Source organism: Mobula hypostoma, chromosome 13 (assembly GCF_963921235.1).
Source record: "Mobula hypostoma chromosome 13, sMobHyp1.1, whole genome shotgun sequence".
Lineage (NCBI taxonomy): Eukaryota > Metazoa > Chordata > Chondrichthyes > Myliobatiformes > Myliobatidae > Mobula > Mobula hypostoma.
Window position 1 is genome coordinate 76,966,842 of NC_086109.1, and position 239,710 is coordinate 77,206,551.

Sequence of the window (239,710 nt, forward strand, 5' to 3'; positions counted from 1 at the left end):
TAGAAACGGACCTAACCAGTTTTCCTCCACCACCATCCCTTTCCGACTGGTGGAAATGGTACTCACCCTCAGCAATTTCTCTTTCGGCTCCTCCCACTCTCTACAAACCTAAGATATAGCCTGGCTACGTGGAACAGTCAATGTTCTAAGCCTACACTGGTAATGCTCCCCAACTCTTTCTGTACTACATTGACATCTGCACTGGTGCTGTTTCATTGACCCATGCTGTGCTCATCAAATTCATCAACTTTGCCTTCCACTCTGCCCTTAAATCCACTCGGTCCATTTCTGACACATCCTTCCTCTTTCTCAATCTCCCTGTCTCCATCCCTGAAGACAAACTGTCTACTGATATCTTTTATAAACCTACTGACCCTCACAGTTATCTTGTCTATACTTCTTCCCACCCTGTCACTTGTAAAAATGCCATTTCCTTTTCTCAGTTCCTCCATCTTCACCACATCTGTTTCCAGGATGAAGCTTTCCTTTCCAGAACATCAGAGATGTCCCACCTTCTTAAGGAACCAGGTTTCCCTTCCTTTACCATTAATGTTTCCCTCACCCACATCTCTTCCATTTCCCAGATATCCACACTCACACCCTCTTCCCGCCACCTTTATAAGGATAGTGTTCCTCTTGTCCTCACCTAGCACTGCATCCAACACATCATTATCTGTAACTTCCACCATCTTAATGTGATCCTAACACCGATCACATCTTTACCTGTCCCCCACTCTCCACTTTCTTCAGGGACCGCTATCAGTGATTTTCTCGTCCATTCGTTCCTCCCCACCGCACTCACCCTTGGGACTTATCCCTGCGAGCAGAAGTGTTACACGTCTCTCACCACCACTCAGGCCCTCAACAGTCCTTACAGGTGAGGAGACTAAACTTGACCTGCGAGTCGGTCGGGGTCACTTACTGTATCCAGTGCTCCTGGCGCGGTCTTCTCTACGTTAGCGAGAGCCAACGCACATTGGGGGAACTGCTTTGTCAAGTACCTTTACCATCTGCAAAAAAGCAGGATTTCTGGTGGCCAACCATTTTAATTCCGCTGCCTATTCCCATTCCAACATGTTGGTCCATAGCCTCCTCTACTGCCACTCTTAGGTTGGAGGAGCAGCACCTCAAGTCCATCTGAACTTCCTCTAACCTGAGAGCATTAACATTGATTTCTTTAGCATGGTAATTTCTTCCTCCTCTCCTCTCTTGTTCATTTCCCATTCTGGCTCCTCTCTTACCCCTTCTCTTCTCCTCACATGCCCATCACCTCCCCCAGTGCCCCTCCTCTTTCCCTTTCTCCCATGGTCCACTCTACTCTCCTATCAGATTCCTTCTTCTTCAGCCTTTTCCCTTTCCCACCTATCACCCTCCAGCTTCTCACTTCATCCTTCCTCCTCCACTCACCTGGCTTCATCTATCACCTGCTTGCTTGTACTCCTCCCTCCCCCCCCCACCCAACCTTCTTATTCCGGCTTATTCTCTCTTCCTTTCCAGCCCTGATGAAAGGTCTCAGCCCAAAACGTTGACTGTTTATTCCTCTCCATTGATGCTGCCTGACCTGCTAAGTTCCTCCAGCATTTTTGTGTGTATTGTACTGTACTCTCTGGAGTCACATGCAACTGAAGTGACATGAATTCATAACCTTGCTAATGATTCATTAACCTTTGACCTTGTTGCATTGATAGGATGCAAATATCAAGGCAATCGGAAAATGACTAAAAGACTGAGTAGACTCAATATATATTGATGAAAGGCAAATAATGTTTGACTACTCTACTGAAGTTCTTTGAGGACTTAGCCAGCAGGACAGCTAGAAGGAGGTCCTGGGTGTGGGAAGTTTGGTCTTTCGTGTTTTTGGTAAAGTCCACCAAAAGAGGTTACAGACTGTAGTTACATAATAATACATGAACAAGTAAATCAATTACATATATTGAATTGATTTTTTAAATGTGCAAAAACAGAAGTACTGTATATAAAGAAAAAGTGAGGTAGTGTCCAAAGCTTCAATGTCCATTTAAGAATCAGATGGCAGAGGGGAAGAAGCTGTTCCTGAATCGCTGATTATGAGTCTTCAGTGAAAAAAGGCATGTTCTGGGTGCTGGAGGTCCTTAATAATGGACGCTGCCTTTCTGAGACACCGCTCCCTAAAGATATCCTGGGTACTTTGTAGGCTAGTGCCCAAGACGGACCTGACTAGATTTACAACCTTCTGCAGCTTCTTTCGGTGCTGTGCAGTAGCCCCTCCATACAAGGGCTACATTTCTAAAACTAGTTATTTCTTAACATATTTTACATTGTCAACTGAACGTCACTCATCTCCAAGAGAAAAAGCAAGTGATTTTGTCATTTCACATTTTTTAATGTCTCATGTCTTCATGCTTCAAGGACTTGAGGACCCAATGAATGAAGACCTTTTGTTTTACTTATCTACCTGATTAACATACAGTACTTGCTCATTGGAGACTGTGGACTGACAACTTCATTTTGCGTAAAGAAAGATCTGCTTTTTACCTTCTCATTACAACTATTTTAAGTAAATGAAGGTAAAGAACATATGCATTAATGACAGACCAACATCTCCATTTTTCTAAATACTTAACATGACATTGATAAAGATAATTCAAGTAACTATACTTCTTGCCTTAAAACATGATGTTAGTTAATTAATTGACTGCTCGTTACACCACAGCCCTTTAGGATAGCAATGAAGGTCCTCCATCTCTGTCTGTCCTCGGCCATATAGAAGAATTCTTCATTGCTGTTTCCATAACAATCTTTATTTAGACCAGTCAGGGTTGTTGGCCCTGTGCTGAACCCCCAAACCTGGAGGACCAGTGAACCACTCTTAGTCTGGCCTTTACCCTTTGACCTGTTTGGCACAGGTGACCCTACTAAGAGCCAAAGCATAAAGCCCTGACTCCAGCCAACATCGCTCTCCAGGTTATTGAGGCACGCAATCCTTCAAACCCTACGACAGGTTTGTGGTCCTCTTGGAGGAAAGCATGATGTGATATTTCATACACACAAAATCCTGCAAATTTTTTCCCATTTAGGGTATTTCATAATTCTCTACCTTTCGTAGCTCATGCTGTTTTTGTTGCATTATTTGATATCATCCCATTCTCTCTGACAGAAAGAATGGAAATTGAATCCATTAGCAAAAGTAATTAATTTTGAGAGTTCCTCCCATGGGGATTATTATGAAATTATGACATGTTGCTTCAGTAATTCCCCAAACTGAACACTGAAAGTACTGGATTTGCCATTACAATATGCATCCTTGTGTTGCTCACTTGATGTCTTATTTGCTAAAATTAAAACAGCTTATTCGCAATCTGTGCAAATAATTTCACTTTAGCAAACACTTAGGAGACAAATTCGCTCTGTACTGGAGCCAGCAAAGATGCATTAGAACTGACAAATCCTTTGTAAATTGATGCATGCTCTTTGTGGAGGTACACAATACACGCATTTTAGATGCAATCAGGTCACCATTGACTGATGAAGAATAACCAGGGAAGGTAGGGTGGACTACTTTGAGAATGATGATGATCCATGCTAAAGTGGGGTCTTTCTGACAGCAAATGTAAAATGCCCTTCAACAGAAAATCCTCCAGAAAGAAGTGGATATGGCTCAATCTGTTACGGGTAAAGCCCTCTCCACCATTGAGCACATCTACACGAAGTGTGGTCGCAGGAAAGCAGTATTTGTCATCAGGGACCCCCACCACCCAGGACGTGCTCTCTTCTCACTGCTACCATCAGGAAGAAGGTAGAGGAGCCTCAGGACTCACACCACCAGGTTCAGGAACAGTTATTACCCCTCAGTCGCCAAGCTCTTGAATCAAAAACTTCACTCAACCTCACTTTTCCCATCAGTGCAACGTTCCCACAATCTGTTGACTCACTTTCAAGGACTCCTCACCTCATGTTCTCAATATTTATTGCTAATTTGTTTATTATTACTATTTCTTTCTTTTTGTACTTGCACAGTTTGTTGTCTCTTGCACACTCGTTGAACACCCAAGTTAGTGCGGTCTTTCATTGATTCTATTATGTTATCATACTATGACAGACTTATTGCGTATGCCCGCAAGAAAATGAATCTCAGGGTTGTGGATGGTGACATATATATAGTTTGATAATTAAATTCACTGTGAACTTTGAACAATGTCAAATGACCTAGTCACTTTACACTATCTCTGAATTTCTATGCTATTCGAGCTGATGGAAATTTATACTGTTGCCAGAAATTAAAATTAGCTGAGGTTAAAAAGAGCAATACGTGTATCTCTGAAGTAAGGACTATGATAGGCTTCATCGTGGCAAAAAAAAAGAGAACAAATCATCTGGTTTCTTAATGCAAAAGCTCAGGAGAAATACAAACAGAAAATGCTGGAAAAACTCAGGATGTCAGACAGCATCCATGGAAGGAGAAACAAGTATCTCTGTCTTCTGAGCTTCTATAGCATTTCCTGTTTTTATAGCAAATTTCTAACATCTGCAGTTTTTGGATTTTCATATTTCAAAGCAGTCTCTTCTTGGATCTAAGTTATTCAGGAAAACATGAAGGATCAACTTGAGTTGATTACTAACTGCCTGGTCCAAAGAAAGCTAAGGCCTTTTGGCCTTTTGCGGTCAGTCCATCTCCGGCTGCTTTGTGAGCAGTGACTGAAACAATTAAAGCTTTTAGGTGGCAGAGGTTGAATTCCTGTGCATCTGACAAATACACCATTGAACCTTTCAGGCAGCCTGCTAAAGAGAAAGACTTGGCATATGAATCTTCAGATTTACACCAGTTAGTCCTGACGAAGGGTCTCGGCCTGAAACGTCGACTGTACCTCTTCCTAGAAATGCTGCCTGGCCTGCTGCGTTCACCAGCAACTTTGATGTGTGTTGCAGGTAAGTGTTTGAGTTATTTTACTCTTTGCTTAACTTTGTTAACTATCCGATAATATTTTGAATAAAATTTATTTTTTTAAGTTTACATTATTGAAGTATGTTTTTTTGTTTTAATTACTAAAAGTAAATCTGGACAGGTTGGCGAATTCCACTATGGCTGGTTCATTGAGGCCCAACACATTTCTTTGAGAATGGCCTGTAATCTGCAGATAGCAGGAAAACAAGACATTCGCTCTTCAACGAAAGCAGAAACACTGAACTTGTCAGGCAGCATTTGTGGACAGAACAACAGAGTTAATGCTTCACACACAAAAAATGCTGGTGTGGTTTTGTGTGTGTTGCTTGAAATTCCAGCATCTGCAGATTTCCTTGTGTTTGAGTTAATGCTTCAGTTTGAAGACCCTTCATCAGAACTGGGAAGGAGAAAAGCAATTTTAGTTTTTCTCTCTTTCCCTTTTCCAGTTCTGTGTCTTTAACCAGAAATGTTAACTCACTATATCTTTCCACAGACACTGCCTGTGTGGTTCGAGTATTTTCTGTTCTTTCAGATTTTTCACCATTCCCAGTTTTTATTTTAGTTTCATTGTCTCAATCTTGAGGTTGGAAATAAAGCGCTTGAAAAAAATCTAGTGATGTCTATGACAAAGGCTTTCCCATGTCTACCTGTGTCATGCGTCAAACTAGCTAAACAGTCAAGGATTTGAAGCATTTCCACAGACAATAAAACCAGAAGAAAGAAAATGCAAAGTGTAATTAACTTTATGACAATTTTATAGACTTTTAAATAGAGGTTGGAGTCTATATATTGGATTAGAGTGGAGACTGAAATATAATAAATACATTTGTAATATTTTTATTTTGAGATCCTTTCTATTTTGAATTACTTATTTGATAAAGTTATATAAAATTAGTTGCTAATTATAAATGTTATATGAAAGGGCTAGAGAACTTGGTAAGAAAGCAAGTGTAGTTCAGCTTGAACAGGTAAAGGTTTCTCTTTCCAAAGATGCTCCCAGATCTTCTCTGAAGATTCAGTAATTTCAATTTCAGATTTTTAGCCCCTGCAGTCATATTAATTCAACTGATCTCCCTTGATTTGCTGGAAGAAGGTGCAAACAATTCAGACAGCATAGGAGATTTTAATCAACTACAGCCACTTCCACAGTGAACTTACACAGTGAATGCCCACGTTATTATTGCCACAGCAGCGTAGCGGTTAGTGTGCCACTGTTACGTCAGAGTGCAGAGTTGAATTCCGACGTAATCTGTAAGGAGTCTGTATGTTTGCCCTGCAGAATGCATGGGTTTTCTCTGCATGCTGTGGTTTCTTCTCACAGTCCAAAGACACACCATTTGGTAGGTTAATCGGTCATTGTAAATTGTCCCGTGATTAAGCTAGGATTAAATTGGACAGCTTGAAGTGCTGGAAGGGCCTATTCTATGCCGTATCTCAATAAATAAAAAAATAATAATTCTTTATTAGCTTATGCATTCTGTGGTCATAGTTTTTGCTGAGTGAGCCCATTCCTAAGTGCCCCTGAAATACTCTGCTGCTTGTGAGATGTAATTGTGCCAAGGCAGATTTTCTTCCCGGAAAATAAATTCTCCAGCCGTCTCCCTGGGATCCGAGCTCATGTCCAGTCTAGATGCTGGTTCAGAAATGTAATCATTATATTATGATACTCTTTTGACATGATCATTACTGCAGAATCAGGGCTATTGAGTCGAGGGAAGTAAATGACGGCATTAGACTTGGCTCCGTTATTTTGGGTTTAAAACCACCAGAATGATTCATGGTATTTGCCGCATGTGTGTTCGTACCTTTGACCTCTGTAATAGAAACTCCCAGAGCACAAAAAATTAATTCAAATGAACTCAGAAATTAAACATAGCACAATTACAAAACATGAATCACCCTATGCTATACAATTTGAACTAAACTGTGTTGTAAATGATATTTACTTATACCATGAACCTGGCAATGATGTTTTAATTGAATATAGAGTACAACAAAATAGTAATCCTCCACAGTCAACCTTTCTTATTCCATGGATCCCTACCATTAATGAGGGGTCCGTTCACCCCAGGTTGGGAACTGCTGTTACTGTTCTCCTTCAAGGTGACATGTGGTTTGAAACAGCACAAGATTCTTTGTATTGCTGCATCTTCTTGATCTAGTTTCAGGTTCCAGGGGTCACAATTCACATCGTCCAAGTGATAGCTACGCAACAGTATAGAACAATTTGTTTCAAAAATCCTCCCCAGAAACAGAGAAGGCACTTTTTTTTCTTACACAGAATATCATTTCACAAGAAGATTTTGTTTCTGCTAACCTACCTACCTGTTCACTTCATTTTCCATCAAATATATGTGCCTGAACACTTTCTGATTGAATGACCATGACTGAAAAATGTTCACTTGATTCCATCACTCCTCAAAGGTTTCAAAGGTGCATTTAATGTCAGAGAAATATATACAATATACATCCAGAAATGCTTTTTCTTTGCAGCCATCCACGAAAACAGAGTGCCCCCAAAGAATGAATGATAGTTAAATGTTAGAACCCCAAAGTCCCACCCCCCAGCTCCCCCCTCCCATGAGCAAAGCAACAATACCTCCTCTTCCACCAGCAAAATAAAAGCATCGGCACCCCCCACTGAGCACTCAACTGTGCAGCAAAGCATCAATAAAGACACAGACTTGCAGTACCCCAAAGATTATTCGTTCACCCAGTGTTCGACATACCACAGGCTCTCTCTCTCCCTAATAAGGGAAAAAGAGATGTCTGCTTCACAGCGAGAGGGGAGACAAAACAAATAACTCGCTGATTTACGATGTTAAAAGTCCATTGCATCGCTTTTTCCAAGCTCTGTGCCCAAAGAACTCAGGTCTCTGGGCAAGCAGCCAGCAGCCAGCTTGCTGCTTTCTATCTTCCGTCTCCCACGACACACTGGATTCCTGCAGAGACACTGACCTTCGGTCGGCCTGTCTCCAGAGCCACGAGATCCCCGAACCTCGAAGGTGAGCTAATCTCTTTGGCCACATCCTTGGCATATCAAATAACGGCCAGTTATGAAACCCCGAAAGCAGGTCCCATTCCTGCAAAGAACCGTAGTCAGTGTGTAACTCCAGGTCAGGGTCTTCAAAAGAACCCTGAAAGGGAAAGATAGAGATATTAAAGATGGAAGTGGAGCTGTTTCCGAAGATGCGAGCGAAGGAGTTGCCGTTAGGTGCCATTGTCTCCACCTAAGATCCTCCTCCTGTTTATTGGTTTATTGGCCCTGTTTCCAACCGCCACAGTATCCAACATCGGAAAGTTGGCATGTGTTTTCTCTGAGTCAAGATAATAATATAACTTTTTGAAAAGGTAAATAGAGTGTCCCCACGAGACTGCTAGGGTGTTGAGCTTACCTGCTGTGACGTTGAATTTTAGTTTTAAGCCTCAGAAAAGTACAAAATAAAATTATTATCAAAATATGTACATCTTACCAGATACTACCTTGAGATTCACATTACAGGAAAAGTGAAATAGAAGTTTACAAAAACTTATACACGAACAAAGACTGACAAAACACCAATGCACATAATAGGACAAATTATTCAATTAAAAAGAGTATTTCCCCTGAGCATGTGGGTTTCCTCCGGGTGCTATGGTTTCCTCTCACAGTTCAAAGAAGTACTGGTTAGTAGGTTAATTGGCCATTGTAAATTGTCCCATGATTAGGCTAGGGTTAAATAGATGGAGTGCTGGGTGGTGTGACTTGTTGGGCCAGAAGGACCTGTTCTGCATTCTATCTCTATAACTAGAAAGTTGCTTCGCCTGACAAACATGGAGAATCATTGCCCGTAAGGTGAACAATTGATTCTCTCCAATATATGGCTCAGTATTAACTATTATTTAATAATTCTTCAGAATAAGTGAATAAGTTCAGAAGAATGAGGAAGGATCTCATTGAACCATATCAACTATTGAAAGGGCTGGATAGAGTAGACGCAGAGAGGATGTTTCCTATAGTGGAAAAGCCTAGGACCAGAGGACACAGCCTCAGAAAAGAAGAACCTCTCTTTAGAACAGAGATGAGGAGGAATTTCTTTAGCCAGTGGTTGGTGAGACTGTGGAGTTCATTGCTACAGACAGCCGTGGAGGCCAAGTCATTGGGTACATTTAAAGAGGTGGTTGATGCTCTTGATTAGTAAGGATGTTAAAGGTTATGGGGAGAAGGCAGGATAACAGGGGTGAGAAGAATAATGAATCAGCCTTGATGGAATGGCAAAGCAGACCCAAGGGCTGAGTGGCCTAATTCTGCTCCTATGTCTTATGGTCTTATGGCTATTCAAAACTGAAATGAAAAGGAATTTCTTCATCCTAAGGCTGGACACTGTGAATTCTCTACCCCAGAGGAAAGTCAGGGCTTCAGAAAATGCAGGTCAAGATTTCTAGACGTCATTGAAATCAAGGAATCTGTAGCTAATGCTGGCAAATGTCCCTGAAATAAAAGAATCAGGCAAGATCATAATGACAGTGAAGAAGGAAGGGTTTGCATTTTTTAGTTTCTTAGCAGTGTCCCAGACAATATTGGTCCCTCGATTACAATTACCAAATCTGGTAATTATATCCTTATTACATTGCAATTTTCAGTTGCTTGTGTGTTCCACATTAAAAAAAAATGAACACACACCAAGATTGTTGGCTGTAAAGTACTCTGGGACATGAAGCTTTAAAGATGCTATAAAAGTGCAAGTCTTTCTTTAATGGCCTGCTCATGAAATATGGATTTTCCACCAATCATTGAGAATTGACCGAAAAAAAAGGTACGTGTTCAAAGTATTGTCAATGTTATTGTATTTGTTACAAGAGAAAATTAACAGAAAATATACTTGAATTTCCTTGTACTGTTCTCAGTCCTTCTGGGAGATTGAAAAGAATAATATGAATTCAACTCTGTTATTGATTTGTTTTTCTTTCTGCCCTGTGGAAATGTCATCACCAGCACTCAACATTTATTGTATCACACAAAAGCCAGCATTCTGAGCACCACAGATGTGTGTCAGTGTTTCAATGCATGAATCACCTCCCCGCTATCATTAACTATTGTTAATTATGGGCATTATTATCTGCATGTTCATTATCTTTCGGTAGGTTCATTGTGTTCCTCTGCCTTTGAAGCAGTGCCCTTATATTTCTTCCATAAGACAAATGAAATTCTATTGATTGGTGTTCCCTCAGAATCAGAATTAGGTTTAATATCTATCACTGACATATGGTATGAAATTTGTTGTTTTTTGGCCCCAGTACATTGCAATATAGAATAATAATGCATAATAATTAAAACTATAAATTGCAATAAAGTATATATCAAATTTAAACAATTAAATGAGGTGCAAAAAGAGGGGGAAGAAAAAAAATACAGAGGTAGCACTCAAGGGCTCTTTGTCCATTCAGAAATCTGATGGTAGAGGGGAACAAGCTGTTTCTGAAGCATTGAGTGTGTGTCTTCAGGATCCTGTACCTCCTCCTTGATGGTAGCAATGAGAAGAGGGCATATTATGGGTGATGGGGGTCTTTAATGATGGATGCCACCTTTTTGAGGCATCAACTTTTGAAGTGTCTTGGACACTGGGGAGGTTAGTGCCCATGATGGAGTTAGTTGGCTAAGTTTACAACATTCTGCAGCTTTTACTATTCCTGTGCAGTGCCCCCTCCCACTGCCATACTAGACAGCGATGCAGGCAGTTATAATGCGTAACATTTAATATAGCGACACAATTAATTTGGACTTCTAAACCAACACACAAAATTCAGTGGGTCAGGCAGCATCTCACAAGATGGGTGGAGCAATCAACATCATCATGATCTGCCGTGTCGTATGACATAGGCGATCATAGTCTTGTGACCATGATTGTTCTTGGCTAATTTTTCTCCAGACGTGGTTTTCCATGCCTTCTCCTGGGCAGTATCTTTACAAGGCAGTGACCCCAGCCATTATCAGACATAGGAGCAGAATTAGGCCATTTGGCCCATTGAGTCTGTTCTGCCACTTCATCATGGCTGATCCGATTTCCCTCTCAGCCTCAATTTCCTGCTTTCTCCCGGTATCCCTTCATGCCCTGACCAATCAAGAATCTATCAACCTCTGCCTTAAATAAACATAAAGACTTGGCCACTACAGCTGCCTGTGGAAAGAATTCTACAGATTCACGACCCTCTGGCTTAAGAAAATTCCTCCTCATCTCCATTCTAAACGAACATCCCTCTATTCTGAGGCTGTGTCCTCTGGTCTTAGACTCTCCCACCATAGGAAACATTTGATGGGTTTCAATTAGGTCACCCCCTCATTCTTCTGAATTCCAGTGAATACAGGCCCACAGCCATCAAACGCTCTTCATATGACAAACCGTTCAAACCTGGAATCATTTTCATGAATCCCTTTTAAACCTCTCCAGTTTCAGCACATACTTTCTAAGATCAGGCCTTAAAACTGCTCACAATACTTCACGTGAGGCCTCACCAGTGCTTTATAAAGTCTCAACTTTGCATCCTTGCTTTTATATTCTAGTCCTCTTGAAATAAATGCTAACATCACATTTGTCTTCCTCACCACAGACTAAACCTGCAAACAAACCTTTAGGGAATCATGCATTAGGGCTCCTAAGACCCTGTGCCCCTTAGTGGAAGCAGAAAGGGTGCAAAGGAGATTTACAAGGATGTTGCCTGGATTGGGGAGCATGCCTTATGAAAACAGGTTGAGTGAACTTGGCCTTTTCTCCTTGGAGCGACGGAGGATGAGAGGTGACCTGATAGAGGTGTATAAGATGATGAGAGGCAATGATCGTGTGGGTAGTCAGAGACTTTTTCCCAGGGCTGAAATGGCTGCCACAAGAGGGCACAGGTTTAAGGTGTTTGGGAGTAGGTACAGAGGAGATGTCAGGGGTAAATTTTTTATGCAGAGTGGTGAGTGTGTGGAATGGGCTGCCAGCAACGGTGGTGGAGGCGGATATGATAGGGTCTTCTAAGAGACTCATTTTCTTAGGTTGTCTGATCCATAGCATTGATCACTTACAGGAGAGATGATTGTACTTTCATCTGTATTTAGCAACAATGCAGGTGATTAAGTGACTCTGTTAATCAACATAGCATTGGAGGAAAGGAACTGTTAACATTTTGGGTCGAAGCCCTATGTCAGGGTGCTGAGTTGCTGCAACTCTAGAGCTTGCTGCTCTAGATTCCAGCACCTGTAGCCAGAGAGTCGTAGAGCACTACAGTACAGAAACAGGCCCTTCAGTGCACTTAGTCATGGTAAACTGTCATTCTGCATAGTCCCATCAACCCACTCCTCTACCCCGCTCCCATCCATGTCTTTAGTCTCCTGTGTCTCACTGCTGATCAAGCCTGGTGTTCACATTGTGCCAAAGTCTCAGGCACATACATATAGCTGGGATGCCTGAGATGTTTGCACGTTACAGTATTTTTCAACACGGAGTGGAAAGCAAGTTTGTAGATCCGGCAGGAGCATAGGATGTTGGGAGTGGTGAGGGTGGAGCGCCGTGGGAGGTGTGTGGGGCAGTTGGCAGAGATGGAGTGCCAAGGGTTGGCGGGGGGGGGGAGGGTGGCGCTGGTGCAGACACACCCAGCCCTGAGAAACCAGGCAAGGTCATTTGATTCCAAACAACTGGCCTTTTGATCATTATAGAATGAATCTCTGGTGCTTACCACTCCCTTCCCCTTTTTCCAACCATGATACCCTTCTCCCTACCCTCTTCCCACTCTCAGTTGACAATAGAGCCCATAGCAGTATCAGGTTTATCGTCACTCACACACGTCATGAAACTTGTTTTGTTTTGCATCAGCAGTACAGTGCAATACATAGAATTACTACAGTACTGTGCAAATGTCTTAGGCACCTAGCTATGTGTGCCTAAGACTTTTGCACAGTACTGTATTAACATAACTTCTGATTGTTTTCTTTCAGGAGAAAATACCTTTCTTAAACTGGGATAATACAGTTTGATCCTGCTGCTCTTTAAATAGACTCAGTTTTCTGAGTGAATTGACATTGCTTGCTTTATACGCCATTACTGTCTGTCAAATGCACTGTCCCAAGACGAGCTTACAGACTTGTCAGTAAAAACTCTTTCATTATATATACCTAGTATGAGTAATTTTCTTGCTGAAATTGGGATCATTAAACAATTGTTGCCTTATCATTTTCCTCTGCTGTCATTCAAATGGCGAGTTTATTCTGTAAATTCTTCATTGGCTATCTTTGCATTTGTATTGGTGAGGAATAAGGCATATATATCTGCTTATGCGCTTAAAGTTTAGTAAGCTTGATAAGACTCCAGCAATATTTTTAGATAGATTTACTACCATGACTGTTAACAGACGAAATGCAAGAAATATCAGTTGTTAAATATTGTCTGCTTGAACTTCTTGTGTATATTCAAGATTGTTTACTATCATTGCCAGTACACAAGTGTAAAGGAGAATGAAATATTTGTTACTCCAGATCTGGTGCAGCACAAATAAACGTAATGAAGATAAAGAGCACAATGATAATAACAAGAAAGTACAATAAATATAAATACATAAGAGAGCTATATACATAGATTGATTGTATATCATTGTGTGTGAAGGCCTCTCCTTCACATGTTCTACCAGTCTGTTGTCGCCAGCACAATTTTTGATGTGGTGGTGTGCTGCAGTAATGCCAACAGGCTCAATAAACTGATTAGAAAGGCTGGCTCTGTTATAGGAGTCAATCTGGACACACTGGAGGCTGTGGTAGATCAAAGGACCCTACGGAAAACCATGGTAATTCTGGATAATGTTTCTCACCCTCTGCATGCCAGGGCTGAACAGAGGAGCACTTTTAGTAATAGTCCAAGAGGACTGTGTTGCTCCAAAGAGCGCAGTATGAGGCTATTCTTCCTGTTGACCATTAGGCTCTATAATAAGTCAACCTATAGCCTGGGACGTGGTGAACCCCCCCCCCTGTTATTCTGTTTGTGATAACTCACTTTTTATTCTTTCTACTTCCATTCTAATATTTATATCTGCGTACTTGTAATGTTACAGTGACACTATAATTTCCTTTGGGATGAAAAGAGCATCTATCTATCTATCTAAAGTGATGGTAGAGACAGGATTGACAGAAAATGATAAAATAGTGGTGGTTGGGGGTGTGGAGCGGTAGGTTAGTGGCTATAGATGTTGATCAGCCTTACTGCTTGGGAAAAGTAACTGATTTGAGTCTGGTGGTCCAGGCATGGATGTTATGTAGCCTCCTCCCTGATGCGAGTGGGACAAATAATCCATGAGCAGGATGGATGGGATCTTTCACGAAGATACTGGCCCTTTTCCAGCCCCTATCTGTATATATGTTCTTAATGGCGGGTAGTCTGGTGCTGGTGGTGCATTGGGCAGTTTTGACTACCTGTTGTAGATCCTCTGTGTCTGCTGCTGTGCAGTTTCCGTACCAAGCGGTGATGTTGCTTGTTAGGATGCCCTCTATTGCTCTAGAATGACGTGAGTATAGATAAGACCATAAGACATAGGAGCAGAATTAGGCCATTCAGTCCATCGAGTCTGCTCTGCCATTCCATCATGGTTGATTTATTATCCATCTCAATCCTGCTCTTCTACCTTCTTCCCGTAACCTCTGACACCCTGACTAATCAGGAACCTATCAACCTCTGCTTTAAATATACTCAATGACTTGGCCTCCACAGCTATCTCTGACAATTAATTCCACAGATTCACTACCCTCTGGCTAAAGAAATTCCTCCTTCCCTCTGTTCTAAATGAACGTCCTTCTACTCTGAAGATGTGCCCTCTGGTCCTAGCTATACCGACTATGAAAACATCCTCTCTGCTTTCACTCTAGTTAGACTTTTCAATATTCACATGGCCTCATATGTACATAGTACAGTTTTTCCACTTGGAATTTGGCATTTTGGAATTATCGACTATTTAATTGCAATTGAGATTATTGCCCAGGTTTATTGTAGATGGGTGAGATTATTTTAGGAGTAATCACTTTAGATAAGTGACATTAATAATAATGGTTAGACAATCTGATGAATAGAATCGAGTGATTAACTGTTAATAAGGGAGGAGAAGATGGCGGCTCGCAGCAGCCACTCCGGTGGTGATGTCTGTTATTTGTCAAGTAGGGTGCCGTGCACAATCCTGATTTGATGGAGATGGACGTGAGAGCAGGGAGGAACATCTGGTGAAACTTCTGAAATGCCTGCTTCGCTGCTGCTGCTACTGTGTGGTCTGGAATCTCCGGAGGAGAAGGCCCCGGGTCCTCAGCTTTGCTTGCTGCTCGGCGGCCGGGATGGGGTCAAAGCACACGGCAGAGGATGGTGCTCAGAGAGGCTGTATCGGAGGGGCTGGTCAGAGGCTCGAAGTTTTCAGACAGACTCAGAGTCAGCTGCGGTCGGGTGCTTCCAATGCATCGCCAAGTTGTCGGCGCTTGGAGGTTCATGGCAGGGAGAGTTTCTCCCTTCTGCCGCCTGCGTTAGATGATGAGTCGATCGGGACTTTGAGACTTTTTTTTACTCTGCCCATGGTCTGCTCTTTACCAAGTTATGGTATTGCTTTGCATTGTTGTAACTATATGTTATAATTATGTGGTTTTGTCAGTTTTAGTCTTGGTTTGTCCTGATTTTTTGTGATGGCATTCTGGAGGAACGTTGTATCATTTTTTAATGCATGCATTTCTAAGTGACAATCAACGAGGACTGAGTGTCCTCATAATCTAAAAAAAACAGAGCATCTATTATCTTCTTAGCTGTAAAGATTCAAAGATTCAAAGATTCAAAGCACATTTATTATCAAAGTAAGTATGCAGTATTCAACCCTGAGATTGTCTTCCTGCAGGCAGCCACATAACAAGGAAACAATGTGGAACCCATTTAAAGAAAATATCAAACATCCAGCACGCAAAAAAAATAACAAGTCATGTAAACAGCAAAAAACAAGCGAATAACACACAGACTATTAAACATCAAACCACAAAGTACTTGAAGCAGTCTAGGAATGTTCAGTGTAGTTCAGTTCAGTTCAGCTTAGCACTGTGTCACTTGCTGACTGCAGGCAGTGGAGCCAATTATCATTGAAATGTCCTGATCAAAATCATGCAAAATAGCAGTAGTAACCAGAAACCAAAAACACAGATAACATGAACTGTCGAGTCCTCTAAAAACAAGTCTGATCCACAAACCGTGTCGATCAAACATTGCCCAAGACCCGAGACTTCTGCATCTTCCTCTGGCATCAGCGAGAGGGAGAACGGTCAAATTCAGACAGATGGCGCTGAACACCTGCTCGCCATCCGCCCTCATCCCCGTTGATTTCAATCTTGCTAAATGCTCTAATCGGTGAGATTGGTGAGTAACGGAGCCGATCATGGATTCGCGCTCCGCCATTAGACAGCGTGCTCCGTTCTCAATCTCGCTCTCAACCACGCTGAATTTCCTCGGAGACGGCAAAAGCACCAGATCGCTCAGTCAGCCCAAAAACACATTATCACACAGGTTCACAATCACACACAGGTTCGGAGTAGAAGTATATTTAAAAGAAAAAGTAGTTTCGTGAACTGTTGGCAGGATGTCACCATTAGTCGTGTTGGTCACTGGTGCTCTAGGACACTGAGGTAATGAGACTTTTTTCTGTAGGTTTACCCAATCTAGTTATATACTCTGCTCTACTTTACAGACCTGGAGATATATTGGTTGCTTTAATTCACAAATCCTTTAATTTCTGACAACTTGTCCAGTAAAGCTAGACACAAATCTTATGTTGATTTTGCGGTACAACTTGACTTGCTGAATTTGGATTCCACTAAGCAGTTTAACTTCTGCTTCTGTTGTACAAATTACTGCAGTGGACAAAGAGAATATCTGTGTTTACCAAAGGGATACCCATTTAGAAATTGTGTTGCATTAAAAATTCAAATAATTCCAGGGGAGTTTGACTTGCATTGGTGCAAACTTCCCACCTATTCTCTCACACTGACTCCCCCATTCTACCTCATCGCCATCCCCTCACCATTTCCCCTACCAACCTACAAATATACAGAATGCTTCACTTCTCAGCTCCCTCGGCAGCGGAGAGCAGAGTGCACAGGAGATATCGAACAATAGATGAGGGAGGGAAGAAGATCAGGAAGGGGAAAGACACAAAGGTGCAGGAGATAAGATCAGCTGGGGGAATTAAGGGGGTGTTGAGAGGGTTAAAGATAAGAGTCTATGGCAGTGTAATGCTTTCATCACTAGCTGTAGGATCAGGGTTCAATTCTGAAAACAGTTTGTGTCCATGGTGGCTTGCATGTCGAAAACATGGCTGCAAATTGAGTTCTCACGTGGCAGAAGATTCCTGGTCCGACAGCAGTTGAGTAAATCCATCCCGTCTGCCCCCAGGTGCTTGTTTGTATGTATGGGTGGTACATAAGTTGGATGTTCGTAACCTGGTGAGTTCCTTTAAAGATGAACTGTGTCACATGTACATTGAAACATAGAGTGAAACGTGTTGCTTGTGTCAACGACCAACGAAGTCCAAAGATGCGTTGGGGACAGCTCCGGATTGTTGCCATGCTTCCACTTACGATCCTTAACTCGTACGTCTTTGGAATGTAGGAGGAAACTGGAGCACCTGGAAGGGACAATATACAGACTCCTTACGTACAGTGGTGTAATTGCTGGCACTGTGAAACGTTACGCTATCCGCTGTGGTATTGTGAAGTCCATACCAGTAATGCATTTCAACTGATGCCATGTAGATGCCTGCTGGACTCTGCAGATGTATATCAAATGTTATCAAAAACTTGGAACAGAATTCTATAAGTATAATATAGGCCCACTAAATAATCAATTGTGTTTGGTGAATGTGCTCGTTGAAATTCCATTGTCTGGCGTATTAGATAACACTGCAATAGAAAATAAAAATTCTAGGGCATAACACTGAACCAAGATAAGAAAACAACACACACACAGTGCTGTATTGCTCAAGAATTCCAGAATCTGCAGAATCTCTTGTGTCTTTAACGGTAAAGAGAAAGAGGCTGGCATTTTTATTGTACCCTAATTGCAAAGAAAAATCCCTTTCTCCATAAGTAATCAATTTATGTGATGTGTTTGAAAGCTTTTAATTCTTTTGTTGCTAAAGACTATTGACAGTTGTGTACACATTCAAGGGGAAATAATCAAAGTTAATGGAACCGTTATTACCCATCAACCATCAGGCTCTTGAACCAAAGGGGGTAACTTCACTCAACTTCACTTGCCCCATCACTGAATGTTCCCACAACCTGAGGACTCACTTTCAAGGACTCTTCATCTCATGTTCTCGATATTTATTGTTATTATTATTTATTCTTTCTTTTTGTATTTGCACAGTTTATTGTTTTTTGCACGTTGGTTGTACGCCCATTTGGCACAGTTTTTCATTATTTCTAATATAGCTATTAGATTTATTGAGTATGCCCACAAGAAAAATAATCTCTGTCTGTCTGTCTAGGTACCATAACCGATGTGGACTTTGGTGACCATGGTTTTCCATATCCTTCGTTTTTTGGATGACTTCCACTTCCTCGATGAGTAGCCACCTGGCTATGCTTTTGATGTACATAAGCCGAGGCCTTCCTCTAGGTTTGCTCCCCTCAATCTTTCCAGAGAGTATGAGTTTTTCTAGTTCATCTTTCCGCATGATGTGTCCTAGGAATCTGAGTTGTCTTTCTCTTATTGTTGGTATGAGTGATCGAACTGCTTGGGGTCTCCTGAGAACTTCTTCATTTGATGTGTGTGTGGTCCATGATATTTTTAACATTCTCCTGTAGAACCATAATTCAGCTGTTTCTAGTCTCTGTTCCATTGCTGGAGAAATGGTCCAGCATTCACTTCCATAAGTCAGGATAGAATAAATGTAGCACTGCAGTATTCTGTTTTTAGTGTATGTGCTCATCTTTCTGTCTGTTAATACGGTCTTCAGTTTTTGGAAAGCTTCTTTTGCCATTGCTATCCTGTATTTGATATCTGTGTTGCACCTGCCACTACTTGTTATTAGGCTGCCAAGATATTTGAATTTGTTGACTTGTTTGATGTTTGTATTTCCGATCTTGATCACACATTGTGGGATGTTTGTCTTTCTGGAGATGACCATGCTTTCTGTCTTCGTGGTTTTGATTGAGAGGCCTCTGCGATTACTTTCTGCTGCCACTATAGTGAGTAGTTCTTGAAGTTTTGTTTCTGAGTCAGCTATTAGTATGATGCCATCAGCATATCTGATGTTATTTAGAATCCTCCAATTGTGAATCCTTTGATGTCTTTGATACTTCTCAAGATATTTTCACTATACAGGTTGAATAAGTCTGGCGAAAAGACACAACCTCCTCTCATGATATTCACTTACTCACTCACTTAAATAATCTCAGATAACATATGTTAAATAAACAGTAACATATATTTAATATAATAATCAATTTATTTTGAACTTTGGTATTTCTTTAGAATAGAATTTTACACTGGATCAGGTACATGACATATTAATTCCATTTTAGTGAACTATTCTTTCTTGAGCGTTAATTGTTTTATTAAAGCAAATTGGAAGCTTTGTTTAAATAAAGATCCTGGGTGGAGTTTAATTAATTTCACGTTTCCAGCTACTTCTGTGTATATTTGTAATTGACAATGGCATACAGTTAATTTTAATGAAATTCCAATTAAGGAACAGAATTCAACCAATTTACATTATTGCTCTATATTCTTACATGTAAATGTATTGTTGCCATTCCCCTTAACATCCAAATATTATATTTAATTGAACAAAAATAAAATTGACTTTATTATATGTATAAATATTATCTCCTTATATAAAATATTAGTAAGCATTAGGTAAAAGCTAGTTCTCCTTTCACTTGGCATTATATTTGGTCAGCTGTTGTGCCAATATTTACAGCAGTATTGCAGCATGAACATTTATATCTTTATATCATAGCAGAATCCAGAATCAGGTTTATTATCACTGACTTATATCTGTTGTTTTGCAGCAGCAGTACAGTGTGAAGATATACCAATTACGATAAATTACATAAATAAATAAATAAACAGTGCAGGAAAGATAAATAGCGAGCGAGGTAGTTTTCGTGGCTCCATGGACCATTCAGAAATCTGATGGCGAAGGGGAGGAAACTGTTCCTGAGTCAGTGACTGGATCTTTGGCTCCTATGGCTTTCCCCCTGTGTTAGTACAGGTCCACAATCCCTTATCCGAAATCCTTGGGGCCAGTTGTATTTCTGAATTCAGAATTGTTCGGATTTCAGAAAATTGATAATTATATTGATAATTAACCTCAGGATGGTGAGGGTCCCTAGTGATGGGTGATGTCTTCTTGAGGCGTTCACTCATTGGGCAGTGTAGACTTTGATCATTAGGTTGTTTTGTGGGAAACTTTATGAAATTCAATGACATTATTATTTTCAACATGTAAAACCTCATCTTCCAGAGACTCTGAACAAACATCAAGCACAATTTGCATGCATTTGAACATTTTTATGTGTCATTCCTACAACGCACAAGAACCATTGTTTTTGGATTTCTGTACTTGCTTGCCCTTTGATTTCCCCCATGGAAGGGAAGTAAACTGGGTTTCTGAAAGCAAACCCAATCTATAATTCTTAAATATGTAAATAGATATAATGTTAACACTGTGGATTCAGGTAGAACGTTACTTTTTTTTCTTTCCAGCTGATTTCAAAAGAGGGTATCAATCTCCAGTGATTTCACTAGAGGGTAAAATTAGGCTTGGATGCAAAGAGCAGCTGAAACCTTCTTGTGATGATGGTCTTGTCCCTCCAAAGATTTTATTTAAATAGCTAAAGAAGACAAAGGTGTAACCTCACCTGGAATACTGTATTGTGCACCGTTCTGATTGCCATACTATAGCAAGGATTTGATTAAGCTACAGAGGGAGCAAGGATGCTGCCAAGATGAAGGGCATGAGAGAGAAGGAACCTTCATAAATTAAGGAGATGGGATGTTATATTGAAGTTATATTGAAGTTATATTGAAGTTATATAAGATGTTGGTGAGACCTAATTTGGAGTATTGTTTTGCAGATTTGGTCACCTTCCTATAGGAAAGATGTAAACAGGTTTGAAAGAGTACAGAGAAGGATGCTGCCTGGATGACCTGAGTTATAAGGGAAAATTGAATAGGACTGTATTTTTTAGAACGTAAAAGATTGAGAGGAGATTTATGAGGGGTCTAGATGGGGTAAATGCAAGCAGGCTTTTTCCTCTGAGGTTGGGGGGGACTACAACCAGAGGTCTTGGGTTAAGGGTGAAAGGTGAGAAGTTTAAGGGGAACATGAGGGGGAAATTCTTCGCTCAGAGTGTGGAATGATGAGTGGTGCGCGCGAGCTCGATTTCAACATTTAAGAGAAGTTTGGATAGGTACATGGATAGTAGGGATATGGACGGCTATGGTCCCGATGCTGGTTGATGGGAGTAGGCAGCTTTCGCATGGACTAGGTGGGCCAAAAGACCTATTTCTGTGCTGTACTTCTCTATGGTTCCAAGGTTGTCAAGCTGAGGGGTGATAGTGGTGACAAGCTCCCACTACCTAAAAGTGCTCCTCATGGCATGCACCTCAAATAGCCTCTGAAAACCAAGTTCATCTCCTGGCCTTCTTGTGTGGCTTAGCCTCTAAGCCCAGCAGAACTGTTTCTACTGACAGGAGAAGGGGGTGAAGGCCTTAAAACCAGTGCTTCGGGTAGATGGAGCTCGTCAGCCTGGGAAGGCAGTCCATCTAGGAGAGGGAAGACTCTGATTTCAAACCTCCGCTGCCTTGCGGCCATATCCACTCATGGGAAAGGCTTAGGGAGTAAACCCTGAGGACAAATCCGGAGCTGGAGTCCCTAAGGCAGTGCGACTTTGCTTTCAACCTCGTTCTGGCAACCCCTGGGACGTCACTGGTGCCAAGCTGTATCAGCCCTTGCCCTTCCCTTGGACAACATCGGTGGCGTGGAGAGGGGAGACTTGCTGCTTGGGCAACTGCCAGTCTTCCAAACAACCTTGCCCAGGCCTGCGCCCTGGAGAGACTGAAGCAAGACTTTCCAGGCACAGATCCATGGTCTCGCAAGACTAACGGATGCCATCCACTTCTCTATGACTATGGGAGCCCGGATATGTTAGGACTGTTTTCCCTGGAACAAAGTAGGCTGAGGGGTATCATGGAGCTTTATAAAATCATGAACAGCATACATAAAGTGGATGGTCACAGTTTTCCTTCATGGTGGGTGCGTCAGTAACTGAAGGATGAGAAGGGAAAAGGAGGTCTGAGGGGCAAGTTGTTTTTCACATAGAGGGTGATGAGTATGCAGAACCAATGGCTGGAGGAAGTAATTGAGGAGGGTATAATTATAAAAGATATTTGGAAAAGCTAGAGGGATTTAGGACTAAAGGCAAATAGAATTAGCACTGGAATGCACCTTGATTTGCCAAAGGGGTTGTTTCCATGCTCTATAACTCTGGGTAGAGGTCAAAGTTAAAGTTTGCTATTTATTATCAATGCCCAAGTACAGGCATGCACAAGTGCAATAAAAAAAATCACAAAACTGCTGATTGACTCAGTTTGAGCGTCCTAAATTGGTCTCCTATTGGGTGCCGCGCTCAATATCGGAATTGAATGTCAGAGTCTCGCTGCAATATTGTATCCTCTGCACAACAGCACCAGGCTATTCGGCCTGTCGCGTCGATGCCTCCCCGAGGTTAATGCCACATTTTGTTGCTATCCTCCCCGCCTTCGCCTCTGTCCCTCACACCGGGGGAGGGGAGGTTTGTTTTCGAGCGGTGGCAGGCAGCCGGCGAGGGGAGTTTGGAGGCAGTCTGCCCGAACTCACAGGCTCCTCCCGTCACTGGGAGCTGCAGGAGCGGCGGCCGCTGCACAACACGCGGGCCGGGAGCAGCAGCTGCCTCTCCTGCCGGAGCTGGGCGGAGGATGGCGGAGGCGCTGCTAGCGGCCGCGGGGCTGGACGAGTCGGAGGCCGAGCTGTCGCAGAGTCTGGCCCGGACCAAGACGCGCTCGTACGGTAGTACGGCCAGCGTGTCGGCGCCTTTGGCCGAGCGCTACATCCATCACCCGGTGGGAGAGGGCGACACGCTGCAGGGCCTTGCCCTGCGCTACGGAGTCACGGTGAGTCCGAAGCCGAGAGCGAGACCGAGTAGGCCCGGGAGAAGGATGTCCCGAGCATCCTCTCCCCGTACCATATCCACTTTTCCCTTGACCCGTACCTGTTCCCCCACCCCCTGACCCTTCCTTGTCCCCACCCCCTGACCCTTCCTTGTCCCCACCCCCTGACCCTTCCTTGTCCCCCACCCCGACCCTTCCTTGTCCCCCTCAACCCCTGACCCTTCCTTGTCCCGCACCCCCTGACCCTTCCCTGCCCCCCACCCTGACCCTTCCTTGTCCCCACCCCCTGACCCTTCCTTGTCCCCCACCCCGACCCTTCCTTGGCCCCCATCCCCATTCCTGACCCGTCCATGCCCGCAGTCACGCCTTGACCCATCCACCTCCTCCCAGTTCCTTACCCGAACGTGTTCCCCACTCACACCCTGATAGGTCAATGTTCCCCCAGTCCCTGACCCATCCACCCCCACTCTCTGGTCTGTCCACATTCAGCCCCTTGTTCTCTCCGACCCATCTTTATCCAGTACTCTTACCCATCCTCACCCCACCCTGCCATCTTCTGCTTGTTGCTTCTCAAAGATATTCTCTGAGTACATTATTGGAAGTGGTTCAGATATAGTCCATTTCCCTTTCTAATCTTGTTTTCAAATTTGTTCTGTCGTCAAGCTTGCACCCTCCATGTCCTAAGGAGATTTGCCAGAGTTGAACTTGATGTCATCTGTGGGATTGGGGAGTAACCTATTTACTCGGTTGATATCATGTTGTGGCCTGTTGGATTTTCCTGTGCAAGCTGATTTCCTGTGCTTTAGCATGTAGTTTATTGTACTTCAAAATGCTTACACTTTGGGATACAGTTTAAGACCAACAGATGAACTTACTGTTGGGATAGTGGTGAATAGGTTTTGTCAGCTTCCTCCGGGCTGCTGGCATCTTTTGACTTATGGGAACCCAGTTCCTGGCTGCATTTCCTATTAGTGAACTGTTCATGGGGAGGACCTTGAAGGGAATGTGAAAGAAATGATATAAATGTGAGTCTTCTTCAAAAATGAAAATACTTTGCAGGAATCGTTGTAGCTTATTGGGGCCATCTTTGGCATGTGTATAAGAACAAAAGGAGTTTTGACCATTCCAGTGTGTTACTTTCCTTAAAAACGGGGAGGATACAAAAAGTCAGATTGCTTTCAATGAATCTTCAACTTGAATGAAGCAAAGTTGTTAATTTTGATTCAATGGTTGTCCAAAATTCACTGGATTCCTGTTGTTAAATTTGTTTTCATCAGTTATGTGGAACAGTCTGTGTTCCAGGCCTACATTGGTAAGGCTCTCCAACTTTTTCTCAGCTACATTGATAACTGCTTTGCTGGTGTTGCTTCATGCATCCATGGAGAGCTTGTTAATTTCATCCACTTTGCCTCCAACATCCTCTCTGCCCTCAAATTTACTTACTCCATCGCCAACACCTGTCTCCACTTACTCGATCTCTCTGTTTCCATCTCTGGAGACAGACTATCCATTGACATCTTTACAGACCTACTGACTCTCGGTTATCTTGACTATACCTCTTTCACTTTGTCCCTCCTGAAGATGCTATTCCCTTCTCTGTCTCTGCTGCGTACTCTCAAGATGAGGCTTTCCATTCTAGAACATCTGAGATGTCCTCTTTTTTTTCCAAATAATGTGTTTCTCTTCCTCTACCATTGGTGCTGTCCTCACCCACATTCACTTCACTTCCCACACATCTGTCCTCACTCTTGTCCTTGCCTATCTCTCATATTTAGCACATCATTCCATGTAATTTCTGCCATCTCCAGCTGGATCCTACCACTCACACAACAGGAGCAACAACTCATATTCTGTATGGGTAGCCTCCAACCTGATGACATGAACATTGATTTCTCCAACTTCTGGTAATTTCTCCCCCCTCCTTTTCTCTTTTTCCATTCTACATTCTGTATCCCTGCTCAGTTCCCTTTCACCTCCCTCTGTTTCCCCTCCTCTTTACCTTTCTTCCATGCTCCACTGTCTCCTATTTGATTCTTCCTTCTTCAGCCCTTGACGTCTTCCTCCTATCCTCATGCAGCTGCTTACTCCATCCTTCATTCCCTACGCACCCACTTTCCCCCTCACCTGGTCTCACCTATCACCTGCCACCTTGTGTTCCTTCCCCTCCCTCTACCATCTTATTCTGGCTTCTGCCCCCTTTCCAGTCCTAATGAAGAATCTCCATCTGAAACATCGACTGCTTAAAGGCTAATTTATCGTTGTGCGTCAAATGTACGCCGTAGGTACCGCGTACCCTGCACTGTACCCTACGCCGTAGGGTGACGTACACCTCCCCAAAAATGTAACTCACGCGTCGCGGCGACGCAGACCGCAGCAACTGTGATTGGTCCGCTTGGTAGCGTCGCATTTCCTCCTACGCATTTCCAGTTACTTTTCTCCGCCATGTCTGTACACTGATGCGAAATAAATGGTTGGAGACGATGAACCAAATCCTCAAATCTACCTGCCGACATCTGAAAGTATTTGAAATGCATTTCCTCATCCATGTCTCTCACGAAGAAACTCAACACAGTGGCATAGAAACCCCACTGCCAACTAACGTTTTGGCGGTGAATTGCAGAGCGACGCAGACACAATTACGCATGCTCGCTACGGCATAGGGCTACGCAAAAGTATAAATCAGGCCTACGGCGTAGCCCATACGCACAAGTATAAATCGGCCTTTATTCCTCTCCATTGATGCTGCCTGACTTGATGAGTTGCTGTAACACTTAGTATGTGTTGCTCAAAATGTCCAGAATCTGGCAAATCTCTTGAGTAAGTTGTATTTTTTTTCGTTGAAAACCGTATCATAATTAATACATCACTAGCAAACATAAGTTCAGAGTATTCAAAGGACAACTTGAATATGATGTCCATTATTGTGAAACTCAACATTAGAATCAGAGGCAAGTTAGATGACAATGTCTGGTAAACAGCTGATAATATAAAATGGTGAATGTGTATGTCAGTGGTTTACTTTGTCAAGAGTATTTTGAATGATAAGAGCAGTTCTAGAAAGATTTTAAAATGCTGGCATTGTGTTAAAATGTTAAAATTTAAGTTCCTTCTAAATGCTGATGTTTAAAATCAACTACACTGTGATGTTTAAAAACAATGGTACTATTTAGTTCATTTCGTAACACTTCTGGCTCTTAATTCAAATCATTTGAACCAACCACATATTTGAACGAGGTATATTGCCCTACTTTAGCCATTTACTTTTGATATCCATACTTTCACAGATGGAAGGTTTGTTCACTCTTATTTAATTAACATTTCCAATTAAGACCTTTTTTTTTCGTTTGCTGCATTTGAAGACGATGGCTTCTGTAAAACCTATCTTGATTGCTAATATTTAACTATGGGCCCACAAAATTTGAGTTGAGTTCAAGTGGTTTGTGACTATCATGAAATAAATGACTACCCTCAATCAGCTTGTGACATAAATAATTTGAAAGGTTTCAACTTTTAAGTGGAATCTTAATCTATGTGATTGCATGGGCTTTCTGCACTTGATTCATAATATTTCATGAGGATTAAAGCTATTGCAGGAACATTCAGTGAGCATCTGATTGTCAGGGCAGAGTGTAGACTGAATGCCACAAACCAACTGATGAGGTGCCAGCCATTTGTCGCCAGTGCTGAGGCAACATTACAGTTATGCATTATTAATGTACATTTTTTTTTAGAATTTTGTTTGAAGGAGTGGAGTTTAGGTTTTGCTTTTTTCTTGGTTGATGAGATGGACACAGAGCAGAGAGAGACTCTGTGACATGGTAGATTTAAATGATAATACAGGGAGGGAAATAGATAATGTAATCAGTACGTACCTATAGTCTATTTTGCTGAATTCAAAAACACTTAATGCCTGACGAAGGGTCCCGGCCTGAAATGTCGCCTGTACCTCTTCCTAGAGATGCTGCCTGGCCTGCTGCGTTCACCAGCAACTTTGATGTGTGTTGCTTGAATTTCCAGCATCTGCAGAATTCCTGTTGTAATGCCGAATACTTTCTTTCCAACCTCATTGAATATTTCAATTTTGCAACATGAAAAAATTAGTAGAAACTTACTCAAGCAGAAGTTTGGTTGACATCTACCAACGTGACAGGTTTTTGTTGGCCAACTATAAAGAGAGATTTGTTTTAAATATACTTTTGATATCTTTTCTAAATACAGATTAATTATATTGAAGGATGCTCCTGTTAGTGGATTTTCTTATTATGATGAAAATTGTTGACTTGCAGTTAAGAGTCGTTATTTAAATGTATGATTTTATCTTTATTGGGCTCTCCTATTATTTCCTGAATTGAATTGGTTTGGCTAAAATTGCTCTTGGGTCCCCCCACCCTCCCCTCTCCCCGCAACCATACCAGAGGTTGAAGGTATTTTGCTTCCTTTTCAGTTTTGTAGATTCTCAACTGGCTGTGGAACCCACAAGTTGAAAAGGTGGTTAAGCAAGTGTACGGTGTGATGGCCTTCATTAGTTGAGGAATTGAGTTTAAGAGCATAAGGTCATAAAAATCTTCGTTAGACCACACTTGTGTTCACTTCTGGTTGCCTCATTATAGTAAGAATGTAGAAGCTTTAGAGAGGGTGCAGAGGAGATTTACCAGGAATACTGCCTGAATTAGAAAGCAGGTCTGAATAGGTTGAGCAAGCATAGGCTTTGCTCTTCGGAGTGAAGGAGGGTGAGAGGTGACTTGATGGAGGTGTACAAGATGATAAGAGGCATATGCTGAATGGGGAGCAAGTGACTGTTTCCCAGGGTGGAAATGGTTAATAAGGAAGGGCATAATTTTCAGGTAATTGGAGGAATGTGTTGGGAGATGTTAGATGTAGGGTTTTTACACAGAGGGTTCTGGGTGAATGGAATGCCCTGGCAGGGGTGCTGGTAGAGTGGCAGAGGCAATTACATTAGGGACAGTTAAGAAACCCTTAGGTAGCCACATGGGTAATAGAAAAATGGAGGGTTACGTTGGTGGGAAGGATTAGATTGATCCCAAAGAGTGGTGAGTCTGTGGGATTCTCTGCCCAGTGAAGTGGGGAGGCTACCTCAGTAAATATATTTAAGACAAGGTTGGATATATTTTTTCATAGTAGGGGAAGTAAGTAAGGATTATGGGGAAAAGTCAGGTAGGTTGTGCTGGTTCACTGAAGGCTCTGATGAATTTTGCTGAAACTGGCAGCCTTCACTAAAAGGCAACTTCTGAGATAGGAGAAGTGATCCCCATGATTTTCAAGGACTTCCCATGGAGTTTTATGGTTATGTATCTGGTAGAGACACTTGCTTTACAAGTGTTAAGTGTAAGGCCCATCTCTCATGATTGATCATAGCTTGCATGCTATCTGAAGCAAACAAAAGGTGGAGGTGTAGATCTGTGGGCAGCCAAATTTGGGGAGGATGTCCCATTAATTCGATGGCTTTCCTGAGGTGGAATTGGAAATGGCCATACCTAATAATTGGTGCCGCTGCCTACATTCCTCTTGGATGTTGCCCATGTTCAAAGTGAATTAGTAGATGTTCTTATTCATCAACTTATGAATGGGGTGAAAGGTGATGAGTTTTAGCATTAAAGAGACAAGGAAGCTGTTAAAGAGGAATTGGAGGTTGACTTCAAGTGCAATATTTTCAGTGCTTGGGGGAAGTACTAGTTTTGATTTATTTTTGTCACAGGGACTGAGATATGGTGAAAAATTTAGTTCTGCAAACCATACAGTTCATTTCAAAACACAAGTACTTTATTTAGCGAGACAGTGTGGAACAGATCCGTTGCGCCCAATGAACCGAACCAGCCAGCAACACACCCTAATACACACAAAATGCTGGAGGAACTCCATTGGCAAGGCAGCATCTATGGAAAAGAGTAAAGAGTCGATGTTTCAGGCCGACACCCTTCATCTTTGGGATGTGGGGCTAACTGGAACACCCAGAGGAAGCCCTTGTACTTATGGGAAGGACGTACAGACCTCTTACAGAAGGCATGGGAATGAATTCTGAACTCCGACGCCCCAGGCTGAAATAGTGCCGTGCTAGCTACTGAGGGAGTACAAAGGAAACGCAATAACAGAATACAGAATATATAATGTTACAGTTACAGAGAAGGTGCAGTGTTGATGGACAATAAGGTGCAAGAGCCATAATGAAGTAGGTTGTGGGGTCAAGAGTTGATCTTTAATACTGAAGAAACCCGTTTAGGAGTTGTTAACACCAGGCTAGAAGCTGTTCTTCATCCTGGTGGTGCATCAGCCTGGGAAATGCTTAGAATGGGACAAATTGGGCAAGTCTTTCAAAGTGAAAAATAAGCAAAATTGACCAAAGACTCTGTCATCTAATACCAATTGAATATGCTTGGATTAGAGTTTTTTATTCTAATCTACAAATTGTTCAGCCTCACAGGGTAGTAAGCTACTGCTATAGTTGGCTCGTTTAGCAATTTTTAGCAGTTGTTTTCCTTAACCCTTCAGAAGGGACTCTGCCTGAAATGTTGACTCTTTACTCCCCTCCATAGATGCTGCCTGACTTGTTGAATACTATATTTGTTTGCTTTAGCGTTACTGCTGCTTTGATCTGCTCTCTCCTTACCACTTATCTTCCAAATCATTTACTGTGAAAACCCTGTACATTTAATCTAGTCAGTAGCCCTTGCTGATACAATTTCAGCACCACAGTCCCGAAAACCACAAAGCTGGAGCTGCCCGACTCCAAGTAACATGATATACCATGATTTCATGCATCAGCCCTGTTGTATACGGCTAGATTCTATCGATTGGCTGTGAGGCAATATGTTGCAGGCTTCGCTGTGGACAGCAGGCATTTTACATTTCTCTGTAAATAGAATTACTGTTTACATTGCCATCTGACTAGTCACGCAATACATTGTGTGTCTAAAGTAGTTTTAGCATGGTATTAAACCGAAGTTTATAATGTAAAAGAACAAAAATGTTAGAAACATTGAACAAATCTGGGCAGTATCTGTAGAGGGAGATTCAGAGTTAATATTTGGATCGGTAACCTTTTTATCAGAACTGGAAAAAATTAGAACTCAATATTTTAAGATGCACAGTGGCGAAGCAAAGAGACAGGGACAAACAACTGGCTGGAAGAACTCGGCGGCTCAAGCAGCATCTGTGGGAAGAAAGAGATCGTTGATGTTCCTGGTTGCAATCCTTCAACCTCAAACATTCTGCCAGCATATTATTTGTTGCTACAGATACTAGCATCTGCAGTTTCTTTGGTAGATAGCAAGAAAGACTAATTGACGTAGAGAACTGTGGAAAAATCTTAGATATATGCTGTATACATCTCGGGTGCGTGAGACTTTTGCACCGTCCTGTATTTGTCAATATGGAGTGGGGAGTGAGTCTGTAAATCTGGCGGGAGCAGAAGATACTGGGAATGATGAGGGTGGAGCACTCTGGGAGGGGTGTGGGACTGGTGGCAGAGAAGGAGTGCCGTGGTGGAGGGTGGTGCAGGTGTAGACACACCCAGCCCTGAGGCAAGGTCACTTGATTCCGAACAATTGATTTATTGCTCATTACAGAATGTCTCTCTGGTCCTTTCCACTCCCACTCCTCTCCCTTCCCCTTTCCCCAACCATGATTCCTCTCTCCCTCCACAATAGAGATCTATATCAGATGAACGGTGAATCTTGAAACATCAGCTATTTTTTCTACAGATGTTGTTTTGCTTTCTGAGTATCTCTGCTTTCAAGTTTCCAGTAACTCCTGTGTTTTCTGTTCTGCATTTCACAAGTGAGGCATTGTTCTCATTTTTTTTATCTCTCTGCCTTTGCCTATCTTGCTATCAGATCACCTCAGATTAATCTGCAGGACAGAACTTGTTCTTACCCTGAGTGACTTCTCTTTTGATTCTTTTTCCGTTATTCAAGGTGCTGCTTCCTGCACCCAGTGCAGAGTTCATCAATTTCATCACCCATGCTATTAACTTCCACACTGCTCTCAACTTCACTTGCACTACTCTGACTTTTCTCTCTCTTTCTCTGCTTCCATCTCAGGAGATGAACTATGAACTAAAATTTAATTATTAATTTTAATTGGAGTTGCAGCATGGAACAATGAGAGCCGCACCAACAAACCCCCTATTTAACACTGGCCTAATCACAGGACAATCTACAATGACCACTTAACCTAATAACTGGTAAGTCTTTGGACAATGGAAGGAAACTGGAGCACCCGGAGGAAACCCACACGGTCACGGAGAGAGTGTACAAACTCCTTACAGACAGCACCAGAAATGAGCTCCGAATTCTGACACCCTGAGCTGTAATAGCGTTGTGCTAATCTGAAGATGGCTGAATTGATACTGCTTCCGATTCTGTACAAACCATAGATGTTTCAGTGTGTTTGCTGCCAATTTGCACCCTATTCTAATTTCCATGTGGCCCATTTCTGATCCTCTTACCTTAATGAACTATGGCATCTAGGGGCTAATTTAGTGACCAGTATTTGGTATAAGTTCACAGATTCCCACTGTCATCTTGACTACACTTTCTTCCCCCCATTGCTTCCTGTAAGAATTTAATTTCATTCTCCCATTTTCCCTGGTTTTCCTGTGTCTGTTCTGAAATTGACACCTTCCCCTCCAGGATTTCTGAAATGTCTTCATTTTTCCCTACTGTGGTTTCCATTATGTTGTACTTGATGGGATTTTCAATTGCATTTGCCCATTTCCCGCACTGCTACTTCCAACACCACTCCCCACACCAGGGATAAAGTCCCCTCATTCTTGCCTTCCATCTTAACTGTCCCCATGTTCAATGGATCATCCTCTGTAAATTCTTCCTCTTTCAATGAGGTGCCCCCTCTTCCACAACCGTTGCTCCCCTTCTCTTAGAATTATGAGGACTTTTACTTCATCTGGGTACCCTTCATCCTGATGGCATGAACATTGATTTCTCGAACTTCCAGTAATTCTCCCCTCCACCCCTCCACAATTCCCCATTCCTGTTTCCCTCTCTCACCTTATCTCCTTACAGTGCCTATAAAAAGTATTCCCCCCCCCCGAATTTTTCTTGTTTTATTGTTTTATGACATTGAATCTGAGTGGATTTAATTTGTCTTTTTTGACACTGATCAACAGAGAAATTCTCTTTCGTGTCAAAGTGGAAAACAGATTTCTACAAAGTGATTAAATTAATTACAAATATAAAGCACAATAATTGATTGCATAAGTATTCACCCCTTCAAGTCAGTATTTAGTAGATGCTCCTTTGGCAGCAATTACAGCCTTGAGTCTGTGTGGATAGGTCTCTATCAGTTTTGTACATCAGGATACTACAATTTTGCCTCATTCTTTGTCAGATTGCATGGGGATCATGAGTGAACAGCCCTTTTCAAGTCCAGCCACAAACTTTCAATTGGATTGAGGTCTGGACTCTGACTTGTCCACTCCAGGAGATTAACTTCGTTGCTTTTGAGCCATTCCTGTGCAGCTTTGGATTTGTGCTTGGTGTCATTGCCTTCCTGGGAAACAAATCTTCTTCCAAGTTGCAGTTCTCTTGCAGATTGCGTCAGGTGTTCCTCCAGGATTCTCCTGTATTTTGCTGCATTCATTTTACCCTTTACCTTCACAAGCCTTCCAGGGCCTGCTGCAGTAAAGCACCCCCACAGCATGATGCAGCCCCAACGAAGCAACACGGTAGAGATGGTGTGATTTTGATGTGATGTGCTGATGACTAAAAAGCTCAATTTTGGTTTCATCAGACCATAGAACCTTCTTCCAGCTGACTTCAGAGTCTCCCACATGCCTTCTGGGAAACTCTAGCCGAGATTTCATGCCAGCTTTTTTCAACAGAGGCTTCCTCTTTGCCACTCTCCTGTAAAGCTGCGACTGGTGAATCACCTGGGCAACAGTTGTTGTATGAGCAGTCTCTCCCATCCCAGCCACTGAAGTTTGTAACTCCTCAAGAGTTGTCATAGGTCTCTTGGTGGCCTCCTTCACTAGTCTCCTTGCACGGTCACTGAGATTTGGAAGACGGTCTGCTCTAGGCAGATTTACAGTTGTGCTATATTCTTTCCATTTCTTGATAATTGTCTTAACTGTACTTCAAGGGAATATTCAGTGACCTAGAAATTTTCTTGTATCAGTTTCCTGACTTGCACTTTTCAGTAACCTTTTCGCAGAGTTGCTTGGAGTGTTCTTTTGTTTTCATGGTTTTTGCTGGGATACTGGTGTATTTTTACTACAATCAATTGAAAAACTTTGACTGCACACCGGTCTCCAAAAACTGATCTCCATTTAATTAATTTATGTGACTTCTAAAACCCATTGGCTGCACCAGTGATGACTTGGTGTGTCATATTAAAGGGGGGGGGTGAATACTTAAGCAATCAATTGTTTTGTGTTTTATATTTGTAATGTGGATCACCTAATTCGTTTTCACTTTGACATGTAAGTCTTTTTCTGTTGATCAGTGTCAACAAAGCTAAATTAAATCCACTGTGATTCAATGTTGTAAAGCAATAAAACATGAAAACTTCTGGTGGGGGGAGGGACTGAATCCTTTTTTAGCCACTGTATGTGTTGACATGTATGTACTCTGATAATAAATTTTACTTTGAACTGGATTGTACTGGAACTTGTGTTTAATTTTAGTTCTGTTTTTCCAGATCCATAGAGCAATTCCAAAATTTCTTTTATTTTGCATTTCCAGCACATACTGTATTTTTCTTTATCTTGCTGTTGACATTGCTTTTTATCCTCCTCTCTTCTCATAACCTATTTTCATTTCCTGCAGACAGATCAGCTGTGATTAACAAGTCGGCACCATCACCACATGTGCCACTTCTCGTTTGGTCTCCATTTTGTCACAGACATTTGCTTCCTTCTCACGACCCAACTTCTCCTTTCCTGTAGCTTAAAACAGGTTTGATTTCCAACTCTGATAAAAGGTTTTTGGCCTTAATCATTATTGACCTTTCTGACTCTGCAGTCGCTGCCAGACTTGCTGAGCGTATCTGCCATTTTCTGTTTCATTTTATTCACAGAGTTGGGTTTAATACAACGCTATAATTACTTTAGGCACCAGTCCGAAGGCACTGTTCTGTAATTCTATTACCGAAAAATGCACAATGCCTGCTGTCCACACTGGAAGCCTGCAACTTGTTGCCTTGTAGTGGATCGATAAAATTTAGCTGTGTAAAGCGACAGGACAGATGGCAGCACAATGATATCATGTTACTTGGAGCCATGAATCTTCGGCCTGGTGGTTTTCAGTGCCGTGGTGTCGCAACTTGTAAAGGATTTGCATGATAAATAAATATTAATGGAATTCAGTGTCAGAAGCAGCTGCAGCAGTCAGAGCTCCTGCCTCTCATCCCATGAGTTTAGATCCAGTCGTAACCTTGGATGCTGCCTGTATGGAACTTGTATGTTCTCAGTGTGACTGTACCCTCAGGGTGGAGGAGCAACACCTTATATTCCGTTTGGGTAGACTCCAGTCTGATGGCATGAATATCAATTTCTCCTTTCAATAAACAAATATCCCCCCTTCCTCTATTCCCCACTCTGACCTTTTACCTCCTCTCCCCTGCCTATTTCTTTCCCCTGGGTCCCCTCCTCCTTCCCTTTCTCCTATTGTCCACTCTGCTCTCCTATCAGATTCCTTGTTCTCCAGCCCTTGACCTTTCCCACCCATATGGCTTCACCTATCACCTTCCAGCTAGCCCCCTTCCCCTCCCACCACCTTTTTATTCTGGCATCATCACCCTTCTCAGCCCTGATGAAGGGTCTTGGCCGGAAACGTTGACTATCTTCGTTTCCATAGATGTGGCCTGGTCTGCTGAGTTCTTCCAGCATTTTGTGTGTGTTTGCTTGGGATTTCCAGCATCTGTAGAATCTCTTGTGTTTACAGGTTTCCAGTGGATGCTCTCATATCCTGTATTGGTCAGTGAAAATTGCACTTATTGTAAAAGGAACAAAGGGATTGAAGGGATTATGTGACAGACAACGAGGCACAGGGTTTAGGGGAAAGGGCTATGGCACTGATGAATTTGCACTGCTGGGAAGTCTCTATGGACCATAAAAGGAGATTAGTCAAAGAGAGCAGCCATGTCTTTAAAAAAAAATGCATGATTAGGATCAAGAGTAGACCTTGTGGCCTTCAAGTCTGCTCTGTCATTTGCCAGAAGTATAGTTGATTTTCCATCTCGTATCGTTTGCCATCTTCATTGATGTCTCAATGCACACAAACAAGTGAACTTCCACAGTTGACCGGTGTGGAGAATTAAAAATCATCTCAGTTTTTAAATGCCTACCCCTTACTTTTCTCCAGGTCCTAGATTCCCAGAGGGATCATCCTCCTTCAGTCTAGCCTGTCAGGATCTTTTAGGAATGTTATTGTTTTCAATGATCTTCTATATCTAAATTTTTGCCTTCAGGATTGGTGGGAACGAGGCAGTCCAGGGGCCTGATTTTCACTTGGTGCATTTTGATCGCACGAGACCATGTTTGCAGTGGTGTTCACTGCCAGTGGGAGCCAATTGCAGTAGGGTATTATTACTGCACTTAGCAATAACATCAGGTTCTTGTAACCCACTGTGAATAAACAAAAAGTTGTAGTTGTTACAAGTTAAGAGCACTGTCGCTGGTTATTTTTCTGTAAGTTCCAATGTAACACGGCTGTGGGAGAACAAATACATTATCATCTGTGGCACTATGAAGGGAAAACCCATAAATATTCCCTGGGCAGCCAGAGATTAAATAAATGCCCAGGTGTGCACATATTGAATTTTCCTTCCTAATGAATCTAATTTTTTGAATGACTGTCTTTTCTACTGATGCTCACAGACTTTGTAATACACGTAAACCATGGCATTTTATCTGAGGCTGAATGTCCAAAGGTTGGCTATTCAGACTTTATGTCCGGAGTACGAAGAGAAAGGCCTTTTCCTCTTGAACCCCCTACGATGCTTGAGTTCCATCACGACCTTTAATCTGAGATACAGCTTTTGCTGGTAACACTTTTAGCATTGCTTTCTTGGAGGATCCTTGTGTAACACCATTCAGTCTGTGACTGCAGCTGCCCAGGAGTGCAATCTTTTTACTGTATGTAGTTAGGGTTACTACACTGTCGATTGTGCATTCAACTGTCATACATTTGAAGCATTTTGTGAAATTCACTTGCATGTTTGAACATGTTGAATGGCATTTGGCCAACTGCCCTATGATATTTCAATTGATGAATTCAGCAAAGGAAACACTTAAGCTCTTATTACTGATCCTGTTGCAGAAATGCTTATTTAGAATCCTGTGTTTCAAAAGAATTTAGAAATGTCAAGTAATTCGAATGGAACTTGAAGCATTCACACTCAAGAAATGTATTTTGTTGCCTCTTGAACTTCTTCCTTAAATGTACTTCAAAAATTATCTTATTAACCTCATGAACACTGCTTTTCCTGTGGGAATTTCTGCTTTTTTTAAAAAAAGCATTTTGATTTTTTCACCTGCACCTGTAGAGAGATGCCAGAGGTAAGGTTTTTTTTAACACAGAGTGCAGGTGCGGGGAACCCGTAGCCAGGAGTGGTGGTAGAGGCAAGTACATTATGGACATTTAAGAGACTCTTAGAAAAGCACAGGGATGAAAGAGAAATGGAGGGCTTTGTGAGAGGGAATTGATCTTAAAGTAGGTTAAAAGATCAACATGACATCATTGGCCAAAGGGCTTGTATTGTGCTGTAATATTCCGTGTTCTATTTTGTTCAATGTACTGAGTAGTATTGAGCTAGTAAAGGTTGCTACTTCTATAAATTATAAAAGTATTAAATAATCTTTGGAAAATCTAAGCAACAAGTTCATGTAGTTACTGTTTTCTTTGGATAATGGCTAGATAATGTTAAAGGTTTGGGATGTGATCCTGGAAAACATGGACTATATCCCAAATTTCAGGAGGCACCTCTCAGCAAATAAAAAAGGAAGTTGTGTATTGTCATATGCACAAGTACATACATGTACAAGTGTAATGAAAAATTTAGCTGTGGCAGCATCACAGGCAGGTGACATCAGATACACTCACAAGAAAAACATAAATTAACAACATAAATTATATAGGAAAGAACAAAATCAAAACAAAATAACATCCATTGTAGTGCAAAGTAGTCATAACATTGCTATACTGAGGTGGTGATTAGGGTTGTGCAAATTGGTTCAAGTTCAGAATGGTTGAAGGGAAGTAGCTCTTGTACCTGGTGGTATGGGACCTCAGAGTTCTAGGCCTCTTGTTGGATAGTAGCTTTGAGGAGATGACGTGACCCAGATGATGACATCCATTAGATACACCCATGATATAACTGGCTGAGTCCACTAATCTGCATTCCTGCACATTTGAATTGCCGTATCAGACTATGAAACAATCATTTAGGATACTGTGGAAGTTTCTTAGAGTGTTCAGTGACATGCTAAATCTTAACCTAAGAAAGTAAAAACCCTGGCTTTACTTCCTTATCATTGCATTTATGTGTTGGGCCCAGAGCAGATAATCAGATAGTTACACCTAGAAATTCAAAGTTGTTGACTCACTCCACTGTTGATCCACCAATGTGGACAGCTGCATCATTCTTTTTCTCCTTCTTCCTTTCTTTACCTCTGAGAGTTTGACTATTTACAGCAGACATCTCAAGGCACTGGAGAGAGATCACCAATGCCGCCTCCACAGTATGCTTCAAAGCTACTGGATGGATAAGTCAATCAGTGTTATCTTTTCCCACATTAGCCTCCCCAGGATTGAGGCCTAGTTGGCACAAATGGGCATATGCAATCCGAAATTCCTGAAACAGGCATTTTACTTTGAGCTCCTTCACAAGAAGAGATTACCAGGTGAACTGCAAGTGCAAGCATGTTCTCACAGCTGACTTGTTGAAAGATAAACCCCTCCTCCTCTACTCTTGGCTCATGATTGTCCAAAATCGAATAGGATTATATGGAATGGTAATAAGTAGCTGTAATCCATGCCTCCAGTGTGAATAGAAGCCAAGTGTAAATGGGAGATAGAGCATACTGCTTCACAAGCTCTGCCCCATCTGGGTTTGTCTGTGGGTCTCATGCATCACAATGCACAGAACCAGTGTAGAACCAACTCACCTTGATCCTGAAGGACTGCGTAAGAGAAGAAACAGTGTGATAGAGGCAGAGCAACACACACAAAATTCTGGAGGAACTCAGCAGGCCAGGCAGCATCCGTGGAAAAGAGTGAACAGTCGACGTTTCGGGCCGAGACCCTTCATCAGATCTCCAGGAGTTCCTCCAGCATTTTGTGTGTGTTGCTTTCGATTTCCAACATCTGCAGATTTTCTCATGAGTGTGATATCAACTGTATTCACGCTTTGAATAACATTTTCCCTTACGCAGCTTTGTATTCACTTCTGTCACAAAGCCATTGATACTTTTCAGTCATGAGGAAAGTATTTATATTTTTGTAGTGCGTCTAAATTCTAACCAGAAGGGTTATGTACCTGATTGTTTTCCATCAAGCTCCTTCACTCTTAAAAAATCATACGTAGATCTGCTGATAATTTTGCTTGTCCTTGCACTGGTTTCTGTTGATCATCAAAGTATCACTAATGGCAACTTTATCTTCTGGATTGTCATAAAATCCCATTTAGTTTATTAATGTCCTTGAGGAAGGAAATCTTGTGTCTGCCTTGTAGATCTACAGCAATATTGTTGTCTCTTAAATGGTCTAGTAAAGCAGTCATTTATATGAAGCCCTTGTATGTATCAAGCTCAACACACACAAAATGTTAGAAAAACTAAGCAAGTCAAGCAGCATCGATATGGAGGGGATGAACATATGACGTTTCAGGCCAACATTTTGTGTGTGTTGCTCAAGATTCTAGCCTTTGCAAAGTCTTTTGTGCGTATGTATCAGGGTGACTTCTCCCCATCATGTTGCTGGTTCTTGAAGACCTGGATTATGGGGAAAGCTTGAGTAGGTTAAGATTTTATTCCCAGGAGTACAGGAGAATGAGGGGCAATCTTATAGAGGGACGCATAATCATGAGGCTATAGATACAGTGAATGCATGCTGCGGGCTTTTACCCGCCAGTCGATTGAGACCCGAATTAGAGATGATAGATTTGGACTGAAAGGGGAACCTGAGGGGAAACTGTGAGTGTGGAATGAGCTACCAGTGGAAGTGGTAGATAAGGGTTCAATTGTTACATTTAAGAGAAGTTTGGATAAGTACATGGTTGGAAAAGGTTTGGAGGGATATGGTCCGGGTGCAGGTAAATAGATCTCCGCAAGAGATCAGTTCAGCATGGACTACATGGGTCAAGGGCCTGATTCAGTGCTGTAGTGCTTTATGACGCTATGAAATCATTAGGTACTTAATGCTCCTACAGGAATACCTACACCACTTGATTCAAGATTGTTTAATGTCATTACACAAGTGTAAAACAGAATGAAATAATCGTTACTCCAGATACAGTGCAGTACACAAAAACGTGATAAGATAAAGAACACAATAACTATAGTAATTATAAATGTAACAATTGAACCATCATCTACCACTTCTGCTGGCAGCTCGTTCTACGCTCACATTACCCTCTGAGTGAATAAGTTTCCCTTCAGGTTCCCCTTTCACTCTAAAATTTGCAAATTAAAATTAGAACTGAAATGACAAATGTCAGAAAACACGATATACATTCATTACCTTGGACAGAAGGGGGAAGAGAAATAACAGACGTCAAAAATCCACACAATAGTCAGATAAAACTTCTAAGGATATACTTTAATAGAACATAGAATAGTACAGCGCAGTACAGGCCCTTTGGCCACAATGTTGTGCTGACCCTCAAACCCTGCCTCTCATATAAGCCCCCACCTTAAATTCCTCCATATACCTGTCTAGTAGTCTCTTAAATTTCACTAGTGTATCTGCCTCCACCACTGACTCAGGCAGTGTATTCCACACACCAACCACTCTCTGAGTAAAAAACCTTCCTCTAATATCCCCCTTGAACTTCCCACCCCTTACCTTAAAGCCATGTCCTCTTGTATTGAGCAGTGGTGCCCTGGGGAAGAGGCGAAGAGGCCTCTTCATCAATGAAGACAGGAATCTGCACTCCGTGCAGGCATATGCAATTCTGATAAGAAGTATTCACCACTAAACTTTAAATGAGAGTACAACCCAGAAAAATGAAGGCATTATCACTATTGAAGAAAAGGTTAACCTATGGAAGAGCATGACGCTCCATGGAAGACATCCCCACGATCTGAGCAGACCAGATGTCCACAAGGAAGCGTCGAATATCTGGCTCAGGGTTGGAGACCTCTTCCCAGAAACAGAAGGGTTTTTTTTTTTGTGGCAATACAGGACCGGGCGGTTAACACCAAAAAATTGTCAAAAATACATAATAAAAGATCAACAAATTCAAGACGATAAATTTAGAAAATTCCAAGAAAAACCAGAAGCAATCCAACACATTACAAGATCCTGTAGCAGTTTAACTTGATCTGATTACTTACACAGGCACAATCAAGTGACAAACATCATTCATCAAAATCTTGCTTTAAAATACAAAATCATAAAAGAAATCATATCTTACTATAAATACAGCCTGATCGAGTTTTAGAGTCAGAATACCACAAATTATGTTATGACTGATCAGTTATTACGGATAGGACAATCCATAATAACTGCCCGGATACAATAAAACTAAGAAAACCAAGGTAGCGTACCTGAGCAATTACCGCTCTGTCGCACTCACAATTATGAGCAAATACTTTGAGAGGCTGGTTAAAGACTACATCTGCAGCATGTTCCACCCACGCTGGACCCCTACAACTCACCTACCGATGACGCTTTAGGCACAGCACTACACACCATCCTCACTCACCTGGAGAAGAAGGATACATACGTTAGAATGCTGTTCCTGGACCACAATTCAGCATTCAACACCATAATTCCCTCCAGACTTGACAGGAAGCTCAGAGACCTCAGCCTGCTCCCCACCTTGTTCAGCTGGATCCTAGACTTCCTATCGGATCACCGACAGGTGGTCAGGATGGGCGCCCTCACCTCTGCCCCTCTGACCCTCAACTCAGATGCCCCCCAGGGTTGTGTTGTGAATCCCCTCCTCTACTCCCTTGTACTGCCACACACAGCTCCAATCTGCCGATCAAATTCATGGATAGCATGACATTGATCGGCCTTATTTCTAATGGTGACGAGACAGCCTACTGAGGAGAGGTTGACACCCTGACACAGTGGTACCAAGAAAATAACTTCTCCCACAGTGTCCAAAAGACAAAAGAGCTGATTGTGGATTATAAGAGGAGTGGAGACAGGCTTGCCCTGATCAACATCAATGGGACTGCAGTTGAGAGGGTGAATAGTTTCAAGTTCCTTGGTATACACATCACCGAAGATCTCACCTGGACTGTACATACTGCCTTTGTGGCAGAAAAAGGCACAACAGCGTTCCACCTTAGGCAACTGAAGAAGTTCGGCACAAACCCCCAAATCCTCAAGACTTTCTAGAGGGATACCATTGAAAGCACCCTGACTAGCTGTATCACCACCTGGTACGAGAGTGGTATGGACACCCCAGCGCATCTGTAGATGTGAACTTCCCTCTGTTGAGGACATTTACAGCAGCAGGTGCAGAAAGGCGGCCTGGAAAATCATCAGGGACACCAGTCATCCCAACCATAAATTGTTTCAGCTGCTTCCGTCTGGCAAACGCCACAGCAGCATTAAAGCCAGGATCAACAGGCTACGGGACAACTTCTTTCTACGAGCTATTGACTTTTAAATTCACATGTCTGTACTTTGCGACAGTCATAACACAAAGACTTTTACTCTCTCACATTGTAGGGTGGATGTAAGATTTAAATAAATTCGAATAAATTAAATATACAAAAGTGTTTCCAGAGTAACTTGAAAATTTAAAACAAAGGAATTATCTCTTCTCCTGCCTGCACTCTGACTCATTATTATTTGAGATATGGCCTGCTACAGTGGTATCATCTGCAAACATGTAAAGTTGTAAGAAAAAGTTTGTAAATCTTTGGAATTACCTGTTTTTTTTTGCATTAGTTACTTATAAAATGTGGTCTGATCTTCATCTAAGTCAGAATAACAGACAAGCACAATCTGCCTAAGCTAATAACGCACATTTTTTTGAACATTGTTTAATCATTGCCAGTCTAGACTGGAAAAAGTATGTGAACCCTTGTATTTAATAACTGGTAGATCCTCATTTAGCAGCAATAACCTCCACCAAACATTTCCTGTAGCTGCTGATCAGACTTACACAATGGTGAGGAGAAATTTTAGACCATTCCTCCTTATAAAATTGTTTCAGTTCATCAATATTTCTGGGATACCTTGCATGAACAACTCTCTTCAAGTCATGCCACAGCATCTCTACTGGATTAAGGTCTGAACTCTGACTTTGCCATTCCAAAACACACATTTTCTTCTTTTTAAACTGCTCTGTTGTTGATTTACTGTTGTATTTTCAGATCTTCTTGCATCATCCAACTTCTATTAAGCTTCAGGTGACAGATTGCTATCCTGATGTTCTCCTATAAAATGTCTTCATACAATTTTGAATTCGTTTCCCTCAATGATTGCAAGCTGTCCAGGCTCTGAGGCAGCAAAGCAGTCCCAAACCATCATGATCCTTCCACCTGTGCTTCACAGTTGGGATGAGGTTTTGGTGTTGGTGTGCAGTGCCCCTTTTTCTCCAAACATTTCTGTCAAAAAGTTCAACATTTGTCTCATCTGTCCACAGAACATTGCCCCAGAAGTTGTTGTGGTACATCCAGCTGGCCTTTTACATGCAGCAATATAGTTTTTTTTATTGGATAGCAGTGGTTTTCTCTGTGTTGTCCTTCCATGAACACTATTCTTGTTCAGTGTTTTTCTTATAGTGAGCAGAGACTTTAGCAAGAGATTTCTGCAGGTCTTTTGCTGTTACCCTTGGCTTCTTTTTTACTTCCTTTAGCATTCATTGATTGGAACACCTGACCCTAAATAGCATTTGCACACAGCATTACCCCAGAGGTTCACATACTTTTTTGTATCTAGACTGATTGTTTAAATGGTGTACTCAGTATTGATGAGAAGAAGTACAATTGGTTGTATGTTATTAGTTCAGGCAGATTGTGTTTGCATATTATTGTGACTTGGATGAAGATCAGAACACGTTTTATGAGTAATTAATGCAGAAAACCAGGTAATTGCAAAGGATTCACAAATGTTTACTTGCAACTGTAGATGAGTCAGGGCAGAATTTGTCCATACAGTCAGGAGTGTACAGGGAGTAAAGGAGCGAGGACACAACCTTGTGAAGCACCAGTGTTTAGAATAATCATGGCAGCAGGGTTGCTGCCTTTTCTTGATGGTTGCAGACTTTTGGTTAGAAGGTCAAGGACCCAGTTGCAGAGAGAGGCTTTACCTCCCAGGGTCCGGAGATCTGTGATGAGCTTGCTTGGAATAATAGTATTGGAGGCAGAACTGTGGTTTAAAGAATAAGAAATATTGGAGTTTAAGATCAGAATCAGGTTTAATATCACCGGCATATGTCATGAAATTTGTTAACTTTGCAGCAGCATTACGGTGCAATACATGATAATATTAAAAAAACAATGAATTGCAGTAAGTAGATATACAGTGTATTAAATAGTTAAGTAGATAGTGCAAAGAAAAAACAGAAATAAGCAAAGTGGTGAGGTTGTGTTCATGGGTTCAATGTCCATTCAGAAAGTGGATGGCAGTCGGGAAGAAGCTGTTCCTGAATTATTGATTAACCATAGAGCCATAGAACACCACAGCACAGTACAAGCCCTTCGGCCCTCGATGTTGTGCCGACCCATATAATCCTAAAAAAAAGTACTAAACCCACACTACCCCATAACCCTCTATTTTTCTTTCATCCATGTGCCTGTCCAAGAGGCTCTTAAATACCCCTAATGTTTTAGCCTCCACCACCATCCCTGGCAAGTCATTCCAGGCACCCACAACCCTCTGTGTAAAAAAAAACTTACCCCTGATGTCTCCCCTAAACTTCCCTCCCTTAACCTTGTACATACACCCTCTGGTGTCTGCTATTCATGCCCTGGGAAACAGGTACTGGCTATCCACCCTATCTATGCCTCTCATAATCTTGTAGACCTCTATCAAGTCCCCTTTCATCCTTCTACGCTCCAAAGAGAGAAGTGCCAGCTCTGCTAACCTTGCCTCATAAGACTTGTTTTCCATCCAGGCAACATCCTGGTAAATCTCCTCTGCACCCTCTCCATAGCTTCCACATCCTACCTATAGTGAGGTGACCAGAATTGAACACAATACTCTAAGTGTGGTCTCACCAGAAATTTGTAGAGTTGCAACGTGACCTCTCTACTCTTGAACTCAATCCCCCTATTAATGAAGCCTAGCATCCTATAGGCTTTCTTAACTACCCTATCAACCTGTGCAGCGACATTGAGGGATTAAGATTAAATTGGTTAAGATTCACAATTCCAGTTTGTAACAGGCAAGTTTTGGAGTAATAACAATGGGCAAGTTATTTGAGTTTAAAATGAGGTTGGAGTATGAGAGAGTGTGGTCATCTGGTAGGTGATATGAGACTGTTTTGCATGTGGGGATTCAGGACATGATTGCTGGCTAAAAAGTCTATTGCAATGAGAAAATTACAATGTGAAATGGGATAAATGGATTGGGCAAGTGATTATGTTAATTGTGGATGTGTATTGAATGGTTGGGTTTGTTCAAGAGTATTCAAGGTCATTGCAAAAGACTTAGCAATAGCACAGGTTTGATATGAAGAGAATCACTGCAGATTGTGCATATTTGTTGAATTCTGCAAGATTGCTGACCTGATCAGAGGGAAGTTAGTCAATCTATTTTTTTTTTGCCTGGAAAGGATCTGAGAGAATTTGGAGATTGTTAAAGGTTAGTGAAGAACCCTAGAAGAGTCACTGTGGTTGTGGGTTTTAATAATCAGAAGAACAAAATTATATGAACACAATTGCTTAGTTTATTGACCTTTATTTTGTAAAGCTGACAGCAAGATGGTGGCTGACAACTGCCTTGCTACTGCTAACTGGTTTAAATGACTAATATGCATAGACAGTATTAGATACGGGAGTAATTGTGAAGTCTCAGTTCAAGTGAGCTTTGCTATTGACTTCTTCCATTTGAGGTAATATTGGTGGAGCAGTCTTTAGCATAGCTTTCAGACTTGGATCAATACTGATTACCATGTCGTCTGCTGTACTCTGTGTCTTTTTGGAATTTCCCTTGATTCCTCCCAAGTTCTGCATTTGATTCTTAGAAATATCCACCACAACATTGATTTACGTAAGGTAATGATTAAATTTTAACAATAAAATAATTTGTAATTGACTATCTAGTTTTAAATATTTCTGTTATGTGAACTTCAAAGTGATGGATTATCATCACTCAAATAATTTAACGTCTCACCCTGTTCTGTTTCGATTATTACACCTTCACTGACTAGTGCAATTTACCATTTCTGAGTTAAGCATTTTGATTTATAGCCCCTGTCTAATTTCATTGCGCTGTTGTGATGTAGAAAATTTTCATCCAATTGATCTGGAAACAATTGCATCTTGAATAGCTTTAGAATATAATAAATATGAAAATATCTTTTCAATATCCTGGCAAACTCTGTCAAGGCTCTTTTTGAATTCTACCACTGTTTATGGATGCAATTTAGTTGACGATTTTATTGAATTTGTTTACATTTTACAGATCCCTGAAAGTTGCCTCACAGGTGGATAGGGTAGTTAAGAAAGCTTATGGGGTGTTAGCTTTCATAAGTCGGGGGATAGAGTTTAAGAGTCGCGATGTAATGATGCAGCTCTGTAAAACTCTGGTTAGGCCACACTTGGAGTACTGTGTCCAGTTTTGGTCACCTCACTATAGGAAGGATGTGGAAGCATTGGAAAGGGTACAGAGGAGATTTACCAGAATGCTACCTGGTTTAGAAAGTATGCATTATGATCAGAGATTGAGGGAGCTAGGGCTTTACTCTTTGGAGAAAAGGAGGATGAGAGGAGACATGATAGAGGTGTACAAGATAATAAGAGGAATAGATAGAGTGGATAGCCAGCGCCTCTTCCCCAGGGCACCACTGCTCAATACAAGAGGACATGGTTTAAGGTAAGGGGTGGGAAGTTCAAGGGGGATATTAGAGGAAGGTTTTTTACTCAGAGAGTGGTTGGTGCGTGGAATGCACTGCCTGAGTCAGTGGTGGAGGCAGATACACTAGTGAAGTATAAGAGACTACTAGACAGGTATATGGAGGAATCTAAGGTGGGGGCTTATATGGGATGCAGGGTTTGAGGGTCGGCACAACATTGTGGGCTGAAGGGCCTGTACTGTGCTGTATTATTCTATGTTCTATGTATTCAATCTTCTGTCCTTTTTACAAAGCAAGTGAAATATTTGGAGATTCAGGCTACGTCCACGCTACGCCGGATAATTTTGAAAACGAAGCTTTTTTTCTTCGTTTTGACCCTCCATCCACACTAAAGCGGCATTTTCATCCCCCGAAAACGGAGATTTTCAGAAACGGTATCCAGAGTGAATAAATCTGAAAACGTCTAATATCCGTTGTAGTGTGTACGGGGTAAACGGAGAGATTTAAAAATGCTGTCATGACAACACCACAACAACAATGCCTTTTCTGCTTCTGCTTGGTACTGCGCAAGCACTGCCGTACGGCTGTTATAACGCGCAGTCGGTGTGAACGGCGTGAGACTTAAATTGTAAAGTGAGCTTCTTTGACTATTTAAAAACGCTGTCACGACGTGCCGGAACAGATGGCAGCAGCGCGGCATTTCGTTGTTTTCTTGAACGTAATCCCCCCACACAACCTCACAATTTCAGAACAGACGGCAACGAGACTGAAGCCAGAAGAGTTAGAAATGTACTCACCAAATACTTTGACCCATAGCTTACTGAATAAATAAGTATACTCACTTTGCCCTGTTCTCTGTCCTTGCTTGTATGGAGGTGGTTTACCTATTTATGCAAGTACTTCTCTGACAATAGATGTGTAACAGCCTAATGTAACATTGTATGGAAATACAAGATAACGCTGATGCAGACATGTTTTATACATTTAACAAGATGCTTCATTAATGCAACAGAGTTAGTCAGTTTTTCAATGTTCGTCGTCAGCCGGGTCATACTGTCCATGAACTCCCTGTCGGTTGCCTCCATGCGCTCCAGTATTTGTTTTTTTTTAATTTTAAGTCCTCCTGCGCGAGAACCAAGAGCAATTCCTTTTAAATTTTTCTACTCTGCAACTGGACAAACGTGCACAAAGTATACCGTTTCCTCTTCACTTGTTTTCTGTGTTTCCTGCGTGTGTCCAGTAGAGGAGATTCGCCCAAATATCTGTGTTAGTGTGGACAGAGATATTTTGAAAAACGCTTAGTGTGTATGCCTGTCGTTTTTACTTGAAACTAACGTTTTCAAAATTATCCGGCGTAGTGTGGACGTTGCCTCAGGCATTACTGAATGTAGTTTCCCTTTAGTGGTGCTGGACAAACTTTTCTTTCTCCCTAGGCCTCCTGTCCCATGATCCTGTCATATCCCATTTGGCAATCAACTGTCCAGCTTTTGCCTCCATCCCTCCCCCTCCTGTCTTCTCCTGTCATTTTGGATCCCCCCCTCCCCCCCCACTTTCAAATCTCTTACTAGCTCTTCTTTCAGTTAGTCCTGATGAAGGATCTCGGCCAGAAATGTCGACTGTACCTCTTCCTAGAGATGCTGCCTGGCCTGCTGCGTTCACCAGCAACTTTTATGTGTGTTGCTTGAAATTCCAGCATCTGCAGATTTCCTCGTGTTTGCGTTTTTAAATGAAGGGATCTTGTCACAACCTTGTGCCAGGGCTGCCCTCGCATTAGATCTAAGACCATTTTAATTTCAGTGAGTATTGGGAGGCAAAGGGGAAAATAATTCTCTCTTACTTCAATATTTTTATTTTTTTATCTTTTGTGTGCTTTCAAACTAAGCTTGTGTATATTTAAAAAAAAGTATCTTCAATTGATTTGTTTACTTAAATTTTAAATATCTCCTAATGTTAAGAGCTGGGAAAGAATCTATCCACTCCTTATTGCTGATGGGCAATTTCTGGAGTGCTAGCTCACAATCTGAGGCTAAGTAGCCATCCGGGCCATACTATAGAACTCTGGAGTGTAGATATCCTGTGAGTCTGGGCTCTACACCTAGCTGTGGTAAATACAGGTAAGTGCACTTACTGCAGACTCGGCATCAGATCTGGTGTAGCATGGTCCTGTGTAGTTTTTAGCGTGTGTTCATATGCCTGGGGTGTGGGAGAAGAAAGGTCATAATGTACAGTTGTGATGTGTTGGGCTGAAAAAGGGGTACAGTTGAGGATGTTATGATCTTCTGGGCCAGCGAGAAATTGGGTCAAAAGGTTCAAAAGTTCATTTGTTATTGAAATATGTATGCAGTATACAAAGTATACAACTCTGAGATTCATCTTCTCCAGATAGCCACGAAACAAAGACAAAACATGGAAGTCAGTTCAGAGAGAAACAGCAGACCCACCCCCTGCATAAAAAATAACGGCAACACAATCACGAACCCTTAAACTCTTCTGCCCCCACATGGAACACAGGTCTAGTTGCTTAGTTGGATTTGGTGAGTTGGGCTGAGGATTTGGTGAGTTGGGCTGAATGGCCTGTTATATGCTGTAGAGTAGTATGACTCTTATGTTGTGGCATTACAATTCCAAAGCTTAAATTTATAGTATTGCAACAGAATGCTTGCCAGATTGGTTAGTGAGACAGAGCCACTTGATCAAGCTCAATTTGAAATATATAATTATACTAACTGGATTATCATATATCATTGTGGGCATGTAAAATAACACCTTAGTGTGAATTTCAATTTATATAGTGTTTAACCACTGAACTCTGATATTGTAAATTTTGTCTACTAATGCACAAATAATGTAATTTGTGACATTGACTTGTGAAGTTTGAGACAGTTACATGAACAGAAGGCATTACAAGCTCAAGACAAAAATCTGTAGCTGTAAATGGTATGCCGACTCCAGGGACGTGGCATTCTTACGATAAGATCATATCATACCTTGAAGTTATTCTCTAAGTTTGAGATATAATCACATTGGAGCTGGCAACTTTATGACTGTCTGTGAGATCCATGATTTCTGATTGCTAATATGGACGGTAACATGCTTAATTAGTTATAGTCATAATCAAAAAATATTGCCCTCAGTCGTAGTAGGATACCCCACATCTTAACACTGTTTAGGCTCTCTTGAAAGTCCAATGTAGTGTCAGTATTTCCTTTCATTCCAGTTAAGCCATTGTGTCTCTCTTCCCACGTGAACTACTTTGCAAGAATAGAAGGCACTGAGCCATGTGACAATATCGGCAACAGGCAAAAAACACCAAAATGCCAATTCTTATGTGAACCACAAATATATGACAACAAACTGTTCCACCTTGGAAACATAGAGGCTGTGTCTGATCTTGTACTTGCATGTGGTTTTTCTACATGGAATTGTTTGATAACTCTTAAGGGGCATGGCTTCCAAGCAGAAACCAAGAACTTGAATTCTGTTACAGCAGACCCAAATGAATGTTTGGCACTGGATTTGCTAATGAAGACACCTTAGCCGTAGTTTCTTGAAGAAAATTGCTTGAAGTATTGTTTAATATATATAGAGCTTGAACTTTTAATACTTTATACTAAGTACAGAGGACAATCAATGCAGTTGTCTCACAGCTGCATATTCCTGAGTTTACTTCTGACTTCAGTATGTGTTGCAAGTTTTTGCATTTTCTCTGTAAATGTATGAGTGCCTGTAAGATGGCGGCTCATTCAGACGCTGCCTCTTGGGGGCCAGCCAAAGGTGTATTTTTTTTCTTTGTTAAATATCTTTTTTACAATACCAAGACAATGCTATACTCCAAGAACTTTGGGTTACAGCAGGTCTGCCCCATCAGTGAGCTGCTGTTCGGCGGAGGTGCTGGACTGGGTGCACAAAATGTTATTGCCTGCTACAGGAAGTCATTGAAGTTGGTGGACAAAGGTAGGATGCAGTATAACTGTAGGTGATTTTCTTGGACGTTTCTCTTACAATTGCAAGACCCTGTGGGACATTGATAATGTAAGATGCCACAAGCCTGTTTCTCTTGTTTGGTGGTGTGACGGGTGGCTGGGGAGCTGCAAGGCCTCGGTTGTAGCGAGAACTGGGCCTCAGGCTGCGGGCTTTCCTGGTGTTGCAGTCCAGAAGAGGAGATGCTGGAAGTTGGTTATATCTCGTCCATGCTTGGTTGGTGTTAGTCCTCTCCTGTTGGTGCTGCTCCCTGGGCTGGATTGTGTACATCTGCACACTGCCGGGAACTGTACCATTAATTTACTGGATATGACCCTCAGGGACTTGGGCTATATGTATGTTTTATTTGCTCGTTATTTTGAATGTGGTGTGTACATTTTGCACCTTTGCCCCTGAGAAAACGCTGTTTTACTCAGTTGTATTCATGTAATTAAACTTGAATTTGATTTTTGAATTTTATTTGAGTTTCTTCTTGGTGCTTGCTTTCCTTCTAAAAACGTGCTGGTAGGTCAATTTACTCTAAATCTGCAGTAAGGTTCATGGACAGTTGCCTCACTACTGACAGTAGAACCGAAAGGAATTGGGGTGTTTATGAGGGCTGCAGGGAAGTAAGGAGAATGGGATTAGGATCAATGGGATGTCGTGCTGGGAGCTAGCATGGATGTGATGGGCCAATTAGCCTTCCCCTTGTGCCATAGAAAGTTCATCTTTCCCAACATCAACTTTTATCTTCTCCCATTCCCACCAATGCTTTGCAGTCTTCAGAGGAACTTGGAAGTATAGCCTCAGTTATAATGCAAGAAACACAGCAGTCAACAAGTGTGCAGCAAGTTCCCACAGTAATATGCTAATAGTCAACTAATCATGTGACAATGGAGTCTGGCAGATGCATGATGTTGTGAAATCATAGAATTATATTCAATTATTCCAAAAGATTAAAAGTGGGATGTTGCAAAGAATTCTTTATTCAGATTGGTAAATTTATAGGCAAAATCATAGCGTTCATTGCATTAATATTCATTTGTACTTTAAACATTGGAGATGTGGGCTAGCAATGAACTTTAAAGAACTATGACTTTTTAAAATCTATTTAATGAACAGTGAATTGATGAAGTCAGGGTTTAAGGACTATATCTGTGAATCATTCTTATGCTGGTCCAACAATGGGGTAGTGTTTCAGACTCGTGTCCAGTGATTACTCCATATATCATTCTCAGCAGTGGAAGGAAGGCTGATGTTTTTAAGCACCGTGTTGCCGTCAATAGCTTGGCATCTGAAGGTTTTTTTCAAAATCTATTTTGGAAAGGGAGAAATCAGCTGGAATACCAGGACTGAAATTCTAAAACTCTAAACCTGTCCCTGCACCTCCTCTCTTGCCACCATTCAGGGCCCCAAACAGTCCTTCCAGGTGAGGCAATACTTCACTTGTGAGTCTGTTGGGGTCATCTCTTGCATCCAGTGCTCCCGGTGTGGCCTCCTCTACATCGGTGAAACCTGACGCAGATTGGGGGACCGCTTCATCCAGCACCTCCGCTCTGTCTGCCAAAACAGACAGGATCTCCCTGTAGCCACCCACTTCAACTCTGCTTCCCACTCCCATCCAGATATGTCCATACATGGCCTCCTCTACTGCCATGATGAGGCTAAACTCAGGTTGGAGGAGCATCACCTCATATACAGTCTAGGTAGTCTCCAGCCCCTTGGTATGGACATAGAATTCTCCAACTTCTGGTAATTCCCTCCCCCTCCCTTCCCCTATCCCTATGTCACTCTGCCCCCTCCCCCAGCTGCGTATCACCTCCCTCATGGTTCTGCCTCCTTCTACTACCCATTGTGTTTTCCCCTATCCTTCTTCACCTTTCCTGCCTGTCACCTCCCTGCTCCCCTCCCCCACCCCTTTATCTTTCCCCTTACTGGTTTTTCACCTGGAATCTACCAGCCTTCTCCTTCCCACCCTTCCCCCACCTTCTTTATAGGGCCTCTGCCTCTTCCCTCTACAGTCCTGATGAAAGGTTCCGGTCCGAAACGTCAACCGATCTTTTCCACGGATGATGTCCGACCCGCTGAGTTCCTCCTGCGTGTTGTGAGTTTTACATCGAAATGGGTAGGTACAGTACCAAGGGAGGCATACATCCTGCTCAATTTACAGTAAACCTTTAACCTCCATGGGAATGCATTCCACTAATAGTTGTGAATCCTGGATACCATGAGTAGCATTTGTATCATAGTATGGAAGTCAAAAACCAGATTTTAGTACTGTAACACATACAAAATTCTGGAGCAGCTCAGGCGAAATGAATAAAGAATTGATGTTTCAGGCCAAAACCCTTCTTCAGGACTGGAAAGGAAGGGGGAAGATGCCAGAATAAAGAGGTGGGGGGAGGGGAAGGTGGACTAGCTGGAAGGTGACGGGTAAAGCCAGGTTGGTTGGAAAGATCAAGGGCTGGAGAAGAAGGAATCTGATAGGAGAGGAGAGTGGACCGTAGGAGAAGGGGAAGGAAGAGGGGCAACAGGGGGAGATGATAGGCAGGTGCAGAGAAGAGTCGTCGTCGTGGCTACCCCTTGAGGTCAAGGATGACGGTCTTCGTCCTGAAGAAGTGGCCCACAGAGCAAAGACGCCTGTGCGTGTATTTGTTCAACGTGTACTTGATGTTGCACTCCAAGAAGCACACGATACTTCACAAATCAATCAACTGATTCCAGTGGCATGGAAACCACGACGATTGGAGCTGATGGATTTGTTGGAGCCTTCATCCGCCTTCACAGCTGTTGAGTTCGAAGTAACTTTGTCCGCCTGTTCCACCATTGAGGTCTTGGTTGGATTGTTCTTTGTCAGGGACCTCATCCTCCACCTTACCGCCATGGGTGACCCTACCAGGAGCATAGTTCCAGGTGGTATTGCTCTCGGGATCACAGGACCACACAAGTTTCTCCACCACGACAAGGTGACAATCCACAGAGAAGAGGCCAGTGTGGGGAATCGAAGAAGAGGGAGGGAGAAAAATTTTACCGGAAGGAGAAATCGATATTCATGCCAACATGTTGGAGGCTATCCAGACAGAATATGAGGTGTTGGTCCTCAATCCTGAGACCTCATTGTGGCAAAAGAGGAAGCCATGGACTGACATGTCTGTGTAGCCTCCACTCTGGCCTTTTGCCTCTTCTGCTCTCCTGCCTGTCACCTCCCTTTGTCCCTCCTCCTTCCCTTTCTCCCAAAGTCCACTCTCCTCTCCTATCAGATTCCTTCTTCATTAGCCCTTTTACCACCCACCTGGCTTCACCTATCATCTTTGAGCTATCCTCCTTCTCCTCCCCCCACCTTTTTTCATTCAGGTGCTGTCCCGCTTCCTTTGCAGTCCTGAAGAAGGGTCTCATCCTGAAACATTGACAGTTTGTTAATTTCCAAAGATACCGCCTGTCCTGTTGAGATCCTCCAGCATTTTGTGTCTGTTCCTTTGGATTTCCATCATCTGCAGAATCTCTTGTGATTATAAACTGTTTGTATGTAAGGCGTTATAATGTCACACTTAATTTTTACTGATAATAAAACAACTGCTTAAGCTTGTATTGTTCTGGTAACTTTACTGTTTGGTGTCTGTAGTGACCAACTGCTGCAGATAGTGAGAGGACTAGCTAGTCAACTTTCTCTGAGTAATAAAGCAGTAAATTCAAAGCATATCTTTCTTGCTCTGACAAAGCAAAAACATACATTGCATTAATCCAAACTCCATTATTGATAGAAATGCTTTATTTAGGGTGGGTTCTTGTTATTTAATTTTATAACTTTAAAATAAACTAGGAAATTATAGTCCTGTGAACCTGATATCAGTAGTGGGGAAGTTATTGAAAGGTATTCTGAGGGACCAGATATATGAGTAATTGGATAGACATGGACGAGGGATAGTCAACACGGCATCGTATGGGTAGTTTGTGTCTAACTAATCTCATGGAGGTTTACGAGGGATTTACCAGGGAAAGTTGATGAAGGTAAGGCAGTGGATGTTGTCTACATGGACTTTAGCAAGGCATTTTACAGGTCCCACTTAGGAGGTTAGTCAAGAAGGTTCAGTCGCATGGCATTCAAGATGAAGTAGGAAATTACATTAGACATTGGCTTTGTGGGAGAAGCCAGAGAGTGGTAGTAAATACCTCTCTGATTGGAGGCCTGTGACTAGTGGAGTGCCACAGTGATTGGTGCTGGATCGGTTATTGTTTGTCATCTACATCAATGATCAGCATGATAATATGGTTCACTGGATCAGCAAATCTCTGGATGACACCGAGTTTGGGGGTGTGGTGGACACTGAGGAAGACTATCAGAGCATGCAGTGGGATCTCGACCAGCTAGAATAATGGGCTGAAAAATGAGAATGCATCCCAGGCCATTGTACAAACCAGCCTCCCCTCCATTAACTTTGTCAACACTGCCAGCTGCACTGGAAAGCAGTGAACATAATCAAGGACCCCTCCCACCTTGGTCATTCTCTCTTCTCCACTTTCCCATAGGGCAGAAGTTATAACAACTTGAGAACATGAGCCAATTATATGCTAAAAAGTATACTCTTGAACTCCCATTCTCCACATCATAATCCTTGCAACTTTATTTGTCTCACAATCTAGCTCATGATTACCTCAGGGTGAAGGAGCAACACCTTGTATTCCATCCGGGTACCCTCCAACCTGATGGCGTGAATATTGATTTCTCCTTCCAGTGAGCACGTTCCCCCTCCATACCTGTATTCCCCTCTCGGACCTTTCACTTCTTCTCACCTGCCTATTACTTCCCCCAGGTACCCTCCTCCTTCTCTTTCTGCTTTTGTCCACTCTCCTCTCCTGTCAGATTCTTTCGCACCCATCTGGCTTCACCTGTCACTATCCAACTAGTCTCTCACCTGTCCCCCCTCATTTTTTATTCAGACAACTTCCCCTTCCTTCTCAGTCTGGAAGAAGGGTCTCGGCCCAAAACGTCAACTGTTTACTCTTTTCCATAGATGCTGCCTGACCTATTGAGTTCTTCCAACATTTTCGTGACGACCTTGCACTTCATTGTTTAACTGTGCTGCACTTTCTCTGTAGCTGCTACACTTTATTTTGCATTGTTATTGTTTTACCTTGTTCTACCTCAGTGATTTGATCGGTATGAACAGTATACAATGCAAGCTTTTCACTGTATCTAGGTACATTTGACAATAACAAATCAATTCCAGTTTTAATACCCACACTGTACTCTCTGCAAATGCAATACTATAATCTGCATCCTGTTTTCTTTGAGCTACCTCAGAGAGGTTGCGTTCATGGGTTCATTGACTGTTCAGAAATGTGAGAGCGGAGGGGAAGAAGCTGTTCCTCAAACATTGAGTGTGTGTGCCTTCAGGCTCCTGTACCTCCTATGAGATAGTAGTATTGAGAAGAGGGCATGTCCTCTGTGGTGGGGGTCCATAATGATGGTACATCAATAAAAATTGGTCATCAGGATATTTTCCTTACCCTTCTAAGGCAGTAGAGGTGCTGATGTGCATTTTCTTTGGCCATAGTGTCTACATGGCTGGACTAAGACAAATTCTTGGGGATATTTACATCTCAGAACTTGAAGCTCTCAACTGTCTTCATCTCAGCACCATTGATACAGACAGGGGCGTGTATTCCACTCCGCTTCCTGAACTCATTTACCAGCTCATTTATGTCCATGGTGAGCTCTACCATGAATTTGTGAGACAGCTTATGTTAAGGGTTTGCTGTACATCACATAACTGTGTCAGTCTAATCTAACCCCTCAAGTTTCCTCGCATGAATATAGTGATAAGTCAATTATAACAGTGGTGCCAAACCTCCAGGCTGCGAAGAATGCAGTGGTGGCTAGAACTCACCCAGCACATCTTTAAGAAAAAAGCCGAAATAAACAAGCTAATTGATTAGGTGCCGCCTGGCACATAAATGTCGGCCTAGATCAGAGACGACGCAATCGGCAATTGCCTCTGATCTGGGCCGACATTTACATGCCGGGCGGCACCTAATTAATCAGCTTGTTTATTTCAGCTTTTTTCTTAAAGATGTGTTGGGTGCGTTCTGGCCACCGCTGTACTGCTGTATTCTTCGCAGCTCGGAGGTTGGACACCACTGAATTATAAGTCACTTATAAGTCAATAGCATCATAACATTTTAAGTAACGTTTAGATATTAAACACACAGCGCATATTTTCCTCGTATGAACATTGTTACGAGAATACACATAAAATTAAGATGTTTGCTGGCCTGGGCTAGCATCAGTGGCATCAGCAGTTGGTCTGCCACCTGCCCTCAGGGGAAGGAGAGATAAGGAACAATGGAGCAGCGTCTGGAGATGTGTAATGAAGGGATGTGGGAGAGAGAGCTGTCTGGAGCGGCTCCCCCCCTTTGAACCCTGAACTGTTTGAAGTGATGGACAGGCGATACCCCAGCAGGGGGATAAAAAGGGACAGGTTCGCTAAGACAGACACACACGCCACCCGAGGTAACGAGACCCTGGAAGCGGTGCGCCTCTCACGAGTGGGTGAGAAGCATCAGACAACGACAAGGGTGGAAAGGTACGATCAGCGGGAACCCGGTGTGTGTCCGCCCTTGCCTGGGTGCCGGGTTCACTGCAGAGGATCGACCGCATCTGGAGGAGGGGTCACAGTCGGTGACCTCAGGTGACATCACCAAGGACCCGCCCAAAAGTTGCTTGTGAGCCATCCCGCTGGTCTGTGAGTGAAGCCGTTCTGAATGATCAGTTGTTCCTGTTCTCTCTGTCTCTCTTCCCCCACCTTGTCCATCGCCATGGCAACGATTACTGCGAACTGAACTGGACTGAACTTTGAGTCATTTTGAAATTGGTCATTTACCCCTAGACAACGATAGAGCTTGATTGATGCTGTTATCTTAATTCTGTGCACATGTGCGTTTATCATCGCTGAACTGTTGCATTTATTATCCTTTCGATTAATGTGTTGCTTGTTTCTTTAATAAAACTTTCTTAGTTCTAGTACTCCAGACTCCAACTGAGTGATCCATTTCTGCTGGTTTGGCAACCCAGTTACGGGGTACGTAACATAAGTGGGGGCTCGTCCGGGATTTTGAACGCTAAATTTGGGACGGAGTAAATTGATTGGGTTAAAATTCCCGAAAGAAAGAAAAGACAAACAGCAGAAATGGAGGTTGAGGAATTTATAAAGGCGCCGACCTTGGAGGCATTAGAGGATGCCAGGAAATCGGAATTGATAGCTGTGGCCAAACGGGTGAATCTTGCTAAGGTGAAGTCGACAATGAGGAGAGAGGAGATACACAGAGCTATTGTAGAGCACTATGTATCTAAAGGTGTGTTTCCCCAAGGTGAGCTGGGGGTGGTGTCTATTGAAAAACCTGCTGGAGACGCGGTACAGGTACAGCTTGAAAAACTGAGACTCGAGCACGAGTTCCGGGTACGGCAGTTAGAACACGAAGAGAAGCAGTTAGAAAGGCAGGAGAAAGAGAGAGAGTTAGAAAGGCAGGAGAAAGAGAGAGAGTTAGAAAGGCGGGAGAAAGAGAGAGAGTTAGAAAGGCGGGAGAAAGAGAGAGAGTTAGAAAGGCGGGAGAGAGAGAAAGAGTTAGAAAGGCGAGAGAGAGAGAAAGAGGTAGAAAGGCGAGAGAGAGAGAAAGAGGTAGAAAGGCAAGAGAGAGAAAGACAGTTGGAGAGAGAAGAGAGAGAGAGGGACAGACAGTTGGAGAGAGAGGAGAAACAGAGGGAAAGGGAACTTGAGCTGGAGAAGTTAAAGATAAGGGCCGAGCAGGGGCTCGTGCCGAACCAAGGTGGAGGGTTCCGGGCGACCCAGGAGGTTAGGCTGGTTCCCCCATTTGACGATACCGATGTGGATCGGTACTTTCTCCACTTCGAAAAGGTGGCTATAAGTCAGGAATGGCCGAGGGATAAGTGGGTTGTTTTACTTCAGAGTGTACTGAAAGGAAAGGCCCAACAAGCTTACTCCGCTTTATCCGCGGAAGATGCCCAGAAGTATGAGGTGGTGAAGGAGGCCATCCTCAGGATTTATGAGTTGGTCCCGGAGGCATACCGGCAGAGGTTCCGGAATGCGAGGAAGCGGTGGGACCGCACGTATTTGGAGTTTGCTCGCGAGATGCAAACATATTGTGAGCGTTGGTGCGCCTCGAAAGGGGTAGAGGGGGATTATGACAGACTGCTGCAGCTGATTCTGATTGAGCAGTTTAAAGGTTGTGTCCCTGAGGGTATGAGACCCTACCTCGATGAGAAGGAGGCAGCCACGTTAGCCGCAACTGCTAAGTTAGCGGATGAGTATGCGTTGACGCATAAAATGAAGGTTGCCCCGAGTAAAGGCTACCAGAAGGGTAGTCAGGATGGCGGGGAGAGTCCACCGGAAAAGTCAGAAAGTAAGCCGGGGACTAGTGAAAAGGATAAGGTAGGCCGGGAGCAGTCTGGTAGGAAGTCTCCTGGGGTCGTCTGTTATAATTGTGGGAAAGTCGGACACTTTGCGTCCAGGTGCTTTGCCCCAAGGAAGGAGACGGGGAAAGGAAAAGCGGAAATTTTGAATGGCTGTATTGAGCTGTTAAGCGAACCGCTAGGGAAGGACAGGTCTGAAAAAGTCCAGGAAGGGCGCGAGAGGTTTATCTCGGCCGGACTGGTGTCAGTGAAAAAGAGGTTAAAACCAGTTCCAGTGCGGATCTGGAGAGACACGGGAGCGTGTCAGTCACTAATACTGAAGAGTGTATTAGAGTTTAGCTCAGAGACCCAGACTGGGGAGGTAGAGGTCAAGGGTGTTGGGGAAGGGACAGAGTCAGTCCCTTTGCACCAGATACATTTACAGAGCAACCTGGTCTCTGGACTAGTCACGATCGGGGTGAGGTCCGAATTACCGATGAAAGACGTGGAAGTCTTGCTCGGTAATGACATCGCCGGAGGAATCGTGTTCCCAGTCGTGAGATTGACGGGTCAGCCTGCCAGCATGGAGGCCCCGCCCGCGATGGTGAATTTGGCTGAAACATTTCTGCCAACCTTGTATGAGACAGGGTGTAGTGAGATAAGAGGTAGTGAGGGAGCTGGGACGGACGTAGCAGTAGCCAGGAAAGAATTTGTGCAGACGCAGGAGCGAGACGAGGGGCTGATGGTTTTTGCTGAGACCGCTCTCTCTGACACAGCCTTGACAAGCTATTGTGCGGAGGAGGAAGTGCTAAGGAAGAAAGGGAAATCAAGTACAGTACCTGCAGATGAGGAATGGGGGGTGGTGCAAAAGAGTTATGGGGATGAGGTTTTTAACATGGCCCACGAGGTACCCCCCGGTGGACATTTGGCGGTGCTGGAGGAAACAGTTGGTGGAATCATGAAAGAGATTTACCGGCTGCCCAGGGGGAAAAATGTTATTGATCATGACCGACGCGAACTGAGACGGTCACCGGCTTTTGATATGCTAACAAACCTAGTCGGTGTTAGCGTGGAAATCAATGAAGCTAGGGGCCCCCTGTTAAGAGAAAAGAACCATTTTGAAAAGATTAGGATGGGATCGGTCAGATGGGAGAAGGCTATTGTTTTGGCCAGGTCTACTGATAAGGTCTCTCCCTTAATCCCCGAAGGAGTAATTAAACGACTCGCACCCATGTGCTTGATTGTCCCGAGGAAATGCAAAGAACTGGGACGTTGGGTGATTGTGGTTACAATAGGGCAGCCAAGTAAACAACACCCATATTTTTCGAGTAATTCAGTGACTAAAGGGCTGATGAACACAGAGGTGTGTATTGGCAATTTAACACGGCTGTCTGAAGCCAGTTTGATAGTGAACCTTGAAAAAAATGAATTCGGCCACATGAGGGTCACTTACCTGGGAATTGTGGTGACACAGGGGCAGCTGGCAGCGATGCAAGCTACAGTGCAGGCTATCGCTGACCTCCCAACCCCGACAGACAAGAGGGCCCTCAGAAGGCTTTTGGAGATGGTGGGGTACTGCAGGAAGTTTTGCAATAACTCTGCGGTCAATACTCGTCCCCCTCCTACTAAGCCCTTGCGAGAGAAAATTGAGTCGGAATGGGACGACCCTTGTTGTTGTGGTCCGGGACAAAACCAAATGAGAGGTTACATTGGTCGCAATTCATCAGTGTTTTTGGCCACTATGAAGTTTGCTGAGTTGGAGCCTGGTCTAAGGGATTATTAATAACACGTGTAAAAGGAACAGAAAATGTGATGACTGTCTGTCAAGGTGTTGACAGCTTCAAATTCTCTGTATTAGCTAAATAACTGTTAAAGATGTATATTGTGTATGTATCCGATAATGTAGTCATGTTTGTAATTTTTACCTCCCGGTAAAAATCCTTAAAGGGGGGAAGTGTTACGAGAATACACATAAAGTTAAGATGTTTGCTGGCCTGGGTTAGCATCAGTGGCATCAGCAGTTGGTCTGCCACCTGCCCTCAGGGGAAGGAGAGATAAGGAACAATGGAGCAGCGTCTGGAGATGTGTAATGAAGGGATGTGGGAGAGAGAGCTGTCTGGAGCGGCTCCCCCCCTTTGAACCCTGAACTGTTTGAAGTGATGGACAGGCGATACCCTAGCAGGGGGATAAAAAGGGACAGGTTCGCTAAGACAGACACACACGCCACCCGAGGTAACGAGACCCTGGAAGCGGTGCGCCTCTCACGAGTGGGTGAGAAGCATCAGACAACGACAAGGGTGGAAAGGTACGATCAGCGGGAACCCGGTGTGTGTCCGCCCTTGCCTGGGTGCCGGGTTCACTGCAGAGGATCGACCGCATCTGGAGGAGGGGTCACAGTCGGTGACCTCAGGTGACATCACCAAGGACCCGCCCAAAAGTTGCTTGTGAGCCATCCCGCTGGTCTGTGAGTGAAGCCGTTCTGAATGATCAGTTGTTCCTGTTCTCTCTGTCTCTCTTCCCCCACCTTGTCCATCGCCATGGCAACGATTACTGCGAACTGAACTGGACTGAACTTTGAGTCATTTTGAAATTGGTCATTTACCCCTAGACAACGATAGAGCTTGATTGATGCTGTTATCTTAATTCTGTGCACATGTGCGTTTATCATCGCTGAACTGTTGCATTTATTATCCTTTCGATTAATGTGTTGCTTGTTTCTTTAATAAAACTTTCTTAGTTCTAGTACTCCAGACTCCAACTGAGTGATCCATTTCTGCTGGTTTGGCAACCCAGTTACGGGGTACGTAACAACATATAAAATCATTGCAACACACCAATATCGCTGAATCAGTGGGAGCCCTGGGCTTGTTTTCCTGCAACAAGACAGTCCTATTGAGGGGTGATGGGAGACAGCCATACTCGAAGGGGGCTCCTTATGTCCAGTCTATTCTGCAATTTAGTTTTCGTTGCATTCTTTGCAGAAAACTCCGCTTCGCAGAAATATGTTGGAAATATGTTGAACGTTTTCAGTGCTTTCGTGGCTATACCAGGATATTCAGCCTTGACTTTGATCCAGAATGCTGGCAGAGATGTTATGTCAAACATACTTTTCAGCCTGCTGTCATTTGCAAGCTCAAGGAGTTGATCTTTTTCCCGCGCTGACATGGAAGATTCACCGGGGACATTCACAAATATGTCACGGACCCATTCCTTTGCACGTCTTGGGTCACTGATGACCTCGCGTGCGTTAAAATTCAACAGTGGGCGTGACAGGGAATGAGGAAAGGTGCAGCTGACTCATATCGCCAAATCATACGGTTTCCTCGCAGCCCGATGGTTAGGGACCACTCTTAGCATGAAGAGAGACCAATCAGGATGCTCGCTCTCTCTCTCAAAAAAATCTGTTTCTGGGATATTGTATATAATTTCCGGGCGTCAGGGAGCCACTATCGATATCCAGGAGACTCCCGGAACTTCCGGGGGAGGTGGGATGTCTGTTATTTATTCTTCCATAAGTTTCTTTTTACTTTACGTGCTCTTTTAGTGAACACTTTCCATATACTCTGATATCTTAGCGCTCAACCTGCATTCCTGTGAGCTGGAATACTAATGGAATCAATGTACAACAGTCAGATAACACACACAAAAACTGCTGGTGAATGCAGCAGGCCGTGCAGCATCTCTAGGAAGAGGTACAGTCAGCGTTTCGGACCGAGACCCTTCGTCAGGACTAACTGAAGGAAGAGATAGTAAGAGATTTGAATGTGGGAGGGGGAGGGATGGAGCTAAGAGCTGGAAAGTTGATTGGCAAAAGGGATACGAGGCTGGAGAAGGGAGAGGATCATGAGACGGGAGGTCTAGGCAGAAAGAAGTGAGGGGGGAACCCAGAGGATGGGCAAGGAGTTATAGTGAGAGGGACAGAGGGAGAAAAAAGAGAGAACAAAAAAGGGGGGGGAAGAGAGAGAGAGAGAAGAAAAAATAAATAAATAGGGGATGGGGTATGAAGGGGAGGTGGGGCATTAATGGAAGTTAGAGAAGTCGATGTTCATGCCATCAGGTTGGAGGCTACCCAGGCGGAATATAAGGTGTTGTTCCTCCAGCCTGAGTGTGGCTGATCTTGACAGTAGAGGAGGCTGTGGATAGACATATCAGAATGGCAATGGGATGTGGAATTAAAATGTGTGGCCACTGGGAGATCCCGCTTTCTCTGGCGTACAGAGCATAGGTGTTCAGCGAAATGGTCTCGCCAATATATAGAAGGCCGCATCGGGAGCACCGGACACAGTATATCACCCCAGCCGACTCACAGGTGAAGTGTCGCCTCACCTGGAAGGACTGTTTGGGGCCTTGAATGGTGGTGAGGGAAGAAGTGTAAGGACATGTGTAGCACTTGTTCCGCTTACACGGATAAGTGCCGGGAGGGAGATCGGTGGGAAGGGATGGGGGGGACGAATGGACAAGGGAGTCGCCTAGAGCGTGATCCCTGCGAAAAGCAGAAAGTGGGGGAGGGAAAGATGTGCTTAGTGGTGGGATCCCGTTGGAGGTGGCAGAAGTTACGGAGAATTATATGTTGGACCCGGAGGCTGGGGAGGTGGTAGGTGAGGACAAGGGGAACCCTATTCCTAGTGGGGTGGCGGGAGGATGGGGTGAGAGCAGATGTGCGTGAAATGGGAGAGATGTGTTTGAGAGCAGATGGTGGAGGAAGGGAAGCCCCTTTCTTTAAAAAAGGAGGACATCTTCTTCGTCCTGGAATGAAAAGCCTCATCCTGAGAGCAGATGCAGCGGAGAAAGAGGAATTGCAAGAAGGGGATGTCATTTTTGCAAGAGACAGGGTGGAAAGAGAAATAGTCCAGGTAGCTGTGAGAGTCCGTAGGCTTATAGTCAAGATCAAGAAAGGGGAGGGAGGTGTTGGAAATGGACCAGGTAAACTTGAGGGCAGGCTGAAAGTTGGAGGCAAAGTTAATGAAGGCAACGAGCTCAGCATGCGTGCAGGAAGCAGCGCCAATGCGGTCGTCAATGTAGTGAAGGAAAAGTGGGGGACAGATACCCGTATAGGGTTGGAACATGGATTGTTCCACAAAGCCAACAAAAAGGCAGGCGTAGCTGGGATCCACATGGGTGCCCGTGGCTACACCTTTAGTTTGGAGGAAGTGGGAGGAGCCAAAGGAGAAATTATTAAGAGTAAGGACCAATTCCGCCGGACGGAGGAGAGTGGTGGTAGAGGGGAACTGCTTAGGTCTGGAATCCAAAAAGAAGCAGAAAGCTTTGAGACCTTCCTGGTAGGGGATGGAGGTATATAGAGACTGGACATCCATGGTGAAATTAAAGCGATGGGGGCCAGGGAACTTAAAATCATCGAAAAGTTTCAGAGCGTGAGAAGTGTCATGAACATAGGTCAGAAGGGATTGAACAAGGGGGCGATAAAACAGTGTCGAGGTATGCAGAATTGAGTTCGGTGGGGCAGAAGCAAGCTGAGACAATGGGTCTACCTGGACAGGCAGGTTTGTGGATCTTGGGTAGGAGGTAGAAACGGGAAGTGCGGCGTGTGGGAACTATAAGGTTGGTACCAGTGGATGGGAGATCCCCTGAGTGGATAAAGTCGGTGATGGTGTGGGAGACAATGGCCTGGTGCTCCTGAGTGGGGTCATGATCGAAGGGTAAATAAGAGGAGGTATCAACGAGTTGTCACTGTGCCTCGGCAAGGTAGAGGTCAGTACGCCAGACTACAACAGCACCCCCCTTATCAGCGGGTTTAATAGTAAGGTTAGGAATAGTGCGGAGGGAGTGGAGAGCAGAGTGTTCGGAAGAAGTGAGGTTGGAATGGGAACAAGGTGCGGTGAAGTCGAGACGGTTGATGTCCCGTCGGCAGTTAGCAATAAAGAGATCCAGAGCAGGCAGAAGACCAGAGTGGGGTGTCCATGAAGAGGAGGAGGGTTGAAGATGGGAGGAGGGGTCATCGGTGGGGGTGGGAGAGTCCTTTCCGAAGAAGTAGGCTCAAAGACGGAGCTGGCGGAAAAACAGTTCAGTGTCATGGCGAATGCGGAACTTGCTGAGGTGTCGGTGAAGGGGAACAAAGGTAAGGCCCTTACTGAGGACAGAGTGCTCTGCCTCAGAGAGTTGAAGGTCGGAGGGGATGGTAAAGACCTGGCACGGATGAGAAGTGAGATCAGAGGTGGGAGGGGAAGGGAGGCAGGTGGTGTCAGTGGAGAGGGGAGGGTTGGGTTGAGAGGAAGAAGGAATCAGATAATTGTTGTATACATAGAAATCCATTACTGTCTGCGCCGCGATGCCAGGAAGATGAGAATCAGGTTTATTATCACTGGCATAGGTCATGAAATTAGTTAATTTGGCAGCAGCAGTTCAATGCAATGCATAGTATAGAAGAAGAGGAAAAAAGTAAATAAGTAAATCAATTACGGTATACGTATGTTGAATAGTTTAAAATTGTGCAAAAAATCAGAAATAATCTATATTAAGAAAGTAAGGTAGTGTTCATGGGTTTAATGTCCATTTAGGAATTGGATGGCAGAGGGGAAGAAGCTGTTTCTGAATCACTGAGTGTGTGCCTTCAGGCTGCTGTACTTTAAACCTGAGAAAGGGCATGCCCTGGGTGCTGGGGGTCCTTAATAATGGACGCTACCCTTCTGAGACGCTGTTCCTTAAAGATATCCTGGGTACTTTGTAGGTGAGTACTCAAGATAGAGCTGGCTAAATTTACGACCCTCTGCAGCTTCTTTCGGTCCTGTGCAGTAGCCCCCCCCCACCCCCATACCAAGCAGTGATGCAGCCTGTCAGAATGCTCTCCACGGTACATCTATAGAAGTTTTTGAGTGTTTGTGTTGATGTACCAAATCTCTTCAAACTCCTAATGAATTATAGTCGCTCTCCTGCCTTCTTTATAGCTGCATTGATATGTTGGGACTAGGTTAGGTCTTCAGAGATCTTGACACCCAGGAACTTGAAACTGCTCACTCTCTCCACTTCTGATCCCTCTATGAAGATTGGTATGTGTTCCCTCGTCTTACCCTTCCTGAAGTCCACAATCAGCTCTTTTGTCTTCCTGACGTTGAGTGCAAGTTTCTTGGCACACATCGAGCGATTGTGATATTAAGTGAACCCATTCGAGAGTGCTAAGCTTACATCAAGATTTTAAGCCTCTTCTGGTAGAGGTATTTAGAAGTACCCTAATTTTAGGGTGATTAGACTGTATCAACTGTTACATACCTCAAGGAGATCTTGTGACTTTCTTGTGAGAATGATGTAATGGTCTTTTGGAGGTCACCTGATGTAATTTTCCTGCCGATGTGAGGTCACGTGATGACATGTTCACCACGGGTATAAAAGGGAAGACCCCTGGTGCCGCAGTTAGTTTTCCAGCTAGAACGTTATTCAGGGTTTCTGTTCCGTTGCGTATTTGTTTAATGACGCAGTTTCATTTTTAAAACGGAGTGTTACGTTCTATTGTAAGGTACAATAGTGCTGGATTGGCAGTGTACCCATTTCTGCCAGATTTGTTGATGTACCTTTTCAGTAGTATTGGAGAGTGAAGACTTTATCAAAGTACAAGACCTGAAGGATTAAGAGAAGTAGGGAATGTTCGGCAGTTTAATAAAGGATCGACCTTATTGAGTCTTCGTTGAAGAAGTAGCGACCTGCATCGAAGATAACTCCTGCCAGAAGAGCAAGGTAGTTCATGCAGGATTTGTTTGCCAGAAGAAAGGTCAGTTGTTTTAAGCCATTTATTTCCTTCATCGTGAATCCTTTTGGACAGAACCAGCAGGAAAGTCGCATCTATGAAGAAATCCTTCTCCAGAGAAGTCTGTCCCAATTGAATGTATAAATCTGTTGGACTTTCGAATTTACCATTTTAAGAACTGTATTTGACTTTACCGCTTTAAGAACTGTTTTCACATTTATCGCTTTAAGAACCAGTACCGGGTGGCAATTTGTTGAATGGCCGCATAGCGGTTAACTTCCAGTTAAGGTTTTCGTTTGTTTTTTTTATTGTTTATCCGTGTTTAATGAATGTTTCGTTGTTTTTATATAACCTGACTCGATTGATATTCATAGTTGCCGGCTACGTAACCTACACTTCAAGGACTAGTTTACTTCACTTAAAGTGTCTTCCTGAAGCAGTCTAGCTGTCAATAAGCACTATTTCGAGCGACGGGTGCCCTACTCCTACCAGGGAGGAGATACTTCTAGCTAAAGGAGATGACAAAACATAGTTTATTTTTAAGTGAAGCAAGTTTAGTTTCTGAGGAGTAATTTTTGACATATTTATAACTTACAAAGATTTTCAAACAAATTACCATTCTTGTAAACTAGAAAGATATACCAAAGAATGCACGATCCAAGGCTAAGGAATAAATTAGCCTTAGTATCTTCCCATCGTCACTCCTACCAACCTTGATTTCCTTCTAAACTTTATACTGTTTTTTTATTAATTGGCATTAATGGTATGTGATGTTTCTCAGCTTTTTATTAGGCCAGGTGGACCCTCTTGTTCTTTGTGATTGGATCATAGTTTAACTAGGCCAACATGAACCCCATTGTTTATTGTGTTTAAATCAAAAGGATGATCAAAGTGTACTGGTTAGAGGTCAAGAGGGTGAGTAAAGTATATTAGTGGAGTTGAACAACAAATATTTTGAACGTTGAGCAATGTCTGCTGGTGTGCTGAGGAGTTTACCTCAGTGAACAACAAACCCTGATTCTTCGACAGTTTCTGCTGCTGTGCTAAAAATAACTGAAGTTAGCAAAACGCCCTTTTGGGCCTGCAAGGTGAATATCCAATACCCAGTGAATTGCACACAGATTGGCATGGAGAGACTGCTTGTGAGAGAGGACCTTGGGCAAGTTGTGTGGTCCCTCAGCATCGAGTCGTGGGCTGAGGCTGTGACTGTTGACTGGCAGCTGCTGTTTCAGGTACTGAGAGACTGCCTGGTCTGTCTCCTCACTCCTGCGGGATGCAATGGGTTTGATGATGATTGCTGCCCTTTGAGTTGCTGTATCCAAACAAAGACGAGAGCAGCCAATTGTTGGAGGTGGTGACATGACCATGGTATTGAGGTGGTCTGCCATTAAATAGACTGTGTGCTACTACAGTACATAATTGAGGACTTCTACTACTGAGGGACTTCTACTACAATAATTAAGGGGCTTCCTCACCAAAACTGGCCTCTCCCTCCCCAGTAGCTCAATTTGCATTCATTAGGAAGGTTTATAGCTAAGCAGTGGTTTCATCCCATCAATCTTGTGGTTCAAGATAAGGTAACGGTAGTGTAACATTACTACGTTGCCAGTGACCCAGGTTCAACTCTGCCACTGTCTGTAAGGACTTCGTGCATTTTCCATGTGATTGCGTAGATTTCCTCTGAGGGCTCCAGTTTCCTCCCGTGTTCCAAAGACACTGGCCACGTGGGTGTATTTGGGTGGCATAGATCATTGGGCCTGAACATGTATCTCTACCATGCTGTATTTCTGAATCTAAATCTAAAATCTGCTTTTGAGTTTGGATTCCAAGGTTAAAGATTGTGTCTAATATACCTTGACTGTTTTACAACAACTTAATATGCATTGAATACTGACTAAATTTATTCAGTAAAACTATGCTCTTCTCTTGAGTCATAATTTATTTTGTAGATGTCACAACATGGGAAGGATGTAGTATTGTGAAACGTGCAGCTAAGGTGTTAACGTTTATCGTGATTCTGTTCTAGACGGAGCAAATAAAAAGAGCAAATAAACTCTTCACAAGCGACTGCATATTCCTGAGGAAAACCCTCCTTATCCCGGTCATATCGGAGAAGGGGACTTTGTTTAATGGACTGAACTCATTGGACTCTCCTGAGAATGAATCCAGAGAGACGTATGCTCTCAATAATGAGAGGCCGCTGAATATAGAAGAAGAAAGCTCTTCGTCTCCGAGTCCAGAAGATCCTGACACTAGGCCCATTCAGCCTGGGGAACTTTCCGCTAAAGACTACTTGCAAAGACTGGACTTGCAGATTAAACTGTCAACGCAAGCAGCTGCTAAAACAATACAGGAGGACGAATATGGGTAATTGTCTTTTAATTAGTAGCATAATATATGTGTACCTGTACTGCAGCTGTTTTGATGTTATCCCATGTATAGATGTTAGAAATAAGCTGTTGAAATATTTTGAAAATTAATATGTGTTAGGCTGTAATAGAGAAAATTCTTCTATTTTTAAAGATATATGTCATGCTATGTAGTTATATATCCCTTGGCCACTGATTATTAGTAATATGTTCAGCATGGAAACATATTTAATAGAGGATGTTACTGAAATGATTTCTGTTGCCTTTTCATTCCTCAAAAAAACATATCAAAGCTACTTAATACAGATTTTAATAGTTGAACTTTTAGATGTTCAGTGACATTGAAGATGACATTTTCAAATAATTGGTTAAATTAGTATTTGTTTAAGCCAGACTACAAATAAGTCAACAGTGAGGATTATGGAAACAAGAATGGGACATTTTGCATTTTCAGTGAAATTTGGCCAATTGATGGAAGTCCTTATACCCACCTGTACTGCAGATCAATCCTTTTGGTTAAGAAGAATCTTCTCTCCAAGGTGAAGGGTTTGAAAGGGTAAAGGGATAAAAAAAAAATGATGCCTTGGCTTTGTTTGTTGAGAAGCAAGCAGCTGCAAATATTGAAAATCTGAAATAAAAGGTCCGGAAACATGAACTTTGTTTTCCCTTCATGCATGCTGCCTGACTTCTTGAACATTTCCAGCATCTTCTGCTTTACAGAGTACGGGCAATCTCTACCATCCTTTTCATGTTAAGAGGATCAGATATAAACTTTGTTTCTTAAGTAAAAAAGGTTTTGTACTTAATTTGTTAATGCTGGCCCACCCTCTTGGTTGTTAAAAATATTTCCTATATACCAATTATATATATTTATTTTGTTGAGCAGTACTTATAATTTTAGGATTAATATTTCGTTACTGTGGAAATGAGGTTATCAATGCTGGGAAAAGACCGAGAAAAATATAAAAATATTTTCTTTCCCCACTTTTCCGGCCACATTCTCCTCATCCCAGTGAGTCCTATAGTTTGAGTAAGGATCTCACTATATTAAACAGTTAATTTTGCGAGCTCTTGTCCCTAACAGATTGATATGGTGGTAGATTTATCTACAGGCAACTCCTGCATTAAGGCCAATTCAGTCTACAGAAATTTGACCTTACGTAATTCACAAATCACTACCTAAAAATTGTGATACAGAATAAAATTTGCTCGCATTCTTTTCAACTCGATGCATGAGTGGATAACTCTCACAACACACTGGAGGAACTCAGCAGGTCGGGCAGCATCCGTGGAAACGATCAGTCAACGTTTCGGGCCGGAACCCTTCATCAGGACTGTAGAGGGAAGAGGCAGAGGCCCTATAAAGGAGGTGGGGGGAGGGTGGGAAGGAGAAGGCTGGTAGGTTCCAGGTGAAAAACCAGTAAGGGGAAAGATAAAGGGGAGGGGGAGGGGAAACAGGGAGGTGATAGGCAGGAAAGGTGAAGAAGGAATAGGGAAGAACACAATGGGTAGTAGAAGGAGACAGAACCATGAAGGAGGTGGTAGGCAGCTGGGGGAGGGGGCAGAGTCTCTATCCCTATGTCACTCTGCCCCCTCTCCCAGCTGCTTATCACCTCCCTCATGGTTCCTCCTACTACCCATTGTGTTTTCCCCTATTCCTTCTTCACCTTTCCTGCCTATCCCCTCCCTGCTTCCCCTCCCCCACCCCTTTATCTTTCCCCTTACTGGTTTTTCACCTGGAACCCACCAGCCTTCTCCTTCCCACCCTCCCCCCACCTTCTCTATAGGGCCTCTACCCCTTCCCTCTACAGTCCTGACGAAGGGCTCTGGCTCGAAACGTCGACCGATCTTTTCCACCGATGCTGCCCGACCTGCTGAGTTCCTCCAGCGTGTTGTGAGTGTTGCTTTGACCCCAGCATCTGCAGGTTATTTTGTGTAGTGGATAACTCTACTTCGAATTACAGAAAGTTGCAACGTAATGCATCCCCAGCTTTCCCATATGCGGGACTGACTCTTCTAGGAATTAACTACAATTGGCTATATGCCCTTCCTCATCCATATTTAGCTTTTGACCAGGGTTCAATCTAGTTATTTTTAGACAAGATTCTTGCAGCTTTCAGCAATTTCATGTCATGGACTGACAGTTCCCCAAGATGAAAGATTGGAAACCTGATGTGCCAGCTTCAGTTTGTATTGTACAATTTGTACACGCAGAATGGCAAAAATCAGAAGGGGGCTGCAGTTTCTTTATGATGGAACATGAATTCTAAATCACTGTCCATTTATTTCCCTTTCTGTGACAGCATCATCTTGTAGTTTTTGCATGGTTTTAATTTTTCCTGCCACAGAAGCAGCCAGCAGGGCATTACTCAATCAGTCTGAAGTTGTGACTTTCCATTGCCTGTGAGGAAGCCCTAGTGTTCCAAGGTTCACTTTCTGTTGTGGAGGGCTAAGGTCACAACAGTTCAATTTGGGAGATGATTATAAACGTTTGCATGTGACAAATACCAGATTGGTGCCAAAACCGATCAAGGCGTTTCGGAGTTCTTAGAAGTGACCCTGTGATGCACATGTCAGATACAAATTCTATAGTGTGCCTGATGTTTCAGTTTAAAGCATTCCTTGAAATTCCTGGATCCTTATGTTAATTTTGATCCACATCAACCCCCTGTAAAAAAAATTAAATTACAAACATTTTAACATTATCCCATTATTTCACATGATTTGATTGCTGAGGTGATGGCGTCTTCTTCATAGGAGAAGAATCAGGATGAGATACTCAAAATTCTTGAGTACAAGTTATTCAGAAAAGGTTGGGAATGTTAAAACAATAAAAAAGGAAGGATGACTGAACTTGCAGGTAGAGAAAGAGTGGTTTAAGGAGAGTGAAGTACAATTAAGATACACAGAGTTGACTTTGGAGAGGGGGAGGATGTTGTTGAGATAATTAAAGATTGCACAGTTTCAGTTTCTACCAAAGAAGGCTATGCTGCGAAAATCTCTTGGAAGGAAAGATGGAGAAAATGATGAGGAGATGCTCTAAAGGCTGGTTACCTGGTTCACAATAGGTTGTTGAGGATGGATAATTGCTAAAATCTTTTAGTCTCCCCTCCTCTACGCAACAGAACACTGGGAAATGGTGATTACAGCCTTAGTCAAAAATGGGATACAAGGTTATGGCTGACAGGTGAGTTGGTTTTATCCTGAGTAGTGGGAAGCCTTTTGAAATAATTAGGAGCATAAAATAAAATATGTTAATAAAGGAAAGATAGAATAGATTGCGTAAATTGTGATTGACTAATCTGATTGAATTTTTTGTTAAGGTAACAGAAGGTAGATGAAAGGGTCCATTAGCTGAAAGTTTATTTTTGACAAGATACTGGATCTATAATTGAAGAAAAAATAGCTAGTTATTTAAAGAAGCTTGGTGTAATCAAGCAGAGACAATATAGTGTTATAAAAGGAACTTCAAATTAATAAATGATTAACAAATTTGTTATAACTCTTTGAGGATGTAAGAAGCAACATTCTGTAGATGTAATATAGTTAGTTTTCAGATCAGTTGGTAAGGTGTCATATAAAAGACTGCTGCATATGTTCAGGGTACACTCTATTTGGGGGTACTTTGACAGCGTAGGTTGAAGATTTGTTATTACTTTATTTTATCTTAAATGTTTTATATTTAAGAAAGAGATAGGTTTTTACATAGTAAGGGAATTAAGTGTTATGGGGAAAAGGCAGGTAGACGGAGCTGAGTTTATGGACAGATCAGCCATGATCTTACTGAATGGCGGGGTAGGCTCGATGGGCCAGATGGCCTACTCCTGCTCCTATTTCTTATATTCTTATGTTATTAGGTAGCATTTTAAGATATTGAGATTACAATAGGATGAATGGGTTAAATATAGCAAATGCACTTTAATGTGGCTATGCATTTCTGTAAGGAGGAATTTCAAATCAGTCTATTAACTAAGTGGAGAAAGATTGTGAATGAGCAAGGTACATAGGGATCTTGATATGCTTGTATATGAACCGTAATAAGTAACCAGGCAGTTACAGCAAATGTTTAGGAAAGTAATGGCATATTTGCCTTTAATGCAAGGGATGAGGTATTTAGAAATCTGGAAGTATTAATATAATTGTATCAGATATTAGTAAGGCTGTACCCTGTATCAGGAGCACAGAGCACAGTTTTGGTCCTCTTATTAAAGAAGCATTATATACTTTTGAGGTAGTCATAAAGAAATTCGTTCACCCATTACAAGAGGGTAAAAAAAAATTACATCTACATTCTTTTGAATTTAGAAGATTTGAGGGGTGACTTAACTAAAATATTCAACTATTGGCTTCCCCTGCACAGTTATGATGGAATCAGATTGTCCCACGCCCAGTGATGGGTTTCAATAACCTTGAAGTATCAGCTGAAGTTAAATTGTGAACAAGTGTTATTTCCCGAAGACTGGTACTCATTTTAATTAATATCTGCTATCCATACTTTCATAACTCCATAATAATCCCAACAGTACGTTTTTTGCAAGGTCAGGGAAATTAAGGCTACGGGGAATCAGTACAGAAGAGGAGATCTGGGGAAAATCGGTCATATTCATGTTGAATAGTGGGGCAAGTGGGCTACTTATGTTCCTATTTTCAAGTGTTCTAATGAGTGTATCAAGTATTTTTTTAAGATTTATTCACTTTGTACCCAGGTCAAGTCTAGTTTATCATCATGTGCACCAGTACAGTGAGGTACAGTACAATGAAAATTTGTTTGCAGCAACAACACAGGCATGCAGACACTAACAACAACACAAAATCTAAATCATACGCTAAAATTTTATCATACAGTGAAAACAATCTGGCTGACAGCCAATCAATTTTCACATTGCTTGTGACATTCTGAACTTCATTAACACTTCCTTTTTTCCTGCTGTTCAATGCACTTGGTATTGACTTTGAAATTCTGCTGCACAGTTACAAAATAATATTGTGTCTGTGTGTATCACCTGTAAGGAGTAAATTTTGAAATGAGTCAGAAAACTGCTTTTCATTAGTTTCACACTGTACGGAGTTTGATTAGTTAAACTTGCCACTGCTTACTTTCCATGTACTTTCTTCTGCATTTGCTAAACAAAGTCCTCTCTCTTTTCTCTCCCTGCCACACCCCACCCCACCCTACCCCACTCTACCCTCTAAAGATCTATTGGGAGGATAGGTATTGATTTTGTGTGTTTGTCCTCATGGCACATGTGGCTTGCAAAACTAAAACATAATTTGTTGTGCATAGGAACCACCAAAAGTGATATTTTCTTGTGTTGCTCTGATTGTAAATTTAACAGTATGTTGCTGTCCACCTTCTGAACTTGAGAATTTGCCAACATTGATCATAATGTTTATTTTTGGTTAAAGAAATTGTATCTCAGTTTCATGTCTTCGTAAAGCACTAACTACTCTGCAGCCCTACCATTTGCTGCAATTTTACACTTAAGTTAGAAAAGTTTTGTTAGTTTTGGCTTTTTTACCAAGTTTTACACTCCATTTACTTTTATTATCAGCAAAACCCCTGAGATGCATGCAAAGCTGTGGTTTTCTACAGCACCATGAAATGCAATATGCATTCCAGAAATAATCATAAACTTGCATTCAGATTAGGAGCAGGAGTAGAACACTCACCCCCTTGTGCCTTCTCTGCCAGTCAATACAGTGGTGACATCAGTATCATATTCCACCAACCTTTGTAACTTCAACCTCACATTTATCAAGAGTGTGTGTCAAGGAGGGAAATTGTTTGAGAATAAATGGAGTTCTAGGGTGGAAACTGGGAGGTGGGATGGAGATGTGTCTCTGCCAAAGGAAGTGTAAAACACTCCTTCCTTCACTCCGCCCCCCCCCCCACACTAGCCTGCAGGTCACCCTTGGGCAAAGTGTAGCACCTACTTAGCCCCTCGATCAGGGTCACGTGAACCATGGGAGCAGGTGGTGGATGGTCCTACGAGCAGCCGGTGCATATAACAAGTCTTGGTTATGTGACCACCTACGCCAGACAAACAATCTCTGAAGATTCTTGAAATTGGCTGAGGGCACCCATTTTGTAAAGACACTGTCTAGAAGAAGGCAATGGAAAACCACTTTTGTAGAAGAATTTGCCAAGAACAATCATGGTCTTGGAAAGACCATGATCGCCTATGTCATACGACATGGCACATAATGATGATGAATTTGGAGACACAATAGCAACTCTGTTAAGTAGTGCAATTGTTTGAACCTTGAATCTGTGATGACATAAGTTGGGGTTGGGGGGTTGTTCAGTTTGTTTCCCCAGAACACTATTGGGTAGAAATGCTGGGCACTGTTGGAATTCGGTTAACCATTACAAAGTGCATTTTGAAAAAGGCATATCCTCGCAACATCTGAGTTAGCAGAAACAGTTTTTCACACATTTTAATTGAGGTGATTATTTTCACAGCGTAGAAGTTACAGTTTGAATTCAGACAGTGCAACCAATTGAATGGATGAGGGAGCTGAACGGCTCTCTAATTTATTCATTGGAAAGGGTTGGTGGTCCCCTATAATAGTACTTTGGTTTATAAGCCCACTGATTTATATTTCATCAACATATTCTGTGTAAATAGTACAGAGTTCAATGTGGGCACAGTTTGTGGCTGCCAGCAACAGTGGTGCATGCGAGCTCAATTTCAATGTTTAAGGGAAGTTTGGATAGGTACATGGATAGTAGGCGTAGGGAGGCTGTGGTCCCGGTGCAGGTTGATGGCAGTCGGCGGTTTATTGGCTAGTTGAGCTGAAGATCCTGTGTCTGTGCTGTACTTTTCTATGACTCTATTTAGTGCAAGTATATGATGGTACACATTGTGTATAATTCTGGCAGAAAGGCTTGTAGTATTAATAGTGAAGCACTTTCTTCTGATGGATTAGCTTTACGAATCTATAAATAATTAGGAGCGGGGCTGCTGGGTTCACTTGATGCAGTGATGTAGAAATTTGCTGAATCTCATTTGGTATATTCTGTGCATTTGAGTGTTGCACTGTAGAAAGGAAATATTGGCCTAGGAGAGATTCTATGAAGTACCATGTTGATGCATAGGATAAAGCAGTTACGATTAAAAAAATTAGATTAGCTGTTATTATACATCTCACAACTGAGCAGCTGAGATGGTTGACATGTTCAAAATAAAGTAGAACACTAAAAATTAAGAAACTGGCTCCTCTAGTTTGGGTGGCAATTCCATAAAGACCATTGCTGATCAAATCTTGGCCTCAACATTGCTTTCCCATTCTCTTCTCATACTTTTCTACTCCCTTGTAGTTCCATAATGAGAACATCTGCAGATGCTGGAAATCCAAGCAATACTCATAAAATGCTGGAGGAACTCAGCAGGTCAGGTAGCATCTATGAAAAAGATTTAACAGGCGATGATTCGGGCCGAGACCCTTCATCAGGACTTGTAGTTCCAACGTCGATCAAGCTTTGCCTTAAAAAGCTCCATGCTTGCAGTTCCATGAGGTGGAGGATCCCAAAGATTCATGACTGAGGGAAAAAATTCTTCCTTATCTGTATCTTAAATTGTCAACTGCTTATTTGGAACTGTGCACCTAATTCTAGATACCTCCACTAGTAGAAACATCTCAACATTCAGCCCGTCAATTCCCATTTAAAACTTGGATTTCAGTAAGATGTTCTGTTCTTGATGCTCCATCAGGAAGGAGGCACAGGAGCTTTAGGTTCCACGCCCGCAGGTTCAGGAACAGTTATTACTCTTCAACCAGCAGGCTTCTGAACCAGAGGGGATAACGACACTCATTCCAAAACTGAACTTATTCCACAAGCTATGCATTCACTTTCAAGGACTCTGCAACTCATTTTTCTCAGTATTATTTATTTATTATTATCTTTGGGGAGGTTTTTTTTGCACATTGGTTGTTTGTCATTGTTTTTGTGTAGCTTTAATTGATGCTGTTTGTATTTCTTTGCTCTTCTGTGAATGCCTGCAAGAAAATGAATCTCAAGATAGTTTATGGTGACATATACGTACAGTCATAATAAATTTACTTTGAACTTTGAGTCTGCATTTAAATGTTCTATGTTCCAATGAGTATAGGCTCAACACGCTCAATTTTTTTTACTGTTCATCAATCAGAATCAGGTTTAATATCACATGTATATATTGTGAAATTTGTTAACTTTACGGCAGCAGTACAATGCAATACATGATAAATAGATATAGAGAAAAAAACTGTATTACAGTAAATATACATATGTCTATTAAATAGTTAAGTTGAAGCTAGTGCAAAAAACCCAATAAAAGTAGTGAGGTAGAGTTCATGGATTCAATGTCCATTTAGAAATTGAATGGCAGAGGGGAAGAAGCTGTTCCTGAATCACTGAGTGTGTGCCTTCAGGCTTCTGTACCTCCTACCTGATGATAACAGTGAGAAGGGAGCATGTCCTGGGTGGTGGGGGGTCTTCAGTGATGATGCCACCTACCTAAGGCACCGCTCCTTGAAGATGTTGTGGACACTTTCATCTCAGCAAATAATCGAGTGAATCTCCTCTTGCACCACCTAGAAGGAGGTATATTGTTCTTTAAATTGGGAGGCCAAACCTGTTTCACAGTACTCCAGGTGCAGTCTCGTTTGTGTCCTGCAGAGTTCTGTCAAAGCATCCAATAGGATTATAGAAAAACATTACAATAGGCACTACCTTCTCTTCATTGCACAGTGTATTGCAAGGAGAGCTAGATATAAATCAAAATACCTGAAAGGAAGATAAATGCTTGATATTAAGAGTGCAGGCTAGACAGAAAATTGGTATTTAAGGAACAATACAAGCTCCATAGATGAATGACTTATGTTTATATTCTTGCTTACAATGTCTGTTGTTGCAAACGTTTTTGGTGAGAACAATTTAAGATGAGCTTAAATAACTCCACAGTCTTGGCGTGTCTTCACTCAAGTTTGTGAGTATGTTGTTGCCAGGAAAGTTAATTGGTTGAATAACAACACCGGGAGTTTGTGATTTTGATGTATTGAATCCTGCATTGTCTCAGCTGGGAAGCTTTCCATGGCAGATGTTATCACCATCTCTGTGCATTATAATTGCATTGACAGGCCAGCTACAAGATTAGAATCCAAGCGCTAATTTTCGCAAGCTGCTTTAGTAGAATAAACACAACAAAAATGGTAATTGTGTATCTTAAAAAGTGAAAAGCACAGGAGCATAATTGGCATCTGTGGAGGAAAGAAACATCGTTCAAAAACATTGACCTCAGCCGTTCAAAGGCTGATTCTGTTATTCTGTTTGTATTTCTGAAGTCTTGCAGTATTCTGTAACAATCTGAGGAACATACATATACAATAGCTAGGGTGCCTAAGACTTTTGCTTAGTACTGAAGTAATTTTATGTATTGCACTGTACTGCTGCAGCAATAAAAAGCAAATTTCATGACATATGGGAGTGATGATAAACCTGATTCTGATGTGGGTTTCTATTATGGACTGAGAGTGGAAGGGGGGGTGGGAGAGGGAATCATGGTTGGGAAAAGGAGGAGGGAGCAGGAATGTCAGAGAGACATTTTTCAATGATCATTAAACCAATTGTTTGTAATCAAATGACCTTGCCTGGTGTATCAGGCCTGGGTGAGTCTGCACCTGTGCCAACCCCTGCCTCTGGCACTCCTTCTCTGCCACCTGTCCTACACCCCTTGCACGGCTCTACCCTCACTAATCCCAACATCCTTTTCTCCTGCCAGATTTACAGACTCGCTCCGCCACCATCGATGCTGCCCTCATCCCATCCTCCTGCCACCACAACAGGGATAAGGCTTCTCTTGTCCGCACCTACCACCCCAACTAGCCTCTGCATCCAACACATAATTTTCAGTGACTTCCGCCATATCTAACGGGATCCCACCACTAAGCACTTCTTTCCCTCCCTCCCACTTCGCACTTCCACAGGGATCGCTCCCTACGCGACACCCTTGTCCATTCATCCCTCCCCACTGACCTCCCTCCTGGTACTTGTCCTTGTGAGTGAAGCAAGTGCCGTACCTGCCCCTACACCTCTTCCCTTACTACGATTCAGGACCACAAACCGTCCTTCCAGTTGAGGCAACACTTCACCTGTGAGACTTTTGGGGTCAGCTACTGTATCCAGTGTGGCCTCCGGTATGAGACCTTACATAGATTGGGAGACCACTTCATTGAGCACCAACCAGAGTCTGTCAGAAGAAGTGGGATCTCCCTGTGTCCACCCATTTCAATTCTACTTCCCATTCTCATTCAGACATGTCAGTCCTTGGCCTTCTCTACTGCACTGATGAGGCTACCCTCAGTTTGGATGAGTATATTCCATCTGGGTAGCCTCCAACTTAATGGCATGAACATTGATTTCTCGTTTCCCTCTCCCACCTTATCTCCTTACCTGTCCACCATGTCCAGCTGCTGCATCTCCCCCTTCCGTGGTCTTCTACACTCTCCTAACAGATTCCCCCTTCTCCAGCCCTTTATCTCTTCCACCGATCAAATTCCCAGCTCTGTACTTCACCTCTTCCCCACCCCCCTCCCAGTTTCACCTATCACCTACTACCTTATACCTCCTCCCCTCCCTCACCTTCTTGCTCTGATTTCTCATCTTTTTTTTCCAGTCCAAATGAAGGGTCTCGGCCAGAAATGTCAGCTGTTCACTCTTTTCCATAGATACTGCCTGGCCTGCTGAGTTCCTCCAGAATTTTGTGTGTTGCTTGGATTTCCAGCATCTGCAAATTTTATCATGTCTGTGTTACAAATTTCCTCTCTTGGCTCCATGTTGACAAATACAGTACTGTGCAAAAGTCTTAGGCACCCAAGCTATATCAATGTGCCTGGGACTTTTGCACAGTACTGTGTATACATAAGCTTTTATTCCTAATACTTTTACATATGCTGTATGTTCCTGTTTGCCAGAATAAAACTGTATCTAATTGATGATCTAGGTCAAATGAATAGTCCAGAACTGTCTTTGAAATAAAAATAGGAAATGCTGGAAATATTCAGCAGGTGAGGGAGCATCTGTGGAAATAGGTAGTGAATGGTTATTGATCTAAAACATTGTCTCCTTCCAGCACATCAATTCCAGCTGGTGTTTGCAATGCATTTTGTTTCTCTTTGAGTTCCAGGTTTTGGATTACCAGAAGTTTTATTTTTAATCTTGTCAAGAACCTGCAAAGGACACTGGGATTAGAGCTTGCATTTCATGGAGGAGAGAGTTTGTTGGGCTGATCCCACACTTCATGCAGAGAACAAATAGTTGGAGATATAATAAGTAGCTAACTGTATCTGGTGTTGACAAATACACTGTTTCCTAGAATTTCCTAGAATCTCATAGGAATCTGTCTGACCTTCAATCCTGCAGCAGAACTTGTAAACAAAAAAAAATATAAACAATAGCCATTCATCTTTGGAGTTTGTTCTGCAGTCTACTTCTGTTTATTTATTGAATTTATTTTTTGAGGAACAGGCCTTTCCAGCCCCTCAAGCTACAATGCCCAGCGATTCCCCCAATCACGGAACAATTTATAATGTCCAATTAACCTACCATACCTACCATCTGGTATGTCTTTGGCCTGTGGGAGGAAACCAGAGCACCCGGAGGAAACCCGTGAGGTCACAGTTGCGAATATATAAGCTCCTTACAGGCAGCAACGGTAATTGAACGCAGGTCACCTGTGTTGTGCTAACCATCCCGGTAGCCTAGTGGTTATCCTGGCCCCATCCTCTAGCATCCCTTTTTTGTGTGATTAGATTGAAAACTAGGATGAGAAACTTAAAGTCAAGGTAAACACGAGATTCTGCAGATGCTTAAGATCTTGAGCAACACTCAGGCAATGCTGGAGGAAGTCAGCATCTATGGTGGGGAATAAACATGATTGCTGAAGAGTCTCGCACGAAATGTCAACTGTTTATTCTCCTTTATAGATGCTGCCTGACTTCCAGAATGTTGTATGTGTTGCTTAAAATCAGGGTACTGCTTAACAAGAGAGAATGTGTTATGGTAGAAGAGTATTGGCGACAAGAATAGGGATAGTAGGTGAATGGTGCCTTCATGCAAGGAGAGGCTTTCCCTGAAAGCACCATCACAGGCAGACAGGGTAGTGAAAAAAGCTAGTTGAGGTAGGACATTGTGTTGCAGTTGTACAAGACATTGAGGTTGCACTTGGAGTATTGTGTGCAGTTTTGGTTCCCCTAACATACCAAGGATGACATGAAACTGGAAAGAGTACAAAGGAGATTTATAAGAATGTTGCTGGGTCTCCAGAACCTGAGTTATAGGAAGAGCTTTATTCATTGGTATCAGTGACAGTGACACGTCAGGGTGAGTGACCATGTTGATGTGATATTGAACTGTTCATTTTAATGAACTTGCATCATCTGAGCTGAAAGAGAAGCTTATTAAATTTAATCTGAGTGATGGTTTTCTACAGTGATAACTCACTCCGTGTTCACACTGCTGTTTTTAGAAACATACTCTGACAACTCTTATCCCTCCCTTTTTACCCCACCCTTTCCCAAAAACAACTACACTGAGACTTCCTACTTCAAAGGCCTGCTTAAAGCATTTTCTTTCAAGTCTTTTTATTCTCTCCTTAATTTCATTGACACTTCACCTTCCCAGTCTTGTGTTCCATTTCCTTCTTACTTTTAAAACCACAACTCAAAAGCGTAAACATTATCTACAGCAAATTCAAATTCTGAAGTGTGATAACCATTTTGAGTAATTCATCATTATTGCATGAATATTTACGTGGCATGGAGGATCTTCTATTTTATGTTTTTGCCAACTTACGAGTATAAGAATTGACTGTGGAAATGTTGGTACGCTATTCTTTGTGTCCACGTCCCCCACTTGTACAAGTGCACAGGCATTCATACATGCAAATACACACACACACACACACACACACACACACCCCTTTGCTTATTTGCTCCCATGTGACATCGTCATGATTTGGAGCTCAGGGGATGGGCAGGGAAAACAAGCATTTCCCTGTGCATTCTACTTATATTATGCTGCCCTAAAAATAGAAAGGCACGTGACATAAATCCTTGGTTGGTAGTATGAATCACTTTTCTTTGACCCAACCGATTACATCTTGCAGATTAACAGCAGGCTTTCATGCATTAGTTCAGCTGAGTGAATGCAATGTAGCCAGCAGTGCATTTTCTTTTGGGGAGATGCCTAGTCAGATAATGGATGAGACTGCATGGGAGCATTCCAGGAATTTACTCATAAACTGACTGATATTCCTTCATCAAACAATCTATGTGAGAATCGAAAGATCTGGTCATTCATTTATTGTATAGTTTGAGCTGTTTACAACCAGGCTCCTTGTGTTTGCCTGCATTTAACAAGATATCCATTGGTTAACAAGGGTAGATGATGAGGAATGAATCATTTTAACATGCTTTCTTTTAAGAGTTCCGCTTCTAAAAATGTACTGTTTTTAAAAGTGCATATACTTCTTAAAGAATCTTAACTTCTGCAAAGCAATGATCAAATTTTTTTACTTCCCACAGAGCTGGTGAACCTGGACACAAAGATAACCCCTATGCAGCATCTTCCTACCAGAGCCTTCATTAAATCGTCATGGAATCCAAACTTGCAGGATGCCGGAAGATTGTTTTTCCAGTTATGAATGGATAAGACTGAGCGACATCATGTGGATTCTGGGTTTTGTTTTTGCTTTAAATCTAAGCGGTTTCACTGTATACTTCAGCGTGCCAGGGCACAAGTACGAGAAACGATTGGCAGCATAGTACCTTGCGCATCTTTGGTGTGAAGTGTGAGCTACTACTACGTTTGTTTCCTTATGCCATCTCGACTCGCTGTTTTGTAATACCACAGCAAATTTTCTGCTGATTTGCGGTGCGTGCTTATTTGTTGCATAGCTAGTTCACAGGAAATGCTTGTCTTATTGGTCTGAAATTGGGTGTAAACTACCTGATTTCAAACCTGTAATCTCACTGTCAGTCTTGCATGTGTGGGGTGCTGTGCTTTTTCCTACTGTCCGGCACACATATCGATCTGGGGCAGAGGTAAACATAATTGCTCCAAAATTAAGTTCAGTCAAAATAATGAAATCTGAACCAGTTATTGGACCTCAACTTTTTTTTGCAAAATTAGATTGAACTGAGAGGGAAAGATCTCACTTTAGATCATTATTTGGCAGTTCTGTTTGATTACTGATGAGTTTGGGAGTAGACTTTAGTAGAGTGGGTTGAAGAACATATTTGTTTGTAATCTTCAAATTGAAACCAAAAACAATAAGACTTTCAGTGATAAAGATAGTGAATTAGTCACAAACTTTTCTTTTTAAAAAAGAATTGGAATCATCTCACTTTTATAAAGTTAAACTCAAATGTGCGGGTATGAAAACCAAACTTAAGTCAAATTTAACCATTTGCTTTTAAAGGGGAACAACTGCAGGTGTTCTCACATGCAGCCATTTTATTTAACACATGGGCAGTGCACAGGCGGATTCTCCAAACTTCAGAACCAAGTTGCCTTCAGTGTTGGAGTGGGGAGGAAGGGCTGACTCTTGAATTGGCTAGTTGGGACTGCGCAACTTGATGTAAAGGTAATGTTGAGCTACTGGATACAGATGATCACTGCAGTTGTGAGAGTGGCATATTTTCTCGTTGCCAGTTAGCGCCAGCATTACGCTATTCTAGTGAGCAAGGCTGCCCTTTTCTGTCACTCCCTTTTCTAATTCTGAGTTTCAACCGTCGCTGACTGACCACTGCTCTCCCTTTGAGGCCTGGCCTCCTGCTCTGTAATAGCTGAACACCATGTGCTGTGTGTGGGTTTCTGTCTCTGGACGTGCACATTTACTTTCTTTTAAAAAGTGATTTGCTGATTCGATTGTGGAGCTTTTCTCCATTTAGATAAGGGAGATGAGAGGAGACTTTATCCCCCTTCCCATCTTTATGGTTTTAAAATTGCCAAAGCTGGCTAAAGCATTACCTAGGGGAATGCAGTTTGTCAGTACACACTAAGTTATATGCGATATTTTCAGCTAGCCAGCTCCTTCCGACTCTTCCGAGAGAAGGTATTTTACTTTTTAAATAAGACTAATTGTGCACCTACTAAACTGGAACTGAGGAGCCTAATAAGATACTTTTTTTTACATTTTAATGAAGTTGCAAAGATCTGTTAAATAATTCAAGCGCACATGGACTCTGTCATTTGAGCTATCTGCTCAGTATCTAATTACACCACACAGGTTGAGTGTTTTCTTTCCATGGAGAACATTATGCCAAATGCCCATTCAGATAGGATTTCTAATGAAAATTTGTGAGGGATTATTCATTGTTACAATTATATAAATCATCTAGTTTGGCCTTTTTGTTAGCAGATTTAAGAGCTCCATCAAATTAGCTTTTATTCCTGTTTATTTTTCTTTGATTGATCTCATTTCCATTTGTCTTATTCACCTCCCATGTGCACTTGGTTAGTGTTTGGTTTACCAGGTAATTTGCTCAGGACCATCAAGGAGGATGCTTCTTATTAGTGGGGCAACAACTGAACTGTTGGAATTGAACCACAGAATCTGTTTTGTGAATGTACTTGCAATGGAGAGCACCCTGCTGTGAGTATTGGTTGAACACAGAACCTATTAACAATGAACCAAATGAAAGAAATGTACCAGATTTATAAAGAATTGATTTAAATCTATATTGAGAGAGCAGCATCAATTATGTTAAAGCACTGTTTACTCAGGTAGATGGGTTAATGGTTAGTATATAACTTCATGTGAACAATCAGCTGCTGTAAACTATTCTTTAAGGCAATGCAAACTCCCCACCATGGAACTTCGTAAAAGCTGACATGAATTGTTATAAATGGACTGATGATGGAGACAATGGAAGAAGATCCACAGTGTGCATTGTGGATGCTGTAGGTACAATCGCTTCCAAACTTTCCACCTTTGCTTTGGAAAGTGGTCTTTCACATTGAAATAGGATCCCTGATAGACCTGCACCAAAATAATTAATTGTAACAAAAGAACTATGAAAGCAATCATTGACAGATTTTCCAAATCATGGGTTTGCCCCAACCTTCCCATCCCAGGTAAACTTCATAATTTCATAAGAAAATGTCACTTCAAACAAAAAGAAGTATTGCTTCTCAGGATTTATTCTGTCTGCTTCTGAACTTCAAATTACCAAATGCATCGTTACAGCATTTACTAAAATCTAGTACCACAACATCTTGTAAAATGAGTACCTCAAAATGTTGCAAGAAAATGGAGAAACACAGTGCTCTTGGATCTTCATCTTGAGTTTTGGCTGCTGCTGAGTCTGTGGAGGGAATCTTTATTACTCAGTACGAACAAAGAACTATCTTAAATGCATTCATTCAGGCGAACATTGGCATACTGAAAGAACTGACAATTTATCCTGTTTTTCTCCATACATGAATGTATTGATGTTTTGATAACATTTCGGGTATTAACATAGAAAGATTACAGATGTTGTATGAGCTTAAAGCACGGAAGCTCACCTTGCAAATATTTAACTGAACCATATCCATCTAACTTCTTTGCTTTATAATGTGAAGGCAATTGCGTTTTTAAGCAACATTAAATATAACAAATAGATATGAAGTGAATTAGTAGCCATCAAGATTACTGAAATAACCCATAATTGCTAGATATCAGATTATATAATACTAGAAATACACACCTGCATTGTTATCTGAAGAAGCAAGGTATTATTTTATTATTTCAGATGGGCCATTTATCAAAAACAGCAAAGTATGTTAAGCATATATTGAATATAAGATAATTTTTCAGGTGAACATTGACTTTTCTTCCAGATTAATGCGTTTCATTTCAACTCTTTTTATTGCTGTTAAGTAGTTTTCTATGATTTTCATATAAATATATGTCAAAATCCTTCTTTTGGGCTATGTATTTTCAAGTGGTGAGAATCTTTTCATTTTTTAAATTTTAAAAAAAGGAAGTTATTCAAATCAGGTTTGAAATGTATGGTCTAAACCTCAGAGGAAGAATAAAGAACATTTATGGTCAATCAAGTGCTGGGCAGCATCTCTTGCTGTTCATAATTGCTTCTCATCAGTATTATTTTAATCAATACTATTATCTAATAATGTATTTCTGTGGCTTTTAACTAAAATATCAATTCCTGTTGACTAAACTCTGGCTGAGGAGCTTGTTGATAAAAAAGCAAATCACTTTTCATTAAAGAATGCAGGATGGTTATGAACTTTTTTTTATCAGATATTTAGCGCAGATGAAAATGTCCTTCAAGTAGGACCTCTTAGTTGACATAGTTATTCAGTTCTTCCTCTTTTCTACCATTGTTAGATGGCCAAATAGTAATCAGATAGAGATTTCCGACTTTCCACCCAGTTGTTAGGCTGAAATTGCAAGCTGACAAATCATTATAGAAACTACTTAATTTTTATTGTCCTTAATTTTGATCTATCTATAACTTGCATTGTAAGTTTACCCCATTGTTACTGTTTGGATTACTTGGCATGGTTTGGATCACTTATGATAGTAATATTTTATGTGCATTTGTTCACCTATAGTCTTTAGATTTGGTTTTGATTTTCAGGAAAAAAAAATCACATAGACTGGAGTGGAAGTGGATGGAACTGATAAAATGTGCATTTCAAATTCATTGTTGCAAAACAGCACTAAGTACTGTAATAGTTATCCCACCTATGTACTTCAGAGAAGGTGGACAAATCTGCTTCTTCCTGTGAGTTGTGTGAAAATGCTGTCTTTTAAAATTAGATTAAATTATATATTTTTGCTTTCTATTGACATTCCTACATTATACCAAGATTATTTTGCTTCAGGACCAATATTGGGTAAATACTGTTAGAAAGAATATTGCTACAGATGGTGATTGTGTACATCAGAGGTCTGCAGCTTCATGTTGAAGACCCAAATGGGATAACTAATGCAGTAAACATTTAATGCATGAATTGTTTGTGTGGGTGTGTATGTTGTGGCCTTAGATATTTTTTTAACTGATGTATTGATAATGAGGACTTGTTCCTCTGGTTACTATTTCATTTGAAAATCTGCAATAAATAGTTTTTGTTACAATTTCAACCTGAATTTATGTGTTTCTTGTATTTATTCTTTCTTTCCTGTTTACTATTTATTCAGTCTTTATATATAATGTGTACCTACAAAAACATTCAATCTGTATGATGATTGCAAAAATGTATATTTAATTTTTAAGAAATGTGAACCACATTTGTGAGCAGTTCTCTCTTTGATGGGATACCATTGGCTATATTACACGCAAGGTTTCTGCCTGACAGCGTTGTCATTCATGCACTGGCTGCAGGGCAAGTTGTTTCACTGAACTCTCAGCAAATAATTGCACGCTAGATGCCAATTTACTCACAGAATTGTCTATTGTAAATGAACAAAACTTCTAATACAAACTGCAACAACTTTTCCAAATAGAACTGAGATAATTTATCAAGGAAAAAGAGCAGTGAGTGTAGGATTGTTGTATAGCAACTTGTGTGGGGAAAAAATCAGTCTCAGTTGCTCACAGCAGTATAGCCACCAGGCTTAAACAAAAGCAAAATACTTCAAATGTTGGAAATTTGAAATATAAAAAAGATTGCACATGCTCAGTGTGGCACATCTATGGCAAAAGAAACAGAGAAAGGAACCATTTCAGCTCAATTGCTTTCCATCGAAACCGGGAAAAGTTAAGAAATAAAACAAGTTGCAGAGGAAGTTTGGGAGACTGAGGTCCTTTAACATCTGCCGGACGATGCTGAGGATGTTCTACAAGTCTGTGGTGGCCAGTGCTGTTTGTTGTTGTGTGCTGGGGCAGCAGGCTGAGGGTAGCAGACACCAACAGAATCAACAAACTCATTCGGAAGGCCAGTGATGTTGTGGGGATGGAACTGGACTCTCTGACGGTGGTGTCTGAAAAGAGGATGTTGTCTAAGTTGCATGCCATCTTGGTCAATGTCTCCCATCCACTACGTAATGTACTGGGTGGGCACAGGAGTACATTCAGCCAGAGACTCATTCCACGGAGATGCAGCACAGAGCGTCATAGGAAGTCATTCCTGCCTGTGGCCATCAAACTTTACAACTCCTCCCTTGGAGGGTCAGACACCCTGAGCCAATAGGCTGGTCCTGGACTTATTTCCTGGCATAATTTACATTATTACTATTTAACTATTTATGGTGCAACTGTAATGAAAATCAGTTTCCCACGGGAAAAATAAAGTATGACTATGACTATGTAAGTAAGGTGTCACTGAGGAGATCAAAAGGGAAGGTGATTGACGAATGGGTGACTCACAGATTGAATGTCACAACTGGGGGTGGTGGTGCTGTAACAGGATGGTTGAGTCTGGTGAATAACAAAAGGAGAAAGTGAAATTAAGAGAGTGAAGTGAAATCTGAAAGACCAGGAATGAGGAGAGCAGAAAAGTCTTAGCTTAGTGCTTGAAATGAGATAGAAGACTGGAATAGCTGATTAAATTCACCAGTTTCAGATGTTTTCAAAGTCCAGTTTATTATCATACAAGCAAGTACATGTATGACAGCAGTGGAAAACTAACTTGCTGGACATCACAGGCACATCAGGTGATCAGTGGGTCTAGCCCAAACATCTTCATTGTGGCTGTGAATGGCGAGGATCCATATTGTGTCAATATCAAAGATACAGTACACAAGAAAATCCCGTGTGCCCTATAAAGGAGATCTCAGTGCATGTAATTTTAATTTGTTAGAATGTTGATGGGTCAGAATTGAACACTTCTCAATTTACAAATACAATGATGAATCCAAACGTAGAAGTAATTGTCCATGATAGAAATCAGTTTGGTAAGGGCTAAACGATAATCTAGCTGAATGTGCATACCCAGCTTTCAAAAACTGACGATTTTGCTGCAGGTCTAATGCCAGGAATGGTACTGTCTTCACTTGAGAATCTGACTTTGAGAAAGCAATGTAGCAAACTAGTTCAGCTGTGAACTGTTTGATTTACCCAAACCACGCAAAACTAGCCCTCCATATAACATTGAGATTATTAGTTGGCACAGTGGTGCGGCAAATAGAGCTGTTTCCTCACAACACTATGTCCAAAATATCATCCCAATCTCCGGGGCTGTCTGTATGCACTCAGCACGTTCTCTCTTTGTTATTGCATGGCGTTCCCTTTGGTGATCTGATTTCCTCCCATTTGCCACACAAGTGTGGTTGATAGGTTATCTGGCTGCTGTAAATTGCCTCTAGTGTAAGTGGGCATTAGAAACAAAATAAAATTGATGGTCATGTGAGATAGAATAGGACGCAGGGAAATAACTGGGAAAATGGAATTTACAAGCGCTAATGTAGACTCTGGGGCAAATGCTTATCATTTAAGTCACCGTCCGAAAAGAAACCTGAATACAATGACTTTTAAGTATAGCAACATTTAAAAAAAAAATGGCAAGGTAATCTATCTGTCCTTATTCACAAACTGTCTGCAGCCTTTGATAACCATTTCCCTTTAGCATTTCTCCTCTATTTAGGTCAACTACATTTTTATCTATTCTGTCTCTCCCTACTAGGTAAAGTTTCCTCAGGATCTGTCCTTGATCTTTGGCTAATTTTCACGTTGATGTTCCCTCCTTATTCTCAACATCCCAAAGCTCTTTGGCTTCACGTATACGTTGAGAATACCCAACTCTACCATCACCTTTTCATATTTCATTGATTCTACAGTGTTTCTTGAATTTGCTGTGTCTGCCAGCAAGAAAACGAATCAGGGTTGTATATGGTGGTATATTTGTACTTGGATAAATTTACCTTGAACCTGCAACTCTTGCACTGTCAGTTTTTCCAATGTTCCCTGTTCATCTCAGTTTTCCCGATGAACATGCAGAAATAGATCATTAGAAATGATTTTCCAATAATATCTTGAGAAGACAAACCATTTCCCCTCCTGCCACAAACTGTTCTCCCTTGCCACTAACTCCATCCTTTTCCTTCACAACTGTCTGAGGTTGAACCAGACCATTTATAAAATTGGTGCTTCACTTGGAAATCAAATAGACTTCTGATTGCATCCACTCCATCAATGAGTCTGGCAGCTTCCTCTTAATGTTGCCCGATTGTCTATGTTTCAGCTCACTGTAAAGCTTTTAGCTGAGTCATTGATTTCCAGAAAAATGTTCCATATTCTACACTTTGACCTCATTCAAAACTCTGCTGCTTGTACTTTAACACTAATTCCTGTTCATCCATCATCCGTTGGCTTGTTGACCCATCTGGCATCCTCTCAATATTAAAACTCATTTTCGGTTCCAGATCCCTCCATGCCCACTTCATTCCCAAGTGCTCCCCTCATTCAATTTGCCAGGATCTTTGTACCTCCACTTCTAATCTCTTGTGTATCCCTAATTTTAGTTGTTCCACTATTGGCGTTGACTGTACTTTTAGCTGTTAAGTCACAAAGTTCTGGAAAACCCTCAAAAATTCCGTCCCTCTTTCCTTCTTTGACATGCTCTCAAATAATTCTAATATGTCCTAATATTTCATTGCTTGGTATAAAATTCAGTTTCATAACAATTTTCTGAAATTCCATGTGGCAATTCACTATACCAATGGTGTTCAACCAATGGTAGTAATTGTTTCTTCCTATTTTTTCCTTTTTAAGTCAAGATCAGTAACCAAATGTTTCTCAGCAAATTTCTATCTCTGCTTGAGTTTTTTTTTTGCCTTTCTGTTGTGGGGTATAAAAAGCTGCTGATTTTGGAATTTCCAATCAGAATATGAACAATATCTAATACTTTTTCCAACAAGTCATTGCTCACTCCATTGTAAGCCATTAATTCTATCATGGGAGAAATAATACTTCATGCTCTAGTCTGAAGCCACCATTACAAAGTTAATGCATTGTGATTTGAAATACTATTATTTACAGCTTGCGTAATAAAGTTTTTCAAATTTCTATTTCATGATTATTGCACACTGAAACTAAGATCCTAAGTTTTAAATTACCAAATATGCTTTAACTAATAGTTGTGTACATGATTCTGTTTTCAATTTCTCGATAAGAAAGCATGATGTTGAGAATGTATTCAGTTTGCTCTCAAATTCTATTTAACATCTCGAGAAAGTGAAGAGCATTACTTTTCAAAATCATGACTGTTTTGCAGGTGGGGACTGACACTAAACTATAAGACGTTGGTCAAGTATAATACAATTCATTGCAAAGAAACTTCCCTCTTCCAAGCAGTGAATTAATGGCAGAAACTCAAGGCATGTTTTTAGATATATCATCTATTTCCCAACATCATTCCATAACCACAGAATACATCTGTCATTTAGACTTGACTTTTACTACAAGAATTTATGTTAATTTAGCATTGGATTGATGTTTATTAGATTTATTTCATATAACCTCCAGCCTTTAAATCTTCAAAAAGCAGGAACCTGGAGCAAGATAAGTTTGTCTTTATCCAACATTCTCTGAAGAATTGCTACCATTAACATTTTTGTATCGTTAAGTAATTGTGATATTAGTGACAATTATGAAAATCTATCTGATGTATTACTGATTCAGAATACCCTTTTTTCCCTAGATTTATGGAATGGTGGAGACAATCAGTTTCACTCTTGTTCCAGGACAAATTAAGTTTGTAAAGAAAACTCAAACCATTTAATTGTAGCCTTTTTTACACCAGTTTGAAAATTAGACATATATTTACACTTAAGCAAATACTTCTTGTATTTACTGACAACCACGAGCAGGAATCATTTACAAAGGATCCAAGATTCCATATGTAATACATTCAGCTGAATGAATTTATCACATTTTCCCCACCCCATTCTCTGAAGTCACAATAAATGTCATTTGTGATGCAAACACAATACTTTAAGAATCAGCTTGGAAGGTCAGAATGAGGTGAGATATTTTCCATTTGAATGACCTTTGTAATTTTACTGAAACCACTCTGGGCAGGAGAAGTCAGTGTTCGTTTTGAAATTTAAAAACACCCATCAAATTGTCTGATACAAGTCGATCTACATGGGGAAAAACACCATTTCAAGCCATTTACATCCAAACAAACTTTTAGGAAACTCTTCCAATCCTTTATTAATTTAGCACCACTCTTGCAAAAGAGAAGACTTCAAGGTCTAATTTGAAAATGAATCAGGGAATTTTCACTGCAAGAGGGGACGTAGAGCTCAGAGATAAATTTTAACTTGAAAGGAAAAGCAGATCATTTCCTGTGAGTGCAGGCCTTGCATTTATGTCACAAATCTTCCAAGAAGCAAGTGGTCAGGTGCACCAGAGATGATGGACTTTACAATTGGTGGGTATAATAACTCATTTTAAAGATGGATACTAGGATTTGAAAGCTTTACCACATGCAATAGCCCTAGCAGTTTCTTTTCAGAATCAGGGGAAACTAGATTGGCTGTGGTGAAGCTAAAACTGTGCTTTCAGCCAAGGGCAGCATTGAAGGAGGGCCATTTGCCTTTTCTCTGCTGGACAGCATGGCATCTCCACAAGGAACACACTCAAAGTGCTAGAGGAACTCAGCAGGCCGGGCAGCATCTATGGAAAAGAGTAAACAGTCGATGTTTTGGGCCGAAACCCTTCATCAGGGCTGAAAAAAAAAGATGAGCAGTTTGAGGATTAGTTTCTCTGAAACTGACTTAGAATCTTTTTTTTCTCCAGTCGACTGGTTACTCTTTTCCACAGATGTTGCCTGGCCTGCTGAGACCCTCCAGCATGTTGTGCGTGTAGCTTGGATTTCCAACATCTGCAGATTTTCTCTTATTTGTGACTTTCACAAGGAATGTGGGATCAACTCCCACCCCTACCCTGTCTGCTATTTCTTTCAGCCCAGTTTGTCCCCGTTTCCAGTTTGGAATCTGCTTGCCACTACAGAATAGCCAAGAAAAAAAATAAAGCTTATTAAAGAATCTAATACAAACTATATTTGAGTGAACTTATAATGCTGGCCATCACTGAAGGTAAAAGATCGCTTCCCCTTTGCACTGGAGGATTTCACAGGCTATTATAAATCCTCTTGATAACATCCCCTTCTCCTTCCTCCAGGATTCCTTTCTGTACATAGTTGTCAACTTGCCGATCAATGATGTCACGTAGCTTCTGAAGGTCATACCCTGTAGTAAAATATAGAGAAATACACTCAGTGGTGACACCTGTACACCTGCTTATTAATACAATTAACCAATCAGCCAATTGTGGCAGTGTGGCACGTGGCCAGGTGGTTAAGGTGTTGGACTAGCGATCTGAAGGTTGTGAGTTCGAGCCTCAGCCGAGGCAGCGTGTTGTGTCCTTGAGCAAGGCGCTTAACCACACACTGGTCCAGTCCACCCAGCTGAAAATGGGTGCCTGCAAAACGCTAGGGGTTAACCTTGCGATAGACTGGTGTCCTATCTGGGGGGGTGGGGTGGGAGTCTCGCACTCTCAGTCGCTTCACGCCACGGAAACTGTAAGCACCAGCCTGATGAGCCTAAAAGGCTCGGGACAGACTCTAACTTAACTCAATGCATAAAAGCATGCTGATGTGGTCAAGAGGTTCAGCTGCTGTTCAGACCAAGCATCAGAATGGGGAAGAAATGTGACCTGGGTGACTTTGACTGTGGAATGATTGTTGATGCCAGAAAAGGGTGGTTTGAATATCTCAGAAGCTGCTGATTTCCTGAGAGCAGTCTCAGACTGCTGCAGACTGACAGGACAATGACAGTCACTCAAATAATCACATGCCACAACAGTGGTATGGAGAAGAGCACCTCTGAATGCACAACACATTGAACCTTGAAGTGGATCAGCAGAAGATCACGAGCATACACTCAGTGGTCACTTTATTGGGTGCAGGAGGTACACAGTGTATCTTATAAACACTGAGATCATTCAATGCTTGAGATGAAGGAAGAACGGTGCTGAGGAAACAGGGACGACCCATGTTTACTGAGCGGTAGCACCTAGATCTAACCACCAAGAGGGTAGAGTTGACCTTATTCATAACAGTTGGGTTTAAGCACTGCCAATTAGTAAATGCTTGTTTTAATAGCTGTACTATTGATATTTTGGCAGGGATATAAACAAAATGAAATGTCTGAACTGATGGTTTAAGAAATGGTTTAGAAGCCTCTTGCAGTCAGAAAATAACAGTATGACATTTTTAAGGGAAGCAATACAAAGAAGACATTGGGAATATGGTTACAAATTTCTTAGAGGGAAGGGAGGGAGTGTATTTCTTTGGATTTCTCTTGTTGAATGGCTTGATTCATTAATGAGTATGAAGTTTAATGGAGGCACTATAACACATAATGCCCAGAGATAAGTATGATGCTTTGATGGTTCAGAGTTTATTAAGAATTGCCAATTAACTAATGAGGTGCAGCAAGCAACGTACAAAAGGGGTTCTGATTCAGTATATCCATAACTTAAACTAAATAATGGAGTTCTTCTCATGAAGGGATCTTCAAAAGTAATTTGATTTGCAATGTTGCCCTTAACCATATCATCTCATTGCCAAATGTAAAATTTTGCAGGTGTGGAAATATGAAATCAACCATAAAATACTGAAAATACTTAGAAAGATAGCTCCTATGAGAGAAATTTTAATGTTTGATGAATAGACTTAAAATATTACTGCACTTCTACTTTAGACAACTTACTCTATAGGGTGTAATTAAACATTTCATTGTTCTACAAATTGTTTTTAAACAGAAGTTTAAAGTTTATTCCTTCCTCTGCTGAATGCAAATGTTGATCCAAATACTTTTAAATTTACCTTCCCCATTCTCCTGCTTGTGTTTCTTCAGCCACTCAATGTTCTTTCTGATTGCTGAAAGGTAAGACTCTGTTTTGTCAAAACCTGTTGATCAAAAGGGAAGTAGTTTCATGAGCATTTGTCATTACCAGTGTTTAAACAGACAGGAACCTGCATTAAATGTTTGTACTCGTAAATCATTTGACCCAAGTCAGATAAAGCAAATATTACATCGTCAAGTGCAAATAATGTAAACGATAGAGTGGCCACTCTGCCTAGTAGCCACTTTATTAGGTACCCCTTTGTTAATGAAAATATCTAATCAGCCAATCATGTGGCAGCAACTCAATGCATACAGGGTGCTTACAGCAGCAGAAACCGTATTGGGTTCCACTCCTGTGGGCTCTTTATTAGGTACGTTCCTGTACCTCATAAAATATCCACTGAGTGTATTTCTGCATCTATTCCACCACCAATCTGCTCTGCTTAGGTTACTGCACTGAGCGATGAGGCTCAGGTAGTAAAATAGAAGTGGGTATGGCAAGATTCATTTCAGTGTTTTCAACATTACTGCAATGCTTTCTTTGATGCAGCTTTTCAGGAATACTCTCAAACATTGGGACCAGCTTGCAAACACATAACCATGCACTTTCAGAGGGAATAATTGGAATCATAACGTGTTATCCTGAAACTATAAATAATTAACAGTTTTATTAGATGTTGCTGATAAACTGGATAGCGAACAGAAAATGGCAAATACCAGTTTATCCCTAGTCTGGCGTCATCCCCTGGTGGTATGCATTATAAATGGCCATTTATGTTGGAATAGGCACTAACCTGAGTTGCTCATCCGCTGACTCACTGCCCTTCGTGCATTCCAAGTGATAAAGGACAGACCCTTGTGTGTCAAATCTATATTTGGTTCAAAACAGATCCAATCTATGTAAACAACCTTCCTTCTGAACACGTTTGATTTGGAAAATATTTTATTCTGTGAGCTATGTACCTCAGAACTCTGCAGAGGTATGCAGAATTCTTTATTGTTCATTTCATTATTCAACAGTGCTATCCCTTTGCTCCTAATGGTGCTTTGATCAGGATCTTCATTTATGAATAAACATTTGATTGTGGGGACTAACTATCATCTGATGCTACAGAAGTATCATAAGCTAATGAAAGGCTTATCATATGAGAAGCATTTGATGACTCTGAGCCTGTACTCATTGGAATTCAGAAGAATGAGACGTCATTGAAAGCTATTGAATTTTGAAAGGCCTCAGTAGAGTGGATGTGGAGAGGACGCTTCCTACGGTGAGGGAGTCTAAGACCAGAGGACTCGATCTCGGAATAGAGGGGTGTCCTTTTAGAATGGCAATGAGGAGGAATTTGTTTAGCCAGAGAGTGGTGAATCTGTGGAATTTGTTGCCACAGGTGGCTGTGGAAGCCAGGTCATTGGGTATATTTAAGGCAGAGGTTGATTCTTAATTAGTCTAGCGTGAAGAGATATGGGGAGAAGGCAGGATTGGGGTGAGAGAGAAAATGGATGTACATTTTAATAATTTCAATTACTTTTATGTGGGGTTATGTTTGATCCCAATACAACTTTAGTCAGTTTCTAGATGATAGACAATTCCATTCATCATTATTCAAATAGTACAAGGTTACCAGATTTTATTTGTTTGCTTAAATCAATGGTAACACAGTTACCACATTTCTGAAGGTTGGGGATTCAAGATCCATTTTAGAACCTGTACATTAGCAGATTTGAGATCATGCAGATTGATATTTAGATATTTTGGTATTTTTAAGATGCTTTTCGATTAGGCAATCAGTTGATGCCCATTTGCCAATCCAGGTAGATGTAAAAATCATACAGAAGTATTTGAATAAATGCAAGAGTGTCATATATACTTTGATTTATATGATTGATATAATTTAACAGATAATCTTGTTCACTGCTTGCAGGACACTGTGATCAAAATGACTTGTGCATTTGCTTCCATAACAAACATATGAAAAATGGTGCAATACTTTATTATACCTTGGATGCACTAGGTGCTATTCAAATGCAGGTTTATTAGAGTCATAGAATTATGCCATCCAGCCCAAATTGTCCATGCCAACCAAGTTATTACTGGCAGTCTTGATAGAACAGAATTGAGGGATAAATAAACTTATTTATCAAAATTTGTATTTTTTTCTTTCAGCAGCTGTTTGATTGTATTTCCCATATTTTCTGTTTTGATGTGAGAGTAAATATGTACAAATACCAATGTTTTAATAGATTTCAGGTACATAATGAAACAGTTCATGAAAAATGTAGCAATGCAACTCTACTTTTTAATAATGCGAGAATTTACAACTGTCAATTCCAGCTTCTTGCATTAGTGGCAGTGGTGTCCCTGATGAGAATTTAAAATCTGTGCATATTTTCTTATGATCTTCTAGCCGCTGTAGTAGAACTGCTTCTCTCCTGGAAGCAGATGGTAAGCACCTCAGGAGGTTGGATGGAGTGCATCTAACAGGGATTACTGCGGTCAGCCAGAAGCAGAATGCCAAGCAAGACCCAAAAAGAACATTTTGTTCTCCAGTTCATGTAATGATGACCATTACAAAAAAACCCAACCTCATACAAATGTCTAGAGAAAGTTCACTCCTATTTATAGTGATGACTGCTCAGGGAATTATTATTTCTCAAGAAATGTTGTTTTTAGAAGTGAATGTCCTCATTACAGAATGTGTGCAATGTCCATCTTTATTAACTGCATGTGCTGGAAAACAAATATAAGGACTATCTTGAATAATGAATTATTACAGAATTACATCGATAAAAGGTCAAATGAGCTTTTAGAGAACAATTTTGTGACAGATTGTAATGATGTTAAATGGAAAAATTGAAATGGAAAAAGTGCTAGAAATATATCTTAGTTATAAACATTTAGAAGGGCCTGCTTCTATGCTGTGTGTCGATGACAATATTTACAAAAAGACTAAGTTGGCTTTGGGGAGAGAGACTTCCTTACAGTAATTCATATGCTGACTGGTCTGTGTGCTAATAGCAAATTTTGATTTTATTTCAGCCTTCTGATATACAAAATGAATGCAGAGGTTAAAAAGCATTGAACAATCATTTTTTTTCATCTATGCCTCACAATTAAATCACAACAGTTATATTGATTTTCTGCTCATTCCAATCAAATGAACTGCCTCCTGTGAGTCAAAAGCTATGGCACATTGGAGACTGTACATGCCGGGCAGATCAGTCAGCATCTGTAAACAATTGACTTTTCCGGTCAAGACCTTCCATCTGGGCTCAAGGTAGGTATGATAATTTGTTTTAGCTTATGCCATCAACTCTTTCAAGTTCTCAATCACATGGGTCCATACAAACTCTGTAGTGGAGTTACTAATGGCTTTGTTCACAAACTTGTGTAAACCATTACTTAATCTGGATCTTCTGTTCAGTGAGTAACTACTATACAATGCATCTTAATTCTTGGGGCGACACCATAGGTTGTGTTGGTTGATAATCCAAATGATGCACTTTCACTGTATGTTTCAATGTATAAATAAATAAACCTGAATCTGAATTCTTGGAGATTCTGCCATCTGACACCATTCAGCAAACCAACCACAAGATGTTTTTTAAAGATATCATCACAACTGTGCTGAAGCTGTGACCCAACACACCAGTTCCTTTGCCAGTTGGTTTACAACCTGTCCCATTACGAACTGTATCATTCAGTTAACCATTTGTTCTTAAGTAATTCACCATTCCTCCAGAATATTTATCCTTCCTCGCGTACTTCCTGTTAAAGAGAATTCTATTACATAAGGAGTGAAATCAACATTAATGAAGAAAAAGTAGTTTCCAAATTTTATCACTATAATTTACAATCCAGTGAAGTTACTCCAGCTCTTTTTTTTAAATATCCATTGCTGAAACTGGCTTTACACTTGCCTGTAATACATTGAAAACTGTTAATGCAGTTGAATTTTTTGATGAGTCACAGACTGATAGAACTCAGAGGAGTATAATATATTATATTACATATCTTGTCATGGGACTCTTTCTCTTCATTATGTTTTCATATTCCGATGTACACAGCTAAATGAGAATCAGAATAGGGTATGTAGCAAACAATTCCCTATTCTAATTCCCAATTCACTATTATTATTTCTAAATATGTTACAGGATAGGCATAGTAAATTTCACTTGTATTTGCTGTTAGGGCATATTCTCAAGTTAAGATATATAGCAAATATTAACTACAACCAATCTTTAGACCTGAACATGGATTGTAGATTAAATTTAAAATGCAGTCCTGGACAATAGTTTCCTGAAACTCTAGACTGGAGTTGACTGCAAACCAGACAATGCTGATTAACATTAATTTTGGGTGTCTGGAGTGTGGGTGCAAAGAAGGAGGTGTGTGAAAACTGTAAGGACACATTGTACAGTAGATACATTGTAGCTGTAGAATTGTCCTGCTGCTGCCTTTGATCTGTAACATACAAAATGCCATGTAATATTGGGTCAAACAGTCCTCTTCCTCTGAGAGTGTCTCATTTTGTTGAATAAAACACTTGTGTGTCTATCGGCTTCAGTGTCCACCTGGTGACTTTGTTCACATTACAAACAAGATTTGTAAGTTACTACTCTTAAAATCCTCTGCATTCTCAGTGAGAATAAAGCTGTTTACTATTCACAACTGAATTTTGCTTTCCAGTTGGACATCATAATCAGAACGTGATCACTCATTCCATGCACTATAGTAAGACAGTCATTGGTAGTGGTGGTTGTCCATTATGTCACAGAGTACTTATATCATTACCTAAACTCTGTTCAGGAAAGCAAATAAAACACACTATGACTGTGCAACACACACAAAATGCTGGAGGAACTCAGCAGGCCAGGCAGCAACTTAGGAAAATGGGTAAACAGTCGATGTTTTGGGCTGAAACACTTTATCAGGACCTGATGAAGGGTCTCAGCCCAAAATTGACTGTTTACTCTTTCTCCATAGATGCTGCCTGGCCTGCTGAGCTCCTGCAGCATTTTGTGTGTGTCGTTTAGATCTCCCGCATCTGCAGACTTTCTCGACACCACGACTGTGCTCTGCTTTGCTACTACTTTTGTCCCCTGACTTATTTTTCAACAGAGTAGCCCTTACTCGGCTTTAGAATGAGTGTAACTTCTGATTACCCAGAGAAACATAGAAACATAGAAAATAGAAAATAGGTGCAGGAGTAGGCCATTCGGCCCTTCGAGCCTGCACCGCCATTTATTATGATCATGGCTGATCATCCAACTCAGAACCCTGCACCAGCCTTCCCTCCATACCCCCTGATCCCCGTAGCCACAAGGGCCATATCTAACTCCCTCTTAAATATAGCCAATGAACTGGCCTCAACTGTTTCCTGTGGCAGAGAATTCCACAGATTCACCCCTCTCTGTGTGAAGAAGTTTTTCCTTATCTGGGTCCTAAAAGGTTTCCCCTTTATCCTCAAACTGTGACCCCTTGTTCTGGACTTCCCCAACATCGGGAACAACCTTCCTGCATCTAGCCTGTCCAATCCCTTTAGGATCTTATACGTTTCAATCAGATCCCCCCTCAATCTTCTAAATTCCAACAAGTACAAGCCTAGTTCATACAGTCTTTCTTCATATGAAAGTCCTGCCATCCCAGGAATCAATCTGGTGAACCATCTTTGTACTCCCTCTATGGCAAGGATGTCTTTCCTCAGATTAGGGGACCAAAACTGCACACAATACTCCAGGTGTGGTCTCACCAAGGCCTTGTACAACTGCAGTAGTACCTCCCTGCTCCTGTCCTCGAATCCTCTCGCTATAAATGCCAGCATACCATTCGCCTTTTTCACCGCCTGCTGTACCTGCATGCCCACTTTCAATGACTGGTGTATAATGACACCCAGGTCTCGTTGCACCTCCCCTTTTCCTAATCGGCTACCATTCAGATAATAATCTGTTTTCCTATTTTTGCCACCAAAGTGGATAACTTCACATTTATCCACATTAAATTGCATCTGCCATGAATTTGCCCACTCACCCAACCTATCCAAGTCACCCTGCATCCTCTTAGCATCCTCCTCACAGCTAACACTGCCGCCCAGCTTCGTGTCATCCGCAAACTTGGAGATGCTGCATTTAATTCCCTCATCCAAGTCATTAATATATATTGTAAACAACTGGGGTCCCAGCACTGAGCCTTGCGGTACCCCACTAGTCACTGCCTGCCATTCTGAAAAGGTCCCGTTTATTCCCACTCTTCGCTTCCTGTCTGCTAACCAATTCTCTATCCACATCAATACCTTACCCCCAATACCGTGTGCTTTAAGTTTGCACACTAATCTCCTGTGTGGGACCTTGTCAAAAGCCTTTTGAAAATCCAAATATACCACATCCACTGGTTCTCCCCTATCCACTCTACTAGTTACATCCTCAAAAAATTCTATGAGATTCGTCAGACATGATTTTCCTTTCACAAATCCATGCTGACTTTGTCCGATGATTTCACCGCTTTCCAAATGTGCTGTTATCACATCTTTGATAACTGACTCCAGCAGTTTCCCCACCACCGACGTTAGGCTAACCGGTCTATAATTCCCCGGTTTCTCTCTCCCTCCCTTTTTAAAAAGTGGAGTTACATTAGCCACCCTCCAATCCTCAGGAACTAGTCCAGAATCTAACGAGTTTTGAAAAATTATCACTAATGCATCCACTATTTCTTGGGCTATTTCTTAAGCACTCTGGGATGCAGACCATCTGGCCCTGGGGATTTATCTGCCTTTAATCCCTTCAATTTACCTGACACCACTTCCCTACTAACATGTATTTCGCTCAGTTCCTCCATCTCACTGGACCCTTTGTCCCCTACTATTTCTGGAAGATTATTTATGTCCTCTTTAATGAAGACAGAACCAAAGTAATTATTCAATTGGTCCGCCATGTCCTTGCTCCCCATAATCAATTCACCTGTTTCTGTCTGTAGGGGACCTACATTTGTCTTTACCAGTCTTTTCCTTTTTACATATCTATAAAAGCTTTTACAGTCAGTTTTTATGTTCCCTGCCAGTTTTCTCTCATAATCTTTTTTCCCCTTCCTAATTAAGCCCTTTGTCCTCCTCTGCTGAACTCTGAATTTCTCCCAGTCCTCAGGTGAGCCACTTTCTCTGGCTAATTTGTATGCTTCTTCTTTGGAATTGATACTATCCCTAATTTCTCTTGTCAGCCACGGGTGCACTACCTTCCTTGATTTATTCTTTTGCCAAACTGGGATGAACAATTATTGTAGTTCATCCATGCAATCTTTAAATGCTTGCCATTGCATATCCACCGTCAATCCTTTAAGTGTCATTTGCCAGTCTATCTTAGCTAATTCACGTCTCATACCTTCAAAGTTACCCCTCTTTATGTTCAGAACCCTTGTTTCTGAATTAACTATGTCACTCTCCATCTTAATGAAGAATTCCACCATATTATGGTCACTCTTACCTAAGGGGCCTCTCACGACAAGATTGCTAATTAACCCTTCCTCATTGCTCAAAACCCAGTCTAGAATAGCCTGCTCTCTAGTTGGTTCCTCAACATGTTGGTTCAAAAAACCATCCCGCATACATTCCAAGAAATCCTCTTCCTCAGCACCTTTACCAATTTGGTTCACCCAATCTACATGTAGATTGAAGTCACCCATTATAACTGCTGTTCCTTTATTGCACACATTTCTAATTTCCTGTTTAATACCATCTCCGACCTCACTACTACCGTTATGTGGCCTGTATACAACTCCCACCAGCGTTTTCTGCCCCTTAGTGTTATGCAGCTCTACCCATATCGATTCCACATCTTCCCGGCTTATGTCCTTCCTTTCTATTGTGTTAATCTCATCTTTAACCAGCAACGCCACCCCACCTCCCCTTCCTTCATGTCTATCCCTCCTGAATATTGAATATCCCTGAATGTTGAGCTCCCATCCTTGGTCACCCTGGAGCCATGTCTCTGTGATCCCAACTATATCATAATCATTAATAACAATCTGCACTTTCAATTCATCCACCTTGTTACGAATGCTCCTTGCATTGACACACAAAGCCTTCAGGCGCTCTCTTACAACTCTCTTAGCCCTTATACAATTATGTTGAAAAGTGGCCCTTTTTAATGCTTGCCCTGGATTTGTCGGCCTGCCACTTTTACTTTTCTCCTTACTACTTTTTGCTTCTACCCTCACTTTACACCCCTCTGTCTCTCTGCACTGGTTCCCATCCCCCTGTTGTGAACTAACCTCCTCTCGCCTAGCCTCTTTAATTTGATTCCCAACCCCCAACCATTCTAGTTTAAAGTCACCTCAGTAGCCCTCGCTAATCTCCCTGCCAGGATATTGGTCCCCCTAGGATTCAAGTGTAACCTGTCCTTTTTGTACAGGTCACGCCTGCGCCAAAAGAGGTCCCAATGATCCAAAAACTTGAATCCCTGCCTCCTGCTCCAATCCCTCAGCCACGCATTTATCCTCCACCTCATCGCATTCCTACTCTCACTGTCGTGTGGCACAGGCAGTAATCCCGAGATTACTACCTTTGCAGTCCTTTTTCTCAACTCCCTTCCTAGCTCCCTATATTCTCCTTTCAGGACCTCTTCCCTTTTTCTACCTATGTCATTAGTACCTATATGTACCACGACCTCTGGCTCCTCACCCTCCCACTTCAGGATATCTTGAACACGATCAGAAATATCCCGGACCCTGGCACCAGGGAGGCAAACTACCATCTGGGTCTCTGGACTGCGTCCACAGAATCACCCATCTGACCCCCTTACTATCGAGTCCCCTATCACAACTGCTCTCCTCTTCCTTTCCCTACCCTTCTGAGCTACAGGGCTGGACTCTGTGCTGGAGGCACGGCCACTGTCGCTTCCCCCGGGTAAGCTGTCCCCCCCCAACAGTATGCAAATAGGAGTACCTATTGTTAAGGGGCACAGCCACCGGGGTACTCTCTATTACCTGACTCTTCCCCTTCCCCCTCCTAACCGTGACCCACTTGTCTGCCTCCCGTGGCCCCGGTGTGACCACTTGCCTGTAACTCCTCTCTATCAACTCCTCACTCTCCCTGACCAGACGAAGGTCATCGAGCTGCAGCTCCAGTTCCGTAACGCGGTCCCTTAGGAGCTGCATCTTGATGCACTTGGCGCAGATGTAGACGTCCGGGAGGCTTGGAGACTCCAGGGCCTCCCACATCTGACACCGAGAACAACAAACTGCCCTCACACTCACACTGCCCCTCTCCTCAAATAACAACAGAAAATGAATACCAAACCTTCCTCGCCTCGCCCGTTTCTGCCTAAGCCCGTTGAGCCGAAGCCCTTAAGTCTTCACTCTGCTCCCGGCTCACTCTGCTGCCCGCAAACTCCACTGCCCGCTGTATGAGGCTCTGTTCCTTTTAAATCTGCCGTGCTGCACTGCCCGACGTCACACGCCTGCGCAGTCCCGCCTCTCTGAACGCCGTTGGAGGAAAAAAACCGAAAATTTCAAAAATGTCTTCCTCCGCACTCCCGCTCCGACTCTCAGCAATACTCAGGGTGTCGCTTTGAAGGTGCAATAGGATTCAGAGTCAGATTCAGATTTACTTATCACACGTACATCGAGACGTACAGTGAAATGTGTCATTTGCGTTAACAGCCAACATGTGTGAGGAAGAGCTGGGGGCACGCCTGCAAGTGCTGGGGGCACGCCTGCAAGTGTTGGCACAGATTCCGGAGCCAACGTTAGCACGCCCACAGTGTTCAGCAGAACAGCACAAGTAGCAGGAAGAACAAAAGCTCAACAGAACAAGCCCTTTCCCGGCACACCCACACCCACACATACACAAACACAGACAGGCTGCCAATCCCAGTGCAAGCCACCTCCCTACCATTGGCACCAGACTCTCAGACTTTCAGGCATCTAAAGCCCAGCCCCTGGCCTGGACTCTCAGATATCAGGCCTCTGACTAACCCAGGACCTGCTGATCAAGAGGACTAAGCATTAGTTTACTTTTAATTTTAGAGTCACTTGCAGCCATCTCCCACACAAAGCTGTCTCTGAAGTCTAGTATCGCCTGTGCATTAAAAGATCTATCCTTTGTTTGAGCTTATGGTTCGAAGATTGAATGCAATAGATCAGAACACAATACCCAGTAGTGCAGAGAATTACTGACATTGACTTGTAGCTCTGAATTATTGAAAAATGTTGATAGAGGGTTATTCAAAAAATAAGATAATCTGATGAGAAAGGAGTCCTTTCTCATGAAATTGTCTGTGCATTGTTGTATGCTATCTAGCAGTACAGGTGAGATCCCCAAAAAATCATTCAGTTTATTATTCTGTCAGCCTTGGTATTTTCATATTCAACCCGTTGTTTAGCATGGAGAATTCCGTTCATTTTCTCAAATGAAGGAGATAAAGGTGAAGAGTTGGTAATTCCACAGTACTAAATTTAAATGTGATTTTATGTTATACCAGGGTGACGTAAAAGGATCTTGATCATGATACATCTTATAGTCAATCTTGTGTGTGTAGTACATCAGTGACTTAACAAGATGACAAAATGTATTCCAGCCTATTGGTGCTTGCAATCTCCAATGCAACCATTCTCCATCTGCCTCTTCAATAGACATGACAAGAGAAATCAATCATTTGGGCAGGTTCAGTCACGATGTATAGAATGACAGACCTTGTTGAAACAAGTAACCGTGAACTGCGTACCTTTCGAGTTTTCTGATTGATCCATTTCCTCTTTTGTGGAGTCTTCAGAATTTGCATTCTCTTTGTCCTGCTTTACAAAGTAGCTCTTCGTGCTGTCCAAGTCATCTCTGACATCTGTGGTAAGCAAAGAAGTAACTAAAGAATGTTTGGACAGTAAGCAATCCTTGAAGAAATACTTTTAACTATCGTACAAAAATAGGTTTAAATCTAGATTCCAGACTTACCTGCTGCTCCCTTGTTTGTGGCGTAAGGTTTGACTTTACCCAGCTTGCTCTTCGTCTGGACGGCAATCATGGCATCCAAATTCTCTGCAGAAAAGGGAGAGTGAGTTTGGCCTTAAATACCAAATCATCCATATCTTATTCAAAACAATATAACCGGGTGCAAACTTAACCAATTTGGGATGAATGGTCTGGTTTGAATGTTAGACAAAGATGAGACCTTTTAAAATATTTTCAGTTTCTTTTTCTTCCACCCTTGTCTAAAAATAGATCCTTTTATGTAATCCCAGTGAAACATGAAAAATTGATTCTGGATCACATTCAAGTTTTGTAGTTGCCTTGTTACCAACTCATAATCTGCATCTTTTCATTTAGAGTTGCATGATGTTAATGCCATCTTGATGCCTTTCCCAGATCTTCGGGAATAAATGGCCCGGCTTTACAGTAACTGCACCATAAGCTTCCAGATTGATATACCAGGCTGATGCAAATGGAGATTCCAGGCTCCTGATTAATACTCGAGGGTCCAAGATGCAGACTTTGTTAATGTTTCAGCTCCAGTTATCCTGACAATGTAGCACACACATTTTTCCAGACAACAAATTACATTGGGGTCCTTTTCCCCTACAAATGTTCACTTCCATAAGACCAAAAAATACAGGATTAGGCTTCACCGCAATTTGAATCTCTCCGCCATTCCGTCATGGCTGATTTATTATCACTCTCAATCCTATTCTCCTGCCTTCTCTGTCTTTGATGTCCTTATTAATCAAGAATCTATCAACCTCTGCTTTGGATGTTTCCTTTAGTGGGGGAGTCTAGGACCATAGGGCACAGTCTCAAAACAGAGGGACATCTCTTTCGAACAGAGATGAGGAGGAATTTCATTAGCCAGAGGGTGTTGAATCTGTGGAATTCATTGCCACAGATAGCTGTGGAGGCCAAGTCTTTGAGTATATTTAGAGCAGAAGTTGACAGATCTTGATTAGTAAGGCATCAAAGATTGTGGGGAGAAGGCAGGAGAATGGGGTTGAAAGGAGTACTAAATCAGCCTTGATGGAATGACGGAGCAGATTCAATGGGCCATATAGCCTAAATCTGCTCCTTTGCCTTACGGACAATGGTCTTAAATATACCTAATGACTTGGCCTCCACTACCATCTGTGGCAATGAATTTCACAAATTCACCACCCTCTAGCTGAAAAAGTTTCTCCCTATCTCTGTTCTAAAGGGTCATTTTTGCATTCTAAGGCTGCACCCTTCGATCCTAGACTCCTCACTATTTGAAACATTCTCTCCACATACACTCCATCTAGACCTTTCAATATTTGATAGATTTCAATGAGATTTCCCTTCATTCTTCTAAGCTCCAGCTAGTACAGGCCCAGAGCCATCAAAAACTCCTCATATGTTGACCTTGTCATTCCAAGGGTTATTCTTGTGAACCTCCTCTGAACCCTCTCCAATTCCACTTCCGAAGGAGGAACAACTCCTACACCATCTATCTCAAATAACAGTCCAGCCCCCTGCTCTAACATATTATCTGTCATCATGTTGAGGTTTCTAGTACCCTGCTCTAAGTTAAAAGAATTCATATCCCTTTTACTTTATCTAACAAGGGTACAAAAATTAAATTTAATTTTAACTCATGTTTTACAAATTTGTGAGAGCTGGAGGCTAATTGACTATGATGAAGGATAGTATTTCAAAGTCATTTTCAAGCCTCACATTTCAGTTTAAGGTTAATCTTATGAGTAAACTAACTACATTTAGAAATTGCTGGTGTAAATGTCACTGCCACAAAATGAAATAAAAGTAATTGTTTAAAGAGAGGACATTGAAACCTCAAATAGCAGGTGACTCACCGTAGTTATTCAGTACCAGATGAATCGTATATAGAAGGTTTGTCTGAAGATAAATAAAGGACCAGTGCCTTGGCAACTAATGCTTTTATTTGCTGATTCCTGGTAAGACCATGCCATGCACATTGGTTCCCATAGCAACCAGCATCCCATGGTAAAAGCGTTTGTTTGACCATTTAGCTCTTGCAGTGCAAGTTGCCGACCTTAATCAACCAATTCTGATAACATGTATTTGGGCTGTGTTGATTGTCAGAGCGGATGTTATTCATGTCTCCTGATTACAAAGAGGGTTTCTAAAGAGTATTGTTCCAGTCATTTCCTTCCGTTTTGCCAAAATCTGCATTCTGTTCATAAGACATAGGAGAAGAATCAGGTCACTTGACCTATGGAGACCGCTCTGAACTCACTCAAGGTTGTGGTGCTTCAAGATTTAAATATGAGCCTTCCTTGGTTATTATTGATCTCCAAAACCCTTACTGAAAATATGTTACTGTGTATAAGACAACAATAGCTTGTCATTCAGACAATCAGTTCATAAATGTGTAATGTTAGCTTGACATCTTAGAATACAAGTTTATTCTATTTAAGGTTTACATATTTCATCAATGAAACATAAGCAAAATATTAGGTATCTTACAGCTAGTAGATTCAACTAACTTGTATTCATTGGGTTATGTAATCATGTTACAGGAATCAATTAAATCTGCCTGAAGATGTATATGGTTAATATTTGTGGATAGACATTATTGATGTCGGTGTTCAAAATAAATTCAGGGATATGATAAAAGTCTTGTATCTTCTGGCTGTACGAACTCTACAAAGAAAAAAGGATTGGTTTTTGGGTAGTTCAATGTTTGGCATCAGTTACAATGTGACATTCAACTTTAAATCAAACAGGGCGGCACGGTGGTGTAGTGGTTAGAACAATGTTTGACAGTAGCAGCAACCTGCGTTCAGTTCCCACCACTGATTGTAAGGAGTATGTACGTTCTCCCCATGACCGTGTGGGTTTTCTCTGGGTGCTCTGGTTTCCTCCCACGGTCCAAAGATGTAATAGTTAGTTGGTTAAATGGTCATTGTAAACCGTCCTGTGATCAAGCTAGGATTAAAATCGAGGAATTGCTGGGCGGTGTGGCTGGGAAGGCCGGGAGGGTCAGTTTTAGATTAGATTAGATTAGATTAGATTCAACTTTATTGTCATTGTGCCGAGTACAGATACAAAGCCATTGAAATGCAGTTAGCATCTAACCAGAAATGCAAAGAATAGTGTTATTTACAGAATAACTGCGAATAAAAAGTAAGTGCTACAGCACACAAATATAAAAGTACTGAGACAGTACAATACGGATGCAATACTGCTTAGCGCTGTGATGTGAGGTTCAGCAGGTTCACAGCCTCAGGGAAGAAGCTCTTCCTGTGCCTGCTGGTGCGGGAGCGGAGGCTCCTGTAGCGCCTACTGGATGGGAGGAGAGTGAAAAGTCCATGGTTAGGGTGAGATGCATCCTTGATAATGCTTTTCGCCCTGCCCAGGCAGCGTTTATGGTAGATGTTCTCAATGGTGGGCAATTGGGTGCTGGTAATCTGCTGGGCAGTTTTCACCAGCCGCAGGAGTGCCTTGCGGTCCGATACAGGGCAATTGCCATACCACACTGAGATGCAGTTGGTGAGTATGCTCTCACTGGTACAATAAATCCCAATAAATAAATAAATAAAAATGGAAATAGTTACTATTTAAGAAACTGATGTTTGATGGGCCAGATGGCTTCTATATTCCTGCTCAACTTGTTATTTTACTTTACCTTTTAGATTTAGATAGAGATTTTAGAGATACAGTACGGTAACAGGCCCTTCTGGCCAAATGAGCCTGTGCCAATTACACTACATATACAGTATGAGTAATTAACCTACTAACCCATACGTCTTTGGAATGGGGGAGGAAACCAGAGCATTCAGAGGAAATCCACACAGTCATAGGGAGAATGTAGAAACTCCCTATGACGGGGGTAGGAATTGAACCCGGGTCGCTGGTGCTATGAGAGTGTTAAGTTAACTGCTGCGTGACTGTGCTGCCCAAACAGGCATTTGAAGGCACTGGTTGAATCATATCAAGTTTCTGGAGATGTGGGGCTACAAAACAAGCCTGTTTCAAATTCTTACTAAGTATTGAATTTCAGAGTGAAATCGCTAAGGTGATTGGTGTTGAGAGCATCGAACTGCCGAGTGTGTGGGTAACACAAAACAATCTGCAGATGCTGGGGTCAAAGCAACACTCACAACACGCTGGAGGAACTCAGCAGGTCGGGCAGCATCCGTGGAAAAGATCGGTCGACGTTTCGGGCCGGAACCCTTCGTCAGGACTGTAGGGGGAAGGGGCAGAGGCCCCGTGGAGAAGGTGTGGGGAGGGTGGGAAGGAGAAGGTTGGTGGGTTCCAGGTGGTGCCTGAGGCACAGGGGCTAGCCATTGTGAATTTGTCCGTTGGCTGGGTTGGAATTGCTGTCCTGATTCTCGGTGCAGGAAGTCAAAGGTATTCCATTCTCAATCACTCTGATGTACCTAAACAATGTTTTAAAATGCATTGGCCCATTATCAGGCATGAATGCACATGGAAGATATTTAAGGTAAGATTTACATTTAGATATGATTCAGAATCATGTTTAACATCACTGGTGTATGTCCATGAAATTTACTGTTTTGCAGCAGCAGTACAGAGCAATACATAAACTATAAATTACAATAATAAACAATATTAATAAAATCGGAAGTGCATTTAAATCAATAGTAATAAGTATTTATCTAATGCTCTATCAACCATCTCTGCGTTTCACCTACTTAGAATTGAATATAAATTGCGGTATTGATACTGCCACTTTGGTTTATGCAGACAGCCATCACACAAGCATTTGTCCTCCCTGCTCCACGATCATTTTTCTCTTTTTCCCTATTGCTATCTATCTAATTTATCACTGTGTCGACACATTGTCTGCGCCTGTTGACAAGCTCCAGATGAATATTTCACATGTTCACAACCTTTAATGGAAATAAAGTCTCTTCTGCTCCGTCCTTAGTCTTTTCATTATATTTTACACCTAATATATTATCAGTCTAGATCCCTGACGGTCTGTTTCCATCTGTGTGGCATTGTATCAGATCTGAAGCCTCTCTGGGTATTAATTAGAGATGGGCAATATCTGCTGGACTAGCTAACAATGCCCTTATCCTGTAAGTATGTGGCGTAAGTGACATGCAAATCTGGATCTATTTACAACCTGAAGGAAAAATTGCTTTTAAATGCCCTTCTCTGTTTCCTTCCTGCAACCAACTGGTAATTACATGTGCTGCACATCTTCTCATTACATGGGACTTAATCTTCTCCATCAGTCCCCTGTGTGGTATCTCATCAATGGCACTCTGTGTATCCAAGGACATCACTTCTTTGCAATGTTCTCCTGCTCAAGAGCAGTACTTAAGTCCTTTGAAGTACAATGCATGACATTGTTTTGTCAATTGTGAGTGTCATTTTGTGCTGACATGCTAGACAAAGTATTTTATACTTAAAGTTCTTCCTGCATGAAGACCTCTCTAAAAATGCAGCCTTGCCTCATAGTCCATTACTATGTCAGGTCAAATTTTGAGCTCAAATTCCTAAAATTAGCGTAAAATATACAAGAATCTGGCACACAATGGCAGTGCTACCAACTGGGTAAAACTGACAATTGGCATCTAAGATTCAGGATAGTTTATTGTTATTCTTCACTACACGGGTGTATAGGAGAACAAAATGATTTTACTCCAGATCTGATATAGCATTAAAAAATACAATAAGCATAAAGAACACAATATAACAAAAATCACCATGGCCATCCTATGTCTGGGGATAGCTATGACGGTGGAATCTTCCTATTTACATATAGGATGAAATAGCTCATGTTTTGCTACTTGTTATCTTTTAAACTTTTTATATAATGTTTGTTTCATCACTTTACAATAATTAGCTTAGAAGTTGCAAATGACTGTAAATTACAATAAAGTATTGTTTGGTTAAAAACATTGCATTTTATAATGGTGACAGAAAGATAGCTCTTGTAAAATCCTTTGGTTTAAAAGTTCAACTGCAAAGCATATGTATTGATAAAATTAATATTTAATATGAACTTGCTATCTATTCCAGTAATATATGCCTGCTTTATATTTACCAATGATATCTTAATATGCCTGTATGCTCTTGGGGTTGAATTTTAAAGTGATATGCTGGATGCTAATTGGAATTAACGTCAAATAATTCTTTATGTTCCTCAAATGATCGGCTTTTATGGGGTTTGATTTATTAAGCTGTAAATCTTCCGTATCAAAATGAAACCGCAGCCATATGTGGAAAGTAGAACGTAAGGAAATAGCTGATCCCACACCCCACCCCAGGTACAGATGAACACAGCAGTTAAGTTCTAGCAATGCAATGCCTTGTTTTAATCGCACTTGTCAGAGATACACGATAGGATTTTAAACCGGACTTCCACCTGAAACGTTCAAAGATCAAATTAAATTTGCCAGTTCCTTTCCTCCCATAGTTGCTGCTCGACCTGCTGGAGGATGCATCTATAACAAGGAGTGAACAATCACTACAACAGAGAGTGTTGTTGTTCTGATAATTGTAACCCGAATCCCATTCTGAGGAAGAAACTACCAATGGTAAGAGATGGGTGAGCCCTCAGCCTTCTGAATCAGCTGGGATAAATCTTTTACCTAACAATACAGTTACTTAGCAGTTAACAATGGAATTATCATTGCTGGTTTATTTATTTATTTATTGAGATACAGTGGGGAGTACGCTCTTCTGGCTGTCCGAGCTGTGCTGTCCAGCAGCCCTTGATTTAACCCTAGCCTAACAATGCGACAATTTATAATGATTGATTAACCTACCAACCAGTAGGTCTTTAGACTGTGGGAGGAAACCCATGCAGAACGAACAAACTCCTCACAGGCGGTGGTGGGAATTGAACCCAGATCGTCAGTACTGTAATGCGTGGTGCTAACCACTACGCTAACGTACCACTCTGACCCTCACAGATCAGTAAATGATTCCAGCCACATGGTGTTTGCTTTGATTGAATGTGATTGGAATAAGAAAAAATTTTAAATGCAGAAAAAAAAGGAGACTACTATTGCCTAAAGATTGAGAAGCAATCAATTGCTGAATGCTCCACTCTCCCTTTCTTCACAGATACTGCTTGACCAGCAGAGTATCACCACCATTTTCTGTTTCTATACGGGTGAAAAAGATTTCAGGCCGTCACTTAATGTCCCAAGTATCTGCAAATTTCAAAGGAGTGGTAAATGTATGAGCAACTGCTTTATAACCCTGGACCACACTTTCTAGCCTTTCTCTTACTTTAATGGAAGTTGTGCAATTAATTTAGACTTGTTACCTTCAGGGTCTTTCTTCTCTTTATCCTGATATGTTAGGGCTCACTTTCAAGGATCTCATGTTCTCAATATTTGTTGCTTATTCTGGGGCAGCACGGTAGCATAGAGGTCAGCACAATGAGTTACAGTACAGATGGCCCAGGTTCAATTCCCGCTGCCGCCTGTGAGGAGTTTCTACGTTCTCCCAGTCATCACGTGTTTCCTCCCACAGTCCAAAGACGTACTAGTTAGTAGGTTAATTTGGGCATCGTAAATTGTCCTGTGATTAAGGAAGAGTTAAACCAGGGGGTTGCTGGGCAGCGTGGCTCAAAGGGTCGGAAGGGCCTACTCCACACTGTACCTCAGTAAATTTATTTATTATTATTTCCCTTTTGTTATATTTGCACAGCTTGTTGTCTTTCACACACCAGTTGTCCACCCTGTTGCTCTTTCATGAGATTTATTGACTATGAACTGAATCTCAGACCTGTATTTGGTGACTTATATGTTCTTTGATAATAAATTTACTTTGAACTTCTGAATTTCCCCCTATTACACACCAATGCCCATTCATATCTGTCATACCTTTGAGAAAAAAAAAGATCGGCTTCATCCAGTAAGTCATACTTGGTTAGAGAAAAGAGTGGGCGGGGTGGGAGGTAGAAAGGAAGAGGGAGAAAGAGATATTACAGGACATGGATTGAAGGAGGGTTTTGAGGGGTAGGGGTACCTGGAGAGGGAGAATATGGGGATGGGGCAGTGGGAGGGGGTTATTGAGTCCATGTATGTGATCTTCATGCATGTGTGGTTGGTGTGGTACAGGCATGAGTCTGTGTGTGTGTGTGTGTGTGTGTGTGTGTGTGTGTGTGTGTGTGTGTGTGTTTGTGTGTGTGTGCGTGTGTGTGTGTGTGTGTGCGTGTGCGTGTGTGTGTGTTTGTGTTGTGTGTGTGTGTGTGTGTGTGTGTGTGTGTGTGCGTGTGTGTGTGCGTGTGTGTGTGTGTGTGTGTTTGTGTGCTCCTGCACGTGCTAAGTTCATGCAGCTGATCTTGCCCTCTAATTGTCTTGAACCACCTAGCCACTAGATCAAGACTTCACTCTCCAAAAGGAAGAGTTAAATGTTACAAGAAGTCACACGTAAGCATCAAAATGCTGGAGTCTAAGTTATTTTACCTTGTCTCAACAGACTGCATTAGCACATGTTCTGAGTTTCACTATAGTTTGATACCACTTAAGAGTATAACCTTCATCGCTTTTTAATGCTGCTAATATCCAGGCTTATGCCCCTCCTCCTCACTGTAGTAGAATATGAATACAACCTTATTATAATAACTTGTTTGATCTCAATGCTTTAGTTATGTTGCCTAGCTTATTGTTTCTTTTCTTCTACAACCTCTAGGCCTTGAAAACTTAATTTTGCTGCCATCGCTACACTTGCCTGATTTGCCTTTTACAGTATTCAACACCTGTGAGGTTTTTCACGACCTCCATTGGGACCTCCCTGCTCATCTCACTTTTCCCAATTTCAACAAAAGATTTCCATTAATATATTATATATTGATTGTAGTCAAATGTTATACATAAAAATTAAATTAATTAATTAATTCAACATGTCAAATGCTAAAATAGTTTCAATTGCCAGCACAATTTGAAGCAAAACGTTGTGAATTGTTACTGAATGTGTTGCAGTTATCATGGCATTAGTAAGACCAATTATAATCCAAATGTTTGCTCATAATGGTTATATGTAAACAGGATCCATAAATGCAGTATTTTTAATAATAACATTTGCCGAGTACTTCACATTATTTCGATCTATTACATTGGAAGCTCGAAATAATAAAGAACGGGCATTGAAAACAATGCATGTATTACTCAGCAAGTTTAAGGCTATATAAAGAAATAGAAATGAGGTTTCACTTAAGATTGGCTTTTGCGGTTTACAATGTAAATGGAAAGATGATGTAAAAAATTCAATTTTTGAAAATAATTTTTGGTTATAAGATTATACTTTAGTTATGACAAGAGTAGTTCTTTCGCTGCAAGCAAATATTTTTCAAAGTCTATAAACTAGGTCGTCCCTTAGGCACACAACCCATCCACCATCTCAACCCCCTCCACCAATCCCTCTCCATGCTGTTGTTGCCTCTTATGACTTTGAAGCAATTATTCCCCATTGCTTAACTTATGTTATTTAATATTTTGTCTGTATCATAAGAACATAAGAGATAGAAGCAGCTGTGGGCAGTTCCCTTGGGTCTACTTCATCACATGATAAGACCAGTTCTCTGTCTCAAATCCACTTTCCTGGCTAATCCAGGAAGTGTATTGATTTTGTCCTTGAAAGTTATAAATAATTGTTCATCTATAGCCCCTTGAGGTAAGGAGCTCCAAAGAATTATGTGTTTAAAAAAAATCTCATTTCAACTTGACGTCGCATCCAGTGGCAATGCTAGACTCTCTATTGAGTCCTGTTGTAGGTCTCAGTGTGATCAGCTCTAAAACTCCAGTAAGTATAGGCCTTTCTTAATCTTTGCTTGTAGACAATCCTTTCATCCCTGGATTTAATATATCCTTCCTAGATAAGTAAACCAAATTTGCACACTACTTTCAAAATGAGGTCTCATCCGAGCCCTGTAAAATCTCAATAAGACTTCCTTACTTGTGCACTTTAATTCTATTTCAGTAAAGGCCATATACCACCTTACCTCACAATTTATCGTTGCGCCCTAACACTTGTTTACTTCTCTTTAATGAACAATCAAAACAAGATCTCTTTGTACATAAGCACTAATCAGAAAATATTCTATCTTCACTTGTCTTCCTGCCAATCTCTAAACCTCAGATGCCCCCACATTTTACCCAATCTGCCATCTTTTTCATTGCTTGTATCACCTATCTATATCCCTTTGCAGACTCCTCACAACACCCGCACTGCTTCGTTTACCAGCTCCCTGTCAATAATCAGCAACCCTGGGCAAATTAAACTGTGTCTTGTCTTCAGTGTCATTAGTATATATTCTGAACAGTCTAGGGCCCCTGAGATGCCCTATTAGTACCATTCTAAGGGAAAGAGCTATAGTATTTGCATAGAACCATATAGAATCTCTAGCAAGAGAAGCAGGCTATTGAAATTAACTAGCCCATGCTTCATTTTGGAACCTTAGAATTTAAGATGGAAATTATTTTGAGAGAGAATTTAGCATTCTACGCTTGGTAGCATTGTTTATGAAAACATCAGATAGAATCCAAACATAAATGATCTAAGCATTATTGAGTCATTCACTGAAGTTCTTTGATCAGGTTCTATACAATTAAAATTAATGGGCCTGTTTAGTTTCCTGGCAGAAATATGAAATCTTTAAGAGGAAACTTTACAAAAATTCCCTCTGACCTTCACGTGTACCCAAGAAAGGACTAATGTTATATATTTCAACCAAGGCTCGTTACAGAGTAGACTGAGATCATATTCTCACTGTACTTACAAGTGGTGTTCCATTGTTTTCCTGAACACAAAGATATAATGTCATCAATGTATAATTTTATAAGTATTCTCACCCAAGTATGAAACACCTTCTTCTGGTTTTATTGTTCCATATTTTACCATCATCTTCACAAAATCAATCAGCGTTTTCATGATAGTTATCAGAGTTTCCTTTTCCTTTGCATCTTGCTCTGTTATAAATAAAAAAAGTGTACTGTGTTAAATCCGCAATGTATGAATTGAAAAAAGTTTGAAATCAATTCAGAAGGAATATTGATGTAGATTTCGATTATGCAAGTCAATATTTTGAACAGAAAAGAGTTGTTTAAATTGAGATTACTTAATTGCTTTTGATACAGGAGTTAAAAAGCTGTTGATACGGAGATTAAATAGCCGAAGACTGGTGCCTACGATAATATTGTGGTTGTAGAACGCAAATGTATTGATTCTAGAATATATTGCTTCATTTTTTATACTGGAATGTGTTGTAAAATTGACTATTGTTTTTATGTGGTCATAGTGATAGTGGCAGAACTCTACTTCTGAAAAAAGGTTGTTAAATTCTTTCAGCAACTGCGTGATCACTTCCCAGAGCCAGCTCAAGTAGCTGCACAACAATTTGACATTAATATTGTATTTCTTAAATAATTAAATTAATAACATGAATTTTGAGTTTAATGAATCACATATTGGGGTTTGGCAGTGAACGAATTTATGCTAGGCATAAATTAGAATTTAACCTTCAGTGAGGTCCACGTGCCAATAGGTGAAAAAAGTTGTAGCACGCTGAAGAGGGGGTCCTGGACCAAACCAGCTGAGCACCTGCAAACATCGTTAAGCAACCAGACTGAAGAATAACTACAAATACAGGAAAATCTGTAGGTGCTGCAAATCCAAAGCAACACACTCAAAATGCTGAAGAAACTCAGCAGGCCGGGCAGCATCTATAGAAAAGAATATGTTTCGGGCTGAGATCCTTCATCAGGACTGGAAAAAAAGATGAAGGTGGGGGGAGGGGAGGAAGAAGTATAAAGTTGTCGGTGATAGGAGAAACCTGCAGAGTGAGAAGGGGTGAAGTAAAGAACTGGGAAGTTCATTGGTGAAAGAAATAAAAGACTGGAGAAGGGAGAATCTGATAGGAGAGGGTAGAAGACCATAGAAGAAAGGGAAGGAGGAGGAGCACCAGAGGGAGGTGATGGGAAGGTAAGGAGATAAGTTGAGAGAGGGAAACAGGAATGGGGAATGGTGAAGGGAGAGGCGCAATTACTAGATGTTCATGCCTTCAGGTTGGGGGCTACCTAGACGGAATATGTTGCTCCTCCAACCTGAGAGAGGCCTCTTCACAGCAGTAGAGGAGGCTGTGGCTAACATGTCGAAATGGAATTGGGAAGTAGAATTGAATTGGATGGCCACTAGGAGATCCTGTTCTTTTCTGGCAGAGGGAGCACCTACTCTTTCCCTGTTCTGTGGAGATTCTCTAGCACTTCGTGTGCGTTGAAGAATAATTACTGAGGCGCAGAGTATTTAATTCAATTCAAATCAAGTAGAGAACATGAAATTAGTAGAAGTGTAAAGGAGTGGGCTGGGAAACAAAAAATAAAATTACTTACTTTTATAACAATTATATAATAATAAATAAAGACTGAGGAATCAGGCTCCATATTTCTGAAGTTAATTTTCAGTGCAAGAGAGATCACGGGCAGAAATTGAGAGAATGTTCATAAAAACATTTGCTTACATTGGACAAGGTACGATTTTTCTGAGGAATTATAAATTCAAACAAGAAAGAAGACATTGATGTCTGTTAGTGCATGAAGCATTCTTGCAGGATCAGGCTTCTCAATCAGCAACCCCATATTTTCACTTTTAACTATGCATATGCATCGGTTTGAATTTACTGCCTAATATGCCAATTAACAAGTGAACACACTTTGCTCACTATTAATTCCATTACAAAATCCATCCTCTCAAAGATAAAGATAAGGATAAATTTTTGCTTTATTTGTCACATGTTCATCAAAATATGTGAAGCATACAGTGAAATGCATCGATGTATCAAATCAAATCAGTGAGATTAGTGCTGGGCAGCCCACAAGTGTTGCCACTCCTCCAGTGCCAACACAGCAAGCCCACAACTCACTAACCCTGAACGTATATCTATGGAATTACCTGTATTCAAACTCTGCAGCAAGTTGTAGAAGTTTGGAAAGTATTGAAGATCTTCCATGCCATCAGCAGTGAATTCATTCCCTCTTTGGTTCTTGTTACTGTTCAAGTCCCAACCGTTGCCTGGAGCACTGTTGCTCTCCCCCTTCACAAACTTACTTTGTTTCTTTGTAGGTTTTGTTTTAGGTCTCTGTGAAAAGGTGAGAAAATAGGAATTAGCTGTACTCTGATGAAAAATGTACCTATCAGCACAAGGCTACCCAGAGTAAAATCAGAAAGCACTTAAATCATGGAAAATGATTATAAACCTAATGGTCCGCTTGGATTTCACCAGAGCTCGAAACCTTATCACAGCTAACAGTGGATCAAAGCACTGAATTCCTGAGGTGAGGTTACAGAGACTCCCTTTGATATGGGTGCGCTGAACTGAGCGTGAGCCCTGGTTAAACTGAAGTCAATGGGAATCATGGAGAAATTATTCCAATGGTTAGAAATATATGTATCTCGCAGATAGGTAGGTGGTTATGGTTTTGAAAGGTCAATCATAACAATCCCAGAACAGAATTTCCTCATAGCAGCATCCTCAACTCAATGCTTCTTTCTTCCTTCTGTCATAAGATCAGAAATGGGGATGTTTATTTATAGTCAAATGATGTTCAACTCCATTCACATCTCCTCAGAGAATGAAAGCCACGTCTTGCGCTTTTGCCTAGCAATGACCATCTCCAAGTCCAATCAACTATTTTTGATGTTTAATTGCAGTAGGCTCACTAATTTCCTCAGTATCAACATCCTAAGGGCTGCCATTGAACAGAAATTCAACCAGACCTCTTTGCATAAAGGCAGTGGCTACAAGAGCAGGTCAGAAAGCTGGAGCAACAAATTATCTGCTGGAGGAACTCAATGGGTCCTGTATGAGTGCAGCTCCACCAACAATCAAGAAGTTTGACACCATGCATTCTGATTGATTGACACAATAAATATTCATTCTCCTCACTTTTGCCACACCAAAGCCACAAGGAGTGCCATCTCCAAAATTCACTGCATTTCCTCACTGGGCTAGTGCAAAGCAGAAAATAAATTGCTGGATGATCTCTGTGAGTCACGCAGCATCTGTAGAGGCAAAAGTATGGTTGATGTTTCAGGTCGGGGCTCTGCATCAGAGTGAGGGTGTAAAGGAGAGATGGTCAGGATATAGAGGTAAGGGGAAGGTTTGGTAGATCCTGTCTCACCTATCTCCATACATTAGCCATCTCCCCTCTACACACTCTGCCCTGATGCAGAGACTTGACCTGAAACATTCACCATCCCTTTACCTCCACAGATGCTGCCTGACGCACTGAATTCTTCCAGCAGCTAGGTTTTTTAGCTTCATATCCCAGCATCTGCACTTCTCAAATTGGCCAAACACTTTCATTGCCATTCCCATTCCTGTTCCGACATGTCGGTCCATGGATTCCTCTTGCGCCACGATGAGGCCACCCTCAGGGTGGAGGAGCAACACCTTATATTCCGTCTGGGAAGCCCCCAGCCTGACGGCATGAATATTGATTTCATCTTCTGGACCCTCCACTCATCTTCTTTTCCCCACCCTGGCCTCTTACCTCTTCTCAACTGCCTATCACTCCCCCTGGATCCCCTCCTCATTCCCTTTCTCCTATGGTCCACTCTCCTTTCCTATCAGATTCCTTCCCCTCCAGCCTTTTACCTTTTACCTTTCCCTCTTCCTTCCCCTCTCCCCACCCTTTTATTCTGGCATCTTCCCCCTTCCATTCCAGTCCCAAAGAAGAGTCTCAGCCCAAAACGTTGACTGTTTATTCATTTCCATAGATGCTGCCTTACCTGCTGAGTTTGTGTGTGTTGCTTCTGCTCAATATCTACAACCAAGAATGTCAAAGGCAGCAGATACACTAGGACAGGAACACAGACTGGTTTCCCTCCAAGACCCATCTGTGCTAGCTCTGAAGTAAAACCTTGTACCTTCATTGTCGCTCAGTCTAAATCGCAGAACTCTACACCCAACAGCTTTGTGGGATCACCTTCACCAGAAGGACTAGAGAACTTCAACAAACTGGGTTCCTACCACCTTCTCAGGGGCGATTAGGGATGGTCAATAAATGCTGGTCTCAGCAGTCTTGCCCACATACCATAAAATAAATAATTTTTAAGAATGATCTTGGGCAGCTGATTGAACAAGGTATGATGGAATGGTTTTATTTGGGTCCATATCTGCAATTTTCTCCAGGCGATACTAACCTAATCAGGTCATCGTGGAGAAGCAATAAACTGGCTGGATGCACTCCACAGCTTGGGGAAGAGTCAAGCTAAGTACTTTGGTGGCTATTGTCCTGTGAAATTTGAATCTTGAGAGCAACTGTGTGACTTACTCATTCTCAGTCACAAACAAGGCTCTAACTCGGGAAGTATAAGAATAGCAGAGCTCCTCTGAAGAATATTTTCATGTTTCCCTTAAACTGCTGCACAGTTTCCCAAATGAAAGCTGACATTATATTCCAAGTCAAGTTGAATGCAAAATCATGCATAGGTTTTTATTGGATATCAGCAGTAGAAAGTGCATATAAATGCAGATAGTAACATTTTAATATCAGAGCATAAATAAAATACTGGCATGTTTTTTGGTAGATACATTACTCTTACATTGGTCACTATTTTCATTAAGGAAGGCAATAATTGTTTAGAAGTTTCTCCCACTAAAAAATGACCTGCACAGAAATGCAGGAAGATATTAAGTCTAATGTTAACATTTCTTCCATTCCTGTGAGGGATTTGTTAGCTTTGTTCATCAGCTCTCTGCATAGAATTGGCTCAGAGACAGTACTCAGAGAGGAGTCATAAGACTATGACAAAGGAGCAGAATTAGGCCATTTGGACCACAGAGTCTGCTCCACCATTTCATCAAGGCTGATTTATTATCTCTCTCAACCCTATTTTACTGCCTTGCCCCTGTAACCCTTGACACCCTGGTTAATAAAGAACCTATCGGCCTCTACCTTAAATATACACAATGATTTGGCCTGCAGAGCTGCCTGTGGCAATGAATTCTACAGATTCACCACCCTCTGGCTAAAGAATGTCTTCCTTATCTGTATTCCAAATGGATGTCTCTCTATTCTGAGGCTGTGCCCCCGGACCTAGACCCCCCACAAAAGGAAACATCCTCTCCATATACACTCTATTAGTCCTTTCAATATTCAATATTGAAATTAGATCCTCCCTCATTCTTCTAAACGCTGGCAAGTACAGGCCCAGCACCTCTGATTTTTTAAAATTGTCTCCCCATTTAGAAAATAGTCCATGCCTTTATTCCTTTCCCCGAAGTGCATGACCATGAACTTCTCTGCTCTATATTACATCAAGTACAGAACTTTTGCTACTTAGGAAGCAGGGTGACATCAGATGGCAGGTGCGACATGGACATCAAAAGAAGAATAGGGATGGCAAAAGACACCTTTATGAGAATGAAGAGTATTCTGACCAATACTAAACTAGGCATGACAACCCGCCTCAGAGTACTGAAATGTTACGTTTATCCAGTCATGTTATATGGCTCAGAATGTTGGACAATATCTAGTAACCTGAGGAAATGAATTGAAGCAGCAGAGATGTGGTTTTTGAGGAGGATGCAAAGAATATCATGGACGAAATGAATGTCTAATGAGGATGTCATGTAAAGAGCAAACACAAAAAGAGAAATAATGTATGAGATCATGGAAAGACAACGTAACTTCATTGATTACGAAAGAGGAGTTAGAATGCACAGTAATTATGGGAAAGATTGAAGGGAAGAAAGCAAGAGGAAGACAAAGACAAATGATCATGGAGACAGCAGCCCAAGAACTGGAAATGAATACCAATGAATTGATCCACTTGACCTGAAACAGGAGTGTGTGGGCCATGGCAGTCAAAGCTCAAACTGGGCATGGCACCTGATGATGATGATGATGATCATATTCCATCTTCTTTGCCTATTCTCCCAATATGTCTTAGTCCTCCTGCTTCCTCAACACTACCTGCCCTTCTACCTATCTTTGTATCATTTGCAAAACTTGACCACAAAGCCACCACCTTCATCCAAATCATTGACATAAAATGTGAAAAGTTATGGCCCCAAAACCAACCCCAGAGGCACACTACTAGTCACTCGCTGCCAACCAGAAAAGGCCCACTTTACTCCCACTCTTTACTTCCTGCCATTCAGCCAATCTAAGTACTTTTCCTTTAACATCAAGGCTCTTATTTTGTTAAGCAGTCTCATGTGTGGCACCTTGTCAAAGGCCTTCTGAAAATTCAAATAAACAACAGCCACCGACTCTCCTTTGACTAACTATCCTGCCTGTCATGTTGGTGTTCCAGTGTTTTTCTTTTCCATAACATTTAACAATATTGAAGACATAAGTTAAGAAAAGATACCTTTAGGTAGAAGTTTACACAGTCTCTTTGATGTCCTGGAGTGCACCACACTCCATGTTGTGCATATTTTCAGCAATGTGATCACAGTTGAAGGATAACGTTCAAAGAGCTGCAACTAACTGCAGGGAAAAATTATTCGGTAATCCGTTCACCGAAGTTGATTAAGGGAGAGCAGGAAAAATGGCTCCTCTTCAAACAGCTGTACAGAATCTTTTTTAGTTGTTATCCAGGACAGGTAATGCCTCAGTGAACATCAACCCAGAAGGTATGCCTGAGTTAATGAGAGCAGCTTGAATGTATAACCCAGGAGGTGAGAGTACTTCCCACTGAGCCATAGCTGATACCTAGCATTTTTTGTCAAACTAATTAATCAGGGTATACTTTCATGTTTTTTAATGTTACTTTAATATATTTCCTGTGTTCTGTAATTTATGAGGATAATTATGCAAACTTCAAGGATGATAGAATTTGCACTATCTACTTGCCAAGGACTCGCGAATGAAAACGTCCTTTGTGGTTTCTTGCCAAACCTAAGGTGTAAAGATTGTGGCTCTCTTGATGAATAAACCGTTCTACTTTTGTAAAAGCATCTTCTCCTAAATTCTAACAGCACCCGATGACTGATGCTTGTTGATCTCACCTTCTCAGTGTAAATATTAAAATCTGCTCTACTGATTTTTCTGCAAATATCAAGGATAGATAGATACTATCAAACAAGTACTATTTTTCAGTATTATGACAATTTACATTCAGCGGTAACTTCTGTACCCAATAAAGTAGCCACTGAGTGTATATTCATGGCTTTCTGCCGCTGTTGCACATCCACTTCAAGGTTTGGCCTGTTGTATGTTCAGAGATGCTCTGCTGTACACCACTGTTGTAATGCATGGTTATTTGAGTTGCTCTCGCCTTCCTGTCAGCTTGAACCAGTCTGGCCATTCTCCTCTATCTCTCTCAAAGTATTGTCGGCCACAGAACCGCCACTCACTGGATGCTTAAACTCTAGACTGCTGTGCGTGAAAGTCCCAGGAGATCATCAGTTTCTGGAGATACTCAGACTACACCTTCTGGCACCAACAATTATCTCCTGGTCAACAACACTTGGATCACATTTCTTCCCCATTCTGATGTTTAGTCTGAACAACAACTGAACCTCTTGACCATGTCTGCATGCTTTAAAGCATTGAGTTGCTGCCTCATGATTGGCTGATCAGATATTTACATTAATGAGCAGGTTTAGTAACCATGAACATACACTCAGGAGGTACTAATAAAATGGTCACTGAGTGTACAAATACCATTTATCTGGGAGATTGTACATAGGTGAGGATGTATCTTGGTAATTCAATGAACTTACCACTTTCTTCTCCCCTTCTCCTTCTGTCAAGTCTTCATCTGTCTTCTTAACAGGGTAATCATCATTTTCAACCCTCACTTTGTTCTTACGAGCTTCATTGGTAATAATTTTTTGCAGAGCAACAGCAACTTCTTCCTCTAGATTGTTAGCCTGATTTTCTGTTATCTGTTAGAAGAGCGTATCAACACATTCAGGTATAAATATCAATACTTTCTTTATTTCCTATTTTTCCCCAATTGTTCCATGTGTATGTAGAATCAGTTTGTCCCGTGCCATTCTGTGGCACAAACTAATAGCACTTCAGCAGAAGGTGAGGTAATGTTGCAGCGCAATAACATCTCGATTCGACCACACTTGAAATTATATTCAGTTCTGGTTGCCTCATTATAGGAAGGATCTTGAAACTTTAGTGAGGGTGCAGAGGTGATTAACCAGGTTGACGCAACACACCTAAAATGCTGGAGCAACTCAGGCAGCGTCAATGGAAAAAAAGTACAGTCGAAATTTCGGACCGAGACCCGTAACGTCGACAGCACTTTGTTCCATAGCTGCTGCCTGGCCTGCCAAGTTTCTCCAGCGTTTTGTGTGTGTTGCTCGGATTTCCAGCGTCTGCAGATCTTCTCTTGTTCATCAGGGAGATTAGAAAGGTGATAGGTTGAGCGAGCTAGAGATTTTCTCTTCGGAGAGGAGGGTGAGCGGCAACTTGACGGAAGTGTACGATATGGTAAGAGGCATAGGTCGAGTGGATGGCCATAGACATTTTCCCAGGGGGAATGGCTAATACAAGGAGGTATAATTTTAAGGTGTTGGGAGGAAAGATTAGGGGGGATGTCAGTGGCAGGTTGTTTCCAGAGAGCGGCAGGTGCATGGAATGTGCTGCTAGGGGTGGTGTTGGGGCAGATACATTAGGAACATTTATGAGACTCATAGAGAGGCAAATGGATGAAAGAAAAATAGAAGGCCATCTGAGGAGGAAGGGTTAGATTGGTCTTGGTGTAGCATAAAGGGTTAGTGCAATTTTGTGAGCCAAAGGACCAATGCTGTGCTGTAAAATTCTATCATGTATGAGAACAAAGCTGTTCACATTTCGTAGGTCTGCTTTTAATGTATTAGATTTCAACAGACTTGTGAAACTTGAACAGCTAGTTATCTGCGGACTGGTTATCATATGAGGCTGTTAGTAGTCTTGGCCAATATTTCCAGTTCCATCTCTGCTCCCATTTCAGCAGAAAGCAGAGCTGAATCCTGGAATTTCTTATTTAGTGCATATTGTGGTATTTTTCCCTGATTAAAAACTGGGGATATGAGTGACTTCCAGTTGTAATTAAACTGAGGGATCTATTTTAAATTGTGACAGTGTGAAGCTGGTTCCCATAATTATTATTAGTGCATTTGAAATAGCTCTGGACAAAATCTTATTGCTATTCAATTCAATTATTGCTAAAGATATTGAGATTATTAATTTTTCTTTTACTTAAATGAAACCAGGCACAGACAAGAAAATCAAGAAATCCACTAATAGAGTCATAGACCACTACAGCACAGAAACAGGCCCTTTGGCCCATCTAGTCTGTGCAGAACTATTAACCTGCCTAGTCCCATAGACCTGTACCAGGAACATAGCCCCCCATACCCCTCCCCTCGTATCCCAAATTTCTCTTAAATTTTGAAATTGAATCCCCATCCACCAGTTCCACTAGCAGCTCGTTCCACACTTACCATCCTCCAAGTGAAGAAGTTCCCCCTCATGTTCCCCTTAAACTTTTCACCTCTCAGCCTTAATCCATGACTTCTAGTTCTAGTCTTACCCAACCTCAGTGGAAAAAGCCTGCTTGCCTTTACCCTGTCTATACCCCTCAAAATTTTGTACACCACTACCAAATTTCCTCTCATTCTCCTATGCTCCAGGAAGTATCTGTAATCTGTAATCTCTGAAAGAAAATGAAGGGGGCAGGTAGCGAACACTCAACGTGGGGGAAAGAACAGAAAGACAGCCGAGAATGCATTTTACATAAAGCTGTTTTAGGACAGAGAGAGAAGGAAGAAAAATATTGAAAAGAGCCCAGAAATTATTCAGAGCTGGAAAGTGGAATAGAGAAAAAGCTGCAAAACCACAATATCACTTTCCTTTTAGTGTGTACTGTGAGCATGGTTCATGTTTACAATTTTCTTAGTCTAACATCTTAAAGCAGAAAAGAAAATACAAGAACAACATGCCCTGAAAATATTTAAATGTAATTGTATTATTGTAATGTTGGTATCCACCTAACTTATAATAATTAAAACTCAGCTGTTAATGTTAAATTATGGAGAGGGTGCAGAGCAGGGAGGGTTAATGAATTTTCCTATGGTCTTGATTCTTGTACTGTTTATATTGTTCATGTCTTCTCAATTTGTAAAGTAATTATGATTTGCTGGCAGCTTCCCCCTAAATTCCTTGAGGCACATATGACACACTAATGAGCTGTCAGGGAGGCAACAATGGTCTTCCAGTATGATTTTCAATCAGGCATTAGAATTGATGCATAATTACCCTACTGTTCAATCCCCTGTTAATTTCTGCCTGCAAAAGGAAAGGCTATTAAATGCATTTTCTTTTTTGACTGCATTGTAAATGTATTCTTAAATTTTAGAGCTCTACCAGTCCTAAGTTTAGGAGCTTGGAAACGATCCTGTCAAACACCCCTCTGTCGTTCTCTTCATAGATCCTATTGGCGATTTTCTGGACAATATCTTCAGCTGTTAATGGTGTCCCATCCAATTGGTGTAGACCATCCGGGTCATCTGCAAGGAGAAAGGACTTTGGATCACATATTATATTTTAAAACAAAGTATCTATTTTTAGAAACTACTAAATAGTAATTGTAAGTATATAACCAGCGAGTCTAGACCATATAGACCAAGTTAATCCAGATGAAAAACTATATATCATTAATGGCGAATGAAGAGAAAGTAATAGGATGAGACCTTCATCTTTGTAATCCATTGCATTTTTTGTGGAATCATCATAATCCTCCGCCAGTCTCCTGCTCTTGGTGGAATCGACATTGACCGGGGAAGGAGAGGGGTCGCTTGGGGAGTTTTTGGTGATGTAATCTTCCATCTCTCTCTCTTTTTCCGCCAACGATTTCAGCAGCATGAAGTCATCTGCAAACGAATTATTCTGCAGTGGGACCTTGTCCTCTGTAAAGAAATGAAATCGATTGTTGAACAGGGAATGAGAAGTAAATAAGACGAGATTGAATGTCTGCCGCGCGTTGCATAGTAATTTAAGCAACATTGCGCTTACCTATAGATGTTGATTGACTGACTCGTGCAGCCTCCGCTATCTAGAGAGAGAGAAATGTTAACAATTAAAATGTGTCAGGAGATTCTTCCAAACAAGTTCAAGAAATCCCAAAATAGAAGAGACGGTTATGTAGAATATCATCATCACATGGCGGTAGGTATCTCTGAAGGACTTAATTTGATTTATTTGGAGAAGTCACGGTCCGAAACGTCGACTGTTTATTAATTTCCATAGATGCTGCCCGACCTGCGGAGTTCCTCCTGCGTTGTGTGTGTGTTACTATTAACCATTTCAAGGGATATTTTAAAATGTTTTTTTTTTAAAAAAAGGGGACAGCATCATCAATGAAATGATTACGAAAGCATTTCTAAATGTAGTAGATGAACCGACAATCAAACTCCACGCTGAAGCAAAAGTACATGCCTTACCTGTTCTTCGACCGGTCTTTCGGCTGACAATTCCCGGTTAGACACTGCTTTGTCTGAAATGAAAAGAGCAAATGTGAGCAGAATGTCTGGATAAAATGTCCATCTCCCGGGATGCCCAACAGATCCTAAAGATGTTAATTATCAAAGTACAAAGTATAATTTACGTTGGTTATAAAAAAAAGGACCAAATATTGGCGATAGGTGGAAACAACTGAAATGCATGTAAATCTGATCTAAACACGTCCTTACCACGGGTTTGACATATAGAAATTGTCACCAAGCCCCAATGCTACCTATCGATGTTACTGGCATTAGTGTGACTGTTAACTTTTAGCCTATTTGCATATTAGTTTATACTGTGGCGGTTCTACTGATTAGAGTATTCACTTTGTCAGCGATGCCTGTCATAGGCTGGTTCAGCGATTTTTAATTAGTTTAAGATTAACAGAGAATCATGTCCCGCAGCCATTGGCCTCAATTCACCGCGAACTGATAGTCCACTACTGATTGAGAATTACAAACCCCTTGCTAAAATCCTCAATTAGTTCGACGATGCAACTGGAATATTTCCAATGCGGTAAGTCGCGTCGACGAATTGATACCTCACTCCGACCCGCACGGATACAGCGGGCCGAACGGTCTCTTTTGAAATTATACATTTTCCAAGATTCCATGAACCGTACCGAAAACGGAATAGGCTAAAATATTTATCAACCAGTAAAAAAAAAACTCCTGATAATTTCATTTGAAATAAGTGCCATTATAACTCACAACACAGGACAGGAAGGGAGTAATCTGACTAGATTTACCGTCAAAAAAAAAATCGGAAGCAATGACACCCTAGGGTACAGTATTTCAGCACCGTTCTACCAACAAGACACAAAGGACTTGATTGGACGCAACATTTAAAGAAAACGTACCCGGTGAGTTTAACTTTGGTGGTTTAAGCCACTGAAGTGATCATTTATACTCTCGATTCGCACTCCTCTATTTGATCAGAAATGTTATTTTTTACCGCATCTGTAATGGGACTTACCTTGCGGTTCCTCGGGCATCGGAAATGCATTGATCTGATGTAACACTAATGCAATTGTCTGCAAGAAGAGTATATATGCAGTGTATTTGGAAGGCATTGTGGAAGATGTTGGCTGAAGAGGGGTACGGAGGTCCGTCGCCGTCGCTTTCCAGTAGGAAGTCTTCGTGCAGAGAACCCAGCGTCCGATTCAGCACCCTGGACAGCGACAAGGAACTATTATGGCGATGGGCGGACCTGGATACTGGTACTGGTCTCTCTGACAGCTCGCAGGAGGTGGACTCCATGCAAATCTGAGTTTGTGCGTCAGCTCCCTCCCAACCTGCGTCACTCAACACACACACACAATTCAGCTCAGCTGGCCCAAAGAAAGAGAACAGATATTTCCAGTTCACTGTCTGTCCACCTCAAGATTTCCCGCACTCAAGCCGCCTTTATTATTTTTCCATATTTGCAAAGAAAATCCGTGACAAAAGATGCCGCTCGTAATAAATCAAATTAAAATCACTTCCTTGATTATTGGTCGGTGAATATATTTAACTGGCGATGATTAATAACTACAACTGTTAAAATCTTGTTAGTCAGTTGCTACCTGTAATCGAAAGGAGTAGTATAAGTGAATAAAATGATGCTGATACGATTCTCCTCAGGCCCAGCACCTTCATATCGGCTATAACACAACGCAATGTTCCTCATTATGGGTTTCATTAAAAAAACAATTGTCGGATACATTTTATAGACCGTGCACACGTAATAGTAGTATGTAGTTTCAGTTTAAAAAACATTATACATTGTAAAATGTTTGTTTTAGGGACAGGTGTAATGTTTACAACAAGATCAAAACATTGTTCCAAATCTGAAATAGAACCAGAAAGTGATGGTAACACCCAGTGGGACAAGCAGCATTCGCTGCGAAGGAAAGAGAGGTAAAGTTTCAGACTGATGATCTTTATCAGAAGTAGATGCTGTTAGAGATGAGCAGCTTTCATGGTACTGGAGTTAAGGAAGGAACTGAGGGTAGCGAAACAACATGGGAAACTTTCCGAAACGGTGGTAGTCTGAGCATAGTGGAAGGTAGGTGATGGAGGTGATTAAATAATAAAAGGAGCTGAACCAAGGCAAAAAAAAATTGTGGGTGGGATAGGCTCTTGATTAGTCATGACATCAAAGGTTATGGGAAGAAAGCAGGAGAATGGGGTTAAGATGGAGAATTAATCAGCCATGATCGAATGGTGGAGCATACTTGATGGGCCAAATGGCCTAATTCTGCTTTTACAGTAAGGTGTAAAAGTCTTAGGCGCATGAGCGCGCGCACACACACACACACACACACATATACATAGGGTGCCCAAGACCTTTGCACGAACTGTAGTAATATTATGTATTGAACTGTACTGATGCCACAAAAAAACAATCTTCATGACATTTGTGAATGATGATAAACCTGATTCTGATATAGGTCTCTATTGTGGACCGAGAGTGGGAAGGGGATAGGGAAAGGGAAATCATGGTTGGGACAAGGGGAAGGGAGAGAGGAGGGAACAGGAAGCACCAGAGAGACATTCTGTAATGATCAATAAACCAATTGCTTGGAATCAAATGACATTGCCTGGTGTTTTAGGGCTGGGTGCGTCTGCACCCACACCACACCCCCACACCTGGCACTCCTTCTAGCCACCCGTCCCACACCCCTGCACTCCAGATTGACAGACAAAGTACCAAGCAAATGTCTTATGCACCATAGCCTTATATATATTTTGCACAGTACTGTATATCTTATGTCGAGATAAAGGACTGTTTAATGAGCCAAGTTTTGTAGATTAAACATCTTTATTTTTTTACTTTAGTTTTATTTTGATTTCAGTAAGTCTAACAAATTGGCAGACACCCCATCAAGTTACTTAAGGCAATAAGTAATATTTTATCAACCACCTGCCTTTTAAAAGTATTCTGAAACAAAAAAGACTGCATTTAAGAATAACTTCATAGTAAATTACATTATATTCTTAAGGAAAGATTGTGAATTTTTATCTACCACATGTAATGCACAAAATCAATGTAATGGATGTTCTGAAAACTAAAATTATAACCACAGTATATAATGTTAGTCAGCAGAAAAAAAGAAAAATTAAAATTTTTGGAAGCCCATTGCAAATCCGATCACAAGTATATGCTGAGGTATGTCACACAGCTTACATGGAACTGTTTACTTTACACAAAAGCAGAACATTTTGGTAACTCTCTGTAACACATGAAATGTTTCATCCAGATTGCTTTCTATTGTAGGTATCAATGTCAGAATCATTGGTTATGATGTAAACAAATGCAGGAAGGTGATGGCAGATTTTAAAACAATTTGACATGAATAAGGATTTCATCAGCTTAAAAATAATAATAAGTTGTTTACTGACAATTTCCCACTTGGGATCAACATTTAAAACACATTTAGCAATAATAATAAAAACTACTAATAAAGTACAGAATAATAATATATACAATAATTTCCCAATGTGCAATAATAATGTACAAATAATAAAACAGAGACTATTGTACCATGATGTTTGTTTTCCTGTTACACAGAGATGAACTGTTGTATATGGTCATTGCATTTAGTAGGAACAATTTTCTGTAACGATCTTTGTGACAGAAGAGCTGAATGAGCCTGTTCGAAAGGGTGCTCCATTGCTTATTCAGTCGGTCATGGAGAGGATGTGCCTGATTGTCCAGAATGAATAATGGTTTGTTTTGTGACCTCCTCCCCACCACTAACTCAAAAGAGTCTGGGTTGTAGCCAAGGATGGATCCAGCCTTTTTGATGAGTTTATTTGGTCTTTTTTCATCACCAGCACCGATGCTGCACCCCCAGCATAAACTGGAAACTGATGAATAAAATATAGGAAATAATTGAAAATTTTAAATTCAAATTAAGAACCTGCAACTGAGTGAAATTAGTAAGAAAGATAGATAGATACTTTATTGATCCCAAAGGAAAAAGATAGATTATTGATCCCAAAGGAAATTATAGTGTCAGTAGCATTACAAGTGCACAGATACGCAAATATACAAACATTAGAAGAGAAGTAAGAAAGAATAAAAATAAAGTTGCCTCAAACAGTCTAACAGGAGGAGGTTATCACTTCCCTGGTTATAGGTTGACTCACTATAGAGCCCCATGGGTAGTGGTCTTTGGATCAGCGCAGTTGTCTTACTATATTATTGAAAGCGCTCCACTGTTCAGCTGTGGTGGCATGCAAAGGATGAGAAACTTTGTCCAGAATTTCCAGGATTTTCTCTAGGATCCTTTGTTCTACCACAGCCTCCAGTGTGTCCAGTTTGACTCCTATAACACAAGCAGCCTTTCTAATCAGTTTATTGAGCCTGTTGACATTACCCATGTTGACAAGTCTAAATATTATTGAAGATGGAATCATTCCATGCTCGATGTATTATTGTATTAAAAAAACTAAAGCATCATGACAGCACATTGTGATTACAGTTGCCATCTTTCAGTGAAGGTAACTGGAACCAATCTGCATTCCCTGTTTTAATTACTGTCCAAAGCACTGTACTTGAAGTGTAAATCCACAAAGAAGATCAAACTCAAATGTCACATATCCTCAAATTCTGTTATAATTTACCGCTTAGAATCAGGAGAGAAGAGCTACTTGGTCATGTCAGAAGGATGCCCAGTATGCTTTTTTGTTTTAGCATGGGAAGATGGAACATAAAGACTCTACTGATACTTACAGAGGAAATGAAAATGGCCCGACCCTTGATTCATTTTTATCTTTAGGAATATTACTCCCCTGAGGTCCATTCCATGTCACACACCATTCTTACCAGGAAATGTATTTCTATTCCTTCAGTGGGTTATATGATTGTGATGCACAAATAAAATAATGAACAGCTTAAGGATATCAATGCAACTTGACCAACAGGCTGAGCTAAGTGACTAAAAACACCCAAAAGTGGGAATAACAAGCATTCTAGTGGAATGAGTCAAACCTCATACAAAGGTAGATAGTCGTGGTTGTTGGTACTGTCATCCCAGCCTCAGAACAGAAGTTTGTTAGGCTGGAGTCCTTGGTACAACCATCTTCAGCAGTTTCATCAATGACCTTTCTTTCATCATAAAGTCAGGAGTGGGAACCTTTGCTTAAGTTTGCAAACTGTTCAATTCCATTTGCATCTCCTCAACCAATGAAGCAGTCCATGCCTGCATACAGATAGCCCCGAACAAAATTCAGACACGGGTTGATAAGTTACATTGTACCAGGCAATGATCATCACAATCAAGAGGGAGTCTCACCATCCATCCTTGACATTCAACAGCATTGCCATTTGTTAGACTTACTATGAATATCTTGAGGAATTTCACTGACTAGAGATTGCCCCATGATACTCGGAGCAGGGGACTCAATGATAACTCAACCAGCCAGTAAATACCATGGCTACAAGACAAGGGCAGCGGCTAGGTATCCTGTTGTTAATATCCCATTTCTTGTCACTGTTGCAGTAGTGTCAATCTTACCTGTTCACAGAAAGCTACTTCTCCGTGCTAGCGAGGAATTAGCTCAGTTAAGAGAATTGCAAGCCCTTCGAATGGCTGTTGTTTGATATCATAGTGCCGGCTGATGATGTCACACCACTGGTAGGGTAAAAATCAAGCGCACTGAAAGTACCTGGTCATTTGTTTTTGCTCCCTGGGTTACCAATGGGCTGGGTTGCGACCAGTGCCTTGGGAGCTGTGGAAATGTGGTGCAGAGAGAGCAGAGACAGGCAAGCTGAGTACACACTTCAGATAATTTTTTTTGTGACTGTGTGTAACTTGAAGGGTTTAACATTTGATGTCTGACTTGTCTTATAAATAAATAGTTAACTTACTTACTGGTAGTGAGAGTCTTCTGGTTCCACTCACCAAATCCATGAACCTGATTTCACACAATTGGCGCTGCGAGCAGGGTTCGGCGATTGAACAGAAGATTAATACGTTTAAAGGCAAAAATAAGAGAGAGAACACTCCTGCCCCCATATGTGAGGAATGTTGAGTCCTGAGTCCCAATGGTGGACCAACAGTGCAGGATTTGGGAGTCTTGCCAATCGACTGGTGGGCCACATTAAGCCAATAGACTGATCAGATAAGCTTGACTCCCGCGAGGTGAAAATGGGACACCAAATCGTACCTGTACTTAATAAGGGAGGGTCCACTGAGTGGAAGGGGAGTCAGAGGGCCGCTGGCAGCCTTAGTAAAGCAGCAGTACAGGACAATCTCACCGAAGGAGAAAGAAAAGATAGATTGAGAAATGAAGTGGAAATGTTAAACTAGTGATGTGTTACCGGGGGGAGGCTGCCCGGTCAGCACGGGCTTGAGCCAAAGATTTAGAGGATAGAGTTACAAAGACGGCCTGTCCACTACTAAAGGGGTAGCTGTTAGAGGCTGCCTGCAGGGCTAACTGGCAACCAGACCCTGTAAAGATCCGAGCCCTAATGTTGCAGGGTAGTGAACCCGACAGATGGGGATATTTGGCTGGATAGTGAGGATGGGGAAGAAAGGTTCGAAGACAGCCTTGGGGATCCTCCCCACTATGCGCAGTGGCAGAACAGGCCAGACCCGGCAAGGGGATCGCCAGCCTATAGCTCCTCCAGCCGCCATGGAACTGAGTGAGGAAGAACAAAAGGCTGTGGAGAAGAACAGCGTGAGGGAGGGGGATCTGGGGAGAATAACATGAGACCATTACCCTCAGGGAGCAACTGGCTAAGGAACTGGCGGAGCTGGGAGATAGGTATAGGTAGAAGCTAGGAGAGCCTCTGCCCACATGGTAGCTGTGGATCTGGGATGTGGGGAGTTCTGAAGTGAGTTTGTCTAACAGGGAAATGGGTGTCCAGGGAGGGGAGAGTCAGTAATCCCATCACTTGATTAACATTGCCCTGAATATTCCACTTGCTTCTCACAGGGTTGATGAATCACCATGGATCAGAGTGAGAGCAGTGGTTAAGGTCAGGTATCCCTCACCCTTTGAATGGGATTCGAAGCCTTAGGTGAAGTGGAGGAAGGGACCAGAGCCCTTTGCCAGCGGGCTCTGATCACAGGGAACTAGCCCAACACTGACAGCCCATCAGAGGGTCTCAAATGAACCTTCACCATGGTGGGGTATTAAGTTAAATCAGCAGCTTAAAGGAGTGGTGTTGTCCTTACTGAGACCAGCGACAGGGGGTACTGTAAACGCCAGTATGTTGGGTAGTTCCCCACAGTCAGCTGTGCAAGTTAGACAAGTATCCTGGGGGTGGGGGGTAGAGTGCCCTGTGTGGCTTGTATGGAAATGTTTTTGGCATTGCTCAGAGCCGGGGGTCTGAGCGACCAGGCAGGTAGGGTTTCCACTCCCACCCTCTATGCCATGTAGAGGAAGCACTGTCGGGGAAGAGATGCAAGGAGGCCATTAAGTCCATAAAATGTAGCAGCAGAATTAGGCCATTTGGCCCGTCGAGTCTGCTCCAGCATTTCAGCAAGGCTGATCCATTTCCCTCTCAGCCCAATTTCCTGCCTTCTCCCTACATCCCATTGTGCCCTGACTAATCAAAAGCTATCAACCTCTGCCTTAGGTATACCCAACTTGGCCTCGAATGCCACAGATTCACCACTCTCCGGCTAAAGAAATTCTCCCTTGTCTCCATTCTAAATGGACATCCTTCTATTCTGAAGCTGTGTCCTCTGGTCTTAGACTCCCTCACCATTGGAAACATCCTCGCCACATCCACTCTATCGGGGCCTTTCAACATTTGATAGGTTTCAATGCAATCCCCCCCCCCCATTCTTCTGAATTCCTGGGAGGTCACCTTGAAAGTAGCAATCGGACCATGACTGTCTTGGTGGCAGCCTCCCCCGAGTGCATTCTGGGCACGAATGTGCTGAGGGGTAAGATCCCTGCAGACCAGTACGTGCTATTTTACCTCTGGGGTGGTCCGGGCTAATTGGTGGGATTGGCCAAGTGGGAGCCTTTGGTGATCCCACCCCCAAGCAAGGTAGTTAGCACAAGCAGTACAGGATCCCGGAAGGCACCGAGGAGATTGGGGAAGCTGTGGAGGCTATGTTTCTGCCCTGCAAATACCCCTTACAATAGCCCGGTGTGGCTGGTGTGGAAGGGGGATGGTACACTGGTGCAGGCTGTCAAATACAGACAGTTGAATAAGGACGCACCACCCCTCAAAGCAACGGTTCCAGATATAGTGACCCTTATCGAGAACATAGTAGGTAGGGATTGAAAGCATTGGTACATGGTAGCAGACTTGGCCAATGCTTTCTTCTCTATCCCCGAGTCCGGAGGCACAGGACAAGTTCAATATTACCTGGGAAGGTAGACACTAGAATTTCCGCTGCCTCCCACTGGGATATATCTACAGTCCCACCTTGTTCCATGGCACGGTGCCCGAGACCAGCAGGAGATACAGTTAGAACCCACCGCCTCTGTATCGTTATGTATGACCTGATCAGTGTGGCTGAGAAGTGTGGGTATGTTATACTGTAAATGGGCGTCAGTGAACCCTGGGCGCCCTCCCAACACTATGGTCAACACGCTCCTAGAAGACAGCAGCGCGGCAAATGTAGATGAACTGAACACACTGATGAGGGAGAGGAAGAAGTGGAGAGTCCGTCATCGTGCCCTACGCCGGCCTCCTAGGATTGAGTAGTAGTAGTAGTACCTCTGTATCCCACTACATAGACAATGTGTTGACATGGGAACCCTCGTGGGAAGGCCCTGGACGAGGTGTCCTCCACTCTGTGTGAACGAGGCTGGTCCATCAACCCAGATAAGATCAAGGTCCCAGCAGAATGTTACATTCCTGGCATGCCATGGCATTCTGGGCAGCAGGAGATATCAGATCCCACCAAGCACAAGATCTTGGGTGGTGCAGTCCCAGCCTCCAAAGTGGAGACTCCTGAGTTATTGGCATCAGCAGGTCCCCCTGCCTGACGAAGATGCTGTGCCCCCTGTACCAGGTCTCCCAGGAAAAGACTGCCTTCCCAGGGGATCCTGAGCAGCAAGAGGCCTTTGAAACCACCAGTGATCAGTAGAGCAGCCCCTCCGCTTGACCCCTAGACGGAGTGGGGTGCCGTTCCAGCTGCAGGTTTTCTGTCACACCCGGGGCGGCTGAGTGGAGCCCATGGTAGGTGACTGAAGGGGCTTCTTGTTCCTGAAAAAACCCTTCCCGGGGTGGCAAGCTGACACACTCCCTTTGAGAGGCTACTCTTGGCCACAGAACATGAGACTGGCTCCAAGTCAGCTGTGATACAATCCCACTTCTCGATCACGCAGCATGCGGAGTCTGCCAATGTAACCCGCTGACAGGGCCAAGTCTGGTTTACCAATGGCTACAGCCGTTGGCGGAGCAGCAAACAGTGGTGGAAGGCTGCTGCTCTTCACCCTGCATCAGGGAGGGGTTATTACCCTCAAGGGCAACTGGGGACTGAGCTGGTGGCTGCGACTCTAACCCTCCGGGAGGCCATGGGGACTGTTAAGATCTACTCCAACTCCTGCCCAGTGGCTAACAGCATGGTGGTGTGGGTGCTTCATTGACATGGGCAGAATTGGGAGGTGCATGGGCGACTCCTCTAGGGGGCGCTCCTATTGGGAATGTGCCTGGAAGGATGATCACTGACGCCCAATTACAGTCTAACATGCCCACACTTCTCGGCCACACTGATCAGGTCATACATAACACTGCAGCCGGTCGAGCAGTGAAGGCGGGCACAGTGTTTTCTGCAGGTGCCTGGTGGAAGGGGCAGACCAGAATTCCAAATGTCTACGGGGTGTGACGGGGTCCTGAGTTACCCCTATGAACTGTGCTTTTGGAAAGAAAGAGAGAGAGAGAGTTGTTCAACACAGACACCTTGTTAAAAAGAGAGAAAGAAAGAGAGAGATAGGTGAAGACTGCTCACAGTTTGTTTATACTGTCTGCAAGAACACTGGCAGCTTCCAAGTTCTTACAGAGAGAGAGCTGCCTGATGGACAGTTGGTGTTCAGCACGGTGAGATAAATAGAAGGTCAGCTGTTAGACTTACAGCCACATGGTTTTGGACACTGAATGAGCTTTGTTGTGCCCACAGAAAAGGTGGGTTTTGAAGGATCGATCAGTGGCTCTCGCAGTGTGAAAAGGGTGTGACTGGTGGGGACTTAATCGTGTGTCCAACCCTCGCTTGGGTTGATAATTCCACCACAGAAGAATGGTCCCCTTTGTTGTGGTCACAGTCGGTGACTTCTAAAGGATTTCGGAGGACAACGGGAAGATCGATGACGTCAGCTCACCTGAAGACTCAAATCTCTTCCGCTCTCTCTCCATCACTACTCAACTCAATACCACCAACTGAACTGAACTTTACTCATCATTGTATGACTATCTATTTATCCCTAGACTTGAAGAAGCTTGGTTTTCATATATTTCCACACTTACATATATATAATCATTGTTAACCTATTTGATATATCTGCATTTATATTATTGTATTGCGTAGTTACTAATAAATACCATTAGTTAATAGCAATACGGGACTCCAAAGTGTTTTCCATTTCTGCTGGTTCTTTAACCCGTCACGGGATACGTGACAGGGGGAAGGAGCAAGGACGTGGGTGGTGTTGATGTTTGGACAGCAAGCTATCCTACCTGCCAGCAGGTTAAGCCTGCAGGTCCTAGGGATGCTTCCGAAAGGGCACGAGGGTTGGTCAGGCATGGCAAGCAGATTATATATCCTGCCACAGAACAAGAAACAGTCAGTGCTCACAATGGTGGACACAAATTCAGGAGTCCTGCTGGCAGTGCCATGTGGCCACACTAACCACAACGTAAGGTTGAGGCACTTGTCATCCGTGTATGGGGTCGCCCTGGCAGGCCCAATCAGAGAATGGCTCACATTTGCAGGAGCCGAAGTCCAGGAGCAGGCTGCAGAGCCTGGCCTTCTGCGGGTTGCTCCACATCCCAGATCACCAGGGTGATTGAGCATATGAACAGGCTGTTGAAGCATCAAAGGAAGTTATTGACCCCCATACCCGCATCCTTCAGGGGTGGCTAAGTGTGTTGCAGCAGGCAGTGGACAACCTAAACTCCCAGCCAGCAGGCCCGGGAGGCTCCATGCTGTCCCGGCAGTGTACGGTCCTTCAAAGGTGGAAGGGGTGGAGGAATCAGGGAAGGTTTGGGTGCAGCACCCACAGGGCCACCAAAGTGGGGGGTGGGGGGGGTGGGGAAGAGAGGTTGTGGTGCACAGAATAGGGAATACATGATGGGTGGTGTTACTGGGGGAAGGGGATAATTTGTCCAAATACCCAGCAAGTAACCAGGAGGAAGTGAGTGTGTGGCTCCCTACGTTACAGAATGGCAACGTAGTGGGTGCTGATGGTGGTGGCGATGATGGCGGTTGGTGTCAGATCCTACATCACACTCCTATGGATTAAGTACGAGTATGCAAACCCCACCAAAGCTTCAGACTGTTGGATCTGCGTGAGGGCGCCAACCCACACTGCAAAAGGGACGCCGCTGATGTCGATCGCCTTTAACGAAGAAGAGCAGGACTGTGAGAGGAACTTGTCCAGCTTCTCTGGTTTTGGCATTTTGTTTTGGGGAAGCCGAGAGCGAGTAGTCTTCCCCAGACAACCTCACCCCATCGTATGGGAATGGCCTCAAAGAACTCGAGTATCAGTAATTTCTGGTGGATTAAAGTGTTTCAAGAGCTGGTACTCCCCTACCCATGATTTGTCAAATCCTATGGTCCCAGCTCAGAGCAATCTCTCTGCCAACAGGGAAGGGGAAGTGTTGGTGCAGGTGGTACAATGAGCTCAAGTCCAAGCAGTCAGTAGGCACAGCGAGTGTGAGCAGTGAGCAGTGGGCACAGGCACTGTGAGCAGCAGACTATCCTGGGCACAGTCAGTGTGAGCAGCAGACTATCCGCAGCACAGCGAGTGTGAGCAGCAGACTATCCTGGGCACAGTCAGTGTGAGCAGCAGACTATCCGGGGCACAGTCAGTGTGAGCAGCAGACTATCCTGGGCACAGCGAGTGTGAGCAGCAGACTATCCGGGGCACAGCGAGTGTGAGCAGCAGACTATCCTGGGCACAGTCAGTGTGAGCAGCAGACTATCCTGGGCACAGTCAGTGCGAGCAGCAGACTATCCGGGGCACAGCGAGTGTGAGCAGCAGACTATCCGGGGCACAGCGAGTGTGAGCAGCAGACTATCCGGGGCACAGCGAGTGTGAGCAGCAGACTATCCTGGGCACAGCGAGTGTGAGCAGCAGTCTATCCTGGGCACAGTCAGTGTGAGCAGCAGACTATCCTGGGCACAGTCAGTGTGAGCAGCAGACTATCCTGGGCACAGTCAGTGCGAGCAGCAGACTATCCGGGGCACAGCGAGTGTGAGCAGCAGTCTATCCTGGGCACAGTCAGTGTGAGCAGCAGACTATCCTGGGCACAGTCAGTGTGAGCAGCAGACTATCCGGGGCACAGCGAGTGTGAGCAGCAGACTATCCTGGGCACAGCGAGTGTGAGCAGCAGACTATCCTGGGCACAGTCAGTGTGAGCAGCAGACTATCCTGGGCACAGCGAGTGTGAGCAGCAGACTATCTGGGGCACAGCGAGTGTGAGCAGCAGACTATCCGGGGCACAGTGAGTGTGAGCAGCAGACTATCCTGGGCACAGTCAGTGTGAGCAGCAGACTATCCTGGGCACAGCGAGTGTGAGCAGCAGTCTATCCTGGGCACAGTCAGTGTGAGCAGCAGACTATCCTGGGCACAGTCAGTGTGAGCAGCAGACTATCCGGGGCACAGCAAGTGTGAGCAGCAGACTATCCTGGGCACAGTCAGTGCGAGCAGCAGACTATCCGGGGCACAGCAAGTGTGAGCAGCAGACTATCCTGGGCACAGCGAGTGTGAGCAGCAGACTATCCGGGGCACAGCGAGTGTGAACAGCAGACTATCCTGGGATGACTGTGTCAATGCTGAATAGTGCTGTGGAGGTGGGTACTCTCTGAACACTAACTGGTACACACTGGCCATGCGGCTCCTGGGCCTACCTGTGGCTCCCCATGGGATGGTACAATTGCTGCTATCCAAGGTAAGTGGTACCATACATATATCACCTTACTATCCTGGACAAGCACCCTGTCTATGAGGGTCGGCACAGTAAGATGCATATCACAGTGGCAGAAAGGTTCTGGGTGATAGCTACCCGCTGTTCTAGGAACTGATATGCATGGCCTATACGATGGAGACGCTGGTCAGCAAGGGAGCCGCAGTGCTGAAACATATAATGGACGCACTGACCAGAGTGTCAGCTGATATGATGGCTATTGCACAATTGGATCGCCTTGGGCTACCTGCTCGCAGAGGAAGGAGGTACCTGTGCTGTGATTGGTCAGGAATGCTACACCTACATCCACGATGGGCCTGAGAGCATTACTCACCTGGCTGATCATATCCAGCAGTCAGTAAATAAGATCAGGAGAGTGGAGGGCCAGCTCCAGAGCTACTATATCCAGGGGGTTATCAGTGGCCTTTTGGGGCAGGGTATAAATGCAGCGGGCTAAAAGCATTCAGTCTGTTTTCTCGTTCTCTGGGTCACCGATTGACTGGCTCGCGACTGGTGCCGCGGGAACAGCGGAAGGGTGCTGCAGTGAGAAAATTTCTGAGCACACACTTTAGATAAGTATCTGTAACTGGGTGTAATTTTGAAGGGCTTACTGAATGCTTAGTGTTTGTCTTGTCCTGTAAATAAATAGTTAACTTAGTTACCAGTAGTGAATGCCTTCTGTCTCAACTCAGCGAACTCAAATGCCATTCAAAGGCCTTTCCACCATTTACAAGTCACAAGTTGGGAGTGTGAAGGAATACTTTTCACTTACCTGGATGAGCATTATGCCAACAACTCTCAAGAAGTTCGACATTATCCAGCACAAAGCAGCTCACCTGGCTAGTTTCCCCAATGACATGACTAAATATTTATTCCTTCCACCACACTGGCCGCAGGGTGTAACAGTCAAATATGGTGGAGTCATTTGTCCCAGCTATTCTGGGAGGTGGGTGGTGGATACGTCTCTTCCAAAGGAGGTGTAAGGTAATTCTTCCCTCCGCTAGCCTGCAGGTCACCCTCGGGCAAGGCGTAGCACCTACTCAGCCCCCCGATCAGGGTCACGTGAAGCCGTGGGAGCAGGTAGTGGATGGTCGTATGAGCAGCTGGTGCATATCACTATATCCCGGTTATGCGACCACTGACACCAGGCAGACAATCCTTCACGAACCTGTCTTATAAAGACACTGCCCAGAAGAAGGCAATGGCAAACCACTTCTGTAAAAAAAAATTTGCCAAGAACAATCATGGACAAAGACCATGATCGTCCATGTCATATGACATAGCTCACAATGATGATGATGATTCTAGGAATTCACAAAACCCTCAACCTCTTACAGTATGAAGGACAACAGTGGCAGGTACGTGAGAACACCAACCACATGTACCCTTCCAATCTGCACACCATCCCATCATCTCTTGTTTTGTATTATTTCTCCTCCTATCCCACAGCACTGTAGAGGCATTTTCATCTTGCGGCACTTTCTACATCACTTGCTCCAGGTCAATTAGCAATGGGTAAGAAATTTGGTCAGATACTCCTATATTATCAATAACGAAGAAATCATCAAATAGAAATGCAGAAAACATCACGGTCTGGGTCAGGCAGTATCTGCGGAAAGAGAAATATTTCTTGCTGATTAAAGTGCCGAGGAAGATTGAAAACATCAAGACGAGTGAGTGTTCAACATCGTCTACCAGCCTCTTGCTGACTGCTGCTGGAGAAGGCGTCCACGTGCGATACTCTCTCTCTCTGTCTCTCTCTTCCCCTCTCGTTTGCTGCTCCTGAAGGAAGGTCCCTACTTTCAAACGATATCTCTCTCTCCCTCGATGCTGTCAGAAGATGGTGCCAGAGCAAGTTCTAATCGAAGCAGTTTGTGGATTGGACTGTGGTTCGCACTATGACGTATTTTCTAGTTTTGGTCAGTCCTTTTTCTGTTGCTATTTCTGGGCGACTCTGAATCATAATTTGTGTGTGGCGTGTGGTCAAGTGGTTAAGGCGTCGGTCTAGTGATCTGAAGGTCGCTAGTTTGAGCCTCAGCTGTGGCAGCGTGTCTGTACCTTTGAGCAAGGCACTTAACCACACATTGCTCTAGCCTGTGTGGGGAGTGGCACCCCACACAGACTTCCAATCTGCGCCTTGTAAGGCATGAAAATGCCCGATGCAGGCCTCTCATGGTCTGAGTCAACGTTCCCTTCCCTTGAATCGGGGTGGTGGCATGCAGATAACGAACACTGAGCTGAACTGAACATGGACTCTTTCCTTTTTGTGTTAATGTTTTCGCTCATTCTTTTTTGTTGCCATTTGCGCGATTTGTTTTTTGTGCGGGGGGGGGTTGATGTTTTTCTTTGTACAGGCTCCATGGCTTATTTTGTTTTGCGGTGTCTGTGGGAAGACGAACCTCAGGGTTGTAAACCGAATAAATGCTTTGATAATAAATGTACTTGGAATCCTTTGAAGAGTTGATGTTTCCTCATCATAACTGGGAATGTGAGAAAGTGGTTTTCAGTTTCAGAGGGTGAGGAAGGAGGGGGATTGGGGACGGAGAGGAAAAAGAACGCATCTCTGAGTGGATGATTCTAATGCTGTCCAGCGGACCCCAGTGTTTACAGAGCTGGTTGGTTCATAGATAAAGGCAAGACAGTGGCTGTTTCATTAGGTATTTGAAGAGATTTTGATTGCCACCTAAAACACTTCAAAAATGTCTACATGGAGAGCATTCTGGCTGGCTGCATCACTGTCTGGAATGGCGGGGTGGTGGGGGGCTACTGCTCAGGATCCAAGTAAGCTGCAGAGAGTTGTAAACTTAGTCAGCTCCATCATGGGCACTGGCCTCCATAGTATCCGGGACATCTTCAAGGAGCAGTGCCTCAAAACGGAGGCGTCCATCATTAAGGACCCCCAAATCCAGGACATGCCCTCTTCTCATTATTACCATCGGGAAGGAGGCACAGGAGCCCGAAGACACACACTCAGTGACTCAGGAACAGCTTCCTTCCCTCTACCATCCGAGTTCTAAATGGACATTGAACCCATGAACACTACCTCACTACTTTTTTATTTCTGATTTTGCACTAATTTGATTATTTGATATAGATATACTTAACGTAATTCACAGACTTCCCCTCTACATTATCATGTATTGCACTGTGCTGCTGCCACAAAGTTAACAAATTTTGCGACATATGCTGGCGATATTAAACCTGATTCTGATTCTGATGAGAGCAGTCACAGAGAGAAAACAAAGGGAATAGTTAAACTTGTGAAATGCAGGTCAGAGCCGTTGCTTAAACCAAAATGAGCATGCAGGAAATGCCAAACAGACCAGTGTTGGAGAGAGAAGGAAACAAAGTTAATACGAGAGATGGAAAATCTTACAGCAGAATACAAATAGAGAATGTGAGCTACCTTATATTGTTGAATCCACTGATGTCCCAACGGCTGCAAGGAGCCCAGACAGAAGACAAGGCTCTGATCCCCGAGCTTATATTGGGCTTTATTGGAACAGTGTAGGAGGCCCCCCACACACACACACACACACACACAGATCTGTCGAGAAGTGGTTCGGAGAATCTAATTGACAGATAGCTGGAAATAGAACATAGAAGAGTCCAGGATAGGAACTGGCCATTCTGTCCACAAGGTTGTGCTGAACCAGCTGCAGAGCAAATCAAAAACACCCCAACACGAATCCCTCCTACCTCCACTATGTCCACATCCCTCCATCTTCCTCACATCCATGTGCCTATCCAAACATCTCTTAAAAGCTTCAATTATATTTGCATCTACCACTGCACTAAGCAGCGCAATCCAGGTATTCACCACTCTGTGAGTAAATAACTTACCCCTCACATTCCCCTTGAACCTACCTCCTCTCATTTTCAATGCATGCTTCCTGATACAGTATTAGATATTTCAACCCTGGGAAACAGATACTGTCTGTCCACTCTATCGATGCCTCTCATAATCTTGTAAACCTCTGACAGATCTTCCCCCAGCCTCCGGCACTCCAGAGAAAACAACCCCAGCTTCTCCAGCCTCTCGTGATAGCACATGCCCTCTAAGCCAGGCAGTATTGGGGTGAACCTCTTTTACACCCTCTCCAAAGTCTCAACATCCTTCCTGTGGTGAGGTGACCGGAACTGTATGCAATGGCCTAATCAGAGTTTTATCAAGTTTCAACATACCTCCTGACTTCAGGAGTCTCCTGGAATACTGACTGAAAGCATTGTGCGGAGTGGACACCCGATCTGTTGCTGGATTCTCCACTGTAGATAAGACCCCAGTGAATGTAATAGACTCCATTGAAAGAAGTATAAGTGAATTTCTACTTCCTGAGGGGTATGGTGGGAAGGCATAAGGTTAAACAGTAGGTGCTTGCATAGGTGTAGTAGTGAACGTGACCCAACACATCAGGTGCACATCTCTCCACCACATCATTAGTACCTGTACAGGGACCTTCCTCAGGGAGGCAACAGTAAAGATTTCCACCATCCGGGCCATGCCACTTTCTTGCAGTTACTAGAAAGTGCAAAACCTTGAATTCTCACAACAGCAGGTTCAAGAGCAGCTATTTATGCTCAAGCACCAAACTCCACCACCTCAGTATTAGCAACACCGTGACCACTTTGATACTTCACTTTACAATGGATTCTGCAGATGCTATTAGTCTTGAACAACACATTCTCGAAGTGCTAGAGGAACTCAGCAAGTCAGGCAGCATCTGTGGAGAGGAATACACAGTCGACACTTGTTGTGTTTTGTGCCTGTAGAGTCAGAGAAAATTACAGTACAGAAACAGACCCTTCAGTCCATCTAGTCCATGCCAAACTAGTTAAACTGCCTAGTCCCATTAACCAGCATTTGGACCAATACCCTCCATACCCCTGCCGTCCATGTACCAATCCAAACTTTGATTAAACGTTGAAATCAAAATCGCATCCAGCACACGTACTGGCAGCTCATTCCACAGTCTCATTACTCTCATGACCCCCTTAAATATTTCACCTTTCACCCTTGACCTCTAGTTGTAGTCTCACCCAACTTCAGTGGAAACAGCCTGCTTGCATTTTAGAATTAGATTATGAAGACACGCAGTCCCCTTTTATTGTCATTTAGTAATGTATGCACTAAGAAATGATACATTATTTCCTCCAGTGTGATATCACAAAACACAGGACAAACCAAGACTGAAAAACTGACAAAACCATATAATTATACATATAGTTACAAACAGTGTAACAATACCATAACTTGATGAAGAAAGTCCGTGAGCACAGTAAAATTCAAAGTTTCTCAAATGTCCCACATCTCACGCAGACGGGAGAGGGAAGGAAAACTCTCCCTGCCATGTCGACCACAATCCGACTCTGAGTCATCCGAAAACTTCAAGCTCTGATCAGCTCTGCGACACCGAGTACCGAGCGGCATCTCTGCTGAACGATTCGACCTCCTTCTCGGTCGCCAAAAGCAGGCAAGGCCGGGGATTTTGTGGCCTACCCTCCGAAAGATTCCCGACCACACAGTAACGACAGCAGCGAACGGGCGTTTCAGAAATTTCTCCAGATGTTCCTCTGTGCTTTCACGTCCATTCTCCATCAAATCAGAATTGCCCATTTACTCTATCTATGCCCCTCATAATTTTGTTCTGAACAGAATGTTTGAATGTTTTTCTTGTGAATGTTGTGTATCTGCGATGTCATGTGCTTGTGATGCTGCTGCTTCAAGTAAAATTTTCATTACACCTGTGCATACCTGTACATCTGACAACAAAGTCGACTTTGACTTTTCTCCTCTCCAGGCATCTCCTATCTTTGGGGCCCAAGGCTGAAGTACAAAAGATCTAACATCTCTGATTTCTGCTTGCACTGTTTCTGCTGCAAGGTTTTTATCTGAAACATTAGTTCAGATTTCTCTCTCTCCACAGACGTTTCCTGATCTACAGGGCATTTCTAGTTTTTTTCCCTTTCAGGTTTAAGAGCCCTGACCTGTCATTCACAGCCCTAATATGATCCTTCTTCAGTTTCCTCTGCAGCTTCACACATAAAGCCATCAGCCAATCAGCTGTGAGGACACTGGAGTCAACCTCTATGCCCTGGTCTTATCTGATCTGAGATACTCTCTTCCTCCAATCCACCCCTAACCCCACTTTCCTTCAACCATCTCTGCAACTGAAAGCTAATGTGTTTCTCACTCTCCCAGTTCTGACAGAAGTCTCTGACCTGAAACATTAACTGTTTTCTCTTTTCACCGATGCTGCGTGTCCTGAGTATTTCCACTATCTTAACGTCATCATTTACAGATCTTCTGATTTTCAAGAAATTAAAAACCATTATTCAGTCATTATTCTACTGATATCTTTGATGTGTGTGTGTGTGTGTGTGTGTGTGTGTGTCTATTCTCCCTGCACCTTATACTGATTTCCTCTTTAATTAATGCAAACATTCAGGTTGTGATTTTCAGCTCTGCCTCCCACAGGTTTGATGCTTCAAGCCATCCTTAGATTGCAGCATGGTGGCATGATGGTTAGCACGACACTTTATGGTTCAGTTCCTGCCCCTGCCTGTAAAGGAGTTACCATGACCGTGTGGGTTTCCTCTGGGTGCTTTGATTTCCACCCACAGTCCAAAGATGTACTGGATGGCAGGTTAACTGGTTATTGTACATTGTCCCGTGATTAGGCTAGGGTTAAGTCGGGGATTTGTTGGTGGGGGGGGGCGCTGGAAGGGCACTACATCTCAATAAATAATAAATTTTGCCACAGGAATAGTCACGGTATGGATACAGCACTGAAAGAGGCTATTTGGCCCATTAAGTCCATAATGACTCTATACAGGTCTCCCCCGCCATCCGAAGGTAGGCTGAAATGTCGTAAAGGGAAGAAGCAATTACCATTTATTTATATGGGAAAATTTTGTGAGTGTTCCAAAAATAACCTACCAAATCATGCCAAATAACACATAAAACCTAAAATAACCGTAACATATAGTAAAAGCAGGAATGATATGATAAATACACAGCCTATATAAAGTAGAAATACTTTTCCACAATCATTACTGAACTGTTCTCCTTAGCGAAAATCTCACGCAAGCGCTGTTGGCAAGAACACTCTCTCCAGTAACCTTTAAGCTATGGAGCTGCCAAATTATACCAAATAACACGTAAAAATACACAGCCTATATAAAGTAGAAATAATGTATGTACAGTGTAGTATCACTGACGGGAATTGGGAAGACATCGAGCACACTGATGATGGTGTGTTAGGCTGAGTCGTTGCAGGTTGGGTGGTGCAGTGACCCCCACCCTCCAGGCCGCTGAGCGATACATTGCTGCGAAGAACGCAGGGGTCCAGCAGTAGCCGGGAGGTACACAGCACATCTTTAAGAAAAAAGCCGAAACAAACATGCTAATTAATTAGGTGCCGCCCGTAATTGTCGGCCCAGATCAGTGCCAATTTCCGATTGCATCGTCTCTGATCTGGGCCGACAATTATGTGTCGGCGGCACCTAATTAATTAGCATGTTTTTTTCGGCTTTTTTCTTAAAGATGTGCTGCGTGCCTCCCGGCTACCGTTGCAATCTCCGCGAATCGGTATCTATCCGTGGCCTGGGGGTTGGGGTGGTGGGACACTGGGGTGTCATCTCGTCATCGTCTGTTTCCATTAGAGCAGGCGGCTCATCTTCTTCTATCTCTGCCCGCCTCGATGTCGAAGGTCGAGGTTAGTCGTCTGCTGTTGCTGATGTGGAAGGCTTGCTTGACTGCTGAGCCTCGCGCATTTTTCTATCACACAGTTCTTTAATAAGGACTCAAACCATCCTACAAATATCCCCTAAACCGACGTACCCTTTCGAAATTAAAGTTGTACTTTATCATTACTCATTCGGTTTCGATTGTTATCCTTTTTTCTTCCAATTGCATCAGCTCTTCATTTGTCAGTTCTTGATGATGGGATGCCAAAACCTCTTCAACATCATGTTCGTCAGCTTCCACAAGCCAAACTCACATTGTCCTTACTTAGTTCACCACGATCAAAACGCTTAATTATGTTTAGTTTTACCGTAAGTGTAACACCCTTACGAGCTCTTTTGGGCTTTTCTGATACCATAGAACTCATCTTGCAAATGGCTGCTCACAGGCACGTGTTAAAGCAAAGCCGTTCCGAATCTGGGGGAGAGCAGCTGCTCGGGGTGCGCTGCCTTTTATCGCGCGCTGATTTTTTTATCGTGCGCTGAATTTTTTTTTTGTAACAGTGAAAATACCTTCTGAAAGCGAAAACAGGGTACTAATGTAGGTCTTTCGTAACAGTGAGGTTTCGTAAAGCCAACGTTCGAAAAACGGGGACATCTGGTACTATTAAGTCCATAGTCAGAGTAATTCCCACTTCCCTGCTGTTCCCAATAGCCTTACAACTTCTTTCCCATCAGGCGCTTCTAAATCTCCCTCCACCATTATCTAACAATGAATTCTTGACCCTAACTACTTGCAGTGTAACAGTTTTATTCCTTGAGTCACTTGTGGCTCTTTTTTCTGAATTGCTGACCCCTTTGCCAATGGAACAGATGGTCTGCGTCTGCTGTGCTTATACCCTCCATGATTTTAAATGACTCAATCAGATCACCTCAAGGAGAACCACCTCACCTTTTCCAGACTATTCACATGAACAGTTGAGTAAAATACAAGCAGAAAATGCTGGGAATTAATTTCTGACAAAGGGTTTTTGACCTGGACTATTAACAATGAGTTTCATCCCACAGGTTTGGCCTGACCTGCTAAGTATTTCCTGCATCTTCCATTTTAGAACATCAGATTAGAACAGTACAGCTCAGAAACAGGCCCTTTGACCAACTAAGTCTGCAACAAACATAATGCCAAATTGAACTAAATCTCTTCTGCCTGTACATTTTAGATCTCCAGAATCCACAACTTTATCTGATTTTTTAAAATATATGTATTTTTGATTATCCTTTCAGTAAATCTCTCTTGCACCACCTCCAAAGTTCTTCACGTCTTTCCTAAAGTCTGGCACCCAGAACTGGACGGATGTGGCTAACCAATAAAGCTCTCTTTACCCTAACCCTCATCTTCATATCTTGTTCCATTTAAAAGCTTTGGTGCCTAAATGCTTTTTCAGATCTCGTTCCATGATATACAGCCAACCTTGGCTCTCTCTAGTAAACACACACGAAGTGGTAGAGGAACTCCGCAGGTCAGTCAGCCTCGATGGAGTGGAATAAACAGTTGACGTTTTGGCCAGAGACCCTTCATTAGGACTAATGCTTGAAGGGTCTCAGCCTGAAACGTCGACAGTTTATTCCTCTCCACAGAAGCTGCCTGACCTGCTGAGTTCTTCCAGCATTTTATATGCGTTACTCCGGATTTCAAGCATATGCAGAATACCTTGTGTTGATGATTCCTGACTCCCTCTAATCTTGGCGTCCATTCCATTGTGAACTCTGTTGACTCTCCTGCGCCCTCTGCTGGTGACAGGCCAAATCGCGCCTCCTGGCAGCCCAGCTTCTCCCGAGCGCCAGCTGACAGCGTTCGGAGTCAATAAAGTTTTGGATTCAAACAGACGGTGACGTATCGCGAGGAAGATGGCGTGACCCGGAGTCGGGAGATGAGCGACGTAGTGGAGCGAACGTTGTCGGCTCTGCCGGGTCTCCTGTCGCTGGAGCCCGGCTCCAGGGCGTCGGGCGCTTCCAGGCTAGGCGCCTTGATCCGCGGCGTCACCGAACTGACGTCCAAGCAGGTGGGAGGTGGGAGGTGGGAGGTGGGAGGTGGGGGCGGAACAGGGCGATAATACTACTTCCCTCGCTCCCCCACCCACACCCCCTTCACCCTCCCTCACCACCTCACCCTGTCCCTCCCCACCGCCCACACCCCTTCCCCCTCCCTCACCGTCACCACCTTCACCCTCCCTCACCACCTCACCCTGTCCCTCCCCACCGCCCACACCCCTTCCCCCCCCTCACCGTCACCACCTTCGCCCTCCCTCACCACCTCACCCTGTCCCTCCCCACCGCCCACACCCCTTCCCCCTCCCTCACCGTCACCACCTTCACCCTCCCTCACCACCTCACCCTGTCCCTCCCCACCGCCCACACCCCTTCCCCCTCCCTCACCGTCACCACCTTCACCCTCCCTCACCACCTCACCCTGTCCCTCCCCACCGCCCACACCCCTTCCCCCCACACCCCTTCTCCCTCCCTCACCACCTCACCTTCTCCCTCCCCACCGCCCACACCCCTTCCCCCTCCCTCACCGTCACCACCTTCACCCTCCCTCACCACCTCACCCTGTCCCTCCCCACCGCCCACACCCCTTCCCCCTCCCTCACCCTCACCACCTTTACCTTCCCACGCCCTTTCACCCTCCCTCACCCTTTCACCCTCCCTCATGACCTCACCTTCTCTCTCCCCACCGCCCACACCCCTTCCCCCACACCCCTTCCCCCACACCCTTCCCCCTCCCTCACCCCTTCCCCCTCCCTCACCCCTTCCCCCTCCCTCACCCCTTCCCCCTCCCCACCGCCCACACCCCTTCCCCCTCCCTCACCATCTCACCCTGTCCCTCCCCACTGCCCACACCCCTTCCCCCCACACCCCTTCTCCCTCCCTCACCCTCACCACCTTCACCTTCCCACGCCCTTTCACCCTCCCTCACCCTTTCACCCTCCCTCACCCTTTCACCCTCCCTCACCACCTCACCCTGTCCCTCCCCACCGCCCACACCCCTTCCCCCTGCCTCACCGTCACCACCTTCACCCTCCCTCACCACCTCACCCTGTCCCTCCCCACCGCCCACACCCCCTTCCCCCTCCCTCACCCTCACCACCTTTACCTTCCCACGCCCTTTCACCCTCCCTCACCCTTTCACCCTCCCTCATGACCTCACCTTCTCTCTCCCCACCGCCCACACCCCTTCCCCCACACCCCTTCCCCCACACCCTTCCCCCTCCCTCACCCCTTCCCCCTCCCTCACCCCTTCCCCCTCCCCACCGCCCACACCCCTTCCCCCTCCCTCACCATCTCACCCTGTCCCTCCCCACTGCCCACACCCCTTCCCCCCACACCCCTTCTCCCTCCCTCACCCTCACCACCTTTACCTTCCCACGCCCTTTCACCCTCCCTCACCCTTTCACCCTCCCTCACCCTTTCACCCTCCCTCACCACCTCACCCTGTCCCTCCCCACCGCCCACACCCCTTCCCCCTCCCTCACCGTCACCACCTTCACCCTCCCTCACCACCTCACCCTGTCCCTCCCCACCGCCCACACCCCTTCCCCCCACACCCCTTCTCCCTCCCTCACCACCTCACCTTCTCCCTCCCCACCGCCCACACCCCTTCCCCCTCCCTCACCGTCACCACCTTCACCCTCCCTCACCACCTCACCCTGTCCCTCCCCACCGCCCACACCCCCTTCCCCCTCCCTCACCCTCACCACCTTTACCTTCCCACGCCCTTTCACCCTCCCTCACCCTTTCACCCTCCCTCATGACCTCACCTTCTCTCTCCCCACCGCCCACACCCCTTCCCCCACACCCTTCCCCCTCCCTCACCCCTTCCCCCTCCCCACCGCCCACACCCCTTCCCCCTCCCTCACCATCTCACCCTGTCCCTCCCCACTGCCCACACCCCTTCCCCCCACACCCCTTCTCCCTCCCTCACCCTCACCACCTTCACCTTCCCACGCCCTTTCACCCTCCCTCACCCTTTCACCCTCCCTCACCCTTTCACCCTCCCTCACCCTTTCACCCTCCCTCACCCTTTCACCCTCCCTCACCCCCTTCTCCCTCCCTCACCCCCTTCTCCCTCCCTCACCCCCTTCTCCCTCCCTCACCCCCTTCTCCCTCCCTCACCCCCTTCTCCCTCCCTCATGACCTCACCTTCTCTCTCCCCTTCCCCCACACCCCTTCCCCCACACCCCTTCCCCCCCACACCCTTCCCCCTCCCTCACCCTTCCCCCTCCCTCACCCTTCCCCCTCCCTCACCCCTTCCCCCCCTCACCCCTTCCCCCCCCTCACCCCTTCCCCCCCCCCTCACCCCTTCCCCCTCCCTCACCCCTTCCCCCTCCCTCACCCCTTCCCCCTCCCTCACCCCTTCCCCCTCCCTCACCCCTTCCCCCTCCCTCACCCCCTTCCCCCTCCCTCACCCCCTTCCCCCTCCCTCACCCCCTTCACCCTCCCTCACCCCCTTCACCCTCCCACACCCTTTCCCCCTCCCTCACCCTTTCTCCCTCCGTCACCCTCACCACCTTCACCCTCCCACACCCTTTCTCTCTCCCTCACCCTCACCACCTTCACCCTCCCCAACCACCTCCCTCCCCACCGCCCACACCCCTTCCCCCTCCCTCACCACTGCCCACACCCCTTCCCCCCCTCAGCACCTCACCTTCTCCCTCCCTCACCACAGCCCACACCCCCTTCCTCTCCCTCACCTTCACCACCTTCCCCTCCCTCACCACCTTCCCCCTCCCTCACCACCTTCCCCCTCCCTCACCACCTTCCCCCTCCCTCACCACCTTCCCCCTCCCTCACCACCTTCCCCCCCTCACCACCTTCCCCCCCTCACCACCTTCCCCCCCTCACCACCTTCCCCCCCTCACCACCTTCCCCCCCCACCACCTTCCCCCCTCACCCCTTTCCCCCTCACCCCTTTCCCCCTCACCCCTTTCCCCCTCACCCCTTTCCCCCCTCACCCCTTTCCCCCCTCACCCCTTTCCCCCCTCACCCCTTTCCCCCCTCACCCCTTTCCCCTCCCTCACCCCTTTCCCCTCCCTCACCCCTTTCCCCTCCCTCACCACCTTCACCCTCCCACACCCTTTCTCCCTCCCCAGCGCCCACACCCCTTCCCCCTCTGTCACCACCTCCCTCCCTCACACCCTCTGCTCCCTCCCTCACACCCCCTACTCCTTCCCTCACCATCTCACCTTCCCCCTTCCACACTCCCTTCCCCACCTCCTTTCCTCTGCCCTATCTCCTTCCCTCACTACTCATTCCCTCTCCACTCCTTTCCTTCACTCCTCATTCCCTTCCCTCCTCACTTTTTCCTCTCCTAATGTTAGAACACTAGGAGGAAACTCCCTTATGCTTTAACTAGTTCATTGATTGAACAAGTCAGAAAGGACCTTAGACTTTCCCATTTCCCACTGATGTAGAAGGAGGTTATTTTTTTGGCCCACAGAATCCAACCTAGCTCATAAAACATCACTTCTCTTCTCTAATTTGACTTGTAACCTGTATTTCCCCCAAACCTGCCACTCACCTCTACATCAGCACCAGTTTATGGTGATCAGTTAACCTACCAATCTGAATACCTCTGGAGTGTGGGAGGAAAATGGAGTTACCTTGAAAAGTAATGTGGTCACAGGGAGTATGTGAAAGCTGCACACAGAACAGCACCAGAGGGAGGGATTGGACCCAGGCTGCTGGTACTGTGAGGTAGCAGCTCTACCAGGTCGTGCTACAGTATCATCCAGATTTTATTTTAATGTCTCACCAGGAGGATGGCACCTCCCACTCATCCATCTGCATTGTTCTGGGATATAAGGGTAGATTTTTTTTTATTGTGCCTAGAATTGGACCTGAACCCACAACCTTTGATGTACTGGAGCTACTTCGTAGCCTTGGACAATACATTTGAATGATGAGTCTTAGCAGGGATTGGGGGGGAAAGCTTGCTGCTGTTTGAAAGTCAGCATTTTTACTATTTCAATCTACAGTCCTCCACAGTCTTGCCTTTTGGTTTTTAAAAGAATACTCCTTGGATAAATTAACATTTATTTGAATTGTAGATTGATCTAAAAGTGCACATATCTATTCTTGATAAGCATAGGTTATAACTTCAACTCCTACAGAGTTGAGGCATTAGGTTGGAAGTATATTCTAGATAAAAGTGATGTACAAGGAGTTTGTTATACAGATTTTGCATAAAGTTGTATTACTACTTCTTGGACCCTGATCTCCCAGTGGAGCAAAGGCGATTGATGGTTGAAGTTCATCAATGTTTTTGTAATCCACTGTACCGGGGATTGGCCTATACAACTTCACCAGAGCCCTGTTGGCCAGCCTTACCCATTTCCACCTCTCATTATGGCGATTACTACTACTACGTTGACTCAGGCCTAGGGGGCCGACATTGGGCACGATGATGAACTCTCCACTTCTCCCTCTCCCTCATCAGTGTGTCCAGTTCATCTACATTAGCCACGCCGCTGTCTTCTAGGAGCGTGTTGACCATAGTATTGGGAGGGCGCCCAGGGTTCATCCTCCCGTGCTTGGGCTCCCATATGATGACTAGGCTGGCAGGTAGCTTGGGGTGGCGTAGACAGTGCCCGGCTAGTTGCAGTCTTCTCACCTCAATTTTAGTGGTGAGCATCGGTAGGTTGTCATAGAGCTCGATGTTCATCATGTGCTGTTGCCAACTCACATCACGAGCCATCCGGAGCATTCATGTATAGCAACCATCTAGAGACTTCCGCGTCGTCTTGGTGAGTGTCCATGTCTCGCATTCGTACGTGAGAATGGACTGTATGACTGCTATGAAGATCCTCTTTTTAAGCCCTCTGTTCAGGTTCAACTTCCAGATTTCCTTCATGTCGTTCATTGCCCTCCATGCCAGCACCTTCCGTATCTTTATGTCCTTCTCTGAACTCATCATTCTTGACCCGAGGTACTTGTAGTCAAAGACTTTCTTAATGGTATCATTCTTTATGGTGATTAGGGTTGGACTTTGAGAAGCAAAGTTGTATTATGGCTTAGCCGGAATCTAAGCCATTTCGTCAACCTGTTTAGGAGCTTAAAGCATGTTTGATTGGCATTCTGTAAGAGGCATCAAAGGTTTTCTCAAAGATTAACCTTACTAGTGATTGAGTCATCCTCGTGCACACTTGGCAGCTGGGCAAAATAAATCTGATTGCACTGATTTACACCATTTTACTGTCTGTTAATTTTTTTTATGGATAAGATCACTATTACCCCACGAGTAATTATAAATGTTATTGTTACCTTGCATAGATAACTTCTGATCTAGTTTTAAGTTGCCAGACCAAATGTATTCAAATATATAAGCATATTTTAATGAATATCTTACCAAAAAACTCTTTATAAATGAATGCGTAGCTAATAGGCATTCTACTGCATACTGTAAGTTTTCTGAAGACTGCTCTAATGATAGGATAAAATGATTTTAAAATAATACATTTGAATGGTTATATCTGTAGTTTAATTGGAAAGGTATTACAACAAATGGCAACGGGAATTTCCGTTGCCTTGCATTTCAAAGCATAGAACCCTTCTATAAGGACCAGTGAAATGTTTGCTTTTGAAGTTCAAGTTTATTGTTATCTGACTGTACATACAGTCGACACAACCGAATGAAACAAAGTTTCTGTGTACTATGGTGCACTCACAGATCATACCATGCACTGCACCTGAATGTAATGGTGGTGTTTCCACAATATGAATTATTTCCATGCCAGTCAGTGGAAAATTCCAATAAATTCCCCACTTCAGTTGAAGGAACAAGTGGCCTGCGGACAAATATGATTAGCCTCTAGTTGAGAGAGAGTGCAGAATGTGACTGCCATAGATTGAACCTTGGGTCAGAAGGAGTAGAAGAGGGAACAGTTTGAGAGGAGATGACTTGTTTCAACAAAGTGATTAAACTTAATAAGTTCCCTTTTGTCAATTGTTGGTTTATTTTTGTCCGATTATTGACTACAGTTCATTTCCATGATCATTTATAAGATTGTACCAGAATATTAACTTGGCAGTTTCCTTACCATCATTTTTTAGCTACTGGGAAATTTATTTTGAGTGTACATGATGGTTGCAAAAGATTGAGAATACTTGCGACAAATCTTGTTACATTGCAATTTCTGATGCTCAAGTTTTAGATGCATTGTGCCATTAAAAGTAACAGTAGGTGTCTCAGTTTGTACTTGAATTTGTGATAGTGGCACAGACTACTTATATGCAGGCTTCAATATTAAGAGGGTGAATCATGTGCATAATGTCACTTTTGTGGAATTGAAGGCGTTTTCTGATACAGAATGTGGCATTTTTCAGTAAGCCTGGAAGAATTAAGTGTTGAGAGACCTATAGCTAAAATGATGGTAGTGTGGTGGTCAGGACAATACAGTACAGTACCAGTGACCCGGGTGTAATTACCACTGCTGCCTGTTAGGAGTTTGTATGTTCTGCCCGTAACTGCGTGGATTTCATCCAGGTGCTCTGGTTTCCTCCCACGTTCGAAAGGTGTACTGGTTGGTGGGTTAATTAGGCTGGAGTTAAATCGGGAGATTGCAGGGTGGCACGACTCGAAGGGCCTTCTGTGCCATATTTCAATAAATTAAAAAAATTTGTTGTGGAGAATTTTGGTATTAAATTTGTCATGGTGCATGCAGTTTCCATATCTTGTCATTTATTCTGAGATTAACTTCTGTGTGTTTTCTGTATTGAAGTTTACTGTATTGAAGTAAGCTGTTTAATAGTGATTTCATATATACAGAAAAGCAACACACAACCATATTCGACCATATATGTAGAATGTACTTGTGTAGAATTCAATACGAAGTTAACTAGAAAATAGATTGACATGGATAAATTAGCTACTTTGGTTAGAATTTAAATGGACTTAATCTAGCAAGTACACAGAAATGTTGAAACCCTAAAGGCTGATTTATACTTGTGTGTAGGGACTACGCCATAGGCCTGATTTATACTTTTGCGTAGCCCTACGCCATAACGAGCATGTGTAGTTGTGTCTGCGTCGCTCTGCAATTCATCGCCAAATCGTTAGTTGGCAGTGGGGTTTCTATGCCACTGTGTTGAGTTTCTTCGTGAAAGACATGGATGAGGAAATGCATTTCAAATATTTTCAGATGTCGGCAGGTAGATTTGAGGATTTGGTTCATCGTCTCCAACCATTTCTTTCGCATCAGTGTACAGACATGGCGGAGAAAAGCAACTGGAAATGCGTAGGGGGAAATGCGATGCTACCAAGCAGACCAATCACAGTTGCTGCGGTCTGCGTCGCTGCGACGCATAAGTTACATTTTTGGGGAGGTGAACGTCACCCTACGGCGTAGGGCAGCGGTCCCCAACCACTGGGCCACAAAACATGCGACCGGGCCGCGAGGAAACGATATGATTTGGCGATGTGATACGATATGAGTCAGCTGCACCTTTCCTCATTCCCTGTCATGAACTGTTGAATTTTAACGCACATGAGGTCATCAGTGACCCAAGACGTGCAAAGGAATGGGTCCGTGACCCATTTGTGAATGTCCCCGGTGAATCATCAATGTCAGCGCGGGGAAAAGATCAACTCCTCGAGCTTGCAAATGACGGTGGGCTGAAAAGTATGTTTGACATAACATCTCTGCCGGCATTCTGGATCAAAGTCAAGGCTGAATATCCTGAGATAGCCGCGAAAGCACTGAAAATGTTGCTTCCATTTCCAACATCATATCGCTGCGAAGCGGAGTTTTCTGCGATGAATGCGAGGAAAATTAAATCGTGGAATAGACTGGACATAAGGAGCCCCCTTCGAGTATGGCTGTCTCCCATCACCCCTCGATGGGACAGTATTGTTTCAGGAAAACAAGCCCAGGGCTCCCACTGATTCAGCGATATTGGTGTGTTACAATGATTTTATATGTTCATACGAGGAAAATATGCGCTGTGTGTTTAATATCCAAACGTTACTTAAAATGTTATGATGCTATTGACTTATAAGTGACTTATAATTCAGCTGTCCCCACTCCGGGCTGCGAAGAATGCAGCGGTACAGCGGTGGCCGGAACGCACCTGGCACATCTTTAAGAAAAAAAGCGGAAATAAACAACCTAATTAATTAGCTTGTTTATTTCGGCTTTTTTCTTAAAGACATGCTGGGTGCGTTCAGACTACCGCTGTACCGCTGCATTCTTCATGGCAATGTATCGGTCCGCGGCCCGGAGGTTTGGGACCACTGTTATAATTGACTTATCACTATATTCATACGAGGAAAATATGCGCTGTGTGTTTAATATTAAATTCGTTAGATAAACCCCTTTAGAAACAAAATTGATTAGCCACTTATAAGTGACTTACCACCTATATTCCGGTCATGATTAACACCCCCCCCCCACTGGTTGACTGGTCTGCAAGAATATTGTCAATATTAAACCGGTCCGCGATGCAAAAAAGGTTGGGGACCCCTGGCGTAGGGTACGCGATACCTACAGCATACATTTGATGCACAAGTATAAATCAGCCTTTATAGTGATAGAATCTTATAGCACAGGATCCCATTGAAGTAATAAACAATCAGCTCCCTTCCGTTGTCCTTGAATCTGGTAGGTATCTCCTTTAAGTAGGTATCCTTGCTCCTTTTTGAAAGTCACTACTGCATCCGCTTCCATCTACCTGTCAATACTAGGTTATATCGAATTACTGAGTAAAAGAATTTTCTCTCAAAATAGTAAAGTAGAAGTTGCATGTAACAATGACCCATATTTGGTGATTGTAGGATAAATGTTGATTGAAAAACCCATTCAGCCCTTTGTGATGCACTGATTCATGAAGATCTTACAATTTACTCCTGCATTCCAAATACCAGTTGTTATTGAAGTGTTAATCTGCTCTGCTAAAGTCAGACGTTTGCTCCAAATATTAGTTATTATTTGTGCAAAGAGCAGTTTCCAAGTATTCGGACTACCCAACCCCCACCCCCGACACTCACACCCCTCCCTCCACACGCACTGGCTTTCCAGTCCTGATATCAGAAGGTAGTTTAAATTAATCTTCTGCATTTATTTCTGTCTTCAGTGTCATTAAATTTGAGGTTATTTGGATAAATTGCACGCCTTTTGTATTTATTCTTCTGAATTTCTATGCATAGTTTAGAAATAAAATAGGTTTTAATATTTGTAAGGACACTATAGAATTGTTTTTTGGGTATCTTGTCTACTTTGGGGTGTTTCTGAATAATTATGGATGCAGTAATGTTTTGTTTGACTATTCTTGTTTTTATTTAAGTCGGTCAATATAAATCATTCCTAAATGCTTGATATTTTTGTTTCAGGATGAGGAGAAACTGGTAAAGAAGGAATTGGCTGCATTAAAAGAGCAAGTCTCTGCCCCTACCACCTCACTGGTAAGTATTTTAAATTTTTCTCTGAAGAAGTAGATTTATTTTTCCTTTCAACGCAAGTCTTTTGTAACTGTAGCTAAGAGCTTGATATGCTTCAAGTAACAGATATTTATTATGAACTTTATGTTGTCAAGACAATCTTGAAGTCACTATTATTGGCCACCTTAAATGCTGCAAACAGGTCAAATCCTCTTCCCACTCATTGGCTGCATGTTATTTGTGCAAGGTTAGTTGATTAGTTGAGTTGCTACTCTGAAGAAAGGGTGACACCTGTCTTCTCAACAAGTGAGGATGGCCCTCACCTCATGAGGACCTCATCCTGCTCTTTGACCTCTCACTGCATAGTTGCTTTGGGCTAAAGTTCAAAGTAAACTCATTATCAAAGTGTATATGTGTCAGCATATACAACCCTGAGATTTATTTTCTTGTGGGCTTACTCAATAAATCCATAATAGAATTAATGAAAAACTGCAACAAGTTATGCATTCAACCAGAGAACAAAAGACAGCAAACTGTACAAATACAAAAAGAAAGCAAGAATAATAATAAATAAATAAATAAGCAATAAATATTAAGAACATGAGATGAATCTCTGAAATTAAGTCCAAAGGTCGTGGGAACATCTCAGTGATGGGGCATGAAGTTGAGTGAAATTATCCCCTTTGGTTCAAAAGCCTGATGGTTGAGGGGTAGTAGTTGTTCCTAAACCTGGTGGTGTGAGTCCTGAAGCTCTGTACCTTCTTCCTGATGGTAGCAGTGAGAAAGCATGTCCTGCGTGGTGGAGGACCCTGACGACGGATGTTGCTTTCCTGCGACAAAGCTTCCTGTATATGTGCTCAATGAGTAAGCCACTTATTGTACAAATGTAGAACACAACACTTTCTCGCTTCTCTCCAATACAGCAATCTTGCCCTCAGGTCCTCCAGTGACTGCACATTTGCTGACAAGATGCTGGGTAGAGGGTGATTCATTCCTCTGTGTTTCAAACTGACTTGGAGCCCCCCCACAATCCCCCTCCGCCTCACTTCTGGCCATGGCGATGACCCATCGTCTGCTTAATGGTGCATTAGCTGCTTGGTCCATCGAGTCCTTCAGAAGATCGTGAGATCTGTAGATCATTAAATTGATTTAAAAGTACATTGCTTAAAAGAAAAGTATCTTCTGCAGATTGCAGTGAGAGTAATTCTAATGAGGTATAAAAGGACTCAAACTGCACTGGTCTGTGTGGTCCGGATGACAGTCTGAGAGAGCCCGGCTTGAGAAGTATGTCAAAAAGTTACATTTACAGATTACAAACACAAGAAATTCTGTAGGTGCTGGAAATCTAGAGACACACACAAAATGCTAGAGGAACTCAGCAGGTCAGGCATTATCCATGGAGAGGAATAAAGAGTCAATGCTTTGTCTGAGACCGTTCTTCAGGACTGGAAAGGAAGGGGGAAGAAGCCAGAATAAGGTGGTGTGGCGGGGGGGGGGGGAAGAAGTACAAGCTGGCAGGTGAAGCCAGGTGAGGGGAAGGTGAGCAGCTAGGGTAGGGCGATGAAGTGAGAAGCTGGGAGGTGATGTGTGTAAAACATAAAGGGCTGAAGGAGGAATCTGGTATGTAAGGAGACTGGACCATGGGAGGAAGGGAAGGGGGGGCATCAGAGGGAGGTGATAGGCAGATGAAGAGAAGGGGATAAGAGAGGAGCCAGAATGCGGGAATGGGAAAAGAATGTGGAGGAGGGAGAAATCACTGGAAGTTAGAGAAGTCAGTGTTCATACCATCAGGTTGAAAGTGACCGGGTGTTGCTCCTCCAACCTGAGAGTGGCTTCACTGTGGCAGTCTGATTACATCTTAGTTGGGAAATGTTAAGGAAAGAGCTAAAGCCACACAATTCCACCAACCATGAATGTTTGGAAGGTTTTAAATATTACATTTGTAGTTTGAGGCAAAGTGTTTGTTAAACCTTGATTTGTTTTTCGTTGTTACAGAAGCAAATGCGAGAATGTTTGGTGCGTCTGATCTACTGTGAAATGCTGGGGTACGAGGCCTCCTTTGGATATATACATGCTATCAAGTTAGCTCAGCAAGGGAGCCTGATGGAAAAGCGAGTTGGTATGTTCTGCTGTAATTTGTTTTCAAGACCATTTATTAAACAGACAGCTTTGTAAATGTTAACTGATGGGCTCCCCTAGTATGGCAGTGCTGAACTTTACAGAGCGAGATATTTGCAATTCCAGTTATGAGTCAGTGGTCTGCTGTCATATTTTGTGGTAAAGATTCTAAAATGGTCTACGGTATTTTGTGGACGCAGAAAAAGGAATGATGCCATGTTCCTGCTGCTTGTCTTATGAATTTCTCTGGTGAGGACACATTGAGTTCAATAGTATTGTGCAAAAGTCTAAGGCACACATAAGACTTCTGCACAGTATGGTAGTAATTTTATCTATTGCATTGTACTGCTGCAAAAAAAAACTGATTTTGCAACACGTGAGTGATGATAAACCTGATTCTGATATGGGTCTCTATTGTCGACTGAGAGTGGGAAGGGGGCAGGGAGAGGGGAATCATGGTTGGGAAAAGGGGAAGGAAGAGAGGAGGGAGCGAGAAGCACCAGAGAGATATTCTGTAATGATCAATAAACCAATTGTTCAGAATCAAATTACCTTGCCTGGTGTCTTGGGGCTGGATGTGTCAGCAAGCACCCTCTCTGCCCCACCCCCACCCCTGGCATTCCTACTCTGACACTTGTCCCACACCCTTCTGTGGCGCTCCACCCTTGATATTCCCAATATCCTTTGCTCCTGCCAGATTTACAAACTTGCTCTCTGCTCCACATTGACAAATACAGTACTGTACAAGTCTTAGGCCCCCTAATCTTGTTAAGTGATGCAATGGAAATAATGTGAAATGGCAATGTACTCCAAGGTACTCTCTATCTTATGAACGAAGAGAGTTAAGTGTATTGGTTTATTCCTAAACTAAGTACAGAAATGTGTGATTGTATCCAACAAAAGGTCATTAGTCTAAAATGTAGGAGGACCAATTCTCGACTGTATCTCAATAAAAAATAGGAATTGTGGCATTTATATACAAAGGATTCTGATTATTTAGGCCTTTGGTTAATCGGGGCATCCACTTACTTGGGACAACTCTGAAAGAACAAAAACTAATTGAGAAAATTCCTGGGATGCCCTTAGAGTGAACAGTTTTTAAATAGTGTCAGTTGCGTATGTGTTCAAAAAGCAATGCTTTTTGTTACTGATAATTCGCGCGAAATAATGAGTAAGACAATTCAGAACTGTTTGCTCACTGAGGTTTGAAGCACTTAGGCTTGGTAATGCCAGAAATGACCAGGTGAAAATGAAACAATTTCACAACTTCAGTAAATTAGAAGCTATGAAGAATTTGAAGGTATCAACAATCATTTTGAATGTTACAGTGAAAATAAAGATTTGGAGGATGCAATTGTCAATAGCATTGTAAGAAAGCAGTTTGCACTAGATGTCTATACTGATTTTGTTCATTGTGTACACTGGATGAATTTCTCCTTTGATAACTTATAGGGAACTAATACAGTTTTATAGTACTGTAGTACTATTGGTAGTGTTGTAATTTGTTCTATATTTCACTTAAATACATAATTCATTACTCAGTTTGTCTTTTTTATACATTTTTAACTTGGACTGATTGGGATAGATGCTTAATTAGGCCAAAATGTACTGGTCCTGATGTGTCCCAATTAACTGAAATCCACTGTATTGATATATAGTTATATCCAGGCAAGATTCTTTTCAGTTCTTTCCTTCTTTTGGAACTTGATACAGGATTTTATAGATTACAGCTGCAGTATCAAATAATTGCATTGTTAGGAGGTTGTCATTTCTATGTGCAGACTCTATAATGATAGCCTTTGTCTAAACCAGGCATTTTGCATTCTTCAGGTAGCATGATCAGGTAGGGAGAATATTTGCACCGGGTTGCTTATGCCAAAAGAGTTGGAGTGACAATTTCAGCAAAATATCTGCATTGTCATCCTGAAATTCTGCAGTGGAGGTCTGGGAGAGAACTATCCTGAGCATATTCCTGTGTTCTTTTTCATTGCTAGGCTACTTGGCCGTTTCTCTCTTTCTAAGCGAGAGCCACGAGCTGCTTTTGCTTCTCGTCAACACGGTTCTAAAGGTAAGAATTGATGTAATTAATAATTAATCCTGACTATTAATCTATGAACATTAAAAATAAATTAATGGAAGTTGTAGAATTAATGTTTGCCATCTTGGTTTTGGTAATACTGAAGCAGTTACTGCTTGGTTTCTAGACCATTCATTTCAGGGGTTCACAAACTGTTATGCCCTGGACCAATACCATCGAGCAAGGGGTTCACAGACCCCAGGTTGGGAACCCCTGATTTAGTTCTTCAACAACAGTATCTTCAAAATTAAGATGACCGAGTAACTTTTACGCTGCAAGGCCACATGGAGTGAACAGTTCATTTTCTGTTTTATTGCATGAAAGCTTCTGACTTTTGCTGGCCTTTTGGGAATGTTCTTCCACAACTTTAATAATCTTTCACTGAACACCTTAAACTCATTTTAGTAAATTAAACTCTGGCATTTTGAAGGAGAGCTGATTTGTGGCCCAATTTTGATGCTTAGGTAACTCAGTACACCTTCATAGATTAGATAAAGCAAAACCCAAATGAAAGTGAATTAGTAATTTCCTGGAGCTGAACTGACTTCTACCGTAAACTCAATAGTGGAACATGAAAATCAAGCTGGAATGCAGACCATTAAGGTTGAAGTAGTACAGAAAAAAATTACAAGGATGTTGCCGGGTTTGGAGGACCTAAGTTATAAGGAAATTTTGAATAGGTTAGGCCTGTATTCTTTAGAACATAGAAGATTGAGAGGAGATTTGATAGAGGTATACAAATTTATGAGGGTTGTAGATAGGATAAATGCAAGCAGGCTTTTTCCACTGGGTTTGGATTCGCATACAACCAGAGGTCACCGGTTAAAGGTGAAAGGCGAGGTTTAGGGGAACATGAGGGGAAGTTTCTTCACTCAGATGTCGTGAAAGTGTAGAATGAGCTGCCAGCACAAGTGGTGCATGCGAACTCGATTTCAATGTTTAAAAGAAGTTTGGATAGGTACATGGATTGTAGAGGTATCAAGGGCTATAGTCCCTGTGTAGGGCGATGGGAGTAGCCAGTTTAAATGGTTTTGGCGTGGACTAGATCAGGGGTCCCCAACCTTTTTTGCATCACGGACTGGTTTAATATTGACAATATTCTTGCGGACCGGCCGACCCGGAGGAGGGGGGGTGTTCAAGTAGGGTTAAACTCACCTCAACATATCTTTTACAGTTAGAGTTGCTAACTTTCTCACTCCCAAATAAGGGACAAAAGTAGCAGTCAAATACAACACACTTGTGTTTACACCACGAAAGACTACCATGACCATGAAGCCTTGCACGGGCACCTGTGTGCGCATGCGTGACGTGCACATATGTGATGTGCGCATGCACGTACGTGCTGATTTTTCTTTCCACAAATTGGTTTTAGCTTAATCTTCCTGACTATACTGTACATACATTATTTCTACTTTATGTAGGCTGTGTATTTATCATATCATTCCTGCTTTTACTATATGTTAGTGTTACTTTAGGTTTTAAGTGTTATTTGGTATGATTTGGTAGGTTATTTTTTGGGTCTGAGAATGCTCAAAAATTTTTCCCATATAAATTAATGGTAATTGCTTCTTTGCTTTACGCCATTTCGGCATGAAAGGTTTCATAGGAACGCTCTACCTTAGCGGGGGAAATACGAGACAAGGGTGGTCCCGTATGGGACAAACCAGTTTAGCCCAATATACGGGATGTCCCGGCAAATACGGGACAGTTGGCAACCCTATGTTCAAGTTCAACAGTGCATGACAGGGAATGAGGAAAGGTGCAGCTGACTCGTATCGTTTCCTCGCGGCCCGGTAGCTCATGTTTTGCGGTCCAGTACCGGTCCGCAGCCTGGTGGTTGGGGACCGCTGGACTAGATGGACTGAAGGGCCTGTTTCTGTGCTGTACTTCTCTATGACTCTATTCACAGGAGCAAGCCACATCTCTTGTTTGTGTTCCAAGCATCTCCTTCAAATTTTCCATTCCAAGATATACTTTTGCAGATGGTTATAGCTTGTAGAAATGAACTTGAACAGCTACAATCATAGACTTATTTTTCTTGATCTGGACCTAACAGTGAAAAAAGAATTTAGGACTGGGGTGAGTTCTAAACAAAGGTAAGCAAAGTGTTGTAATAGGCTATTCAATAAAGATGGATGTTTAAGCTTAAATATGCATAACGCACATCTTGTAGTGCCCTACAAAAGCCGTCAGATTTACATTTCTCCAAAATAGCATTCCATTCATGTTGGGTTGAACATTGGGCTAGCAACTCAACCTTGTAAAAAAAAATCAAGTGCTACAGAATGACAGAAATTCCTCCTGATGTGTCACAAGGCGCGAGAAGGAACAACAGTAACAAACTAAGTGCTAGAATTACTCTGCAGGCCAGACCACATCTGTGGGACGATTTAATTTTTGTGACTGACCTAAAACGTTAATTCTTCTCCAGACCCTGCCGACCTGTTGGGTATTTCCAACATTGGTCTTTATTTTGGATTTCCAACATCTGTAGTTCTTTCAGATTTTAACTTTGTAAAAATGCTTCTTTACTTCCCCAATTGCAGCTTTAGACCATTGCAAATGTATATTTTATTTGGTGATTGCAAGTGCTGAAGTTTAGAGAACTTATTCTAACTCTGGAATCAGATCTCAGACTTCAGACTTTGCCAGAGTCTATTGAATTTTCCTTTTGAGAACTTAAAGTGGAAATGGAATCTTTATAAATATTGTGACTTCACTGTTGCATAATCAGCATGTTCACCACAATCTGTGAATTTACACTCAAGTTCCACTTAGAGAAAATAGGAACTTGATGCTATGGAAAGTGAAAATGGCTATCAAATCAAATGCTGTCTATAGAAGTTTTTTGATTGAACCTTGGGACTTGCATTGTACACATTCATAGTTATATTATTGTTCAAGAATCCAACTCAGCTGTTTGCCAGAGTTATACAGTATAACAGTATGGACACAGACCTTTTGGCCCTACTAGTCCATGCCAGCCACAGTGCCTACCCAGCTAGACTCCCTTCCCTGCACTCAGCCTATATCCCTTTAAGCCTTACCCTTACGTGTACCTATCCAAATGATTTTTTTTAAATGATCTTATTACATCTGCCCCAATCACTACCTCTGGCAGTTCATTCCATATACTCACCACCCTCTGTGTGAAAAAGGCCTTTTACATCTTTCCCCTCTCGCCCTAAACCTGTTCCCTGTCATTACTGACCCCCATGCTCTGGGGAAAATACTATTACCATCCACCTGGCCAACCTCTTCCTATAACTCAGGCCCTTGGGTCCTGGCAACATTCTTGTAAATCTTTTCCGCACCCTTTTCAGTAAACTCTGTTTTTCCAATAATGTGATCAAAAATGTAAGTGTAGCCTCACCATTGGCTTGTAATGACCCAACTCCAGTACACAGTACCCTGATTGATGAAGGCTGGCATGCTACCCTGTCTATCTGTGATGCCACTTTTAATGAACTATGCACTTGTACTCTTGTGTCCCTCAGCTCCATTATACTCCCTGGTGCTCTGCCATTCAGAGTACAACTCCTAAGCTGGCTTGACTTTCATACTTACCTGTATTGAAATCCTTTTGCCTCTCCACAGTCCACTTTTTAAGTGATCAGGATCCCCTATAATTTACAATTACATACACCAACAACTCCTAATGTAGTGTCATTTGCAAACTTACTAATCAAGCCTTGCACACTCGCATCCAAATATTGAATAGCAAGGGTTCCAACACCATGTGGCAAACTGGCCTTGATTCCAAGCACCGATCTTCAACCACCAGCTTCTGTTTCCTACATCTGAGCTAGCTGGGGACTTCAGAAATGCCATCATTGTGACTAGCTGCAGAGGGGTTTCCTTGCTTCCTACTACCTGAAAAACCATCACGAGGATCATTCTCAAACTGACTCCTCCCATTGGTTGAAGAGACGTCTCTCGAATCACCTTGAATCCATCCACTTGAAGGTACTATAGACATGATCTTCACTGAGTCATTACAGGCAGCAGTGTCAATCAATAGTGTTTTTAACCTTACATAATTCTTTGACTGCAACAATTGACAGGGAGTGTGGAACATCCTTCTTAAATATAGCTGCATGCAGAAATTCTTGCAACTGTTTAAGTGTAGACTGGTGTCCAGCAAGGTATCCTCAATATCTCAGCATTGTTCCTCACTGTTGCATCAGGCCTCTTAACCAGCTTTTTGTTGAAGCCTAGGCTAGTCTACAGAGAAGATACTTTACCTTCTTCACAACCATTTCAGAACCAAGATGACTGATATTTCATCATCAACTTGTAGTTCCTAGACAAAGCTTGTGTATGCACACATGGAAAGGCTGATCCTGAAGTCATCACTGACCGAAGAACAAAAGACAATAAGCCTTCCTGCCCCTGCTGTACAATGCCAGTCCCTGACAGTAAAGGTCCATAGTAAATGTGAACCTCTGCCATTACCTCTGGAACTATCTCTCACTGAAGGCACAATTCAATATAATTTTCAGTGCCCCAGCACCACCTTTGGCTGTCTGAGAAATGTGTTTGAAGATTGGCATCTCAAATCTAGCACAACCCACCTGATCTGGTGGATAACTGTGAGGCCTGACCTCCTGTAGACTTCAAGTTCAAGTTCCAATAAACTGTATACAGTTAACAGGAACGTTCCTCAGGGCCAAGGTGCAAAACACAGTACATGTATCACACACTGCACATAAAATAATATTAACAGATTTTAAAAAAGTATATTGTAAATTAAAAGTTGACATCAAGTGCATATATCGTGGTGGCTGTCCGCCGTATCCAATGATAATCAGTGACCTGTGTGGAAGGAGTTTTTAAAAGTGGAAAGTCTGTTGTACTGGGGCAGTTCCTCTCTCTTGAGCTTGGAAGTCCAGGCCCCACAGTAGAAATAGTCATCACAACTGCGGTCTTCCTCAGTTGCAGTGGATGACTATGACTTCTCTGCCTTGTCGTGCCCTTCACTCTCCACAAGGTGTTGCAGAACCACTTTCCTGGCTGTTGGATCTCACTGTTGATCTCACCCAGTCCACTGGTGCGATCTTCGTGTGATAGGGCAAGCGTGTCCCTATTTCTCTGGGGTATGAGGCCTGACTGCCACCCTCACCTGGTTTAACCTGCCTGTTGAAGTAGTGTACTGGGGTGTGGCTGCTGTTGCACACAGAGTGCCCAGTGGAGACCAAAGATGAGTGAGCTTCCCCAGAATGGTCACAACAAGTCCCTTCACCAGAGTGCTACCCCCTCCCTGGATCCCGTACAATATATACTGTAGTTAAACATGCAATGGTATTACTCCTGTTGGCAATGTCATAAATAATGTGCACTGGGGGGTAGCAGGGTGTTCAGAAGCCTCACAACCTGGGGAAGAAGTTGTTACCCAGCTGAACGGTCCTTGTTCTTATACTGTGGTACCTTCTGCCCGATGGTAGGAGGTCAAAGTGATTATGAGGGGTCTTTTGCAATGCTGAAGGCTCTGTGAACACAATGCTTCTAGTGTATGTCCTGCATGGGTGGTTACTGAAGAGACACCCTGATGATTCACTCTGCAGTCCTCACAATCCAATACAGGGTCTTGCAGTCAGATGCTTTGCAATTCCTATATCAAATGGTGATGCAAACAACAGGAATTCTGCAGATGCTGGAAATTCAAGCAACATACATCAAAGTTGCTGGTGAACGCAGCAGGCCAGGCAGCATCTATAGGAAGAGGCGCAGTCGACGTTTCAGGCCGAGACCCTTCGTCAGGACTAACTGAAGGAAGAGTGAGTAAGGGATTTGAAAGCTGGAGGGGGAGGGGGAGATGCAAAATGATAGGAGAAGACAGGAGGGGGAGGGATGGAGCCGAGAGCTGGACAGGTGATAGGCAGAAGGGGATACGAGAGGATCATGGGACAGGAGGTCCGGGAAGAAAGACGGGGGGGGGTGACCCAGAGGATGGGCAAGAGGTATATTCAGAGGGACAGAGGGAGAAAAAGGAGAGTGAGAGAAAGAATGCGTGCATTAAAAAGAGTAACAGATGGGGTACGAGGGGGAGGTGGGGCCTAGCGGAAGTTAGAGAAGTCAATGTTCATGCCATCAGGTTGGAGGCTACCCAGACGGAATATAAGGTGTTGTTCCTCCAACCTGAGTGTGGCTTCATCTTTACAGTAGAGGAGGCCGTGGATAGACATGTCAGAATGGGAATGGGATGTGGAATTAAAATGTGTGGCCACTGGGAGATCCTGCTTTCTCTGGCGGACAGAGCGTAGATGTTCAGCAAAGCGGTCTCCCAGTCTGCGTCGGGTCTCACCACATCGGGAGCACCGGACGCAGTATATCACCCCAGTCGACTCACAGGTGAAGTGATGCCTCACCTGGAAGGACTGTTTGGGGCCCTGAATGGTGGTAAGGGAGGAAGTGTAAGGGCATGTGTAGCACTTGTTCCGCTTACACGGATAAGTGCCAGGAGGGAGATCAGTGGGGAGGGATGGGGGGGACGAATGGACAAGGGAGTTGTGTAGGGAGCGATCCCTGCGGAATGCAGAGAGAGGCGGGGAGGGAAAGATATGCTTAGTGGTGGGATAGCATATCTTTCCCTCCCCCCTCTCTCTGCATTCCGCAGGGATCGCTCCCTACACAACTCCCTTTTCCATTCGTCCCCCCCATCCCCCCCCACGGATCTCCCGCCTGGCCCTTATCCGTGTAAGCGGAACAAGTGCTACACATGCCCTTACACTTCCTCCCTTACCACCATTCAGGGCCCCAAACAGTCCTTCCAGGTGAGGCATCACTTCACCTGTGAGTCGACTGGGGTGATATACTGCGTCCGGTGCTCCCGATGTGGCCTTTTATATATTGGTGAGACCCGACGCAGACTGGGAGACCGCTTTGCTGAACATCTACGCTCTGTCCACCAGAGAAAGCAGGATCTCCCAGTGGCCACACATTTTAATTCCACATCCCATTCCCATTCTGACATGTCTATCCACGGCCTCCTCTACTGTAAAGATGAAGCCACACTCAGGTTGGAGGAACAACACCTTATATTCCGTATGGGTAGCCTCCAACCTGATGGCATGAACATTGACTTCTCTAACTTCCGCTAGGCCCCACCTCCCCCTCGTACCCCATCTGTTACTCTTTTTAATGCACACATTCTTTCTCTCACTCTCCTTTTTCTCCCTCTGTCCCTCTGAATATACCTCTTGCCCATCCTCTGGGTCAACCCCCCCCCCCCGTCTTTCTTCCCGGACCTCCTGTCCCATGATCCTCTCATATCCCCTTTTGCCTATCACCTGTCCAGCTCTTGGCTCTATCTGTCCCCCTCCTGTCTTCTCCTATCATTTTGCATCTCCCCCTCCCCCTCCAGCTTTCAAATCCCTTACTCACTCTTCCTTCAGTTAGTCCTGACGAAGGGTCTCGGCCTGAAACGTCGACTGCGCCTCTACCTATAGATGCTGCCTGGCCTGCTGCGTTCACCAGCAACTTTGATGTATGTTGCTCAAATGGTGATGCAGCTGGTCAGGATACTCTTGACGATGCTCTGGTAGAATGTGGTTAGAATAGGGTGGTGAGCATTGATAGCTGCTGGAGAGATACCACTAATGTGTCAGTAAAGTCTGCCATATGTTGGCCAGATAAATGAACTGAGGTTAGTGTCCTCTCCCAACGTCCTGAGCATTGAGGCCCAGATGACTCTCATAGGCAGGTTACGTTGTTCGGATAGCCAGTATGAGACTCCCTAAATGTGCACTCCGGTAAGGTCAGGGATTACCAGGTGGATGGAGGAAAAGATTCAAGGATGTCTCAAAGGTTCCTTGAGGAAGTGTACTGACATTGAGGAAGGCTACTGAAATCTCTGGCTCTGTGACCACTCAGAACTGAAAAGGAAAATTTGGATTGCCGTTAAGAACCTTGAATCCATTGTTTGGGAGTGTGCACAAGCCCAGTGTAAATGATGAAACCGAATACCCCCCGTGGCAGATTCTGCAGATCACAGTTTCCTCAGAATGAGAATGGAGGAAAATTATCTTTGATCTTGAGTGACTGCCTAAGAAGAACACTTGATTGAATAAGTAATTGAGAGAGTTGATACTGGGTGGCAATCATTTGGATAACCTCAAACTTATGGATGTAGAATAAGGGAGACTGCTCAGGAGTGCATTGGAACTGCCCTGAGGTAACAAAAGCATGGAAGAGGATTTCAACACAGACATGTAATCTGAAGTTTTGTTGTACTGTTCAATGGAACAAGGAAGTGTAGTCTTTGTAATGGCCAACAGCAGCTAATGAGTTAATAGGGAAACTAAGTTAAACGTGGTTCTTAAAATACATTGAGGAATTGAAAGTTGAGTAATTATTGAATACATTATATTTGATTAACTTTTGTTAACAGAAGTGATATTTCAAATAAATTACTTGAGTTCAGAATGAACCAGTGAGGGTATGTGATATATCGAATTGATGTAGATGTTACAGACCAAGTAATTTGAAATTTCAAGTCTTTTCATTTATTCATTTAACACTAATTTACACAGATCTAGAATATTATCATAGGACTAGTGTGCCTGTATATCAGTGAAATTGATGTATTTTTTCCAGCAGTAGTTGGTGTTGGTTGAAACACTCCTTCGGGACTTCCGGTAGCGCTCATGGAGTGAAGTCGCGTTCTTGACTCGCTCCATTACCTCTGAGTTTTTTTTCTCTATGGTCAGCTATACTTTAATTAACCATTAAGGCATCAACTCTTACAATACTTTGAATTAAACTGAATTCTCCGACAACTGGATGGAACTTAGATCTGCTATGTCTAAGAACGAGAAAGACGGCAAGGATGGTAAACCTCCGGTTAAACCGAAAGCTACGGATCTCCCTCCGACTGAATCACCGGTGACTTTGAAAGCGATAGCGGAGTTAATTCAGAGGGAAATTTCAACCTCTGTTAGGGAGATGATTCGTACGGAAATTGCAGGCTCTGTTAAAGACCTGATTCATACGGAAATCTCAACTAATTTCCAGAAAATTGCCGATTTAATTGATAAGATGCAAACATGTATTGCGGAACATCAGTCGGCTATATCTGATCTTCAAAAATTCGCGCAACAAAGTGAGCTCAAGATGGGGAAAATCGAAGAAACAATTAATGTAATGAAGAAGAAACTTGACTTTTTGACTTTTAAAAACTCTGACTTGGAATCTAGAATGCGACGGCAGAATTTACGAATGATCGGGGTGAGGGAAGCCGCTGAAGGTAACAACCCCATGAAATATTTCTCCCAACTTTTAAAAGATGCATTCCCTACTGTATTTCCTGACCAACCACCGCTACTGGATCGTGTTCACAGAATCCCATCATACTCGTCTAGGTCAGATAGACCTAGGCATGTTATCTTACGTTTTCATTACTTTCAAGACAAGGAGAGACTGTTTCGATTCGCTCGATCTAAAGGTTTCATTGATTTTTCGGATCTTAAGTTCCAATGCGTGGAAGATTTCAGTAAACCAATCTGGGACCAACGGGTCCGTTACAGATCCGTGATGTCGGAATTCTATAAGAGGGATTTAAGACCAGCGCTGCTGTACCCTGCACGTCTAAGGATTCGCATGTCAGATGGAGCCCTTCGTTTTTTTGATTCTCCATCGGATGCCCAGAGTTATCTGGATCAACTTTCATCTCCAACATCTTAATTGCTTTCTTTTTAATTTTCTCCGTCGATCGGAGGCTGTGAATTGGTTGGTTTTAACTTTTCTGTGCCCTATTTGGGCAGAAAAGTTTACTTTCGATTTCTTAATATGGCTACTAAACTTTCTTTTTAACTGCGTCATTTCTTTCTTTTCCCAGGGGATTCTGGGTGGTTACTTCCCTTTTGTCATCTTACGTATTTCCTGTGCGGCCTTAAATTTTGTAGTTTTTGTTTAAATTTTATTCTGTTTTGCTTTTTATAATCACTTTATGTTAATAATCCTTTTTTTTTGTTGCTGTGTCTATTCATGAGTTTGAGGTTTATTGTGGTTTTTTTTTAATATATATTTTCCGGCTTTTGTTCTGTTCTGTGTGTATTCTAATTGAGCTAACTTTTTTTTACTTATTTTTTTACTGTTTTACAATTAGCTGATCCTTTTCATATTTATACCTTTTTTTTAGGGAGCGTATACCGGAAGTCATGGGGGTAGTTTTAGCGCTTGCTTCTTTCTGGCGGGTCTGCTTTAGATTTTGCCTTGGGGTCTTGGGCTGGGGGGTGGCGGGAGGGGCTTCACGTTTTAGTTTGTTTTTCTTTGGGCTATATACATTATTGAAGTACTGGTTGCGTCCTTTTCCCCGGTATCTTTTGTATGTTCTGTTTCCTCTCCGGGTTTGTGGGTCGCGCCTATTGTCAATCCTCCTTGTTGTGGGTTGACTTTAGGATTTATGGAGTCTATTATTAATTTTGTCTCCTGGAATACTAATGGTCTTAATCATCCTATTAAAAGGAAAAAAGTTTTTAAAGTGTTCTGGAGACTTAAAGCACAAATTTTATTTTTACAAGAGACCCATGTACGGAGGGGGGACAGACTACGTTTTTTCAAATTCTGGAAGGGGCAACAATTTCATTCGAACTCCAATGCTAAGATTCGAGGCGTCTCTATTTTTATAGATTCCTCAGTTACTTTTATACAACAGGATATTATCTCTGATCCGAATGGTAGATTTTTATTGGTTAGTGGTTTACTATTTAATAAAAAAGTAGTTTTGGTTAATGTTTATGCTCCTAATATGGATTGTCCGGAATTTTATAAATCATTGTTTGATCAGTTTCCGAATTTGAACGAGTTTTCATTGATTTGGGGCGGAGATCTTAATACCTGTTTATCTCCAGCTTTGGACCGTTCGGCTCCTTTACGGACTTTACCTAATAAATCTGCAAATTTGATTAATTTTTTCCTTTCTGATTCTGGGTCGACGGATATTTGGCGTTTTCTGCATCCTCAGGAAAAAGATTTTTCCTTTTTTTCACATGTTCATCATTCCTATTCAAGAATTGATTATTTTTTTATTGATTCTCGTCTCATTCCTTCAGTGATTAAATGTGATTATGATTCTATAACCATTTCGGATCATGCTCCACTTAAGCTTTCTATTAAAATTATGGCCAATATACCAAACAATAGACAATGGCGTTTTAATTCGCTGTTGCTTCAGGACTCGGACTTTGTTAATTTTATGAATGAACAGATTGAGCTTTTTTTTATAATTAACCATATAGAAGATATTTCGGTTAACACTCTTTGGGACACTTTTAAAGCCTATATTCGGGGTCAGATTATTTCGTATTCCGTTGCTTTGAGGAAGAAACAGAAGCAGGAGGAGATGGCAATTGTGGACAAGATTAAAGAAATTGATAAGAAATATGTTATGGCTCCTTCTGAGGAGCTATACAAACAAAGAACTGAACTTCAAATGGAACACAGTTTACTACTCTCGTCCTCGATTGTAAACCAATTAAAGAAAACAAGAAGTGATTTTTATGTTCACAGTGATAAAATTGGCAAGCTGCTGGCTAATCAATTGAAATCTAATTATGTTAAATCTCAAATCAATCAGATTTATAACCAAAATGATCAATTGATATTGGATCATGTGGGGATTAATCAAACCTTTTGTGATTTTTATTCTTCTTTATATCAATCAGAGTCTCCTCGAGATTCTAAATATATGAATGATTTTTTAGATAAGTTAGACTTTCCTCAGATTTCACAGGATATGTCTTCTTTATTAGATACTTCCATTACAATGGATGAGATTAAGAATGTTATTTTTTCTATGAATCTGGGGAAAGCTCCTGGCCCTGATGGGTTTACCGTTGAATTTTATAAATGTTTTGCTTCTTTATTGATTCCTTGGCTCTATAAGGTTTTTGAGGCTTCTTTGAAACTTGGTAAACTTCCGGAATCTTTTAATAGAGCATCAATTTCTTTAATACTAAAGAAGGATAAAGACCCTGCTCAATGTGCATCTTATAGACCAATATCTTTATTAAATGTTGATTCTAAAGTTTTTTCTAAGTTATTAGCAAATAGACTAGAAAAAGTACTTCCTTCTATTATTTCGGAAGACCAAACGGGTTTTATTAAAGGTCGTTACTCTTTTTATAATATTCGTACATTGTTAAATATCGTTTATACTCCCTCACAAAATGTTCCTGAGTGTGTTATTTCTTTAGATGCCGAGAAAGCTTTTGATAGAGTAGAATGGCCTTATTTATTTAAGGTGCTTGAAATGTTTAATTTTAGCCTGAAATTTATATCCTGGATTAAACTGTTATATCACTCCCCTGTAGCCTCGGTTCGTACTAACTCTTTAAACTCACCTTTTTTTCCTCTCTTTCGTGGTACTCGACAAGGCTGTCCTCTTAGTCCCCTATTATTTGATATTGCATTAGAACCTCTTGCAATTGCTATTCGAGAATCTTCAAATATTACTGGGATAACTCGGGGATTAAAGTCCCATAAATTATCACTCTATGCTGATGATTTACTTTTATATATTTCTAATCCTGAGAGATCTATTCCTGCTGTTTTAGAGTTATTAGCACAATTTGGTCTTTTCTCAGGTTATAAATTAAATCTTAGTAAGAGTGAACTTTTTCCGATTAATAAACATCTTCCCTTATATTATAAATTTCCATTTAAATTGATTAATAATTACCTTTCATATCTTGGGATTAAAATTACTTGTAAACATAAAGATTTATTTAAGACTAACTTTTTACCATTAATAGACCATATTACTCAACTTTCATCTAAATGGTTTCCTTTATATTTAACTTTGATTGGTCGTATTAATGCAGTTAAGATGTTTTTTTTGCCAAAATTTTTATATGTGTTTCAGGCATTACCAATTTTCGTTCCTAAATCTTTTTTTGATAAAGTCGACTCTAAAATTTCTTCATTTATTTGGCAGAATAAGAATCCGAGACTGGGTAAAATACATTTACAGAAAGCTAAGAGAGATGGAGGTTTAGCATTACCTAACTTTAGATTTTATTATTGGGCTATTAATATTCGACATATGAAATTTTGGTTACTTGACCGGGATATACTATCTATTCCTAAATGGGTAGCATTGGAATTACAATCTGTTCAGGGTTATACACTTGGTTCTATTTTAGGTTCATCTCTTCCTTTTGATTCGAAACGCCTTAAGCAGGTCTCTAACCCGATCGTTAAATATGCTTTGCGTATTTGGTTTCAATTCAGAAAATTTTTTGATCTTAATCAATTCGGGTTAGCGATTCCTATTTTAGGTAACATATTTTTTCCTCCCTCTTTTACGGATCGCGCTTTTCAAACTTGGAAGACTAAGGGTATTTTACGGTTTTTGGATTTATTTTTAGATGGTTCCCTTATGTCTTTTGAACAATTATCTAATAAATATAACCTATCAAGAATACATTTTTTTAGATATTTACAAGTTAGAAATTTTCTAAGTACTATACTTCCTTCCTTTCCAATGCTTCCTCCTATATATATTTTAGATTCGATAATTAACCTTAATCCATGTCAGAAAGGTGCATCGGCTATGATTTATAATATTATTATGAAACTCAGGAAAGCTCCATTTGATAAGATTAGGGTAGATTGGGAACAGGAATTGGGGCTTACCATTTCTGTGGATGATTGGGGGCAGATTTTACAATTAGTTAATACTTCCTCTATTTGTGCTAAACATTCCCTAATTCAATTTAAAGTGGTGCATAGAGCACATATGTCCAAAGATAAGTTAGCGCGTTTTTACTCGCATATTAATCCTTTCTGTGATAGATGTTCGGGGCAGATAGCCTCTTTAACTCATATGTTTTGGTCTTGCCCTACTTTGGAAACTTTTTGGAGAGATATTTTCAATATTATTTCTAAGGTATTAAATATAGATATCTCTCCTCACCCTATTACTGCTATCTTTGGACTACCTAAAATTTCTAGTAATCTTTCCCCCTCAGCCCGTAGAATGATTGCATTTCTTACTTTAATGGCGAAAAGATGTATTTTACAACATTGGAAAGAGCTTAATGCTCCAACTACCTTTTTTTGGTTTTCTCAGACGATTTTATGTTTGAATCTGGAGAAAATTAGAAGTAACCTTTATGATTCTTCATTTAAACTTGAACAGATTTGGGGACCTTTTATTCGATATTTTCATTTAATGTAATATTTACCCTTCTTGTTTTTTTTTCACTGTTTTAATGGAGGTCGGGATTAAGGACGTGATTTTAAGTTTAACTCTGTTTGGTTTCAAGTTAGCCCATTGCTTTGCTTTGCTTTTAGTTAGTTGCACGGTGGGTTTTTTTTGGGGGTTTTTTTTTTCTTTTTTTCCATTGATATATATAAAATCTAGTATACTATTATGTTATTTTGGTTTCTTATGCTTAAATTACATTGTTTGTAGTATTTTCTTTTTGGTATTGTTATCTTTTGGAATTTTATTATACTTTAACATTGTATTAATGTTTATATGGCTTACCTTTTTTGTATACTTACTCAATAAAAAGATTTAAAAAGAAAGAAAGAACACTCCTTCATTTCACTTTGATGTTGCCTAGATGGCCGGACACCATTTTGACTCGTACATATTATGTCAAGGTCGGGTTTGACACTCATTGGGTTTATCAGTCTCTACACCCACTTATTCTTCCTTTGGATTGGTGTCCATGACTGTATGATTACACTATTGTACAGTGCTTGAGGTGCTTTCTCCTTATTAATGGCACCATGGTCACAAGGCATTGTCATCGTAAGGTGATGTAGATTATATGGGTGCAAAATAGTAGGACTTGGGGTTTAATAATTTACACCTTATTCTAATGGAAACTTTAGTTTGGCATTTGTCTTGGGCTTTTTGCGAATAGACAGGAGGCGAGGCAGTATAGAGGTTCTTTCACTGTCTCTCTCACCCAATCATGCATGGCCCAACAATTTTGTGACGACTGTTGAGGTGGTCCCTCATCAATCATTTAAAGCAGCACTTCTTTCTGAATTGATTTGATGATATTAAGGAATTTCACCTCATGCATTGTGTTATATCATTTTATGTGCTATAAGTTAAAGACATATGTGTTTGAAACTGAATTTAAGTAGGCTATATTAAAATTGGTCTCTATAGTATGAATTTTGGCCTCACCCTGTTGCTTAAATATTGTATAGATTCAGACAGAGATTTATTTATCACATGCAGTGCAATACATCAATTGCATTAACAGCCAACACAACCCATGGATGTGCTGGGAGTGGCCATGAATGTTGCCGTACATTTTGGGGCCAACATAGCATGTCCACAATGCTCACCAGAACAATGCAGAACACAACAAGCAACAAAATAACAACAGCAAAACAAATCCCTTCCCTGCCTCCTACCTTCTTCCCACCCACCTCCACACATTGAACATGGAGCTGAGGCGTATCCCCTAACTCCTCCCCATCCCTGCCCCTAAACCCCAACTTGACCTCTAGTTTCCCTCTCTGTCTCCAAAACCCATTGCTAAGAACTTACAAAGCTACTAAGTCTGAGTCACGATCTCGTTGGAGGCTGCAGGTATAATACCAGTGATTAATACATTAGTACTTGAAGTCGCTTGAATACCCAAAACAATAAATTGGTGTCTGGGGACTCTGGAAAGAGCATTTCGATGATGAAGGTGACCCATAGTTGAATAATGTATTTTTTGCATAGAATTGGATGTCAAATAAAACACCTTGAGTGCATATGGGTAAGTTAACACTGCTTGTCTGATAGTTTAGAAGATAGATGCTTTGCATTGAATCTCAGTCATCTAATACAATTATATTAATTCTGGAAAACCTTGCTCTAATTGCAGGACCTTCAGAGCACTAACCTTCTCGAGGTTTGCATGGCATTGACTGTTGGCAGCCAGCTTTTTCCACCAGATATGATCCCTGCAGTTCTTCCTTTGGTTGAAGAGAAGCTTCAGCACTCTAAGTAAGACATTATAATGGGAAACGGATGTGTAATAGAAACACCTTAACTGTTAAAGCACTTGTTTCACAAAGGGAATTATGCAGAAATATCGACCAGGTCAGGAGGTTTTGCTAGGTGCACTGAAATTTTCACTTTGGAATGGAGAAGACTCCTACGCTGTGTAGGAGGGCAAAAGAATGGAAAGAATTCTGGGGCGTAGGATTTATGTTCACTTGGAAAGGCAGGCAAAGGAACAGTCAAGTTGGTTTTGTCCTGGTGAAATTCTGTCTCACAAATTTTAAGTTCTTTTGAGGAAGCAACCATGAAAATTGATGAAAGCAGGGCATTAGGCAAGGTGTTTAGCAAGGCCTTAACAAAGTCTTGTATGGTAATCTGATTCAGAATGTTACGGTACATTGATCCAAGATATGCTGGCATGCTAGATTCAAAATTGGCTTGGTGATGGGCAGACGGTAGCAATCGGAGCCAATTTTCTGAATGGAAGTCTGTACCCAGTGGTACAGGGATCGATGCTTGTACCATTGTTGTTTGTTATATGTAAATGCCTTGGCTGAAAATGTAGGTGGACTTATTTATAAGTTTGCTGAGGATACAAAAATTGATAAAGTAGTCAATAGCAAGGAAGGTTGTGAAGGGATCGAGAAGGATATAGATTAGTTGGAAAATTGAGCAGAGTGGTAGCAGATGCGATTTAATCTAGACAACTGTGAGTTAATGCATTCTGGGGCATCAAATGCTGACAGTACACTTGGATTAAATATTGCAAACCCCACATAGCATGCAACATCACGATTGGAGCTGGGTCTCTTTAGTTCTGGAACTAGGAATGCAAGTGTAGTTTTCTTTTTACAAACTTCTGTAAACCTACGATGATTAACTGCTGACTTTTGTCTGTGTTTATTAATTAACATCAATTGGTCTCTGATGAACCATACAAGAGGGCTAATTTTTAAGCTGTATAATAACTAGTATTTCATAAAACTATAGATTTCAGCTAAAGATCATGAGCAATTAGGGAATTTGAGTCTGTACTACAAGTGCTTTTCTTTTCCTTGATAGTTCTGAATTGCACAAACTGTTAGGAAAAAAAGTACCAGTGCACTTGGTAGGATGTTATGGTTTGAGAATGAATGCATAAGCCATTAAGAGAAAACTTGCTGGTCTCGAAAGCTGTGTAGTTTTAATGAAATAGCAACAGAAAATGTGAAATACAGGTCCTATCTTTTACTTTGAGTTTTAAAATTGAGTCTCATTCTGTAAACAAATCTAAAGTAAAAATATTATTTTATAGGGAAATAATAAGAAGAAAAGCCGTACTTGCTTTGTACAAATTTTATCTTATTGCGCCAAATCAAGTTCAGCATATACATGACAAGTTTAAGAAGGCTCTATGTGACAAGGACCCTGGAGTCATGGCTGCCTCTCTTCACATCTACCTTTTGCTGATTAAGGTATCTTGGTATAGTGATAAATGGGAAAGCAAGCTAGTTTTGTATTTTTGAATGCAATACTGTCAAACCTCATTCTAACTTCAACAATTCTCATGGAAGTACTTGATGTAGAATTAAAATTATTTAAATGTCTAAGAGTTGTGCCAGTGCATTAACTTTGGTTTATGTTACCACAGTCTTAGTGTTTGTTGCATCCTGTGATGACATTGTTCAGCTGCTGTCTCCATTACAGCTGTGTTGTATTGCTAATCATGACCATATCTTCCGGTATGAGTGGCTTGAAAATACTTTGGAATGAAGTCCCTCATTGATATCTTTCATACCCTGTAGCCATAATGTCCTGGGGCCCAATTATAGCAAATTGGTTGTAGTGGATATTAAATACTTGGAATGAAACTATGATGAAATAAATATTTTGCATCACTTAGAATCACGTTAAGCCTTATTCCTCCAAGGTAGCAGGGAAGGAATGATGTGCAAGCAAACTGAAAAGATTTTTCTTGTATTTTAGTGAAAGTTATTTAACTCATGTATTCCAGGAAAATCCAGATGGCTATAAAGATTTAACTCAGAGCTTTTTAACAATTCTTAAGCAAGTGATTGGAGGAAAACTTGCAGTGGATTTCAACTACCATAATGTGCCAGCTCCCTGGCTACAGATTCAGTTGCTGAGAATTTTAAGATTATTGGGAAAAGATGATCCAGTGTAAGTTATTCTATATTTACTTTTCTATTTCAATGTCCAGTGCTACCAAATTGAACATGAAACTAACTTTAGTAAGTACACTTATTGGCATTTTTATTAAGGGTGAAAGGTTGGTGTATATTTACATAGGCTGGACGAGTTTTGACCCTTTTCTGGCAAGTGAGAATAATAAATAGTGGCATTATAAATTAGTTATTGGTACTAATATACTGGGAACTACAGTTCCTGTATGTGAATATTTTAATTACAAATTGACCATATGTAATGTATTCAGGAAATAAACATAAAATGTAGCCTTTAGATTAAATCTTATAGTGTTCAAGGTATCTTTGGACAGTATTGATAGATGAAAAGTAAAGACAAAGATTAATTGTCACACGTACATCAAAACATACAGTGAAAAGTGAGGTTTGCATCAACGGTTAGCATAGTGCGAGGATGTGCTGGGGGCAGCCTGCAGTTGTTGCCAACATAACAAGCTCACACCCTACTACCCCGAACCCATGCGTCTTTGGAATGTAAGATAAAATCGGAACACCCAGAGGAAACCCATGCAGTCACAGGGAGAATTTTCAAATCTCTTATAGACAGCGGCGGGAATTGAACCCCAGCCTTATTAAAAGTTCTTATTTCTTTTAATGCCTCTATTTATATTTATAATGGTAACTGTCTCTGTAGACTTGTCACACTGTAATTTTGCCCTCTCTCTCCCTCAGCAGTGGTGCTGCAGTAACTCTGAGGGGAAGCTTGACAAGTGCACATTGGCAGCTTCCACTATAAATGTGGGCGTAGGATCTCAAAATGGAAAAGTTGCAAGGAAGTCATCCAGGTGAGGCTTTTAAGATGTAGACAGGTATAATATTTATATCCAGAAATCTCTGCGTATAAATATTATCTATTCTCTCTCTTAAAGCACGTAATGTGTTTTTTTGACAATGTAAAAATGTCTTTTGTGGGTTAAATTGAGATGCTAGTCCTTGCATGTACAAATTAGAACATGCATTTCAAAAGGAAAAGCAGACTGTTATACCGTATTTCAATAGTGACAGTGCTTCAAGAAGAATTTAATTAGCTATGAAGGGTGAATAAGGCTGAGGAACTAGAACCAAGGGTCACAGAATTGGAATAAGGAAATGCTTTTAAGAATGAACTTTTTTTTCACAAGAGTGTGGTGAGTCTTTGTAATTCTCTACCCTAGAGGGCCATGGAGGCTCAGTGGTTGAGTTTATTCAAAACTGAGATTGATTGATTTCTGGATATTAAATGACTTAAGATATGGGGATAGTGCAGTAAAATACTGCCGTGGTAAAAGAACGGTCATAATTTTAACCACTGTTCTTCTGTTCTGGTGAAGCCATCTGGGGTAAAAGGAGGTCTTGAAAGGCAACATTCAGCTGCTAATTGTATTTTAAAACTATTTTACTTGTAGAGCATTATATAGTCTTTAAAACTATCTTTAGTGCAAACTAACTTAGCAATTTTGGTTGATAAGTTTGGTTCTATCAATTAAAAATGAAAACAGAAAATACTGGAAACACTGAGTGTATCAGGCAGCATCTGTGGACTGAGAAACAGTTAATGTATCAGGCTTAGGACCCCATATCAGATCAAAAGGGACAGACAAAAGTTTTGCTGGAGAGCAGAGTACTTGAACGTGACAATCCTGGAGGAGTTGAAACAGTGAATTCTATGAAAAATGAAAGTAAATTAGATGCCTCAAATCCTGAAAATCTGAAATAAAAACAAAAACTCAAAAGGTCAGGTAGCATCTGTTAATATTTCAGATCCAGAAACCACCTTCAGGGTCCTGTAATTTTTAATTTATTATAATGTATAACTGGTCAGTATGGTGAAACCAAAAATTAAATACATTGTTAGTTAATTTGTAATTCAATAAATCTAGTATCCATAACATTTAACAATCCAGAATTTTCCAGGTGTTCACAAGTAAAATTAAGTGGTAGCATTTAATCAATACAAAATTTGTGTGAATTTAGTTAATATTTTAACTAGTTAGATATGGCTTATTTAACACCATATGTTTATAATAAAAGCATTAGAAAGCATCGCAAGGTCCTAACTTTGAGAAACATTTCCAAAATGATGTAGACTGAAAATAGTTAAGAAATAACTATTCACTTTCCATCATTGCATTTATTTAATTCCTGAACCAAAAGTCAACTGTTTGTACAGTGTTTACCTTTGGCTTAATCATGTAAACAGTACAGAAGGCCCTATTGTTGGTTTCTTCTATCCCTTTGACGTTTGTTCAGTATAAAGACTGGTCGATAGGGTGAGGTACTGGAAAATGGCTTCCATATAAGGAGCTGTGTACCCTACAAAGACAGCAATATCACAGATGAGTATTATTATCGGAGGAAATTGCCTACAGAGAAGTGCAACAGAAATGGATTATAATAATTCCATTAGAAATTGGATATTTCTATTCAGAACTAGTGCTCCTACAAGGTACGAGGTTCTAGAGTTTACAAGGACATATCTCATTCTAGTGACATGCAGGCAGTTTGGGTTGGGATTGCTTTACTGAGAGAATGGTAGAATATCCAGCGCTGTTTTTTGAATGAGTTATTAAGGCAATGTCCAAATCATTGGAGAGTAAAGTTGCCCTGACGCTTTTTGAAGAAAGATAGTATTTTTTCTTGTGTTTTCCTAGAAAGGAATTGTATCCTTTTCCTACACTAAGAAACAAGAATAGAATTCAGAATTATTGCTGTGAAACTCTTTTGGATATCTTAAGCTGGTAAAAGGCACTAAAAACAGTCAAAATGTGTTATTTTTACAAATTTTCTTTCAACTATGCAACATAATTCATTTTTCATGAAACTAAACTTGTGATTTCTTTGCAATTTTTTTTTGATGCAGAACTAGTGAATTAATGTATGAAGTTCTCGATGAATCTTTGCGAAGAGCTGATCTCAACCACAATATAACCTATGGTATGTAACTGTTCACCATTGGCTCTATTTGTGCAAGTGTATACCAAAGAACAGATGCCCTGTGGATCAGCTTTTGAACTGGGAAGAAGTGAAGAGTTGACTCCTTAAGTTGGTTGAAATTTTTTAGTGAAAATAACTCCAGTACACATTGTTATACAACAAGACCTTTTAATTTTAAATGGTAACCTAATCCAAATCTACCAACATTAAATCCTCTAAACTGGTTAGGTAGATATGAGGAACACACATCAAATTTGCTGGTGAACGCAGCAGGCCAGGCAGCATCTCGAGGAAGAGGTACAGTCAACGTTTCGGGCCAAGACCCTTCGTCAGGACTAACTGAAGGAAGAGCTAGTAAGACATTTGAGAGGGGGAGGGGGAGATCCAAAATGATAGGAGAAGACAGGAGGGGGAGGGATGGAGCCAAGAGCTGGACAGGTGATTGGCAAAAGGGATGTGAGAGGATCATGGGACAGGAGGCCCAGGGAGAAGGAAAAGGGGGAGGGGAGGAAAAAAACTCAGAGGAGGGGCAAGGGGTATAGTGAGAGGGACAGAGGGAGAAAAAGGAGAGAGAGAAAGAATGTGTGTATATAAATAAATAATGGATGGGGTACGAGGGGGAGGTAGGGCGTTAGCGGAAGTTAGAGAAGTCAATCTTCATGCCATCAGGTTGGAGGCTACCCAGACGGAATATAAGGTGTTGTTCCTCCAACCTGAGTGTGGATTCATCTTTACAGTAGAGGAGGCCGTGGATAGACATATCAGAATGGGAATGAATCGACCCGACGCAGACTGGGAGATCGTTTTGCTGAACTCCTACGCTCTGTCCGCCAGAGAAAGCAGGATCTCCCGGTGGCCACACATTTTAATTCCACGTCCCATTCCCAATCTGATATGTCTATCCACGGCCTCCTCCACTATAAAGATGAAGCCACACTCAGGTTGAAGGAACAACGCCTTATATCCCGTCTGGGTAGCCTCCAACCTGATGGCATGAACATTGACTTCTCTAACTTCCGCTAATGCCCCACCTCCCCCTTGTACCCCATCCGTTATTTATTTATATACACACATTCTTTCTCTCACTCTCCTTTTTCTCCCTCTGTCCCTCTGACTATACCCCTTGCCCATCCTCTGGGTTTTTTCCCCCCTTCCCCTTTTCCTTCTCCCTGGGCCTCCTGTCCCATGATCCTCTCATATCCCTTTTGCCAATCGCCTGTCCAGCTCTTGTCTCCATCCTTCCCCCTCCTGTCTTCTCCTATCATTTTGGATCTCCCCCTCCCCCTCCCACTTTCAAGTGTCTTACTAGCTCTTCCTTCAGTTAGTCCTGACGAAGGGTCTTGGCCCGAAACGTCGACTGTACCTCTTCCTCGAGATGCTGCCTGGCCTGCTGCGTTCACCAGCAAATTTGATGTGTGTTGCTTGAATTTCCAGCGTCTGCAGAATTCCTCGTGTTTACGTAGGTAGATATGACATTTTTTTCTGTTTTTATTAAGGTGGAGGAGTCAGGTGATGCATGAATGTAATCTGGTAGCCTTCAATGGGAACTTTACCAAGGTTCTAAATGGAAATATTTTGCATTTCTTGTTTTCTCTCTGAACTTAATTTAAACCGTAACCAGTTGTCTTATTTATTTGTGCATTATGAATTTGTTGTCACGGGCCGCTGTGGAGACCAAGTCATTGAGTATATTTAAGGCAGAAGTTGATAAATTCTTGATTAATCAGGTCATGAAGGGATACAGGGAGAGAGCAGGAGGTTGAGAGGAAAATGGATGAGTTATGATCATCATCATAGCTTGTCACACCAGACAGCCAGCCACTCTAGTGTTGTTTGGTTGACGTTGAGCAGGTCAGTGTCAGCTAAATCAGGTGAGAGTGGGCAGTTGCGCAGAACGTGTTCAATGTTCTGCACCCTTTCACCACACTCACAGGATTGGTTATGATGAAATGGTGGAGCAGACTTGATGGGCCAAATAGCCTAATTCTGCTTATGGTCTTATGTCTTCTGCATTTTTTTATGTATACTGTAAAATTTAAATGGCAAAACTAGGAACAGATGCTGAATGAGTACCTTTCTCAGGTGAAATATGAGTAATTTACTGTTCTACATATTTTCTGTTACATATATTCTGCATGAAATAACTCAGTCAGGAATCTGAACCTGGGTTTTGATCAAAATTTAATACAATCTGTTTTTATATTGCATTACTCTATTACACTGCTTTTAGCTTCTGAGTTATCAAGTGCAATTTATACTGGCATTGATAGATGTAGTTTAGGAGTTCAGCTGTAATTCAGGAAGTCTAACGGGCTGGACCAGATCTGGGAATACCTGATGCGGTTGCTGTGAAACATGTGTGCCAATTACTCCCTGCAAACCAATTCAGCATTAATCAACTTCATTGTGAAAACTAGTCTTAAATTCTGAGAACAACAGGAATTCTGCAGATGCTGGAAATTCAAGCAACATACATCAAAGTTGCTGGTGAACGCAGCAGGCCAAGCAGCATCTGCTTGGCCTGCTGCGTTCACCATCAACTTTGATATATGTTGCTTAAATTCTGAGACCTAGGATTATAAAGTTCTACTTGATGCTCTGTGATGATGAACTATACCAGATTATGATTGAAAGATACAGTTGCAATTTGTACCATAATTTAATATTTTAAATATTTAATGCTGGTGGCCAGCAGGAAACAAGGCGGTATAAATGAATCTTTTACTGGTCAGCAAGTGTTGTTTTGCAGTGATCGTGTCCTTTACTTTTTACAATTTCTAAGTGATTTGTATGAAGCAACCAAACGTATGGTTGATAAACTTGCTGATGACACAAAGACAGATAGGATAGTAAGTTCCTAAGAGTAAATAAACGGATGAAGATGTGGGTGGGTGGGCAGAGATTTGACAAATGTGGAAAAATGTTAAAAAAAAGTGTATTTTAGTCAAAGAAAGTATATTAATTGCATGTAATTATGAGAGATTATAGATGGATCTGTTGCAGTGCATGATTCACAAAAGACTAATATGCAAACACAGTGAGTAATTAGGAAAACTAACACCATTGTTTATTGTAAGGGAGACTGAATATTGAAGGATCCCGCTTAGTCGGCATATACATTACGCATTGTCATCTGGTGGCATACACGCTGGACTTCGAGGCGAGTGGTTCCGGGTTTGAATCCGACTGGCTCCTTGCACACTTTCCATCTGTACTGGGTTGAGTGTTGAGGTAGCAACTCGGTCTCGTAAAAACAGACAAAAATGCTCAGCAAATGGCAAGGTTGCGGCCCAGTGCACCGCAAAGTGCGGAAAGGAACAATAATATTTACATGTATTAGGAATTTGCTGTGGTGTGTTGGCACAACGTTCAACAATTCTGAAGGAAGAATTACATAAAGTTATAGGTACAGATATAGAATAAAATTTGCCTAAATACTAGCATGACAATATAAAACTAGGAAGGATTTGCTTTGGTGATACAGACCATTAGTGGGAACACATTTGGAATGCTCTGCATTGTATTGGTTTCTTTCTTAATAAAGAACATTAATGCATTGGAAAAACTGATGTAGTTGTTAATGCATTAGAGACTGATACCTGGAGTCGGTAGGAAATGTTAGATGGACTAGGGTTGTACCTAAATGAGGAAATGATTTTATTCGTTCCTTTTGTGTTGTAGCAGGGTGGATTTAGAGGTGATGTTTGTGAGAGAATCTGGAACTTGGTGCCACTTGTTAAGAATAAGTAGTTGCCCATTTAAGACAGAAGGATGTAGCTCAGTGGAACTGTCTTGAAAGGGCGATGGAGGAAGAATCTTTGAATATTTCTAAGATTCATGACAGGAAGGGCATGAAGTATTTCCAGAATTAGGTGGGAATGTGCGGTTGTGGTTAAATCAGCCATTGTTTATTGAATGCCAAAGGAGACTGAAGAACCCAAGTGGCATACTTATCCTAATTTGTCTGTTGGTAACACAGTACTTTTATTATTTCTTGATGGAACAGTTCAGAGAAGTGGTGGAAATTATTCCATGTAGTTATTTGTTCAAAGCCAATGCATTATTTGAACTTCAACAGACAGTGCTCTGGCATTAACCTTACTAGTTTGTACAAGTCGCAAGCCTCCCACGGTACAACTATAAGAATTTACAGTGTGCGGTAAATGAATTTACTAACATTAGACGCAAGGGATTCTGCAGATACTGCAAATCTTGTGTAACACACCCAAAAATGCCACAGGACCCTTTACTACTAGTACTTCAGCTTTGAATCATTTGTAATATATTTTGTGAGCTGACTCCTTTGAATCTCACTCAAATGCTTCTCTATCACTTAATCATCAGTAGAGTTATAGTCCCAATAAATCTTTGCTAAATATAAACAATTGATTCTTTGAAATACCAGTGCTCAGTTTTCTTTATATTTTGCCTTAAATATGTATATCATTTATCTTAAATATGTACATTGTTTTCCCTGTTTGTTCATTGTCACAATACAAAGCGATAATTTTGTACACTTGCATCAAAAGGAAATATTTCAGTAGCTTCCTTATTGAATCATATTTTCATATTGTATTTTTCAGCAATTTTGTTTGAGTGCATTCAAACTGTATATACTATTCATCCAAAGTCAGAACTGCTGGAGAAAGCAGCTGTGTGCACTGCAAAGTTCATCTTATCACCGAGAAACAATTTAAAATATTTAGGTAAGGACATTGTATAAAATAATTAGTTTCATGCTTATTTTGTATTCAGTTTTGTTAGAGCGTAAGTTAAATACTAATTTCAGATTGTAATAGAAATAGTGTTTTCTGCTTTGCATTTTAATATTTTCCAGAATACTTACACATTTCATAAAATTGTACTTTCAGTACAATTTTATTTGAAATATATCTTCCAATCTCATGTATTTTACTATTTTGTATTGTACTATTTCTATTGAAAAGTGAACCTCTTCATTTCAATATTTCAGGATTAAAAGCAATCACATATGTAATCCAGCAAGATTTAAATCTGGTTCTTCAACACCAATTGACAATAATTGAGTGTTTAGATCACCCTGACCCAATTATAAAGAGAGAGGTGAGTTGTTTTGACGTGGACTTTTTGCATGATAAGCCAAATAAAATGATAGTTGTTAATATTCAAACATTGAAGGTTTATTCAACCTTTACTAGTAGGTAGTTTTACTGTTCTTGTTTTTTTTCTCTAAATTAATTTAATTTGGCTTCAAAGGTGGATTCTGGTGAGTGGAAAATGCACGTAAGGATAGTTAATTCTTCCGTATATGATTGGACAGTTCTCCTCATTTCATCCTTTTGTTCTGATTATTTTACTCTCTCCGCAGACACTAGAACTGCTGTACCGAATCACTAATGCACAAAATGTAGCTGTTATTGTGCAGAAACTGCTGGACTATTTGAGACAAAGCAAAGACGAATACATCACCATCAACTTAGTTGGCAAAATAGCAGAGCTTGCTGAAAAATATCCTTTACGATTTAATGTGTGCATTTGTGCAAATGGGCATTGATTATTTTTTTTCATCATAATTGGAATGAAATGCTGAAGTTGAAATTATAGATTGTGTTGTGAAATACACTGGCTACTACTACTACGTCGACTCAGACCGAGGGGGCGGTGTCAGGCATGATGACGGACTCTCCACTTCTCCCTTTCCCTCATCAGTGTGTTCAGTTCATCTACATTAGTCGCGCCACTGTCTTCTAGGAGCGTGTTGACCATAGTCTTTGGAGGGCGCCCAGAGTTCATCCTCTCATGCTTGGGCTCCCATGTGATGACTAGGCTGGCAGGTAGCTCGGGGTGGCGTAGACAGTGCCCCGCTAGTTGTAGTCTTCTCGCCTAGATTTTAGTGGTGAGCATCGGTAGGTCGTCATAGAACTCGACGTTTGTCATGTGCTGTTGCCAACTCATGTCAAGAGCCATCCGGAGCATTTATGTATGGCAACCATATATCTATCATAGATACACTGGCACTGATTGAAAATGTTATTAATTATTCTGTTGGAAATATTTAACTGTGACTTAAGTATTCCCATATGTTAGAAAACAGGTAACTGAAATCTCAGGGTTGTATGTGGTGACATATATGTACTTTGATAATCAATTTACTTTGAGCTTTGAACTTTGAATAAACAGCAAAATCATCTGAATAATAAGGCACTGGCACAAGATGTTTATTTGGATATTCTGAGTGAGTTTAAGTTGAGAAAATTATCTAGTAATTTCTTTAACTTGCATTCTTCTATCATTTTGCAGGGTGTGCAGTCGTGAGTTTTCTGTATTGGCAGTGTGAAGTTTCATCTACGATAGAGTGGGCTGCAGTAGTTTCAGCTTAGTTTCTCTGTATCTTATTTACACATAAATAATGTTTGAACACTGGATGGAGGGAAAATACAGACCGGAGAAATAAGTCCTTTGTTTTAAATTTTCAAGTAACTCTGGAAAAACTTGTATACATTTCTGTCCTTGATAGCTACATTATACAGTACATTAAAGAAAATGAAAGTTTGTATGACACTTCGCAGTTTGGATTGCTGATAGAAGTATGGAATATCATAAATCACAATGAAATGTTAGTTTGTAGAATGATTGAAGACATTAGATATAAGTAGATTTTCTTTCGGATTCTCCCCTTTTTCAACAGACATTGAAAATGCAGCTCAGCTGATACTTTAATCAGAGTATCCAAGCATCAAAATGGGAGTTGTTCCTGCATCCATGCAAACCCTGGCGCTAGGGTACAGTGCTGCAGTTGCATCACTCACTAACGTTTGCAAAAGAAAATGCTGAAAATAATACGTGGGCACTAATCTATCATTTTGTTTTAAAAAAAGCAATGAAAATACTAATTTCAGATTTGCATTTTAATAACGTCTTCCAGAATGATTTTCTTTCCTGCATCATTCACGGCAATTTTATATTGAAATGCCTCTCCCAATTTCTGCCCTCCACCTCTAAAGAAAAACAGATGTCCAACAGATTGTTTTGTCCTTGACAACCCACAAACATATGCTCCCAGTAATGAGTGGTTTATTCAAACCATGAATACAGTATTTTCAGTGGGTGGAGATATGATACAACCAGACATCCCGAATAACTTCTTGCGACTACTGGCTGAAGGTAAAAGAACAGCAAATATTATTGAAATTCAGTAGTAGAAAGTGTTAAACCAACAAGGTCTGTTTCTAAATGACGCAACACTCCTTGTAAATGTCACATGTATAATAAAGTGGAGATAACTTTTATTGTGCTGTTTTTTTTATTCCTGATGCACAATTATCATCATTCTCATGAAGGCATTAGTCTTGCAGCTCTGCTTTATTAGTTTGCTTCTGTAGGTGCAATAGGATTCTTCATCGGATGCATGTCATTCAGTGATATCATTTAGACACCTAGATTGCATCTTTTCCAAAGCTGACTTTGGAAGATAAATTTTATAGATATATTTGCAGCTTAGTTTTGATATTTAAAATGTAATGTGCTTTTTGACCTCCAGGATTTGATGACGAAGAGGAAGACAAACAGTTGAGGCTTTATGCAGTGAATTCCTATCTTGCCCTTTTGGAAAAGCCCAATGTACAATATCCTCAGAGATTCCTACAGGTTATGAGCTGGGTAAGATTAATAAGTAAAAGAAATGGAGTGAGATTTGTAATTGAACAGAGTAAGGGTTGTTCAGTTAAAGTCATGCTGTAAAATTCATCGGAAGCAGAACTGGTTACAACTGGATATCAATGTGTATACCTGGCAAAGAAAGAAATGCTGGCTTTGCATGGACTGATGTCATCCTATGATTCTAATTGTAATGTCAGTGGATCATTTGCGAGATTAAGTTCTACCTCGTGATAGCAATAAAGGTCCCGCCAAATACAAATGCTGTCGATGCTAGAAATCTCAAATGTAAACAAATATACTGCAAAATGGAAGGTGAAGTAATAATTTTCCAAGTCCTAGAGCAATCCAGCAAGGATAGAAGCCCTTTGGCCCAACCAGTTCATGCTGACCATAATGTCCACTCAGCCCTTCCCAGTCTCCTGCATTCAGTCAATATCCCTCCAATACTCATTCTCTCAATGTTACACACTCATTTAAAGAAAGCTGTGCATATATCAAACTGGCATTCTTTTTCTACCAAACCTATTCAAGTCTGTGTCATTCATGAGAAGTAGAAAATGCTATAGATGTAAGGAGTAATAAATATAATATTTTAAGCGAGTGACCATTCTACCAAAGACACTGATTATAAGATTGTAAAGAACATGAATAAAATGCTGAAAAGTTTAGCAAATGAGGCAGTAGCTGTGGAAGGAACAGGAGTTAACATGCCATGTTTTGGATCTGCAATCCTTTGTCAGAACTGAGAAAGAGAGATGCAAATTAATTACCATTAGGACAGAAGATGAGGGAGGAATGTGGTGTACAAAGGGTTGAATGTGTAGGACTGTGACAGGATAAGTCAAAATTTCCAGTATTTTCTGTTTTCATTTGAGATTTTCAGCATTTGCTCATCCATACCTGATGTTTGATAACACACAGCAGAAAAGTTAGCCATTTTGGCCCATATTTTTCCCAGAGATACTGATTTCACCTGTAGCTCATGTACCATTGCTGTGCCCAAGATTGACCGACTCAGTACAGATTACATGAGACCTTTCTGGATTTTATAGTTCAGCTACTAATTGTTTTAAACATTGTTTTCATGAATTTTATTTAATTTTCACAACCCTTTATCAACTAGTAATAAAGTGCGCATTCCTTGTCAATCACACTGAACTGTTTCGGCACTATTACATAAATGCTATTACATCAAGTCAACAACATTGTACATACTAGTCTATGTTTTGTGATGAGGTACAAGTTGTTGGTTTTAAGTAGATTACTGGGTTGTGATCTGAATATGTGATGAGATGTCTGCAAGCCAAAAGTAAGAAAAAAAAACTGAAAATAATGATTGTAATGAATGAAATATTTTCTTATGTTGTGTTTTTCAGGCGCTGGGAGAATATTCCTACCTCAAAACAGAAACAAAACCAGAAGACGTCATACAGAAATTAGACTGTTTACTTGGGAATTGTGCTGCAAGTTTAGAAACAAAAGCTTGGATTCTGAGTGCAATTACCAAGCTCTCTCATCTAACACTGAATGTCGAAGCATTACCTGAAATCGTGCAAAGTTTTGGGAATTCAACAGAATCTTGTTTGAGACAATCTTGTTTTGAATTGGGGCAGCTTATCGAGAACAGAGAGATAATGAGTGCAGTTTTACCACTGAATGCAAGTTGTGATGATATAATGGTGAGTCTCTTGCGGTAAATATTTTGATGCAAGACTAAAACTGAATGTTTAGGCTAAAAACCCCTGAGCATGGTCTGATTTGTGAAATCTAGGATTTTGTCTGAAATAATGTATTGTTTTCTGGATAACTCATTTGGAAGATGACATTATTGGTATAGTTCTGAACAAAATAGTGATGTACTGTAGTTAATTGAACCCAGTTGGGCTTTACATTGGAAATAAAAAGCTTGTATTAATGAAGTGACATCCTACTCAAAGATGTTTCAAAATGACTAGCCTCTATACATTAGTTGTGAAGTACATTTGTTATTATATAGGGTAATATGACAGACAATTTTCATACAACATCATGGTGATTTGATGAGAGCCAAGCCTGGAGAACTTGATGGACCTCGTTAGGAAGAGAGGGGTCCTTGGAAATCAGACAGAATTGTCTTTGGTTTAATGTCACATCCGAAGGTAGAATCTCTTGCAATGCAGATTCTAACCTCTGGGCAAGGGATGAGAGAAAATTATCTGAGTTCCTATGGTTATTATCTTACTATTGAAAATGAATATCAAATGAAGTCATCTGGGGTAACATTAAACAGCCTGCCAACACAGGCTTTGTGAAAAGATAAACTTGTGCTCTATTGTGTTGAATTTAAATTGCAAAAGTATTTGTAAATGGTTAAAAATATCAAAAGCATGCTTGTGTCCTTGCTTAGGTCGATGCTTCACTCTCTTTTCTTGATGGGTTTGTTGCCGACGCCTTGGGTCGTGGAGCTGCACCATATAAACCACATCATCAAAGGCAAGAAGAGAAGTTGTCCCAAGTAAAAGGTAGATGGAAAAATCACCTTGTTTCACTTTACAAAGGCTTTTTAAGATAGTAGAATTAACACAGTAATTCACTGTTCATCGGAGAAGTGACCTTGTGTTGAAGTTGTATTCAAAATGAATTTCCAAGCTCTTGGAGTTGCCCAATAATTCATTTGTGAATCTAACACAGGCAGCACGATAGCGCAGCCGTTAGCAGTGCTCTGTGGTGCCAGCGATCGGGTCCATTCCCCCCCCCCCCCAATCTGTAAGGAGTTCATATATTCTCCTCGTGAATGTGTGGACCTCCTCTGGGTGCTCGGCTCCTCCCACTTTCCAAAGATGTATAGGTTAGGGTTAGTAGGTTGTGGGCATGCTATGTTGGTGCTACAAGCATGGTGATATTTGCAAGCTACGCCCAGCATATCCTCGGACTGCTTTGCTCGTTGACATAATGACACATTTCACTGTATGTTTCAATGTATAAGTAACAAATAAAGCTAATTTTATTCTTAATCTAATTTGAAAGGTTATTATAGAAAATCTCTGCAATTTTCTCCCTTGCCTAGGATGCATCTCATCTGGGCCAGGTGCCCTATCTATTTTAAGCATATCTAGCTTTTCTTGTCCCAATTTATCAATTTTAGACCATCCTGAATCTCAAGTATACTTTCTTATACTAAGGTTTCAGCAGCAGCACCTCCCTTGCTTAAGGTGGGACCTGTTCAGAAGGAAGGGTTTGCAACTGAGCTGTAGGGGGACTAATATCGTAATGGGAAGGTTTGATAATGCTGCATGGGGGTGGTGGGGTTTAAACTAGAGTTTCAGGGGGATGGGAACCAGACTGCCAGAACAGGTAGTGGAGTGGTTGTGGAGAAAGATGTTATTGTAGACCATCCAACAGTCTGTAGGATTTAGAGAAGCACATTTGTAGAGAAATCACAGATAAGAAACATAAGGTTATGATATAGGTGGTCTTAACTTTCCACATATTGACTGGGACTCCTAGACCGTAAAAGGGCGAGATGGGAAAGAGTTTGTGGAATGTCTTCGGGAAAGCTTCTTTAATTAATACATAAAAGTCCCAATAGAAGGAGTGTGGTTCTAGGCCTCCTATTTGAGAATGAGACAGAACAGGTGGCAGAAACTTGTGTAGGGAAACATTTTGCATTTAGTGATCATAATGCCATTAGTTTCAAGGTAATTATGGAAAAAGATAGGTCTGGTCCTCTGGTTGAGATTCTTAATTGGAGAAAGACCAATTTTGATGGTGTCAGAAAGGATCTGGCAAGTGTAGTTTGAGACAGGTTGTTTTTTGGCAAAGGTGTACTTTCTGAGTGAGTGGCCTTCAAAAGTGAAATTTTGAGAGTACAGAGTTTGTATGTTCCTATCAGAATAAAAGATGAGGATAACAGGTTTAGGGAACCTGTTTTTTTTTGAGAAATATTGAAGACTTGATTACAAAGAAGGAGATGGTACATAGCACGCATAGGCAGATAGGAACAAATAAGGTACTTGAGTATAAGAAATGCAAGGGAACACTTTAGGAAATTAGGAGGACTAAATGAAAACATGAGATTGCTTCAGCAGACAAGGTGAAGGAGAATCCTACAGACATACCAAGAGCAAAAGGATAGCAAGGTACAAAATTGGTCTTTGGAAGATCAGAGTGGTTATCTAGGCATGAAACCGAAAGAGATGAGGGAGATCTCGTGGACTTTTTGCATCTTTATTTACTTAGGAGGTGGACACAGTCTATAAATGTGAGGAAGTGTAGCAATGAGATCATGGACCCTATATAGATTGCAGAGGAAGTATTTGCTGTCTTGAGGCAAATTAGGGTGGATAAATCCCCGGGGCCTGACAAAGTGTTTCCTGCTGTGGGAGGCTAGTGCAGAAATTGCAGGGGTCATAGAAGAGATGTTTAAAACATCCTTGGCCATGGGTAAGGTGTGGGTGGGATGGCTGATGTTGTTCTGTTGTTTAGGAAAAGCTCTAAGAATAAGCCAGGAAATTATAGGCCAGTGAGCCTGACATTGGTGGTAGGAAAGTTATTGGAAGGCATTCTTAAGGGACCAGATATACAAGTTTTGGATAGACAGACACTGATTAGGGATAGTCAACATGGCTTTGTGAGTGGTATTTGTGTCTAACCAATCTTACAGAATTTTTCGAGGAAGCTGATGAAGGCAGAGCAGTGGATGTGCACATGGATTTTAACAAGGCCTTTGACTGGGTCCCACATAGGTTTGTCAAGAAGATCCAGTTGCTTTGTATTCAAGATGATAGTAAATTGGATTTAAACGTTGACTTTGTGGGAGACGCCAGGCAGTGGTAGTAGATGTTTGCCTCTCTGACTGCAGGCCTGTGACTAGTGGTGTGCAGCAAGGATTGGTGGTGAATCCATTGTTGTTTGTTATCTATATCAATGATTTGGATGATGTGATAAACTGGATCAGCAAATTTGTGGATGACACCAAGGTTAAGGGTGTAGTGGACAGTGAGGAAGACTATCAAAGCCTGCAGTGGGATCTGGACCAGCTGGGAAAATAGGGTGAAAATTGGCAGATGCAATTTAATGCAGACAAGTGTGAGATGTTGCACTTTGGTCGGACTAATCAGGGTGGGTCTTACATGGTGAGTGGTAGGGCACTGAGGAGTGTGGTTTAATAGAGGAATTGGAGAATACGGATCCATAATTCCTTGAAAGTGGTAGATAGGGTCGCAAAGAAAGCTTTTGGCATTTTGGCCTTCATAAATCAATGTATTGAGTACAGGAGTTGGGGTGTTATGTTGAAATTGTATCAGTCATTGGTGAAGCCTAATTTGGAGTATTGTGTGCAGTTTTGGTCACCTACCTACAGGAAAGATGTAAATAAAATTGAAGGTGTGTGGGGAAAATTTACAAGGATGTTTCTGGGACTTGATGAGCTGAGTTATAGGGAAAGGTTGAATAGGTTAGAACTTTATTCCATAGAACGTAGAAGATTGAGAGGAGACTTAATAGAGGTATACAAAATTTTGAGGGGTAAAGATAGGGTAAATGCAAGCAGGCTTTTTCCATTGAAGTTGGTTGAGTGCAACTAGAGGTTAAGGGTGAAAAGTGAAATGTTTAAAGGGGCATGAGGAGGGAGCTGCACTCTAGGTGGTTAGAGTGTGTACGAGCTGCCCGTGCAAGTGGTGGATGTGGGTTCGCTTTCAATATTTAAGAGAAATTTAAATAGGTACTTCGTTTGGAGGGGTATGGAGGTCTATAGTCCAGGTGCAATTTGATGTGACTGGTCAGATTAATGTTTTGGCACAGACTAGATGGGCTGAAGGGCCGGTTTACAACTGTGCTGTAGTGTTCTATGGCTCTGTGACTACGGAGATCAGGAGAAACTGCTTTTCCCTGAGAATATTGAATCTGTGGAACACTCTGCCCAGGAACCAAATAGTAGAGGCTCCCTTGTTAAATGTGTTCAAGGCACAGATGGATTTTTACATAGCAGAGTAATTAAAGATTAATTTAGGAGAAAAAGGAGATGGGGGATCTGAATCAATGATCTTATTGAATGGTGGAACAGGCTTGATGGTCCATTGGGTCTACTCCTGCTCCTATTCCTTATATTCCTTTATGGTCTTTCCTTCAACATTCTTCCTGTTCACATAATATAAATTTTTTTTCCTGGTTCCCTTTTAATCTTGCTGTCAGTCTTTACTAAACCTCTTCCCCCTCAATCTCATTTCCTTTCCTTGTAACATCTCTCAGCATTTCATAATCAGCTTAGTATTTTCTTTGTTTAAAACCTGAAATATATTTCTCTTTTTTTCTTCTTTTTTTCAGCTCTGTTTCACCTTCTGTACTCTCTCTTTGGTATATTTTATGTAATGATAGTACTTCTTGAAGTAAAGACATTTGTTTTAATTTCCCTTCCCATTTCCTCTTGGGACTATCATTTCTATTGCTGAACCCCCATCTTAAAAGTTTCCCATGCTTTTTCCTAGTGAGTTTCTAATTCCAGTTTATTTAGACCAGGTCTGTTCTCATCTGATTGACATTAGCCCTTCTCTATTTGACTAATTTTATCTTGGAGTTGGTGTCTTTTTCCATAGCCATTTTCATTACATCATGAGCATTGTTTCCTGGATGTTTTCCCACTAACACTTCACCTGGCTCACTACTCAGAGTTCAAAATCCTCATTGAATTGGAAATGCACTGATAAGATCACGTCAGAAACTCCTATCCATCCTGGATATGGAGTATCCATATGTATCTGGCTAAAACGGTTGCTGTTAAAACTAAGTTGAGGCCTTTTTAATGAAGTAATTATATTAGATGTAGCATATTGAATTACAACTGAAGCTCAAACAATACCAAATCAATACTAATGCCTGTTTAAAAACTTTATTTAATCAGAACCAAATTGTGAAGGCTATTTATATTCCTGGATGCTTTATTGTTTATCTTTATAGTTTCTAATTAAGATTTTTAAAAATTTTTATTGAGGTACAGCGTGAAATAGGCCCTTCCGTCCCTTCAAGTCATCTTGCCCTGCAACCTAAGCCTAAGCACAGGGCAATTTACAATGACCAGTTAACTTACCAACTGGTATGTCTGTGGATTGTGGGAGGAAACTGGGGCACCTAGAGGAGATCCATGTGGTCATGGGGTCTTTACAGACAGTGGCAGGAATTGAACCCGGGTCGCTCTGTTGGTACTGCAAAGTGTTGTGCTAACCGCTACACTACCATGCTGCCCCATATTTATTTAAATATGCTGTTCTCAAGAATTATTAAATACAAGTGCATAATGACACCTAGGCAATTAACTCTGTTTAAAGGTAAATCTGACTTCTAAAGCATTTATTAAAGTACTGAGAAAGAATGGGATTGAGCAGTGCTTAAAATTTCCAAGTGAACTGTTTAATATGGAGGATATAAAATAAGACTATTATTGTTGCTTATTTTTGAAGTAATAGATCAATAAGAAATTACCTCTAAAATTTGTTACAGTAGTAGCTCCTATTTTAAGTGCAATTGACACTTTCACATCACGCCTCCTTCCAAAAAAAATCTCTGGCCTGTTGTATGAAACTGGGCAGATTGGGTGCTGTTTGAATTGGGTGGTTTGGTTGCTTTCCTGAGATTTATCCTTATTAAACAACTCTTTTCAGCAGGCGGATGACAGGTATGATAAAAGCAGAAGGTCTGAGTGGTGTGAGCACTGGAACAGAACCAGCTTCACCATCAGACTGTGAGAGCTGGCATCATGAGAGTTAGTTATACCTTCCTTGTCATTGCTGAGGACAACGAGATTGCAGGGTTTCTCCATTCAGGGCAAAACGGCATACGGGCAGTTCAATTACTAAAAGCACAATGACTAAATTTTAAATAACATCTGAGTTACTAGAGTGACAGCTAAGTTACAACAGAATTTAAAACAAGCAACTCTAAAGTGGGGCATTGTTCAGTTTCACAACAGGCCCGGGGGAAAGGCCGTTTTTCTGTCTGGATGTCTGTGCAGAAAGGTTTATGTATCTCCTGCCGGATGGTAGGAGATTGAGCAAATAATTACCGGGGTAGGAATGTGGCAGTACAGGCCAGCAAGGTGAACCTCATGCAGTGAAAATTACTTGGACATACCTTGCTATGACCTGCACTGCATTCCTCATTGGTTATCAGAATCATTTTCCCTCATTGTGGGTAAAGGTCTCCTTTCATTTAGATGCCAGGACATATTTTACTGCTGACTCCCCACTCCCATGCAGGCTGTAGTAGGCTTATGGGACAGATGCATGTATTATAAATCTCTGCAATGTTCCCTTTGAGGTCTGCTTGTACTGGACTTATCCATTTAAAACTGAAGTCATTATCACTGGAAATTTAACCACTCAGCAAGCCACTTAGATCAATTTAATTGTACCTTTGACAATATATTGTACCAGCCTTGATTGCCTTTTGTCACTAATGTGCAGTGTGATTATAATTTCATGTTATAAGTGATAAGATTAATGAGGCTGAGCACATGGTCACTATCACCCAATTCTGGGATATTTCATATTGTAGCAGGCTTTAAGTTCAAGATGAATCGCTGGTAAGTGAGAGCATTCTCTTTCTGCTATATTTACAAAGTGTCATGTACCATTCAGTTATACTTTCTAATACACACTAACGAACTACAACAAATTCATAGTGGATCGAATTATAAGCACATTTATTATTGCAAGAGAAAGTCTACCTCCATTGGAAAGTAGCTTCAGTCTTACAGCTCAAAACAAGCTGTTTTTAGATGCTTACAAAGTCCAGTAATTCATCAATTTCATGCCTTTGAGATTGTTCCATCTCATAATTACATTCCTTCCTTATCTGCATCTGTTGCATTTGTCATTAATCAGTCCATTTATCTTTTGAGGTTTCTTCCCTCATGACAGCTGAGACATAAACACACCCCCACTATAAAACAAGCACACACTCTCACGCTCTTGCGTACTTTTAATCTCTTTTTCATGGTTAGTTACTAAGACATTGGGAGGCTAAACTACATTTGTTACTTGGAATCTGTGCTTGTACATGTTAACCGTTATTAATGTCATCCTGATCTCTTTGTATCATTATTATTGTTATGTTTATTAATTTTGAAACTTAATAAAAAGATTGAAAAAGAACAATATCACATCCCTGCTCTTACATTCTATACCTCTAGAAATGAATGCCAACATTGCATTCACCTTCTTCACCACCGACTCAACCTAGAGGTTAACCTTTAGGATATTCTGCACAGGGACTTTGCATCTCTGGATTTTGAATTCTCTCCCCATCTAAATAATAGTCTGCCCGTTTATTTCTTCCACCAAAGTGCATGAGCGTACACTTTCCAACATTGTATTTCATTTGCCACTTCTTTGCCGATTCCCCTAAACTATCTAAGTCTCTCTGCAGGCTCTCTGTTTGCTCAACACGTCCCGCTCGTCCACCTATCTTTGTATCATCGGCAAATTTAGCCACAAATCCATTAATCCCATAGTCCAAATCATTGACATACATTGTAAAAAGAACACTGACCCCTGTGGAACTTCACCGGTAACCGGCAGCCAGACAGAATAGGATCAGTTTATTCCCACTCTCTGTTTTCTGCAGATCAGCTAATGCTCCACCCATGCTAGTAACTCCCCTGTAATTTCATGGGCTTTTATCTTGCTAAACAGCATCATGTGCAGCACCTTGTCAAAGGCCTTCTGGAAATACATCACATCTACTGCAACTCCTTTGTCTACCCTGCTTGTAATTTTCTCAAAAAATTGCAGTAGGTTAGTCAGGCAGCATTTTCCTTTCAGGAAACCATGCTGGCTTTGGCCCATCTTGTCATGTGCCTCTAGGTACTCCGTAATCTCATCCCTAACAATCGATTCCAACAACTTCCCAACCACTGATGTCAGGCTAACAGGTCTATACTTTCCTTTCTGCAACCTCCCACCCTTCTTAAATAGCAGGGTAACATTTGCAATTTTCCAGTCATCCAGTACAATACCAGAATCTATCGATTCTTGAAAGATCATTGCTGTGCCTACACAATCTCCCCAGCTACTTCCTTCAGAACCTGAGGGTGCATTCCATCAGGTCCAGGAGATTTATCCACCCTTCAGACTATTAAGCTTCCTGAGCACCTTCTCAGTCATAATTTTCACTGAACATACTCAGACATCCCACCCTGCAAAAACTCATTTCAGGGAGGTAGCACCATCAGTTTGCGGGAGACTTCCGGGAGAGGTGGGATGTCTGCAATAGAGTAGCTCCTTAGCAGCTAGCCAGCTAGTTTAAATAACGTTAGCTATGCAAATGAATGAATGTCACCTGTTAAACTCATTTCAACATGTCCTTTACAGTCTTAACCCACCATGGGCAATAGAAAAGTCACTGTTGCAAACGGTGCAGCGAGCAACACTGTCATTATTTTTGACCCCTATTAGGCAGGGGTACGCTTTAGTGTAGTCTGGGGTAATGTACGTTTTATATTTTTTTTGGAACACTCTGCCACTCTGACTTTTTTTGGAACACTCTCGCTCGTGGACGCTCTCACTTGTGCTGGCTTTCTCACGCTTGCTTTCTTTCTCTCACGCTCTCTGTCGCTCTCTCGCGCTTGCTTTCTTTCTCTTGCGCTCTCTGTCGCTCTCTCGCGCTTGCTTTCTCACTCTTGCTCTCGCTCTCTTGCGCTTGCTTTCTTGCTCTCTCTCTCGCTTGCTTTCTCGCTCTCGTGCGCTCGCTCTCTTGCATTTGCTTTCTTGCTCTTGCGCTCTCTCACGCTCTCAAAAAAAATCAATTTCTGGGACATGGTGTATAATTTGCGGGCATCAAGGAGCCACTATTAATTTGCAGGAGACTCCCGGAACTTCCGGGAGAGGTGGGATGTCTGCATACTTCACTTCCCTGAAGCTCTTGAATGACCGGTATACTGCAGATGTCTTCCACTGTGAAGACTGATGCAAAATACGCATTCAATTCCTCTGCCTTCTCTGTGCTTCTCATTACAATATCTCCAGCACTGTTTTCTATTGCTCCTATATTTACCCTGAACTCTCTTTAAAAAAGCTTTTGGTAACTTCTTTGATATTAGTTGCCAGCTTCCTTTCATAATTCATCTTTTCCTTCCTGGTTTCCTTCTGAAAGTTCCTAAAAGCTTCCCAATCCTCTATCTTCCCACTAGCTTTGGCTTCCTTGTATGCCCTCTGTTTTGCTTTTACTTTGGCTGTGACTTCACTGGTCAGCCACAGTAATGTCCTCCTTCCATTCGAAAATTTCTTCTTTGGAATATATCTGTGTTGCACTTCCCTCATTTTTTTGCAGAAACTCCAGCCATTTCTGCTCTGTTGTCCTTCCTGCTGGTGTCTCTTTCCAGTCAACCTTGGCCAGTTTCCCTCTAATGCCATTGTAATTTCCTTTACTCCACTGAAATACTGACACATTGGAATTTAGTTTCTCCTTCTCAAATTTCAAAGTGAACTCAATCGTATTGTGATCACTGTCCCCCAAGGGTTCCTTAACCTTAAGCTGATCACCTTTAGATCAATGCACAACATCCAATCTAGCACAGCCGCTCCCCTAGTGGGCTCAACAACAAGTTGTTCTAAAAATCCATCCCTTAGACAATCCTACAAGTTCTCTCTTGAGATCCAGTACTGGCCTGGTTTTCCCCATCCATCTTCATGCTAAAAAATCCCCAACAATTATCATGACATTGCCCTTCTGACGCACCTTTTCTGTCTCCTGCTGTAATTTGTAATCCACATCCCAGCTGCTGTTTGGAGGCCTGTATACAACTGCCATCAGGGTCCTTTTATCCTTGCCATTTCTTAACTCAACCCATAGAGACTCTACACCTTCCGGATCTTATGTCATTCTTTTCTAATGATTTAATATTATTTCTTATACACAGTGCCACGCCACCCCGTCTGCCTACTAATCTATCTTCCTGATACACCGTATATCCTTGGACGTTCAGCTCCCAATGGCAGCCATCCTTTAGCCAAGTTTCAGAGATGGCCACAATATCATACTTGCTAATCTGTAGCTGAATTTCAAAATCATCCATTTTATTTTTTTTTACCAGGTTCTCCATGATTTCTGTTTATCATGGGAATTGTTTATTAACATATAACCACATCCCACTCCATCCAGTAAATTCCTTTGATGACAATTATGACAAAGCATTTTTTTGGCAATTGAATTAAACATTTTCTTGAATTGATTACTCCATGCAGCTTAATTAACAATTTAATATCCAGAGACTGTTTATGTGGATATCATTAAACCACAGCCACTCTTTGTGTAAGATCTGTTCCAGAATTTGAATTTCCATGTAAGAAAGGATTTTTTATTTGTGTGGTTGGTGTATTTCCACAGCAGTAGCTGAACAAAAGATTATGTGAGGAGTAGCAGCATATTCAGCAGGTCTGTGAAATGGTATTAACACAGAAAATACTCCTTTAATCTCCTATCAAAATCAGTTTGCTCTCTTTTGGGTAGTGCCCTCTTTGTACAAAGTTTTAATTCCTTTTGTGACTAGCATTTAACTTAGCCCTCTAGTCATGTAAGCTTAATTATGTTTAAACTCTTAAGAGCAGAGGTCGTTCATTCACGTCCTTTTTATAGGAGTCCATTTTAATATTAACCACAAAGAATGTTTTTATTATATTGTTCCAGAAAGCTACATTGATCTATTTATAAAAGAATTACGAAAACAATTTTTTTTCTCTCTGAGGAGAAAGACTAGCTTCAAGGCTAAATGTTTTAATTTTCCATACTCCTTTCAGCTCACTCTCTTCCCTACACCTTGCCGTAGAAATAGAATGACGTTACAGGCTTCTGTTGATTTAAACCAATTTTGATGTCTGACTGCGTAAAGTGCACCTTGGCTGTGCCTCTCCTTCCAGGTTTTAAATATGTCAGTCATTCTTTGTCTAAAATAGCAGCTCACCATTTATAGTATCAAAGATGCAATTCCTTGCTTTGCCACTTTAGTGGAATTCAATGATGCTCAGTTAAAGTGAAAAGTATAGGTGATATATACCATGTCAGAAAATAATTGACATAATTTTGAAGGCAGTGAAAGAGAGATTATTTGTGCTGGAAAACTGATTAGGCTCCTTCTAACACAGGTGATTAGATTGAAGCTTCTCTTTCTAATCTGTCAGTGCTGATTTGCTGTCTGAAACTGGCCTAATTTAAGAAGTATAGTGACAGACTGCACCGCATACCACCATTATTCCCTCTAATTTGTAATGACCAGTGTGCGCAAAAATCTTCTGCTGTGCAATTTTTTGCCCAGTGACAACAACATGTGCGCACTGAATTTTTAGAGGTAAACCAGAAACTATTCTACGGATAATAAACTGTCAAGTCCAGTTTGTTGTTCATCATTTAAAAGAAAAAGAATAATACACATTATTGAATCTTATTTCTCATAAACTATACCAACTAGTGGAACGGTGCCATAGCAACAACCTGGCACTCAACGTCAGTAAGACGAAAGAGCTGATTGTGGACTTCAGGAAGGGTAAGACAAAGGCGCACATACCAATCCTCATAGAGGGATCAGAAGTGGAGAGAGTGAGTAGCTTCATATTCCTGGGTGTCAAGATCTCTGAGGATCTAACCTGGTCCCAACATATTGATGTAGTTATAAAGAAGGCAAGATGGCGGCTATACTTTATTAGGAGTTCAAAGAGATTTGGTATGTCAACAAATACACTCAAAAACTTCTGTAGTGGTAACGTCGAGAGCATTCTGACAGGCTGCATCACTGTCTGGTATGGAGGGGCTACTGCACAGGACTGAAAGAAGCTGCAGAAGGTTGTAAATCTAGTCAGTTCCATCTTGGGCACTAGCCTACAAAGTATCCAGGTCACCTTTAGGGAGTGGTGTTTCAGAAAGGCAGCATCCATTATTAAGGATCTCCAGCACTCAGGGCATGCACTTTTCTCACTGTTACCATCAAGTAGGAGGTACAGAAGCCTGACGGCACACACTCAGCAATTCAGGAACAGCTTCTTCCCCTCCGCCATCTGATTCCTAAATGGACATTGAATCTTTGGCCACTACCTCACTTCTTTTTTAATATGCAGTATTTCTGTTTTTGCATGTTTTTTAAAAAAATCTATTCAAAATAGATAATTGCTTTACTTAATTTATTATTATTATTACATTTTTTTCTCTCTCTCTGCTAGATTATGTAATGCATGGAACTGCTGCTAAGTTTCACGTCACATGCCGGTGATAATAAACCTGATTCTGACTATGTGATTGTGTATGATACTTAAAATGCCAATGAGGTAGAAGGTGACAACCTTTTGTGTGCAGTTTAAGTTCTTTTGTGTGCTAGTAGCAAAAGATGTGTGCACACGTATACCTCAGAGGGAACATTGCATAGCACTCGTGGGAAGACCGGAGCAATTCCTGCCCACAGAAAAACTGAAAACTGGCTTAAATATGACTCGTGTATCCAGCTGTCACCCTCACTTTTACGAGCACAGAGCATCCAAAGGTTATTGAAATTTAATGGCAGCACCAAAGCATGGAGGTTTGGGTAACACTATTACAGTGCTAGCTGTAAGATCAGGGCTCAATTCCTACCATTGTCTGTAAGGAGTTTATTCATTCTCCCCATGACCATGGGGTTTCCCCAGGTGATCTGGTTTTCTTCCACTTTCCAAAGATGCACAGTAAAGGTTAATGATTGAGAGCAGCAGTGCTGGCACCAGAAGCGTGGCAGCACTTATGGGCTGCACGGCATAAACCTCGCTGATTTGATTTGATGGAAACAACACATTTTTGATAGATTGAGTAAAGGTGTAGACAGAGAGCAAATTCAGAATCCAGAGGTGTAAGTGGACTTGCAAGTCCCTCGTGCAAGATTCCCTAATGGTTCACTTACAGGTTGAGTCGGTGGTAGGGCAGGCAAATGCAGTATGAGCATTCATTTTGAGGAGAGTAAATATAAAAGCAAGGATGTAATGCTGAGGCTTTATAATATATTGGTCAGACCACACTTGGAGTATTGTAAACAGTTTTGGCCCTGATGTTCCAGCATTGGAGAGGGTCCAGAGGAAGTTCATGAGAATGATCCTGGGAATGAAGGGGCTAATGTATGAGGAGCATTTAATAGCCCTGGGCCTGTAATCACTGAAATTAGAAGAATGATGGTGGGGGGGATCTCATTAAAACCTGTCGATATAGAAAGGCCTAACTAGAGTGAACGTAGAGAGGATATTCCAAATAATGGGAGAGTTTAGAACCAGACCGCATGGCTTCAGATTACAAGGACATCCCTTTAGAACAGAGATGATAAGGAATTTCTTTAGCCAGAGGGTTGTGAATCTGTGGAATTCATTGCTAAAGCCAACTGTGGAGGCCAAGCCATTTGGTATATTTAAAGCGGAGGTTAACAGGTTCTTGATTAGTAAGGGTATCAAAGGTTACAGGAGAATGGGATTGAGAGGGATAATAAATCAGCCATGATGAAATGGTGGAGCAGACTCAATGGGCTGAATGGCCTAATTCTGCATCTATGTTTATGGTCTTATTTCACTGTATGTTTTGATGTATATAAAACTAATCTCTGTCAATGCATCAAGATACTCAAAAACACTAAGATAGTTAACATATAAGCAAACTACATCAATTAAAAGAACTTTGTACATTCCTCATATTTACCCTTGTTAGTCAAGCATTCTTCATAGACCTGCTGTTGCTGCACCGTGACTAAACAAACAGGTTCAGTGATCACATTCCCCAAATGATCCTTTGAATATGGAGCTTGTGGGTGGAGATTGAAGGCCAGGATTACTCAATCCTGATTGTATCTGGCAGGAGAAAAGTTGAGAGCAGAGGTCAGTGAACAGATCATTAATAACTGTTCTCTTAATCTGTCATCCGGATGGCCTCTTCAACAGGTTATCACCAGCGATTCTGGCCTCCCACAATCAGAGATATTCCCTTAGACTAATCCTCCTCTTCCCATCTTTGCTGCAAATTCTCTTTCCCAGTTCTGACTCAGAATCTTGAACTTGAAAAGTTAGCTGCTTCTCTTATTATCCTCATTTTTTTTTAAATTTCGGTGTTTTAATGTCATAAATAGACAATTTAGAATTTGGGAAAGTGAACAAAAAAATTCCACTGTCCCAATTTAAACTTATTTCTAGGAAAGATGAAATTGGTATCACTTTCTAAAGTATTGTAGATGTTGGGAATCTGATAATTAAAAACAAGAAATGTAGGAAATAGGCAGCTGGTCAAACATCATCTGAGAAGAAAGTTAAATGTTTCAAGCCAATGGTCTTCCTTCAGCCCTGATTTGCCTTTTAGCCTCAGTGCATCCTTCCAAGTGATGGAAAAATGGTTTGAGTTCTTTAAATATTTAAAAAGTTTTTAAACTGTTCTGTTTAGTTTTTAACCTATTCCATTCTTTCTACACTTAATGTTTCTTTTAGTATCTAATTCATTTCATTTCTTTCCCTCTAAAAGTTGTTTGTCTTTCTTTAATTTCACTTATTGGAGGACGAGCCCATTGGATTTGCTGTCCTCATGGCAGCAGATGCAATAAATACGCATTGCAGTTTATCTATGCAGTAAGCAAATGCATTTTCTTGTGAAAGGGCACCACCAAGTGGAAATATAGAACTCAAACAGTATGAAAAGAGATTTCATAATCGAGTGATGAGATTATTGGCCAAATCAACTCAAAACACCTATCTCCTTGTAATCAGGTTTAAGCACTGAAATATTGAGTATTTAGGTATGGCTGCATGGTGGGTGGAGGTACTAAACTTTAACCTGGTTTGCATATATCCCAGCAGTTTTATGTTAGAATCTCACTGCATAACTAAACAATTTATTTATTTTTTTACAGTGTTAAATTTTGAACCATATGGGCTATCTTTTCTGACAAGCCCACAGACCTCCAGTGTTACAGGAAGGCAGTCTCCAACAGACTTGTCTTTGAATTCAGAGGTTTCCTGTAACAGCACAGAATCTGGATTAAAAGAGTAAGTTAAGATTTATTATATTCTTTTGGTAAATATCAGTAGATCTAAGCATGAATACTGTTTGCTTGGATTAGAAATCTTTTGTGTAATTAGTAATTGTAAAATATACACATTTTGCCTAAATTTATGAAATTGTAACCTGGCTGATTTTGGTGTTGAACACGAGAATGCTGGCATATACATTATGGTTGAATACGTCCATAAAAGAACAATTGGTCACTGAACAGCAGTATTCACTTGGATTTTGTAAATTAGTCTCTGCTTTGGCATACTCCATACTGTTTCCTGGTCCTGCTTTTAGTCAGAATGTAGATATATCGATTAGAATTTATTCAGCAATCACCAATGACTGCAACTAACTGAGGAGTTGATATTGGTCAAGACTCCAGGATACTTCTGTGTTCTTTGACTGATATCATAGAATCTTTTTTGTTTACTTGAACAAACAGATGGAGATTTAACATCTAATCCAAAATGCTCTCTTAGCATTACACTGGTGTTAGTTCAAAGTTAAGTGCTGAAGTTGTTGAGAGAGTTTTGAACTCCTGACCTCCTGAATGATGCAGAGGGGCTATTATTAAGTCAGTTTTGGCAAATAAATAAAATCCAACCAGTGCAACAAACATTTGGCGCTTTATAGTAGTATAGAACTAATATTTTTATTTGTTCGTTAGGAGACTGAGAATTAATGTTCTATTTTTTTCAGTAGACTGTCTACAGTGGTGATTCCTTGCATGCATGAATAAGGGATCTGTTGCCAGCATTAGGGTGGCTTATACTGAAATGTATATCTCTTGTATTTAGTTCAGATAGCCTGAAACTTGAAGGGGTGAAAAAAGTATGGGGTAAGAAGGGCTACCTTCGAAACAAAGAATCCAAAGAAGAAGCCTCCAGCAAAACAAGTGCCATTTCTGGAAGTGAAATGGTTGCTGAATGCCCCAGCACAGCAGAAAGCAATGTTAGTATTCCTGCAGAAGAACAAGAAAAAAAGCTTTTGGCATCATCTCTATTTGTTGGTTTGGGATCCAATAACTTCGTAAATTTGGTAAGTGAATTTTAATATGTCTATGGCTTCGTCAAATAGGATTGTAATCAAGTATGAATCATAACAGCCTCTAAAACTCAATACCCCGTCAGTGCATTTTAAAAAAATGATTAATGGGAGTTTAGTTGATCGCTGAGCTTGGCAAAATGTTTGCAGTCATTTCGGCTCCAGTTGAGAAGCCATCAGCGATGTGCAGTTGAGGGTGTTGTATTCCCTCAGAATGCTCCACTGGAGTCCAAATGGATATTGATTAGATGTCGTGATCTGGTTGACTGGTTCAAAACACTGAACAGCTTAGCAGTAGAAGACTCTGATTGACTAACTTTGAGGGAGGTTTGTTGGAAGTGTTTGTTTTGCTGTCCAGATCCTGAGATTACTGGTGATTCATTGATTGTTGACATCATTTCTCTGTAAGGGTTCATATACTGGATCTATGTCAATGTGTTTGTAGCCAACTCGAGCAACCAATATTCTGCATTATTTCAAAAGTAATTATCCTTTCTTTTGGTTACTTTTGTGATGCACCATATAGAAACTATCTCAAATTAACAACTTGAGTTTGTACCATCTTTGAAGATTGTTGGACTAATTGTATGTTTATATCTAGTTGTTTAGTTATTATTGATGATTTTCAGTTTGCGAATAGAATGAGCTGACCATAAAGTGAAAATCCATGGCCATTCTGGATACTTCAACTATAATGGAGGGCTTGAAGATTCAGTGGTAACATATTGGAAACAAAGCCTTTGTCTGCTTTGGAGAAGGAATGAGGTTTGGATGGAGCATAGCATCTGGTTGAGATGAAGTAGTATCTTGCCTGCTAGGGATAGGATCAAAATCAGGTTCCTGTTTGGAGCTTGAAAAGAAAGAATGCTTTTAAATTTGATCTTGAAAAGCAGCCAATGCAAAGTTGGGGTTAAAGCTAATGTTTCTGAGAGAGGAAGTGTACAATTTAGATCTAATATCCTGTGTTTGACATCCTTGGGTAGACTAACCATACTAAGTACAGGTTTGTATACCTTATTGGTATGTTAATTGGGGAACTTTTGCCAGTGAGCCTTCAAGGATAGTAATCAAATGTGTGCTAAACATGTTGTGACTCTTACAGAGAAATGTATTTAACATTGGGCTTTTTGAGTTGAATGGTGTTGATCAAAACTTCACAATATTTTTCTATCTGCAGAGTTGTGGAAGTTCTCATTGCCCTCTAACCATAATGCCATACCTTCCCCAAATTGCAATACTTTCTCTCTCCAAGTATTTATTCTGTAATCTCGAAGTTTGCTGATGAATTTTTTTTTTTCAGGCAGTGCATTACAGAGTTTGGCTTGTTTCATAATGCATCAGATTTTTTCCCCATCTGTCAATTGGTTTATTTCCCTGCAAGTAAAATCAAAGCAAATGTAAAGATGTTTCATGAGTATATAAAAGCAAGAGGATAATTGAGGACAGATTGGGCCTATTGAGAACCAGAAAGGTAACTGGTTTTAAAGGCCAAGGATGTGGATAGGAACATTTTGCCGCTGTCTTCAAGGAAGAGGTTTCAGATGCTGATGTAGCTATTGAGGCTTAAAATTGGATTGGATAGATAATCTGTGTAAGAGGAGGTATTAAGGGGTTTATGATCTTTAAAAGTAAACAAGTTCTCTGAGCAAGATGTAACTTGAGCCATTAAAGAAAGCACGAGAGTAAGTTTAGATTCCATTCTTCGCTCCACTCTGAATAGTGGAGTGATTGGAGGACTGCTAATGGTATACTTTTTATAAAGAGTGTAGTAGATAAACTGCATAACTAGAGGCCTGTTAGTTTAACTTCTATGGTGGGAAAATTATTGTAGTTACTTTTAGAAAGGCACAGGTTAATTAGAGGCAGCCAGCAAAGGTTTGCTGAGAGAAGACAAGCTTGATTAACTTGATTCAATCTTTTGTGGTGGTAGCAAGGAGAGCAGTGCTTTTGATACAGTCTATATGGATTTTTAAAAGACTTCTGGCAAAGATCCAATTGGAAGACTAATCAGTTCCACAGAGCTCAATGCTTATTCCTTCACTTTTTGCAATTTTGCATTAATGGCTTAGAGCTATATGTCAAGGGTATGATAAAGGCAAATGCAGATTTTTCAAAATTTTCCCTTGTAGTTATCAGTGCGAAGAGAAGCTTTATGGCAAGGTGCCGATGATCTGGCCAGTTAGGCAGAAGATTGGGAAGTGTAATTTAATTTAGAGAAAAGTGAGGTGATTTAATTACAAAGGAGCAACAAGATAAGGGAATATTGAGTGGTCTGGAAGACTAGAGGAACTTGAAATGTACATTTATAAATTACTTGACGATTGCAGGACAGGTCAATAAGGATAGAATAGAACATAGAACATAGAATAGTACAGCACAGTACAGGCCCTTCAGCCCACAATGTTGTGCTGACCTTCAAACCCTGCCTCCCATATACCCCCCCCCCACCTTCAATTCCTCCATATACCTGTCTAGTAGTCTTTTAAACTTCATGAGTGTATCTGCCTCCACCACTGACTCAGGCAGTGCATTCCACGCACCAACCACTCTCTGAGTAAAAAGCCTTCTTCTAATATCCTCCTTGAACTTCGCACCCATTACCTTAAAGCCATGTCCTCTTGTATTGAGCAGTGGTGAGGCGCTGGCTATCCACTCTATCTGTTCCTCTTATTATCTTGTATACCTCTATCATGTCTCCTCTCATCCTTCTTCTCTCCAAAGAGTAAAGCCCTAGCTCCCTTAATCTCTGATCATAATGCATACTCTCTAAACCAGGCAGCATCCTGGTAAATCTCCTCTGTACCCTTTCCAATGCTTCCACATCCTTCCTATAGTGAGGCGACCAGAACTGGACACAGTACTCCAAGTGTGGCCTAACCAGAGTTTTATAGAGCTGCATCATTACATCGCGACTCTTAAACTCTACCCCTTGACTTATGAAAGCTAACACCCCATAAGCTTTAACAACCCTATCCACCTGTGAGGCAACTTTCAAGGATCTGTGGACATGTGTGGATCCCTCTGCTCCTCCACACTACCAAGTATCCTGCCATTTACTTTGTACTCTGCCTTGGAGTTTGTCCTTCCGAAGTGTACCACCTCACACTTCTCCGGGTTGAACTCCATCTGCCACTTCTCAGACCACTTCTACATCCTATCAATGTCCCTCTGCAATCTTTGACAATCCTCTACACTATCTACAACACCACCAACCTTTGTGTCTTCTGCAAACTTGCCAACCCACCCTTCTACCCCAACATCCAGGTCATTAATAAAAATCATGAAAAGTAGAGGTCCTAGAACAGATCCTTGTGGGACACCACTAGTCATAATCCTCCAATCTGAATGTACTCCCTCCACCACGACCCTCTGCCTTCTGCAGGCAAGCCAATTCTGAATCCACCTGGCCAAACTTTCCTGGATCCCATGCCTTCTGAGTTTCTGAATAAGCCTACCATGTGGAACCTTGTCATATGCCTTACTAAAATCCATATAGATCACATCCACTGCACTACCCTCATCTATATGCTTGGTCACCTCCTCAAAGAACTCTATCAGGCTTGTTAGACACGATCTGCCCTTCACAAAACCATGCTGACTGTCCCTGATCAGACCATGATTCTCTAAGTGCCCAGAGATCCTATCTCTAAGAATCTTTTCCAACAGCTTTCCCACCACAGACGTAAGGCTCACTGGTCTATAATTACCTGGACTATCCCTACTATCTTTTTTGAACAAGGGGACAACATCTGCCTCTCTCCAATCCTCTGGTATGATTCCCGTGGACAGCGAGGACATAAAGATCCTAGCCAGAGGCTCAGCAGTCTCTTCTCTCGCCTCGTGGAGCAGTCTGGGGAATATTCCGTTAGGCCCCAGGGACTTATCTGTCCTAATGTATTTTAACAATTCCAACGCCTCCTCTCCCCTAATATCAACATGCTCCAGAACATCAACCTCACTCATATTATCCTCACCATCATCAAGTTCCCTGTCATTGGTGAATACCGAAGAGAAATATTCATTGAGGACCTCGCTCACTTCCACAGCCTCTAGGCACATCTTTCCACCTTTATCTCTAATCGGTCCTACCTTCACTCCTGTCATCCTTTTGTTCTTCACATAATTGAACAATGCCTTGGGGTTTTCCTTTACCCTACTTGCCAAGGCCTTCTCATGCCCCCTTCTTAAGCTCCTTTCTTGTGTCCCTATATTCCTCAATAGACTCATTTGACCCTTGCTTCCTAGACCTCATGTATGCTGCCTCCTTCCACCTGACTAGATTTTCCACCTCACTTGTCACCCATGGTTCCTTCACCCTACCATTCTTTATCTTCCTCACTGGGACATTAATTAAAATTAACCTGTAGTGTCTTCTGTTAGCTGAGACATAAAAGAGCAGAAAGATTTTGGCCTTATTTTACGCGACACCAGTTAGGCTGCATCTTGTGTTCTGTGTGCAGTATATGCAGTATGGTGTGTCATTCTCATCTCATTATAGGACAGATGTAATTAGATTGCAAAGGGTGTAGAGGAGCTTTAAGATTGCCTCGACTTAAAAAATGTACCCGAAACTGTAGTTATAGGGAAAAGTGGTTTTAGACCATAAAATATTGGAAGCAGATTTAGGCAATTTGGCCCATCGAGTCTGCTCTGCCATTCAATGATAGTTTGATTTCTTATCCCTCTCAACCCCATTCTCCTGTTTTCTCTTGTCACGCTTATTAATCAAGAATCTATCAACCTCCGCTTTAAATATACCCAATGACATGGCCTCCACAGCCATCTGTGGCAATGATTTCCACAGATTCACCATCCTCTGGCTAAAGAAATTCCTCCTCATCTCTGCTCTAAAGGGGAAATCTTTCTATTCTGAGGCTGTGCCCTCTGGTCCTAGACTGCCCCACTAAGGATAACATCCTCCATGTCTAGTATTCGGTAGGTTTCAATGAGTACAGGGTCAGAGCCATCACACTCCTCATGCATTGAGCCTTTCATCCTGGGATTATTCTCATAATACTCCTCTGAGCATTCTCCAACCCAGCACATCCTTTCTCAGAGATGGGGCTTAAAACTGCTCGCAATACTCCTAGTACAGTCTGCACCAATGCCTTATAAAGCCTCAACATCACATCCTTGCATTTGTATTCTAGTCCTCTGTGAACAATAGACATAATAATTTGGACAGAATAAAGAGGAAGGATCTGTTTCTCTTAGCAGAGGGTCAGGAACCGGAGGGCTTTGATTTTAAAACAATTAATGGATTGGTTGGCAGAGAGATCAGAATACAGGCTGCTAGGGATCTGGACCTCATTCCCTGAGAAGGTGGTAGAATCAAAAACTTTGATTTCATCAGATTTAATCAAAAAGCTTTGGCCTACACAGCGCTGAGAAACATAATTAAGTTATGCAAGCTTTCAATCAGCATAACCATTGTTGGTTAACATAAATCATAAAATTTGTTTTTTTTTTTGTGGCAGCAGTACCATGCAGGTATGACAAGTTACTATAAGTTACAATAAAAATAATAATGCAAAAGAGGAATAGCAAGTTAGTGGTCATGGGTTCATGAACCATTCAGAAAACTGATGGCAGAGGGGAGAGGCCGTTTCTGAAACATTGCGTGTGGGTCTTCGAGCCCCCATGCTCCTTCTTGATGGTAGTAATGAGAGGAGGGCATGTCCCAGATGGTGAGCGTCCTTAAGGATGGGTGCCATCTTCGTGAGGCATCGCCTTTGGAAGATGTCCTTGATGGTGGGGAGGATTGTGTTCGCGATAGAGGTGGCTGTGTCTCTAACCTCTGGAGCCTCTTATGATCCTGTGTATTGGTGCCTTCATACCAGATGGTGATGCAACCTGTTAGAATGCTGTCCACGGTACATCTTCAGAAATATTCTGCAGTCTTTGGTGACATACCAAATCTCCTCAAACTCCCAATGAAATATCGCTGCTCTGCTGACATGCCTTCTTTGTAAATGATATTCAGAGATGTTGACACCTAGGAACTTGAAACTGCTCATCCTTTCCTCTGCTGATCTCTCAATGAGGACTAGTGTGTGTTCTCTTGACTTCCCTTTCCTGAAATCCACAATCAATTCCTTGGTTTCGCTGACACTGAGTGCAAGATTGTTGTTGTGACACCACTCAACCATCTGTTTTGTTCCTTTTTTTCCCTCCTCATTGCCGCCAGTGTTGTCATCAACAAATTTATAGATGGTGTTTGAGTGGAGCCTAGCCACAGTGTGAGTAAAGAGAGACTACACCAACAGGCTAAGCTCACATCACTGAGGTGTGCATGTGTGATTATCAGTAGGAAGGAGGAGATGTTATCGCCAATTTGTACTGACTGTGAACCCCCTATGAGGAAGTCAAGAACCCTGTTGAAGAGGGAAGTACAAAGAACCAGGGTTTGAAGCTTGTTGATTAGTACTGAGGGGATGATGGTGTTAAAAGCTGAGTTGTAATCAATAAACAGCAGTCTGACAGATAATGCTGTTGCCCATGTGGTCCAAATCCCAGTGGAGATTACATCAATTATAGAGCTGTTGTGATAGGCAAACTGCAGCAGGCCCAAGTCCTTGGTCAGGGAGAAGTTAATTCTAGCTATCACCAAACTCTCAAAGCACTTCATCACACAGCATTGAGGCAGCTCAACCTGTTCTTCTTGGGCACCGGTATGATTGATGCAGTCGGAGGTGGGAGAGATGTTGGATTTTGAACTCTGAACCAAATAACCAAACTAACTTGCAGAGAAGTTTCTCTTTATTCAGCTTACTCAGTGAGGAATAGTATATACCCAAAATGGCCAGGGTAAATAACTCACAGATATAGTATAAACTTTGTGGTGTGATAGTGAACCTACTTTGTCTTGTTAAGCCTAAGCTCGATATCCTTTTGTAATATGCTTGAGTAATACTCTACTTCTTAACAAAATTGTGCTAAAAGTGGGTGTAAAATAAGTAACCTGGTCAGATCACTGGCCATTCTTAGAACTAGCTTTTGTTTGAGGGAAGAAAATGCATTTAAGAAACATTTTTGAATGTCTTCACAATGTTCCTCATGACTTCACATAATGCATTATTACTTTCTGACTTCCATGGCAAGGGGAGCTGATTAAGCTAAGCTCCACTATTATTGTGAAGCTGTTGTGACTGAAGTAATTAAATCAGTCTAACCACAGTAATGTTTTGATAACATTCAACATAATTTACTGAAGAAGTATCTATCCGCAAAATACACGGGGCATAAATTGTGAATTTTCTGTTAAAATCTCCCTATTTCAGTTAAGTTTTGTGTAATGAGTGTGGGCGCGTGGCGAAGTGGTTAAGATGTTTGTCTAGTGATCTGAAGGTCGCCAGTTCGAGCCTTAGCTGCGGTAGCGTGTTGTGTCCTTGAGCGAGGCACTTAACCACACATTGCTCTATATCTGTGTGAAGAGTGGCGCGCCACACAGTCCTTCATTCCGCGCCTTGTAAGGCATGAAAATGCCCGACGCTGGCCTGAGTCGACGATCCCTCCCTCCCCTCCCCTCTGTGTAATGAAAAGTTCAGAGAAAGTTCCCAAATGAAATTTCTAAATAATATTTTTGAAGGTGTTGGCAAAGAGTTTAATGTGTGTTTCGTGGCTGGCCAGAAATTTTTCAGTCGTCATTCAGGTAATTGTTAGGACTAACTTACAGTTTATGGATCTCTCATGATTATTGGCTGCCAAGTTTAAAGTCTGCAATGCATTGTAATATCCTAACCAAGGAATGTAGAAATACTCAGAGGTCTCCTATCGGCTTTTTGTCAACTCTAAATCAAAGTAATAGGCTGTGTGAACTACTCATTTATGAGGGGTGATTGATACGTTCATGGCCTAAGGTAGAAGGAGATGAGTTATACAGCTCTCGTTACATGCATATACAGTTCAACTCAGTGATTATGCAAAAAGTTTGAGGTTAATAACTCATTGGGGGTGATTGATAAGTTTGTGGCCTAAGGTAGAAAGAAATAAGTAATTAATTTCAAACTTTCTGCATAATCATTGAAAGAGTTGAACTGCATGTGCATGTAACGAGAGCTGTATAACTCATCTCCTTCTACCTTAGGCCACAAATTTTTCAATCACCTCTGCTGTGGACACTTTCTGGAGGTCCAAGATCCGTATGCTCCACGACTGCTGGACTAAGTGTGTAAATGTAGGAGGGGACTATGTTGGAAAAATAAATGTGCTAGGTTTTCTAAAATTGACTCCTTCTACCTTAGGCCACGAACTTATCAATCACCCCTCGTAAAATTGGATCACTTCATTAGCTTCCTTGATTCCAAGCAGTAACTGCGCAATAGCAGTAACTTTTTTACACAGACACTAAACTACATAAACTCTCTTATATTGTCTCACAGTAGCAAATAATCTTAAATCATGGATTATGATTTGTGCTGAGGCAAGCGCATTTTAAAACTTTACCATAACATTTATGTTAAGAAAATGGAAGAGCAATGGGATCTATATTTTGAGGACAAAAGCAAATAGGAAATTAGTGAGAAATTGAATGGAGCATCCAGCATGACCACTAGAGGGAGAGCTTTCTATTTGTGCAACCACTATTATTTAATGGCTACAACGCCGGATTTCCCAGCCCCACTGAAAATCTGTGCAAAACTTCAAGAAGCTTTCTCTTAGTAGTTTGAGTATTAGAGGTAATATTAAAATTGACCTGAATTAACTGCCAAAGGTAATTGAATGGATCTCCAAGCTAATTTATATCTTTTCAGTCAAGGATATGGGACGACATGGTAGTGTAGCAGTTAGACTATAGACTTCGGAATGCAGTTCCAATGTTATGTATATGGAGTCCCTATGTCTTCCCTGTGGAATGCATGGGTTTTTACCAGGTGCACTGGTTTCTTCCCACAGTCCAAAGACGTACTGGTTAGTAGCTTGGTAAATTGTCCCGTGACTAGGCTAGGATTAAATCAGAGGTTGCTGGGTGGTGCGGCTCGAGTGGCCACAAGAGCCTATTCTGCGTTGTAGCTCAATAAATAAATATTGATTTAAGCTTCACATTACTATTACTTGATTTGTTTTTGCTCCTTATTTACTTTATTGGTCTTAGTGTTCTATCTTTACTTCTGGGCATGTGTCATTTATCATCTGTTTCATTGACTTAATGCAGAGCAGAATCCAAAAGGCAATTTGAGCAATTCTACCTGTAATAAACCAGAAATTGTGCAACAGAACCTGTTGCTAATTTATTACCTTTGCCTGAAATCTTGTTAAGTATGCTATTGGGTTTTACTGCTACTTAAATAGAATTATCTTGTGACAAAAGGCATTAGTCTGACATGATAATATGCATAACAGTTTTAAAGGTCAAAAACAAATTAGACTTCTTGGCAAATGTTGATCAATGATTTAAAGACTTAATATGTACTATTTAGGTCTTTTGTGTGCAATCTTTTCCAGATGGGAAAATCTCAGAGTACCACCCATAAATTTTGGAGAAAGTCAAAGAACGTTGAGAAGCAAAATACCTCTGAAAAGGTTACGTCTGCTCAGAAGGCAACTGTTTCACATCCTGCTCAAATTCCAGATCTAATGGATAATGTCCCAGAAAGTTGTAATTCCTTTGAAGAAAGTAAAGTGGAATCACTTGGGAAAGCAGCAAGTTACTCTGGGGTGGAACTAGTCCAAGTACCTGATCAAACCTGCACCGTGAATAACAACTTAGCAACTATCAAAGCTAGGCCTACCACATCAAGGGAATCTTTTTCGGGACTATTTGCAGATGGAAATTTTGACATTATACAGCCTACGAATTGTAACTCTGCCTCTGCTGCCCATGAACAAATCGACAGTTTGACTCCAATCTTGCCAGTAGAATTCTCGGAGTGTTCTCATTCAGACATTGAGCGTGTTTGTGCCAATGAAAATATAGCTTTGTTTTTCTGCAAAGTCTGGAAAGAAGACTGTCTGTTAATAATCCTATTTTTTACCAATCACAGCAATGTAGAAGTTACTAATGCAACTGTCAATTTTGCTTTAACTGAGGAACTGCAGGTAAATATAACGTAATCGTCTAGAATAGTGTAATAAAAACAGGTTACTTTTAGATAGTTCACAAATTGTAATTTGTAAGCTATGTTATTTAAAAATAATGACTAAGGAGGCTATTTGACCCATTGTGCCCATGTAAGGCAAAACACTTGTTTCGGCAATTAATTCATTTCACTCTTTTCTAGTCGCCAAGAACATTAAGACATTGAGGCAAAATTGGGTTCTTGAGTCTACTCCGCCATTTGATCCTGGCTGATTTATTTTCCTCTCAACCCCATTCTCCTGCCTTCTCCCCGTAACCTTTCATGCCCTGACTTATCAAGAATCTATCAGCCTCCTCCTTGAATACATTCAATGATTTGGCCTCCACAGCCACCTGTTACAATGAATTTCACAGTTTTACCACTCTTCGGCTAAAGAAATTCCTCCACACTTCAGTTCTAAATGGATGTCCCTCAATTCTGAAGTTGTGCCCTCTGACATTCTGGGACATCAGGTGCTCAAGCAGCCTTTTAAAATGTATTGAAGTTTTTGTGGCGCCATCATCCTATCAAGTAAAGAGCTCCACATCCCCGCGTTCCTTGCATGAAAATACTTTTCAGCTACTTTTAATCTTTTACCAACGTATCTCTCCAAATGCATTAAATTAATATTGCATCAAAATACAATTTTAGACCATATGAGGTTCTACAATTGTAATAACGTAAAAAACAGGATGAAAGATTTGGGTGTTAAAATCATACTGGCCATCTAGCTGCAATATGAACTTGTACGGTTCATATTTTGCTTCTGATGTGGAGTTTTGAAGGAAGTTGACCATATGACACATTGTCCTTCAGATACATGATAAAACATGTATCCTGCCCAGCCTAATCTTGTTGGAAGTTCTTTGGCCTGCACTTAGGAGAAGTGTTTGTTCTTATCTCGAGCTGTCCACTGGATGGTTGAATCAATTCACTCTATTAGAGAGAGGGAACTCTAGCACTGTATGTTACATGCTGCTATATGTCATCATATTTTTCTTGTTTGGATGTGACAATACTACAGATTTATTATGTTGCCGTCTTTCCTAACTCTGGTTTAATGTCTTTACAGGCTGGTGAGGATACAAGTTTCCATTTTACCACATTGGGATCACATTCCTCAGTCAGATGTGAGCTCTGTCTGCAAATGGTGAAACCTTGTACCCAGGTAGCCCTTGCAGGGCACATCAATTATCATCCCAAGCACAGTCATTGTACAGAAGAGAAGTATACACTAGCTTTATTCTTGAAGGATTTTATCAGGTACAATTCTAAAATGAACCAAAATCATTATTTTTCCTATCAATGTTTATTTTCAGTGGATAGTAACAGCAGTTTAGGGCCCCATACCTAAGGAAGGATGTGCTAGCATTAAAGAAGACCCAGAGGAAGTTCACAAGAATAATCCGGGAAATGAAAGTTTGATCGCTTTGAGCCTGTACTCAGAGGAGTTTAGAAGAATGAAGGGGGTTCTCATTGAAGGCTGCTGAAAGGCCTGGATAACATAGATGTAGCAAAGATAATTTCAATAGTAGGAGTGTTTAGGACCAGAGGGCACAACATTAGAATACAAGGAGATCTCTGTAGAACAGTGATAAGAAGGAACTTCTTTAGCTAGAGGATGGTGAATTTGTGCAATTCATTGCCACAGATGGCTGTGGAGGCCAAGGCATTGGGTATAATTAAAGTACAGGTTGATAGGTTCGTGGTTAGTAAGGGTGTCAGTGTTGTGGGGGAGAAAGCAGGAGACTGGGGTTGAGGGGGAAAATAAATCAGCCGTGATTGAATGGTCGGGCAGAACTGATAGGCCGAATGGCTTAATTCTGCTCCTACATTTTATGGTTTTACGGTATAATAGCATTATAGTCAAAGTCAAGTTTAGTGTCATCTGCACAAGTGCATGTGTACAGGTGCAATGAAAAATTTGCTTGCTGAAGCATCACAGGCTCAGAGCATCATAGAGGCAGCATTCACAAAAAATCATAAATAATTTTACACAATGTTATGGGAAAGAACACATTAGAACAAAAAAAACCAGATTATTCTAGTGCAGAGTTATCAAAATAGTCATAGTACTGTGGTGATTAGGGTTGTGCCAGTAGGGTCAAGCTCTGAATGATTGAAGGGAATTACCTATTTTTGAACCTGATGGTGTGGGACTTCAAGGTTTTGTACTTCCTTCCTGATGATAGCTGTCAGAAGATGGCATGGTCCAGATGATCTCTGATGTTTGTTGCCTTCTTGAGACAGTAGCTCCTTGTTGTTATGACTGATAGTAGGGAGGGACAGTCCATGATGTACCAGCTTATCACATTATGCTTATTCTGCAGCACTCCTTTATAAAGAACGTCCCATTGCATTAAAACGATTTTGATTTGGTCTCTAGCAAATGTTTTGTGAGCAGTAATCTATAGTTGATACACTAGCTGAATGTCTATTATTTTGTGATCAAGAACAGACATATTAGGGTACGAAGGGGAAAGCAAGAGGCACATCTTAGAATGCACTGTTCTGAGATGAGCCTTCCTCCCATTCAGCAATATTTTGCAATTAAACATATATAATTAAGTACAAATCTATATGATATTTCTTTCAGTTTTGGATCATTTATACTTCTTTGGATTTTGACTTAATTAGATAAATCCTATTAATTCAGTATTTTGCTTAATGATTACGCTGGTATAATTTCATGAGCTTATTATAAGAATAAAAAGATTGGCTTTGTTTCTGTTCTGTATCCAGGCCATTAAAACTGTCTACTGAAGAATTTGGGAACCTTTGGCTCTCACTCTCCAATGATGTGAAACAGAATCTTAGCTTTTCAGTGAATTCATCTGAAGCATTGACTTCAGCACTTCATGCTCTGCAGAAAGAGCTCAGTCTGCATATTGTGGCTATTATAGGTAATGTCTCTTTATTGTCCACATTTTAAACCTGAAATTACTTAATAACATAGGCAGTGTTGTACAAAAATAGGCTATGAAAACTTTTTCTGTTGCTATGTAGTCAGATTTATTGTTTTTCTAATTATTGCCAATATACTCCCTGCTATTCCTCTACAGAAATTATTAAAGCATTCTAGGAATGACAGCTATAATTATAATTTACTACTTTGACCTTGACAGCAAACATTGCTTGTGCAGGTATGTAACTAAACTCTGCAACACATCAGAATATCGGCAATCTGAGGACCTCTTTCTTTTTGTACAATAATTATGGATATCCTTAAAATGTTTTCTAAGCATAGCATTGATGTATTTTCACAATCTGCACAAGAATCTCTGCTGCCCTTTGAACAAACCTTTCTCCTCAACTGGGTGTGTTTGGCACAGGCAGGTTCCTATCTGCTGCTGCTGTGGCGCAGGGGTCCCCAACCGTTTTTGCACCGCGGACCGGTTTAATATTGACAATATTCTTGCGGACCGGCTGAAGGGGGTGGGGGGATTGGGGGGTTTCAAGTTCAACAGTACGTGACAGGGAATGAGGAAAGATGCAGTTGACTCTTATCATTTCATATTACCAAATCACAATGTTTCCTCGCGGCCTGATACCGGTCTGCAGCTCAGTGGTTGGGGACCACTGCTCAAGCGTAGTTACTCTCATTAGATGGTGGACCAGATCACATAACTAGTTATTTGCTCTCCCATCATAACATGCATTGTTCCCTCTCCCTTCATTGTCCCCCAATGGAGTTCAACTGCCAACTGCCTGGTATTCTGTACACAGAAGACCATGCAATCTCGTGTGCAGATAATGCATATGGAAGTTTTAGAGAAGGTGCAGAGGATATTTAAGAGGATGCTTCCTGAATTGGAGAGCATGTTTTATGAGGAGCATAGGTTGAGCAAGAGCTAGGACTTCTCTTTGGAGCAAGGGAGGATAAGAGGTGATTTGATGGAGGTGTACAAGATGTTAAGAGGCACGGATCGAGTGGGCAGCCAGAGATTTTTTCCCAGGTCTTCATTGACGTGGTTAGTTTGCAAACATGTAAGTTGAGAAGATTTAAAAGGAATATTCTTCAGAGACATTCTTATAATTGGCATTCATTAATTAAAGCTGAATTGATTGAGGCTTTGTAGGCATTGAGGGTAAGCACCCAGTGGGGTAGAGAGAAACTTTCTGTTTGTCATGGAATCTAGGACTGAAATGTCCAGTCTTCAAAATGTAGTGAATACGAGATGTTTTGAACATTTTTGCAATTGGTAATTCATATTTTAATGATTATAAAATTAATATTGTTAACCATAGATGTAAGGGGGAAGGGGGTAAAAAACAAATATGTGGAACTAGGGCACAGATCAGACATGATCTCATTGAGTGTTAGAAGAGTGTTAACCATTTTCCCCCGGGATCAATAAAATATGACTATGACTAAGAGGCCTGGGAGATTAAATAGAATGCCCACATTCCAGTGTTTCCATGTGTTAGTATATTGATTAGAATTTACTTATCATTAAATTATAATTATGAACAATACATAAAATCTTAACAACACTAAGTTAACAACTTGGCCAGTAAAGGTCAAAAGCAATCACTTAAGATGTTTCTTAATCCAAAAATCATTAAGTGGCAATTTGTGGCCAGAAAAAAAAAGTCCAAGAAAGGATGTAGGAATTTATAGGAGAGGGGATAAGTTATAGGAGAGGGGATAAGTTATAGGAGAGGGGATAAGTTATAGGAGAGGGGATAAGTTATAGGAGAGGGGATAAGTTTAAGTTGATTGGGGGAAAGAATTAGGGGGATGTCAGATGAAAGTTTTTTTTTACACAGAGTGGTAGGTGCCTGGAGAAGCCTACCAGGGTGGTGGCAGAAGCAGATACATTAGGGACATTGAATAACTCCTGGATAGGCATGTAGATAATGGAAAAATGGAGGCCTATGTTGGAAGGAATTGGTTAGACTTAAGAGTAGGTCAGCATAACATCGTGAGCCGAAGGGCCTGTACTGTTCGGTATTCTAAAAACTACATTTTCAGAATTTTTACATTATTGAATACTTTAATTACACATGACATGAACTTTTGTAAAACACTTCCTCTTGATTTGGAAAGAGAAGAGTTTCTGGTTGGTTCTGTTGCTGTGAGTATAACATGTCAGCTGTATGCTATTTAAAGTGCTTGACTAGACATCATAAGGTCTCAATTAATTATTGCTAGTTTCTTCTTAAAGAGTTTATCAAACCCTATAATTACCCCTTATTATCTACAGGGCTGCCTTGGTAAACATTATTGCTTTTAGGAGCTTTCAGTACACTGGGTGCTTGACATATTTAACTTTGTTGAAGTGCCTGATAATTAGCAACATGCAGTTAGCATGATCATGTTAACTTTTATGGCTGCTGCTCATTCAGCAGACATAATAATTCAGATTAACTCAATTCATATTTGTGTGTTCTTGACAAAGGTGGATTTGGCTTGGTCTTGCAGTGTAATGCTGCTGTCTTCCTTTTCTTGCGTGTCTCTTTCTGCCACCTACCCTGATTTCACCCCACCACCCTGATACACGTTTCACACGTGCCCCAATCTCCACACTGATGACCCTCTCATCAGTCTCCACAACTAGACCCCCGATCCCCCTTGACTGCCCAACCTCCCTCTTTCCCCACACTCCTCTCTCCTCAGTGACTTCTAGCTTTGCCTTTCTTCTTTTTGCCTTTTTGTGCTGTATAATTGTGAATGTACAATACTTAAATAATGGTGACGCAATATTTGTCCCCAAACGTGATAGCTCACTTTGCCACAGGTACTGAATAGGAAATCTTATTGATCCTGAAGACCTGATACAGCAGTGGACAATGCACTTGTCTGGGACCAAAGGAGAAGCTTATACTCGTCTGGTATGCATGTAAAGACCATAAGACAAAGAAGCAGAAGTCGGCCATTTGGCCCATCGAGTCTGCTCCGCCGTTTTATCATGAGCTGATCTATTCTCCCATTTAGTCCCACTCCCCTGCCTTCTCTCCATAACCTTTGATGCCCTGGCTACTCAGATACCTATCCATCTCTGCCTTAAATACACCCAATGACTTGGCCTCCACTGCCACCCGTGGCAACAAATTCCATAGATTCAGCACCCTCTAGCTAAAAAAATTTCTTCGCATCTCTGTTCTGAATGGGCGCCCTGAAGAGTAGTGTGTTGGTCAAACTTTTAGAAAGCAAATTGAGTGAATACATTGCTAGTGATTAAAAAATTAATCATAACTGAAATGTCAATTCTACCACTATCTCAGCAGCTGAAACACAGGAGTTAGATTTTAAAAATTATTTAAAGGTAACAGGCCCTTTGGCCCCAGCAAGCCCAGACTTCCCAGGTGACCAATTGGCTGCTAATCTGTACATCTTCAGAATGTGTGAGAAACCAGAGTATCTGGAGGGGACTTACTCAGTCATAGAGAGAACATACAAACTCCTTACAAACAGCGGTGGGAATTGAATCTGGATCACTGGCGCTGTAATAATGTTACGCTAACCACTACGCTATCGTGTCGCCCAACATTTTGTAAAGCCACCTTCAGTAATGTTTCTTAGCTGCTTGTTTCGTGGCCCAGCTTTTAACATCAATGTCGGAAATCAGGTCATGATATTTAAACTTAATAAGTTTAGTTATTTAGTGAGGGAGGGAAAGATGACATACAGTAAATCCCCATGCGGTCATATCCTGGAAGGAACCCAATGTGGCCATAATCCATGGGATATTGTGTACTGCTGAGTGTCAGTGACTTCCCTCTCTTCACCTGCTGGAATGCTGTGGTATCATTCCTAGACTGAACATGTTATTTGAAGTGCGTTAGAGTTATCTTGACTCGCTTGCATTCAGGAATTCACCACAGAAAGCTGGCCACTGTCCCCATTCAGCTGTAAAATAGATGTCAAGGAAAGCAAACCTACCACACACATTGAAGGTAATCCCAGGGTTTTGGAGCCTTTGTCCAAGTTAACTTTTACCTTTATCTGCAGGAGCAGAAGGGATTGTAGCTTGCCAACTGCTTCCATCAACGTCCTGTTTACTTCACTGCCGATTTCACGCTGGGATTTTGTCACTGTGGCTGCGTTCAGATTGCTGTGTCCTTCCAGACTGTTTGCTGTACGAGTGCCAAAAGGTGATACAAAAAATCTAACCTCAGCAAAAACTTGAGACAAAAATAATCAACTGGCCTGCATTTCTTTCACTAGTTTGGCAATGCTGCTCAAGTTCATTGAAATCAAGGTGGATGTGATATTTTATGAGAAACTTATCCAAGGCCACTGCACAAACAAGAGAGAATCTGCAAGTTGGTTGTTCCAGAATAATGATGTGACAAGGACAATGGTTAACCACTGTAACCTCAGGCGTTTTGCAATGCAGTAGCAGCAATTTTCTGAACCTGATCTTTGGAGAGTCTCTGAGATTTGATTTCCTAGCAGTTTCCAATGTTTGATATAATTTCCAAAGTATTTTTTAGTATGGAAATTCTAGATGACAGCTTGGCTGGTGCCACTTGCAAATAAGATGAGATGTTTTGAATCATGGCAATATTTTGATTCCTCATTGAGTTCTGGACACATTGGGATCTGAGAGACAAAATCATACTCCTCTACTTTTTATTGAATGCCGGGCATCTTGGAATATTGTAGCATGTATAGCATGTTTATATTTGAAAGCAACCTTGAAAGTTCTCACTTAGTTCCATCAAAATGAACATCAATTTATTCTGCCTGTGTTGTGAAGACATTTATGTATTGGGTACCCACTCAGAATCTGAAGCACTTTGATTCTCACACCATCAGATCTTGAGCACGCAAGCTGTCAAACAGTGTGGGCCTTTTACAGTTGTGCATAATTAGTCATATTTTACTTCAAGCTGCATTGAAATTGCAAGATGAAATTTGTCTTTGGATTGTGCAGGGAGGGAAGTTTTTTTTGCTCCAGTATGTTAGATGTAACACTAATTTGTTACAAGTATTTAACTAATTTCTTGCACTAAGATTAAAAAAAGGGAGTTTGCTTTTTATTTCTTGCACTGTTGTCAAGATTAAAATAATAATCAGGGAAGTATTTTCATGCTGTACCAGAGCAGCAATGCATGTAAATTTATAGTACTTATCAAGTCTAACCCAAAGCCTTATGTTTATACAATATAACAAGGTGTTTTTTTTTGTACCAGTGGTACAGTGTCCCTGTTTAATAATATGTGTGCATACATAATATATAAATATATCGTGTTTTATTATTGTTTTTGTAAACACCTGTAATTCTGTAATTTAATAACTGCCATGCTCAATATAACTACTTTGTATATACATATAAAATGATTAAAGATTAGCTTTATTTGTCATGTACATCAGAACTTGCATTAGAATTCTTCACTTGCATCAACAACCAATGCAGTCTGAGGATTGCTGGGGTGGGACAGTCTGCAACTGTTGCCATGCTTCTGGTGCCGACGTAGCGTGCTCACAGATTGCTCATCCTATTCCTTACCTGTACATCTTTGAAATGTTGGGAGGAAACTGGAGTCCGGAAGAAACCCGCGCGGTCACGGGGAGAACATATTAACTCCTTACAAATAGCGGTGGGTCTTGAACCCTAATTGGTGATCGCTGGCACTAAACCGCTATGATACAGTGCCATACTGAATGTACTTTGCAATTATTCTGTGAATGTTTTCGCCTCCAATTAGATTCATTAACCACTTTGCAGCCTATTGAATTTAAGTTGTACTATGCTATGGTCCTTTTGAAATTAGAAATTTGGATGAGTTCTTCCTTGATAATTATGGTTATAATTACGTGTCTATTGTCTCTTTCACACATCAGAGTCATACATGAACACACATGAATAATTGAACTATGATCTTTTAATCATTGAATTGTGCAAAGGAATAGCCTATTGTCTAAAATTACCATTAGTTAAAGACCTTTAATTAGGGTCCAAGTCAGGACCTTCAAGTCCTTCAGGTAAAGGCTAGTACAGGCAAAGAAAGGGTTTATTGTTTATATTTATCTGAACATTGGAGATTTTGTTGGCTGAAAGTTTATGCCATGTTTAACAGTATATAATTATACCTACCCTCTAGGTAATAATTCTGTGAAGAGGTTTGAGACAGTTGAGATAAAATCCTACCTAAATTCAAGATGTATTGTCTTGAAATAATTGTTGTTGTAAATCTGACAATTAAGAGGAATCTAGGTGCTTAAATGCATGAACCACAAAATGTTGGCAGACAGAGGTCCAACTAGGAGTTAAGGCAAACGGATATGGCATTCAGCTCTTTATAAAAGGATACGGAAGAATTGGAGGCAATGCAAAGGAGATTCATCAAGCTAATCCCTGTGGTGAAAGAGTTGTCCCATCAAGGAAGGCTAGACAATTTGAGTTTGTATTCCTTGGAGTTTAGAAGAGGGAGGGATGACCTTATTTTAAACATAAAAATGGTCTTAAGGCAACTCAATTGGGTAGATGTTAACATACCTTCACTAGTGGGAGAATCTGAACAAGGGTCCAGTTGTCTAAAGCTGGGGTGTGTGAAAGGTTCTCCAAGGTTAATGGATCAATGGAATTCTCTGCCCCTGAGACTGGAGGCCATATCCATATCCATTTAAGTTGGGGATAAATAGTTGAAAGATTGAGGAATTAATGGTATTGGGGAATTATCACAAAAGGAGAGTCCAGACCAGTGTAGATTTGCCATGGTAGTGAAGGTTTGAGGGGCTAAGTGGCCGACATCTCTTTCTGTGTTTCTGCTTATATATTTATTTAGAACAATGTGGTCCAAACCTTTTGATGCTACATTTTGGTGTTTGCAACAAGTGAAATCAGTTTCAATAATTGCACTCATGATTTATTTGCGTGGCGCTGCAGTTTATCTATACCTTTTCCATAGACATAGCTACTTGGATACATTAAAAATAGAGTAAGGATAAAGGTAGAACTGCATTCTCATGTGTTCATCATTTTAAAGGAAAGATACAAATGCACTGGAGCGGCTGCAAAGAAGACTCACAAGGATCACCTGGCCTGCTGTGTTCACCAGCAACTTTTATGTGTGTTGCTTGAATTTCCAGCATCTGCAGAATTCCTGTTGTTCACAAGAATCTTGCCTGGGATGGAGCGTTTAATTTATGAAGAGAGACTGGTTGCACTGGGTTTGCTTTCCATAGAATGGGGGAGGCTAGGGAGAACCTCAATGAAATAACACAAAATTATGAGGAGCAAAGATAGGATGGTAGGAATTTTTTTTCTCCCTAGCAATTGTATCTGAAATTAAAGGGTGAACATTTACAGCAAGAGGTTAGAGAATTAGAGGGAATCTAAGGAACTTTTTCACCTTGAGGACAGATGGAATCTGGAACACGCTACCTGATTGGTTGGTAGAGGCAAGTATTTGTAAGGTAATCTATCTAGGCAAGTACTGGAATTGCCAAAGCAGGGGATGCCCACAGACCAAGTTATAGTTAATGGGATTAATATAGACATGTATTTGATAGGCAGCACAGATGTGGGTGCTCTTTGTGAAAGGTAGATGCTAAATGTACAGGAAGGTACAAGTATTGTTATCAGTAATTTTCAGAATCTGTTAAATGGATGCATACTACTCTATCTCAGATTGAGTTTTCTCATGTGGGAACATGGAAATGCACAGACTAATGAACCAGCTGCCATCAAGACCAGCGAGGGAGAGATGAATTGTCCAACCAGTTGTGCTGCGAATTTATTTTGCAAAATGCCCTCATTTTTGTGGTCGAATTCAAGAGGAAAGGAAATCTAAACATCTCAATCATGAATACCAAGGATATGCATGCGTTCCTTTGTCTCTGCTGAGAAATGATAAAATTTCTCAGTTTCCCAATGAAACATCCCCTCTAATTCCATTCTCTCTTTAACCCCCTGTAACACTGCAACTTGCTTTTTCCTCATTCATGCTTATCATAACCCTTTGATTCTTTTTGCCATTAACCTAAACGGAGGTAGCTTACCATCACCAATTAACCTAGCAGTGTACATTTGAGATGTGGGATGAAATCACAGCACTCAGCAGCAACCTCTATGCCCACCGTGAGAATATGCTGTCTCTCTATAGACACTCTGAGAAGAATTAAATCTGGATTTATGCAGCTGAAATGGCAGATTAAATTACGTTCTTAAAAACATTAGGAACACATTTAAAATAGTGAAGCAGAAGTATTAAATCAGTCGTAGTTAACATTACTTTTTGAAGAAGTGCTGGTTGTGCTATACTGAAGTTGTCATTCAATCAAATGTAAAAACAGTACCCTAGCATTCCATACCATGTGTTAAGGTTTTGGAGGATTGTAAATCCCTTGAATTTTGTACAGTATTTTATGGGTTAGAAGATGTCATGTGAACATCCAACAGGGTTATGACCATGTCGGGGTTTGGAGGCTTGCGTACCTCAATGACCCAGAGAGCTAATTTGGTTGGTGTCAGGGCTTTAAGATTTGGCTCTTGGTAGGGTCACCCATGTCAAACAGGTCAAAGGGTAGAGGCCAGACTAAGAGTGGTCCACCGGTCCTCTAGGTTTTAGGGATTCAGCTCAAGGCTAACAACCTCCGACTGATCAAAAAAATTGTTACGGAAACAGCAATGAAGAATCCTTCTACATCTGTGTGCAACTGAATATGGCCAAGGACGAGCGGAAATGGAGGATCTTCATTGCCACCCTGGATACCAGCAGCATAATGAGCAGTAATGAAAACGTCATACGAAAATCCCACATCTTTGATGGAACATGCATATGAATAACTTTTTACCCTCTTCTGATGAACAAGTCAAAGTATATTGGTCTGAAATTCTGACATGAATCTTTGGTATCAATTTCTATCTCTTTTGTTCAAAGCAATGGGAAATGTGTTAAAATTGATTCTTGATACTCTCCTAACAGCACAAATCTCTGCGGCTTTTCTGTGTAAAAAGTACACACACTACTTAAAAGAGATTTAAAATTAATCCTGTATTTTATGAACTTCTCAAAATAAATAATTTCTTCTAACTCTTCTGCCATTATTCTTTATAATTTAAGCCAGTATACGATAGATTAGAGGACTGCTGATCCTTAAGCTTAATTGGACTGGTACCATAAATTATTAGTTGATTTTTTTTCAACTTGTATACCTGGATCCTGATGCTCCCTTCCTACTATGCAAGAAGTTATAATCAAATATCGTGTGTGCTTTTCTGAAAAATCCTGTTTTTTTTTTATTACTATGTTGCCCCTAATTTATAAGTGTACCAGTTGATAGGTGAATTGGTCATAGTAAGTTGTCCAGTGATTAGGCTAGGGTTATATTAGGGGTTGCTGGGCAGCACAGCTCGAAGGGCCTATTCCGCACTGTATATCAGTAAATAATTCTATCTGCAATTGTTTTTTTTAAAGCCATAATGCTATTTTAAGTTCCCATTTATCTATCATAAAGGTATTTTTCATTCTGGTTACTCCGTATCTGGGATTAGTTCAGAAGCAAGCTTACTGAAGAAATAAATGAGTGTTAAAGCACATGACTGTGACAAGTATTGACATGTCTTGCACCAGCAAAATGTGTTTCAAAAATAGACACTTACAGCAATAAACCTATATGCTATAATTAATCTGGGGCTTCATTAAAATGGTTCCCTATGAATAAAAATAATTTTAAGCAAACTAGAGGATTATTTCCTGGCTTTGAAGTTGCAGTCACTAATTTCTTTGAAGTTAAATGCTGCTAAAAGTCAATAGGACCTTTCAAGTGTTGTGACCCTTGCTGATAGTGAAGCAGAAATTGATTTGTCTTTTTTTAATTAATACTTTTAAGGCCATATTTATGCTACCTTGGAGTCATTAAATGTTTTAAAATGAAACACCAAAACCAGAATGATAGGGAGAAAGAATCCTTGCATAGTCTTCCTTGTGCCAGATAAAATTCAGATAAATTATTGAGATTTATTTTTTAGTTATACCCAAGGTGAATGACTAAGATGTTATTAGTTTACTATTGTCACATGTACCAAGATACAGTGAAAAGCTTGTCTTTCATACTGTTCATACGCAGTGCATTGAGCAGAGTAAGGTCAAGTAAAAACAACACAGAATAAAGTGTAACAGTTACTGAAAAGGTGCAGTGCAGGTAAACGATAAAGTGCAAGGTCATAACCAGGTAACAGGGTTGCAAATAACTTACTAGTTTTATGAGTTTTGGGCTGAATGATGAGGCTCACGTTAAAGCTGCAATCTTCATTCATGGGGCAAAGGTAGTTCCTGTGAGGGAGAAGACAGGTTTGTGGGTAGTTTGTGAGGTGGTACTTTCTTCCCATGCTTCTGCGTGTTTCCAGTGCATGGACTTGAGATTCTGCATACCATTTCAAACATTGCTCCAATCTGAATAGATGTGGCAGGGCTTACTAGGACTGGGCGAAGATCTTGCACATCTTTTCAAAAAGGCTTTGAGCAAATGCTTGTATCTTTTCCTCCATGTGCCTGGTAATCTCCTTCATGGAAGAGTGGCAGTATTTATGAGTCGGTTATCATGTGTGTGAAGGACATGGTCTGCTCAACATAGTTGGCCAAGTGGCATTTGTCCAAGATTAGGATTCTGACATTGGTTCACCTTTCCCTGCAAGTGAATTTGGAAGAGGTTGCAGAGTCAGCCTTGATGCTATCTTTCCAGTGCCTTGAGGTGCCTGCTGTAGATAGTCAAAGTGTCAGAAGTATGTGAAAGGGTAAGGATCACTGCTGCCTGGTAGACCACAAGTTCTTCTGCCAATTCTGAATTCCTGATCTTCAAGCATGATCAACAGCAAACGGTGTTGGTGCACTGCAGGCAATAGTAATTGTCAATTGTGTTTACCTTCACACTGGGGTGGCTCCCCAGGTTCGCGAAGTATCCACATTTTCCAAAGTCTTACTGAGAATCTTAATTGTTGAAGTGCAGTGTTATACATTGGGAGCTTTTTGGTAGAGGACCTTTGTCTTGTAGATGTTGAGTGTAACGTCCTTCCCCTCGAGCTTCAGCAAGTGCAGGTGTTGGCTGCATGAAGTTCATATGGTCTTGATTCTGGAGGGCAGTTCTGTAGGGTGAACAGTTCCTATTAGTTCTACAGATCAAGACAAATGATGAGAAGGTCCAGAATATTAAGCTAATTCACTGCAAATGTAAAGTGTTTCTGGATAGAAAACACAACCATTCCTCAAGGGAAATGAAGCACTTCCACAAATATCTGAAGGCAGAGGTCCTGCAGAAAAGTGGCAACTTAAGAGAGACAATGGAAACATCATTTGCTGACAGTGATGGCAACTGAGGTCTTTGGTGCTGCCAAGGCTGCACAGATAATGTCCCATTTCATTGCCCATTGAGAATGGTGGTGAACTTGCCAAAGACAGAGGGGCAGTCGATGTCCTCTTCAAAGACCAGCTCAACAGGACTCTGTTCTTCTTACAGGCTTTCTTAATTCCATTCTGTAGCCCACTTGGTCCATTCTTGTTGCTGCTCCTGACTGACAAGAGGCTCAAGACCAATTAGGTTTGTAGCCATTTGTGTGTATTTAATATATCAGTAATATTTGAGAAATCTTGAATATAGTTTGATTAAGCAATCTTGTTCATTTCAGTAATTCATTACAGGTTACACGTAAAATGCATGAACTGCATGCATCATCATATTACCATATGTTACGTGTGTGTCTCGCTTAAAGTAAACACGATGTTAGATTTACATTTTGGACTTCTGTGTCTTCCTTTGAATTAGTTTAATAGTTTGAAGTTACAGAATACAACAATGGCAACTAGGTATTTTCAAAATGAACACTAGATGGCTATCGACCTGTTGAAAAACAGCAAGATGTTGGAACTAAAAAAAAATGCAGCCCAGCACATGAAGGAATGGTTTAGTTTTTTTTAAAAAAGCAGTGCAGCATGTGTTCTTTGGAAGGGAAGACCCAATCGAGTTTTTTTTTAAGTCAGAAAACAAAAGAATTTATGGGTTCATAAAGAGTGAGAACCAGCTGATAATAATCACAAAAAAGAGCAGAAATGGCTGGCTACATTGGAAAGACTAGTATGGTTGATTCCACAAGAGATAACTGGCTCATGGATACTGAGCTAAATGAACAGTATTTTGAAGCAAATTAAATATCCAATGAGAAACAAGTACTGATTTTGCTGAGTGCATTGGGCTTAAAGGCATACAGTTTGCTTCAAAGTTTGATTACTCCAACCAAACCAACAGATATGTTCGAAGTTCAAAGTAATTTTATTATCAAAATACATAAATGCTACCATATAGAACACTGGGATTCATTTTCCTGCGGGCATACTCAGCAAATCTATAGAATAGTATCTATTACAGGATCAATGAAAGATCAACTAGAGTGCAGAAGACTGCAACCTGTGCAAATGTAAATATATAAATAAATTGTAATAAATAACAAGAACTTGAGATCAGATAAGGAGTTCTTAAAGTAAGATTATTGGCTGTGGGCACATCTCAATGGATGGGCAAGTGAGTTTAGTTATCCCCTTCTGTTAAAGAGCCTGATGGTTGTGGGGTAGTAATTGTTCTTGAATCTGCTGTCATGTGTCTTGAGGCTCTTGTACTGTCTACCTGATGGCAGCAGCAGGAAAAGAGCATAGCCTGGGTAGTGGGGATCTTTGATGATGGATACTACTTTCCTATGATGGTGTTTCATGCAGATGTGCTCAATGATTGGAAAGGCCTTATCCGTGGTGTACTGGGCTGAACCCACTATCTTTCGTATGATTTTCCATTCAAAGGCATTGGTGTTTTCATATCAGGCTGTGATGCAGCCAGTCAATCTACTCTCCACTACACATTTATAGATGTTTGTTACAGTTTTCGATGTCATGCTGAATCTCCACAGACTCCTAAGGAAGTAGAGTCGCTTTCTTCACAATTGCACTTATGTGCTGGATCCAGGATAGACCCTCTGAAGTAGTAATACCCAGAAATTTAAAGTTGCTCACCCTCTCTACCTCTGATCCTTTGATGAGGACAGGCGTATAAACCCTGGTTTCACTTTCCTGAAGTCTGTAATCTGTTCCTTGGTCTTGCTGACTTTGAGGTGGTTGTTAGGCACTCAGCCAAATATTCAATCTCGCCGCAAGAGAAAAATCCACAGACACTGGAAATCCAAGCAACACACACAAAATACTGGAGGAACTCAGCAGGCTAGGCAGCTTCTATGGAAAAGAATACAGTTGACATTTCGAGCTGAGATCCTTCGGCAGGACGAAGGTGGTGAGTCATCACCACCTTTGATTCAGTCTACAGCAGTGGCATGGCCAGCCCACTTAAATATGGTATTGGAGCTGTGCTTAGCCAGTCAGTCATAGATGTAAAGCAAGTAGAGAAAGGTGCTAAGCACACAGCCCTGTGGTGCACCAATGCTGATGAAGATTGTGAAGGAGGTGTTGTTGCCAATCTGAACTGACTGGGGTCTACAAGTGAGGAAATCCAGTATCCGATTGCACAAGGAGGTATTGAGGCCAAGGTCTTGAAGCTTATTGATTAGTTTTGCGGGGATGATGGTATTGAATGTCGAGCTGTAGTCAATAAAGAGCTTCCTTATGTGATAGGGCGTAATCTGGAGTTAGGGTATATAGCAATATTAATTTCAACAGCAATGAATCTTCAGATTAAATGTGGATTGTAGATTGAATTTACAATGCAGCTCTGAATAATAGAATTGAATTGACTTTATTACTTACATCCTTCGAATACAAAAGGAGTAAAACTCTTTACATTAGAACTCCGTTCAAATTTGCAATTACAGTAATTTCTAATAAATATTATGTACAATGGGATAATCTTCCTGGAGTTGCAGATTGGGGTTGATTGCAAACCAGGAAACACCCATTCACTTGATGTCTGCATATACATGGATGCAGCTAGAGGGAAACTGCTGATTAACATTAATTTTGGGTGTCTGGAGTGTGAGTATGAAGAATGAGGTGTACGAAAATTATATGTAGTTCAAAGAAAGCATTGTAGATACATTGCAACTATAGAATTGTCCTGCTGTTACCTTTGATCTTTAGCATATAGAAGTGTCATGTAATATTAGGTCTGGCAGGCCTCTTTTTCCAAGAGTGTTTTGAATGCTGAATAAAGACTTCTGTATCCACTCGCATCAGGGGTGTCTCTCCAGTGACTTTGTTCACAGTCACAACAGATGTAGCATCTTCACTGTCCAGATGTTCCAGGATTGAATGCAGAGCCAGTGAGATGCCATCTGCTGTGGACCTGTTGTTGTTTCAGAAAGAGCATTAACTTGCATGCTGTTGATGAACAATCTGATAATAATGAGAGTGACACAGGACTGGGTACCCTTAAGATTCTTAATGTGAAAACTAACAATAGGCAAGCAATATGGCTTATACCAGAAGTGAATGGCAAATAAATTAAAATGGAATTGGACACTGGTTTGGCTGTTTCAGTCATTCCTCAAAATGAGTTTGAATGGTATTTCAAAGATACTGAACTAAAACCTGCAGATATCCAACTAAGAACTTGCATTGGAGAAAAGATAACTCCAATGGGATGACGTTCGTAACAGTGAAATACAACAACCAATAAGCCATGCTGAGCTTGTATGTAGTAAAAACAGGAGGAGGACCAGCATTGTGGGGGCACGATTGGCTGAGACCACTACAACTTGATTGGATATTCATCCACCATTTGTATGCCGCACCCCCTGCAATAAAGACAACTGAAAGCAAATTATGAAAGCTACTGGATGATGCTACAACTGTCTCCATGCTGTGCACCAAGAACCATTGCTCAGCAGAGGGCAAGCAGGTGTTGGTGCCAACCTTTGTACTTCTGGTTGGAGAACATTGGACCAAGGAAGGGCCATGCTGCTCAGAGGAATCACGGAAGTGATGAAAGCAGTGGTCTGACTCCAACAGTTTTTGTAGGCAATATATCTGATATGTTAATCAGGCAGTTACTTGTGAAATGTGGCTTGGTTTTAAACTGGAACAGAGTTAAAGGAGCTTGAGGAAAGCTGCATGCGTTTGGCTTTTTTTTTGATTATAAAGAATCGGAATCTACTCTATGTGCTTTAAGGTTATTGTATGAATTTCAAGTCAGATACAAAAAGCTGCTTTAAAAAGTAGATGCAAAGACCAAAGCCCAGCTGGATGAATGGAAGGCCAAAAAGAAAGGGGTCAATGGAGATACAAAATAGAGGATTTGTCAGATGATGTTGTGGATGAGGAAACCAAGAGGAGAGATCAGATCATAAAGGGAACGATAGAAGGATTAATAGGAGAACACTCCAGTGAACTAAATGCACCTTCTCAAGATCAAGGTGCACAAACTAGAATAAGAAAAAGGAAGGAGATGAAACGTGGTCAGAGCTGTCAGAATTGCTTCCTGCAATCTCAGAATGAACTCCTACAGCCATCATGGGGAAGACCTGAGATTGTTTCACAGCCACAAGTCTCACCTGGTAAGCAGAGTGATCCCCTTGTCAGGAAAGACATTATCCCACGAGAGTGAGAAAGTCTCCACTGCGATTAAATGGGACAATTTCTGTATTGTACCT

The 239,710-nt window shown here is 41.6% G+C and overlaps 3 protein-coding genes and 1 long non-coding RNA gene across 5 annotated transcripts in view; 3 read left to right on the forward strand and 1 right to left on the reverse strand.

Moving 5' to 3' along the window:
• The window catches only part of LOC134355977 (uncharacterized), a 21,270-nt gene extending 2,713 nt beyond the window's left edge, over positions 1–18,557 (forward strand). The window contains exons 2-3 of the long non-coding RNA XR_010020241.1: positions 4,751–4,905; positions 18,428–18,557. This is a non-coding gene — a long non-coding RNA (uncharacterized LOC134355977). The remainder of the gene's footprint in view (positions 1–4,750; positions 4,906–18,427) is intronic.
• Positions 18,558–22,520: 3,963 nt separating this feature from the next.
• On the forward strand, positions 22,521–86,841 carry lysmd2 (LysM, putative peptidoglycan-binding, domain containing 2). Its single transcript, XM_063065983.1, has 3 exons — positions 22,521–23,100; positions 68,362–68,702; positions 82,271–86,841. The coding sequence occupies exons 1-3, from the start codon at positions 22,906–22,908 to the stop codon at positions 82,332–82,334; spliced, it is 600 nt and encodes a 199-aa protein (XP_062922053.1). The 5' UTR covers positions 22,521–22,905; the 3' UTR covers positions 82,335–86,841.
• A 1,438-nt stretch (positions 86,842–88,279) lies between these two features.
• On the reverse strand, positions 88,280–150,515 carry scg3 (secretogranin III). Of its 2 annotated transcripts, none has more exons than XM_063065986.1 (12): positions 150,438–150,515; positions 127,903–127,955; positions 127,475–127,514; positions 127,153–127,368; positions 126,827–126,969; positions 124,186–124,350; positions 118,401–118,587; positions 116,306–116,422; positions 105,492–105,575; positions 105,268–105,381; positions 94,533–94,616; positions 88,280–92,892 (listed from the first exon to the last, which is right to left on the reverse strand). In XM_063065986.1, exons 1-12 carry the CDS (start codon positions 150,478–150,480, stop codon positions 92,774–92,776), a joined length of 1,365 nt encoding a protein of 454 aa, XP_062922056.1. In that variant the 5' UTR covers positions 150,481–150,515; the 3' UTR covers positions 88,280–92,773. The 2 variants fall into 2 exon arrangements, with proteins under 2 accessions (XP_062922056.1, XP_062922055.1); XM_063065985.1 differs by lacking the exon at positions 150,438–150,515 and adding an exon at positions 128,939–129,235.
• Positions 150,516–150,656: 141 nt separating this feature from the next.
• ap4e1 (adaptor related protein complex 4 subunit epsilon 1) lies at positions 150,657–229,476 on the forward strand. Its single transcript, XM_063065984.1, has 21 exons — positions 150,657–150,789; positions 160,110–160,181; positions 162,153–162,276; positions 164,270–164,343; positions 180,195–180,316; positions 181,608–181,767; positions 182,307–182,473; positions 185,357–185,430; positions 190,014–190,136; positions 190,403–190,512; positions 190,778–190,917; positions 192,461–192,573; positions 192,950–193,068; positions 194,445–194,747; positions 195,455–195,569; positions 209,930–210,065; positions 210,870–211,110; positions 220,561–221,154; positions 222,247–222,437; positions 223,917–224,077; positions 228,130–229,476. The coding sequence occupies exons 1-21, from the start codon at positions 150,658–150,660 to the stop codon at positions 228,288–228,290; spliced, it is 3,432 nt and encodes a 1,143-aa protein (XP_062922054.1). The 5' UTR covers position 150,657; the 3' UTR covers positions 228,291–229,476.
• Positions 229,477–239,710: the final 10,234 nt, after the last annotated feature.

What these genes read in the sequence shown, in the direction of transcription:
- lysmd2 (XM_063065983.1), top strand. Translation starts at nt 22,906, where the DNA reads ATGGCGGAGGCGCTGCTAGCGGCCGCGGGGCTGGACGAGTCGGAGGCC. An exon ending in CCCTGCGCTACGGAGTCACG is followed by an intron (nt 23,101 to 68,361) that starts GTGAGTCCGAAG and finishes ATTCTGTTCTAG; the next exon opens with ACGGAGCAAATAAAAAGAGC. An exon ending in ATACAGGAGGACGAATATGG is followed by an intron (nt 68,703 to 82,270) that starts GTAATTGTCTTT and finishes TACTTCCCACAG; the next exon opens with AGCTGGTGAACCTGGACACA.
- scg3 (XM_063065985.1), bottom strand. Translation starts at nt 129,035, where the DNA reads ATGCCTTCCAAATACACTGCATATATACTCTTCTTGCAGACAATTGCA. An exon ending in GATGCCCGAGGAACCGCAAG is followed by an intron (nt 127,956 to 128,938) that starts GTAAGTCCCATT and finishes TTTTCATTTCAG; the next exon opens with ACAAAGCAGTGTCTAACCGG. An exon ending in CACAAACAAGGGAGCAGCAG is followed by an intron (nt 105,382 to 105,491) that starts GTAAGTCTGGAA and finishes TGCTTACCACAG; the next exon opens with ATGTCAGAGATGACTTGGAC.
- ap4e1 (XM_063065984.1), top strand. Translation starts at nt 150,658, where the DNA reads ATGAGCGACGTAGTGGAGCGAACGTTGTCGGCTCTGCCGGGTCTCCTG. An exon ending in TCGTCAACACGGTTCTAAAG is followed by an intron (nt 164,344 to 180,194) that starts GTAAGAATTGAT and finishes CTCTAATTGCAG; the next exon opens with GACCTTCAGAGCACTAACCT. An exon ending in ATAGCAGAGCTTGCTGAAAA is followed by an intron (nt 190,918 to 192,460) that starts ATATCCTTTACG and finishes CAACCCACAAAC; the next exon opens with ATATGCTCCCAGTAATGAGT.